The sequence below is a fragment of the Calliphora vicina genome, chromosome 3, assembly GCF_958450345.1.
Source record: "Calliphora vicina chromosome 3, idCalVici1.1, whole genome shotgun sequence".
NCBI lineage: Eukaryota > Metazoa > Arthropoda > Insecta > Diptera > Calliphoridae > Calliphora > Calliphora vicina.
The window spans coordinates 76,171,318-76,433,946 of record NC_088782.1 but is presented as its reverse complement, the minus strand read 5'-3'; the positions used below and the strand labels follow the sequence as shown (position 1 = coordinate 76,433,946).

At 29.8% G+C, this 262,629-nt stretch overlaps 2 protein-coding genes across 3 annotated transcripts; one reads left to right on the top strand and one right to left on the bottom strand.

Annotated features, from left to right (window-relative positions):
• Window positions 1-13,097: 13,097 nt before the first annotated feature.
• LOC135954028 (probable asparagine synthetase [glutamine-hydrolyzing]) lies at window positions 13,098-15,023 on the bottom strand. Its single transcript, XM_065504074.1, has one exon. It carries the CDS (start codon window positions 14,874-14,876, stop codon window positions 13,185-13,187), a length of 1,692 nt encoding a protein of 563 aa, XP_065360146.1. The 5' UTR covers window positions 14,877-15,023; the 3' UTR covers window positions 13,098-13,184.
• A 65,562-nt stretch (window positions 15,024-80,585) lies between these two features.
• On the top strand, window positions 80,586-212,961 carry Adcy8 (adenylyl cyclase 78C). 2 transcript variants are annotated; one of them, XM_065505071.1, is made up of 22 exons: window positions 80,586-80,717; window positions 147,410-147,899; window positions 148,000-148,243; window positions 152,902-153,179; window positions 153,354-153,501; window positions 158,588-158,769; window positions 172,127-172,319; window positions 175,238-175,371; window positions 175,755-175,844; window positions 182,191-182,352; window positions 190,580-190,716; window positions 190,783-190,923; window positions 201,823-202,291; window positions 204,041-204,136; window positions 204,193-204,332; window positions 204,530-204,684; window positions 206,875-207,788; window positions 207,848-208,124; window positions 208,192-208,595; window positions 208,676-208,904; window positions 212,459-212,604; window positions 212,663-212,961. In XM_065505071.1, exons 1-22 carry the CDS (start codon window positions 80,683-80,685, stop codon window positions 212,774-212,776), a joined length of 5,178 nt encoding a protein of 1,725 aa, XP_065361143.1. In that variant the 5' UTR covers window positions 80,586-80,682; the 3' UTR covers window positions 212,777-212,961. The 2 variants fall into 2 exon arrangements, with proteins under 2 accessions (XP_065361143.1, XP_065361144.1); XM_065505072.1 differs by lacking the exon at window positions 80,586-80,717 and adding an exon at window positions 125,443-125,730.
• Window positions 212,962-262,629: the final 49,668 nt, after the last annotated feature.

Genomic DNA, 262,629 nt, shown 5'->3' with positions numbered 1-262,629 from the left:
TTCTTCTAACTTTTTAATAGCAGATATTAGTGCATTTCCTATATTATGGACAAACCCTAGGTATGCTTCAGAAATTTCATTTTCGAAAAATTGGCGTAAAATAGGGGAACAACAATTTTGCGACAAAAAATAAGCCTTAATAGCAGGATAGTTTTTTAAAAATCTCTGCAAATACCTGCTTAATAAGTTTGCTGGTACAATCAGCAGATTGGTAACTATGACTGTACATAACCGTATGAAAAGCAAACGCAGATTCTGCAGCTGCACTACATAATCTGGAGCTTTCTGCCTGTTTGTCTATTTTATGATTAAAGTAGGTGCTAACAGATGATTGTTGGCTGCATTTCATGATTCGTATGTGTTTTGCTGTTTTCATGTGTCGCTTAATATCTTCCAAGCCCCAAATGCAATAGAAACAAGTAAGAGTGCTATATTCGGCTGTGCCGAATCTTATATACCCTTCACCAAATTATACTTGAAAATTTTAAATATTTTTAGGTAAACAAAATTAAAATTTTTTTCCAGTTGTTTTTTGAATTTTTTGGAAAAAAAATTTTTTCGATTGTTATTTTAAATTTTTTTTTTTAAATTTAAAAAAAAATTTTTTTTTTAAATTTTAAAAAAAAATTTTTTTTTAAATTTTAAAAAAAAAATTTTTAAATTTTAAAAAAATTTTTTTTTTAAATTTTAAATTTTTTTTTTAAAATTTTTAAAATTTTTTTTTGTTTTTAAAATTTTTTTTTTTTAAAAAAAATTCGGGTTCAAAATTTTTTTCCCGATTTTGACCCATTGTAGGTCCAACTTACTATGGTCTTATATACGTCGTTGCAAATGTCTTTGAAATATCTATCATTAGATATCCATATTGTCTATTAATGTCTTAGTAATCCAGATATAGGTAAAAAATAGGTCAAAAATAGAGGTTGTCTTGGTTTTTTCCTCATATCTCAGCCATTTGTGGACCGATTTTGCTGATTTTAAATAGCAAAATTCTCGAAAGCATGTCTGACAGAATTATTGAAGATTTGGATCCCGAAGATATCTGGGGTCTTCAGAAAACTGATTTCAACAGACAGACAGACAGACGGACAGACAGACAGACAGACAGACAGACGGACATGGCTTAATCGACTCCGCTATCTATAAGGATCCAGAATATATATACTTTATAGGGTCGGAAATGAAAAATGTAGAAATTACAAACGGAATGACAAACTTATATATACCCTTCTCACGAAGGTGAAGGGTATAAAAAAGCTCCGCAGGCCATACATTTAGCTGTTGTATTACCGTTTCCTCTAGCAGTCCAATTAAAAGATCTTTTCCAAGAATCTTTGAATTTGTTTTTTCTTCTTGAAGCTATTTTGATCTTTTTCGAACTAGTTGGACAACTATCTTCCTCCCATCCGAGCTTGAATTAAGGGTTTCATCGGAAATCAATTCCTCCTCCATTTCTAAAACATTAATTTAATTATTTTGCTTTTCAAAATGGCTAAAATTGTAAATTATGTACTTCTGAAATGTCTAAACTTATTGAAATGTCTAAACATTTCTAATAATTCAACACTAAGAAATATTAATAAATTGATTATTTTTTAATATTAAAAACATATTAATAATCGCCGCCGCCACAGTGGTTTAGAAACTTTTTTTTGGAAATAATTCGGTATCTCGGGAACTATTGGAGATATTATTACAAAATTTCACATGGTTAGAGCTGAGGTGTTTTTGAGTTGAATTACATTTGTTCAGCTTCCTAGGGATAATACGGGCCAGTTTGTGCCCCCTCAAAGTTGGTCACCTCGTCTCAAAATTTTTAAAAAAATCCCCAAAAGTTCATTTATGATTATATGAAAAAACGTACAAATTTGTCAAAGCGGGCAAGGTTTGTGGAACTTCTGAGGAGTAAATAAAGGCTTTTTATATAAGTATATGATACTGTTGAAAACATTATGACCTGAGGATTGATATTTTAGTAAAATTAAATAATTTTATAAAATTTTGGGACTTCATTTACCTTAAAAACTAAAAAAACTTTCATATGGTGATTTTCCACGAATAAAAACATAAAATTTGACTTAATGTAAAATTTTAACGGTTAAAGATATCATAACAAAAATGGGAACTAATTTAGATCCAAATGTCCTTAAATTAATGACATTATAATTTCTGACATTTTTTATTTTCAAATACCGAAGTTCCTAAAACGGGGAAAATGTGTTTCAAAAACTGAGTTTTTTTTAGAAAAGTGCCTACTGTGACGCTATTTACCGTGTGATAGTAAAACAACTTTCTAAGTATTTAAACAACATATAGGGTTATACAAATACGGAACTTTTTCGAGGATCGGTACTTTGCCTTTTTAGAATTTTTTACTGAAACCTAAATATTTTTTTTAAAATTGTCCAAGTTTGGATAGGTCTGGGGGATACTGTGTCCGCTTAAGTGAGCCCAATTTTACTTTACATGCTTTTGCATTAAGTTTTCTTTCCGGAACATATAAAAATTGTATATAGTCCCAAAGAAAATTTGTTTCTACAGAAGAAAAAATATAGGGACTTTTTTAGGAAAAATCGTAAAAAATTAGGCCCATTTTACATGTTCCAACGAACGAGATAACTGTTACCAAGTTGTTTTATTTTATTTAGAATTTTATTGCCAATATAGCTGATATTTTGAAAAAAAAATTCGACCCTCCGTAGGGCCGCCATATCTAAAAAACAAAAAAAAATCGAGCAAAATTAAAAAAAAAAAAATAAATAAACCTAAATATCTCTTCAACTGAAGGAGATAACCTACACATGTAAGCGTATTTTTTGTAGATGTTCTCAAGGACTATTTATATTTTAAATTTCAGCTGAAATTTTGGGGATTTTTTTAAAAATTTTGAGACCCGAGGTGACCAACTTTGAGGGGGCAAAAACTGGCCCGTATTACCCCTAGGAAGCTGAACAAATGTAATTCAACTCAAAAACACCTCAGATCTAACCATGTGAAATTTTGTAATAATATCTCCAATAGTTCCCGAGATACCGAATTATTTCCAAAAAAAAAGTTTCTAAACCACTGTGCGCCGTTTAAAGTAGTAAATTTATTTTTACATTACTTACCATTTATTGAATGCTTTGTTTATTTATTCAAAAAAAAACAAAAATAATGTTTTGCGGACTTTTAATTATTTGGAATTTATAACAATAAATATAACAAGGCACTAGAACATTCGTCATTAACCATTTAATTTTTTTATATTAAAATATTACGAACATAGTACCTATAAATAAGAGTACAAGGAAAACGTCAACGGTTAAAATAACTAAGTTGTATTGCGTGTATATGATTGGTAAAATGGTATGGTAGAAATTTAAACCGGGCGTTTCATAAAAGGTTTTGTTTTTTTGTATGGACATGTTTACCTCTATAAAATGATGGTGAAAGTACAAAAAAGGTAGAAAAAAAGTACAAAAGAAGTACAGATACTAAAAAGAAGTACATTTGCGTACTTCTTTAGAGGTTATGCAGTTAAAAGTACAAGAACTAAAAAAAAGTACGCGTACTGCTGAAAATAGTACGTCTGGCAAGCTTAGGTACAAAATGCACAACAATATTCAAAGAATCTACTCAACTAAGTGCATTTTAAAAAATTTACCACATAATTCATTTGCATACGCCAAAAAATTATTTACTCCTTTTATTGGCTCACGAGAAGGTAGTACATTTGGCATTAAACCTGCGCGTTTAGAGTCTTGATGAAGCTCAATGTAATCGCTGTTTTCAAAATGGTACATACAAATCCTGGAGTGTTTCTTCAACTCAATCCTTTTGTTGAAATGAACATTTACACACAGCACATTTCACACGCATATTTCTTGTTTAATAGTTAAATTGATTTCTTCCCAAAAAATATTTAACAAACTTTTTTAATTTTTGATGTTTTATTTTTTATTTTGTATACATATGTATGTAAGTGACAATTCAAGGCATGAAAAATTGAGAACTTAAGTCCCAACTATAATATGCATACACTAGTTTAAGTCAGCTTAAGCAACTGTTCGAATACATATAAAACGTATGTGACAAACTATAATGTACTTAAGAGAGTTTCGTCAAGTTTCGTCAAATTTTATTTGCTTAAGCAAAGAGCGAAGCTAGTCGCACATTTCGTAAGTTTGTTTATTGTATACAAAGAAAATAAAGAAAAAATGAAAAGGATGAAGAAAATTCATTTATTTTCATAAAATAATAAAAAATACGTATTTTTTTAATTACGTGTTGCACATAAATGTGCAAATGGGGCTAAATTGTTTTGAATGCACATAAGTACATTATGGCCACCTAAAAGTTTCTTCGGATTTTCTTAAGCATTTGACAGTCTTTTCGTTCGGTTTTGACATTAACTTAAGCTAGCTTATGCATATTATAGTTGGGCCTTAGGGCACTGCTACACGTTCAATATACATATATTGACCGCGATCCAGTATCGCGATATTTATTGAACGTGTAGAATAACCTAATTTTGCGTAATCCATTAAAATGGATCGCGATCCAAATATCACAATATATATTGAACGTGTAGCAGTGCTCTTAAATTTTTGTTACCAAACAACCGAAATAACAAAGTAACAATGAATTCGATGAACAATAAACACTCTGTGCTTTTTTTATATAATGCGTGAAAGTCTCTTAAAAAAACAGATGTTTAAAATATTTTCAAATTAATATATTTATCTAACAGAGCAAAGTTTTGCAAAAAATCATAAACGATGATTTCATAAAATTTAATTGTTTGGCAATAGATGCCATTAAACTATGTTTTACAGACTATAGAAACTATAGAAACGCAGCAGACGCAGTTAATAAGCAAAATTACAAGTCATCTCGGGTCTCACATTTTTAAAAAAAATCGCAAAAAAAACATGCTTATATATGGGCAATTCCACGAGAATCGCTACCACGACTGAAAACACAAAAAACATTGAAACTTTTTTTCAAGATGATTTGAATAGAAGAAAATAGAAGATCATATTACAACATTTTAAAGACAAAAATAATAGTATTTAATTTTTTAATGTTTTAGGCTAAAATTGCGGAGAAAACTTGGCTCCCAATTAGCATGTAGTATGAATGAATTTGTCTCTGATTGTTTTTTTGCTAGTGTCGAATTGTTTATTGAAACCGAATGTATATTTTCTATTCACTTTTTTAGTTTTTGTATACATATATTTACAGAATATATATTGTTTTATTCTAAGAGAAAAATCTGTCACGTACGGTATGTCACGTACGATATTAAATTTTATGTATTATAAAATCATCCAAAGATTGTTTTTATTTAAATATGACGGATTGTAAAGGAAAAATATTTCGTTTAGTGTATGAAATTAAAAGAAAACATAACGCCTCTCACGATTCGATTTTCGCATATTTCTACATGTACCTTAAATTGAGTTCCGTTTTATGTCACGTACGATATACCCTTATTTCGCTCAATATTTTGGACAACAATATTTCGAAAGCACTTTTTATTATTTTAAAATATAGTAGCCTCTGAATGGAACATAAAGACCAAATTATTTTTCAGATACTCTTAGTTTTGCAAAATCTATTCCACTCTACAAATGTCACGTACAATTTTATGGAATTGTCCATATGTAAGTTACATCTTTTGGTTCAATAGATATTTAGGTTTATATATTTTTTTTTAATTCTGCTCGATCTTCTTTGGTTTTTTAGATATGGCGGGCCTATTATTGCTATAAAATTCTTAATAAAATCAAAATAACTTGGTAACAGTTATCTCGTACCTATAAATAGTTACATGCATCAAATGTTGGAACATGTAAAAATGGCCGTATTTTTTCGTTTTTCCCAAAATGTGTCCCTATAATTTTTCTTTTGTACAAAAAAATTTTCTTTGGGTCTAGTTATATGAAATTTGTATATGATCTGAAAAGAGAACCTAATGCAAAAGTATGTAAAGTAAAACTTGGTTCATTTAAGTGGACCTAGTCGCCCCCGGACTTGTCCAAACTTTTGCAATTTAAAAAAATTAGGTTTGAGTTAAAAATTCTAAAAAGGCAAAGCAAAGATCCTCGAAAGACCTCTATGTTTGAATAGTCCGATATCTTAAGTAAATACGTACAAAGTTATTTTACTACCACATGGTAAATAACGTCACAGTAGGCACTTTCCTAAAAAAAACTCAGATTTTGGAACACATTTTGCATTTTGGTATTTGAAAATAAAAACAAGTAGGGTCGGTCAAGCCCGACCATATAATACCATAAACTAAGTAAAAGAACAAAAACATGTTTCTTTTAAAATTTCAATAATTTATATTTGTGAGTGATTTTCGAAATGGTCCTTATATGGGAGCTATGATTAATTATGGACCGATCACCATGAAATTAAGTCTTGTGAATTATGTTGAATTTTATGTGTACACCAACATTTTTAACCGATTTATGCACGTTAAAGTGATTTTCGGTAGCGGGTCTTGTACGAGAGCTATGACTAATTATGACCGATCACAATAAAATTTGGTGACATGAATTCCGTATATATAAAAATTTGTGGAGATACCTATATAAATTAAAGTCCATTTTCGGGAGGACATTTGTATGGGGCTAGGTTAAATAATGGACCGATTTCTGCCAGTTTCAATAGGCTCCGTCCTTGGGCCGAAATTTTATTTACCAATATATATATATATATATATATATATATATATATATATATATATATATATGGGGGATTTCATGTCAAGTGAACCAACTTTTGAAATCGATGTCTTCCGATCGGGATGAAATTTGCACCAAGGTTAGCTCTATTGGATAGTAACTCAGACACAATTTTTCAACAACATCGGTCGAGAACTCTCTGAGTTATAGGGGGTAAAATTTTGACAATTTGGTCAAACAGGGGTTTTTTCTTATCCATGTAACTTATTACCTATTGTTCTTAGCAAAATGTGTTCCAAATAGTATAGATAGCTATTTCTTCGATCTTTCGAAAAAAAATATTTAAAAAAAAAAATAAAAAATTTTTAATATTTTTTTTCCGAAATCAAAAACTTTTTTGACTTTTTTTTAAAATACGCTATTTTTTTTATTTTTTTTTTTTTCTTAAAATAAAGTTTAGATATTTTCCTTGAACACCTACTTGGTCGCTTAGTGGGATGCGAGTGGGATATCTATCAAAATAAATATTTTGTAACTCAAAACATAAAATTTTTGACTTTTTTTGCAAAATCAAAAACTTTGTTGACTTTTTTTTTTCAAAATGGACCCTTTTTTAATCTTTTTTTTTAGGTCAAACAAAAGCTTAGATATTATCCTTGAAGACCCTTTTGGTCGCTTAGTGGGATGCGAGTGGGATATCTATCAAAATAAATATTTTTTAACTCAAGACTTACAATTTTTGACTTTTTTTTTTGCAAATACGATTTTTTTTTCCAAATGGGCCCTTTTTTTAAAATTTTTTTTGTAGTCAAAAGAAAGCTTAGGTCCATTCCTTTAAGATATTTTTAGTCCCTTAGTGGGATGCGAGTAGGATATCTATCAAAATAAATATTTTGTAATGCAAGACATACAATTTTTTAATTTTTTTTTGCAAAATCAAAATTTTTTTCCAATATGGGCCCTTTTTTAATTTTTTTTTTTTTGCTCAAAAGAAAGCCTAGGTCCATTCCTTTAAGATATTTTTAGTCCCTTAGTGGGATGCGAGTGGGATATCTATCAAAATAAATGTTTTAACACAAAAATTGTATGTCTTGAGTTACAAAACATTTATTTTGATATATATCCCACTCGCATCCCACTAAGCGATCAAAACCATCTTAAAGGAATAGGCCTAAGCTTTCTTTATAGCAAAAAAAAAAATTACAAAAAGGGCCCATTTTAAAAAAAAGTCAAAAAAGTTTTTGATTTTGCCAAAAAATCAAAAATTGTATATCTTGAGTTACAAAATATTTATTTTGATAGATATCCCACTCGTATCCCACTAAGGGACCTAAAATATCTTAAAGGAATGGACCTAAGCTTTCTTTTGACTAAAAAAAAATTTTTAAAAAAGGGCCCATTTTAAAAAAAAAAACTCGAATTTGCAAAAAAAAAGTCAATAATTGAATGTCTTGAGTTACAACATTTTTATTTTAATAGATATCCTACTCACATCTTCCTAAGTGACAAAATAGGTCTTAAAGGAAAAGACCTAAGCTTTCTTTTGAGCAAAAAAAATTTTTAAAAAAAAGTCCCATATTGGAAAAAAATTTCGATTTTGCAAAAAAAAATTAAAAAATTGTATGTCTTGCGTTACAAAATATTTATTTTGATAGATATCCCACTCGCATCCCACTAAGGGACTAAAAATATCTTAAAGGAATGGACCTAGGCTTTCTTTTGAGCAAAAAAAAAAATTAAAAAAGGGCCCATATTGGAAAAAAATTTTGATTTTGCAAAAAAAAATTAAAAAATTGTATGTCTTGCGTTACAAAATATTTATTTTGATAGATATCCTACTCGCATCCCACTAAGGGACTAAAAATATCTTAAAGGAATGGACCTAAGCTTTCTTTTGACTACAAAAAAAATTTTAAAAAAAGGGCCCATTTGGAAAAAAAATCGTATTTGCAAAAAAAAAAGTCAAAAATTGTAAGTCTTGAGTTAAAAAATATTTATTTTGATAGATATCCCACTCGCATCCCACTAAGCGACCAAAAGGGTCTATAAGGATAATATCTAAGCTTTTGTTTGACCTAAAAAAAAAGATTAAAAAAGGGTCCATTTTGAAAAAAAAAAGTCAACAAAGTTTTTGATTTTGCAAAAAAAGTCAAAAATTTTATGTTTTGAGTTACAAAATATTTATTTTGATAGATATCCCACTCGCATCCCACTAAGCGACCAAGTAGGTGTTCAAGGAAAATATCTAAACTTTATTTTAAGAAAAAAAAAAAAATAAAAAAAAATAGCGTATTTTAAAAAAAAGTCAAAAAAGTTTTTGATTTCGGAAAAAAAATATTAAAAATTTTTTATTTTTTTTTTTTAATATTTTTTTTCGAAAGATCGAAGAAATAGCTATCTATACTATTTGGGACACATTTTGCTAAGAACAATAGGCAATAAGTTACATGGATAAGAAAAAACCCCTGTTTGACCAAATTGTCAAAATTTTACCCCCTATAACTCAGAGAGTTCTCGACCGATGTTGTTGAAAAATTGTGTCTGAGTTACTATCCAATAGAGCTAACCTTGGTGCAAATTTCATCCCGATCGGAAGACATCGATTTCAAAAGTTGGTTCACTTGACATGAAATCCCCCATATATATATATATATATATATATATATATATATATATATATATATATATATGTATATATTATATTTGTATGATAGAGCCATGCCTATTGTTCCGATCCTGCTTAGCCACTTACAATGATATGGAAGTAATTAATACAAAGTTTGAAGATCCTCACAATATTTGTTCTTCAGATATTGGAAAATAACTTCTTAATTTGTATTGGAGTTTCCACGCACATGGCTCTTATCTCTTCCATTTAAATACTGGAAAAATTATATTACACTATTTAATCCGCAAATACTATCGTTTGTGATACGTTTGGTTTATTGGAATTTGTGAAAAATTTCAGCCAGCTAGCTAAAAGACGGACATAGCAGGATCGTCTTTTATACAATGAGGGTCTGCGACAAATATTTTGATGTGTTACAAACGGAATGACAAAATCAAAATACCCATCATCTTCACCAAAATAGAGAAACATATTTGCTGTTTAGTGGTTGGTTACACATTGGTCATATTGCAGTTTTATGTAATATGACCAATATATAAAAATATTAACATAAATGTGACCACAAGACAAATATATTTTCCCCTTCGTGTGTTTGATACTAATTCGCTGTAGTTTGATTAAACAAATATGGCAAATAAATGTGTACAGTGTGACATCAAAATCAACTCCTGGATTATTTTTGATGTACAATAGTTTTGATCAAACACAAGAGTTTTGTCATAAAAACATTGTGAAAAAGTCAAAACATTTAGATTATTCATAAATCACTCCCATAATTAATTTTGTAATATTTGTAGTAAATTTTTTTCCTTTTTATTTTCACAAACCAGATTACCATATGTCATCGAAACCCCTCTCTCAGAACCCTCCAAGCACCCAAAGGATTGGTGTATAAATAAATACTAGGATCGCCTGGTGGCCGAAATTCGACCACTTTTTTACCACTTTTATGGAAAGAATTTTGAAATATTTGTTTATATTGTGCACATCTGGAGAAAAAAACCTTTTAAACCATATATGTTTCATCAATATTGGTGGACAATAACATACTTAAAAGTGTACCACAAAAAAACGTGTGGCCTATTTATATATAAGACTAGCTAAAACCCGGTGTGCTTCGCTACCCGTACCGTAAAGATTTACAATATATTTACCCCCATTTTCTCAATCTCTGGTTATTTTTTATCGTGACGATAAACTGACGGTTCTCTACAAAAAAATGCGCACTTAATTATCATCATATGGGAGGTGCCACGCCCTCTGTGGCTTCTACTCCCATTTTGGCCTTAAATATTTATACAAACGGTGGTATTGTTCATGCAAAATTTGAGGACTATAGCTATTATAGTTTCCAAAATATTTGATATTTAAAATTAACTTTGTATGGGAGGTACCATGCCCACTTGAAAATTCAAAATTTTTTACGAACTATTTGATCTGAGTGTAGGAAAATTTATTTTATTAAAGTTTATTCTACATTGTGCATGATTTTTATTTGAAAATAGTTTGAAAATTTTGAACAAAAATTTCATTCGAAAAATTGATTTTATCATAAAAGGTCGTAATCAAGAATTAGGTTTTTTTAATTTGTGAAATTTAAACAAGCAAATTGAATAAGGATTTCAATTTTGGAGTTTTTATCCAAAATAATATTTATGGTAAGGCTAGTTTTTATCCTTTTATTGAAAATAGGATTTAACGGTATACATTTTCTTTTAGAAATTTTTGAATTGCATATACATGGCATAGATCTTTGGTTACCGTTGTATATTTTGCTCTGCCAACGAATTATTGGTTGGAGAATAGTATCCTGTAGAAGATCTTTTATGAAATTATTATCCTGCAAGCATCATCAAACAATATATTGAACCAGCAGAGGACAAACAAATAAAAAGAACATCAGTGAATACTATTTTATTTAAAGAAATAGGAAGATTAATTTCTCCTATTTCACATATTGGGGTGACCAGGTCATCATACATTTTTCTTGTCCGAATTAATATTTGATTTAAAATTCGAAACTGTTTCCATCTTCTTCAATCAATCCCAACTGATTTAAATCATCTTCATAAATCCAAATTTAAAAAAACAATTAAACTAAGCTAATTTTCCAAATTCCAAATTAATTTTACCATTTTTTGAATCCATTTCTTTAATATTTATATAATCAATTAACTTTAATTTGCATTTTTAAATAATTTTTTAAATTTCTAATATTTGAAAATTGTATGGTCACCTAAATTTCTATATATTTGTTCAAAAGATACCCTACATACATTCTAAACACATACACATTAACATAAACATACATACTTGAACACATATACAAAATTACTTAAACCCAACAAACATCTTAACATAAACTCTACTAAAAAAATAATTTATTGGTTGATCAAAATTAATTAAAACTTCAAGAAATCGCAAGTCATCTGGCGCCGGCTGACATCGATGGATAAAAAACAGTAAGTCAAAACTTCATATTATTTTATCAACCAAATTTATTTAAAAATAATCGAAACATGAATATTTAAAAGTTAAAAAAAAAAATTATATATATATCCCTTTATTTATTTAATTACATTGTTGTTAAATAATTGCTTAATATTCATGTTTCCTATGTTCAACAATAAAATACACCCTACACTATAAAATACATCACCTATCAACATTGAATATTATTTGAATTTTTTTATTGTTACATAATTTTGTTATTAAATTAATTCTTATTGAATTAATGTGACCATTTCTTTCTTTAATTTAAACAAAATAATCTAAGAAAATTAACTAATTTCTATAATTTACTTCTTTAAAAAACTTTTTTCAATAAATAATTTTGTTTTTATAATGTATTAAAATATGAAATTTTGAGTTTATTTTTCGCTATTACGAAAGGTGAAGAACAGGTATGGGGAGGTAAATAGGGTATTCCTTATTTAGTTATTTTTTTGGGCTGACTATCGATATCTCATTTCTGTCAGCAAGGAGGGAGGGTTTAGATCAGTGTAGCCAATACCATCTTTAGCTACACTACCTTTATCAACTACTTTATTTTATTTTCTATAATATTTATGTGTATTTCAGTTTGATTTGACTACCTAAGTAAAATCTTTTGTAATGGTTCGCAATTATATCTTACATTGTTTATTTTGGGAACATAACACACCCACCCATACGACGAGCATAGCAGAAATTAAAGGTAGTCCCGTTCCCAAACAATCCTAACCATTCGGAATCGTTACAACATATAAACACACATTCAATTTTATATATATAGATAAGATTCCACCACAAAAAAATCTCCTAAAAGTGTTAATAACGTCACTTCACTCGCCACAGTTACTTTGTGACCGAAGTTTTTCTCTCTTCAAAATACTTTTAAATTAAACAAAGCAATAATTCTTATTTCTGAAATGTAATTTATTTTTCTGTATAAACTCAAGTTCAAAGATAAAAATTAAAAATGCCGAAAGAGAACTTGTTTAATGTTTATTGGGACTTATAGCAAATGATTATAAATGTTATATAACGAAATACATTTATTCAGATATATATTCAGATATAAACTGAATCTATGAGACTATGACATAAAATGCATCTGAAAATTGCATTTAAAATAATTCAAAATAATAAAGTTGTTCCTTCACAATGTTGATATTTTGTCTGATTTCTGATCTCACATGTATGGACGGTACAAAACTCAAATGAAAATCTAATCTAAAGTGAGCCGAATATTTTATTAAAGTAATTATTTGTCTAAAAATCAAAAGATTTTAATTTTATAATGCAATTAATTAAACAATTAAATGTGTATCATATTTATTTTGTGGGTATTAATTAACTACTTTAAACAAATAAACAAAATTATAAATTGGCATAAATTATTTCAGATACTGCTTCAAACGATTTGCATGAGCTTCTTGGGCTCTCCCAGATGGGTCTTCCGGGCAACCCCAATCTAGTCGTGGGGCCCACTTTTCAACTGTTAAAGCTGCCGATTTTCCAGGAAATTGTTCCTCAAATATGCATCTGTAGTAAAAGGCTTCTTTCGTTTTTGGAGTATTAATTGGAAAACGTATAGAAGCTTTGGAAAATTCCTCATCACTGACATGTTTTGCGGCGAAACGAGGCAATGCTTCAATTAAATCGTAACCAACGCCATCGGAAAATTGCTCTTTTTGACGCCAGAGTACTTCGGCTGGAAGATAGTTGTTTTCAAAAGCTTTGCGTAAAATGAATTTTTCCATACGGTCTCCAAGTGTGTCATTGTAGCAGTTAAGCGGACCGGGTATTTTGTCTTCCGGCCTTATGGACATGGCATAATCCACAAAACTCGTATCGAGAAAAGGAACTCTCAGTTCCAATCCCTTTGACATGGTAACTTTGTTGGCTCGCAGAATGTCTGAGACATGCAACTGATCGACCCGTGTTACCATCTCCTTGTGAAACTCCTCATAATTGGGTGCCTTGTAAAAGTACAAATATCCACCGAATATTTCATCCGCACCTTCGCCTGACAAAATCATCTTTATGCCAGTGCTCTTTACGTAACGAGCCAAATAAAACATGGGCAAACTGCAGCGAACAGTGGCTATATCGTACGATTCCAAATGATAGATCAAATCACGAACTCCATCTAGACAGTCCTCGACAGTAAATGAAACTTCGGTATGATCGCTGTTAATATAATCGGCTACCAAGCGCGCGTACTTGAAGTCTGGCGATCCCTTCATTCCCACAGAAAAAGTACGTAATCGATAGTTGGGGTCTCTTTCTCGCATTATTTTCGTAGCAATGGACGCAATGAGGCTAGAGTCAACACCTCCCGAAAGGAGGGCTCCAAATGGCACATCACATTGCAAGTGGGTGCGGACCGCTGATTCTAGACGTTCTTGCAATATATTAACATTGGCTGGTTCACATGGAATTTCCTGTTGCCATGCGCGGCTGTAAAATCGTTGTGGATTCATATTTCCCCCCAATTGACCCATGATATAGTGACCCGGCGGAAAGTTTTTTACTTTTGGACAAAACTCTACCATACACTTCATTTCCGATGATATCCACATATTTCCCTCTTCATCCTCACCGATGTACAGTGGCATGATGCCATAAGGATCACGGGCAATGAGCACAGTTTTCGAACTTTTGTCATACAGGACAAATGCAAACATTCCAGTTATCAGCTCAAACAGACCTTCGCCGTAATCTTCGTACAACTCAACAATCACATTACAATCACTTCGTGGGCGATAATTGGGACGTTTATTTGCAATTGATTCTGCTAATGCGAGATAATTGTAAATTTCTGCATTTGCAATCAACGTAACGTTGCCATCCTCGGAGTATAAAGGCTGACGTCCCGTCTTTACGCCAATAACAGCGAGACGTTCATGTACAAAGGCCACTCCATGTTCTGGCATTATTGCCACACCCGTTTCGTCAGGACCTCGATGGCGTTGTTTTCCACTTTGACGATAAGCAAATTCACGAAGTGTGTGCACACAACCGCGACATATTTTCGGTAATATTGGTTGTCCCTCCTTTGAGAGGATTGCAAATATTCCACACATTTTTTATAAAACGCGTCACTATTTTTATAATTATACTGTTTTATTGAATCTCTGGCAGTTTAATCTAAATTTTTGTTTTTCTACATATAATTATTATGTTTGTCTTTATTTAGCTGAAACGTTTCTTTTTTACTGAATCTCTGGTAGTTAAATCTTAACTGAGTTTTTGTGGCTGTTGTATCTCCTTTTTATATTTAAGATGAACTAGATTTGTTGTTATTTTTTCAATAATTAATTAATTCATTATTATTTCGCCTAACTTGTATTTGGTACTGTTAAATATTACTGTTTTTGTTTTTTTAATTTTGTATTTATTATTTATTTTATTGTTTTGGCTGCTCACGTTTTTGTAAATTCAAATAAGTATTTCTTAACCTGAGATGGGGCAACAACATCAGTAAACTTATAAGGTATGTTTCATATTTATAAGAACATTTAATATTTTTTTAATTACTCATTAATCTTGAAGGTATCTTTGGAAGACTTGTTCATCATTCCATTTAGTTTAGGTTAGTTTCCATGGGCAGCAACTCGTCAAGCAGCTACTTGGGTCCTTTCAAAACTGATCTCATTGTGATACCCAAGGGTTAAACAGCAGGGTATTTAAAATACTTTCGTTGTTTCGGAATTAAACCAACGAGATTTCCTGATGAAGGAGTAGATTCGTCTAAGATTCATCCTTGATAGCTCATCCAAGCATGATAGGAATGAGGTTCCGATGATTTGTTCCCTCAGGTTTGTCAGAGCCGGGCAATGGCAGAAAAGGTGAGACACCGCACAGTGGTTTAGAAACTTTTTTTTTTGGAAATAATTCGGTATCTTGGGAACTATTAAAGATATTGTTACGAAATTGCACATGGTTTGAGCTGAGTTGTTTTCGAATTGATTTACGATTGTTCAGCTTCCTACAGTTAATGGGGGCCAGTGCGTAGCTCCTCAAATTTGGTCACAAATTTGGTATCAAATTTGCCCACTATTCCGTAAACTTAGCTTAATAGCAAGTAAATGTAAATATATCACCAGATATTCGATAATACCTCAGCCAATTGGATGCACATTTAAAGGCAAGAATTTCTGCCTGAAGAGCAGTACAGGAGTTAGGCACCCTGAATAGGATTTTAACCGAAAGTTTTCCAAAAATATAAAACCTCCACCGACCCTATGGCCCGTTTTAGAGCCGTCAATATACAGCCTTATAAGGCTATGAGATCGTCAGTGGGGTGGAGTCCGCGCTGCTATAAATCCCAGTTCGGGATTATAATATGGAAATGCCTATCGAAAAAAGTTTTGCGATGCAGTAATCGACATTACTATGTATGTGACCATAGTAATTCAGTATCTTAGAATGCCCAATGTCCTTACCAAACCACGGACAGCCAGCATTCAGTATCACGGCAGAGTTGAGAGCCATTTGTATCACCATCAACTCAACTGGTTAACAGTTTAAAATAGTAGAATGTACATTAGAGGAGATAGACATTAAAGCGCCTGTAATCAAGATTAGAACTCGTTCAACGGCCTTCCGGTGAGTAGCATTCTCCAAGGCATGCCACCAAACCAGTACTCCAAGATGTTTTTAACAACTGCTTTGAAGATCCAATTGATACCCTTCGGCATAATTCCCCAGTTAGTACCAATTGCCTTTTTAGAAGAGTAGATGGCAACATAGACCTTATTGATCCTGTTCTGAATGTTTAGATTCCAGGATAATCTTTTATCTAGAATGATGCCAAGATACTTTTCATTATCCCTGATCTCAAGTCTAAAGTACCTCCTAGTGAATAGAACCAATTCCATTCTTTCTTTTGGGGGTTCACACTAAGTCCACTCGAAACACTCCACTCAATCAGTGAACTTAATGCCTATTCCATACAACTACGCGACTGTTTTGATCCATCTGCTGTCCATCTTGTGCAACAGGGTATTCATAGTTATATTCCACAGAAGTGGTGATAGTACATAGTTATATTCCACAGAAGTGGAAATACTAATGTCGCCTAAGGTAGCACATATGACTTAAGTATGTCCGAGTATCTTTCCGACTATTTGGCGTACACATAGATCAATCCCAAGTACGTTCATCGTAGATAGGATGACAACAATTATATACTTCTTATGTTATAGCGACTCTTCAATGGAGCCAACTAACGAATGTAGAGCTGTTTCCACAGATCAGCCCTTGTCGTAAGCACCAAGGTATTTAGAGATGAGTTTCATCAGAATGGTCAATCTCAGGTATAGGTCAATAAGCCTTTCTAGGAGTTTCAGCAGAAAGCATGCAAGACTAATTGGTCTGTAATCCTTAGGTTTAGTATGAGTCGCCTTACCTCATTTATAAATGAAGACTACTCTACACCTCAAAATGGCAATATCGGTCCATGATTTCATCTAACCCCATACGAATGTCCACCCGGACCACTGCCGCATAATCAACATTAATTTGTTGATTATGCGGAAATCCTGATAAAATTTTACACAAATTAGTTCAAAGTACTCCGAAATTATACTGTAAAGTATGGCGAAAATCGGGCAACACTTTTCGGTTACTTCCTTAAAAAAAGATTCGTTTTCAATGAAAGATTAAAAGTTGTAGAATTGGGTAAACAATGGTTATTGTCAATCATTACATCTGTAAGTTTAAGATACTAAAGAACTAAGCAAATCTATTTTTTAAGGGCAGATCTAATGTCAAGATATTGACTTTAGAATTGTATAATTATTGGGGTACAAAGTTCAAAGCCATATATCTCAATAACCGGCCCATTTAAACAAAAGACCTAAGAGTGACCTTTTTTATGATTGTGCAGACTTAGAGTGTGGACACTCATTTAATTAAAGAATATTCAGCTCAAATTTGCTGGTTGAAATAATTGACCAATTCCAACAAAATTCCTTTGGGGAAACAAAGAATTCATAACTATTAGTCGACACAGAAAGTGCAGATTGGTATATTTTAAGATTGGTTCGTCTGACGGGTTATATTGAAAACACTGAAGTTTAATATTCAAAATATCAAAATACCTGGATATTAAATTGTATTAGAATAGGATGTTTTAGGAAAGACGTTGAGACAGTTACGCCTTCATAAAGAGAGAGAGAGAGCTCTATGTGGGCTATTGGGTTTGCACAATGTTAGGATGTGCAAGATACTTGAGCAGTGTTACAGCAAATTTTGGTAAAACCTTCGATTTGTAATTCATATACGATTATATCTTAGATGTAATTGCTTTCCATTGAGGAATCCTGGGGGAACATAATGTATTACAAATTCTTATATACAAAATTAAGTTTGGGTGTCTCGGCGTTTTGCTGTGATGCGTTTATCAAAGGATCTGGTACAGAGTTTTCCGCTGTAATAAGTCTTTGTGATACAAGGTTTTTAAAATTGGTAGGGAATTAAATGTCGATTACAAGATTTATGTATATGAAAATTATAATTGTCTTAAAGCTTTTATCGAGTGGAAAATATCCAAATGTGGGCTAGGATAAATTAATGTCCTATCCTATTCCAGTAAAGAAGGCATTTGTACAGTTTTATTATATGATTTTCATAGAAATCGTTAGAAAGGGTGTTGGATCAGACATCAGCACAAATCCATAAAAACTTCCTTACTAAGGAGTGAGATCGAAAAATTCTTAACATACATATATGTTTATAAAAAAGAAACCACTAAACTTACAGCTTTAATTTTTTTTTTATTTGATTGAAATTATTATTACAATTTACAAAAAAAATTATTTTTATAGTTTTAATCACTAGTGATGAAATTTTGAACCTTTTTCGGAAACCCTTCCATTAACGTTTTTATAGTGCTTTCTGTCACTTTGCTCGAACATGTAGTCCATCTCCGTTTAAAATCTACCACACTTTTGGACACCTTTTTTGTACTCTTCAATTCTCTTTTAACAAGAGCCCAATATCTCTCCACTGGCCTTAGCTCCGGGCAGTTTGGAGGATTTGCCTCTCTTGGTACAAATACCACATTATTGTTCTTGTACCACTCAAGGGCTTGTTTGCCATAGTGACAGGATGCCAAGTCAGGCCAAAAATAAGTGGACACATTATGAAGTCTTATGAATGGAAGCAGCCTTTTTTGTAAACATTCCTTGATGTAAATTTCGGTATTTATAGAGCCCGTTGTAACAAATGAGTGGCTTCTTTTGCCGCAACTGCATATTGCTTGCCATACCAAGAACTTTCTGGGAAATTTTGTCTGCTTTTGGGTCCTAAACTTTTCTTCAACATTCCCTCGAGCATCAGCAACATAAAATTTTTGACCTGGAAGTTGCGAAAAATCTGCCAGAACATACGTTTCGTCATCCATTATGCAGCAAGAATATTTTTTTATAAAACTTGACTTCAATTTCCGTGCTCTGTTTTTGGCCTCTAAATTTTTAGTAGCGTTCCTGTCAGGAACTTTTTGAGCCTTGTATGTTTTTAAACCTGCATTAGCTTTAACTTTTCGTACCAAATAGTCCGAGCACTGAGCTAACCGGGCTGCTTTCCTACCGGATGTGTTGGGAGCTCTTTTGAAAATGCGTTCTATTTTTTTGGCTTTAGAAACATCATGTGGACCATTCCTTCTACCTGAACCAGGTTTTCTATCAACTGACAAGTTCTCCCGGTACTGTTTAATAACATTGGAAACAGTTTGACGGCAGACCTTTGTATGCTTGGCCAACTTTTTGTAAGACCAAGTTGGGTTTTGTTGAAAATATTTAATAATTTCAGTACGCACTTTTTTCTGGTCACTCATTTTAATCAGATTAACAAAAAAATTAATATAATTGACATTACACATAATAACTGACATGTTTTTCAAAGGTAACTTGATCAAAAAAAAATTCAAATAATACTTGGGTTAAAAAATGTAATGAAAAACGTGTGTTAAGAATTTTTCGATCTCACTCCTTATTATGGTGTAGGATATTATAATGCACAAATTATCCTTATAATTGTTCGCGTAATTAATGTCATGTTCATGATTTCGAAACTCCTTGATATTATATTATAATGCTGCTACAAAAATCTAGTTGAGTACCGTTAGTTAGTAATTAATTGTTAACAGCTCTGCTGAGATTAAGATTCTTATTTTTAAATTTTGGAATAAATCATTAATTCGGTATAATTATAAATAAATTATAAAATCTATGCATAATGTAAAATCACAACTTTGTTAATATCAAATCGTGAACTGTTAAAATACTTACACACTAAAACAAGTTTTACACTTGTAAAAATATCGTAATCCAGGATGTGATTGCCCATTATGTAGATTTTAACAATAGTTCAAGATCCATAAAAGTATCAATTATATATACATATATTTATAGCTTGCAAGATTTAATAGTAAGAATAATTGTTTGTACTAAATATGAGAAATCAAAATTTTACTCATTTAATTTTTAAATATTTAAATGAATGCCATAGATTTTTCATAAACTGACAGATTATTTAGGAAATATGTATAAAAAGATTATTTCAAATTACAAGTAAGTACACATTTAATTAATTAATTTATATACATACATACATACAAAGATACTTAATACACATTTAATTGCTGTAATTAATTCATTTTCAACTTTTTAATTTATTTTCTTAAAGTGTGACTGCTAAAAGTTCAAAATATTGTTCGAAGCAAATATGGGAATATTTCTGTTGAATTGTTATTATTATTGTTTTAGTATCTTTATCATAAATAATTATATTTTTTTTAAAAAAAAAAGCAAAAACAAGAAGATGAATAGATTTTTTTTGATTCTAATTAGGGCAATAATGAAGTGACTAATGTTCGCGACTTGTAATTATTTTGCGTACTAAAATTGCGATCTATGAAAGTTGCAACGATTTTTTATTATTATTTCAGAATATTTCTGTGAGAAAATTTAAACAATGTTGACCAGATAGATATAAATGCTCGGTGCATGTAAAATCCGGAAATGATTAAAAATGTATTCTAGTCATATTTTATAATCACCAGCGCACAGTGGTATGAGAATAAAAAAAGAGGGAAATAAATCTGTAACTTCTAAACCCTCACGCCGATTTAAATGAAATTTTACATGCGCAAAGAGGAAGTGTAGTCGAGTTTAAGTTTTGAAATTGGATCTCATGATCCCACCAGGAGCGGGACCAGAGGTTCCCAAAGTAGGACACCTCGGGTATGTTCAATTTTCAAAAAGGATTCTATTTCTTCGTTTGTGTTCCGATTTAAAAAAAATTACACATACCGAATCTCCTCGTCGAGCACTACATACCTCGTCGTAGCTATCAATTATCTCTTATAGCTTAGGAGATATTCGCATTTGAAAATTTAATTTTCAAAATTTTTACCCCACTACACCAGTTTTTTACTGACCGCGGTTCCTGTACAGCGGGGCATATTTTGCCATTTTTTTGATTTTTTATTGTAAAATGTTAACAAAGTTTTTACTTCTTATATTTATTTGAACAGTAGTTCTAATTTTTTGCAATAAACAAACACAAATTAGCTGCACCTCGCAGGGTACAAAATCAGCAAACTCATCTACGAATTATATAGATAATTTGTTGATCCTGTTTTCATGACATTTTTTGTTGCTTTTTTTCCTGATATTTTTTGCTATAAACTTAGATTTTTGTGTATTTTTTGTCTTCTATGATAATCACGATCACTAATTTGTTCCGATTGTTCCACTTTAAGCTTTAAAAAATATATCGTCTTAAAAGTACATGCCTACTTTATTGCCAACTACACCAATTGTTCTTTTCCGAATTTTAAATGAAAAATCTCAATTTCAATTGTTCTTTTCCGAATTATAAATGAAAATTCTCATTAGTAATTGTTCTTTTCCGAATTTGAAATTAAAAATTTCATTTTCAATTGGGATTTTCTGAATATCAAATGAAAAATCTCAATTCCAATTGATCTTTTCTGAATTGAATTGAAAAGTTCTCATTTTCAATTGAAAAAGGTTTACTTAAATCCGGTGTTCTTTCATACCACATCGTATTAAAACATTAATAATACCAATTGATTAGAACAACTGATTGTACATACATACATATATTAAAAATCTTAGGAAAAAATACTGATACAAATTGGGTTGGTTACACCCGCCACAAATGTTGCCTGGAAATGATAATTTTTTCACAATATTTTTTAAAATTTTATTTTTAAAGTTTGAAGAATACTCCATTTCTCCATTACACATTTTCTTAGCGTTCTTTATTTCAAATTACTGTGAAATGAGTAATGTATATTTTTTGAAGACTTCTTAAAGTTATAAACCTTATTTTATATGATCTAAATTGGATCGAGCTCAAAAAAGATAGTAGGATATAATATTTGGTTCCTTATTTTATGAAAAAAAAATTGTCCACACTAGGACTATAACAGTAGTTATGTAAGTAGTAGGGAATGAGGAAGAGGTAGCAAGGGAGGATACTACAGCCTTCAGGAATGATAGAGGATCCGAGGGACATAGAGCGAACTTTAATAACATTATGATAGATGCGATAAGAGATTCGTTAGTTGAACTCAGGGTTCAGAACTTCCTGGTGAGTTGGATAGTAGTAGTGATTAGTAATAGAATTATTACCTTAACGATATGATAGATTAGGAGACAAGTCACCAGGGATACACCGCAAGGTGGAATGTTGCCTTCTATGTTATCTTTATTAGCAGTTCATTCTATTCTCATGATCTTTGAATCTAAAAGTAGGATGATAGTGATTGTGATCAAGGGAAGGTTTCCTTCAATAATCAGTGAAATCATGCAGGTAATCTATCAGTCTGAGTCAGGGCAATTGGGCTGGGTGTAAACAAAAACAGAGTTGGTATTCTTCACCAGAATATATGTTACATAATTTTAATTAGCTTAACATATACGGCGTTGATCTGATTTTATCAGAGAGTGCCAAGTATCTAGGTAGCTTTCTTGACAACATACGACCAGGCATGGTAAACTGGATTTACATATCGGTTTTAAGACCCATTATTACTTATGGATGTACAGTAGAGCGTACCACCTTACAAGCAAAAAAAATGTGCGCCGTACATCCCCTAATATTTCTGCAAGGCAGTTACGCACATTTTTTTTTATTTTTTTCGTTATATCGGATCTTAAATCATTAATGTCTCGAGAAGACCAATGTTTTGCTCTACATGTATATAGTACAGTTTGGTGGGAGGCAATAAGAAAAAGTAGTTATATTTAGATAACTGGCGCTATCGTTAGCACCTTAGGCGGCCTTGGATATAATCCGTAAAAGTTTTTGAGAAGTATGTGGCAAGTGTGGCGGCTAGGAACTTGCTTAGACTCTTTGATTCTTTTCTTGTAATACCAAAGCGGGTATTCTATCAGGCTAGAATTCCTTCGATTTAAAACGCAACGACTTATAGAATGTATCTTTAAGGAACCAAATATTGAAACATACTCTCTTTGTACAAATCAAGGCAAATTTATTTACAGGTATACCCAATTCTACAACAAATACAACTTTACCAAAAACATCATGTACTTTGTTTTTGTAAAATTATTTGCTAGCTGTCAAACAGCTAAAGAACAGCAGACTGCAAAAATCAAAAACAGGGGTGAAAATAAATAAATACGTGAAATTTACTTTCTATAAGTACTCCATTCACTTTTCTACTATTTTATATTTTTTATTAAAAGAAACAGAAACGTTAATTTAAATTAATAAAGAAATGTAAACAAACTTTGACAGCTAGAAGTGAAAAAAACTAATCGAGCAACAAATAGTCAGCTGGCCTTTCGACGTCACCTTATTAGATACGCCTTGGTACAAATGTAGCTTACTCATTTCACAGTAATTTGAAAGAGAGAACGTCAAGAAAATATTCATAGACAATAACTAGATAGGTAACTGAGAGCCAAAAACCTAAGTCTGTTGTCAAAAACCTAATTCATGAGAATGTATTGCATGTATTTTGTTATTGTATCACTCGTATGTGTGAAAAGAGAGTAATTTTTCAATATATATTACTCTCTCCTTCCGTTCTATGTGTTTATTCTATGAAAATATTCTTCTAAGTTTTAGATTTGTTAGAAATAGTTTTCGTTTCTTCTTTTATTGTAAAACTACCAAAAAATATTTTGAGTTGCTTCTGTAGGTGTGTAAACATAAAGATTTTATGGCCTTCAAACTCTGGAGCAAGCACCATTCTCATACAACTGTCCTTGCGAAAAACATGCATTTTCTAAGTTCATATCAGCAATACTTAGCGATTGGTGTTGAGCCTTGTTGATGGTTATGCACATCTTATTCTTTAAATTTGCCGCTGATGATTGTGGATTCGATTAAATTTGGCCATATTTTTTTTAACAGCAAGTCTTGTCCCGTTGCACAATTTTGGTGGATCTATGTTGCGAATGAGCTTCACCGGTGAACCTTGTTCACACACTCGTAAAAAAGTGTGTCAATCGATTTTGTATTTGGAGTTCACCGAATTTGATGGTTTATTTTGTTGACATCATCATTCTTCGCAGCCAAAATTGTTCGTTCGCAATTTTGAAGAAATGTCTTAATACAAATTTTCAAACGTTCAAAATTGGGAAAAAATGTGTGTTGGAAAATTCGAAAATTGTCTACACGAATGGACTGAATGTTCCTAATACAGTGTTTCATAATTCACATAATTTGCTTTATAATGAAACCGGTTTGGAGATCATCGGTTGGATGGTTTCAGAGTCAATAACGCACATCGAAAAAGTAGATTTTTTTTATTTTCGATTTTTTCTCATCAATAAGTCTATCAAACATATATTTTCTAAATTAAAATAGGATGAAAAGTCGAAAAGGTATAAAACTGTAGAAACAAATTGACATTTTAAAAATAGCTAAAGTCAAATGTCAAACTTTTAATCTACCTTTTACCTGATCATCCGATGATCAGAAGCGTATGAAAATAGGCAAAACTTAATAATTCTGAAATTTGTTTAACAAAATTCTTAAAAATTTAAAAATGGAGTTTTGAAACTGCCGTTAAAAAAATATTTTTTTGGTCATACCAGCGAATAGGTAACGGTACCTACGACGACAAAAAGTCATATACAAATAAATATGGATATAAATATTTTAAGTAAAAATGAGTTTTTATTTTAATATTTCTCAAAATATGTTAATTTTGTTCCTACATTTCTTGTTCTAGTGGCCTGAAACACGTTAATGGCCTGGGGAATTTTTAATAACTTTAACATTTTTTGACCAATTTCTGTTTGTTATGTCTCATTAGAACGACAATTACGTACACATTTCTATTCTTTTAAATTAAATGCAGTAATTTTTTAATGGCAAAATTTTTACAAAAACTGAAAAAATTGCAATTTTTCCCCTTGTAAATGCATCACAAAACTCCAGAAGGCTTGCGGCACGTCTTAACCCCAACCGATTTATCTAAAATTTTTTAAGGATGATTTTTTTTACCAATATTCACCAAACTGGGGGGTGAGACTTGCAAAAATACAACTTTCGTTTATTAAGGGCCACCCTAATGAATATATCAAGGCGAAATGATAATTATTCGCCCAAATAGATGACTTCTGGCTCAACGCTTGCCTAATAGAAAATAATCAACAAGTTGTTTAACACTATGTTGAAAAGCTTAATCAAATTTGCCACTGTTAGAGTTAACAGAAAGCTTTTTTTCCTAACTGTTGAATTAAAATTCACATGTTGCTACTGGAATTTAATGTTCACACTCAAAGTTCGTTCGGCACAAATTCAGTTGCCGCCAGTAAACTCGACCGTACGTAGCACGTAACGGAAATTGCGTATACGCCTTGTGGCATTTGTTGAGCACATTCGTAGTTAGTTGTCATTAAATTAATAAATAAATAAAACACTACCGCTATACACACCACTAAAATTGTGTTAAATTTAAACACCAGTTATTTTTCAAAGATTATTAAATTTACCAATTTTACCATTCAATGTTTTTAAAAACGTGTGATTAAAATTGCAAAAAACAAACAAACAAATAAGAAAATAAATAAATCGAAGGTTTAAAAATAATTTGTTATTCTTTAAAAATGTCCACTTCTTTACAATTTTTATTTTGTTTGTTTCAATTATTATGAGTAAATTTAGTTTTTGCCTTAAATTCCAAATATTTAGATGCAAACAGTCAAAAGTTATCGTTATGAATAGAAATATTTCTATGTTTGTTTAATCTTTCTAATCAGATAAATGTTGTTAGACAAACATCAACAACACAATACTGTTTTTCTTTCTTGTGAGATAAAAATATTTAAATTAATTAAAAATAAAAGTTTGTTTGTACAGCATTCGGAAGAAGAATGCACGGATGAATAAATAAAAATAAAAGAAGTTCGACCAGCTTTTTATTCGAACTAAATAAACAAATAAAACACTTCATTTCATTAAACTGTTTGTTGTTATTGTTTTACTTGTTAATTTTCCTTTTAGTCATTTTCATTATTGTTGCTGTTGTTGTTGTTGTTTCATATTGAACTTGTTGACGACAACAGTGGAAATTTGCAGTGAAAATTTAAATACTAAATAGGAAAAAGGTTTCGTACTCTCGCTAATTTCTTGTTTCAAAAACTCATTCGTATGTCAGAGAAATAAATTATAGTAAATATATGTATGTGAAAAATTAAAAAAAATAATAGAAAAAAGTGTTGTTTGTCTGCAGTATGCAAATGTTAATGTTCTACACAAACGTCATTGTCGATAATGATCATCATCATCATCGTTAGCAATGTTGACTTCACCACTGGAATTAAAAAGTGAAAATAAAGTAATCAAAAATTGTATAGAATGTACCCGGCAGTGCCAATTAAATGTTTAATAATAATCATTCCAGAGTGATGCATAAATGAATAAGAAATTAATAATAATAGCAATAATTTGTAACGAAAAATAAGCATAACAATAAAAAGTAGTAATTTAAATGTTTGTGTTTGGAATTTTAAGTAAAAATAAATACATAAATAAATTAACAACAAATCTTTAGAATTCAAATGTGAGTAGAAAAGAAAATTCAGTCTTATATGATGTGTAAAATCTATAACAAATTGAAATACTGAAATCGTCTCAAAAAATGGGATGACAAGGGAAGATATGAAATCATAGTATCGGCGAGATCTGAAATACATATATACATATCGAGCCCTTAGTGTCAAATTATCTTAACCGACATTTTCTAATTTTCTTTTTATTGCTAAAATTAAAATGTTATGGACCGAATATCTCAGAATATCAAAATTGTTAATAACTTAAAAATTATAGGGGGTATGATTTTAATGTAAGTCAATGTTTACATTTTACAGTAAACGAATTTTATCGTAAGCGACACACAGTGGTATAGAAAAAACAAGTAAGAAAGTATGGTCGGTCAAGCCCGACCATATAATACCCTACACCAAGTTAATGAGTAAAAATATTTCCTTTTAAAATATCAATAATTTATATTCATGAGTGATTTTCGGAAGTGATTTAAGCACGTTAAAGTGATTTTCGGAAGCGGGTCTATATGGGAGCTATGACTATTTATGGACCGATCGTAATAAAATTTGGTGACATGAATTTTGTATATATGAAACTTATTTGGAGCGAAATTTGTGTAGATACATATATAAATTAAACAGTTATGACCGATAAAGTCCAATTTCGAGAGGACATTTGTATGGGGGCTAGGTGAAATAATGTACCGATTTCAGCCAGTTTCAATAGGCTTCGTCCTTGGGCCGAATATGTATACAAATTTTATCGAAATATCTTCAAAATTGCGACCTGTACTCTGCGCACAAGGTTTACATGGACAGCCAGCCAGACGGACGGACATCGTTTAATCGACTCAGAAAGTGATTCTAAGTCGATGGGTATACTTTAAGGTGTGTGTTTGACCAATATTTTTTGGGCGTTACACACATCTGCACAAACTCATAATACCCTCCCCACTATGGTGGTGTAGGCCCTACACTGTAGGGTATAAAAAAGAGGGAAATAAATTTGTAACTTCTAAATGGTTAGATTGGTTTGAATAAAATTTCAATACGCAAAGAAGAAGTGTGGTCGAGTTTTAGTTTTGAACGTGCCAAGGGTCCTCAAAGTAGAACACCTCGGGTATGTTACATTTTCAAAACGATAATATTTCTTCGTTTGTGTTCCGATTTCAAAAAACCTTGTCGTATCTAGCATTTGAAAATTAAATTTTCAACATTTTTACCCACCCTACATCAGTTTCTTGGACTAACAACATATGTATGTGTCAAATAGAAAAAATAATTGTTTAAAAATAATGACTAAGTCCAAAGTTATATGCATTTGAATTTAAAAAAATTTTAAAATGGCAATTTTTCGCTAATTTTTTGGGAAAATATATTTTTTTGTTTTTTAAGTTATCGCAAAATATTTCTAAGAGGATGGTTAAGGAATTTATACTTTCTGAAAGCTAAGTTTTCACAGGTCCATTCAAAAAACACCTATTTTTTATGTAAAATTAAACATTAGGGCAAAAATTCTCAAATCGCGTATTCCATATCAAAATATCGTAACCTATTTTAGATGGCCCAATATGCTTTTAATTATTTTGTAAACGGTGCCGATAACTCCTACCCTGGTATGGATATTATAGCCAAAAAACTAAAAATTCGCATTTTTAGAATTTTTCAACACTTATTAGGGATTTGCGGGATTGCTGATAATAAATTTCAAAATTCGTTTTTATTTTTCCATTTTAAATAGAAAAGTCTACATAAATGGGAAATTTCAAAGTAAATTTTTAATTAGGCTTAAAGTTCATTTTATTATAATTTATTTGTAATAATTCAAAGTATATCACTGAATACTAAAATTTTAGACAATTGGCAAATTGGAATGCATTTTCTACCCTGCCAAGGGCGTCATCAACAATCTTCATTGTCAAGGTCTATTGTAAATATCATATATTTAACTTACTATTATTAGGAATCAGAATATGGGCAGACCTTGGCAGGGTAGAAAATGCATTCCAATTTGCCAATTGTCTAAAATTTTAATATTATATTGCCTAATTAAAAATTTACTTTCAAATTATATATATAAAGTTCGAATAATTACCAAGAATCAATAAACTGTGAAATTTCATTAAAAATTATTCATAAATAAAAATTTAATTTCAATTCGAAAAATGTTTATCTATGCAAAAATTCAATAAAAAACATTTTTTGTCATATTTTTCAATAAAGTATTCCATGAATTTTTAATTGTCAAAAGTTAACGAAGAACGAAATTATATTATATCGCATCATAACATTTTTAATTCTATGTATAAATTTCAAAATATGTAACCAAAAAAACCTTCTCCTGTAAAACTTGTGTTTTGTCGCTTACGATAATTTAGCGCTAAGGGCTCGATATGTATGAGCTTTTATCAAACAATTTAAAAGATTTTGAAATTGTATTTTGTTCTTAAAAATGTTATTGAGTTGGAACTAATAATAATCGAAATAAAAAGTTTACAGACTTGAATTCACAAAACTTCAGACCAATAGAGTGCACCTCTTTTTAATACTATGGTCGTATAATTATGGTCGTTGCGCAAAGTTCAAACATTTTAAAAAAAGCTACTGAAATTTGTTTGTTCTTGGATTTAAACTATTCGGCACACATTTAAGAGATATATTTAATACCCGCCTCCCGACTGTCATCATTTGACAAGTTTCTATACACGTCGAAATTTATATTAAATTTTATTATATGTTAAAATATTGAGACAGGAGTAGGAATGGATAGCTGTTAGGTGTGTTCGCGTAAAAATTAGAGAGTAAATTGAGATTAGAAATCTCAAACAGCTAAAATTAACTTTGTTTCCAAAATCTATAAATGAGTAAAAACGCTAAGTTTATATTTATGAGTTTCATTAAGAAACTCATTTAAAAACAAATTTTAAACAGTGCATTTAAAAAAAACAGAAATCCAATTACATATAAATAAATTTTAATGTTTATTTAATATTACTACTCATTTGAATAATTACAAAATCATTATATTGTTTCACTTTTAACACTCTCTTGCTCTAATGTTGCAATTTTTTAAAGGAATCGACCGATATAATCCAGTAGCAAGTTGTACAAATTATTAAGTACGCGAACACAGCTATTGTAATTATGCAACATGTTGATGTGCCCTGAATAATAAAACAAAAGTTGGAAAACTTGAGAGACTCGCGCTGTACATTAGCCTATATATAAGTATATGCAATAAAATGGATTACTGCGTATACAAGCTTTTTGTTACACCGTGTAACAGCCATTTTTACTCATGGAACAATCGTTATAAATATATATATATACGTAAAAGTAGAGACCATACATTGTAACACTGTGTACTCGGCTTTTTAAGGATCGGTCTGCTATGACGTCATAATATGATAGTTAAAACAAATTTTTGTTGTGTTTCCAATAAAAAGGTTCTAAGCTAATAAGATTTTTTGAAATATAATGAAAATAGTTTGGGAAAAGAAGTCATGTTCGATTAATAATATTTATTACAAAATTCATTCCAATTATGAATTTATTTTTTTCTGTGTACCCAAAATTTTAAAAAATGCCAAAAAAAATGCTAGAAAAAAATTTAAAAATGCTAAAAAAAAGTGCTACGTGCTAAATGAGTTTAAAATGTGCTAGACCTAGCACTAAAAGTGCTAAATTGGCAACACTGGCCCACCGTAATGTAATGTATCCTTAACGGAACTGAACAGCTGATCGTTTTTGTTGTGTATAAAGTAGTTGGAGCAGTTATTTTGATAAAATGACATCTGATAACAGCATTGAAAAATACATTGGTTTTATATTTTTTTATTTAACATAAAAACAACTTGCAACAGCTACAAAATTATTTCATTGGATTTTTTTAAGTCAAATTCGTGTTACACTTTTATAATATTCTCTAATCGCGCTAAAGTATTTTTTAAGTCAACATTACGGTTACATTTCATCAACGGTCTGCTAACTCAGCCTGAAGATTTCATGTTTCAAGAAGGAAAGATGATATTAAGTCACAATTTTAGAATTATCATTCATTCAGGATAACATGTTATGAACATGTAATGTAATTTCGCTTTCCATTGAGATTATACAAATTTAATTTAAATAAATTTCAGTGTCGTTGTTGTAGCTCAATTTATAGAAAAACACATTCCATAAAAAAATTACAAAAAATAAATAAAATTCGTTTAGTAGGTTACGAATTTCCAAAAATTACCAGATTTGTATTTGATATTTTTTGATAAGTAAACACTAAGATCTAAAATTTATTTTAGACGAGATGAAATGCTTTTAGGAGTAATTTGGAATTTAGCTGAATAATTATAAGCTAACATGTATTGGTTCTCTAATCGATTTAAGTTTTAAAATAAATTATGCAGAGATGCTTTTTTATACTACAATATTTTTTTTCCTCTAAATCCGTAAACTTTTTCGATTTTAAGATAAAGTTAGTCAAAGGCTTACAATTGCATTCAGTTTTGAAAATTATCATGAAGGATCTTGGGTGTGAATAGCAAAAAAAAAAGTATCTAGTTTTCAGCTTGCAACAATTTATTTAAATATTTTTTTACTCTTTCAATTCAGCAAGTTGCCACCATAACTCTTCCACAGTGATTTATACTTTTCTTAGAAGTTTTTTGACAATAAAATTTGGTAGACCAAAGTTGAAAATTTTGTGAAATTTGCAATAAACCAGTTTAGCTCTGTAGATGAGCCTCGCAAAAAAATATATTTTTAAAAAAATTCACGTTAATTCTTTCAACTTTTAATCGATCATACTCTGTTGTTAATGACGCACAGTGGTTTAGAAACTTTTTTTTGGAAATAATTCGGTATCTTGGGAACTATTGGAGATATTGTTATGAAATTGTTATGATATGGTTTGAGCTGAGGTGTTTTTGAGTTCATTTACGTTTGTTCAGCTTCCTACCACTAATGGGAACCAGTGCGTAGTCCCTCAAAGTTGGACACCTCTGGTATAAATTTTATTTAAAAAATCGCCAAAAATCCATTTATGATCAAAATGAGCTGAAATTTTAAATATAAATAGTCCTTGGGAGGGTCTACAGAAAATACGCTTAGAAGTAAAGGTTATCTCTGTTACTTGAAGAGATATTCAGGTTTATTGATTTATTATTTTTTAATTTTGCTCGATATTTTTATGGTTTTTTAGATATGGCGGGCCCACGGAGCACAGAGGGGCCAAACATACTAATTTTGCATACTGAAAGTGCCAGCTAAAAGAGCACAAAATTCTACATCAGCAGGCAAAAAATTAATGTGAAATATTAAAAGATATTTTTATAGTCATGTGTTGAAATTACATATTATGAGAAAAAAACCTAAAAAATTGATAAAAAAAAAAAAAATTGCGCAAATAAATACTATTTGTGATAGGTAATTTAAAAAAATTAACAATTGTAAAGTATTTATTGAAATGTTTTGGTTAAATTTAAATTTGAATTATTTGTGGAAGTGGCTTTGATATTAGTTTTTATATTGGAAGTGCAAAAAATAAATGGATTTTGTCAGTTCAAATGGACATAAAGTTATTAGCTGGGCTCAGCTTGGCAGATAATTTAATATAATTTAATAGCCTGGACAGTTAGGCATTGTTTCAGAAAAAATTAGGTTGCGCATCGCTGCGCCTGTGCAAGTGTTGTGATTAATAACATGAGAGTTACGTGTGAGTCAGGCCTGGACGTGGCTATATTCTTGTATTATAATGAGATACTTTTCTTTATTTCAGTTTAGTTTTCCATCCATTGATTTTCTAATCGTGAATGAATAGCACTCGGAATTTTAACAATTTAACTCTCATGCACTCACGCTTGTATATGCTCGTTAAAAGTTTTTTTTGTGATTAATTCGAAGTTTTTTCTAGTGGTTAATACGAAGTCATCCGATAGAATGCAATTTAGCTTAATAAAAAAATAATGTTAGTGAGCACGATCGCGAGAATTTTAAAGTTTTATATCGGTAGCCAGTTATCACTCACGTTCAGATCTGTAGTTTTTATATAGTGTCATTTCAAATATTGTGTTTCAAAGCAGTGCATTTAAACTTTGCAAGTCTTTTAGTGCCAGGAGTTGGGAAAGATCTCTATTATTCAACCTCCCATTACTAGTTAATCATATTAAACAATATGGTAGTTTTTTTTATCAATAACATGCATAAATTTAGTGTGTCTCACTGATGTAGTTCTATAGATATAGGAGAATTAATAATTCATTTGTATGGGGGGAACCCGATTCCACCCTCGTATACCCTTCCGATTTTGGCGGAACGTGTAGTTTGTTTTTGGAGTTACCCGCAGCAAATTTAGTGTGCATAACTATTGTAGTTCTATAGATATAGCACAGTTAATAATTATTTTATATGGTGGGTAATTGACTTCCCCCTCCTATATCCCTAAAATTTTGTTACAATATGCGGATTGGTCTAAGGGCTACCCACGTAAAATTTTGCGAGCGTCGCTATTATTGTTGTTGAGATATTAATAAATCCGTAAAAAGAGGGGTATTTGACCCAACTGTGCGCCGTAGCCGCTGAGCAAATTATTTTCCCTTTTAAAAATTGCCATTAACCCATTTTTACATAAGTTTGTAATTATGTTATTATATTCCCTTTTAGTACCTGTTTCATCTTCTCCATATGTTCTTCAAGTTTTCTAAAAAATCGTGAGTATGAAATGGACCCTTTCTTTATGTTTCTCTTAAAATATCATATTCTGTTGGCAAATTTTGTTCTAGCAATATCTCTGTCCATATTTTCGACAGATGCCTGTATGCATTGTCCAATATCAGCTATTACATGTATTGGAGAAAAATTGATTTGAGAAAATTTCTTGGCTAATGACAACATCCATATAATATCTACGGAAATATTTAGATCAGTTTTGTTCTCAAACCAGTCCACATTATAAATCAGACCTAATTTTATTTCTGAACCATTTCGTTATTGAGTTCATTCATTTACGAATTTGAGTCATTAACATTTTCTTGAATTCAAATCCATTACATTATTTAATGATTAAATTGAATTTTGAATGATTGAATGAATTCTGTTAATAATTAATTCTACTACGAATTAATTCAACGATAAATGGATTATATTTAAATAACATTCTTTGATTGAAACTAATGAATTAGAGGTTTGGGAATGAATTTACGGAATAGTAGATTTAATCTGTAATTTTAAAAGAAAAATATTTTTGCCCAAGTGTTTATTGGGCTGGCCCTTACTTTGCACTTTTTCAATATTTTTGAGTTAATTGGTTAAAAAATAAAAAAGTACATAACTTTCGTAATAAATATAGTCCGAAAGAGTGCAAAAATGTGTCTTAATAAATAAATTTCATCTATTTAATATTTTTACTGTGCAGGTCTAACTTTGATGTCATGGAGAATTTTGACCCAAGATATAAAGAGGTTAGTTAACAAAATCCTAGAAATTTAAAATTACAAAATCATAAATTAGCATTCCAAAGAAGCAATATATAATAAAATATTAGAAAATAGGCTATACAAAAAATCCGAAACTTATTTCATTCATTTTATTCCACATAACAAAAACATTAAATTATAAATACTTTTCAATTGTATTAATTAATTATAGATTATGTGTTTTTGATGGATTTCCAATAAATTTTATTAGAATCTATTGTAATTGAAAAGCAAGAACAATGTTCTAGTATCTAAAAAATATTTATTAATAAGACAGATTAACGTTTTTATCACAGTACATTTAGGGCCATTATTATAACTTGCCTTTATGTTCGTAATAGTAAAAGGTACCCTTAAAGTTAACTTTTACTATTACGAACATAAAGGCAAGTTGTAATAATGGCGCTTAGTCATTTTTAAGGTAAGGTAAAATGTAAAAGTTGTTAAAATGAGTTCAATCGTACCATGGCAGTATTGAGACAAAATTCGGTATATCAGTATCTGTTTTATCCATAAATACAATGTTTCATTAACAGATCCCAGCTCTCATATGTATATGTATGTAAGGCCTACAATGGAAAATCATTTAAAAAATATTGAAATAAAATTGCTTTACGCTGGCAAATCTCAAACGTGTAGAGCTTTAAGACAAATCTTTGCCAAATTATTTATTTTTAATTATGAATTATTGATTTAATATTATTTGGAGTTTCACTACATCACTACACATCAACACATTACATCCTACCCACCTATGAGTTTGCTGAAAAAACACGCTAAAATTCATATTAATGTATAAGATTTTAAAATACATAAGTACGTGCAAACAAAAAATGAGTTTTATTAAATTCTTTAAGAAATATTAAAATATATGTACTAAAGTTGAAGTAAATTCATTATCAAACATTAAAGAAATACATTCCTAAACAGTTTATTTCTTCTCTCAACGAATTAATTTAATTTTACATACATAATTAGTAATTTAAACAATTACGTTATTAAATTCTTCAAATATTTAAGATTTATTCAATTCTGAGTTTAAAAAAAGTTATTGAAAACGGTTTAATTATAAGACTTTAATCTACAACAGTCACACGAACCGAAAAATTTGTGTAACTAATTATGTACCCTGCCAGCAATTGGAAGTTATATTTTCGATACATACATATCGCTCATTTGTTGCAACAACGTCATAACTCAAAATCCGGGTGTTTTGAATTGAGTAATACAAAATATGCGTCGTTCTTCAATTATTTTTTGTATGAAAGTGTTTTTTTTTTATTGTAAATGACAAAATTAAAATTCATGTTTTCTCGTATATTTGACAATTAAAAATTTGGGTTAAATACAGATTAGAAAGATATTAATATCTACTATTTAAATCAGGTCTTATTTCTGAAATCGCATGATTTGTTGAAAATTTATTTAAGAAATAGTAGAATATCAGAAAACATTCAAAGCCGGTTTTCTCGAAACGACTTTTTTTGAATTATGACGTTGTTGCAGCAAATGAGCGATATCTATACTAAAATATCTCTACTTCGTGTCGAAAAAATGTTATTCAGCATATAAAATAAAATTTACAATAACAAATTACATTAGTATCGAATTTCTAATACCAAAACTTATTGATTTTGGTGTCGATTTATATCGAGCATTCTCAGCACTATACGAGTTGCTATAGATGGAATCTCATCAAACGAGTTCAAGATCAATTCAGGGGTACCGCAAGGCTCCGTCCTTTCTCCTACTCTATTTCTTATCTTTCTAAACGACCTTCTACGTCAAACTTCGAACCATATCTACTCTTTTGCAGATGACAGCAACATTTGATATTCATATTCATTCAATTATAGATCAAGTCTGCCGGAGAATGGGGCAATGACGCAAAGAATGAATGACACGCTTAAGTATTTGTCTCGTGGCAATCTCTGAATAAGGTTGTGCGAATAAGATTTTAATAGTCGGGATTTCCAGGAATTTTTTCATTTTAAATCCCGGGGTTTTCGGGATTTTCCAAATCCCGTTTTTCATAAATAAATAGGGGAAATTGTAATTTTTGTGTGCCTTTTTCATGCATTTTGACATTCTACATGCCCAAATATCGCAAAGTGATGTTCAGCAAAGTTGTTAAGCTCAACTCCTGTTACAACATAGTTAATAAAGGAAAATGGTATTTTTGGTTTTTCTTGAGTGAGGCTCTAGAAAATAAATTTTTCACCTTTTTTTTTGTAAGTTATCTAACAAAACTCAATTTAAATCCTCTTCAAATGAAATTGATTTTATCTCAGATCAAAGGAGCTCGAACAAAATGAAAATATTATTAATAAATGTAGAAAATCCAAATAACAATAACGAAACCAAATTATAATGTAGATTTGCACCTTGGAAAAGAAATAGATCATTTTATTTCTGAAGGAACAAGAGGAAAATACTTGCAGATTTGTTATAAGTATTTGCAAACGGGTTTGATGGAATGTGAAAGATGTTTTTCGGCAGCAGTATATGTCGGAAACAAAATTCGTTTCAGAATGGCAGATGAAACTAGAAGCAATAGTATTCTTAAGAAGCTAAAAAGAAAAAATATCATTGGATAAAAGACGAAATGCGCTAGATAGGATTTGATTTTAGACTTATGGTTTCTTGGGGAAAATTTCTCAGAATTTTCCCTAGAATGCCTTTCTGCTATAAGATTTTTCGTGAAAAAAATGGACCCACCCACATAAGAAGAAATAACAATAAAGTATGTACATTAATACTTTATTGTTATTTCTTCTTATATAATGTACTCATGCAAGTATTTTATGTTTTTTAGTGTCTAATAAAAATGAATTGCTAAATACAAAATTTACTTTCAATTGTAAAGACATAATTATGTACGTTTCTTTCATATAATTTTCGGGATTTTAGATTTTTTTTTAGATTCTTTACCATAATCCGAACCCCGGGATTTTAAAAAATCAGTCCCGATTAGCATCCCTACTTGGGAACTATTGGAGATATGGAGATATTGTTACGAAATTTCAAATGGTTTGAGCTAAGGTGTTTTCGAGTTGATTTACGTTTGTTCATCTTCCTAGCGCTAATGGGGGCCAGTGCGGAGCCCCTCAAAGTTGGTTACATCGGGTCTCAAATTTTTTAAAAAGTATTACTATTTACACCACCTATATCCGACCCAAAATGGAATACAACTCTCATGTGGAGTTACTAGACCGTGTTCAGTAAAGGGCGAAGGTGCTTATTGATGACAGGAACATCGTCGCAATGTGGGTTGTGTTTCGCTGTTCTACCGATACTACAATGTTATGTGCTCTGCTGAAATTTGGGCTTCGACAAGGGCTCATCAATTCGTTGACGACTGGACAGTGGATCGCACAACACATTACAGGAAAAATTCATTATTTAGCCGTACTGTCCATATGTGGAATAAGATTCATCCTGAAGTCTTTGCTCCCACTATCCTCCCTCCCCTAACCTATTTTCCTAGTTCCAACACAATGGTTTGCATTAGTAGGGGTCATCCCATGAGTGCTGGTCCCCAAAAAAAAATAACAGAATTGGAAACATGATCTCTAGACATTCTTTAGATAACAATGAAATGCTTCTATATATATGAAATGCATATAATAATTTGACACTAAGATGAATCGAAATAGTATCACCTTGTATGTATCATATTGGAAATTCCACGAGAATAACAATCACAACTGAAGAAACCAAAAGCCTTAAAACTTTTTTTCTAGATGATCTTTTTCGATGGAAATTGTTTGCAGGGGTAAGTGTTGAGGTGTGTGTATGTGTGTGTTTACAAAATTGATTAATAGCAAATTAATATTGTTAATATTGTCCTCATCTCTATTTGCTGTTCGTTGTCGTAACGTTTATTATTGTGTCAACAACTGAAATCTCTTTTTTTATTTATAAATTTCATCCCTCTTAAACAAAATCGTTACAAGTTAAATACATTTAATCACATTTGAAACAGCCCAGCAGTTCTTGCTGACTGTCCGGAACTAATGATTGAGCCTTTTTGATTGGTCAGATAGAGTCTGTTACCTTACTAGCTCTGAAGTAAGGTAACAGATGTGAAGTAAGGTGCCATGTACTTTTGGTTGGTAGAATGACTACTTTCTGAGACACTAAAGTGACAATTGACATCACGCTAGGTTACATAGGATGTCAGATGTCTTCATACTAGATTACATGGAAATTATAAAGTAACCAATTGACTTCTCTCTGCACTATAATGTCATCACGTGAGAACGGCTGGAGCGACTTGGCTGATTTTTTTTTATTCGATTCGAAATTTGCAGGAGATAGTTTGTAAAGAAAAAAAATTCAAAAATTCCGGGTAAAACTCGGAAATTCTCTTGTTGTCCAGTCAATTGTAATAAAAAAGCTTCCTAAAGTATGCAGTACAAATTTAGATAATTTATTTGCAAATAAATAAGCACAGGCTGGTGTGAGTGGGTTGGAGAAACTTGAGGAACTAACATTAGTAAATGCTACCGGGCGAAGCAGGGGCGATCAACTAGTATACATATAAATGAGAGTCAGACTTTAGTGCCAATTACTATCTATAAGCGATACATTGAATACTTGCTTTTAACTGCTGGGATATTTATATACATACATATATATTTATGTACAGATGTACAATGTACACATGTATGTATTTATGTATATAAAAAATGTAGGTATAAAATAAATTTAATATACAAAAAAATTCCAGCTAAATACAGCAACCAAATTATGTGTATGTACATTAAGATTTTCAGAGCTTTAAGAGACTTCATTCCTTGTATATGATTTTTATCCTTGGGTTTTCCGATTTTTATCATATTCAGTATACACATTAGGTTGGACCGATTTATATGGACAACAATTTGTCGATATTGTGCCATCGATTATTCGATAGCTTTTGACATTTGGAAAACAAATTTCTTCTACGACATATCAAACAAATCATTTTCGAGGCTTCCAAATTTCAGAAAAATTCCAAAAATTTACTTTTTCTCAGCTTTTATTTTTAAGTTTTTTTTTTAGTAGGAAATAAAACAAATCGATATTATTTAAATATTAAAAAAAAAAAATAAATCAGCCGATTTTGATTTTAGACCCATACGACAAATCTTGTTAGAATTCGTCGTATACTACGATTTTGACATTCAAAATCTGTTCCAAATAGTTTAGATAGCTATTTCTTCAATCTAAGCTTTCTTTTCAGCAAAACAAAAAGGGCCCATTTTGGAAAAAAGTATCTGGAGTTACAAAACATTTATTTTGCTATATATTCCACTCGCATCCCACTAAGCGACCAAATAGGTCTTAAAGGAATAGACGCAAGCTTTCCTTTGGAGCAAAAAAAAAATTTTTAAAAAATTAGATTTTGCAAAAAAAGTCAAAAAATTGCATGTTGTGAGTTACAAAGCATTTATTTTGATAGATATCGAACTTGCATCTCACTTCAAGGAAAATATCTTGAAAAATTTTGACCCCCTCTAACTCAGAGAGTTCTTGACCGATCTTGTTGAAAAATTGTGTCTGAATTACTATCGGAAGACATCGATTTCAACAGTTTGTTCACTTGACATGAACTCCCCCATACTTACGTATATAGATTTTATATTATTTTAAAATCAAAACATTCCTTTAAGTTGTGGAATAAAAATTCTTAAGGTTTTAAGGATTAACTAGACATGGTGCGTGTGTATTTGTATTTGAAATGTGTATTTCTAAGAGAATTTTGATGTGTGTGTTGTCTATAAATTTATGTTTGTGTGTGTATAGCTGTGTGAGTGCTCACATTTTAGCGCCAACTTTATTTTTGGGTCTGATCACTGATGCTTTAATAATTTGAATTGATTTTGATAACAACTTATTTTGTAGTAAATTGTAATGTGTGTGTAAGTGGTTTATTGTTGTTGCTGTTGTTGTAATTGGGTAAATTATATGAAATTTGTATTTTATTTGTTGAAATTAATGCATCATATCCTCTACTCTTACAATATTAATAAAGGAGCAGCAAACTTCTGAATACAGTGAGTGAACTAAATAGTTAATGACAATTAAATTTAATTGAAAATCACTTACTGGGACAATGAAACTGTTAATATTATTACATACATATGTATGTATTTATTAATCATTAAAATATCCACAACCGGAACATTTCATAATTTATTCTAACTCACAATTTCGAATACATGAATGTTTCTGTGTTAAAGCTTAAAGGATAATCATTACATATACATATATTTGCTCTCGAAATAAAAATTTCCAATAACAAATACATATATCGGACCAACAAAGAATATTTGGGGATAATTTCATCCCCGCACATACTTTCCTCGAGGCCTTATCGTGTCAACAACAAAGGACGGACATAGCCAGTTCTACAACCAATATTTCAATATGTTACAAACGGTGGTGGTTATAAAAATTAAGATATTTTCTTAAAGATACTTAGAAAGGTGGAATGTGTTAGTAATGATTAACTTTATTTTGTTCAGAATTTTGACACAAGACAATGTTTCGTCATTCACTGTTTAAACAATAATACAATAAGTATTAGCAGCAAATCCTTATTGTAAAACCACAAAGTGAGTCACAAATTTTTAAGCTGTTTTGAAATATGGCAAAACTTGAACGCATCACCGCATAAAATACCTCAACTTTTAGCATTCAAAATTAATCAAATGAAATAAACATTTAAGATTTTTAAGAAAACATTCCCCTCTATTTATAGTTTAACTTGCCAAAATTATTAAGATTAAAATGTTCAGTTTTTTTTTTTTGTAAATTTTGTTGTCAAATCACTCAAGTGTTTAGATTTAAAATAAATGTCCTTAATAAATACTTAAGTATTGGTAATCAATATACTTACGCCACAAAATTGCAACATTTACCATTGTCCATTAGACAAATTAAACAATAATGAACATTAGGATGGCAATGAGATTTATGAGACCATTTTTTATATACCAAAGATTATATTGATACTTAGACGAAAACTCACATTTTTTTTCGAACATTTTTGCAAAATCATTAAACTCTAAGCCGTGCTCCACTGAGTACAAAGTTCAAGGTTGGGTAAAAATTAAGATTCTTGAACTTTAATTGCTAAAAATATATAGTTTTGGGCATGTAATTATCAAAGTTCAAATGATCGATGTTTTGAATTTCTTGCAAAGCATTCTGACATATTTAAAGCATTTTCGATCCTTTATAAGGCGGCTTCAAACGAAACTCTTGCAAAAATCTACGCGTCTTGTAATAAAAGTGTGAAATTTTCAATAAAAAGAGAAAAGCATGTATGGACTTCATAGATGATTTATTTGAAATCGCCAGATGATCTAAAAAATTAATAAAAAATATAGGAATATAAATTGTTTTTATTGAAGCGTATATAAACAAAAGCATTTCTATCCGATATCATAATGATTTCTCTAGAAAATCAAATAATAGCCGAATATTTTAAAAATTGTGGATACAAAACTTGTATCTAGTATATCAGGAGAATAATCGCAACTGCTACAGATTTAGAGCAAATATTAAATATTTATTCCTGTTATACCATCTGGAACTGGATTGGAACTAGCATCTGCTGTTTATGATTCTTTATATTCATTTAAAAATAACAAAATTATACTAAACAAATTTGTTCAGTAAAGCTATAGCATTATATTTGTAAATAGTAATGGAAAAATTAACTTTGTTAAGATTAATTACAATAAATACAAGATAAGAAAACCAAAACAAATGAAAACTTTTAAAGAATATGTTGTGGCAATCATATACCAGATTGCTACAATTACACTGTGTGTAATTTTAGGAGTCATGGAAATATAACCATATATGGACACCACTACGTGATAAAATACCAAGTGCTTGCACAAAGTCAAGCACTTGTTTTTTATGGGCCCCCTAAAATTTGGGGTGTAATTTTTGCAAAAAGGTGATAATTTTCTCAAGCTCATATCTTGCAAACAGCTCGAAATTTTGATTTACTCTCTGAGGCAAAGTTGTAGCTGGGGTGATCGGCCCGGTTTTTAATATCAAAAGTAGGAGCTGTAAGTCGGTCTTTTGGATTTTTAACCAATTTAGTATGGGAAAGACACTTCCTGTGTCTTTACTATAAGTGCACATGAATGCTGAGGTGCCACCTTGGACCAATGAAAAGAATTGATGAAGTAATGGGTAAAGAAAAGCATCTGCGTAATTTGCAGACTCATCATACCGATTTTGTAGTCTCATCATCACGATTTTATATATAAAAAAGTAAATTCAGCAGAAGAAGTAATTTTTCAATGGGATGGCGACCGAATACGCACGTTAAAAATCGTAAAGCATGGTCTTCTTAGAAAAATTTCTTATTAATTCAATTACCAGGTCAATGTCCCGAGCTTAATCCTATTGAGAATTTGTGGTGAATCGTGAAGTGGCGGTTGGAACAATACCTATTAACTCCTACCAATTTCTACGAGTTTTAGCAGCGGATTGAGCCCAAAAAAGAGAGATTATTCCAAAGTGCACAAAGTGCCAACATGTACTCATTTCTGCACCAAAATTTATATAAACATTAGAGTTTTTTTAGAATTTTAGGGAGATCTTCTGAAATAATCTTTAAAAAATAATATAATTTAAATGATTTACTTTTAATCTATTTTTCTTTAGTTTTAATAATAAAACTTGTCTTGAAAAAACTCTGCCGCTGATTGTAACCCAGCAAAAACTTTACTTACTTAGTAAGCCAGCAAGTAATATTGGAGCCAAGGCATAACTACTTTGATTTGACTATTTGACTGAAAACTACTTACCGTTGTTCTAGATTTTTAAAAAATTCATGGGTCAAGCATACAAATGTACTTACAATCAGTTAAGAAATAAGTAGTAAATTCACAACATTATTTGCTTGTGTTTGATAGTCAAGCTGCTAACTCACTGATCCATGTACGAGTTATTTTATTATAAGTTAACAATAGTTTTAACATCAACATATAAATGAATATGATATGACCAAAAAAATTAATGGCTTTGACAGGTGGCGAACCACTAACCTCCCGTTTTCCAGTCAAACACACTAGATAGCTGTGCCAAATGCAAAAGTACATTACCAAACTGTATAAAAATGAGTACTTATTCTAGTAAATAAAATAATGTGCTGGGTAACCACCACTCATTACAAAATAATGCATGAAATAACTAGTTGTATTACAAAAATTCACAAAATTTAAGCTGGGAAGTAAGTAAATCGAAAGTAAGGCATGATAAAGAATATCCATATTCTCAGTTCTTTTTTAGTTTTTTTCTAAGCATATAAAATCCTCCATCATACCATTTTTATACCCTACACCACCATAGTGGGGAGGGTATTATGCGTTTGTGCAGATGTTTGTAACGCCCAAAAATATTAGTCTAACACCCACCTTAAAGTATACCGATCGACGAATCACTTTCTGAGTCGATTAAGCGATGTCCGTCCGTCCGTCCGTCCGTCTGGTTGGCTGGCTGGCTGGCTGTCCATGTAAACCTTGTGCGCAGAGTACAGGTCGCAATTTTGAAGATATTTCGATCAAATTTGGTACATATTATTTTTTCGGCTCAAGGACCAAGCCTATTGAAACTGGCTGAAATCGGTCCATTATTTCACCTAGCCCCCATACAAAGTCCCCTCGAAATTGGACTTTATCGGTCATAAATGTTTAATTTATCTATGTATCTACACAAATTTCGCTACATACAAAATTCATGTCACCAAATTTTGTTACGATCGGTCCATAATTAGTCATAGCTCCCATATAGACCCGCTTCCGAAAATCACTTTAACGTGCATAAATCGCTTAAAAATGTTGGTATACGCACAAAATTCAACATAGTTAAATTTAATATAGACATAAATCACACGATCTAATTTCATCGTGATCGGTCCATAATTGGTCATAGCTCCAATATAAGGCCCACTTCCGAAAATCACTCATGAATATAAATTATTGATATTTTAAAAGAAAAATATTTTTACTCATTTACTTGGTGTAGGGTATTATATGGTCGGGCTTGACCGACCATACTTTCTTACTTGTTTAAATAGTTATTATGGAATGTCTAGTGAATTATAATTGTGAAAGCTACAAAATTTCTACGTATTACTTTACTGGTACCGTTGCACAGTGGTATATACAAACAAGTAAAAGAGCTATATTAGGCTGTGCCGAATCTTATATACCCTTCACCAAATTATACTTCAAAATAAACATTTTAAATATTTTTAGGTAAACAAAATATTTTTTTTTTCCAAAGTAGTTTTTTTGTTAATTTTTTTGTAAAAAAAAAATGTTTAGAATTGTTTTTTAAAATTTGCAAAGGTCTTTGAAATACCTATCATTAGATATCCATATTGTCTATATTTAAATAGCAACCGAGTCGGAAGAATTCCGGAGATATTGATGTAATAATAATATTTTACTGCTTTACTAAATTACATACATCTAAATTGTTTTACCATATAGAAATTCATACTTCAAAACATAGATAAACATTGATATAGGCTTTTATTAAACTTGGGTCTCAAATATACTGATATTTTTTTTCTAAGAATATTATATAGCTTGTCAAAAAAATACCGTCGAAGCCCGACCAATGACTATATACATCATTTAAAGAAACTTCTGGGGAAGGTTAGGTTACGTGGGTTGCTCGCAATTTAGCGAGTTCACTCGGAGGCCTTGTGGCCCATTGTGATACCCTTAGAAATACTATTCAATTATGCTGAAAATTCGTACATAAGTGAGAATAGTTTCCCTCCCTACTTTCGTTGACTATGTGATTCCTGTGGTCCCCGTGGGAACCAACCGGTACTTCTAATAAATCTGATCATATTTACTAGTGACATATCTCTGAGATAGTCCAGATCATGAGCTCTAGCAAGATGTAGTAGTCTATGCTCTTGTAAGGCTGGGCATTCACATAGAAGGTGCTGTACCGATTCCTCCTCCTCTTCATCTAAACAACTTCTATAGTAGCTATAACGTTCTGCATTCTGGATATTCTACAAGTGATGATATTTGACCACCTGAGTTCCGTCTCGCTCAAAGCCCATTCATCTATCAATCTCGATACTGTCACCAGGGGAGTGTGAATATCCCTTTGCGCTAGAGATACGTCCAGGGACGACCCGTTGGTTGCGCACTCATCAGATACTTCATTTCCCCGGATGCCCTCGTGTCCTGGAACCCATATCAACTCGACGTGATGTTATGTCAGTTGTGCCAGTGATTTGATACAATTGAGAAGACATTTCGACCTGATCACGTTGGAGTTAAGAGCCTTGATTGATGCAATTCTTCTCGCGGCTGTATCGATGGCATAAATCTCAGCCTGGAAAACCGTGCAGGTATCGGGTAATCGAATAGACATCAAAAGGTCCATCTCATCTGAGAAGATTCCCGAGCCCGTGCCTCTTTCTGTTTTTAAACCATCAGTGTAGATTGAGATCACGTCATCCCTTAGGACCGAGTTCGCGGCCCAATCATCAAAATTCGGTGTAGGTATTATGTAGTCCGTTTCCCGCCCTATGATTGGCCTGCCTATTATATATAAGGCACCAATTATATATAAAAAGAGCTCCAAATAATTTTTTACACCTAAATTTTGATTTGGAACCACAGTCCGGTATGTGAATCCAATGCGTTGGCTACTTTGGACCAGATATCAAACTGTCACATTGTAATCAAAAATGGTCAATTGACTCCCTTCTTAGAACATGCACGTTTTAAAATAACTAGTCCACGTACCTAGTTTTGAAACTAGTTGTTACCCTAAATGATATATAAAATCACTAGTTCTAACAGTCTCCTAGAACTGCTGGGATGTTAGTGAACACATTTTCAAAGTTGTATTATTCAGTATATTGTTAATAAATATTGTTTTATGCAATTTCTTTGCGTTGAATTGGAAAACAAATATAAAAATATTTCACTTGGAAAATTAAACAAGAAACCAAATATCACAACACATCCATTAAACTACACATACATTAAACCTGCCCATGAAAACTATCTATTTCAACTGTTTTAAGAAAACAATAAAGTACCATTCACATATTTAATATATTTCCGGAACGGATTTTCGTACTACTAAAGACCAAAAGAATCACCTTCCGAAGCAGATCTATTATTTAAGGGCAGGTCTAATGTACATATGAAAGTGGGTCGATTTTTTTTCACGAAAAATCGTATAGCAGAAACGCATTCTACGAAAAATTCTAAGAAATTTTCCCCACAAGTTTCTTGAGGAAACTTCCTTATAATTTTCCGTAGATTGCGTTTCTGCTATACGATTTTTTACTTTTTGATCGTCCATACAAATCGACCCGGCCTAATGAACATATATGTATGTACATATGTGAGTCAGTCAGTATGAAATATACTTATATGGACATGTGCAAAAAAAGGTTTAAAAAACTTTGAAATCTGATAAGAAATCGTATTAATATTTACACATTCAAATACAAACATACAAGTCTATACGAGTAGGTTCTAATTTGCATACAATAAACCAATAGTTGGATAGAAATAATATAAAAAAAAATAAATTCTAAACAATTTGCAATAATATATTCGTCTGAGCCTAAGTTCCCCAGCCCTTTACATCTCAGCATATCTTTAAATAAAATGGTTTTAGTGCTAATTTTAATGTATATTATAGACATTTAAATTTGCACTTAAGCCATTCAGAAATCTCTGGAAACGAGCAAACCTAAAAGTACTTAAGAAATTATATACATATATAAATTATTTTACACTAACCCCCATTAACACGAAGCCTGGCTATGTCTTAACTAATAGTTATACTGTCGGTTAAAAATATTTGTGTATGAAAACTGTCAGTTTAACTATTAGTTAACACATAGCTAGACTTCGTGTTAATGGGGGTATTTCATTATTTATTATAACAGTGTTTGGAACAATTTTTATTTTCTAACTAAAAATGTAAAATTCTATTAAAATAACGCAATGACCCTTGAATGTTTCAATAGACTTTTGCTTGAATGTTAAGAGAAGTATACTTTACATTTGGTTATTAATTTTCGTTAGTCTAACGTTTTTCAATGATGTAATATAGTTGTGGTATTTGATCGGTCTTGTCGTACTCGTAGTATTAATCGGAAAACATTCAATGAGGGGCGTCTATGTTAACTCTCTAACTGGCAAGACCGTAAAAATTTTCCGATGAAGCCAATAATTTTTTTTCAAGTAGTTCTAGATAATAGAGCCGTAAGTTTTAATTTTCAGGCGAAAAAAACATATTGAACGAAGATCAGGTATAAAATTGTGAAGACCGCCTGTAAGTGGTCACACAAAGTTAAAATGCATGTAATATAACACCATAGGTAAATTTTATGTATAAGCTATTTTTATTGAGAGAAGGGAACACACAAAGTTAAAATACACATTATTTTCAGAAACAATTTCGATCGAATTGACCGCATAAAGCCAGGTCGCATTTGGAACAATCGTCTTGGGTGTCGCGTTTCTGGCAATGTTTGCATCTTTTCTGGCTTTTTTCTATACCCAAACAAGAAAATTATCGTCAGCATCGAACTGAACATCAGCAACTTGATGGGCAGCTCTTTTCTTAACATCTAATATGCCAGGCGATAAATGCTCACCGAGATTTGGAACAGATGGTCGTCCTAGAGACCGTATATTTTTTAAGAAAACTAATCTGGAAGCTGTAAAAGCAGTTTTGTAATCGGACACATTGTTAGAAGCATTGGCCTCATCGGCTTGCAGACGTTCGTATAAAATGAATGCATTTGTAAAAACCATGTCCACAAAATTGTAGAACAACCTATGATTAGATTGCCAGTCTTAGCTCAAATATGATATCGACCCTGGAGACCATCCATTAGATCTACTCCACCCAATGTCACGTACGATATACCCATATTTCGCTCGATATTTTGGACAACAATGCTTCGAAAGTACTTATTATTATTTTTGAAATAGTACCTTCTGAATGGATCATAAAGACAATATTATTTTTCAGATACAAATGTCACGTACTATGACATGGAATTGTCCATATGGCATTTCCATATACATATGTATGTATGTCGACGATCATGATGAGTTCCAAGTAAATGTTAAAATATAATATAAAATACAAAATAATATTGGATGTTTAAAGGTTATATGCATAGAGAATTATACATAGAGACGAGACAATCCGAGACAAAAATAAAACAAATCATATGTCTAATACAACAACAATATACATTTTTGTTGTTGCAAAACTTAGGTTTTTGACAATTAAGTCTCGTCTCTATTTTACCCTGTGGTTACATGATTTTGCACCATTTTTAAAATTCATTAATTTCTTTCAATAAACTTTCTTTTTGTTTTTGTTTATAACTTTTTTTCTTTGACTTTTATTTTATTTGCAATAATTATGCACAAAAACCTCTATGAATTCCACTAATTAATTCTATAAAACACAGAAATGCCTGACTGAAAACAATGACAACAACTGTTAAGATAACAAAAACAACGACAACAACTGTTCAAACCATTTGAAATTGTTTCGAGTGTCCTTTTTTTCCATTCACAAACAAAACATTCTTACATTTCTAGGTGACTCCATTCAGCTCAACCAGTTAAACAATTCGATCCAATCAACCCAGCAGTTAGACAAAGAGTCGGCCAGTCAGTCAGTCAGTCAGAGAAAAAATGAGCCCACCATTGCTAAAGGTGACATTAATAATTGCACACATACATACACAAGCCTCAACTAAATGCTTTCATACATACATACATACATACATATATACATTAGGGTGGCCCATATTTTTCTCGTTTTGCAAAAAATATGAAAATATTAATTTTAAAAATGTCGTATATATGTCGTTTTAAATGTTAAAGATGAATAAAAAATAGAGATAAATAGATTTTAATTTTATGTTACAAGGATATTTTGATTTTGATAAAAAATATATGTAAAAAACATTCAGAATAATACGTTATTATTAAGGAACACTTTATAGTATCAATTTATATTATTGATATTTTTATCTTTACTTTGTGGTATAATATTAAAATAATAATGTACAAAATTTAGGAATATATGTATATTTAAAAATGTCTTTTATTATTTAATGTTTCCATAAGGAATAAAGAATGTTTCAAAATTATTTAAAAAAATTTGTCATATCTCCTGAAAAGTAAACTTCAAATTAAGTCATATCATATAAAATAATAATTATTAAATATATCATGATATGATTACTTTGTCTATAAAATCATAATATTTAAGAAACAAGCCAAAACCGAAAATAAAGTTTTTAAAAGCAAAATCACGGTTTTAAATTTTGTCGTTGTTTTTTTTGGAAACTCTTTTTATTATTAACATTTTCATATCTAATAAAAGCTAATATATTTTTGTTATTTGGTCTAATGTTTTTAAAGCAGTATACACCCAGAGAAAAAATGAACACATCCGTGTACGATTTGACACCATTCGGTGTCAATAGTGTATCAACCCCGTATGTGCACAAATTGTACACAAACGGTGTCAATTTGACAACGAAAAAATTACACCATTCAGTTGCCGAATTGACACCATCCGTTGTCGATTTGACACCGTTCGTGTACGATTTGACACCAGACCGTTGTCAATTTGAAACCATATGTTGTGGATTTGATTCCGTTCGTGTACGATTTGGTAATTGAAATAAATAATAATTCCTTTATGTTTTACATTTATTTTTAAATACTATACGAATAAATACTTAAATATAAAATACATATAAATTTCATGTTTAAATGTGGCAAAACATTGGTGGCAATTGTCGGAGTTCCTGGATGTGAAATTTCAAATAGCATCCCTAATTGTGGCACTGCTTCCACAGGTCATCATTCTAAAAAATAAAACAAATACTTATTGCATTCTACATTGCTGATAATTATATATTGCTCTACTTTCCTTTTAAATGTACAAAAACTGTATGTTTATTGTTTCCAGGAATTTTTGGAGTTGTATGTCGTCAGTGGATTTGGTGATCTTCTCATTTCTTGCACTGTCTGGATCTTCATCTGCATCAACACAAATTCACTATTAAACACAATTACAATTTCTTTTATACATATTTTCATTTTTTAAATATTTCCACTTTTTTAATGTAAATAAAATTTAAAACTCACTTATAAAAACAAAGCAGAGCCAAAAGTTTCGACGCAACACTTTGACAATAACTTGACAGCAACTCACGTTGAGATGCGTCGGCGATTAATTTAACAACATTGCGTTGTCGATTCGTACCCATTTGTTTACAAATTGTAAACGTACGGTGTCGAAAAAAAGTGAACCGTATGGTGCCAAAATGACACCAACCGTTGTCGATTTTGCAACGTCATTTTTCCCTCAGTGTATGTCCTCTTCCCATCTTTCTGGCAACATATGGATTCCGAGCCAAAAGAACTGCTCATCTTTTGAGGCCAAGAAGTGTTCTGAAGTGAAGCGTATTCCAGAGATAGCATTCTGAATCGATCCTTAAAATGACATATAAGTTATTAAAACTAAAAACCGCGTTCAAAAAATACGCCATCTATTGTAAATACCGCATTTTTAAGTCATACAATAACATTATTTTGAAAATATTGCTACTTTGACTCGAATCACGAAACTTCAACTAAAATGTGCAACCTCTAAACGTTATCAGATTAGAACAAAAGTGCAAAATAAGAGCCACCCTAATATACAACATACTAACACAACTTGTAAGAAAAATTCAAAGAAGAACTAAAATAAATTCCAACAAGTATTTGATTGTGAATTGTGTGTGTTTGTGTGTATGTCTGTCTGTATGAATTTAAGTATTAAGTGGATCCCTGCTAAACATCGTTACCCACCAAAAAGGACAAACCATAAGGAGAGACCTCAAATGGTGCAACTATTAAAGCGCCTTTATTGGAAAATGTGTATTAAATGTGACAACAACAATACAACACAGGACAATAAGTAGAACGCAACACAAAACAACAATAAATACAATAACATACATACATAAATTTTATAATAAAATGAGCGAAAAATAGCAGAATTACAATAGCAACAACAACAACACCTAAATAGAAACTATGACATAGACACTTGTTTGTGTGAATGTAATTGTTTTATCCAAAAGCCATCCCGGCAAACATTTGCAGTTGAATTATTTTTAGTAAAAATTAAGAAAACCGAATTTCGCTAAAAATTATTGCAATTTTCTGTGCCCAAAATTTCTATTTTTATATTCTTTTGTACAAAACACATATAAATTGAAAATTAAAATTGTGAAACTACAAATTGATATTGAGAGAATCAAATTAATAATGGGAAAATAGAAATTGAAAACAAGAAATTCAAATTAATATTGAAAAATAAAAAATTTAAATTCAGAAAAGCAATATTGAGCAAAAATCTAAACTAATATTGAGAAAATTATATTGAAATTCAGAATATCTAAATAATTAACCATTCAGTAACACAGAGGGAAAACAATTTTAAAATTTTAGTGTGAAAATCACTGAGTTTTTAAATAATTTTTGAGTGTTTCCTTTCAGATTAAGAAACTAATATTAAAAAAAAAAATTTAGTTGACAAAGAGAAATTAATATTAAGAAAGCACAAATTAATTGAGACAATAAAAATTAGAGTTGGGCATAATCGTTCTTTTTACTGATTGGTCGTTTTTGTTCAGAACAAATAAATGAACAAGTTCGTTCTTTTTGTTCAGTTGTTCACTTCTATTCTGTGGAGTTTGACTGAACTAAGTGAATGGACAATTGCTCTCTTAATGTTTTTGCAGTGAACAAAACGAACAGATCACTTCTGCTTTTGGAAAATGAATTTGATTTTAATAATAAAGAAAAGAAGAAGGAATTATATAAAATTCAAACAACATAAATCCCATAATGACAGATGACCAAAAGGAATAAAGTGAATAAAAAGAAAAATTAAGAACAAGATGATTGAGCAACTTCACATAGTTCATTTGACTGAATTGTTCAATTTAACTTGTTCGTTCATGAACAACCCAACCACAAGGTATACAGAGGCGACACGGCAAAAATATATATTTGTTTCTTTCGCTCGAAACAATTTCAACTGGTTTGGTTTTGTGCTTATTTATATATTTTGTTTGTTTTAACGCACTGTCTGTATTAAACCGCAAATTTGTTTTCTCTTTCTATCGAAACAATTTCAAAAATGCTGATTTTAGTGTTTTTGAACTGTCAAATTTGACGCCTCTGTATACTTTGTGAACCCAACTCTAATAAAAATGTATGTCGAGAAATGAAACATATTTATAGTTTGAAAGCGGTGATGATATTAAAGATGCCACATTATTACTTAATTCATATTATACTAGATTTACGAATTTCTAATGATACGCTTAAACAAATTTTATGTTTTATAATTCTATATTTGGAAAATATATAGCTTTAACCCTTAAATGCATGATTTTTACTTTTATTTTTCTATAAAGTATCAAATATTTAGTTGATTTTTATTTATTGTATTTCCTTTAGCTTTAGTTTGATTTAAAATTTCTTTAGCTGAAACTTTTCGTACTCCATTTAATTTTTCTGAATTAGTATCAAGCTTATATTCGTCTAACATTAAGTGGAATTGGAACGTAGACAATTGGCAACAACACGCATTAAAGGGTTAAATTTCCATTGCAAAAAATCCCTACAATTCGACAAAAGTAAGAAATCTTTCCCTTTTTCCCTACATGCGAAATTTTTGGATAAAAAAATCCCTACAAAAAGGGAAAATTCCCTACACGTGGCATGTATTTTATAAAAAAAAATTACTTAAAACTTTAAAGTAAATTTTTTTTATAAAATACATGCCACGATTATGAGTTTAATAATGTGCTGCTTTTATAATACTAGCGAGTACTTAGAATGGAAATTTTACATGTGTTTCGTTATTGTAACAAAAAACAGCACATTATTAAAACCTAATAGAAGTTTATTATTCCTTAATATTAATTTAGATTTTCTCAACTTCAACTTTTCTCAACTTCAACTTACATTTTCTGAATATTAATTTCGATTTTTCAATTGGTTCCTTAATTTAAATTTTTATTCTCTGAACACTAATTTCGAATGTAGTTTTTCTCAATGGTATTACATATGGCAACTGGCAGCATCATTATCTGTTTCCAAATGGCAACCAGAAAATTTGAGGTTGCCCTCTGGCAACGCAACTGAAGTTCGGTTGCCATCCATAATCGACACATTAAAAAGTTAACAAAACATCATAAATAATATTAATAAATGCGGTAATGTTTTCGTTTTATAAGCTCGTTTATAAGCACATATATACGGTTATATGCATAAAAAACCTTATTGTAGATTTAAAACACAATTTTGTAAAAGTAAAAGTATAAAAGTATTGTATTCATAAACGTTTGTTAAAGGCACAATAACTAATGTACAGATTTTTTGTCTAAGCTGGCAATGCTTCTCATTTATTTCCCCTTTTTCGTTGTTAGTATTACTTTCAATTAGGATAAAATATTCTTTAATTTCCTTTTTTTCATTGATTGTTTTTAGTAATAATACATTTTTGAAGATAACAACTAATTTTAAGATAGAAAATGTGTATCTGATTCTAGTAAATTTATATTAAGCTAAAATGTATTAATGTACAAACTTTTTTATATACATAGTTTATTTCAATTATTATTAATAGTATTCGAATGACGAATATTCTGTGATAAAAAAAACATCACTATTTCATACTAATTTATTTTTATTGACATTTTGTAAAAAATTTTAACAAAATTTACTGAATTTCTATGTGGAAACACATTGTTTTAATTCCGGAGTGGGTATATTAGATTGTGTGGACCTTCTTCCACAATGTTTTCACATTTTATTACTATATGGCGTTGCTCACTTGTGAACCTCAAGTTCACTGCCGGAGGAATATCAAACAAAATCATATACTATTAAAATGGAACTTATTCACCAGCGGAGTGGACATTGTGTTGAGCAATTGCAATAGTATCGTCTAAAAAGGTTTTACGTCTTAGTTTGAATTTTATTAAATACTAGTTGACCGCCCCGCCCCGGCTTCGCCCGGCAGCATTTACTAATGTTAGTTCGTCAAGTTTCTCCAATCCTGCTTGTTCTTATTATTACATTATTACAGTTGACTGGACTCAAGCCGGTTTTAGCCGTAATTTTTACAAACCATCTCCTGAAAATTTCGAATCGAATAAAAAAAAAATCAGCCAAATCGCTCCAGCCGTTCTCACGTGATGACATTACACACATGGACCATTTCATTTGTATATATATAATATAGAAGATAGATAAAATAATGCTTTAGAAAAAAATTATGACAACTATTTTGAATGATATATTCAAGACATTTTTTTATTATAATATTTACTGTATAACGAAAATCCATTTAATATCAGCCCATATTTGTACAAGTTACGATCTCCATAAAGTTTTCAAACTAATGGTGGTCAACTTTTACACCCTTTTGCAATCTGAGCAGGAGTTTAGAATAGACAGATTTATTACAACTTTTTCTCCTGAACTATCGGTGTTTTTGGGACCAACAGGAGGCTATAGTTGGAGGGAGACAAATAAAAATAATTATAAAAAGAGAAATGACGCTGTTCTGTTTTATTTGTTTTTCCAATTTTAATGTTACTTTTCATATTTTTTCTTCATAAATAGCTCAAAAGTTTGACTACCTGGATTTTTTTCAATATTTTCCCAGAAGTTTGACGGTCTAAAACATTGTTAACCAAACTCTCACAACAATAGATTTGCTTGTTACGATGTGTGTACACTAGAGTGCTCCAAAAAAATAAAATTGCGAATTTTGACCGTCCCCCCCATCTAGAATTGTTCTATGTATTGTAGAAACATGTTGTGTAAAATATTAGGATGATAGGATAACGTTAACTTGTGGCGCAACGACGCTGAAGTACCTAGAAATTCGCCCATACAATCTTGGAGCATTCTAGTGTACACTGAACCAAATTTCTTATGAAAATATCCTTCACTGGCAACACTTGTAAAATAACGCCCCGGTGCCCGCGGGCGTACTACTGGAGACCAATGGTCTAAAATGACAAACCCATATGCATATGTTTCACATAATGAACAAAAATCTTGTAAACTAGAGTAATCTTTATATCTTAATTATTGTAATTGTCACCATTGGATTCATTAATATTCAGTACCATTCATCCATACACGTTTCCCTATATATAAGTCACTAGTAGTGAATAAATTGTCTACTGAAGAAAATCAAATACATATTAATATGTAAAACAATTTTTTTGTAAAAATTCAATGTGTGATGCTGTCTGTTACACACGCGTTATTTTTTGTACAATAAATGAACGGATAGAGAAATTTTTTTTCATGTTTCATTCACTCCAAAACGTTATTCTGTTTTCTATCATCATAAGTACGAAATCCCTTATAACACAAAAAAATCCAACAAATTGTATGATTAAATAAATGTGTATGTATGTAAATTGAAGTATTCCTAATTTAATTCAACATAAGAGCGAGTATTTTTGCAAATGAACAATATGGGAATAAAAATAACAAATCTGTAATTTTATAAAAATAAAAGCGTATTTACCAAATATAAGAACATACGAGGAGGTCCATAACAAAATGCAATAATTCCACGTTCTAGGTTTTTTGATTTTTTTTAACTTTACTGGAAGCATATGTGTCGTTTGAAACAAACTGTAAAATGTACGTCAAAGCAGTGCTGTCATACCTAAATAGTTACTGAAAATACACAGGTCCACATTGGACGCATAGTCCACAATACCCGAAGTTACTCTACTAGTGTTGCAAATTGTTCCGCTTTTCACGAGATTGTCCCGCTTTTAGTCATTGAATACCGCTTGACAATTCATTATATGACATTAAATAATTCTTAAATTTCAAAAATATGTACTGCATTCATGTTGAAAATATATATAAAAAAATCAATAAAAAAACAAGTAACAAAATCAATCAATCCGACCATATGATACCTTACACCAATCTAATTATGGACCAATCACCATAAAATTAGGTGACATGACTTCTGTATATATGAAACCTATTTTATTTGAATACCAACATTTTTAAGAAATCTATACTCATTAAAAAGATTTCCGATCGTTATAAAATTTAGTGTACATACATTAGAGTGACAATCAGTTGTATGGAAAAATTTTTTTGTTAAAATTTTGAAGAGTGCGGGGTGGAATATTGTGACACTAGGCCTAAAAGTTAAGTGCTGAAAATTTGAGCCAAATCGGGCATCGAGGTCAAAGTTCAGATATATGCAAAATTATACTATTTATATGGAATAAATAGGTGAAACTCGTTAAATTTCTGCATTGTTTTCTAGAAATGTATAGATTTATTTATATTAATGAATATTAAATTAAAAATTTTTTTTTGGAAGTTAACCCTGCATCTCCTTTGGATCAAAATGACCCAAAAACTGTATTATCGCCAAAATTCGGTAAAAATGCAAATTTTTCAGATATTTTAAAAATGTTGCTACTAAATAAATACTTTTGCAATTGAATGAAAAAGAATCGAAATGTGTACATAATTATCGTTGTAATGAGATATAAAATTTGGTTAAAAAATGTTAAAGTTATTACAAATTCGCCAGACCATTAACGTGTTTCAGGAGACTTGAACAAAAAATTTAGGAAAAAAACATTAACATATTTCGAGAAAAATTAAAATAAAAGCTAATTTTTATTTAAAATATATCCGTATTTAATTGTTTATGAGTTTTTGTCTTCGTAGGATACCGTTAACCTATTCGCAGGTATTGCCAAAAAAAAATATTTTTTTTAACGGCTGTTTCAAATCTCCATTTTCAAATTTTTAAAAATTTTGTTAAACAAATTTTTGAATTTTTTGATCATCATCATTGGGATTTATGTACATCAAAATAGGGAATAAAAATATGAAAAAATTATGTCAATATCTCTTACAGTTTTTCCGTACCTGCTATTTTCAAGAAAAACTAATGTTTTGTCCATATTTAGGCGAATGAGCGCAATTTCCTTAATGTTATAAATTTTAAGTAAAACATATTCATAATATTATAGTCCTTGTAATTTTAAATATGGTCTAAAAGGTTTACTAAACTCGGAAAACGATAACCATTTTTGTGCTGTTATTTTAAATGCTGGACTTTATGTTATACTTTCCTCAAGTCTCTTTAAAATCGGTCCAAAAATATATAACATTTCGCTATCTTTTCTTTAGAAATTCCAAATATTGAAAAATTTGACCTTTGACCTTCACGATTTAAGGTTATTGTTTTCCGATTTTAGTAAAACTTTCAGACCATATTTAAAATTACAAGGACTATAATATTATGAATAGGCTTTACTTAAAGTTTATAACATTAAGAAAATTGGGCCCATTCGCCAAAATATGGACAAAAAATTAGTTTTTCTTGAAAATCGCAAAATTTAAATCTCAAAAACTGTAAGAGGTATTGACATAATTTTTTCATATTTTTATTCCCTATTTTGATGTCAATAAATCCCAATGTGATGATCAAAAAATTCTGAAATTTGTTTAACAAAATTTTTAAAAATTTGAAAATGGAGATTTGAAACAGGCGTTAAAAAAATATTTTTTTTTGGCAATACCTGCGAATAGGTTAACGGTATCCTACGAAGACAAAAACTCATACACAAGTAAATACGGATATATTTTAAATAAAAATTAGCTTTTATTTTAATTTTTCTCGAAATATGTTAATTTTTTTTCCTAAATTTTTTGTTCAAGTCTCCTGAAACACGTTAATGGTCTGGCGAATTTGTATTAACTTTAACATTTTTTAACCAAATTTTGTCGTTTATATCTCATTACAACGATAATTATGTACACATTTCGATTCTTTTGCATTCAATTGCAAAAGTATTTATTTAGTAGCAAAATTTTTAAAATATCTGAAAAATTTGCATTTTTTACGAATTTTGGCGATAATACAGTTTTTGGGTCATTTTGACCCAAAGGAGATGCAGGGTTAACTTCCAAAAAAATATTTTTAATGTAATAATTATTAATATAAATAAATCTATACATTTCTAGAAAACAATGCAGAAATTTAACGAGTTTCACCTATTTATTCCATATAAATAGTATATTTTTGCATATTTCTGAACTTTGACCTTGATGCGCGTCCAGAAATCGTTGCCCGATTTGCCTCAAATTTTCAGCACTTAACATTTAGGCCTAGTGTCACACTCTTTGAAATCTAAAAAAAAAATCGGCTGTCACTCTAATATACATACATTATATAAATTACACAGTTCAATAAATGTTGACCAATAAATTTTGATAGAGGAGACAAAAAAATATCGGCGTTTTAAAAGTTTATATCTGAGTCTCCCAACTCTGGCACACTCTTATTAGTTGTGTTCGCGTACTGGATAATTTGTACAAATTATCACTGGAAGTTACGGGATTCCGTTCGTTTACTTTTAAAAACTTGTAAGGAGAGAGCAAGAGAGTGTTAAAAGTGACAGTTCGTAGATAGAGAACATGATATTTTTTACTGGACATTTTTTGTCCAGTAAAAAATATCAACATGAAAAATATGTTTAAAACAAATTGTTGCAAATGTAAACAAAACAAAAAAGTTGAAAATTAACACAATTTACAAGTCTTGCAAAGAAAAGAAGTAAAATAACACAAAACAAACGCTTTAAACTGATTTATAATAAAATACAACTTATTTTTACAAATTGTTGTTCGCGTACTTTTTGGATATTTTTTTAGATTGAAGGTAATTGTATTTTTACGCTCTAAATTAAAGTTACTGGATACTTTTTACTGGTACGCGAACACACTTATTGTTAATCGACATAAGAAACCATGTGATCCTTACATTTTACCTATAAAATGTGTTCAGCAAATTTATGTAAAATATTACGTAGACCATTTTTGTAGAATATGATAAACCTCTAAAGCCTCAAGGCATGGGTCTTTTTTGTCCTTCTTTTAAAAAAAAGCAAAAAACACCATTAAAACATGGATTTAGGGGTTAAAATGTTCCGCAAAAATATTATCCGTGAAATTTTAGTATAAGTCCCTGAATACATCAAAACGGAAAATCCAACCAGAAAGTCAGAAATAAAACATAGCAAGAGAAATACTAGGGTTAATTTCGCAAAAATTAACAATTTAGCATGAAAAAAAAAATAGTTCAAATTTAACTAAAAATCACTAATATCTCTATTATTTTACCTTCGATAGCAAATTTGGATAGGAAGTATTCATTAAATAAATTTTGTTTAGCTCTAGGCAATTCCACTGTTAACTAAACTGTTGCTAAAAAAACACTAATGTCTTTTATTATGTTTCAATTGGTATATATTTATGTTCGATTTCTGAAAAATTTAAATTTTGAGTTGTGTCACTTTTTAACTGGGTGTGCGATAATCAAAATAAACTTTGTAACTCAAGACATAAAATGTTTGTGTTAAAACATTTATTTTGATAGATATCCCACTCGCATCCCACTAAGCGACCAAAAATATCTTAAAGGAATGGACCTTTGAGCAAAAGAAACATTTTAAAAAGGGGCCATTTTCAAAAAAGCTATATTTTGCAAAAAAAAAAAAAAAGTAAAAAATTTTAATTTTTTTTCATATTTTGTTTATAGTATCTTCACAAAATAATGTGAACTATCAAATCTTAAATCTAAATATTAATTGTTATTTACGTCCCACTACAGTTGGACGAAAAATTATGTTTAATTTATAGATCCTATCATCAGCGCAGGTCTGTTGGATTCCTTCTTCTTAGTCGGATGTAATTTTAAGTCTTGAGTTACAAAATAATTATTTTGATAGATATCCCACCTGCATCTCACTAAGCGACCAAAAGGGTGTTCAAGGAAAATATCTAAGCTTTTGTTTGAGCTAAAAAAAACAGGGCCCATTTTGAAAAAAATAGTTTTTGATTATGGAAAAAAAATATTTAAATTTTTTTATTTTTTTTTAAATATTTTTTTCGAAAGATAGCTCTTTCTTCAATCTATCGAAAAAAACCTATTTGGACACATTTTTCTAAGAACAATAGGTAATAAGTTACATGGCTAAGAAAAACCACCTGCTTGGCCAAAATGTCAAATTACTATCCAATAGAACTAACCTTGGTGCAGATTTCATCCCGATCGGAAGACATCGATTTCAAAAGTTGGTTCACTTGACATGTAATGCCCCATATATAAGAAAAATACCATTATAAGGGCGAACTTACTGAATATAGAAAATTAAGTACTAAGCTAAATTTTTCAAAATAAAAAATCTGTAAACTTTAATTTGCGAACAAAAAAAAAATAAAAAGTACACTAGCTGACCCGGTGCGCTTCGCCACCCCAATTAGAAGAATGAAATAGTACTATTAAGTCTCCCTTTGTGAATCTAATTGTAAATGTCTAATTTCATATTTCTGGGTCCATTATTATAGAAAATGCAAAAGAAAGTTACCACTAAAGTCACCTTTTGTGAATTCAAATTCATTCAGAATCATGTGTGCCTAATTTTAAATTTTTAGTTTTATTATTATAAAATATTCAAAAAGTACCATTGCAATAAACAAATAGTAGAGTAACTTCGGGTAATGTGGACTACCGTTTTGTTTTTTCTAAATTTTGGCCACAATATATATGGATATTAAAAGAGTTGTGAAGCAATAAATTAGCTAATGTATTCTCTAATGGTTTTTGCAGTTGAATATTTTTTCCGTTAAAGGATAAAAAATTTATGTGAAAATATTGTAAGGAACCCAAAAATCAGCATTAAAAAAATTGGAGGGTAATATGGACCACTATATGATGCTAATGTGGACTAGTATTTAATACATAAAATTCATGAACCAGCTAATCATGAATGATTAAAAAATTTAATTTCAATATATTTTTATTAATACAAACTAAAAAGTCGCGTTCTTGGCTTAGATAGATTGCTTACAAAGTACATAGTTATTGTCGGGTAATATGGACCAGTAGTACATAATCAAGTAATTTAAGTGGTCCACATTACACGAACTTGGGTTACAGTGGTAAAAAGTTATTTTTACCTAATAATCTAAATGTGCTTAAATTCTTACCAAATATATGCAAAACTACGTGTCCACTTTAACTATATAAAACAACCAAACATTAAATTCTACCAAGTAACTGTACCAAATTTTGTTTCTTACTTGAGCCGAAAAAAATGTTGAGCAGGCGCATTAATTTCAATACAAGAATAAAAAGTCAACATATCAATAACTCATGAAAGCAAATGTGCAATTGTCGTTTCAAACAAATTGTAAAATGTACGACAAATCAGTTTTATCATACCTTCAATAGTTTCTGAAAAAAGACACTGGTCCACATTAGACGCATAGTCCACAATACCCGAAGTTACTCTACCATTGATTATCAATTTTGAATTCGCATTCACTAAACCATAACCCGTCAAGTTTGAATTTTAAATTTGTATAGCCTTTCCTATATTATCAACTAATTTAGTTTCTATAACAATTAATATTTAAAAATTATCACAAAACCCAAAAAAAACGAAACCGCGGTTTTGAAATTCTTCGGTTTTTTGGAAACGCTAGGTCCATTATTATAGTAAATTCACAAAAGTACATATGAGAACAAAGAAAAAGTACCAAGAAGTATGCCCTTGAATTTTCACTCACTTGGGACCATAAACGCCCAATTTCATATTTCTATGTCCATTATTGCAGAAAATTCAAAAAGTACCATTAGAATATATAAAAAGTACCAAAAAGCCCCCACTTGTGGTTTCCCACTCACTCCCATATAAGCCTAATTTCATGGTTTTAGGTTAATTGGTGAAGAAATTACAAAAAGTACCATTCGAATAAAGAAAAAGTACCAAAAAGTCTATCCCTACATTATTACAGAAAATTCAAAAAGTACCGCTACAATATATAAAAAGTACCAAAAATCAGGCACTTGTGGATTCCCACTCACTCCGGTCCATATAAGCTTTACTTCATGTTTCTAGGTTCATTGGTGAAGAAATTACAAAAAGTACCATTCGATTAAAGAAAAAGTATCAAAAATCTCCCCCTAGAATTCCGTGTATGCTTAATTTCATGTTTCTAAGTCCATTGTTATAGAAAATTAAAAAAGTACCATTATAATAAAAAAAGTACCATAAAGTATCCGCTTGAATTTTCAATCACTTATGACCATATACGCTTAATTTCATGTTTCTAGGTCCATTATTGTAGAAAATTCAAAAAGTACCATTACAATATAGAAAAAGTACCAAAAAGCAGACACTTGTGGATTCCCACCCACTCTGGCCCATGTAAGCTTTATTTCATGTTTCTAGGTTCATTGGTGAAGAAATTACAAAAAGTACCATTCGATTAAAGAAAATGTATCAAAAAGTCTACCACTAAAATTCGCACTTACTTAGGACCATATATGCTTAATTTCATGTTTCTAAGTCCATTGTCATATAAAATTCAAAAAGTACCATTAGATGAATAAAAAAGTACCTATAGTTCAGTTCTCACATTTTGGTACCTAAATATTGTACCCTATTCCTAACACAAACTTCACTCAGATACATATCAGCTAACGTCGATAAGTGAAATAATTTAAAATATTAAAAAAAATACCATTAGGAGAAAAGTACCAATTTCCCTTTTCTTCCTTGAAACAATCAAGTTGGAACTTTAAAAATATTCCATTTTGCCAAAATTGTTTATGCTACAGACATGTCTCAAAATATTAAAATCTGTGTTAATGTGCCCAAGAAAAAATATGTTTTAAAAAAAGTACTGTTTACCCGGATTTGGCCCAATATACACCTTGGTACTCTTGTTCCAAATAGCACCCTGTCAGTTAATTTTTTAAAAAATTATCAAAATTGGCTTAATAATTTCAATAAAATGTATTTTCCCGATTTTATCCCCTTTTTGGTACTTTTTTTTTCCCCCTTTGCTTTGGTAAAATTTAATTCAAATAAATTTCTGTATCGTGATGGGAGTTCATAATAAAATATTCGTATGTCTATGTCAAATTATAGAAAAACATATTTTATGAAAAAGTACCAAAAATAAACACAATTTTTATCCCTTAAGGGTTCGAATTTTCAAAAAGTACCAAACTTATATTTTTTATTTTTTGTTGATTAATGAATACGATTTAAAATTTGTTTCTATGTTTACTGGTTTAAAAGATACATAGGGTGCAAAAAAAGTACCAAAATACAGTTTTTACCCGTTTTCTCCCCTAAAAGTTTCGAATTTCCAAAAAGTACGAAACACCTGTCAGCTTATTTTTTAAATGGAGTAACATGCAATTTTAATTTTTTTTGTACCTTTATTAGTTTTGAAGATATAAGGTTACCGAATTTACCCGTTTTTGCCCTTTTTTACCCCCTAAACGTTCGAATTTCAAAAAATCCCTTCTTATCGGATCGTTTTGGGGAGGGAGGAACCCACAGTTAAAATTTCGTGATTCTAGCTTCAGCCGTTTGGGCTGTGCGATGATGAATCAGTCAGTCAGTCAGTAACGTTACTCTTTTATGTATATAGATTGTACGGCCACAACGATATTCAGGAAACCACATTTTACCATTCAAATTGATGGTTCTTATCAAGCTTAGCCTTGGTGAAAGCAAAGGCAGCTATTTCCAATGAACATTGCAGTCTTTGCCATTCATTAAATGCAACTAGACTTTGCTTCTATACCCCTCATACATATGTACATTAGGGTTGCCCTTAATAAACAAAAGTTGGATTTTGGCCATTCTCACCCTCCAGTTTGGTGAACATTAGTAAAAAATCATCCTGAAATTTTTTTAGGTAAATCGGTTGGGGATAAGACGTGCCGCAAGCCCTCTGAAGTTTTGAGATGCATTTACAAGGGGAAAAAATTAATTTTTTTCAGTTTTTGTAAAAATTTTGCCATTAAAAAATTACTTTTGTAATTTAATTTAAAAGAATCGAAATGTGTACGTAATTATCGTTCTAATGAGACATAAAAAACAGAAATTGGTCAAAAAATGTTAAAGTTATTAAAAATTCGCCAGGCCATTAACGTGTCTCAGGCCACTAGAACAAGAAATGTAGGAACAAAATTAACATATTTTGAGAAATATTAAAATAAAAGCTCATTTTTACTTAAAATATGTTCATATATACTTGTATATGAGTTTTTGTCTTCGTAGGATACCGTTAACCTATTCTTAGGTATGAACAAAAAAATAAAATTTTTTTAACGGCAGTTAAAAAAAAACAAAATTAAACAAAATTTCAGAATATTTTGATCATCTCATTGGGATTTATTAAGAATATAATAGGGAATAAAAATTATGAAAATAGCTCTTATAGTTTTTCCGTACCTGCGATTTAAATTTTGAAATTTCCGAGAAAAACCAATTATTTGGCAATTTTTACTCGAATGAGCTCTATTTCCTTACTCTTATGAATTTTAAGCAAAACTTATTCAGAATATTATAGTCCAGATAATTCTAAATATACTCTGAAACTTTTACTAAAATCGGAAAACGTTAACCCTTAAATCGTGAAGGTAAAATTTTTCAATATTTGGAATTTCTCTTGGATAGATTTCGAAATGTTGTATATTTTTGGGCCGATTTTGATGAAATTTAACAAAAATATAACATAAACTCTAGGGTTGGTTGGTTTACGTGGTAGTTCACTACGTGCGAACAATCAAGTAGAGTCGAAGGGACCCCGTTTTGATGAGACCACACCACTCGTCAGATGTATTGTCGTTTACATCGCAATGTAACTAAAAAGTGCTAGCTAGACCCAACCTGTAGCTGTGAGATATCTTAGTAGGTCATTGAGTTTAGACCCGGCTACCTCACCAAGGTTGGTCAATGTATAGTTGCCCATGAATTTATGTCTCTTGACACTCAGAGCTGGGCATTCGCAGAGAAGGTGGAAAGTCGTTTCCTCCTTGTCCCTATCCTTACAACTGCGGCAATGGTCGTTAAAGGGGAGTCCCAGGCGATTTGCGTGCTTGCCTAACGCCCAGTGTCCCGTTAATACTGCCATCAACCTAGATATATCCCTTCTATTCCGGGTTATCAGTTGCATAGTGCGTTTTTCGTTAAAAGATGGCCACATCAACTTGGCTACCCTACATGTGTCTAAATTACGCCATCTATTCTCAGCCTTTGTAAGAAAATGTCTGAAGATGATACCTTTTATAGTCCCCAGTGGAATTGCTACTGAGACCGCATTGGAGATATCTAAGGCAGATCCCATTCTGGCTAGTTCGCCTGCCTGTTCATTACCGTAGTGGTCCCTGTGCGCAGGTACCCAAACCAAAGTAATATCAGATAGACGACCTAGCCTTGACAGAGAGTTCCTACATTGCCTAACTAGTGAAGATGAATTTGTGTAGGCATTCAGCGAGAGAAGTGCCGCCTGACTGTCGACAAAAATACCTATATTGCCGCGGGTGAAACTCTAGGGAGTTTATGTTATATGTTAAACTCATATACAATTATATATGGACATATTTTAAGTAAAAATGAGCTTTTATTTTAATATTTCTGAAAATATGTTAATTTTGTTCATACATTTCTTGTTCTAGTGGCCTGAGACACGTTAATGGCCTGGCGATTTTTCAATAACTTTAACATTTTTTAACCAATTTTTGTGTTTTATGTCTTATTAGAACGACAATTACGTACACATTTCGATTCTTTTAAATTAAATTGCAAAAGTTATTTTTTAATGGCAAAATTTTTACAAAAACTGAAAAAGATGCATTTTTTCCCCTTGTAAATGCATCTCAAAACTTCAGAGGGCTTGCGCCTCGTCTTAACCCCAACCTATTTACCTAAAATTTTTTCAGGATGATTTTTTTTACTAATGTTCACCAAACTGGGGGGTGAGAATGGCCAAAATCCAACTTTCGTTTATTAAGGGCCACCCTAATGTACATACACTTGACCGCATAAGTTTGCGTACAAACTACTTTATATATTTCAATAGGCTATTTTAGTCGTAAGTAACAACGGTAATCATTTGAAATTGGTTTTTATGTATAGATAAACATTTGAAAATTACGATAGGTATTTTCTTTTTGCATTTGCAAAGTTTGGTAATAATTGACAGCTTGAAAACAATGGTAGTACATAACAAGTAAAAGTGCTATATTCGGCTATGCCGAATCTTATATACCCTTCACCTTTGTTGTGGATGCATTATTATTTTTTATAATTAGTATATATGTATGTACATTGCCCACTTTCAGCGTACAGCATCCTAAATTTATCAAGAACACAAAAAACAACAACAACGCCAAACGAAACAAAACACCAAAAGAAAAAACAAAATACACAAGCCAATGAAACCAACACACATCCAAACATACGTTTAATTGTATAAAAAACAACAAAGCCAAAAGAAACAAAATACGCAACGCATGCACATCCAAACATACGATTTGTTGCTTTTTTGTAAAAAAAACCAACACACAACCAAACAAACGTTTAGTTGTATAAAAAACAACAACAACGCCAAAAGAAACAAAACACAAAAAAAAAACGATGGTGAAGGGTATAAAAAACAAAATACGCAAAGCATGCACATCCAAGCATACGTTTTGTTGCTTTTTTGTAAAAAAAAACCAACACACAACCAAACAAACGTTTAGTTGTATAAAAAACAACAACAACGCCAAGAGAAACAAAACACAAAAAAAAACAAAATACACAAAACTTGCACATCCAAACATACGTTTTGTTGTTTTTTGATGAAATTTTCAGAGGTTGTCTCGGATTTTTGGTCATATCTCCGTTATTTATGGACGGATTTTGCTGATTTTAAATAGCAAAATTCTCGAAAGTATGTCTGACAGAATTGTTGAAGATTTGGATCCCGGAGATATCTGGGGCCTTCAGAAAATTGATTTCAACAGACAGACAGACAGACGGACAGACAGACAGACAGACAGACAGACAGACAGACAGACAGACGGACATGGCTTAATCGACTCCGCTATCTATAAGGATCCAGAATATATATACTTTATAGGGTCGGAAATGAAAAATGTAGAAATTACAAACGGAATGACAAACTTATATATACCCTTCTCACGAAGCTGAAGGGTATAACAAGTAAGAGTGCTATATTCGGCTGTGCCGAATCTTATATACCCTTCACCAAATTATACTTCAAAATTTTAAATATTTTTAGGTAAACAAAATTTAATTTTTTTTCCAGTTGTTTTTTGAATTTTTTGAAAAAAAAAAATTTTCGATTGTTATTTTAAATTTAATTTTTTTTTTTTTTAAATTTAAAATTTTTTTTTTTTAAATTTTAAAAAATTTTTTTTTTTTAAATTTAAAATTTTTTTTTTTTTTTAATTTTAAAAATTTTTTTTTTTGTTTTTTCAATTTTTTTTTTTTTTAAAAAAAAATTCGGGTTCAAAATTTTTTTTCCCGATTTTGACCCATTGTAGGTCCAACTTACTATGGTCTTATATACGTCGTTGCAAATGTCTTTGAAATATCTATCATTAGATATCCATATTGTCTATATTAATGTCTTAGTAATCCAGATATAGGTAAAAAATAGGTCAAAAATAGAGGTTGTCTTGGTTTTTTCCTCATATCTCAGCCATTTGTGGACCGATTTTGCTGATTTTAAATAGCAAAATTCTCGAAAGCATGTCTGACCGAATTATTGAAGATTTGGATCCCGAAGATATCTGGGGTCTTCAGAAAACTGATTTCAACAGACAGACAGACAGACAGACAGACAGACAGACGGACAGACAGACAGACAGACAGACAGACAGACAGACGGACATGGCTTAATCGACTCCGCTATCTATAAGGATCCAGAATATATATACTTTATAGGGTCGGAAATGAAAAATGTAGAAATTACAAACGGAATGACAAACTTATATATACCCTTCTCACGAAGCTGAAGGGTATAAAAATTAAAGGTAATTTGTAACTGTTTTTGTTATTGTGTGATACTACAATACTGCAGTTTTTGTTTCAAACTCATCATAAAAGTGATTTTTGAAAATTTTTTGTTTCAAATTGGAATAATTTCAAGAAATGGCAAACAGAAAATTAATTAATGTAGCTGAACGTAAAATTATTATACATTTATGAAAACAAGGGAAAACTTTGCGCGAAATTGATCAATTAGTTGAACGTGCTCACTCCTCCATCCAGTCAATTTTAAATAGACTGGAATTTTTGTCTCAAAGCCTCGTTCTGGTCGTCCACAAAAATTAACTGAACGCGAAAAAGGGTTATAATGCAATCTGTGAAGGAAAACCCCAGATTTACTGTATCGAAAATGGCTGAAAACTTAAATTCACAATTTAATAAACATGTGTCCAAAGACACTGTGCTCAGAATTTTGAAAAAGGCCAACTATAGAAGCCATGTAACACGGAAAAAGCTGCCAGTTTTGATAGTTAATAGACAAAAATGAATTGCATTCACTAAAGAACACATAAATATGCCTCCAGAGTTCTGGAAAAATGTTCTATTCACGGATGAATGCAAGTACTGCATCTTTGGCATAAAAGACCGTCAGTTTGTTTGGAGAAAGACTTGCACAGTGCTTAGTCCCAAAAATTTAAAACCAACAGTTAAGCATGGTGGTGGTGAAGTAATGATACGGGGGTACATGACAAGTGAAGGTGTGGGAAATTTTGAATTTATTCCATCGACAATGGATCATAAGGTTTACTTAGACATTCTAATGAAAAATCTTACCGAAAGTGTTAGCAAATTGGGCATTGAAGATGATAATATATTCCTGCAAGACAACGACCCAAAGCATACTACACACAACACAAGGCTTTGGTAGTTGTTTAATAAAACAAAAACAATTGAAAACTCCTCCGCAGTCACCAGACCTAAATCCCATAGAACATTTGTGGGATTTGCTGGATTGAAAAATACGAAACCATGTAATTACTGTAAAGGAAATGCTTCAAACAGTATTAACTGAGGAAAGAAGAAATATTAGTTCCAAATACACCGAAAAACTGGTTTAATCAATGATAAAACGCCTTCGTGATGTTCTTGGTCGTCGAGGTTATCCAACTAATTATTAAAATACAGTTTAATTTATAAAAATCAGTAATATTTTATTTTTTTTATGTACGCAAACATTTGCCTACTTGCGGAATTGAATTTTTTTATGAATTAAATTCTTATAAGTTCAGTTGATTCTTAAATATACTTTTTACAATGCAGTTGTGTTCTTAAATATTTAAGAGTTTTATATAAAAAATTTCTAACGAATAGCGTTTATTTTTATATCCAAAATTAGAGTATACTTTTAATTTTCGTTCTTGTACGCAAACTTTTGCGGCCAAGTGTATGTATTGAGTCAGGAATCTCAACATTGCAATGCATTGTAGACAAACAAGGTTTATGTTTATTAAACATTGATATCCTTACAATAATACTAAATAATAAATAAGATTTAAGACAAGCAGAAGATCTGATTAAAAGTATACAAATTAAGTATATATAAAATTAATAAAACAAAATTTTTGAGAAATACAACTGTTTTCTTACTAATTAACAATTGACGCAAGTGTAATTTAATTGATTTTAATTGAATGTTATTGCTAAATGACGTTTACAAGGGTAGTTTATTACAAATTGATTAATAAATTAAAAGATTATACATTAAAGGTTGAACAATTTAGGGAATAAACGAATTATAAAACTATTAATTCTAAAATTATTATTCCGAGCCAGAGAGATCAGTGAGTTTCAAAATCTAAATAATAGTAAATTATGATTTATGTACTTCTAAAAGATGGCCTGCTATCACAAATACGTCATATCAGTTTATGACTTGCAAATAATGACAGATGTTGAAAACTCTAATTATTTTGTCGGTAACGTCACTCATACTCGAGTAGAAGATTTTCCAAAAGTTTCACGAAGATTCCGGAATTAAATGTCGTCGCCAATTTCCGAGTGGTCGTAGCATAAAATTTGCAAATATTTGTATCTATATCTATTATTGATATTGGCCCATAATCATGGTCAAAAATAAAGTACATTTTAAGAGAATTAAACTCGACTTTACTTAAGAGTGAACTTTAGGTCTATCATAGACAAGTTAAAGTATACTTCTGACGCTGAAGTCGACTCTAAATATAAAACTAGCTGAAGTTGTTTTTAACTCGTTTAACAACAGCATCAGCTGTTCTTCGCCGAGTAAAAAAGTTCGTCACAAAGTAAAAAAATGTTTAAGTTATAATATATTGGTAGATATTTTGCAATTATTGAACAGCTATCAATAAAATTAGTACCAAAATATTCTAATTATTATTAATTAATCTTATATTTTCCATTTTTCCACAACAAACAACTTTCTTTCTTTAGGGCACTGCTACACAATATATATTGACCGCAATCCAGTATCGCGATATTTATTGAACGTGTAGCATGCAGTATTGATGGATCGCGATCCAAATCGCAGAATAACCTAATTTTGCGTGATCCATTACAATGTATCGCGATCCAAATATCACAATATATATTGAACATGTAGCAGTGCCCTTAGATGTCCCGGTTACTTTTATTGTTTACGTTTTTTGTTTTCTTTTTTTTTAATTTTGTATGTCAGCTGTTCAGCGTTGCCACGTGTCTGTTTTTTGTTGTATATTGTATGAAAACATTTTCTACATTTGCGGTGGCACCCAGTTAAAGTCGGTTCAATTTAAAATATACTTTAATTTTGACTATGGTTGCAAATTAATAAAAAGGACCGACTTTAGTGTTTGACTATGATTATGGGCCATTCTATAGATGTCATTAGCGGTAAAATGTAAAAATTTGATTTTGCCACGCCCCTCTGCCCACAGACCGAAAATGAAAAATCTGATTCTACAGTGTTACCCGCTAGGCTATTCTGAAGATTCCCTGAAAATTTCATTAACATCGGTTTTTGAGTTAATTCGGAACATATGTACATACATACAAACATCCATTTTTATATATATAGATGGCATTAGCGGTATAATGTAAAAATTTGATTATTCCACGCCCCTCCGCCCATAGAGCGACCATTAAAAATCTGACCTTACAGTGTTACCCGCTAGACCATTCTGAAGATTCCCTGAAAATTTCATCAAAATCGGTCCAGCTGTTTTTGAGTTCATTCGGAACATACATACATACATACATACAAACATGCATTGTATATAAACAATAGATTGTATGTATGTAGTATATGAAACAATTTGTTCGGTCTTATTAATATACATACATATGTATGTATTTTGTTTCCTATGACATTTAAATGCACGAATCTAGATCAAATTTACCACTAATATAAAAAATATATAATTAATCAAAAATATAACATTATCTTAAGCAATATTAACAAGATTATTTCTCATTTTTCTACTATTTTATAAATTTAGTTAAAATTTTAATTGAATTTTTCCTAACTGAGCTTAAAGATATATTCCTAACTGAGCTTAAAGATATTCCCTTAAATAATCATGTTTAATGTATTTTATATAAAAAGTTTACATTAAAAAACAAATTTGTTGATTTTCTTCACTAAACAGTTCATTGTGCATCATCTCAAGTATTTAATTTCATATAAATTCATAGTAAAATATTAATGTACTTATTAAATGTCGGTACCTAATCGTTGCACGCAACTCTGTTTACAACTGCAACACGCTAATATTTACATATGTCTGTAGAGCCGATAGAATACACTGTCAAATGGTAAATTAATACTAGTTCTCATGAATTTTTTCTGAAATTTTTGCTATTTCATTACAACATAATAACCACTGAATCAGGGATAGAAAAGTTGATACGATCGTACTTTTTGATGCTCAAAAGTACAGTAGTACTCACACTATACGAGCATTGTGGTTATAGTTAGAGTTTTAAGACCAACATAATTTGCTCGTCGTATATTTTGGTAAGGAGCCAGAAAGAAAAACTATCATCTATCATCTCCCAAAAGGTTTTTGTTATTGTTTAGCAATTAATCGCTAAGTTAGTAATAAAAATCTAGTAAAACTTAAATTTAAAACAGTACAGCCACTAACAAATGGTAGATTTATTTGCAAAATATTTCTATTTTGCCCCACCATGCATTAATATTAACCCTCTAACCCGCAATTATCTCAAAAAGAAATTATATATTTTTTATTAAATTTAACCGTGACTTTAGTTACAGATTTGTTAACATTTCTCTGACTTTTAGTTTTTGTTCTGTCAGCTGTTTTGTGAGTGATGTCATAATTTTAGCACGTGAAATTTTATGTGTGATGTTTTTTTTTTAAATCAAAGTTTTACTAACTTTTAGCCGCCCATGCTATTCGAAATTATTTTTAAGTTCTTTTTCAATAAAATCGTATCATAATTATTGTTTTTTTTTTACACATAAACCATCAACAATGCCCTGAGGCACTCTACACCTTTTTGCACCTGGTTCCTAAACTTAATTTGCAAATTAGTTTCTGATGGCTGTTCTGAGTTTATTGGGTCATAATTACCCAAAAAAAAATAATTCGATAACTTTTTTTTAGCTTTTTAAAGTTTGCGGGTTGTTCTTGACTTATCTGTGACAAAAAGAATTTTAGTCTCATCCTAATCAAGTTAAATCTGTAAATATTTGTAAATTAAATTGCTCATGAAATGAAATACTATTGAAAAGCAATATATCAATTTATAATTTTTCCTTACAACAAATAAGAAAATGTCAACGAATTCCTTTATACATTGGCAATTACTTTTCTTGGTTTTAAATTTCTCATCATGATCATCTTAATTATGTGTAAATTGTTTGCTTCGAAACCCACTCCAAAGTTCAGTAATCAGGAATTGGTTAATGGCATATGGAGAAAACATTTGAGGAAAAAAGTATAACTTTCAAATTACCTATTAGAAGTGTTCTTCTGTTCTTTAAACGAAAAGTATAGAATTTAGTTCTTTTATTTTAATTGTTTTCCTCATTCCAATATTTGTTCATCCAACTTTGATAATAGTAATTCATAGAATATTTTCATTAAAAAGTTTATTCTTTTCCATTATTCTTTTGTTTTGCAGAAATCCTGACAGCGAGAATTCAACAATCGCCCACTTTTAAAACATATGTAATCGAAAGGAAGTCCTCATAGAGCAACAGCAAAGGAAAGTATCCTTAAACAAACATGAGAAGTTTACTTAAAGCTTATTAACTGCTCATTACTTTTAATAACAAAAAATCCTGCGGTAACTAAAACGACAAACGAGTCTCTTAGTTGGAATTAAGACCACTTTTTCTTGTTAATATGAGCAACGATGAAGAGGAACGTGTTTGTTTGCGGTAAGTTCTTCTTTTTTTTTCATACCCATTAGTATGGCACTCATTTACTTATCCTTCTGTCATGGAAATTAGAAACCCCACTTTATATTCGTGTAAGTTAGTTTGCGAAAATAGTTTATAGTTTCGCATGGCACAGAATAAATTAATATAACCCGGGGAATATCCCGAATTTAAATAAAATGCATCATGAGATGTACTGAATACGTAGTATGCTACTGAATAGCATTTATTCCGAGTTGGATTATATACATACATAACTACAAATGTACATGCATATATGTATATATTAGAGTGACAGCCGATTTTTTTTTTAAGATTTCAAAGAGTGCTGGGTGGAATATTGTGACACTAGGATTAAATGTTAAGTGCTGAAAATTTGAGCCAAATCGGGCAACGATTTCTGGACGCGCATCGAGGTCAAAGTTCAGATATATGCAAAATTATACTATTTATATGGAATAAATAGGTGAAACTCGTTAAATTTCTGCATTGTTTTCTAGAAATGTATAGATTTATTTATATTAATGAATATTACATTAATAACATTTTTTTGGAAGTTAACCCTGCATCTCCTTTGGGTCAAAATGACCCAAAAACTGTATTATCGCCAAAATTCGGAAAATATGCAAATTTTTCAGATATTTTAAAAATTATGCTACTAAATAAATACTTTTGCAATTGAATGCAAAAGAATCGAAATGTGTACGTAATTATCGTTGTAATGAGATATAAATGACAAAATTTGGTTAAAAAATGTTAAAGTTATTACAAATTCGCCAGACCATTAACGTGTTTCAGGCCACTTGAACAAAAAATGTAGGAAAAAAATTAACATATTTCGAGAAAAATTAAAATAAAAGCTAATTTTTATTTAAAATATATCCGTATTTACTTGTGTATGAGTTTTTGTCTTCGTAGGATACCGTTAACCTATTCGCAGGTATGCCCAAAAAAAAATATTTTTTTAACAAATCTCCATTGTAAAATTTTTAAAAATTTTGTTAAACAAATTTCAGAATTTTTTGATCATCACATTGGGATTTATTGAGATCAAAATAGGGAATAAAAATATGAAAAAATTATGTCAATACCTCTTACAGTTTTCTCGCACCTGCGATTTAAATTTTGCGATTTTCAAGAAAAACAAATTTTTGCCCATATTTAGGCGAATGAGCCCGTTTTCCTTAATGTTATAAATTTTAAGTAAAAGCTATTCATAATATTATAGTCCTTGTAACTTTAAATATGGTCTGAAAGTTTTACTAAAATCGGAAAACGATAACCTTAAAATCGTGAAGGTCAAAGGTCAAATTTTTCAATATTTGGAATTTCTAAAGAAAAGATACCGAAATGTTATATATTTTTGGGCCGATTTTAATGAAGCTTGAACAAAATATACATTGGAGCACTTGGGGTAAAAATGGCTGTGTTTTTCGTGATTTTAAAAGTTGAGGGTAAATTGGACCCCAAGTGCTACTAAGGGTTAATTTCCATTTTTGTGCTGTTATTTTAAATTCTGGACTTTATGTTATACTTTCCTCAAGTCTCATTAAAATCGGCCCAAAAATATATAACATTTCGCTATCTTTTCTTTAGAAATTCCAAATATTGAAAAATTTGACCTTTGACCTTCACGATTTAAGGTTATCGTTTTCCGATTTTAGTAAAACTTTCAGACCATATTTAAAATTACAAGGACTATAATATTATGAATAGGTTTTACTTAAAATTTATAACATTAAGGAAATTGGGCTCATTCGCCAAAATATGGACAAAAAATTTGTTTTTCTTGAAAATCGCAAAATTTAAATCGCAGGTACGGAAAAACTGTAAGAAGTATTGACATAATTTTTTCATATTTTTATTCCCTATTTTGATCTCAATAAATCCCAATGTGATGATCAAAAAATTCTGAAATTTGTTTAACAAAATTTTTAAAAATTTTAAAATGGAGATTTGTAAAAAAAATATTTTTTTTTGGGCATACCTGCGAATAGGTTAACGGTATCCTACGAAGACAAAAACTCATACACAAGTAAATACGGATATATTTTATATAAAAATTAGCTTTTATTTTAATTTTTCTCGAAATGTGTTAATTTTTTTTCCTAAATTTTTTGTTCAAGTGGCCTGAAACACGTTAATGGTCTGGCGAATTTGTAATAACTTTAACATTTTTTAACCAAATTTTGTCATTTATATCTCATTACAACGATAATTACGTACACATTTCGATTCTTTTGCATTCAATTGCAAAAGTATTTATTTAGTAGCATAATTTTTAAAATATCTGAAAAATTTGCATTTTTTCCGAATTTTGGCGATAATACAGTTTTTGGGTCATTTTGAGCCAAAGGAGATGCAGGTTTAACTTAAAAAAAAATCTTACCGAAAGTGTTAGCAAATTGGGCATTGAAGATGATAATATATTCCTGCAAGACAACGACCCAAAGCATACTACACACAACACAAGGCTTTGGTAGTTGTTTAATAAAACAAAAACAATTGAAAACTCCTCCGCAGTCACCAGACCTAAATCCCATAGAACATTTGTGGGATTTGCTGGATTGAAAAATACGAAACCATGTAATTACTGTAAAGGAAATGCTTCAAACAGTATTAACTGAGGAAAGAAGAAATATTAGTTCCAAATACACCGAAAAACTGGTTTAATCAATGATAAAACGCCTTCGTGATGTTCTTGGTCGTCGAGGTTATCCAACTAATTATTAAAATACAGTTTAATTTATAAAAATCAGTAATATTTTATTTTTTTTATGTACGCAAACATTTGCCTACTTGCGGAATTGAATTTTTTTATGAATTAAATTCTTATAAGTTCAGTTGATTCTTAAATATACTTTTTACAATGCAGTTGTGTTCTTAAATATTTAAGAGTTTTATATAAAAAATTTCTAACGAATAGCGTTTATTTTTATATCCAAAATTAGAGTATACTTTTAATTTTCGTTCTTGTACGCAAACTTTTGCGGCCAAGTGTATGTATTGAGTCAGGAATCTCAACATTGCAATGCATTGTAGACAAACAAGGTTTATGTTTATTAAACATTGATATCCTTACAATAATACTAAATAATAAATAAGATTTAAGACAAGCAGAAGATCTGATTAAAAGTATACAAATTAAGTATATATAAAATTAATAAAACAAAATTTTTGAGAAATACAACTGTTTTCTTACTAATTAACAATTGACGCAAGTGTAATTTAATTGATTTTAATTGAATGTTATTGCTAAATGACGTTTACAAGGGTAGTTTATTACAAATTGATTAATAAATTAAAAGATTATACATTAAAGGTTGAACAATTTAGGGAATAAACGAATTATAAAACTATTAATTCTAAAATTATTATTCCGAGCCAGAGAGATCAGTGAGTTTCAAAATCTAAATAATAGTAAATTATGATTTATGTACTTCTAAAAGATGGCCTGCTATCACAAATACGTCATATCAGTTTATGACTTGCAAATAATGACAGATGTTGAAAACTCTAATTATTTTGTCGGTAACGTCACTCATACTCGAGTAGAAGATTTTCCAAAAGTTTCACGAAGATTCCGGAATTAAATGTCGTCGCCAATTTCCGAGTGGTCGTAGCATAAAATTTGCAAATATTTGTATCTATATCTATTATTGATATTGGCCCATAATCATGGTCAAAAATAAAGTACATTTTAAGAGAATTAAACTCGACTTTACTTAAGAGTGAACTTTAGGTCTATCATAGACAAGTTAAAGTATACTTCTGACGCTGAAGTCGACTCTAAATATAAAACTAGCTGAAGTTGTTTTTAACTCGTTTAACAACAGCATCAGCTGTTCTTCGCCGAGTAAAAAAGTTCGTCACAAAGTAAAAAAATGTTTAAGTTATAATATATTGGTAGATATTTTGCAATTATTGAACAGCTATCAATAAAATTAGTACCAAAATATTCTAATTATTATTAATTAATCTTATATTTTCCATTTTTCCACAACAAACAACTTTCTTTCTTTAGGGCACTGCTACACAATATATATTGACCGCAATCCAGTATCGCGATATTTATTGAACGTGTAGCATGCAGTATTGATGGATCGCGATCCAAATCGCAGAATAACCTAATTTTGCGTGATCCATTACAATGTATCGCGATCCAAATATCACAATATATATTGAACATGTAGCAGTGCCCTTAGATGTCCCGGTTACTTTTATTGTTTACGTTTTTTGTTTTCTTTTTTTTTAATTTTGTATGTCAGCTGTTCAGCGTTGCCACGTGTCTGTTTTTTGTTGTATATTGTATGAAAACATTTTCTACATTTGCGGTGGCACCCAGTTAAAGTCGGTTCAATTTAAAATATACTTTAATTTTGACTATGGTTGCAAATTAATAAAAAGGACCGACTTTAGTGTTTGACTATGATTATGGGCCATTCTATAGATGTCATTAGCGGTAAAATGTAAAAATTTGATTTTGCCACGCCCCTCTGCCCACAGACCGAAAATGAAAAATCTGATTCTACAGTGTTACCCGCTAGGCTATTCTGAAGATTCCCTGAAAATTTCATTAACATCGGTTTTTGAGTTAATTCGGAACATATGTACATACATACAAACATCCATTTTTATATATATAGATGGCATTAGCGGTATAATGTAAAAATTTGATTATTCCACGCCCCTCCGCCCATAGAGCGACCATTAAAAATCTGACCTTACAGTGTTACCCGCTAGACCATTCTGAAGATTCCCTGAAAATTTCATCAAAATCGGTCCAGCTGTTTTTGAGTTCATTCGGAACATACATACATACATACATACAAACATGCATTGTATATAAACAATAGATTGTATGTATGTAGTATATGAAACAATTTGTTCGGTCTTATTAATATACATACATATGTATGTATTTTGTTTCCTATGACATTTAAATGCACGAATCTAGATCAAATTTACCACTAATATAAAAAATATATAATTAATCAAAAATATAACATTATCTTAAGCAATATTAACAAGATTATTTCTCATTTTTCTACTATTTTATAAATTTAGTTAAAATTTTAATTGAATTTTTCCTAACTGAGCTTAAAGATATATTCCTAACTGAGCTTAAAGATATTCCCTTAAATAATCATGTTTAATGTATTTTATATAAAAAGTTTACATTAAAAAACAAATTTGTTGATTTTCTTCACTAAACAGTTCATTGTGCATCATCTCAAGTATTTAATTTCATATAAATTCATAGTAAAATATTAATGTACTTATTAAATGTCGGTACCTAATCGTTGCACGCAACTCTGTTTACAACTGCAACACGCTAATATTTACATATGTCTGTAGAGCCGATAGAATACACTGTCAAATGGTAAATTAATACTAGTTCTCATGAATTTTTTCTGAAATTTTTGCTATTTCATTACAACATAATAACCACTGAATCAGGGATAGAAAAGTTGATACGATCGTACTTTTTGATGCTCAAAAGTACAGTAGTACTCACACTATACGAGCATTGTGGTTATAGTTAGAGTTTTAAGACCAACATAATTTGCTCGTCGTATATTTTGGTAAGGAGCCAGAAAGAAAAACTATCATCTATCATCTCCCAAAAGGTTTTTGTTATTGTTTAGCAATTAATCGCTAAGTTAGTAATAAAAATCTAGTAAAACTTAAATTTAAAACAGTACAGCCACTAACAAATGGTAGATTTATTTGCAAAATATTTCTATTTTGCCCCACCATGCATTAATATTAACCCTCTAACCCGCAATTATCTCAAAAAGAAATTATATATTTTTTATTAAATTTAACCGTGACTTTAGTTACAGATTTGTTAACATTTCTCTGACTTTTAGTTTTTGTTCTGTCAGCTGTTTTGTGAGTGATGTCATAATTTTAGCACGTGAAATTTTATGTGTGATGTTTTTTTTTTAAATCAAAGTTTTACTAACTTTTAGCCGCCCATGCTATTCGAAATTATTTTTAAGTTCTTTTTCAATAAAATCGTATCATAATTATTGTTTTTTTTTTACACATAAACCATCAACAATGCCCTGAGGCACTCTACACCTTTTTGCACCTGGTTCCTAAACTTAATTTGCAAATTAGTTTCTGATGGCTGTTCTGAGTTTATTGGGTCATAATTACCCAAAAAAAAATAATTCGATAACTTTTTTTTAGCTTTTTAAAGTTTGCGGGTTGTTCTTGACTTATCTGTGACAAAAAGAATTTTAGTCTCATCCTAATCAAGTTAAATCTGTAAATATTTGTAAATTAAATTGCTCATGAAATGAAATACTATTGAAAAGCAATATATCAATTTATAATTTTTCCTTACAACAAATAAGAAAATGTCAACGAATTCCTTTATACATTGGCAATTACTTTTCTTGGTTTTAAATTTCTCATCATGATCATCTTAATTATGTGTAAATTGTTTGCTTCGAAACCCACTCCAAAGTTCAGTAATCAGGAATTGGTTAATGGCATATGGAGAAAACATTTGAGGAAAAAAGTATAACTTTCAAATTACCTATTAGAAGTGTTCTTCTGTTCTTTAAACGAAAAGTATAGAATTTAGTTCTTTTATTTTAATTGTTTTCCTCATTCCAATATTTGTTCATCCAACTTTGATAATAGTAATTCATAGAATATTTTCATTAAAAAGTTTATTCTTTTCCATTATTCTTTTGTTTTGCAGAAATCCTGACAGCGAGAATTCAACAATCGCCCACTTTTAAAACATATGTAATCGAAAGGAAGTCCTCATAGAGCAACAGCAAAGGAAAGTATCCTTAAACAAACATGAGAAGTTTACTTAAAGCTTATTAACTGCTCATTACTTTTAATAACAAAAAATCCTGCGGTAACTAAAACGACAAACGAGTCTCTTAGTTGGAATTAAGACCACTTTTTCTTGTTAATATGAGCAACGATGAAGAGGAACGTGTTTGTTTGCGGTAAGTTCTTCTTTTTTTTTCATACCCATTAGTATGGCACTCATTTACTTATCCTTCTGTCATGGAAATTAGAAACCCCACTTTATATTCGTGTAAGTTAGTTTGCGAAAATAGTTTATAGTTTCGCATGGCACAGAATAAATTAATATAACCCGGGGAATATCCCGAATTTAAATAAAATGCATCATGAGATGTACTGAATACGTAGTATGCTACTGAATAGCATTTATTCCGAGTTGGATTATATACATACATAACTACAAATGTACATGCATATATGTATATATTAGAGTGACAGCCGATTTTTTTTTTAAGATTTCAAAGAGTGCTGGGTGGAATATTGTGACACTAGGATTAAATGTTAAGTGCTGAAAATTTGAGCCAAATCGGGCAACGATTTCTGGACGCGCATCGAGGTCAAAGTTCAGATATATGCAAAATTATACTATTTATATGGAATAAATAGGTGAAACTCGTTAAATTTCTGCATTGTTTTCTAGAAATGTATAGATTTATTTATATTAATGAATATTACATTAATAACATTTTTTTGGAAGTTAACCCTGCATCTCCTTTGGGTCAAAATGACCCAAAAACTGTATTATCGCCAAAATTCGGAAAATATGCAAATTTTTCAGATATTTTAAAAATTATGCTACTAAATAAATACTTTTGCAATTGAATGCAAAAGAATCGAAATGTGTACGTAATTATCGTTGTAATGAGATATAAATGACAAAATTTGGTTAAAAAATGTTAAAGTTATTACAAATTCGCCAGACCATTAACGTGTTTCAGGCCACTTGAACAAAAAATGTAGGAAAAAAATTAACATATTTCGAGAAAAATTAAAATAAAAGCTAATTTTTATTTAAAATATATCCGTATTTACTTGTGTATGAGTTTTTGTCTTCGTAGGATACCGTTAACCTATTCGCAGGTATGCCCAAAAAAAAATATTTTTTTAACAAATCTCCATTGTAAAATTTTTAAAAATTTTGTTAAACAAATTTCAGAATTTTTTGATCATCACATTGGGATTTATTGAGATCAAAATAGGGAATAAAAATATGAAAAAATTATGTCAATACCTCTTACAGTTTTCTCGCACCTGCGATTTAAATTTTGCGATTTTCAAGAAAAACAAATTTTTGCCCATATTTAGGCGAATGAGCCCGTTTTCCTTAATGTTATAAATTTTAAGTAAAAGCTATTCATAATATTATAGTCCTTGTAACTTTAAATATGGTCTGAAAGTTTTACTAAAATCGGAAAACGATAACCTTAAAATCGTGAAGGTCAAAGGTCAAATTTTTCAATATTTGGAATTTCTAAAGAAAAGATACCGAAATGTTATATATTTTTGGGCCGATTTTAATGAAGCTTGAACAAAATATACATTGGAGCACTTGGGGTAAAAATGGCTGTGTTTTTCGTGATTTTAAAAGTTGAGGGTAAATTGGACCCCAAGTGCTACTAAGGGTTAATTTCCATTTTTGTGCTGTTATTTTAAATTCTGGACTTTATGTTATACTTTCCTCAAGTCTCATTAAAATCGGCCCAAAAATATATAACATTTCGCTATCTTTTCTTTAGAAATTCCAAATATTGAAAAATTTGACCTTTGACCTTCACGATTTAAGGTTATCGTTTTCCGATTTTAGTAAAACTTTCAGACCATATTTAAAATTACAAGGACTATAATATTATGAATAGGTTTTACTTAAAATTTATAACATTAAGGAAATTGGGCTCATTCGCCAAAATATGGACAAAAAATTTGTTTTTCTTGAAAATCGCAAAATTTAAATCGCAGGTACGGAAAAACTGTAAGAAGTATTGACATAATTTTTTCATATTTTTATTCCCTATTTTGATCTCAATAAATCCCAATGTGATGATCAAAAAATTCTGAAATTTGTTTAACAAAATTTTTAAAAATTTTAAAATGGAGATTTGTAAAAAAAATATTTTTTTTTGGGCATACCTGCGAATAGGTTAACGGTATCCTACGAAGACAAAAACTCATACACAAGTAAATACGGATATATTTTATATAAAAATTAGCTTTTATTTTAATTTTTCTCGAAATGTGTTAATTTTTTTTCCTAAATTTTTTGTTCAAGTGGCCTGAAACACGTTAATGGTCTGGCGAATTTGTAATAACTTTAACATTTTTTAACCAAATTTTGTCATTTATATCTCATTACAACGATAATTACGTACACATTTCGATTCTTTTGCATTCAATTGCAAAAGTATTTATTTAGTAGCATAATTTTTAAAATATCTGAAAAATTTGCATTTTTTCCGAATTTTGGCGATAATACAGTTTTTGGGTCATTTTGAGCCAAAGGAGATGCAGGTTTAACTTCCAAAAAAAATTTTTAATTTAATATTCATTAATATAAATAAATCTATACATTTCTAGAAAACAATGCAGAAATTTAACGAGTTTCACCTATTTATTCCATATAAATAGTAAAATTTTGCATATATCGGAACTTCGATGCGCGTCCAGAAATCGTTGACCGATTTGGCTCAAATTTTCAGCACTTAACTTTTAGGCCTATTGTCACAATATTCCACCCGGCACTGTTCAAAATTTTAACAAAAAATTTTTTGCATACAACTGATTGTCACTCTAGTATATATATGTACATTAGAGGTGGCCTTAAAAAATAGATTTGCTTTGGATGGGTCTTATTTTGTTCGTTGGTACCTTGTTAGAAAGATAATTTTCTCCAGAAGCTTAGCTTTATTGAAAATGTTTAAAAAACAGTATTTAAATAGGGAATTTTGCTATGATATCGAAAAAAAGTACCATTATTTACCCATTTTTTCAACATTCAATCGATTTCCGGCACGTGTTCTTGTTATCCGATTGCACTTATATTTTGCAGTAAATAGCTTTAGCTACTAATGAACAAAATAAGACACAGTGCTTTGTTTTCATATAAGCAATGGACAAAAATAGAAGGAGTTATCGCAGACAAATAAAAATTAGTAGGATATTACCTTTTGGTAAGATTAATTTTTAAAAAAATCCGTGCAAGGACAGGGGTACCTCCCATATATCCTGAACATATAATTTTGAATAAAATTCACAGTTATACTCATAACATTTTAAAATTTGGTTATACTAATTTTAATAAAGTTATTGATGATTTTGAAAATTTTTATTACAATCGCAGCAAGGATTCGGGTGGCGATCGTTTTCCTTAAAAAACCTAGAAACCTGAATAAAATCATTAATTTTCAGAAATTATTGTTCTCTTATAATATTAGATGTAAAATTATGAAAATGTCATCGGAAGGATATTCATAATTCCAAGACATCAAGACTTCAATATCATGTATAACATCTAATTTTTTTTTTAAAAAATTCATAAAAATCGTTTTTTATTTTGGAACCAAGCATTAATTTAGTTATTAACATTTCAATTCTAGCAAGGATTTACATAACTGCCATATATCCTTTTTTTAAAAATAGTGAAATATTGTATATATTTTCTAAATTCGGAAGGACGGATGGACGGACATTTTCAAATGTTGATAGCCTTATCGTTCAGCTGTAATATTAGAAACTGGATGTTGGATTATACTTTAAGTGTTCGTAATTTCAGCAGAAGCTCATATTACTATCTCAACCTAAGAATATGTAGGTTATATTCAATTATTGAGTTACTTACATTTACGGTAAAAATGTATTATTTATGGGTGCCACCAAAAACAATTTTTTTTAATGTTGTAGTCTAAACGGACAAATAATGATTTCACATTATAATAAATAAAAGATAGGCATTAGATAAAATTAAAGAAAAATTAAAATTGATTAACATGTCTTTTTGCAAAATTAAATCAAACTTTTTTTTTTGGATTTCACCTAACAAAAATTTACAAATTCAAGAACCAAATAAAGAACTATTAATACACTATGAGCTAGTTTCTTACTTGTCAGTTAAACTCAGCTTAACACGCTGTTATATTAATCCTGAAACATATTTTGCCGGAATTTAACCAATGATTGTGTTTCTCACTAATGGATTAATTTTGTTAGCATTGCCATACTTTTCAGTCAAATCACATGTTTATTCTTCAAATTTTTTCATATAAATATGGCAATACTATACATTTTATAAGAAAAAACAACCGCGTTACATAACTTTTTTTGTAAATTTTAACTTTCTAAAAGAAAAAGCGACATAAAAGTATATAAAATGTATATTAAAAATTATATTGATGTTAATAAAGCAAATAAAAACAAAGAGCTGCTGTGCTGAATTGTTAATTTTATTTTCCATCTGTTTGTGCTTTGGCATTTTATACTTAGGTTTAACTCACCAATGATGCTCAGTTAAACCTAGATTATATAGCATATAAACAATAAGTGAGAAACACAATTTTTAGTTTAATTTAGGTTTAAGCGAAGAATGTAGATTATCTCTATCCCAGAAACTAGCTCTTTATGTCATAAGACTACCATTGTCAAATAATGCAATATTTCTTAGTTATTTAAAAGAAAAAACGGTATTATTTTATGAAAAACAAAAAATCTGGAGCTATTTTCCCAAACCATCAAATTGAAAATTTCCGAAATGTGAATTTAGACATTTAAACAAAAACTAAATTTTAATAGTTTTCATACGAAAGGACAACCAATGATTACATTTTCTTAAAGATAATACCTGAGGCTATTCTAAGGTAAAACATAATAAAAATCGATTAAAACGTATTTTACTAATATTCCAACAAAGTTTTGGAATTTCAGGCTTACAATAAAAAAATGTTAATTATTAAAAATTGCGCAGATTAAACAGTTAACCTTTTTTTGGCAAAAGCGGTAATGTCCCTTAATTTCACATTCATATTCTTTCATTTGAAGCCAATAGTAAGTTGATATCTTTTAAAACGAACTTTTAACAATTGTTTTAGTTAACCTTAAAAAAATATATTTTTCTCAATAAAATTTATGTTAAAAATGTACTAACTTTAGCGACCTCTAGTGACGACAAAAAGAGATATTTATAAAAAGTCTTTATTACACGATTGAGTTATTTAGTTATCTATTCAAAAATGTTAATTTCATTACCATCAATGGCATGTTCTTATTTTTGATTTTTGTCCATTGAACAAAGCACTGTGAGGCATGTCTAATGTGCATAAATAGTTATGTACTTGTTTGCACATATAATTACTACATTTACGTAATATAAATATGTGCCTAATAAAATATATATTAATTTATATTAAATTTATAACTTACATACATATGAATAGCCGCAGAACAAAAGGTATTTTTTCGCATCTTTTCAAAAATTGGATTTTTAAAATATTTAGGTTGAAATCTTCTAGAAACAATCAAGTCAGCAGAATTGTCTTATAGTGCATTTACACCGAGGCGAAATCTAGTGGATTTTAATTGAAATCTTGTTCAAAATCTATACCGTTTACACCGCTGTTTTCTGACATTTAGCAAGATTTCATTTAAAAACAAAAACAGCTGACTAACAAAACCCGCAGTAAATAATTAAATTTTTAGTACCTATTATAATTTATAAATTTAACTTTTATTCATATTTGCATCCATTGAAAATATTTATCAAACGCTAAAATTGTTCCGCACTTTTTATATTTTTTTTATTTGTATCTGTCAAATTTTATTTGTACATTGCTGTATTTTTTAGTCCGTTATGAAGAAATTCACGGTTGCATCACTTGGTACTGAGTAGATTTGAGGAGATTTCCCCAAAATCTAGTAGATTTCATTTTGTATGGGAAATCTCGTCAAAATAACTAGATTTGGCTCGAAATCTCATATGTACTGGATTTCGCTTCGGTGTAAATGCACTATTACTAAGTAAATGGGTTCTAAAAAAAATTGTGCTTAACAAAACGTACAACACTAGTAAAAAACGAAAAAAAAATGTATTTAATTTCAATTTGTAATTTGTTTATATATTAGATGAGGATTAAAACATTCATTTAAAATATTATCGTTAAAAAAACGCATAAAAAACATACTTTTTAATTTTGATTTTTTTTTATTTGTTTCTTTATTTTTTAACAAAAGGTTCTTTTTCCGATATTAAAATGGTTTTATATCAATCATCCTTAACATTTAATATGGTAACTTATGGCAATTAGATGTATCTAGTGATAAGTAATAAAATTGTTACCAATTCCAGGTTCATGCAGTTTTTTAAGAGGGCGAAATAAATAAAACTCATTTTCCCAAAAATTTAAAAAATTACCTTTTGTTCTGCGGCTCCTCATATATACTAGGGTGGGTCACCCGTGTATGAAGAAAAATTTTGTTTAAGTTTTTTTATGGGCACGGTGACAAAAATGTGCCAAATTATAAACATTTTCATGTCACTAAGTTTGATTGCAATCGGAAATAATTTTCTGCCTCCGGTTTCATGTTGAATTTTTCAAAAATTTAATTAAATGTGACAATATTCTAGGTTTATTCTAGGTAACTGTATTTATTTGTAAAAATTGAAATCAATTATAATTACATTCACGATAGTATTACAAATATTTTGTTTCTTTGTTGATTAATATTTTTTAGCAAACTTTATTTTTATTTTATATTTTGTTTGCTTTAATTGTATTTATAAATACATACCCGAAAAGAAAAAGTTTTTGAATTATTTTAAACAAATTTTGAATACCGACCAAATCAAAAAAATCATTCGTGTTTTTTGAAAATACAAATTTCGTTTAGACGATGAAATTCTATTATGATACTTGAGTTTTTGACAAATATTAATAGTCATTAACATGTTAGAGAAAGAAGTATTACACAAATGTTTACAGAAGTGAAAGAAAGGATAATCAAAATAATAATAAAGTGTTCATTTAGCGACAAAATTCTTATTGCTATAAAATTTTGGTATTGATTTTCTCGATTCTATCTGAGCTTTGATGAATCTTTCTCTTCTTGTTTTGTTGCACAAAGTTGATGTTGCTTTACTCACAGCTTTGACTGCTCTCTTTACCGCTTGAGTATGACAGGGGCTGAAATAGCTCAATTCCTCCGTTTTTACCTTCATCAATAAACAGAAGAAGATTTTTTTCATCTACAGATTTTAATATAGGTGATTTAGTAATATTTTCATCCAATTTCAAAAGGTCAAGTATAACGTAGCATTAAAATTTATCTTTGGTATCTGAAACAGCCTTAATTTATTTGACGTTGTGGATCTATTTTTCAAAATTTTATGGACAGCTAATTCACGAATATGTTGTTGGGGATCTGTTAACATTACAATTAATAAGTTTTCAGGATGTGCTGTTTCTTTGAATCACTGTGCCGACAAACCTTCAATGTTGTTGTTAATATCTGCTAAGTTTGATTACTTCAAAAAGGTGTCGAGGTCCTTCTATACAGCTGGGAAGAGTTTTTATAGAAAACCACACTGGAGCGTAAACATTTACAATATATATTGCTAGAGTTGTTGACGAAGATCTGCACTTACAGTGGGGAGCTCAAATGAGTACATGTTTCTATTTTCTGCACTTCTTATGGAATAAAAATAAAACTAATAAAGCAAATCCAAAAATGTTTTCTGTCATTTATTTTATGTTTAATATGTAACAAAATGAATTACAATTCAAAACAAAAAACATCCAGTTCTAAATAAAAACAAGTAAGAAAGCCCGACCATATAATACCCTACACCAAGTAAATGAGTAAAAATATTTTTCTTTTAAAATATCAATAATTTATATTCGTGAGTGATTTTCGGAAGTGGTCCTTATATGGGAGCTATGACCAATTATGGACCGATCACCATAAAATTAGGTCGTGTGATTTATGTCTATATGAAAGGTATTTATGTTGACTTTTGTGTATATGCCAACATTTTTAAGTGATTTAAGCAAGTTAAAGTGATTTTCGGAAGCGGGACTATATGGGAGCTATGACTAATTATGGACCGATCGTAACAAAATTTGGTGACATGATTTTTGTTTGGAGCGAAATTTGTGTAGATATATATATAAATTAAACATTTATGACCAATTTCGAGAGGACATTTGTATGGGGGCTAGGTGAAATAATGGACCGATTTCAGCCAGTTTCAATAGGCTTCGTCCTTGGGACGAAGAAATTATATGTACCAAATTTTATCGAAATATCTTCAAAATTGCGACCTGTACTCTGCGCACAAGGTTTACATGGACAGCCAGCCAACCAGCCAGACGGACGGACGGACATCATTTAATCGACTCAGACTCTAAGTCGATCGGTATACTTTAAGGTGGGTGTTAGACCAATATTTTTGGGCGTTACAAACATCTGCACAAACGCATTATACCCTCCCCACTATGGTGGTGTAGGGTATAAAAAGAAAACAAATACGTCCTTGCTGAAATTAATTATGGATTATAATTTGACTTTTTCATTTACAAAAATTGTATTTATGATTTAATGTTTTTAGATGCGTCGTCAAAAGAACTTTCATTTTATACCCATTCTGTTATCGTAAACACGATATATTTCAGGAATATTCTTAGAAAAAGCCTAAGTTTATTATCAGGATCCACTATTGTTGTTTTTGAAACGACACACCCTAATATACTTACATATCTACCCATTATACCTTCCTACGTGTTCCACATGTTTGGTTGATCTAGACCAGTGATGTTCAAAAATAAAAATGAAGATGTATTGGTGAGAGAGCTACCCAGCAAACATAATGTCAAACATTTAAAATAAGAACAAAATAATGAAAGTTTAGATTTAGAATTTTTGTCACATATAACCAATTTATTTAATGAATGTAATTTAAATTTTAAGGAAAAGAAAAAATATGCATTATACGGCCTAAATTCTATTTAATTTTGTATTCATTTTTGACTTTGTTATTATGTGTTCAATTGCAATTGAAACGCTTGTGTTTGCTATGCTTCGTCCAAAAACAACCAACAACAATGCTTAGTAAATGTCTGAAAAAAATGACGATAGTCCGTCGCATGTGTTTTCATCGAGAGCTAAACGATGAATGAACAAAAGTTTTTAAAAGAGCGTAACAAATGTGTGTAAATTTTTCAAACAATTGTTGTATGGCGTGAACATTACTGATCTAGACTTGACAATAAAATATTAATTAAGAAAAACATTTACATAATGCATATTTTTAGGCCTTAATTACAATCTAATTATGAAAAGTTTTAAAAGTTCATTTCAATTAAATATTCTAAAGTACAGAGATTTAAAAATATGTAGTCTACACTGAACTTAAAATAGTATATCAATACGGTTAAATGGGGTGTAGAATTGTAGAAAAGTATGTTAACAATAATAAATTTGTAATAATACACAGAAAAAAATTTTAACAGTTATTAAGTAATTGAAAAAATTTGTTTGAAATATGATTTAAATTTTCAATAATTTTTTAATTCAATATGTTTTTTTAGTACTCATATCAACAATTTCTTTTAGATATTTATTAACAATTTCAGTTGTTAAAATTCAATAGGAATATTATATGGAAAGTAACAAAAATAAATGTGTCAAGAACACAGAAAAAAATTACGACAAATCAATTGTCATATTAATTACCATATTCGTCAATACAATTATTTTTTTAATTAAAAGGGCACCAACAACCGATTTTGAATAATTATATTGTTATTATACTAGTTAATTATATATATAGCTTTTTCTTCTATTAATTAAAAATGCAAATTGATGGTTTTAATTGTTTTTTTATTATTATAAGCAAATTTGCAATTTATTATAATAATTACATATATAAATTGAAAATATACATAAAGTTAAATCACGCATATGTTACCATATTCTCACCTTTTTAACCAGTTATATGACCAATATCCCCTTTCACGAATGGTTATATACATAGAATCCTCCAGTATTGTTCTTAAATGAGATCCTTCTACACTCGACGCATTTGATGATGAAAATTGTCCACTGAAATCCTGTTGAAAAAAAGTTTTGTATATAAAATCGATGTTCATTTTTTTTGCCTATTGCTATATTATAGTCACAGATTCTACTTACCATCTGGAATACTCCAATTCCTTTACAATTTATAAAAGAAAACATATTTCTTATGAAACAAAAAAATGTGTAATTTTTTCTTTAATTTTTATCTTCTTGACACATTTATTTTTGTTACTCTCAATATAATATTCCTATTGAATTTTAACAACTGAAATTGTTAATAAATATCTAAAAGAAATTGTTGATATGAGTACTAAAAAAACATATTTGGGGGATTCAAACGGTCTGCTATTAGGTCGTATTGTCATAATGTCGTAAAATATTTTTTTAGTTTAAACAAATTCTTGTTGTTTTGCAAACAAAAAAAAGTGTTATTTTATGACAAACTAATAAGCATAGCTCAAAAAGTCTTATTAGTTTATAACTTTTTTGTTTTAAACCCAACAAAAATTTGTTTAAACTAAAAAAATATTTTATGACAATACGACCTAACCGTTTAAATCACCCAATTGAATTAAAAAATTATTGAAAATTGGTGAGAAAATGTTAAAAACATATGCGTGATTTAACTTTATGTATATTTTCAATTTATATATGTAATTATTATAATAAATTGAAAATTTGCTTATAATAATAAACCATCAATTTGCATTTTTAATTAATAGAAGAAAAAGCTATATATATCACAACCTCAAACTATTTGTAACCATGTTTGTTTAAAAACCAAAACTCAAAAAAAATAACCAAAAAAAATTTATTAGAAACGTCATATTTTTCACTTTTTTTTAAATATGCCATTTTTTTCTTAATACATTTTGCAAAGGTTTTTATTTATTTAGAATATTATGAAAATTAGTTCTTAATCTGAAAAGTGGAACGAAATAATTTTTAATAACAAATATTTTTATCCTGTTTCATGTTATTTTTCTATTTTACACAAATATTTTTATTGAATGTAAATCTTTTAATTTTTTTAAAATTTACATGAAATACCAGACTTAAACATATTTTTTGAAATAGTGGCATAGTCATTCAAATATAATACTTTTTCTGTGTTTTGCTGAACATTTTTCTCATACAAAGTAAATATTTAATTTTGAATATATGGAGTACTATAATTGTAATGTATTTAAACTTTGTATGAATCAAATTCTTATCATTTTACGGAGTTTAGCCAAAAAGTTTTGGATCGGAACAGTGGGTGTGGCACTGTTAGTATTTAATAAAGTTTAATTATTTCAGTCCTTACTTTTAAATTTATATTTTTGATCACTTTTATCAGCTTTTATTAAATCTTTATTTGAAGTAATAAATTCAACAATGGACCAACAACTCAGCTTTAACTAAAGGTACAAGCATTCATATATAACTGAATGAGTTTTTTCGGAACTCATAGACCATAATGCCCTAAGTATATTGTTAAATAGTGATATTTTGAGAAAATACTACATTTCAGAAAATAAAGCATCCTTGTCGGTGTTTCCAATTCCATGAACATAAAAAACATTTGGTAAAGCGAAGGTTAAATGAGTTTTCTTATTTCTATTGATTAGGATTTTCTATATTGAATGCATTTTCTAATTTGTTTTTTAATTTTTGCTCCATTTGTATTTCGGAAACATCATCACCATCGCTTTGAACAGATGAGGGACATTGTGGTCAAATAAGCGTTTGCTATCATAAATTTTTAACATTGTCTTTGGGACTAATAATATTGTAAATCTATATATATAAAAATGAAATGGCCCATGTATGTAATGTCATCACGTGAGAACGGCTGGAGCGATTTGGCTGATTTTTTTTATTCGATTCGAAATTTTCAGGAGATGGTTTGTAAAGACAAAAAATTATAAAATTCCGGGTGAAACTCGGAAATTGTTTTTTTGAGTCCAGTCGACAGTAATAAAAAAGCTCCCTAAAGTATGCAGTACAAATTTAGATATTTTATTTGCAAATAAATAAAAACAGGTAGGTGTATGTGGGTTGGAGAAACTTGAAGAACTAACATTAGTAAATAGCTACCGGCCGAAGCCGGGGCGGTCAACTAGTAAATAATAAAATAAAAAATAATATTGCTACCATTAGTTTACTTATAAAATGAGCTCATCTGTGAACCCTTATTAACGGGAGGTACACTCGGACCCAAGTGAGATAGGCTTCGGGCGGTAGCCAATCCAACCTAACAATAGAACTTTGGTGATTGTACAATGTAATTTAATGTTCTTAAATCATTTAAACAAAAACATACTTCAAAATTTATGTACGATTGCGATTTATACTTATAAAAAAACATACCTTCCTTATTTTTTTCGTCAGCGAAGTACTCTTATACTTATTTATACAAATGTATGTACAATTTATGTTTTGGTATCGTAATGTAATTTGATACAAATATGATTTATATATTTATTCAGCAAACATTCAATCAAACAACAATACCCATCACCCATCCCCGTTTTACCAACATGAATTTATTGTAGTCTAATTTTTTGCCTATTTATTTTGTAATAAATATTTATTTATGCATAAAAACATTGGTAAAAACACAAAAATAATCAAGTAAGAGCGTTATATTCGGCTATGCCGAATCTTGTATACTCACCATCAATATATGATGATAAAATATTTTTCTGATATAGGATCAATTATGGAACGATCCTCACAAAAGTTGATAGAAAGATTTAGGTTCATATAAATAAAACTTGTTTGTGTCCAATTTCATCACGATATTAATTATTATAAGACAATTATGAATGTTCAAGTAATTTTCTAAGGGCTGGCCCTGTATGCAGACTAGGGACAAATGTTTCCCGATTTTCGCCATTCTTTAACGTATAATTTCAGAGTGCTTAGAACAAATTTTATTAGGATTGCTGCTTAAACAGTATTCCGGGGGAAATTTGTATTGAGGCTAGATGAAATCATGAACCGATATTGCCCATTTTCAATACTAAACTAACCTTATCAATAGAGAGTATGTGTGGAAAATTTCAGTCACATCCTCTCGTTTGGGCCCTATCGTGTTATCAACAGACGGACGGACATAGTTACATATCAATCCAATAATATTTTTAAATCCCAATTAAATAATTTATTATAAATGTTAATTTAGTTTTAAGTTTCTAGTCTGTAAGGATTTTTGTATCCATAGACTAAATGAATTAAATAAATAAAATAATTAAATATATCGTCTTAGAATCCTATGAGGACCTAGAGTATATATACTAATGCGGCAAATACTTGTATGTGTTACAAACGGAATGACAAAATCAATATACTCCCTATCTTTTTTGATGGTGGGTATAAGAAACGAACAAAATAAGTGTCTTTTTAAAATATTATTGTTAGCCATTATGTTTAAATCCACAGAAAGAAGAAAATTAACTTTAAAGACGAAAGTTGGTACGTCTTTTGATTTGGAGATTGGTGAATTGTGTATGATTAAGGAAATAAAGATAAGCATTATATTCATTATAAAGTATCAAATTTCGTTGTTGATATGCTTTACTTTATCGTTACAACACAAAAAAATAGCAGGGATTCTCATATAGCAATTTTATTTTTTTATACCCTTCACCTTCGTGAGAAGGGTATATATAACTGCCTGTTCCTCGATGTCGAAAGAAAAATGAGTCGAACAAATTTGTATGAAAAATACTCAGTATAGTACACACTCGAATAGTTTTCATACAAATTTGTTCGAATTACTTTTATTTCGACATCGTGGAACAGGCAGTAAGTTTGTCATTCCGTTTGTAATTTCCACAATATAATTTTCCGACCCTATAAAGTATATATATTCTGGATCCTTATAGACAGCGGAGTCTATTAAGCCCTGTCTGTCTCTCTGTCTGTTGAAATCAATTTTCTGAAGACCCCAAATATCATCGGGATCCAAATCTTCAATAATTTTTTTTCACCAAAAAAAAAATTAGAAACTAAATTTTTTTTTTTAAATTTAAAAAAAATATTTTAAAATAACAATTCGAAAAAAAAAATTTTGTTTACCTAAAAATGTTTAAAATTTGTATTTTGAAGTATAATTTGGTGAAGGGTATATAGATTCGGCACAGCCGAATATAGCTCTCTTACTTATTGTAATAACTTTTGTTCGACTTTTTCCTCTTTTTCCTTACAGACGCTTGCGTGTTCTTGGTTAAAAAAAAATAGCTGACAGTATTTTGCCTTAGTTGGGGAGCATATGTACATTTCAAATAAAAGAAACAATTTTCAATATTTATTTGAATTTTTTTATGTGTGATCGGAGAGAACATTTACTAAACAAATAGTTAATTTTAATGGAATTTGGAATAAAATTGTCTCCGACATAAAAAATTACTTCATATTTGACTATAATTGTGAAATCGGAGATTCGTTAACATATCGTAATGACATTTTTTTAAGTCGGTACACCTTTAATAACACATGTAAATGTGGTAGCAAATATACGATTTAGGGAAAGCAAAACCACCATTTTTAAAATTTTCAATTTCATATTTCAAAAATACTGTACTTACAGTGTTTTTGAAATATCGGAAGGCAATTTTAATCAGAACTCTACAAACATTAGCTCTTTTGTTTAGAAAATGCTTTTTCCTTGAAAAAAAATTTAAAATCAATATTTCGCACAAGTTCTAAAATAGACTTTAATGTTAAATATTGCAGAACTTTTGAATTTCATAGGTGCCCCACTTTGAGACCCCACAACGCAACTCCTTAGGGGTCTTTGTGGTTCATCGTCTAAGTTTCATTTTGATTCCGACCCACTGTGCAATATTTCATTTCAATTTGTACGTAAATATGTGTAAGTATTTTATTTACTCCCACCTGTAATTTACAAATAGCAGAAACACGATAAATGTGGATTTTGCTAAATACCACAAAATATTCTGTAAGTAATAATTCGAAAAGTTCACGCTCTAAAAAATAACTGACATCAGCACTTTTACTTTTAATACACTCTACACTCTATCCTGTATCCAAACAGACAGACCAACTGACAGACAGACATACAAATTCAAATACACCCACATACTGTTTTATTTTATGTGGTGATGATAAAAAGGAAAAAAGAAAAAGTACTAAATGGATAAAAGTCCTTTAGGTTTTTATATACAATATTAATTGTTTTGTAAGCTTGTAAAATTATTAATTATCCTGTCAATGCTTGTTTAAATGTATGTACGTTTCTGCGTGTATAAAAGTAGCTTGAATGTGTATTGTATAGGAATTTTGTTTGGTTTCCTTGGAAATTTTACATACACACTCATATCTGCTTCAACATTTATATCATTCATTCCACCGTACATCACCCAAAAATTTTTCTTAGGTCTTCAGATTTTGTTAATTTTTTGAAGACATTTACGCACATCCAATTTTAAATTTTGAAAAACTCGCGATTGAATAAAAGCTTTGAGTTGAACGTTGTTTGTAAGTATGGCAACACTATGTGATTAATATCGAAAGCTCTAGAATTCGAATATTCTAGTTTGAAGATCATTGTAGAAATAGAGCTTTCTAGATGGTAATGCAGTGTATATAAAGTATATAGTTTGAAGCATCGTTAAGTAAAGACATCAACTGCATTATAAAGTGTGCTGTATTACCAGTAAATTCTTGTACAGTGTGTAATTTAAGTGTGCGTATTTCTGAGAATTGCTAAACGTGCATAAAAAAACCATTGAGCGACTATTTAATTCTGTTGTTGTTGTACATCTATATATATAAAAATGAAATGGTCCATGTATGTAATGTCATCACGTGAGAACGGCTGAAGCGATTTGGCTGATTTTTTTCTATTCGATTCGAAATTTTCAGGAGATGGTTTGTAAAGAAAAAAAAATTAAAAAATTCCAGGTAAAACTCGGAAATTCTTTTTTTTTGTAATTCCAGTCAACTGTAATAAAAAAAGCTCCCTAAAGTATGCAGTACAAATTTAGATATTTTATTTGCAAATAAATAAGAACAGGCTGGTGTGAGTGGGTTGGTGAAACTTGAAGAAATAACATTAGTAAATGCTACCGGGCGAAGCCGGGCCACAAAGTATACAGAGGCGACACGACAAAAAAATATATTTGTCTCTTTCTCTCGAAACAATTTAAACTGGTTTGGTTTTGTGCTTATTTATATAGTTGTTTGTTTTAACGCACTGTCTGTATTAAACCGCAAATTTGTTTTCTCTTTCTATCGAAACAATTTCAAAAAAAGCTGATTTTAGTGTTTTTGAACTGTCAAATTTGACACCTCTGTATACTTTGTGGCCGGGCTATCAACTAGTTTCAAATAAATAAAGAGTTGTTACAATTTTTCAACTACTAAACGGCTTTTATTTGCAATCAAAAGTATCCGGTTTATTTAAAGGAAATAAACCAGCATTTTTAAGAGGTAAAAACGTAACAATATTAAAATGTGAAATGTCTAGTAAACATTGCAATAAAGGACTACTATTTTTATGCCATTTATATAAAAAAAGTGCAACAGTTTTCTCATACAAAAATAAAAATAATTTTATTTTGTATCATTCAGATATGAATACATAAACTTATATTTTTCGAATTTTGTAATTTAAATCGCGATTTTTCAAAATTATAAAACTTAAGAATGGAAATGGATTACATGTGTGCCAAATTTGAACTAATTATGAAGAACCACTGTCAAATATATTTTTTATAAATCTTTCATTGTATGAATGATATACAAACACGCATTGAAACTTATTAAACAGCATTGTATACATTAAGGTCATCATTTTTCAAGGCCTTATTAAATGCTGAAGAAATTCACACAGGTTTACGCATACAGATTAACATTTCCATCTAAAAGACGCGCTGAATGACCTTAATCATTCTGTGAAACCCCTTTAAATATCGTTCTAAAGAGCCTGCAATTAAAGGCCTTCATTATTTTACTCCGCTGGTTTCATTCGCATAATTATAATGATGTTTTAAAAGACTTATGAGTCACTTAACAGAAACTTATCAAAACAAAAACACAAATTTGAATTTTAATTAGTCACCATCATCATCCATTGTACTTGCAAAAGGAAATGGAATGTGCCGGTAATTGTAAAAATAATTAAAAATATATATTAAAATTTAATACAAAACCTAATTGAATTTAATCCTTTTGTTTTAAACATTTACAATACAGTCTTTTAGGATAAAGTATTTATCTTTCTTCTTCACTTTTTCCAATTAATCTATTGTTCATTATTTAATTATATTTTAATTGAGGCAGAAATGTCACTGGAAACAAGAATTGCCAAAACAAATGTACGAATACTTAGTCAGCATTAGGGAATTAACATATCGATACAATTCAATTGGAAAAGTTATTGCAAACGTGACTAAAACGTTATCATGTTCGTCCATACTTCCGATGTCAAGGATATTTATTTTATTTATACTAAATGTTTTTGTGGTCTAATGTTTAAAGATTATTACGAATAATTGTGTCAAATTGTGGTAATTTTCATTTGTCATTAAACTTAAACACACAAATTTCAATAACCAGACGTAATACATCAGTGATTTCAAACACACAATCAACATCTACTTACATAAATATTCGGATGAACAATTATTGAAATGTTTAGAGAAGAAATAAAACCAAACTCGATAACGCTGGTTGGAACACATATATTTTTCTTTATTACATATGCATGAATATTAGTGTGATTTTTTTAAAATTTTTGATTTTCGATTATACAAGTATATCTGCCTTGCCGGAGGTCCTCTAAACAATGATCTATGTATATAAATATGACAAGAATCGTTGGTTTTTCTTAAAATTGTTGTTCCATTTTTCTTTATCTTTGTGTTTGCAATTTTTCATTTGGGTGATTTTTCAAATACAAAACTTTGTATTTTCATAATTTACAGTTGTTTCTACAATAATGGTAACGTTTTTTTTTTTTGACGGTAATGGTAATTGAGCTGAAAGGGTATTTTAGGTTAGAGTTTCGTGTACGGTTTTAACCGAAACCGAAACCGCGGTTTTTCAAGGTCTAAAACCAAAACCGACAATTATTCTTCGGTTTTTACTTTTAATCTATTTTCAGTCGAAGAATTCATATTTATATATGGGCAATTCCATTATGTCGCACGGGACATTCGTACACATTTAAAGTGAAAAATAAGTCAAAATAAATAGAATTATTAGTTTGACAAAAGGCTTAATTTATAGCTCTTAATTAGCCCTATAAGTGGTGCTAAGTTTGATTTTGGGCAAGTTTTCATTTTCAAGATAATTGCAAAAACCCGAGGCATTCGCACGGGACAAATACAGAAGTCAATTTGGCGGCCAACCATTCAAACGCCAATTTTCAGCGAAACCAGAGGCAATATTTCAATGTGACTAATTTTAGAATATTGTGCATTGATGTCTGTTAAAATTGGTTTTGATTTTACGCAAAAATTTGTTATAATTTTTTTTTTTAAATTAATTTTAATCACAGTCGCACGGGACATTTTTTTCCATCATGATATTAATGTAGTTTCTGTTGATTTTTTTCGAAATAATGCGTAAACAAGCTTAGTATAAATGTTTTTAAATTAATAGTATTCAATGTATTTAATATAATATCAACAATATAATATCAACAAACTAAAAACGTAAGAAAAATATTTAGTACGAATAAGCCCATGTCTATACTTGACAAATATTTGTCATAACAATAAATGACGTTTGTTTTCAAAACAAAGTTGTCTGAGCAAAAACACTAACAATTTTGTCCTAAAGGTAGGATCACACGATTGCCGCAATGAACCAATTTAATACAATTTTTATTGTGCTGAATTGGGGCCCAATAAAGAAATTGTCCCAATCAAATTCTCTGCAGTCACATGATTGCTTCATTTTATATAAATTTGATTGTCGTAAATTGGCGCAAAGCGATTTAGTGGCAATAATTGTCGCATTTCAGTCACACGATTGTTCTAGTTTACGGCAACTCGGAGAAACAGCTGTTGTGCTAGATTTTAAATTTTGTTTTGTTTACATAAATGTAAAAACAATCTATTTTTGAAAAAATTATTTGTTAAATAAAAAAAGAAAATTGCGTCGGCCTTAATTATCATATAAAAAAATTAATAAAGAAATGTTAAAAGATGTATGTGGGTCAGAGAGTGGCTCACAAAAACAATATTTCATTTACAAAAATTAATATTGGCGCTAATTGTCTTCTTTGATTGCCGCACTAGAACACAATAAATATTGGTGTATTTTTAACATTTTTATTGGTGCATGTTGCCTATCAAGCATTCACATGATTGCCGCACCAGGGTTGCATTTGATTGGGCCAAATAAGCACAATATTGTTGTGGTTTGACATATGAGCCAATAAGTTGTGAAATCACACGATTGACGTATAAAATAGACCAATAATTGGTGCATTGCGGCAATCGTGTGATCCTACCTTAACGAAGCAATAACACTAAAAAGCTATAATTTTTTATCTTGACAACCATTTTGACGTTTATCATTCAAAAAATTTATCAAGTATAGACATAGGGAAAAGTATTGTATATCAGTAAATACAATAAAAAAAATAAATTTAAATGAAAGTAGTTTCAGGAATATCAAACGGATATTTTTTTCCAGAATACGCAGTTCTATCCGCCTTTCCTTCTTGCCCATTGCAACAAAAGTAGTCCAACTGGGCTATACCTGGAATGCTTTTCACTTCTCTCCATTTTTTGTCTAAATTATATAACAAAGAATGCTTTTCAATCTGGTCAGATGGCAGAATATATAATTTTACGATATTTATGTGATGTTGTGCATATTTACATGATTTATTTCATTTATGTAAGAAAAAATAATTTTAAAATTTTTAAATTTCACACTTACGATGTCGCGGGACCAACTTTATATGAGTACCAAAATCATAAATGTTCTTATTTTTCAGTAAAGTTTATTTTTTTTAATTGTATTAAAAATCTCTGTTTGGACTCAATATTTGATAAAATTTCTGCAAGTACTTTCGACGCACTGATACCAAATGTTGTTTTTCAATGTCACACGGGACATCAAAATATGTGATAATGCAAAGCAAAAACTTACAGTTATTTACAATCGCATAGTTTCTTATGCATTCTATTTTGACTCTTTGTATCCTCAGGAAGATTTTAGATATCAAAAATCAATGCATAATGCCTCTCTTTAAGAACTTGTATCCAAACAAAATGTGAATTATAAATATTCAAATCAGAAAAGTTGCCCTTGGTCGACTTTGCATTCGAATATCTCGAAATGGGTTATGAATAAATGGAAAATTTCTTTACATTATTTAAATTTGATTGTTTCCCTATGAAAATGGCATAAAACAAAGTGTTTTCAAACACTTTTAATTTTCTGGTCTCGGTGGACCTTTCGGTGGAAATGCCCATATTTATTTATTTAGTTTTTTTAAAAAATAATTCATAATTTTTGTAACAAAGTCAAGTATGGAGTACTAGCTGACACGAGTCGCTTCGCCAACACAATTAGAATAAAGAAAAAGTACTTTGTGCATTATTACTAATTCAGGATAACATACATATCTGTATTTTCATGTTATCATTCGATACGTATTATTAAAATAAAAAAATTACCATAAAGACCCACATTTTGTATTCCCGCTCAGCATCATGAATTTCAAATATATATTTCTGGGTCTATTATTATACAAAATGCAAGACATTCTGAATCATGTGTCCCTAATTTATAATTAGATTTATTATTATAAAATATTCAAAAAGTACTTTTACAATAAAGAAATAGAACCACTAATTACTAAACTAAAATTCACTAAACCATAAATGCTTAATTTCGTGTTTCTAGGTCCATCGTTATAAAATATTCAAAAAGTACTATTAGTTGTAAGAAGTACCCGTGAGTCCCTTTTTTACATTCTAACTCGGCCTCAATATCATTAAGCCATCTATCCTTGATTCTTTCTTTACTCAGAAGAATATCAGGCAATTATTATGTACATAAGTAAAATAATTTATTATAAAAAAGCTCCATTAGAAGAAAAAGTACCAATTTCCCACGCTTGAACCAGGGGTTCAATTTTGAAATCAAAGTAAGTAGACAATTAAAAAATTACCATTTTGAAGAACGAAAAAGTACTCCTAAGTTTGGTTTAGTTCTCCTTTTTTGTATCCTCTTGTATAGCAATTCCTATATTATCAACTAATTTTGTTTCTATAACACTTAATATTTAAAAAATTAGCACAAAAAATAAACCCGAAACCGATCGGTTTACAATTTTTTAAAACCAAAACCGCGGTTTTGAAATTCTTCGGTTTTTTTGGAAACTCTATTTTAGGTAGTAGCCCGTCTTGAAAATTTCGAAAATCAATGTGAAAAATATTTAGTATTTAAATATTTGTATTATCGGATTATTAACTAATTAAATTACCCGAATAAACATTTGACAATTTAACCGAATAATTGAATACCATAGCATGTATATTGAATATGTTGCAGACCATTGTTACATCAGGTAAAGTCAACTAGTTATGACGAGACTAAAAATACTGATGACAACCATGATAAAGTGAAACTACTTATAAAACAACATGTTTATACAGACATACCCACATGACCAGAGCATTCGACAATTTTATCATCATCGAACTTCATGCAAACTATTCTCTAACATTCAATTCGAAAGTTACTATCGCAAACGATTAGCAAAATGTTCACCTGTAGCTCAGTTTGTGGCAGTAAAATCTTAATTTGTTAAGGTTCGAGAACGATATCATTTACGAATTATTATTTTTTTAACGCTTTATTTATTGAATATGCCTTTTATAGGCCTAACAAAAAGTATTTAAATCTTATAACTAAAATTAAAACTAGTTGCTCTCCAACAAAAGAGCCTTCATGGTTAACTGGCACTTATCTTAGCGGGGTGGTAGATGTGCTCTACGGAGCCTGGATCGGGATTGGATCTGCACAAGTTGTCTTGCAAGCGTATTGGGATGATTTTGCAGCTTTACAATATATTTCTCACAGACTTTCTTGAACTCTTCCTTAACCAATTGGGCCCTCTGTGTAGCAGTAGGATATTCGAATTATTCGATTTTTCTTTTGTTCGAATAAAATGAATAATTCGAATAAGTGATTTTAACTTGTTCGAATAATTCGATCACACGTTTAAAATTAATCGAATTATTCGAATAATTAAAATTTTTTTAAAAAAGTAAAGAATGAAGTTTTGATGTCGGTTTTTTAATATTTTATTGTTAAAGAAAAACATAAAAATAACGTTAAAGTTAACAATTCAAGTATTGATAATGTTAAAAAACATTCGAAAACAAAGTCCATCATTAAATTTTCAACAGAAATATTCTGATCAGATTAACTCCCGAACAATCTACAAAACAATTGACTAGCAAATCCATTAGCTAGTTGGACATGATCCTGAATTCAAATACAATATAAACGTATTAAGAACTTTTAATGTCGTTCATTAATTCTGGTTTTAAATTGAGTAACTAATTCTTTAGTAAATTAATTATTCACTATTTCTATATTATTTATAACAAATTGTATTATACACCAAGCTCTATCAACGTTGCCGAATCTTTGCTTAATAAAGTGATCTTGGGGAATTACACAATAAAGGGAATCTGTCCAAAGATTGATATCATTGTCAGTGAACGTGGCTAATTTGAAGTCAGGCAGTGCATGATTGACGGATTTACAAATACGCAAAAAGTTTATTACCATTTTAGACAAAGATCTTCAACGATGTTCAAAATCATGTCTAAGACGAACTCCATGTTTTTCTTGCAAAAAAAACGTAAGTTTGCAATATTTTGTGTTTATCATTAGATTTATTAAATATTTGGAATCACTTACGTACGCAGTTAATAACATCACTTATATAGATATATTTAACGATCATGGCCTTCATCTATTTCAATGTAATCATGTCATAAATGTCATCCTCAATATCACTATCGACGACCGTTTCAAAATCATATTCGCCATAATTTTCAACACCACTTTAATATAAGTTAATATTTTGATTATTAATTGCCATTCTTCTAATATTTCGCCAGCTAAATAACAAATATTTTATTCCGTAACGTTTATTTTCATTGGTTCAAGTCCTAAGTTAAAAAAGTTGAAAGATTTGTTTTTAGAACTGTAACTTCTTGCAGTAATATTTATGTATTTATAGAAGGAGCTATCAGAACACTCATCTACAGTGATCGAAAGTCCCTTTGTCTTTAGTTATTTGTCGAATTTAAATATACATACATAAACATTTATTCGTTTTATTCGATTATTCTACATAAAATTGTTCGAATTATTCGTTATTCGAAAATGGCCATTTTTAAATTGTTCGAATAATTATTCGTAAGAAATTATTCGATTAATCGAACGATCATTAGTCGAATTAATACCCTAGTAGCTAGCCAATCCCCATAATTGAATTTCATATGTCCAAATTGGTTTTAAAACGGTCTTATACAGAATAGAGTTGGGTTTATTAGCTTAGTGAATTGACCGCTCTTTTCAGCTCAGCTCACTGAAATGAACTAGGTCGCTCTTTTAGCTCAGTATGTTGTATAATGACCATTTCATTTTGAGAATTGCTTGTAGTGAATTAAATCAATTATTTCTGTTGTTAGTTGTAAAAACACACAGTCTTTTGACAATTAGAGATTTATGCGTCAAATAATTGATTAAAATTTTAAAAAATAATATTGTATTTTATTTAAACCAGGGAAAGGCAAAACAAAACAACGTAAATTTTACGTTGTTGAGTGTGACAGGTGGGCAATTTCCTCTCCTTAGAGCGAACGTAACATGTTTACTTATCAGCTCATTCACCACATGTACGAGATAATTTTGTAGTTGACTAGATGCTATGAGCAGGGTTGTCAGATTTTTTTTACCTCCATCGCCAAAAGCTAAACGAAAAATCGCCAAAATATTTTTTTTGGAATTCTACATACATATTTGGTTGGTAAAATTAGCATGTTTAGAACGGCCAATGCTAAGCCTTTAACAATTCCAGCTGCATCGCATCTAAGTTTAATTGATATATGCTAATTTTGAACATTACAATTCATATTCCCCTGCAGATACTTTTGGATTTAAATAAAGTTAATGAATTTTGAACTACCGAAAATTTCCAAAATGTCTGAGTTTGAGTATTAAATGAAATAAATACACAAAAACATTCATTCACTCCCAGATTTCAGTTTGCTTTTAACAATTCCAGCTGCATCGCAATAATTGTAAACTTGTGGTCAAAAATCTAACAAATTTGTTGAAATTTCACCTTTAAAGATCTAAGTTTAATTGATATATGCTAATTTTGACCATTACAATTCATATTCCTCTGCAGATAATTTTGGATTTAAATAAAGTTAATGAATGAATTTTGAACTACCGAAAATTTCCACATTTTAATATTGAAAATTCATTATATACTTTAAAATGAGTTATATTTTCTGGTAACTGTTTAAGCATTTCTTTTTAAAGTTTTTTAAGTACAAAAAACCATTTTCTTTTAAAATTTCTACATCATATTCCTCCATTTTTATATTTTGTAATTCCGTTCCAAATTCTGTTCCAAAATCGATAGAGTCCAATGGCAGAAAAGAATCCGGCGAACCAATAGCCAATTTTAATGAGCATATTAAGTTATTAAGACGGCTTAAATATTTTAGAAGAAAAAATTAATATTGTTCAAACTATTTGATCGTGTATGCTACCTGCATCCATATGATCAGATAATACATGATTAATTTTAATTATTAATTATTGGGTTAATAAATATCAAAGAAATGAAATTATTTCAAGAAAAACAAATAATTTGTTAAAAATCGCCAAATAAATCGCCAACTAGTCTGTAAATCGCCATGTCGCCAATTGGAAATCGCCACGTTTGGCGAGAAATCGCCATATCTGACAGCCCTGGCTATGAGTGGGTTTTCGTGTGGGCTAATAATGGCGGTATCATCAGCAAATGTAGAAATTGACAACTTATCGCACGTAGGCAAGTCAGAGGTGTAAATCAAATATTCTCTTTCTGTGGAACGCCAGATCTAATATTGTATTCTCTCGTCACATAATCATTGTACTTAACTCTGAAAAGTCAATTCGATAGATAAGACTCCAGCAATTTATGAGTATTATTAACAATTTCAATTGAGATTTGTTTACAATTTCTAGATGTATCTTTCGAAAAATTATCGAGGATTATTTGGTATTGCGAAAATTCATATTTTCAAAAATTATCGATAAAACAGGTCAGCAGCAAAAAAAACTCCACTAACCACTATATAGATTTGATGTGTTTTGTTTTTGTTAAAATTTTTGTTACAATAACAAAACACATGTAAAATTTACACTCAAAGAACACGCTTGTAAGCACATTTTCTTAAAATGAGTGAATGCACTTAATTGTGAATAAATTCGAAAAGAATCAATAGATTTTTATTGTCGATATATCATTTTATTGCTATTATATGTGGGTTTGTGATGAAGTAATAAACCAGAACAATTTCTGCCGTTTTCTATTTTTCATGATTTTTTAAAAACAATTTATTATTATAACTCCGAAACTACTGAGCCGATTAAAACGCAATATATAAGCAGGTTAAAGGTTATATAAATTTGAACTTTTCAAAGTTTATTTCAGTAATATCGGACTAACGCTTTTTGAGTTATCATAAATTATGCGGAGAAACATCTACAAAAATTCGCAATTTTAGAAAAAAAAAAATTTTAAAAAAAACTTCTCTATAGTATTTAAAATTTGGACCATATTTGTACTACTGGAACCACAATACACAGAAATTGTGTAGTGGTTTAAAAAGCCTCTAAATTTTTTTAGATTTTCTTGCCCTGTGTAATTATATGAAAATGTTTGTTCTTGAATTTCGATAAATTTTCGATTTTTTGGTCGGGTGGGAAGCGTACATATGTAAATAATAAATACAAACATATTTATGTATGTTGTATTTATATTCATATATATTCATTGAATATATATGTACAACGAAATAAATGTTGATACTTCCTATATGAATAACTACATATAAATATTCCCATTGGGATCGTAGACATACATAATAGTCTTTAATTATATTTAAGTACAATTCAGTGTGCGTGTGTTAATTAGTTTGTCAGTTTAAACATAAACTTCACAAACAAAAGTAAGACATATTTGCACATTAGCGTTTTTATCACACCAAATGTACTTCTAAGTGATAAAATTATACATTTTTGGATAATCCTATGCAAGTAAATTGTTGGAAATTGAAGCGAATTCAATAAATAAACCATAATATCAGCATTATTTTTATTTTTAACATTTGTGTAATTTGTATTTTTCTAGCAAATTTGTTTTAAGCTTTTTATTGGCAAAAGAAAGTGTCGAAAATCACTGGACAGTGCACTGCAAGTGGTTACATGTGTGATTGTTTTAGTGAAATATTTAATGTAATGTAGTGTTTAATAGCATTGAGTTTTTCCAACTGTTACTTCCCAGCAGTTAAGCAAGTAGTCAGTGTATCCCTTATTGGCAGTAATTGTCACTAATGTCTGACCACTTGGCTGATTCTAACTTATATATTTTGGGTAATTTGATATATTTTCGCTATTTGTAATGCTGAGAGAAGTCAATTGGTTACTTTAAACATCTAAGGTAATCTATCGTCTCTAAGTAACCTAAAGTGTAGTCACTTTAAATGTTAGAAAGTGGTTATATTTCCCACCAGAACTAATCTATTGGGGAGCTGTCGGAGATTGGTTTGTTTGCAAGCAATCAGTTATTGGGCTGTCTATGAGATGGCTTTTTAACAGACTATTTGAGGTCAATTAGCACCCGTACATATAAAAATAAATAGTTATGTATTTGATCAAGTAACCAGTTAGGTAGCTAGTAACCGTAATGTGAATCCAATGCGTTGACTACTTTTGACTAGCTATCAGGCAGTCTCATTGTAATACAAAAAGGATCAAACACGTGTTAAAATAACTAGGACATACACGTGTTAAAATAACTAGTCTAATAATAGGTAAAATCACTAGTTCGGAACAATCTCCGAGAACTACTGGAATGCATCTTTAAACGCTAGGTAAATGCAGGTTTTAAGAAATATAGTTTTATATGTATGTATGTTTGCCAGATTAATTGATATGTGCAAGTTTATAGGTATTAAAAGCTGAACTTCTGACACTAATTCCTGTGATACTAAAATTTTTATTAGTTTGCAATTGTTTTCAAAGTATGTATCCTTCTTTTGTATTCTTTGTAGTTATTGTAATATAATTTACAATATTTCATATCATTAATAACACTGCATTACACGATTTTGTTACCTTCTTAACTGTTAGCTGGAATGAATAGGTAATGAGTCAAAGATTAAATGTTCCAAACGTATGCGGTATTCATCACGTCTAGTTTTCGAGGTACATGTCAATTATTATTTTTATTACCCTCAATTTAGGGTTAAAAAAAACAGTTGGAAAGTATGCGCCGACCTCGAAGTTATAGCTTTTTTCTCGGAATACAGGGTGAATTTACTAAATACTGTTGTTTTGTTTGTATGTGGAACAGCGGAGTTTGTTTGCGGAAAATCAAAGGTTGAACATATATCATTGATAGATCATAAAAATTTAATTTTACCACCACTCCACATAAAATTTGGTTTGATGAAATTTTTTGTCAGAGGAAGACAGTATTTTCAAAGTTAAGTGATAACAAACTCAAAGAAAGAATTTTTGTGGGACCACAAATATGCATATTGATGAAAGACCCAAATTTTGATAAAAAGCTTACTTTTAGGGAACCACAAATGCAGAACAGCTAGTTATCGACATGTTAAAAGCTTTAGAAAATTTGGGTTGCAGAATGTCACCACTTTCTTCATTCTCATTTTTCTATCTAGGTGTGGTCAGTAATGAGTAGGATGGGAGTTTCCACCAGGATGTAAAGAAGCTTGAAAAACGATTTCAAGGCCATTGAAGATGATATAAGATGATTTTTTTTTGTTGGTTTTTTTTTGTAAAAAAATTTAGTTGATTTTATTAGATTTCGTTTAGTTTTTCGGAATATTTATTAGGTTTTTTGCACCCATTATGCCTGTAATAGAAAACCGAATAAAACGTTCAGCTTTACGTTGAACATTCGTTCAGCTTTTTACTATATAGAGTTCAGCTTGTGCAAAAGCAATACTGAACGAGAGTTTTGTTTTTTAACCGATGCGTTCAATTTCTTCATTACTGAACGTAAGCTTATTATTTTACCAGCTGCGTTCAGAAAATTTAATAAAAGATTTTGAAATGTTTTTTAATATTAACAAAATTTATTCAACTATTTCTATAAACTCACCGAAACCTGCTCTTCCTGAGCAAATTCCCTGTATATGTCATCGACAATTACCTTAAAATCAGATGATGTTAACATTTTTCCGTTAATGATGGAGTTTGCCAGGATTATATTTATTAATTTGTCTCTGTACTCAGATGACAAAAAAGTTATACTGCCTTCAGTAACACAATTTTTAAAACACACACTGTCTTGTTCCTCTTCTTAAAAGCCTTCTTATGAAATTCTACTCGGGTTCCAATTTTTTAATATATAAACAATTATCCAATAATTACACTGTCCAACAAATTGAGACTTTTTGATTGGAACAGAATAGTGACCCCATAATTCTAAAAGAGCATGTTGTCTAGATCATTTTTGTAGAATAAACTTATAGTCCAGCTGGTCTGATTTTTTTTACAGTGGGTCAAAGTTTTAATTTTTTGATCGAAGGGAGCATTATACTAACTAAAAAAAATGTTGTAAGTTATTATCTTTGAGAATTCTTATGGTCAGAGTTGTATTATGGAATTTTATGGGGATTATTTTTGTGGAAGATCTTAACCCTCTAGCTCCTTTCTTTAGGGGTCAATTTGAGCCTTATTTTGAGAAAATCAAAAAAGTCCTTTCAAAAAGGACATTTAAGGATTCAAATATTCTACGAAAATTTTTGCCGGAAAATTTCAGTGGGGGTCACCAAAGATACCAAAGTTGTAAATAAAGCTCTTTACGCTTAATTAGCAAAATTACACGCCACCTTGGGTCTCTCATTTTCTATGTATATAAAAAGTAAGATTACTATATTCGGCTGTGCCGAATCTTAAATACCCTCCACCTAAATATGATGGTATAACAACTGAAATAATATAACAATTTTATTTCAAATGTACAAAAAATTGTATCTAATTCAGAAATTTATAATTGAAATTCCTATTAGAAATATGAAATTTAACAATTTATATACTTAATAATAAGTTAATGCGTTTGGATAAATATTTTTCCTTTTAACATCAAGTGAAGAAACAGAATATAAAAAAGGGTATACAAATATATTTAGACAAATTTCAAGATATTGGGTTGTGGAACTTATATGGGAGATATGACCTATTACATATTTACATATGTATATACAACTTACCTTCTAATCCCGACAATAGAAATTGTATTTTTTTTTTTTTGTTTTACTATTCCACTATGCTGAACGGCACGTTTTACGGTATCTATGAAGAACTTTACTGAATTTTGCATTCAGTTATGCTAAATGAGTGTTCAGCGAAGAATTATTTAGTTGATTCTAAAAATCTGAACAAAACGGTCAGGTCGCTAGTAGAAAGGATTGGGTTTTAATATGTTACTCCAATGACAGCCAGTCACTGCCTTTGGTCACAAATTTGCAGATGTATTTGATAAGTGGGCTTATTAGTGGGCGTGAACAATTTTTCATTCTGCAAAAAACTTATAAGGACACTTGCGAACAACTAAAACAAAATTAGCCAAATCGGTCAAGGCGTCCTGTGATTTTAGATATACCGTACGCATTGTACATGCTTGTACGGCCACAAAGAAATTCAGGAAACCACATTTTTACCATTGAAATTGATGGTGTAGATTTGTATACTCCATTTTAAAAGATCAGATCAAAATCAGGAAAAATTTAATTTTTTAGTTTGTATTGTTTATAGCTATTTTTGATTATATTTTAAGGAAAAGTTTTCGAAAACTCTTCCGATATTATTTTATTTATTATTTTTATTTACTAGCTATATTACTACTTGTACAACAAACTACATAGTTCACTGTGGGTGCTAAGTGGTAGTTAAATGGTTATCATTTGCACTACATTTCGCCAGCGTATTCAGTAACAAACAATAGTCAGATATTCGCCTTAAGTTTTTGGAAACAAATTCAAGTAAAATAAAAACCTCTAAAATATACCACTTCGATGGCCACATGTAATGCTGAAGTGTTATGTGGTGAAAGTTATGCAGAGTGTGCCAGTCGGCCACCTGCATTGACATCCCGTGTTAAATTCACCAGTTAAAAACGTTGCAAGTGGGTTGAAAATTCACTAGAAGTAGTTCTCAGCGGCTAACTAATTCGACGTTGCTGAACTACTTCAATGAACTGCATATCATGTATATATGCATATATTACTATGTATGTCGTCCTCCGACTCCTTAGGACAAAGTTCATTATAAAACATTCTAGAAAAAAGGTCATTTCCAAACTCATTAGTTTCAGTTTTCGTACTATATTTCAAAAACTATTTCTTATGCTCACGAGTTTAGAAATAAAATGTGTGTTTAAAATAATATTTTTATATAAAGTGCAAAAAAAAATAAATTTCAGTTAATCGGTTAATCGACACAAATTAATCGGTTTATTTGTAATTAGAAAATCATTAATTTTAAATTATTCGAACAGTTAACCGACCAAAATTAATCGGTTAATCGATTGAATACCCTAATACATATATAAATATGTAATTATATGTATACAAACACATCAACATGCAAATTCCACCACATATGAGTACAAGATACATTGTAAAAATGTGTCAGAGTCAGCAACAATATGAAAAACACTTTGAATTGCATTCGAGTGTAACAACAATGTTTAATATTTTAAAAGTTTTCAACACAGGTCAAATAAATACACCCACATTCACCCTCATACTACACACACACAAATACATATTATTCTGGATAAATATTAACCCTCCCAGCATTTTTCATCAAAGAAGTAAAAAACAAAATTGTGTGTCGATCCCCATACAAAAATATAAAGTTGAGCTAGTCACCTAGGCTTAAATATTAGTTGATGTCGATTCCATAAATGTAAAAATTATTTTTTTTACCACGCTCCATTTGAAAACCTATCAAATTATATCGCATATCATTGTTCATGGCATTGTTTGTGAATCAATGAACCTATTTGTTTCTAATAGTATGTAAATGATTCGCAATTTACTATGAGAAAAAATCATTTTTGTATAAAGTTTTGAATACACTGCACTTTTAGTTCCATTTGTTTCGGCCATATCATGTTATTAACAGCGCGCTGCAGCGGATGTTCACTGTGGCGGTTCAACGTATTTCAACATATCTTTGTCCCTAAATAGCTCGCTACTGTATATACAACATACAAAATTTTTCTACCTACATATGTATATCCGTTATAGACTCTAAAACCATCCAACCACACCGGTTTCATTAGAAAGGCAATTTTGTGAAGATGAAATGGGTTTTAAATTAAGAAGGGACATTTTAAGATGGTAACTACATCTAGTAAAGCTTGTACCAAAAATCCCATTTAATCTGAATTAATGGAAGGAATAAGTTTTTTATTTTTATTATTTTATAGGGAGAAAATGGGCGAAACCGAGGTTTGGTACTTTTTTGTATCCCATAGCTCAGAAATTTGTTGGGTACTTTTTTGTATCCCATAGCTCATAAATCTTTTTGGTACTTTTTTTAAAAAAAAAAAATTGTATTTAATCACTGTTTTAATTTGATTTTTTTTAATTAAACTGTTCAATTTCCAATAAATTAACAGTATCACTTTGATGATTGGAGAAAAATCAAACATTTTTCAATTAATATAATATAGAGAATATACAATTTTACATAATACCTCTTTAAATTATCTTATTTTTTGTTAATTTTCATCATTCAAGTCAGACCGACATTACCGTTATCAATATTCCACATTAGCGTTACCTTTTCGAATCGGTAGTCAGCTTTGGTATTAAAAAAAAAATTATTACAAAATTTGCTAACATCTTCTATCTAACTACTAAAAGCGTCATGTTAAGGATGATAAACGAAAGACAATCAACCAAATGATGGTTGGGTATTTTTGTTACACAAACACACAAACATACTTAAATAGAAATTCAAGTGAATTTTATACTTTATCATCGTTCTTACATAAATATCCTGGTGTTGAATTAATATTCGTAAACAATGGGAGTGTGTCAATCTCTCTGTCTGTCGTTTAAGGATTTTATGCCCAATAAAATGTGGAGCTAACAATGAATGTGTTTGTTGTTGTTGTTGTCTTTTATGCACCACAAAATACAAAAACACACTGACAACAACAATAATGATAATGACAACAATCAAAAATTATTTCACTTTTTATTATAAGTTGCTTCATTACGAATAAATTTACAGACATACACACGCATAAATACTACCCAAGGCATCCTTATACAAGTACATTAGAGGCGTCCCTAAAAAATCGATTTGCTTTGGATTATATTCTTTAGTTGCTGAAACTATCTGATGCAAACCCGGATAACCAGACCCCGTACAGGAAATCGTTTAAAATATATATATAAATTGGGTAAACAATAGGGTATTCAATTAATCGGGTTTCTGAATTAATCGGTTAAACGAGCAAATAATTAATCGGGGTTTAGATTTAATCGGTTAAATTTAAATTATTATAATTTGTATTTTAATTTTATATTGAGAGCAAAAATATGAATGTTGTGTACTTAAATAAGCATTTTGTTAATAAAAAGAACAAATGTATAAAAATCTTAAATAACAATTCAACAAAACAATAAACAGAAAAAATAAATTTCGGTTAATCGACACAAATTTATCGGTTCATTTGTTATTTGAAAGTCATCAGTTTTAAATTATTCGAACAGTTAACCGACCAAAATGAATCCGTTAATCGATTGCACACGCTAGTAAACAAACAATGGTATTTTTTCAGATTTTTGCTGTATAGAAAATAATTGTTAGCACAACTTTTGCATACAAAATATATGGCGAGGGAAAACAATAATAACTTTGTTAGTTTTCCTTTGATTTTAATGTTTTATACCTTGTTGGAAAGGTAATTTTTTCAAATTTTAATATCAACATTTTTTAATAAATTAAAAAAAAACATTTTACAACTTTTAATCGACTTTCGCTGCGGGTTCCCGTTATCCGATTGACTTCAAATTTTGCATCAATTAGTTTTAACTACTAACAAAGCTACAAATAAGACCCATCCAAAGGAAATCTATTTTTTAAGGGCAGGTCTAATTCTTATACATACAAGTATTAATACATATACATAGCAAATATGTACATTGTACATTTATGAATGGGAATGTTTGAATAAATTTAGAAAAGTTTAAGAATATCTTTGTTAAGAGTACCAAAGATAAATGTCAAAACAATCTACTTAATAAATAAACATTTTTATTATTTAAAATTCATTTAAAAAATCGTTGAGATTTTATGTTACTCATAGAATGCTAAGAAAAATTCTCAACAAAGTAGTCGGCCAACAGGTCGAATATTGTATGCCCTTCATGGCTGTAGTTCTAAATATGTATTATGAACACAATTTCTCAAATTTGTATCTTCTCAAAACTTGACCCAAACTAATGAAACTTTATTTAAATAAAAGGATCCGTTTTTGCCCAGTCGGACGATAGAGCATACAACATGCGTTTGAACTAGAGGCGTAACTGGGAGTAAAATATAATGTTACGCTTCTATGTATATTTTATTATATTTCCCACACTGTGTTGGATATAACAAATATTGCACAGTTTATTTATAACTCTTTACCGAACCTAATATTCGCCCTAATCCAAAACTGTTTTACTATAATATCAAAATATGGAAACATTTGAATGCTCTATTGTTTCGGTTATTATATTTGCCAAATTTTGACCGAATATCGAAATATTAATTTTGTCCAAATCTGTATTTTCTTAAAGCCTATATACTTCTTTACAATTCATTTCTACATAATTTTGCAAGATTTAGATCTATTACCACTTTTTTTCGATCGACCCCACTGTGTGCCGTTTAAAATGTTGAACAAGAATTTCTGCATACTTTTAGGCACAATTCAACAATATTTTGCATTCTAAATTAACAATAACAACAAAACAAAAAACTTGAACTCAACTTGATTTATTAGTATTTAGACAAAAACACCCATCGTGTAAAATAATACAAACAAAAGTACAAAATGTTAATTAAGCCAAATTCATACTTTACATCTACTTCGAACTGTTACGCACAGCAATACAAACTAAGTAGAACACCCAGTAGTTTACGGTGAATAATTTGGTAAGGATTTTAGTACATTACTGTGTATTGGTATATAAGTATATGTAACAGATACATGAAGATACTTCCACACATACATCGGCTATGTTAAACATACAACATTAATTTATCCAAAACAAAAACGAATGTAGGTGACAGCGAATTTTCAAATAAAAAAAAAATTAAAAGTTATTGATTTTGTTGAAATCTTATATCTATATATATAAAAATGAAATGGTCCATGTATGTAATGTCATCACGTGAGAATGGAAATGGAGCGATTTGGCTGATTTTTTTTTATTCGATTCGAAATTTTCAGGAGATGATTTGTAAAGAAAAAAATTAAAAAATTACGGCTAAAACCGGCTTTTTGAGTCCAGTCAACTGTAATAAAAAAGCCCCTAAAGTATGCAGTACAAATTTAGATATTTTATTTGCAAATAAATAAGAACAGGCAGGGTTGGAGAAACTTGACGAGCAACATTAGTAAATGCTACCGGGCGAAGCCCGGTTAACTAGTTTAATATAAATTTGGAAAAAACGAGCCGTCTGGTAGAAAATATCAAATGAAATGGGAATACCAGGTAAGTTAATGTGTTTTAAAAAGGACAGCAACGGAAAGTAAAGACTAATGAGGCGTTTAAAAATTATTAATTAAAAATATTTATCTTGAAATGTGGTAAATTTACATTTGTATCACGTTATTTTAAGAGTTTTCAAAAATCCTAGGATAACAAATTTAATTGCTAATTGTTTATAATTAGCAAACAATTAAAATTTAATGAAATATTATTTAACATTTCTTTTTTTAATATTTCAACAGAAGTAACTTCCCTTTTTTTACTCTCAGACTAGACTGAAATTATTGTCTATCGGGTAATATTGTCATCGTTTTGATGTTTCAAACTACATTTAACAAGACATAAAAGGAACATTGGATCACACATTGACATACATATACACGGATGTTTGAACGGAAGGCGTGCGTTCATTTGTATACAGAAGGTGGCTAACGAAAAAAACCCTCTGTCATTAAAGGAATAAGACAAACAAGTGTTTATTTGTGTTTATATTTGTATGTGTGTGTTAATGTGTAGCATTGTTGCCTGAGTGTGAAACAAGGAATCACATCCCAGCAGTTCTGGGTGACTACTTCGTACACCACTGAAATTATAATTTCCAACAGGCTAGCCTAGTTCTTAGATAAAAAAATGAAATAATAATGTTAATAAATGACGAATATATTTTTTAATTATACTAGGATCACTCGAAAAGCCAATACAATTATATAAATTGTTGAATTGAACACAAACTCTTCGCATCGGATAAAATTTAGCATAATTTGAACGGAAATATTGGAGCTTAAAAGGAATATAATTTCTAGTTAGACGATTTGGACCTATGAATTCGATTTTGCGAAGTAGGAATTCTGAACTAATTTCACCATTCATTAAATTAATCAGATGTTCATATATATTATCCTACTTCTTAGATTAGGGAGTTTAATAAGTGCTCACCGAATTTCATATAATGGTAGATTAATGGGATTTCAGGGGAGTTTATGGGCACAGAATAAAATAAATTGTTTTTGAACGGACAACAGATGCATATTCTAAAATTTGTCTCATAAGTGAGGTGAACAATTGCTTTGTATCTAATTAGTTTTACATGTGGATTTCCAATTGAGCCTACATGATTACAAAGAGAATGTCTGATAGCTGATCCAAAGTGGTCAACATATGGGAATTCACATACCGGCTACATTGAATTAGTTACCTTACTAGTTAGTAATTAGTAAGGTAACTAATTCTTGATCATAGCAGTGAAAAAGTAAAACATACACGCGGCAGGGCATGGTAGCATACGATCGTATACATAACAAACTCACATTCGTTTTATTTTTGTTGTGCACAATACTCATTCATTTTAAGTGCGAATGGTATTGCATCATTGCAAATGCAAAATTGTAAATGTTTTTGTGTGTATTTTGTTATTGGATTACGGTAAAATTTTGCATTTGCAATGATGCTAGACCATTCGCACTTAACAGTGAATACCGCTAATGTGTATATGATATAGAGTACATGCGTAGGAATTTTACAGTAGTGTCGAGTGAAGTGAAGCAGTTCATTCAGTGTAGACGACAAAATGAATGTGCTTGTGCAGCCCTATACTAGTTACCTCACTGGTTACATGACTAGCTACATAACTAGTTATTTATTTTATTATGTACGTGCCAAACAGTCAGTCTAAAATACTCTCCTAGTATTCAATCCAATCAGATACCAGCTACAATCCAACAGGTTGCACTTAGTTGTTTAGTCTCTCTCAGGTATGTCCGGTATTAGTTGTAAAGATACAGTTCAATAACCGGTTTCCTGTAAACAAACTGTGTTTATAAGCCGGATAACCGGTTAACCAAAAAACCGTTTTTTCTTCAAAATGTCGGTTTTTGCGAACCGGTTAATTTAAAAGTTGATTTTCGGTTAACCGGTTTATCCGGTTTATATCACTCGGTTAACTTTGGGACTAAAATCAATAAATCTCATGTTTTGGTGCATTTTTTATATTCATTGTGTGTACACATTATATGAAATATTTGGTCTGATTTGAAACCTAAACTGCTGATTTACAATATAACCTCTTTAAATAAAACTTTTTAAGAATTACAATGATTCTATATAGTAGAGAATGAACTTAAAAACTTTTTCAGAATAAATTACACATAATGAAACTATTAAAAATTTAAATTAAATTCCGCATAATTCTAGAAGTTAAGCTAAATCTTACTAATGATTCATTATAAACTTAGGGATGATTTTTACCAAACGTTGAATTGAATTTGATGTACATACCTTCTTTCAATAAATTTGATTTCATTAATGTGTTTTGTTCTTAAAATTTTATTTTATTAATCATTTCGTTAGCTTAGTGTTTCTTTTCAGAAATAAACGGTCTAAAATCCATGATTTGAAATATTTTTGAAATCTGATAATGGAGTTTTAGTAATTATTTGGTAAGAATGACAAATAATCACAGTTAAGAAAAAGTGCGTTTGCATCATATACGTTCTTTTTTGGGACTTCTAACATTTTCTGTTTCATATCAGTCGAGGTAATAATACATTTTTAAAATTATTAAATATGTATTTAATTAAAAAAATTTTGATTCACATACAAGAATCTACATAACTAATTCTATATGTGGTCAAAATTTGGTGAAATTCTACTTCCACAAAGTGGGTCAAAAGATCAATTGAAATATTACTTTGGTTCTAGATGTCTACTAGTTAACACAAAAATTGTAAACTCAATTATTTCGAAATGGAAAAAAAATTATACACTGTTCCATTTGACTGAGATAAAAATTTTGACATTTTTACAAAATAAAATGTACTTAGCACTTTTGTATATTTATAGTCATTTAATATTAACTATTCCTGACTTCTAAAAACAAAAAATGTTAAAGCTGTGTATACTTTATTTGATATTTTATGTTTTCTAGAAGTCGGTTAACCGAAAACCCGGTTTTTTAAAAATGACCAATTTTCGGTTAACCGATAAACCGGTTTTTTATAACAAGAGTCAGCCAAGTGATCAGACATTTGTGAAAATTCTAAAAGGGTTACATTGACTACTTGTAAATCTACTGGGATTGTTGAGTGTGTTTTCAATAAATGTAAATTTACACTTAAAGCAATTTTTAATCAACTCAATTTTTAAATAAAATTTGTTCACTTTAAACGCAAAATGTTATTATGAATTTTAATATTACGCGAAAAACGGGTGTCTGAGACCATTATTAAATATAAAAAATGGGTACCGTGAAATAGCTCCCAAATGAAATAACTCCCAATGAAATAACGCCCAGTGAAATAATTCCCATCAAAAATGAAATAATTCCCAAACTTGAAAAATGAAATAACTACCAAAGGGTAAAATGAAATTACTCCCAATAATCGGCGGTTTCATAATTTTAAAAATATTAGTCCCAAAAAAGCGAAATAACTCCCAGTGAAATAAATCCCAATAGAAATGAAATAATTCCCAATCCGAAGAAATTGATTTATGTAATATAAAAAAAGGAACTACAAATGTGAAATTATTCTTCGCTTACCAAACATTTTTTGCATTGCGGGCCTATTGTGGCATATTGATGTGTCAAAAACTGGCTTAACTCAGAATATTTGTTTTGCATTGCCGGCCTTCGGCCGTGCGCTAAGGTTTTCTCCTCCGGGGTGTATCAAAATCTGGCTTCGCTCCGAAAAGATTTCTTTCATTGCAGAAAGGTTTTATAATATTTCAGAAAGCCGATTTTCATTTCGCACCAGATTAAGAAATCGTTGCAACCTGACAAAGACCGACGATGTAAAAAGAATCTTTTCTGAGCGAAGCCGGTTTTTGATACACCCCAGAGGAGAAAACCTTTGCGACCGGCCAAAGGCCGGCAATGCAAAAAAGTTTTCTGAGCGAAACCAGTTTTTGATATTTATGGGTTCTGCTTTTGCAAAGTCGAACCCAACCCAGAGGAGAAAACCTTAGCGCCTGGCCAAAGGCAAAAAACTTTTCTGAGTGAAGCCATTTTTTAAAATTTATGGGTTCTGCTTTTGCAAAGTCGAACCCAACATAAATGAAATAACTCCCAATACAGTGAAATAACTCCTAATTCCCAAAATAAAATGAAATAAAACCCAACAAAAATTTCATTGGGAGTTGTTTCATTGGGAGTTATTGCATTATGAAATAACTCCCAACAAAAAATTATGAAATAACTCCCTATGCGTTAGGAGTTGTTTCATAATGAAATAAGTCCCAAGTTGTATGGAAAATTTGTGGGTGTTATTTAATTTTTTCGTGGGGTGTTATTTCATTTGGGAGTTATTTCACGGTACCTAAAAAATGTCCCTTAGATATTAGATTAGCTTTGGATTAGTGTTTATAAAATACCGACTTTTTAAAAAAAACGTTTGTCGGTTAACCGAAAATTGGCCTTTTTTAGAAAACCGGTTTTTCGGTTAACCGACATCGAAAAAACTGGTTAAACCGGTTTAGTATCACCTCGAATTTCTGATATGAAACAGAAAATGTTACAAGTCCCAAAAAAGGACCTATAAGATGCAAACGCACTTATTCTTAGCTGTGCTTATTTGTCATTAAAAATCATAACAACTTACATAATAAAACTTCATTATCCGATTTACTAAATATTTCAAATCTATATATATAAAAGAGTAACGTTACTGACTGACTGACTGATTCATCATCGCACAGCCCAAACGGCTGAAGCTAGAATCACGAAATTTTAATTGTGGGTTCATCCCTCCCCAAAACGATCCGATAAGAAGGGATTTTTGGAAATTCGAACGTTTAGGGGATAAAAAAGTGTAAATTCGGTAACCTTATATCTTCAAAACTAATAAAGATACAAAAAAATTTTAAATTACATGTTACTCCATTTAAAAAAATAAGCTGACAGGTGTTTCGTACTTTTTCGAAACTCGAAACATTTAGGGCAGAAAACGGGTAAAAACTGTATTTTGGTACTTTTTTGCACCCTATATATCTTTTAAACCAATAAACATAGAAACAAATTTTAAACCGTATTCTTTAATTATCAAAAAATAAAAAATATAAGTTTGGTACTTTTTGGAAATTCGAACCCTTAAGGGATAAAAATTGTGTTTATTTTTGGTACTTTTTCATAAAATATGTTTTTCTATAATCTGTCATAGACATACGAATATTTTATTATGATCTCCCATCACGATACAGAAATTTATTTGAATAAAATTTTACCAAAGCAATGGGGATAAAAAAGGTATCAAAAAGGGGATAAAATCGGGAAAATACATTTTATTTGAAATTATTAAGCCAATTTTGATAATTTTTTTAACATTGGTTCCTGGATTCATACAAAAATTAACTAGCAGGGTGTTATTTGGAACTCGAGTGCCAAGGTGTATATTGGGCCAAATCCGTTTACCCGGATTTGGTACTTTTTTTAAAACATATTTTTTCTTGGGCACATTAACACAGTTTTTATATTTTGAGACATGTCTGTATCATAAACAATTTTGGCAAAATGGAATATTTTTAAAGTTCGAACTTGAGGGGTGTTCGAGGAAGAAAAGGGAAATTGGTACTTTTCTCCTAATGGTACTTTTTTAATATTTTAAATTATTTCACTTATCGACATTAAAGTTAGCTGATATGCATCTGAGTGAAGTTAGTGTTAAGAATAGGGGATAATATTTAGGTACCAAAATCTGAGAACTGAACTATAGGTACTTTTTTATTATTCTAATAGTAATTTTTGAATTTTCTAAAACAATGGTGTTAGAAACATGAAATTAAGCATATATGGTCCTAGGTGAGTGAGAATTCTAGGGGGAGACTTTTTGGTACTTTTTCTTTATTGGAATGGTACTTTTTGTAATTTCTTCACCAATGAACCTAGAAACATGAAATTAAGCTTATATATAAACCGAGTGAGTGGGAAACCACAAGTGTGGGTTTTTGGTACTTTTTCTATATTCTAATGGTACTTTTTTGAATTTTCTATAACTATAGACTTAGAAACATGAAATTAAACATATATGGTCCTAGGTGAGTGAGAATTCTAGGGGGAGACTTTTTTTGGCTTTTTCTTTATTCTAATGGTACTTTTTTGAATTTTGTATAACAATGAACTTAGAAACATGAAATTAAGCATACAAGGTCATAAGTCAGTGGGAATTCTTTTTGGTACTTTTTCTTTATTCTAATGGTACTTTTTGTAATTTCTTCACCAATGATCCTAGAAACATGAAGTAAAGCTTATATGGACCGGAGTGGCCACAAGTGCCTGATTTTTGGTACTTTTTATATATTGTAGCGGTACTTTTTGAATTTTCTGAAATAATGGTCATAGAAATATGAAATTAATCGTATATGTTCTAAAGTGAGTGAGAATTCTAGGGAGAGACTTTTTGGTACTTTTTCTTTATTCGCATGGTACTTTTTGTAATTTCTTCACCAATGAATCTAGAAACATGCAATAAAGCTTATATGGACCCGAGTGAGTGGGAATCCACAAGTGGCTGCTTTTTGGTACTTTTTCTATATTCTAATGGTACTTTTTGAATTTTCTGTAATAATGGACATAAAAATATGAAATTAAGCGTATATGGTCCTAAGTGAGGGAGAATTATATGTGGAGACTTTTTGGTAATTTTTTTTATTTCTATTGGTACTTTTTTGAATTTTCTATAACAATGAACTTGGAAACATGAAATTAAGCACATATGGTCCTAAGTAAGAAGACTTTTTGGTACTTTTTCTTAATTCGAATGGTACTTTTTAAATTTTTTGTAATAATGGACATAGAAATATGAAATTAGGCATATACGCCTAATTCCAAGTACTTTTTCTTTATTCTCATGGGTACTTTTTTGAATTTCTTATAATAATGGACCTAGAGTTTCCAAAAAATCGAAGAATTTCAAAACCGCGGTTTCGGTTTTATAAAATGAAAAACCGATCGGTTTCGGTTTTGTGATAATTTATTAAATATTAAGTATTATAGAAACAAAATGAGTTGATAATATTGGAAATGATAAACAAATCTAAAATTCAAACTTGACGGGTTTTGGTTTAATGAATGCGAATTTAATAGTGATAATCAATGGTACTATTTCCTTATTGTAATGGTACTTTTTGAATATTTTATAATAATAATAAACCTAAAAATTTAAAATTAGGAACACATTTTGCATTTTCTATAATAATGGACCCAGAAATATGAAATTAGACATTTACGATTAGATTCACAAAGTGAGACTTGATAGTACCGGGTCAGCTAGTCATGTAATATTTCTGAAAAGGACTTTGTACACTAAGCTAACGAAATGATATAATAAAATTCTAAGAACAAACCACACTAATGAAGTCAAAGTGATTTAAAGAAGGTATGCACATCAAATTCAACTTAATGTTTGGTAAAATCATCACTAAGTTTATAATGAATCATTATTAAGATTTAACTTAACTTCTAGAATTATGCGGAATTTAATTTTTAATAGTTTCATTATGTGCAATTTATTTATTATTAAGTTTTTAAGTAAACTCATCGTCCTCTACTATTTAGAATCATTGTAATTCTTAAAAATATCAATCTAAATAGGTTTGTATTGTAAATCAGCAGTTTAGGGTTTCATGAGATGTCTTAATTTTAGACCTAAATTTTAAAAAGCGGTTAACCGAGTGATTAAAACCGGATAAACCCGGTTAACCGAAAATCAACATTTTAAATTAACCGGTTCGTAAAAAACCGAGATTTCGAAGAAAACCCGTTTTTTCGGTTAACCGGTTTATAAACACTACTTTGGATGTATCTTATTTTGTTGGTACAATAACAAAACACATGTCAAATTTCCACTCAAAGTACACGCTTGTAAGCACATACAATTTTGTGAAAATGAGCGAATTCACTTAGGCCCTAATTTTGTAAATCACGTCACCAAAGTGATATTTATGTGGAAAGCAAAAACAAAATTTCACATATTTTAAAATTTTTTTTTTGTTTTATGTACAAAATTTTCATATTATGAAAGGCAAATTCAACGCTTGAATTTTGGTGCGCTTGTTTGGTTCAGAATTTGTATATAAAACAAAAACAAATTTTTGAAATGTGTGAAATTTTGTTTTTGCTATGCACATAAATATCACTTTGGTGACGTGATTTACAAAATTAGGGTCTTAATCGTTCCAAACAAAACAAGCTCTAAATGATTAACATTTTAAAAATGTTTCCAATATTTTTACAAAAAAGTCATCTATAAAATTTTTAATTCTTAAAAATTTTATACTTTTTTGAAAAGAAGACAAAATTTTCTATAAGTTGATATATAACATATATATATCTTATCTTTTCCACTAGTCAAATTTTTGGATTCAAAATCAACAACAACATGAAAATTTACAGAATCTTGCCATTTTGTAAAAACGGCACTGCATTGCCGACTATTGCAATACTAAACATAGAAAACAGTGTACGAGTTATGTATCTTATCTTTTTGTGAATAAAATTAAAAGTTGTGGACAGATTTTAATCATTTAGAACATGATTTATTTGGAGCTTCGTTTTCTATATGTGTTTTCCAATTTTAAATGAAGTTTTAAAAACTAAAAATTTCGAAATTTTTCTAAAAAATTATATTTTTTTTTGCCTAGAAAAAACTTATAATTCTAAAACGACTGAGAAGATTAAGAAAGTGTTCAATAAACTTTGAGTTACGCGAATATACATATGTTGTACAACCTCCTCCATTTAACGGTATATCTCGAAAATAGGAGCTAACCTAAAAAAAACGGTTAGCACTACTGAATTCAGCATACCCGAATTAGTTTAACCCACTGCATGCACTTCTTGACAGACAAAAAAGTGTCAATTTCGTGCACAGTGTTATCATTCAAAAATATGTTTGAGAAAAAACATGTATTTGAATATAAATCCGCCTCTTAATTATTACATATAAAGAATATGTTTTTTTGTGAGTTACAACCATTAGACTACAACTTAAATACATGCTATAGTGTGTCATATTAATAAACAGTAAACAAAAAATAAAACACTTTATTGGGATGCCAACATTTCAAATTTCTTTAATTAACACATTTTTGTTTACAGTGTAAAACGTTTAATTTTTATTTATACGCTTTTCTTTTCTGTATTTTGGTCATACTCAACCCTCTCTGACGCGCTCATTCCGCTGTTACTCGTATTAAGTTGAATGTGCTAAATGTGATGAATACTTGTACCAACATTGACTAATCAGAGTAAAACCGAGCAACAAATGCCAACAACAACCACATAAATGAGAAGTAGAAGTAGAAGTGAATTATTATTAGGGGAGTCAGTCATCATAGTCCGCCGCATGTTATAGACGACCAAAAATAATCTCTTCTCTAAATATATTTTAACAAAATAATAATGTTTAGTTGCAGTTAACAACCTTTACGATTTACATGTACAAATAACTAAGCGTATTTCAATAATTTTCAAATCAAATTTGTACAAAAAAAATATAAAAAATAAAAATACCATAATATTGTGATAATTAAGTGCCAAATAGTTATTTAACGTGAATTTAATTAAAGTCTTTAAAACGAAAAATATTCAAAATATGTTTATCTGCAATATTTTAAATTTTACATCCATCATATGCCAATTAAGAATCTGTGAATTTTAATATTTTGCTCAATGCTGCTACGTAAAATATGTTTGTGAGAATCAACAGTTGGTTGTTTTAAGAGAAGTTTTACAAAAGTTAAACACTCAATAATACACGTAATAATAGAAAACGAAATTAAAAATAAAAAACAAAATCTGTTAAATTCTAATTATTATACAATAAGGTGCGTTTTTTCAAAGTTGTTTGTGAAAAAAGAATAGAAAATATGAAACAAATCTAAAAATATTTATCGATTTTTTCTTCATCATCAGTATGTGAATAAATAGCAGCGATATTGTTGTTGCCATAACATACATATAAACATAGATACAAATACGCAAACACAATCACACCAAGTATACATCACATATTTAGATACTCGTAGTTATTGTTAATTTATTTGCGTGTAAAAAAAGTCAGTGTAACTGTGTTTGAAAGTGAGTACAAATTAGTGTTTTTTTTTTTGTATTTATTTATTTATGTTCATTGTTGTTGATCCATCTATCTATCTGTGTATCTATCTATTCATCCATTATCACTAAAAGTGATAATTATATTAACTCTGATGTCAAATGATAAAAACAAACCACCACCAACCAACCACCACCACCACTGCGTAAAATGTACTGACTAATAACAACAACAACAATAACAACTACAATAATAAATATTAACAACAAAATTAAAATAAAAAAAAACAAAACGTTTGCACAAAAGTACACGCTCGTAATATTTATCTACACACGGTGTGTATGATCATACTTGCATTAAATGCTAAATTGGGTCTGATTAATTTGTATTAAAAGAATTAAAATCTAAATAATATTTGTGGACTGTTTATGAAATATGTAGATTAGAGTGCTCCAAGATCCCCCCACTAGAATTGTTCTATGTATTGTAGAAACACACTGTGTAACATATTCGGATGATAGGATAACGTTAACTGGTGGCGCAACGACGCTGAAGTTTTGAGGTGCATTTACAAGGGTGAAAAATGGATTTTGTAAAAATTTTGCCATTAGGTAATTATTTTTGTCAAAATTCGTTCAATAGTTCAATGTTCAATACCATTTTCGAATTTGTCATATTGAATTCCAAAAATGCCAAATATATTCCGCTATATTGCAAGAGTTGTATAAATCCTGAATTATTAGACTTGAACGTTTTTCGCTTTTGACGTTTAAACGAATTAAAAAATTTGGACGAAAATGTCCAAAGTGTACCTCCTACGTGAGGGGCTTACTGCAATAACATGATAAATCACAAGAATTCGAAAAATGATTTTAATATTTATACCCTACACCACCATAGTGGGGAGGGTATTATGCGTTTGTGCAGAAGTTTGTAATGCGCAAAAATATTAGTCTAACTCCCACCTTAAAGTATATCGAACGACTCAGAATCGACTCATAATCCGTCCGTCTGGCTGGTCGGCTTGCTGTCCATGTAAACCTTGTGCGCAAAGTACAGGTCGCAATATATAGATATTTCGATAAAATTTGGTGCATATAATTTTTTCTGCCCAAGGACTACTGAAACTGGCTGAAATCGGTCCATTATTTCACCTAGCCCCCATAAAAATGTCCTCCCGAAATAAGTTTTATATACATATACGGAATTCATGTCACCAAATTTTATTATGATCGGCCCATAATTAGTCATAGCTCCCATATAAAACCCGCTTCCAAAAATCACTTTAACGTGCATAAATCTCCTAAAAATTTAGGTATACACATAAAATTCAACATAAATAACTTTCATATAGACATAAATCACATGACCTAATTTTATTGTGATCGGTCCAGTGGTGCTAACCATTTTTTTAGGTTAGCTCGTATTTTCGAGATATACCTTTATTTCGAAAATGGAGGAGATTGCACAATATATATTCGCGTAACTCAAAAACAGTTTAGTTTATTGAATAAACTGAAAAAACGAAATTCCGCAACGAAATTACCTTCAAGTAAAGCTTAACATGTTTATAATCTTCGCAGTCGTTTTACAAATATAATATTTTTTCGAAATTTTTAGCTTTTAAAACGGCATTAAAAATTGAAAAATTCATATACGTGGGTTAATTCAGGATAACATGTCTCTAGTTACATGTTTATTGGTTCATTGTAATGTGGATTCTAGCTCATTCGAAACGTTATACTACCATAAAGACCCACATTTTGTATTCCCACTCAGCATCATTAATACCTAATTTCATATTTCTGGGTCCATTATTATTATAAATGCAAAAGAAAGTTACCACTAAAGTCACCTTTTGAGAATTCTAACTCATTCAGATTCATGTGTGCCTAATTTATAATTTTTAGGTTTATTATTTTAAAATATTCAAAAAGTACCTTTACACTACGGAAATATTCTAACTCATTCGGGATTATGTGTGTTTAATTTCATGCTTATAGGTTCATTATTATAGAAATTTCAAAAAAATACCATTTGAAGAACCAAAAAAATACTAATAGTTTTTGTTACTTTAATATCATTAAGTACTCTATCCTTGATTCTTTCTTTACTCAGAAGCATATTAGCCAATTATTATTAATATAAGTAAAATAATTTCATACAATAAAAAGTACCATTAGATGCATAAGTACAAATTTTCCACACTTGAACCCACGTCAAGTTTGAAATTTCAAAGTAATTTCCTAATTCTAGGTTCAATATTATAGACAATTCAAAAAGAACCATTTTAAGAACTAAAAAGTACTCCTTAGTTTAGTTTAGTTCTCCTTTTTTGGTATCATAATACCATTGAGCCCCCTATTCTTGATTATTTCTTTACTAAGAAACATAAATATTAGCCCACTTTAATGTACATAAGCTAACTAATTTAATATAGTAAAAAAGTACCATTAAAAGAAAAAGTACCGATTTTCTTTTATCCTCTTCAACACCCATCATGTTTGAATTTTAAAGTTTTATAGCATTTCCTATATTATCAACTGATTTTGTTTCTATATTATGTGGCGCTCTTTTTATATAGAATTGGTGTCTCCGATTCAAAAAAAAAAAAAAATTAAATGATCAATATAAACTTTTTAGCAAGTTACAGTAGGGTCTAGATATATAAAAATCAATAATAATAAAAAAATATTTCTAAAAATTCCATTCCGTAAAAATTAAAAAAAAGTATTTCGCGGGTGCTGGCGCCTACAATTTTTTTTACAAAGACATTACCCAGAAGTTTCTTTAATACATCATTTAACGGGCTACGACGGTCTTTTTTTTTGGCAAGCTATATAATATTCTTAGAAAAAAAATATCAGTATATTTGAGACCCAAGTTAAAAGGACTATAACAGGAAAATGGAGAGGCCCATAAATATAAGATATTCACTTAATAAAAGCCTATATCAATGTTTATCTATGTTTTGAAGTATAAATTTCTTTATGGTAAAACAATTGAGATATATGTATGTAATTTAGTAAAGCAGTAAAATATGAAAAAAAAAATTAACGAAAATATGATTCAAAATTTTTTGAACTTCTGGAACTTCTGGTGCTTCTGTCGAAAAAACGAAATGTCCAATTGAAAAACCCATTTGTATTGGAGGAGAGCAGATTGTCAGCTTCCGAAAAAACTTCGTTTTTCCAAATTATGAACATACCGATTTTTATAATTTTGTCTACTTAGATTTTGATTTGGAACCACAGTGGGCCGAGTAACTTATTAAAATTTTCCTAATCAATATTTTAATATATTTTTTGTATGCAAATTATATACATTTTTTGACTTTGATTAAGCCTAAACTATATTTAAAATTTAATAAGTTACCCGGCCTTAGTACTTAATAAAGTATCACAAAATCGAAAAATCTGAAACCGATCGATTTTAAATTTTTTAAAAACCAAAAAGCGGTTTTGAAATTCTTCGTTTTTTTTAAACTCTAAGTTAGTGTATCCCATATAAACAGTAATTGTCACAAATGTCTGACCACATGGTTGACTCTAATTTATATATTTTTGGTAATTTGCTCTTTGTAGTTGTAACGATTCTTAGAGTAGGGGTATTACCTTGAGAACAATGCTACCTATAAATTCGGGGTGTGTTAAGATCCCAAATTGTCAAAAGAATACAATTTTAGAATCAGTTACAAAAGATTTAATTTTTTTTATAAAAAAAGCACACAGTGTTTATTGTTCATCGAATTCATTGTTACTTTTATATTTCGGTTGTTTGGTCAGAATATTTGATTTCAAACAACATTATTTGTCTGCCCTAATAAAAATCATAAACAAAATGAAATTCCCTAATTGACCTATAAATCAACTTAACCTGTCGTTATTAAAATAATAACAATTAAAAATTTAATAATCGAAATCATAACTAAAAGGATAATGTTATTTGTAGTATTTATATAAACAACAATAATCAATATACATACATATGTATTAAACAATTATCAATAAAATAAAATTTGATTACCATTAATGTGTTAATTAGTTGGAAATGAATATAGAAATTTAACAAGTCTTATATAGTATAATAGGTGGGTTTTGATATGAAACGTGGTGACATTGAAATGTTTTTTGGTTGTTATGGACAAACGAAATATTAATAGAGTTAAATAAAAATTTAATTAACAAAATTATGACAATTGAAAACTATAGTTACAATTTTCTGTTCACCTCAGATTCAAAATACGCAATAGTTAAGAGGATATTATGGTCAATGAGGTCTTAATTTGAGAATAATTTTAATTCAAATGAATGTTCAGGTTGATATTGAGTACAAATCAGGTTAAAGATTAACCGAGATACGTATAGTTGACCAATTCCAAATTTGAAGTAGAAGTCGTCGACAGGGTGATTTTCCGGCCATACAATTTGAAATCGATTAATAAATTAAGGTCCATAGAACATTCAAAACAATGCAATTACATGTTTTACACAAGTATAAATCCAATATTCAAATCCCTAATAAAAATAACACCAAATAAATTTCGGAATCCAACAAATATCGTTTAATTTCTTACCAAATTTGAAACAAAATCACCTTAACAATCTAAAATTTACACTCCTCCAAATACCAAGTAAGGATTTCCTTAATCCGTTGCCACATTTTATGTTGAAAATAAATTAAAACAAAATTTCTCCGTATATGCGACCTTTTCAATTATATGTAGTTTTCGTTTTTGATGAAAATTTTACAAAATTACAAGGTTTGTTTACAAGCAATCGGTTATTAGACTGTATGAGATATATTTTTTTACTGCCTATTTGAGGTTAATAACCACCCGTACATGATAAAAGAACTAGTTATGAAGCTGATCCAGTATCCAAATAGGTAGATAGTAAGTGAATCCAATTCGTTGACTACTTTGGCCGGTTATCTGACAGTATCAATTAACTCCCTGCATAGGAAATTTACGTGTTAAAATAACTAGTCACGTAGCTAGTTGCCACCGTAAGTGATAGGTAAACAGTCTCCTGGGATGTACTTCTTTAATTGTGTTGTAAGTTAGACGAAATTTACTTACGTTTATAACAAGTGTTTATTATTCTTAATACTTCAAATTTATTATAGTGGCTTTGTTGCTACAGTCTATCGTTGCATAGTGGGGGAAATGAAAAGAAAGTGAAATAAATCTGTTACTTCTAAACGAATAGCCCGATTTTATAGAAGGGAAGGCTGATAAGGAGGCGCCGAGCCACAATGCCCCAAAGCGGGGCACCTCGGGTATATCAAAAATTAAAAATCATGCCAAATTTTTGTTTGCTACCGATTTGAAAGATTTTTATATATATGGAATCAAATATTATTTCTTTTAGTTTACGAGTTATTCGCATTTGAAAAGTAAAATATTATTTTATTTACCTACCTTGGTCTGCTTATTTTCTAATAACGGATCCAATTCTTATGAACGATATACATACATATTATATATCAACGTATAGGAAATTATGTTCTCTTTTCAAAAATGTTTTTAATTAATGTTAAGAATTAAAAACTTGATAGAATATTTTTTTCAAAAATATGAGAATAAACAAGTAAGAAAGTATGGTCGGTCAAACCCGACCATATAATACCCTACACTAATTAAAAGAGCAAAAACATTTTTCTTATAAAATTCCAATAATTTATATTTTTGAGTGATTTTCGGAAGTGGGCCTTATATTTATGTCTATATTAAAGTTAACTGTGTTGAATTTTGTGTGTATACCAACATTTTTAAGCGATTTATTCACGATAAAGTGATTTTCGGAAGCGGGTCTATATGGGAGCTATGACTAATTATGGACCGATCGTAACAAAATTTGGTGACATAAATTTTATATATATAAAACTTATTTGAAGCGGAATTTGTGGAGATACATATATAAATTAAACATTTATGACCGATAAAGTCCAATTTCGGAGCTAGGTGAAATAAAGGACCGATTTAAGCCAGTTTCAATAGGCTTGGGCCAAAAAAATAATATGTACCAAATTTGATCGAAATATCTTTAAAATTGCGACCTGTACTCTGCTCACAAAGTTTACATGACCAGCCAGCAAGCCAGACGGACGGACGGGCATCGTTAAATCGACTCAGAAAGTGATTCTAAGTCGATCAGTATTCTTTAAGGTGGGTGTTAGACTAATATTTTTGGGCATTACAAACATATGCACAATCGCATAATACCCTCCCCACTATGGTGGTGTAGGGTATAAAAATGGTAGCTGATATTTTTTGGAAAATTTTAATTTTTAAAATGCAATAAAAGTTTTGTTTATGAATCGTTTTTAATGAAATTTTACACTTATATAGAAACTTTCGATCCAAATCCAAAAGTGAAAACAACAATCCCATAATTCCCAAAATTATTTTCAAAAATTCAAAAATTGGAATTTTTTGATTTTTGTATCTTTTGAAGGCACCAAGCTCTTGGCTATGAAATCCCTTTGCACAATATTGAAGAACATATTGGGACATACAAAACAGGTCTTAATTTTTTGAAATCAGCTATGTGATTAGATAATATATTGTCTAAAGATGAAATTTATATATAAAAATACGAATTTTAATATTATTTTGCTTTTATAAATGTTATCTTTCAGAAAAATATAAAAACATTATTTAATTTTCACTTATTTTCTGTATTATTTAAAATTAATGTAATGTAAGTTTGAGTGCACATAACTTTTGACTCAGTAGAGGGTTTTAAACAATTCTTTCCTACTATTACTAACAAATTTGTTGTTAAATCAAAAAAAGATATTTCATTGCTAAAGCAATGTTTTTTTGTATATCTCGTCTAGTAGATTCCATATATATAAAAGTCTTTCAAATCGGATCGTAAACAATTGGCATCATTTTTAATTTTTGATATACCCGATATCAGGCTATTGGTTTAGAAGTTATAGATTTATTTCCACTTTTTTTTCAGTTCCCCACTGTGCGTTGTTTTAAAATATCAACGATTTATATTTTTGTTGTCTTTTCTTTCCTTGTGTTGATTCTGGTTTTTTATTACAAGGGCTTATCCTTCAAATTTTAAACAGTTATATTTTCATATAACTTTAAAAATGATATTTTATGCAGATGTTACTACATAATTTTTTTATAGATCAGTAAGTAGTTTGTAGATTTTGTTTTTGTTCTTGTTCTTGTATGGGTAAAAAATAAAATATCCGTAACAACATCAAGCAACAGAGTGAAATATTTGTATTTTTACGCTCTATTGTTGCAACTAAATGAGTTATTTGAATTTTGTACGCTCTTGCTGTGTGTTTTCTTTATATTCGGGTTGTGTACGAATAAATTGACGAAAATCTTCGTAATCTGAAAAATATGAACGCGCATCGCTGTTATATGTAGATTAACATTTAATCAAGATGTCGACGTATGAGTTACACACATCTATTAGTTATTACTAATATTACGTATACGTCAGCATGAACATTTTAAAGAACACAGAGAAATGCACAGATGTATAGAAAAAAGTGGGAAATAAATCTATAACAGCGAGTCCAAAGTTATATGCATTTGAAAAAAATACTTTTTTCTTTTAAAGTTATCTAAAAAATTCTAAGAACTTATACTTTTTGAAAAGCTAACTTTACATTAAATATTTTAAATGAAAACAAATTTGAAAATTATTGATACCGAGGGGACCAGGTCCATTCAAAAAAACGCCTATTTTTTGTATAAAATTCAAATTTAGGACAAAAATTCTCAAATTGCGTAGTCGACATCAAAATATAGTAACCCCGTCCCTAGTATTTTTCCATTTTCAATAGAAGAATCTATATAACTGTAAAATTTCATTAAAAGATATTCATAACTCGAAATTTAATTTCGATTTGAAAAATTATTATCTTTGCATAAACTCAATAAAAAGCAATTTTTATCATATTATTCAAAAAAGGATTCCATGAATTTTTTAATTGTAAAAAGTAATAGACAAAATCACCTATCCATTGATATATAGCATGTCTACGATATGTTTTTTATATGGCAAATTAATTAGGAAAAACTTGAAAACTCACAGAGAATTTATTACCCTCTGTGGAATGTGGATTTTTTAAACAATTCGTAAAAATGAAATTGATATTCCTATAAATAAATAATTCAAACAAATAAAGGAAACAAAATGTTAAATTTTCTTTCTTTTCACACATTTTTTATAAATTTAACATACATACATACATATTTTTACGGCCATAAGCCGTACCTTCTGTGCATCACACAGGGGTACCTGTAGAACAAGTGAGGTTGCAAAATTCAAAAATTTCACGAGTCCCTAAAAAATACTGAATACAAATAGATATTTTATAGGACATTGTCCAACGATTTTAAATATGCTACTCGTATTACAATCAGATATTTGGTTCAGAACATACAGCCCTTCAAAGTTGACTGATTTTCTGTGTTCAAAAAAAAAGACCATGTTTAGGTAATTTTGTCCGCTTTCAGATATAGTATCTTGAAAAGTAGGTAACGGATCGTCAGTCTTTTTGATTCTGTTGATAGATATATTTATTAAGAAAAGATTAAAACAAATTGTACTATTTGCTTTGTGTTTGTCTTGATAAATCGATATTTTTTCAATATTTCTCAACATTGATGGAAAATAAAAAAAACTATAAATTTCTATATTTGCCATATTTTCAAAATAAGTTGTTTGATTATTTCTTTACCTAATGCAAAAATTTCCAGCTACCCGTCCTTGTCCCATTATTTGCTAGAGGTAAAATTTTGAAAAAAGACATGATCCCAGAAATTTGTTGCACGCAGTTTTAAGGCCTAAAACCGAAAATTATTCTTCGGTTTTTACTTTTAATTTATTTTCTGTAGAAAAAATCAAAATTTAGAAACTTTTTCATTCAATTTCTCTAAAAACAAATCCGTTAAAATATCTTAAGATTTCTTTAAATTTTTTAAATTGTATTACAATATTGCTTCAGATGATGTAGCAGGCTACCTGTCGCAGGAAATCTGTTAATAAAGAAAGGCACAAACTCATTTAAAATTATTGATCATACGAGTATTTCCTGACAATTAAACTACAAATTACTGTTTATTTATTTAATTTAAAAACAAATATGCAAAATGTTTGTAATATGGATGACTAGTTGGCCCTGTGTGCTTCGCCACCCCAATTGGAAGTAAGAAATAGTACTATTAAGACTCCCTTTGTGAATTAATACTAATTCAGGATAACATGTCTCTAGTTTCATGTTAATTTATTAATTGTAAAGTGGATTCTATTTCATTTGAAACGTACCTATTATTCATTATTATTGAAATTTCAAAAATACCATTCAGAAGCATATCAGCCAACTATTATGTATACATACATATGTATGTATGTATAAGTAAAATAATTTGATATAACAAAAAGTACCATTAGAAGAAAAAGTACCAATTTTCCACACTTGAACCGCCGTCAAGTTTGAAATCAAAGCAATTTCCAGATTATAGGTTCAATATTATAGAAAATTAAAAAAGTACCATTTTGAAGAACGAAAAAGTACTCCTTAGTTTGGTTTAGTTATCACTTTTTGGTATCATAATACAATTGAGCCCCCAATTCTAGATTACTTCTTTACTGAGAAGCATATTAGCCAACGTTAATGTATATATGCTAACTAATTTAATATACATATTAAAAAAGTACCATTAAAATAAATACTTAGTACCAATTAAAAAAGTACCATTAAAATAAATACTTAGTACCAATTTTCCTTTATCCTATTGAAATTAAAATTTGTATAGCATTTCCTATATTATTAACTGATTTTGTTTCTATAACATTAAGATTTAACAAATTATCACAAAACCGAAATAAAACCAAACCCGATCGGTTTTCAATTTTTTAAACCCGAAAGCGCGGTTTTGAAATTCATCGGGTTTTTGAAAACTCTATAATGATACAACATATATAATTAAAAACACCGTAACAATAACTAACAAGTTTTGTTTATTTGTCAACTAAATTCAATTATTTAACCCTATGAAGCACATGCTAATAATGCTGATGTTTGTAACCCCCAAAAATATTAGTCTAACATCCAGCTTAAATTATACCAATCGACTCAGAATCACTTTTCGATTAGACGATGTCCGTCCGTCTGTCCGGCTGTCCATGTAAACTTTGTGCGCAAAGTCCAGGTCGAAATTATTTCAACTAAATTAGGTACATATAAATTTTTCAGGCCAAGGACAAAGCCTATTAAAACTGGTTGAAATCGGTCCATTATTTCACCTAGCACCCATACAAATGTTCTCCCGAAATTGGACTTTATCGGTCGTAAACAGTTAATTTATACAAGGATCTAAACAAAGTACATGGCGATAGGTCCATAATTAGTCATAGCTCCCATATAAGGCCCTTTCCCGAAAATCATTCACGAAAATAAATTATAGTGTAGACCATACTTTCTTACTTGTTTTTTATATAAAACTGCAGTTATTTCAAACCACAACTTTATTATTTTAATTAAAGTTTTTTGATACTTATTAGTAAAAGTGTTTTTTATTAAATACCACTAGCCGCTTTGGAAGTACTTGACGAGAAGTCCACAGGCACATCTCGACGTTCGTGTCACTACCACCTACTGCTTTATATTTTTTACATTCAGCCCACCAGATTAATCTCCTGCGACTTCTAGTTTTAACAAATTAGTAAAAATCATCATAGACATTCCTATTAATGCGGTATTTGTAAAGAACCTTTTAATATCCAAATTTATGTATATAATTATGTTCTTTTTCTAACACTATGATATATTATTAGAATAATAATGTACAAAGTTTATTTTATGATATCCTTCCTTGAAGCTTTGTCCCTTGGGCCAACAAAATTATATGTACCAAATTTTATCGATATGTATTCAAAATTGCGACCTGTACTTTGCGCACAAAGTTTACATGGACTGCCAGCCAGGAGGACGGACGAACATCCTTTAATCAACTCAGAAAATGATTCTGAGTTACAAACATTTGCACAAACGCAATATACCCTCCTCACTTTGGTGGTGTTTTTGTTCTATTCGAAATTTTCGGAAATTTTAAGTTTTTAATAAATTGTCTCCTTTTCACTTCTCATTGTTCTTAATAGGAAACATTTTTTGGAGAAACTTGAAGAGCTAACAACACTGCCTCCTTTTCACTTCTCAATTGTTTTTACTTAACCTATTCTTAAACTTTAGAAAGTTTCTAATTAGTGGTACATATGTATATGTATGTGGTTGCCACAAATCATTAGTAAATAGCTACAGGTCAGGTACTGTAATATAAAAATTGTAAGCAACTCCAATTTTGTTGTTTATCATAGAGAACATGTGTACCTAGTCGGAAATGTTTGTTTCATCACAAAAACTTAAATATATTATGGTGCAAACGATTTTCCCTGTAAATAGTACAGATTTTACTAAACAAGTGTACAAATTGTATTTTTTTTTTATAATTTACAAATCAAGCGTATATCTTAGATAATGCAATAATAGGTATATTGCAACAGAATAACGTAAATAAAAAGAATTGTTTAACAGCAAAACATTTAAAAAACTCCACTTAAAAACACAAATAAAGAATTAAAAGAGAAATTCTTGAAAATAATGTTGTATGTAATAAACACTTACTAATCTCATAAATACAGGCTAATAAAAAATAATTGTCATTCGCTCATCCTTAAAAATTAATAATAGAATATAATTACAATTGTACACTGGTACATATTCCTATAAAGGAGCTCAAAAATTAGTAATTAAAACTTCAATTGCACATTTATTATTTTATAATCGTAATGTTATTGGGGACTTTTCCATAAACGCTCTTTAAATTTTGAGGCAGATTTTTTTAAATTAATTGATGATTCCACCATCAAAAAAGATGGGGATATATTGATTTTGTCATTCCGTTTGTAACATATTGAAATATTGGTGGTACAGCAAAATGTATATACATATATATTATGGGTCCTTATGGAATGCTAAGACGATCTGGTTCTGTCCATCCGTCTGTCCGTCTGTTGAAAACACAATAGGTCCCAAACGAAAGGAACTCTGTTTTTATAAGGTTTGATTGGTATAGAAAATGGGCAATATCGGTCAATGACTTCACATAGCCCCCATACAAATGTCCCCCCGGAATACCTTTTGAGCAGTCATAAATATGTTGATTATGCGGCAATCTCGATAAAATTTTACACAGATTAGTTCGAAGAACTTTGAAATTATATTGTAAAGTATGGCGAAAATCAGGCAACATTTTTCCCTAGTCACCATATAAGGTCCCCCTCAGAAAATAACTTAAACATTGATAATTGCCTTGTAATAATAAATATTGTAATGAAATTTGACATAAACAAGTTTTATAGGAACCTAAATTTTTCTACCAACATGCGTGAGGATGGATCCATAATTGATACTACGCCCTTATAATAAAAATAACAGAAAAATATATTATATCCAAGCCGTGTTTACCACGATTTGGATTATTTTGAAACGAGAATTGCAGCATTGTCCTGTTGAACTATACAATCATCATCCATTTTGTCATTAAGAAATCAGAAAAATTTTGATCGAATCTCATTCGATCAGAAATCATGAAGAATATTTTCTTTTTCTTCTTGCACCAGCACTCAGGGGATGACCCCTACTCATGCAAATTGTGCGTATCATTCATGTATTGCCTCATTGCCCTAATCTCCGACAGGCTTGGTCTATAATTGAATGCATATGAATAGCAAAAGAGTACATAGGGTTGGAAGTTTGACGTAGAAGGTCGTTTATAAAAGATAAGAAATAGAGTAGGAGAAAGGACGGAGCCTTGCGATACCCCTGAATTGATTTTGAACTCGTTTGATGAAATTCCATCAACTATAACTCTTATAGTGCGATCTCTGAGAAAGTTTGATATAAATCGGGAGAAGTTATTACCAAGACCAAAAGCAATAAGTTTTGCTAAAATCGCACCATACCATACTCTATCAAATGCTTTAGAAATGTCTAGAGCCACGATCGGTAACTCCTATACACAGTGCATTTTGGCCGTTACTAAATTTACACATACTACGTTTATACGAACGGCTTATTCGCAAATAAAAATATTGCAATTAGAAAAAAATGCCGCATAAACAGTGAATTAATTTTTTATTTGCGAATAGCTAATACCACGCTCTCATTCGTCATTCAACCCCCAATTACGAACTGAATTACATGAGTCGCCATACAAAATTTCAAGTGCGAATTACCTTGTTCGTACGTAATTCAGTTTGAATTACCTTATGAATTACGAACGAATGACTGTCATCTCTAATTTTTATCGATTATTTATGTATCAAAATCAGCTGTCCAAACAAAATAAAGAAAAAGATTTTTGTATTAAATAAATAAATAAATAAATAAATAAATTAAAAGAAATAAAAAGTCTGATTAAAGTTAAAGCCACGCAGCTCTGCCATTCTTTCAGCCCACACCTCTAATAAAGCCCGCTCGCTGCCCTGGTCCCACTTGCTTGGACTTTTTCTTTTTTCTAATAATGAAAATAATAATTAAATTATATTTGTTTAATTAATAATGCTACAATTTTATGTTTTTACTTACCTTTTTTATCCATTGCCAAATTACAAATTTAAAATTCGCACCAAACAAACAAAATAAACAATGTAAACAGAATAAGAAATAAATAAATGGCAAACTGAATTACGAATGTTGTCGTGTAAACAGGTTGATTCGCAATCGTAATTCAAAACGCGAATTAAGTAATTCAGACTGCCGTGGAAACATGGCATAACTCACGAAAACAATTCCTGATTAACAACCCTATTTGCAAATAAGATTTTAAGCATTGCCATATGTTTTAACGCTTTTAGTTTATTATGACGTTTTTTAAATATTTCATTGCGTTTTTGAATTACTTGGATAGCAAGACGGACAAGAATTTTTGATTCTATAATTTTTAAATTTAAAAAAAATAAAAAATGTATCATATTTTATTCAATAAAAGAGCTACCAAATAATTAAATTTTACCATACGGCATCTCATAAAAACAAGAATTTTCCGTAACCAATGTGACATATAAACAGTGAGTTAGTTAATTGCAAATAATTTTTATTTGCGAATAGGCTACGTATAAACGTAGTAACAGACTACTCACACGCAGGGTTGTCAGATTTTTTTTACCTCCATCGCCAAAAGCTAAACGAAAAATCGCCAAATATCGCCAAAATAAATTTTTGGAGTTTTTTATTGTAAAATGTATTATAAAGTCTTAAATCTAGCGCATTAGTTATTTATATTAAATTGATATCAAAAGTATACATTGTATTAGAATTAAACTTTTTTAACATTTTATCTGTAGCCTGAAATGAATTGCAACAAAACTTGTTATTCTCATCAATGAATCTAAAAGTTCATATTGAAATTCCCTTTCTACGTAAGCGTTGCTGGTTGGTAAAATTAACATATTAAGAACGGCCAATGCTAAGTCTTTAAAGAGAAATGTTCCACCTGCATCTTAATAATTGTAAACTTGTGGCCAAACATCTAACAAATTTTGTTGGAATTTCACCTTGAAAGATCTGAGTCCAATTGATATATGCTAATTTTGACCATTGCAATTCACATTCCCCTGCAGATACTTTTGGATTGAAAAATAAAGTTAGTGAATTTTGAACTACCGAAAAGTTCCATTTCATTTCAATATGGAAAATTCATTATATACTTTAAAAATAGTTATATTTTCTGATAACCGTTTAAGCATTTCTTACAAAGCTTTTTAAGTACAAAAAACAATATTCTTTTAAAATTTCTATTTCTCCATTTTTATATTTTGTAATTCCATTTCCAATTCTGTGCCAAAATCGATAGATTCCTGATTCCAAAAAATCCGTCGAACCAATAGCAAATTTTAATGAGCATATTCAGTTATCAATATTTCCATTAGTATTTAAAAATGACGCGTCATGACGGCTTAAACATTTTAGAAGAAAAAATTAATATTGTTGAAACTATTTGATTATGTATGCTACCTGCATCCATATGTTCAGATTATAAATGATTAATTTTATTAACTATTCGGTTAATAAATATCAAAAAAAAATATTTCAAGAAAACCAAATAATTTGTTAAAAAATCGCCAAATAAATCGGCAGCTAGTCTGTAAATCGCCATGTCGCCAATTGGAAATTTTGGTCGCCAAAGGCAATGAAAAATCGCCACGTTTGGCGAGAAATCGCCACATCTGACAGCCCTGCTCACACGCATAGAAAACAAAATTCAGTCTCATATGAGCTGTCACAGAAGAAGGTTGTGTTGTCGCTCGTTTCTTGCTTTTGTTTATGAATAAATGTTAATGCAGAGGTGGATAATTTATATTATTGTTGTAAATTTTTTAGCATCTACACTACATACTAAGTAGTTTTTAGAATTATAAACTAGTTTTAATGTTTTTTCTCTCACCTTTAGATGCTTAAATGGGTTTTTAGAAGTTTCTTGTAAATTATTATTTTTTCATACACAATAATTGATAGACAAATATGTTAATTAACATGTATTCTTAAAAAAAATTACAAATCAATTTTAACAATAGATGAGAGTACAACTATTTCTCATTTCATGTTCTTTCGCTCTTATAAGTTACAAGTGCAAAATGTAGTAGTATATGTCTGCCGATCGCGGGTCTAGAGCCGCGATCTTCTATGACAGCTCATATGAGACTGAATTGTGTTTCCTATGCGTGTGAGTAGCCTGTGTAAATTTAGTAACGGCCAAAATTCACTGTGTATAGGAGTTGCCGATCGTGGGTCTAGAGCAGGGAAAGGCAACCTATACTATTGCATTTTACGTTTGTATTAGTTACATATACATTCTCACCACGAATCGGTGTTGCCAGTAAACTTTCGTCTCTTTTCCCCAATTAAAAATGTAAAATCTCATATTGTTCATCATACATCTTTAAAAGTTGGGACATTTTTTTTTGCCACTGGCAACGCTGATTCTTAAATTGTGCGATAAAAAAACGATACACACCTGCTTGTTTGAGTTCTCAAGCTAGACTGATTAAAAGTTGCTCATTTCTCCACAATGCGTGTGCACACGTACGTAAGAGAAGAGTAAATGAAAAACGCTTTCGCCAAAACGGTGTATGGAACGTCTCCCGTAGAGCGTCCTCTACGAAAGCCATACTGCTGGTCGCTGAGTAAATTGTTGGACTCGAAATATTTCACAAGATGGTAGTTAACCATACTCTCCATAACTTTGGAAAGTGCAGAACAAATTGCTATTGGGCGATCATTTTCAGGGTTGTTAGCCTCTCCCTTTTTAGGAATTGGCGTTACATTAGCAACCTTCCAACATACTGGAAATATGCCGGCACGGTATAAAGAGCTGAAAAGGTTAGCCAATGGACGAGCTAGCGTCAAAGAACACTGCTTCAAGACCAGTGCTGGTATACCATCAGGCCCAGGAGACTTATTTATGTTGAGATCCGCTAAAACCATTTTAACATTGCGAGCGCGAAATAATATATCCGGCATAGTAACTGATACTCTTTCGAGCTCGGGTAGTGCATAAATCTCATAACAAATGTTGGAATGCAAATATAATTTATCAAAAATAAGTTTCATACAGAAATAAATCACACAGCCTAATCTCATGGCGATCGGTCCATAATTGCTCCTATCTCCATTAGAGTGCTCCAAGATTGTACGGACGAAAAAAATTGTCTAGGTACAGACCGTCCCCCCTCTAGAATGGTTCTATGTGTTGTAGAAACTCGTTACGTAAAATATTAGAATGATAACATAACGTTAACCGGTGCCGCAACGACGCTGAAGTTTTGAGGTGCAGGGAAAAAAATTTAAGTTTTTCAGTTTTTGTAAAAATGTTGGCATTAAATAATTACTTTTGCAATTTAATTTAAAAGAATCGAAATGTACACGTAATTGTCGTTCAAATGAGATATAAAAGACATAAATTGGTTAAAAAATGTTAAAGTTATTAAAAAATCGACAGGCCATTAACGAGTCTCAAGCCACTAGAACAAGAAATGTTGGAACAAAATTAAGATATTTTGAGAAATATTAAAATAAAAACTTAAAATATATCCATGTTTACTTGTATATGAGTTTTCGTCTTCGTAGGATACCGATAACCTATTCGCAAAACTCCAATTTAAAATTTTTAAAAATTTTGTTAAACAAATTTCAGAATATGTTGATCATCACTTGGGGATTTATTGAGAACATAACAAGGAATAAGGAAATAAAAAAAGTATGAAAATACCTACTATAGTTTTTCCGTACCTGCGATTTAAATTTTGAGATTTTCGAGAAAAACAATTATTTTGGCCATATTTTGGCGAATGAGTCGAACTTCTTTACTGTTATGATTTTTAAGCAAAAGCTACGCAGAATATTATATTCCAGGTAATTTGAAATATAGTCTGAAAGTTTTACTAAAATCGGAAAACGTTAACCCTTAAATAGGGAAGGTCAAAGGTAAAATTTTTCAATATTTGGAATTTCTCATGGAAAGATATCAAAATGTTATATATTTTTGGAGCCGATTTTGATGAAACTTAAGAAAAATATAAGACATAGTCTGAAAAAATTAAATTTTTTTCCCTTGTAAATGCACCTCAAAACTTCAGCGTCGTTGCGGCACCAGTTAACGTTATCCTATCATCCTAATATTTTACACAACGGTGGTTTGTCTCATAGACAAAAATCAAAAAAAAGTTTTGGTCTCAAAATATGATAAAATATATGTTGATCGATAGCTAGCAAAACAGCTCAAATAAATTTGTAGGAATTGGTTTTATTTGACTCTCTTCGAATTCACCAGAGGTCGCTAAAGTCAGTCAAATTTAAGAAAAAATTAATGAATAAAAAAATGAATTGAATAGCTTCAAGAAAATAATTCTCAAAAATTAATTTTTGTAAAAATAAGTTTAATATTTTATTTTTTGAGTTCTGTAGTGTTTTTAAAATTCGGCAGTAATAAAATTTTTATTAAAAATTTCGATTAACATTTTTTTATCGCTCAAAAAAATACATTTTTTTAAAAAAAATTTAAAAATTATAAAAGTTTGTTGGAATTTAAAAAAAAAACGTATAAAATCGTACATTTTTTTATTTCGTTTTTTCTTAGTATATAGTGTTGTTAAAAAGGCTGTGAAAAGATTAGTACCAACTTTTTGCCACAACTTAAAAAAAATGCATTCACAATTTTTAAGAGTAATAATGTTAAAGTTATGTTTCAAGATATATGAAATAATATTAATATCTTATATTTAATTAAATAAATATTCAATATTTATTATATGGAATTCAAATTGTGCATCAAGTCTTAACCAGAGTGCGCTAATATTATATAATTTTAAGCAAGATGAGGTAATACCTTATATACCCACCTATTTTTGTGACACATATCTCTGAATTTTTTTCTTATGGATTTAAATTCAACAACAATCTTAAAATTTACAGAATCTTGCCATTTTGTAATATATTTTTGAGCACTGCATTGCCGACTACTGCATTACCGAAAATCGGAGAATACAACAAGATGAAGTTAATTACTGTGAGTTATGTATTTTGAAGCCATTAATGAGACTTTTGGAAAATAAGAGATATACATATTAGAGTAACTTCGGGTATTGTGGACTATGCGTCTAATGTGGACCAGTGTCTTTTTTCAGAAACTATTGAAGGTATGATAAAACTGATTTGTCGTACATTTACAATTTGTTTGAAACAACAATTACACATTTGCTTTCATGAGTTATTGATATGTTGACTTTTTATTCTTGTATTGAAATTAATGCGACAGCTCAAGTAAGAAACAAAATTTGGTACAGTTACTTGGTAGAATTTAATGTTTGGTTGTTTTATATAGTTAAAGTGGACACGTAGTTTTGCATATATTTGGTAAGAATTTAAGCACATTTATTATTATTAGGTAAAAATAACTTTTTACCACTGTAACCCAAGTTCGTGTAATGTGGACCACTTAAATTACTTGATTATGTACTACTGGTCCATATTACCCGACAATAACTATGTACTTTGTAAGCAATCTATCTAAGCCAAGAACGCGACTTTTTAGTTTGTATTAATAAAAATATATTGAAATTAAATTTTTTAATCATTCATGATTAGCTGGTTCATGAATTTTATGTATTAAATACTAGTCCACATTAGCCTCATATAGTGGTCCATATTACCCTCCAATTTTTTTAATGCTGATTTTTGGGTTCCTTACAATATTTTCACATAAATTTTTTATCCTTTAACGGAAAAAATATTCAACTGCAAAAACCATTAGAGAATACATTAGCTAATTTATTGCTTCACAACTCTTTTAATATCCATATATATTGTGGCCAAAATTTAGAAAAAACAAAACGGTAGTCCACATTACCCGAAGTCACTCTATATATCAACGTATAGGAAATTGTGTCTTCTGTTCAAAAATATATTAAATTTTTAAGAATTAGAAATTTTTGGTCCAAATGAAAATGTATGAACGAAATTTGTGAATTCTTATTGAGAATTCCAAATTCCCAAAAAAATTGCAAAAATCCCAAAAATGGTATTTTTTAGGTTTATGACTTTGTTTAAGAACATATTGGGTCATACAGGAATGGTTTTAATTTTTTAAAAGCAGCTTCCAAAACGTTATCTTTGAGAAAAATATAATCACATTATTTATTTTGTTTTTATTTTCTGTATAACTAAACATTAATGTAAGTACTTCTTTCGAAAAAATTCGTGAAAAAACTACTTTTTAAAATATTTTTAATTTAAAACTTTTGAATTAGTATATGTATATTTTAAAATTATTATTTTTTTTCTATTACTAATATATTTGTTGGTAATTCAAAAATGTATATTTGAATAAAATAGAAAGATATTTGGATTCACTATTAGCAAAAATCTAGATTAAAGTAGGAAAAATCATCAAATTTTAATTTTCAAATGAGAATATCTCGTCAACTATAAGAGATAAAATATAGTTCATGGAATGTTTTTTGTAGCAATTTTCTTGTAGATTATACACCTATAAAAATCTTTAAAATCAGATCGAGAACAAAAATTTGGCATCATTTTTAATTTTTCATATACCCGAGATACCCCATTTTGGGGCCTTAAGTCTCCGCCCTACCTTCTAAAGTCCAAATTCAAATCTTAAACTCAGCTACATCTCCTCTATAGCCGTGGAATTTTATTAACTTCGGACTGTTGGTTTAGAAGTTACAGATTTATTTCCACTTTTTTTTTAATCTCGAGAGGACATTTGTACGGGGGCTAGGTGAAATCATAAACCGATTATGACCAAAATTACCAAAGTTGTTCCTTGGCTCGAAAAAGTGATGTGGATCAAATATTATGGGAACATGTTTAAAATAGATGGAGGCGGACAGACTGGGGGACGGTTAAAGCGTATTCAACCCAAAAAGTTATTCAGTAATTACAAATAAACATACCAAGTTTCATTATAATCACATAATTTTTGCAAAAGTTATAGAATTTTCGCAATTAAGGATATATGGCAGGACCAAGCGTCCTTATTGCAATCAGAATAAAAATTAACGGAAAGATTATAAGTCTAGTGCGTATAAAAAATGCAGATTTTCATGATTTTTACATCAATTTTGTAGCCAAAACTAAAAATTATATTTTTAGCATATATGGGAGGTAGGCGTGTCCTTGGTCCGATTATTTCAAAAAATTTAATTTTTCTTAACTAAGGCATTTAACCTTAGTTAAATACCAAATTTCAAAGCTCTACGACAACTCCTTCTATTTTTGTCACATCGTTATATGGGGACAAAGCACTGTGCAACATGTTTCTACAATACATAAAACCATTCTAGAGGGGGGACGATCAAAATTCACAATTTTATTTTTTTGGAGCACTCTAATCTCCATATAAGGTCCTCTTCCAAAAATCACTTCACGAAAATAAATTAAGTATTAAAATTTAAAAGAAAAATGTTTTTGCACATTTACTCAGTGTAGGGTATTAAATGATCGGACCATATTTTCTTACTTATTTTAAAATTCCATTGTGAGGGATATTTATATTTGAATAGAAAAACTTTTCATTTATTTTTTTGAACAAATGAAAATTTATTTTAAACAGTAAAGATATTTATATATTGGAAAAGAAAATAAAAAATAAAAAGTTTTTGTTTAATGAACAAAATTGTAGCTACTTAAATATTATTTAAAGTTTAATATAAAATCAAATTTTAGCTAAGTTGTTTCAAAAAACTTATGTGCGTTTATAGAAATATGTACCAGTGTATATATAGTATGTATTATAAAGATTCTAACAGCAGACCAACAATTTAACATGATTTCATCCATTATGGTCCATTTGTATTAATTTATATGATTACAAAGCGTTAACAATGCTCTACTTTATTTAACGGTTTTGTAAACATGTTGCTCCAACCGAAAGATGATGAATAAATAAATGAATTGTTTATTGAAGAGGGGGAGATTTGCACATTTTTCTCGTTTTCCTTTCATTTTCAAAAAAAAAAAAATCATTGTCAGTCCGTTGATTGAAGTGTAATTCATGAAATTTAATTTATGTATATTTTTGTCGTTGTTTATTTCTTCCTACTCTCTCTCTCACACACACACATACACACTTTCATGCAGAAGTCTGGAGGAACGCATTATGGATGATGATGACAAGAAATTGGTTTCCGGCGAAATACACAGACGCAGTCTAAGTCAATCTCCGCTTGAGCAGGCAGCTAAAGTGATTGCAAAGAAATTTGACTCTAGTAAAAAAAGTTGCAGTCTGGGATCCACCGTCGATAATGGTGGTGGCTGTTTGGAAAACATAGTGACATACACATTGGCTAACGGAAGTGACAATCTGCCTGCAGCGCATCAACACAAAATAATACCTCAACAACAGTACAGCAACGGAAGTGGAGATGAAATCTGCTGTGGTGATAAAAACAGAAACAGAACGTCTCACATGACACAAAATTCCGATGACGAAGAGGGCCTAACTAATCCCGCAATTCAATCCAATATTGATGACAACAACATGGACACAACACACACAGGCGATGGCAATGAAATGGCTAATGACTCTGCCAGCACTGATGGCGATGGCGATAGAATAAATGAAATTGAGGTATGTAATTAGCGTAGAAGACTTGTTAAAGTTGTACACACATACTATGTATTGTTTAGAATAATTAGCATGCTAAATGGGTGATATTTGTACGTTTTAGTTGGAGAATATTGAAGACATGTCGAAAATACCACGTCTACCCGGTGATGGTGCTCAAATGGATGATGAATTGCCATCATCTGTCCGGGGTTCAACATCAACATTGGCTGCTAGTTTTCGGAAACCTCGTATCAAGCCGGCAATTCCACTGCGTGTTCAATCCGTTCGCATTATGGAGAGGAAAATACGTTACGGACCAAAGAGAAGAACAGAAAGTTGTAGTGTATTTGGCAGTACAAGTCTTGGCAAGTATCGACAATTGTGCATACATAAATATGTATGTAATAATCGAACAATTTCTAACGTTTCCCAACTCTGGCACATTCTTATTGTTAATCGTCATAAGAAACCATATGATCCTTACATTTTAGGTATAAAATGTGTTCAGCAAAGTTATGTAAAATGTTACGAAGAATATTTTTGTAGAATATCTAAACCCTCTAAATCCTCAAGGCATGGGTCTTTTTTGTCCTACCATTAAAACAGCGATTTAAGGGGTTAAAATATTCTGCAAAAAAAAATATACGTGAAATTTTACTATAAGTCCCTGAATACATCAAAACGGAAAATTCAACCAGAAAGTCAAAAATAAGACATAACAAAAGAGAGCATAGGATTAATTTCGCATTTATTAAGAATTTTATTTTATAGCGTAGACAGACGACAGCGTTAATTTGCATTAGCAGTCTTAATTCAAATTAACTTGTGAATTATCCCATCCTAATGCGCATTAGCTTTGACGTAAATACACAAAATCAAACTGAATTTATACTGAATTTAGCTATTTCAATATGGCAATAACGTCGAAATCAATCAGCTGTAGGATAATTATTTACTATTTTTAAAGGAAACGTAACACAGTAGAATAGAAAAAAAGAGGGAAATAAAACTGTAACTTCTAAACGGTTAGCCCGTTTGGTTATGAAATTTCAGATTCGCAAAGAAAAAGTGTTGTAGAGTTTAAGTTTTGAATTTGGACCACCTGGGCTCACCAGGGGCGCGGCTACTGGTCCCCAAAGTAGGACACTTCGGGCATGTTAAATTTTTAAAACGATCCTATTTATTCTTTTGTGTTCCAATGTCAAGCAAATTACATATATAGAATATCCTCAACAAGCACTACAAAAAACCTCGTTGTAGCTATCAATTATCTCTTACAGCTTAACAGATATTCGCATTTGAAAATTAAATTTTAAAAATGTTTACCCACCCTACTCCAGTTTTTTGATAACAGCGGATCCAAGTATTTCCCGATTTTCTCCAATTTTCTTCTATTGGACTGACAACACATTTATGTGTCAAATAGAAAAAGAATTTTTCAAAAATAATGACTAAGTTATATGCATTTGAAACAATTTTAAAAAGCTGATTTTTGATGATTTAATTTTTTTTTTTGAAAAAAGTACTTTTTTTCTTTTTATGTTATCGCAAACTATCAAATCAAACAATCAAATATTTTAAATGAAAAAAAATTTAAAATTGTTGATACCGAGGGGACCTCGTCCATTACAACACTTTTTTGGGAATTGCGAGATTCCTGATAACAAATTTCAATATTTGTTTTTATTTTTGCATTTTCAGTAGAAAAATCTATATAAATGTAAAATTTCATTAAAAAAATATTCATAAATAAAAATTTAATTTCAATTTGCAAAATTTGTATCTTCGCAAAAACTCATTAAAAAGCATTTTTTTAAAGGGTTAAAATGTTCCGCAAAAATATTATCCGCAAAAATAATATAGTAAAATTTTACGGATAATATTTTTGCGGAACATTTTAACCCCTTAAATCCCTGTTTTAATGGTGGTTTATGCACTTTTTTAAAAGAAGGGCAAAAAAGACCCATGCCTTGATGATTTAGAGGGTTAACAAAAATATTCTCCGTAATATTTTACATAAATTTGCTGAATACATTTTATACCTAAAATGTAAGGATCATACGGTTTCTTATGAAGATTAACAATTAGAATGTGCCAGAGTTGGGAAACATTAACCCCCCCTCAAATGAAATTCAGATGTAAACTTTCAAAACGCGGATACACGTGTCTTTTTTTTGTCTCCTCTATCAAAATTTATTGGTCGGGCCTCGTAATTTTTTTGGTGTTGTACAGTGTAATTTATCATACTTTTCATAATGTTTCATAACTCTAAATTTAACTCTATAATTCTGAGACTGTATATAGAGTAGATCATTTTTGTAGAATAAATTTATAGTAAAACTGATCTGAGTTTTTTTTACAGTGGGTCAAAGTTTTAATTTTTGATCGAAGGGAGCAAAACATATTGTAAGTTAATATCTGCGAGAATTTTTATTGTCAAAGTTATGTTGTGGAATTTTCCAATATATTTCACGAACAATTTTTCCGAAAAATTTCAGTGGCGGTCACCAAAGATACCAAAGTAGAAAATAATGCTCTTTACGCTTAATTAGGAAAATTGGATGCCAACTTGGATCTCATATTTTAAAAAAAAATCGCCAAAAATCCATTTATGATCCGAATGAACTAAAATTTCAAATGTAAATAGTTTGAGAAGTTCTACAAAAAACTAGTTCAAGAGATATTTAGGTTTTTTACTTTTTTTTGTTTGATTTTTTTCGTTTTTTACTTATGGCGGACCTTCTCAAAGACTCTTCACTTTTTAAATTTCAGCTTATTCGTATCATAAATGAATTTTTAATGATTTTTTAAAAAATATGAGAGCCAACACCCAATATAAATTTAAATAATAGAGGAAAATGACAATTATGATATTAGAAGAATTAAGTTTACATTTTAAAAATATGTAGTTATGAAATTGATTAAGATTTAAAATTGATTAAGGTTTGATTTATAGCGCTAAGTTAGTTTTATGAATAACTTTGTGTTTAAATTGGTTCTAAATTAATGTAATTTTGGTTTTTAAATTGGTTTTTATTTTTTGTAACCAATATTTAAGTTGATTTTAAAATGTTAATTGGGAAATTTCAAATTTGAAATATATTGGTTTCCAAATTCTCCAAACATAGATCTTAAATTAATACAAATAGCAAATAATTGGAATTGAGGGATGTGAGATTGATCGGAAGTAGTAGTAGTACCCACAGCAATACAACCTTCCAAAGTCTCAAGAATTGGAAAATTCATAAAATGCTAGTAGAATGGTTTTGAAATCTATGTATGTATGTGAAACGCTTTAATTACACTGTACAATACAAACAAAATACAAGGTCAGACCAATAAATTTATAAATAAATAAATAAATAAACAAAAAGTTTACATCAGAATTTCATTTGAAGGGGGGTTAAAGTTTCCCAACTCTGGCACATTCTTATTGTTAATCGGCATAAAAAACCATGTGATCCTTACATTTTAGCTATAAAATGTATTCAGCAAATTTATGTAAAATATTACGGAGAACATTTTTGTGGAATATGTTAACCCTCTAATTCCTCAAGGCATGGGTCTTTTTTGTCCTTCTTTTAAAAAAGAGCAAAAAACACCATTAAAGCAGGGATTTAATGGGTTAAAATGTTCCGCAAAAATATTATCCGTAAAATTTTACTTATATGTCTCTGAATACACCAAAACGGAAAATTCAACCAGAAAGTCAGAAATAAGACACAACAAAAGAGAGCCTATGGTTAATTTCGCATTTATTAAGAATTTTATTTTAAAGTACCCCAAAATTTTAGCATGCAAAAAAATTGTTCAAATTAAACTAAAAATCACTAATATCTCTATTATTTTACCTTCGATAGCAAATTTGGATTGGAGGTATTCATTAATTAATTTTTTTTAGCTCTAGGCAATTCCACTTCATTGCCATACAATGTCCAGCATATTTCAGCGATAAGCGAATGAATTTATAGCGTTCTTCAATGGTTGCGCAAGTCTGATGAAGGTTTTGACCAAAATTCAACAAAAAATTATTTTTTAAACTCCCATATGGATTACTTTGAGAACCAGTTGTCAACAGAATCTGATGAGCATGGTGAACAATTTCATCAGACATGCGCATCCATTAAAGAACGCTTATAGCTGAAATATGCTCGACATTGTATGATAATGAAGTGGAATTGCCTAGAGCTAAAAAAAATGTAATTAATGAGGGATTTTCACAAGTGGGCCATGTATTATTGTCCGATCGATCTGAAATTAGGTCGCGAGATTTATTTCTATATGAAACTTATTTTTGTTAAATTTTATTTGAAAGATTTAAAATGTTGGAAACTGTTGTCTTTTCGGATGAATCGAAATATAATTTAAATGGCAGTGATGAGTGAAGTGATAAGACAGACGGCCAAGTACAAAAGTAAGACAGTCAAGTTTAGATTGGGAACATTATGGTATAAGGTTGATTTTCAGGGCAAGAGAAATTTTAGATCGCAAAATACATGCTCAAAATTATACCACGAAAAAAACTATATCAGATGCGGTTATTGGAAGGGGAAATGATAGTAACACGTTGCAAAGAAAACTATTGATTCTTTAATGGGTGTTGTAAAACAGTAATAAAAATCAAAATACTTAAAGCGCCTGATCATTTTTATAAAAATTAAACCAAAGTTTCCATTGTTTTGTCAATACTTAATAACAATGATTACTTTTTAGTTTGTTGTCTATTTCCAGAATTTAATTAAATATGTTTAATTATTTGTATGTTAATAAGTAAATTAAAGTATTTATGTATTGAAGATATGCTAAAATAAAAAACAATAAAATAATTTTAACGTATAACACGACTTTGTATGTGTTCAAATTCTGCCGATTATCCAATTTATTGCAAAAAACCAGATCATAAAGTGTGTGCTAAAAATTTGTACATCAATATTCATATGAACATGAAACCTTTAAAGACACACACTCAACACACGCAATCAATAAAAATGTACATATGTATCTCTCTATCTTCTTTATGTAGATTTTGATGCAGAGGAAGATGGCCAGAAACTTCCATCACCACGTCCACTTAGCAACGATACCTATTCAGCTTTTAAGAGTGGCAACGTTATTAAGGGCATATTGTGCCCTTCTTTGACAAACTCCTTCAAGCAGAGTTCATTGGAACGTGCCTATCTGACCTACACGCATCGGCAACGACAAAAATCACTAATTATTGTAAATATCGTGGACTTTGTGCTGAAGGTGGCACTCGCCATGATTTGGTTTCTAAAGGAGACTGTAACTAAAGTTGATGTTGTATGTACCAACATTTTTAATAAATGAATCTAATGAAATTTGATGTCGCAGGACGATGACATCACTATATTCTAGATTCGCATTACCTGTTTCTTTTGCTTTAATTATTCTTTGTTCTCTTTCTTCTCCTCCTCATCTCTGTTTTTTTTTTCCTAAAAAATTCAATTACAACAGGAATTTAATATTGCGACAGCCATAACGTGGTCGGTGTGCTGTGCCCTTTCCAATATGGCCATATGCTTTCTGGGCTATTGGCGATGTTTTGCCAACAACTACCTACACTGGGCAGCTGTCTGTACATGGATACTTTTTAATATACAAGGTAAAACCAAACAAATGTGATATTTTACTTAATTTTATAGCATTAAGGGGAGACCTCCACCAAGCAGAGTCACCGCTGTTCATTTGTTTTTTTTATTGTGTGCAATTGAACATAAAGATAATAAGTCATAAATGGTCACATACCTCCCACTTTATGAGTATGAACTGTATTGTGTTCATATATATTAGGGTGATCGGTTATAACCGGTTTTTTGCTAAGGTCGGTTTGGGTTTTTTTGAAAACCTCAAATTTCGAATATCGAAGAAACCGGGTTTTTCTCCTCGAATAGCCGGTTTTTTTCTCAAAGTGTGTTTTCATGAGTTTTAGTGTATTAAAAACTTTCAAAAATATTCAAAATCCAAAAAATAAAACAAATATTTCAACTATTTTAGAAGACTTTTTATATTTAGAAAATGTCACAAGTGATCTGGAAAGCCTGAAAATACAAATACACCAAGTAAAAGATAATTTGTTATGTCTAGTTTTATAAAAACAAAAAAAATCGATATACTCCAAAGCATTTAAATTCCTAAGAGATAATTTACCTTCATAAGGTCTTCAAATTTACTGACGTTAACGATCTACGAGTCAAATTTGTCCCAAATATAAAATAGATTTTTGTTTTTAAAAAACCTAACGTAGTTGTTGACATTTGAAATTAAATTAAAGTCATTTAAAAAATGAGTAGAAATACTACTTTTTTAAAAAAAGGAGTAGAAGTAATACTTTTTTTAAAAAAAAGTAGTAGAAATACTACTTTTTAAAAAAAGAGTAGAAATACTACTTTTTAAAAAAAAGGAGTAGAAATAATACTTTTTTTTAAAAAAAAGTAGTAGAAATACTACTATTTTAAAAAAGGACTAGACTACGACTTTTTTGAAAAAAAGGAGTATGTTTTTAATTTCAAAATGGGTAACATTTTAACCGAAGACCTTATGAAGGATAAGAAAAACAGTAGTGTAGTGCTACCAAAGCTCTGAAAAAATGTAACATAATTGTACCTTTAAGTCCAAACTAGTTTATAGATATTTTGTTGCCAATTTGTTTTTCTAAAAACCTAATACCGTTGTTGACATTTGAAATGAAATAAAATTCATAAAATATAAACCACTCACTTTTAGAAAAAATTAAATATTAATTTCAAAATGGGTCAAATTTGATCCGAAGACCTTGCGAAGGATAAAAGAAGTAATCAAAATTGTTTTAATCACTGTTATTTTATTAAATAAAACTTTTTTCTTCTTATTTCTAGGCGTTTTTATAATTTCCAAAAAACCGGTTAACCGGTTATTATAAATAAACCGAAACCGGTTTATATTAAATTTAAATTTTTCTAAGAAACCGAGAACCGGTTTCTAAAAAATGTCGAAGAATCGATCACCCTAATACATATTCATTATGTAGCATAACAAAATCTATTAAATTCAATGCATTTGAATATATTTTGAATGCAATTAAAATTAAAAAAATAATTGGTCAATTCACAATCGGTGCGGTAGCGTTGTAATGTTTTCAAACTAATTTTTTGAAACAAAAACAAAACTTTAATAGAAAATACTACGACATATGATATAACTGTGGTGATCGATTCTTCGACATTTTTTAGAAATCGGTTTTCGGTTTCTTTAAAAAATTGCAATTTAATATAAACCGGTTTCGGTTTCGGTTTTTTAATAATAACCGGTTAGCCGTTTTTTTGGCAAAATATTAAAACACTTAGAAATAAGAAGAAAAAAAGTTTTATTTATTAAAATAATAGTTATTAAAACAAAAACAGTTCATGTGAAAAACATAACAAAATAAATCATATAATTATTATAAAGAATAAACAAGAATAACAAAACATTAGCCTTTAATTCTAATTTTGATTACCTTTTTAACCTACACAAGGTCTTCGGATCAAATTTGACCCATTTTGAAATTAAATTTGATTTGATTACAAATGTCAACAACTACGTTAGGTTTTTAGAAAAAAAAATTAAATATCTATACAATTTTTTGCGCTTAATGTCATAGGGTCATATTTGACCTGAAGCAAAAATCCTTAATTTTTGTTACGCACAAATGTTTTCAGAGCTTTGGTAGCACTAATTATACATGTATGCTGAACATTATACATGTATGATTCCCCAGTTAAGCTGGCCACACACGGAATGATTTTTTCGCCTGATTTGTGATTGAAAATTTTCAATTACTTGTGATTTTGTTCGCGCACAGCCCCATTAACAAGTAACAAGACGTCGAACACGAACAAATCGGACTCACAAATCATCCGTGAGTGGCCAGCTTTAGATACCAAAGCTATGTTTATCTTATCCTTCATAAGGTCTTCTGATCAAATTTGACCCATTTTGATTTTTTTCAAAAATTGGTTGATATTTTTATATTTTATGATTTATTTAATTTCAAATGTCAAAAAAAAAACGTTAGGTTAATTACTAGAGTATTCAATTAATCGCGTTTCTGTTTTAATCGGTTAATCGAGCAAATAATTAATCGGGGTTTTGATTTAATCTGTTAATAATCGGATAATTTTAAATTATTCGATTAACCGAATAATATCTATTTTAATTTTAAACTGAAAAACAAACAAAACATAACAATTCAACAATCCTTTTTATACAAATGTGAGTTTTTTTACGATTTTAGTGAGATCTTCTGAAAAAATCTTGAAACAAAATAAAATAATTTAAATGTTTTCCTTTTAAATGATTTTTCTTTAGTTTTATTAAAAGTTGACTTGGAAAAAACTCTATCACTGATTGTTTTTTAGATTTGAATACTCTTAATAGTTTTTTTAAGTTCTGATAAATGACTCGTTTCTGTAATGTCCTCCGACTCATTTGGACAAAGTTTATCATAGAACATTGTAGAAAAAATGTAATTTCCAAATTCCTTAGTTTCAGTTTTGGAAAACTATTGTTAGAAGGGAATGTTCATTAGGGATATAACTATTGACATTTTTTGCAATTATTCAAATTGGCATACCATAGTCGAATAGAGCATTAAAAAATATGAAAAACCACGGTATTATTTTTTCGCGGTTGTTAAAAAAGTTCACGCACCAAACGCAATAAATGTTTCATTAAATATTTCAATTATTTTGAAATACAATATATTTTATTTTAATAGCAACTGCGGACATACTTCAAGAGATACTTTTTAAATAAGGGAAGTACACGTGCAAAAAAAAACAAAATTTTTTTAACTAATTTTTCAGAGAAAAAAAGTTTGGTTTTTTTTTTGAAATTGGTGTTGGTGCCTGATGTTTTAGATTCCAAATGACCTAAAAAAATGATTTTCATTACTTATACAACATTGCCCATCACGTGGTGGTATGCCAAAAATATCTCCAAATTTAGTTATATCTCTAATGTTCATGAGTTAAGACATACAATTTGAGTGTTTAAAACTATATTTCAATATAAAGTGCAAAAAAACAGAAATTTCGGTTAATCGACACAAATTAATCGGTTTATTTGTTATTTGAAAATCGGCAATTTTAAAATATTCGAACAGTTAACCGACAAAAATTAATCGGATAACCGATTAACGGTTAATCGATTGAATACCCTATTAATTACGTTAGGGTGAAATTTGACCCGAAGAACGTTAACGTCAGTAAATAGGGTACCTTAGACATGTAAAATGTTTAAACACGTGCCACTTTTTTCCCATCCGGGCTGGGAAAATATTTTGGGAATAAATAGTGAACACGTCAGGGTCTCCAAAGCCTGTTTCCATTTTCTGATCCCAGCTTTGGGATTTTAGAACATGTGACCCAAGTTGAAATTTTTATAAAAAAATAGGTCAAATTCCGAAGGGCGTAGGGGCAACATATTCCAAAAATAGGACATATTTTTATATCAAAATGTTCTCCGTAAAGATGCTTTACAGAAAAACATAAAATTTTTATATATGGGGGATTTCACGTCAAGTGAACCAACTTTTAAAATCGATGTCTTCCGATCTGGATGAAATTTGCACCAAAAATTGTATGTCTTGAGTTACAAAATATTTATTTTTATAGATAGACCACTCGCATCCTACTAAGACACCAAAAAGCTCTTAAAGGAATGGACCTAAGCTTTCATTTGAACAAAAAAAAAAATTAAAAAGATGGCCCATTTGGGAAAAAGGGCCGATTTTGGCTAAAATGTCAAATTTTGACACCCTCTAACTCCGAGTGTTCTCGACCGATCTTGTTGAAAAATTGTGTCTGAATTACTATCCAATAAGTCTAACCTTGGTGCAAATTTCATCCCGGAAGACATCGATTTTAAAAGTTGGTACACTTGACGTGAAATTCCCCATATTCTTAAAGAAAGTTAAGTTTGAATTTGAATTTTTAAATTGAAAATCATTTATTTTTGCATCCCTAATTGATATTGCTCTGAAATCTTTTGTATACTATTGGCTATTTAGTTGTCTAATTAACAAAAAAAATCTAAATTTAAACTCGAATACTCCTTCAAATTTATTCCCGATCGGACTAGCCGTTTAGAAATGAAAGATTAATTTCAAAAAAATTTTGATTCTGCCCCACTGTGCAACGCTACGACATTGAATCAATTCAAGCAATGCCAACCAATTACGCGTTCTTCACTTAATCAATACTCCGAAATAAATTTAAATTCGATATTATTTCAAGATATTTAGTGCAAAATTGGAATTCAGCAATACAGCATTCTGTAGAATCTTAGAAATTACTGAAGCTGTACGAAACAAACATAAAAATAAATTTGCTTAATATCGGAAACACATTGTGCAAAATGTTTTAATCAATTGTATAATTAAATTGTTAACTTCAAATTATAATAACAAAAGATCTTAAATGATAATTGACTAGTCTGGAACTAAAGTGGTCTATGGTACAAAATTAAAATTTTAAGATAACAACGAAACGCTTTTGTAGTTTGAAAAAAGTGACAAAAAGTAATGAATTCTGAAGTGGCAGTTAACGATAACTTTTGCCTGGATTGATTTATCATATTTTTGTTCGACCACTTTATTTCCAGGCTAGCCAATTGTCCTCCTAGCTAAAAACTACATAAATAATGTGTTCTTCTCCTTCAATTCTTTGCAGGTTTTGTTGGCAAAGGTGTGGGCTTCGCTGAGCGAGAGTACCTAATATGGTACATTTTATTTGTCATATTTGTACCGTATGCCATGCTGCCATTGCCTTTAAAATGGTGCGTTGTTGGGGGCACAATCACAGCCAGTTGTCATCTAACTGCAATAACCATAATTAAATTGCAGAAACATGAAGTAAGTAATAATTAAGAACATAAATGTATTTATGTGTAAAACAACAAAAAACAAACATACAGTGGGGAGCTCAAATGAGTACATGTTTCTATTAAATATAATCTATTTTGTCTAGACTCTAGAATCTAGAGTCTAGATCAATGATGTTCATTTCATTGTGCTTTCGCACTGAGTAACAACACACATATTCTTATTCTCTTTAAAAGAGCGTAATGTCTCATTTTTTCAGAAATTCATTAAGCATTGTTGTTGGTTGGTTTTTGGACGAAGCAAAGCAAACACACGCGTTTCAATTGCAATTGAACACAAAACAACAAAGTCAGAAATAAATAAAAAAAATTTAGAGAATTTCGGCCGTATAATGTGTATTCTTTTATTTCCTTAAAATTTAAATTACATTCATTTAATAAATCGGTTATATCTGGCAAAAATTCTAAATCTAAACATTCTTTATTTTGTTCTTATTTTAAGTGTTTGACATTATGTTTGCTGGGTAGCTCTCTCACCAATACATCTTCATTTTTATTTTTGAACATCACTGACATAAACACATAACAGTTGCAGCATTTCATACTGGAAAATTCTTACAAGTAGAAAAAATAACTAGCAACAATTTGTAAAATATTTTTCTCTCAAAAATGCCTAAGATTTTTTTTTATTTTTTGAAAGTTTTTAAAGTAAATAAACGCTTTTCCAGTAATAATTTGTAATAATTCGTAAAAATGTGTAGTTATTGAACAGACTTTATATGAATAATATTTGTTTCATTTAATATATTGTCCTTGTTTAAATTAAATGTCTTTAATTTAAACAAAAATTTTACTAATTTTAGACAAATCAAACTATCTCAAGCGTCCATTTGTTATCGTATTTATCTGCAAACTTCTATGTTAATTTGGTTAAAACTTGCTTCATATCTTCATCTAATACCAATATACTGAGTAACAAAACATATAATATAACTAGCTGTCCCGGCAAACGTTGTTCTGCCAAAGCTCTCACAAAGTTTGAAGACTCCCACTATAATAGACTCCACATATGCAATAATAAATTTTTACTTTGTATGGGAGGTGCCATGCCCATTGTTCTTATATAGGCCAATTGTGAATCTAAACTATCCATTGACCCACTCAAACACACACAACAAATTTCATCGAAATCGGCCCAGCCGTTAAGGAGGAGTTTAGTTACTAACACACGTACAGAAAAATTATATATATAAAGAAGATAAATATGAATACCTTCAGAGGTACATATTTTTTAATATTTTAGTGTAAATGGAAGACATTTTTGATCCAGTGTTTTAACTCTTCAGCAACAGAGTGCTGGAGGACTGAAAGATACTTTAAAGTGTCACGATTAAATAGTGATGATGTTTTATAATTTATCCGAATGTGGTGAGGTAAATTTAAGAAACATTGAATAATCCATGTATCATGTATTCAATAAAAATCCAAAATATTTTTAGATATAATTGGAATTTAAAATTACACATGGATTACACATGCAATCAATTACACATGGGCTACACATAAAAGTTAAAATTACACACAATATGTGTAATTACACATGAAGTGGCAACACTGCTTATTACCTATTGCTCTTAGCAACATTTGTTTTATTACTTTTCTTTAATCTTTCGAAAAAACAAAATTAAAAAAAAATATTTGACATTTTTTGCAAAATCAAGAAATTTATATTTTTTTTGGCACGCATTTTTAAATTTTTCGTTATATCTTTGTCATTTTCAGTCGGATCGTAATATATGATATATCAATGTTTTTGTCTCGAAAATACCAATGCTTTTCTCTAAGGTTAGCAAAAGTTTAATGATTTCTTGCGAACTTTAATTTTCCGATATTACGATGATACATTAGGTTGGTAGAAACAGAGATCTGGTGGATAAATACTGGGGTGATCGGCCCGGTTTTTAATAACCGGTTTTTTTGGTTAAGTCGGTTTCGGTTTTTTTGAAATGCTCACATTTCGAATATCGAAGAAACCGGGTTTTTCTCCTCGAATAGCTGGTTTTTTCTAAAAGTGTGTTTTTATGAGTTATAGTGTATTAAAAACTTAAAAAATCCAAAAAACTTGTTTAAAAAAATACTCCAACTATTTTAGAAGTCTTTTTATATTTAGAAAACTTACTCAATGCTTTGTTATCTACATATACGTCCTACAAGTACACTGAGTGAAAGATCATTTTCAATGTTTAGCTTTATAAAAACAAAGGAAACAAATAGATATACTCCAAAGCATTTAAACTGTGTTTTATTGCTATGAGATTGTTTTAACATTCATAAGGTCTTCAAATATTTGTCGTTAACGATCTTCGGGTCAAATTTAACCCGAATAGAAAATATATATTTTTTGTATTTTTTTCAACCTAACGTAGTTGTTGACTTTTTAAATTAAATAAAAGTCGTAAAATATTAACCACTCACTTTAGAAAAAACACAATTTTAATTTCAAAATGTGTCAAATTTGACCCGAATATCTTATGAAGGATAAGAAAACAATAGCTTTGGTACAAGGGGAATCTCAGTTTTCCTACAAATTTTTCCTAACATTTAACTTAATTGTGCGTAACAAAGATTTTTAAGATTTTAGCTCCAGGTGAAATTTGACCCAATGACCTTAAGTGCAAAACATTTTTTTTTGCAGATTTGTGTTTTTAAAACGTAGTTGTTGATTTTTGAAATTAAATAAAATTCATAAAATATCAAATATATCAACCACTCACTTTTAAAAAAATTAAATTTTAATATCAAAATGGGTCGAATTTGACCGGAAGACCCTGCGAACGTTAAAAGAAGTAATCAAAATTAGAATTAAAAAGTATTTAAGCGTTTTAAAAAGACTTATTTTTTGTAATTAGAATACATGTACATTAGAGTGCTCCAAGATTGTATGGACGAAAAAAATTTTCTAGGTACAGGCCGTCCCCCCCTCTAGAATTGTTCTATGTATTGTAGAAACACATTGTGTAAAATATTAGGATGATAGGATAACGTTAACTGGTGGCGCAACGACGCTGAAGTTTTGAGGTGCATTTACAATGGGAAAATATGCAATTTTTTCAGTTTTTGTAAAAATTTTGCCATTAAATAATGACTTTTACAATTTAATTTAAAAGAATCGAAATGTGTACGTAATTGTCGTTATAATAAGATATAAAAGACAAAAATTGGTGAAAAAATGTTAAAGTTATTAAAAAATCGCCAGGCCATTAACGTGTCTCAGGCCACTAGAACAAGAAATTTATGAACAAAATTAACATATTTTGAGAAATATTAATATAAAAGCTTATTTTTACTTAAAATATATCCATATTTACTTGTATATGAGTTTTTGTCCTCGTAGGATACCGTTAACCTATTCGCAGGTATGACCACAAAAATTAAATTTTTTTAACGGCAGTTTCAAAACTCCAATTTCAAATTTTTAAAAATTTTGTTAAACAAATTTCAGAATTTTTTGATCATCACATGGGGATTTATTGACAACATAATAGGGAATAAAAATGTGAAAAAGGTATGTCAATACCTCCTATAGTTTTTCCGTACCTGCGATATAAATATTGCGATTTTCGAGAAAAACTAATTTTTTGGCCATATTTTGGGGAATGACCAGAATTTCCTAACTGTAATGATTTTAAAGTAAAAGCTATTCAGAATAATATAGTCCAGGTAATTTTAAATATAGTCTGAAAGTTTTACTAAAATCGGAAAACTTTAACCCTTAAATCGTGAAGGTCAAAGGTCAAATTTTTCAATATTTGGAATTTCTCATGGAAAGATAGCGAAATATTATATACTTTTGGGCCGATTTTGATGAAACTTAAGAAAAATATAAAGTGAAGTCTAGTATTCACAATAACAGTACAAAAATGGGAATTAACCCTTAATAGCACTTGGGGTCCAAATGACCCTCAACTTTTAAAATCACGAAAAACACATTCATTTTGACCGCAAGAACTATTAAGGGTTAATTTCCATTTTTGTACTGTTATTGTGAATACTAGACTTCATTTTATATTTTTCTTAAGTTTCATCAAAATCGGCCCAAAAATATATAATATTTCGCTATCTTTCCATGAGAAATTCCAAATATTGACAAAATTTACCTTTGACCTTCACGATTTAAGGGTTAAAGTTTTCCGATTTTAGTAAAACTTTCAGACTATATTTAAAATTACCGGGACTATTTTATTCTGAATAGCTTTTACTTTAAAATCATTACAGTAAGGAAAATTTAGTCATTCCCCAAAATATGGCCAAAAAATTAGTTTTTCTCGAAAATCGCAAAATTTATATCGCAGGTACGGAAAAACTATAGGAGGTATTGACATACTTTTTTCACATTTTTATTCCCTATTATGTTGTCAATAAATCCCCATGTGATGATCAAAAAATTCTGAAATTTGTTTAACAAAATTTTTAAAAATTTGAAATTGGAGTTTTGAAACTGCCGTTAAAAAAATTTAATTTTTGTGGTCATACCTGCGAATAGGTTAACGGTATCCTACGAGGACAAAAACTCATATACAAGTAAATATGGATATATTTTAAGTAAAAATAAGCTTTTATATTAATATTTCTCAAAATATGTTAATTTTGTTCATAAATTTCTTGTTCTAGTGGCCTGAGACACGTTAATGGCCTGGCGATTTTTTAATAACTTTAACATTTTTTCACCAATTTTTGTCTTTTATATCTTATTATAACGACAATTACGTACATATTTTGATTCTTTTAAATTAAATTGTAAAAGTCATTATTTAATGGCAAAATTTTTACAAAAACTGAAAAAATTGCATATTTTCCCCTTGTAAATGCACCTCAAAACTTCAGCGTCGTTGCGCCACCAGTTAACGTTATCCTATCATCCTAATATTTTACACAATGTGTTTCTACAATACATAGAACAATTCTAGAGGGGGGACGGTCAAAATTCGCAATTTTATTTTTTTGGAGCACTCTACATATATTCTTTATCATAAGATCTTTAATATAAAATAAAACTTATTTTCTTCTTATTTCTAGGCGTTTTAAATTTTGCCAAAAAAACGGTTAACCGGTTATTATTAAAAAACCGAATCCGGTTTATATTAAATTGCAATTTTTCGAAGAAACCGAAAACCGGTTTCTAAAAAATGTCGAAGAATCGAATACTAAACGGAATACTTTGGCCCTTATAGCCTTTTAAAGATTTTTTCAATTTATATGATCTATTCACATTGCTATCATCAAGCTCGTTTCACCATATGAAAAAGCGAAAAATGCCACAAATAGGTTCGGTTTTTTTTTAATGGCACAAAAACGGCTGAAGAGTTTTGCACCAAACTTTGCACACTGGTCCAGAACTTCAATATCTCCGTACCGTTTAACAATACAATGCTTAGTTTCTGAGATATTTATAGCGAAATGTCAAAAAACTAAGAATTTTACATTTTCTCAGTTTTTTTTTTAGATTTTTTCAATTTATGTTCGAACAAAACATTCTATCGTCGATAGTCAGTTGGCAAAGAAGAATTATGGTTGAAATAACAGAATTTGATTCACTCAAGTAGAAAAATATGGTAATTAAATACTCAGTTTTTTAAATTCTTTCGAATAGTTTTCATACAAATTTGTTCGAATCATTTTTCTTTCGACATCGTGAAACAGGCCTTAAGAATGAATTAAGTTATGTTATTAAAGGAATTATTTATGTGCCTAACATTACAAAATTTAAGGATATTCATATTTAGAGAAAATAATAACAATAATAGTGGTTAAAATATGTTTATCTACAATTTGATTTGAAAAATTTTCTTTCTAAACTAATTACGTATGTTTTACAGATTGAACATAGTAGAAATTCATAAGTTTTTTGATTAAATAATATGATTTATGGATTTTATACCGATTAAAACTACGAGTGTGACAATACCGATTATATGCCACTATTAAATTAGAAACACTTAAAAATGTTGGACCAACCTTTTCACGTATACGTATTGTAAGTATGTATCTATAGATATGTATATATCTATAGATACATACTTACTTGGAAGCGTCAATAGTAGTCAATTTGGCAAAAAGTCAGAAAATTTTTAACTTTTTATATCAATTACATATATGGACTTAGGAGTGAGTTCGAAAAAATCTTAACATGCATAAATGTTAATAAAAAATAAACCTTCAGTTTTGATTTTTTTTATTTGATTGAAATTATTATTATAACTTACAAAAAATATTGGAAACCCTTCCATTAAGGTTTTTATAGAGCTTTCTGTCACTTGGTTCGAACAAGTAGTCCATCACCGTTTACCGAACTTTTGTACACCTTTTTTGTGCTCTTCAATTCTCTTTTAACAAGAGCCCAATATCTCTCCACTGACCTTAGCTCCAAGCAGTTTGGAGGATTTGCCTCTCTTGGTACAAATACTACATTATTGTTCTTGTACCACTCGAGACCTTGCTTACCACAGTGATATGATGCCACATCAGGCCAAAAATAAGTGGTCACATTAAGAAATCTTTCTTGATGTAAACTTTGGTATTTATAGAGTCCTTTGTAACTAGGGTTTGGGGTCCGGGAATTCCCGTAAAATTATTGCCGGGAATTCCCGGGAAAAACGGGAAATTTAAAATTAATTAAAAATACTTTAATACATTTAAATATAGAGTAACTTCGGGTAATGTGGACTACCGTTTTGTTTTTTCTAAATTTTGACCACAATATTTATGGATATTAAAAAAGTTGTGAAGCAATAAATTAGCTAATGTATTCTCTAATTGTTTTTGCAGTTGAAAATTTTTTACGTCAAAGGATAAAAAATTTATGTGAAAATATTGTAAGGAACCGAAAAACCAGCATTAAAAAAATTGGAGGGTAATATGGACCACTATATGAGGCTAATGTGGACTAGTATTTAATACATAAAATTCATGAACCAGCTAATCATGAATGATTAACCAATTTAATTCCAATATATTTTTATTAATACAAACTAAAAAGTCGCGTTCTTGGCTTAGATAGATTGCTTACAAAGTACATAGTTATTGTCGGGTAATATGGACCAGTAGTACATAATCAAGTAATTTAAGTGGTCCACATTACACGAACTTGGGTTACAGTGGTAAAAAGTTATTTTTACCTAATAATCTAAATGTGCTTAAATTCTTACCAAATATATGCAAAACTACGTGTCCACTTTAACTATATAAAACAACCAAACATTAAATTCTACCAAGTAACTGTACCAAATTTTGTTTCTTACTTGTGCCGAAAAAAATGTTGAGCATGCGAATTAATTTCAATACAAGAATAAAAAGCCAACATATAAATTGCTCATGAAAGCAAATGTGCAATTGTCGTTTCAAACAAATCGTAAAATGTACGACAAATCAGTTTTATCATACCTTCAATAGTTTCTGAAAAAATACACTGGTCCACATTAGACGCATAGTCCACAATACCCGAAGTTACTCTAAAATCTCTGTTTGATAAATGGCATGTTTCAAATATTAGTGGAGGTTTTAAACCCCATTAAGGATACAGTAGAAGCATTAAGCCGATATTTTACTATGACGAACACCCTTTATGAACAGCTGTTATCTAAAAATTCTACGATTTCTCAAAAAATTCTTGCAATGGTTCTTGCAATAAAATGTAAAGTTAATAAACAATATAACAGCACACTTATGTAAATTTCCTAATAACTTCACAACATAATAAGCTAAATTATAATACAAAAAGACAATGGCCCATAATCATAGTCAGAAATAAAGAATACTTTAAGAGAATTAAACTCGACTTTATTCAAGAGTGGACTTTAGGTCTATCGTAGACAAGTTAAAGTATACTTCTGACGTTGAAGTCGACTTTAAATATAAAACTAGCTGAAGCTGTTATTAACTCGTTTAACAACAGCATCAGCTGTTCTTCACCAAGTAAAAAAGTTCGGCAGAAAGTAAAAAATGTTTAAGTTACAAGATATTGGTAGAGATTTTGCAATTATTGAACAGTTATCAATAAAATTAGTACCAAAATATTCTAATTATGATATTCATCTTATATACTTAATTTTTCCACAACAAACTACTTTTTTTTAGTTGTCCCGGTTACTTTTATTGTTTACCTTTTTTGTTTTTTTTTTTAATTTTGTATTTCAGCTGTTCAGCGTTGCCACTTGTCTGTATTTTGTTGTATATTGTATGAAAACATTTTCTACATTTGCGGTGGCACCCAGTTAAAGTCGGTTCAATTTAAAACATACTTTAATTTTGACTATAGTTGCAAAATAATTAAAAGCAGGTTTTTATTTAAAGTTGTTTCTGAAAAGAACCGACTTTAGTGTTTGACTATGATTATGGGCCAATGTTCATACATACGCCTATTTGACCGCAATGTTCCCTCATCAGTTCAAAGCGGTGATGATGATGTTTCCGAAATACAAATGGAGCAAAATTTTAAAAACGAATTAGATTATTCAATCAATATTGAAAAAAAAAAGAAAATCCTAAACATTTAAAATCAAATGCTGAAAGTCGTTTTAAGCGGGAATTAGCTTTATTTGAAGCAAGTAGCAAAAAACTTAGATTGTCTTTATAATGCTTTATTAACGATAAAGCCACCACCTGTTTAAAACGAATGATTTTTCTCGGTGTCTGGAAACTTTGCCACTAAAATAAGAAATCGTCAAATGACTTACTGAATGCATTTTGAAAACTCAAAAAAATACTTTAAAAAAATAGTTCTTGACGAACATATAACATTATTTATATGAAATTTTGTGATACTTAATTGCTCTATTAACAGGACAAGAGCTCTACATCATGAATATTGCTAATATTTCATTTTATAGTAACAAATGATATCCAAATATTTTACGAAATTTTTTTTTTGTTTTATGTTAGTAGAATTGAATTGTATTGTTTTTCATTTTCTTTTAATAAAATTAAACAATTTTGTAAAATAATATTCTTTTTTACTTATTTTTCTAGTTGAAATGAAGTTCCCGGGAATCCCGGGAATGAAAAATTTAATTTCCCGGGAAATAAAATTATCCAGGAAACCCCAAACCCTATTTGTAACAAATGTTTGGCTTCTTTTGCCGCAACTGCATATTGATTGCCATACCAAGAACATTCCGTGCTCTGTCTTTTTGAGCCTTGTATGTTTTTAAATCTGCATTGGCTTTCACTTTTCGTACCAAATAGTCCGAGTACTTAGCAAACCGGATTGCTTTCCTACCGGATGTGTTGGGAGTTCTTTTGAAAATGTGTGCTATTTATTGGCTTTAGAAATATCATGTGAACCATTTCTTATAGCTGAATCAGGTTTTCTATCAACAGACAAGTACGAACATTTCATTCGTCACTCATTTTAATCAGATTAACAACAAATGAACATAATTGACATTAAACATAATAACACTGACATACTTTTCAAAGGTAACTTGATCAAAAAAATAAAAAATACTTGGTTAAAAGTTTTAAGGAAAAATGTGTGTTAAGGTTTTTTCGATTTCACTCCTTACTTACAAAGAATGTTATAAATAAATTAAACAATAATTAAATTTTTCAACAAGAAGTATTAAACTACAATTTTAAATTGTATTGCTGGTTTTATTGTGATATTGTTCGCATTTCTTCGCTTTGTCGATGACAAGTATCCATCCTTCTTTTCTTCGTTTCTTAATTTATTGGCATATTAATAAAATTAATGTAAAAAATGTATTTTTTTCCGAAATCCTTGACAGTTACAACAGCACCCTATTATACATACGAATACATACATTTATAATGATTTATTTAATGTTTAGCTTTGTGTATGCATTCAAGGAATATATATGGGGCATTTCACTTCAAGTGAACCAACTTTTGAAATCGATGTCTTCCCATCGCGATGAAATTTGCACCAATGTTAGTTCTATTGGATAGTAATTCGGACACCATTTTTCAACAAGATCGGTCAAGAACTCTCTGAGTTATAGGAGGTCAAAATTTGACATTTTGGCCAAACAGGTGTTTTTTTTTTATCCATATAACTTATTACCTATTGTTCTTAGCAAAATGTGTCCCAAATAGTTTAGATAGCTATTTATGCAATCTTTCGAAAAAAAAAAATAAAAAAAATTTAATAAAATATTTTTGATTTTTTTTTTAAATCAAAAATATTTTTGACTTTTTTTTTTCAAAATGGGCCCTTTTTATTTTTTTTTTTATTTTTTTTAAGAAAGCTTAGGTCTTTTCCTAATTTTAATTTTTTTTTTTGCTCAGAAGAAAGCTTATGTGTTTTCCTTTAACACCCTTTTTGTCGCTTAGTGGGATGCGAGTGGGATATCTATAAAAAAAATGTTTTGTAACTCAAGACATACAATTTTTTACTTTTTTTTGAAAAATCAAAAACCTTTTTGACTTTTTTTAATTTATGAAGTTTTTAAATTTTCAAATATCCATACTTTTATCCTCCTTATCGCTGCTTTTTTTTTGTCAATCCTTTCTTGGCGTTATTAGATTCAGCTACTGATTTCGCTGCTGGCTTCTTTTTTGGCTTTGGAAAGAAATCGCATTGAGTAGATGCAGAAAACTTTTTTAATTTGAGTCTTCCATCGACAAGCGGTATGAAAGCATGGTATTGAGCAGTGCCATCGATTGTTACGATGCTGCGAATCTGCTCTTTAGTGTTTTCAATGTTTCCTCATGATCCTCTTTGCTACTAAAAACTATTTTAGTTTCTTTACAATAATTCTTTGCCCAATGGAATAAAGCAGTCGCATCTAAGATGCGATCTTGATGAGAGCACTGGAGGCTATACTTCGCTGCATTTCTTTTGAGGTTTGCTCCAATACCATCGCATGCTCCTTTACCATGAGCAGTAGGATGAAAATGCCACTCAGCTGGCATTCCAAAATCTTTTTCATGAGCTGTAAGATTTGCGAAGCTACTTTTGTTTTTAAAATGTTGACGAGCTCCGTCCGAAACGTAGTATACCTTTTCTACTGTAAATTTTGATTTTAGATAATTTAGTATTATCTTCTGGTACTCATAAACTGCAACGGTGTCATGTTTTAAATCGTCGGATATGATTGCCATACTTTTGTGTTCCAGGTTTTCTTCTTTCATGTAGTAAATAACTACTGTGAATATAGTTGCTTGGTCGTTATTGAAGTGGAATGCTTGTATGGAATCCTGAAGAACATATTTATAGTTCTCTGCGAAATCAAATGAAATAATGAATTCACCAGACTTCAAATGTGTTTTCAAGTCCTTGAAGAATGACCACTGCTCTTTGACTAAAAAGTCATGGGTTCTCAAATTTAGCAATCCTCTACACAGTTCTTCCACAAAATCATCCACATTTAAAATTATGGTTTTCAGTGTGCATCTTTCAGTCTGAAGCCAAGATTCAAATTTTAACTCCTCAATACATTCTCGATCAAAAGAGTTGATTAAATTTTCTTTGATGGATGTGGTTTCCGGGCAATTCGAACATTCACCTAAGTGGCAAGAAGTTGTAGCATTAGGGCACATAGTCAATTTAAGGCAATCGCGGAAATGGTGTAAATCTTCTGATGAATCATCTTTTAAGTAATTTAAGTTGATTTCCTTCAACATCAATTTAACATTTTCATGGTAAATACAAACACATACTGTGTGAGTTCCGCTGCTTCCTGCCGAAACGCAATGTTTTGGCCTCAGTTGTGTACATTTTGTGAATCCAATTTTGACATCCTCGTATTCAGATTGAAATGTTGCGAATAATTCATTCAGGTTACAGAGAACCATTCTCTTCTGCATTTGAACTTTCTTGCCATCGATTCGTACAGACATCCAGTCTTTCATCCCTGGCATCAGGCGACTCATATCATCTCGCTGACTGAGTTATTAGAGATTTAGTATCGCACTCCAAAGTTTTTCCCTTCTTTTTGTTTGGGAGTGTGAGAATCCCATGCTCAGCAACCAATTGTTTAGCAATTCTTGCTTTTCGTTGAGACGTTCCAAACTTAGTCATTGTTTTTGCAGAACTCCATGTTTTCAACCTTAGCCTTTTTAGAAGTCGTAGACATTTTGAATTTTGTAAGTATTTATGTAAATAACACACGTCTTAACTTTAACGCTGTTTCTAAAAAACTGATTTCCGTATGTCTTCAGAATGACAATAAATAGTTTTTTAAGATCATATAGGTAGTACGTTTTAATGAATGAGTCTAAAATCTTTTATTAGGGTCAAGAAGGGCTTACATACTAAAGTACCTAGTTTAACCAAATGTTACAAATAATAATAAAAATAAACCACCATATAAATAACCTACCTGTCAACTTCTACCTCTCCACCCACTTCTTAAAGTCAAATGTCATAAAATAATAAATGAACTGGTACTTCGGAGAAGGGCCATAAAATATTTCCACTTGATTCCAAAAATTTGTTTCTGGGGCACCTGATATTTTAACAATGAAAATCACGTGCGCTGAAAACTACCTCTAGGATTGACTAAAAAAGCCGCAAGATACAGAACTCAGACAAATTTTGGGGGTGGAAAATTAATAGCGGTCGGCCTCATATTGCACCCCTCCAGTGGCTATTATCGGCCAGTTGTTGTGGTTTTTATTTTTAAGGTTTTAGAAACACTTACACACAAATATGAAAAAAATCAATTTAAAAACATTTGTCTTGAGTTACAAAACATTTATTTTGATAGATATCCCACTCGCATCCCACTAAGCGAGCAAAAAGGTTTTAAAGGAAAAGACCTAAGCTTTCTTTTGAGCAAAAAAAAAAATTAAAAAATGGGTCCATTTTTTTAAAAAAAAAGTCAACAAAGTTTTTGATTTTGCAAAAAAATTCAAAAATTTTAAATCTTGAGTTACAAAATATTTTTTTTGATAGATATCCCACTCGCATCCCACTAAGCGACCATATAGGTCGCTTAGGAAAAGACCTAAGCTTTCTTAAAAAAAATAAAAAAGGGCCCATTTTGAAAAAAAAAGTCAAAAATATTTTTGATTTAAAAAAAAAAATTTTTATTAAATTTTTTTAATTTTTTTTTTCGAAAGATTGCATAAATAGCTATCTAAACTATTTGGGACACATTTTGCTAAGAACAATAGGTAATAAGTTATATGGATAAAAAAAACACCTGTTTGGCCAAAATGTCAAATTTTGACCTCCTATAACTCAGAGAGTTCTTGACCGATCTTGTTGAAAAATGGTGTCCGAATTACTATCCAATAGAACTAACATTGGTGCAAATTTCATCGCGATCGGAAGACATCGATTTCAAAAGTTGGTTCACTTGACGTGAAATGCCCCATATATGTATTTCAATTGTTAGTGATATTTTTCTTTTATTTTACATTTACAGAAATCAAATTGTGTGGCATTTCAAATATTTGCTAATTTTATTCTATATACTGCCATTAATGTTGCCGGCATGTATACCAAGTATTTAACCGATAGAGGTCAACGACTCGCATTTATCGAAACACATAAAGCGATGGAACATAAAAAGGAGTCTGAAAAGGAATTACAGAAGACACAAAAGTTGTTAGATTCAAGTAAGTTTTTATATGTACTTCTATTAAAACCATAAACAATAAAATCAGTAAGAGTGTTATATTCGTCTATGTCGAATCTTATATATCTTTTTAATTTCATATTTTCTATTACTAGAAAATATTAGTGGTAAATTTCACTTTGTAAGACTCGTACATTTTAATGTTATTGGAATCAAAATATGTATAATTGTCAGAACAAAGCTTTTCATATTGTATATTGGTCAATAACTTTTTAACGATTCAACCTACATATTTCGGAATACATAAGTTAGCTATTAGCAATAACTATTTGTTATAAAGCTAAAATTTTGCTTCGATATCGATTTATTTTTCTAAAGTGGTTTATTTTCTGTTACATGTGGATTATTGATGTACCTAATGATGAAATATGGACCGATATTCACAAAATCCGGAAGTTTGAGTATGCAATATTACTTATGTGTGTTAAATTTTGCATAGAAATCAAAATTTGTATGATATTTCTATAGATTAATGTGTTTTTCGAAAGTGGTCCTTTTATGGTATAAATAAAACAGGTCATCATCAAAAAAGGCTTCACTAACCACTATATAGATTTGATGCATCATGGTTACCTAAATGGTAAAATTTTTGAATTCTATTGATAGATTTTTTTTTTTTTAAATTTTAATTTGTTCAGTAGTTTCCGAGTTATAATAACAAATTGAAGCAAAAAATATATTCTTTACGTGAAAATAGCAAATTTTTGTGTTTTAAACAACTCATGAAAAATGTGTTTTGTAATTGTAACAAAAATTTTAACAAAAACAAAACACTTGTAATTGTACACTAAAAAGTACACACTTGTACACACATACAATTTTCTGAAAATAAGCGAATTCACTTAATTGTGAATAAATTCGAAAATAATCAATCGATTTTTATCTTCGATACCTCATTTTGTTGCTATAATACGCGGCTTTGCGACAAAGTAACAAACCTGAACAAGTCTGCCGTTTTAGATTTTTCATGAGTTTTTTAAAACAAAAAAATTTGCTATTTTCACTTAAAAAATATATTTTTTGCTTAAATTTGTTATTATAACTCCGAAACTTCTGAGCCGATTAAAACGTAATATATAAACAGATTAAAGGCTATGTAAATATGAACTTTTAGTTTTAATAATATCGGAATAACCATTTTTGAGTTATAATAAATTATGTGGAGAAACATCTAAAAAAAATCACAATTTTAGAAAAAAAAATTTTAAAAAAAACTTCTCAATAGAATTTAAAATTTGTACCAATTTTTTTACTACTGGAACCACAATACATCAAAATTTTGTAGTGGTTCAAAAATCCTCTAAATTTGTATCGATTTTGTTGAATTCGGTACAACGATTTGTATATTAATGAGAGTTATTTATGTTGAAATCTGTGGATTTGGACCGATCTAAACAAAAATATGGATACATGGATTATTTTAAATTTAAAAGTATTTAAAGAAAATTACAAAACATTTTTAAAATCGGTGTACTTGACCGATTTTGCCAAATTTCAATACGAAACACTTTCTAATTATCCAAAAAAATTTCATTGCCCTAAGTTCTTTCCTCTATATATACTTTGTGGTTATACGACCTAATAAAAGGTGATATTCAAGATATATAGAGTGATTCATTTAAAAAAAAATAAATAAAACACTTACCCCCATTAACACGAAGTCTGGTTATGTGAAAAAGATCGCCAAAAATCCATATAAATAGTCCAGAAGAAGATCTACCAAAAATACGCTTACATATGTAAGTTATTTCTTTTAGTACAAGAGATATTTAGGTTTATTTCTTTTGCTCGATCTTTTTTCGTTTTTCATATATGGTGGACTTTTTTTTAAAACATCAGCTCTATTTGTTATAAAATTCTGAATAAAATTAAAAAACTTGCTAACAGTTATAATATTTCCCTATAAAAAGCTACACGCATCCAAATTTTAAACATGTAAAAAGTGCCGTATTTTTACACTTCTTTCCATGGAAAATATTTTTTGGGGACTATATATAATTTTATATGATCCGGAAGGAGAACTTAATGCAAAAGCGTGTAAAGTAAAATTTGGCTCACTTAAGCGAACATAGTCCTCCCCAAACCTATCCAAAATATCTCTTGAAATAAAAGAAATAACATACTCATGTAAGCGTGATTTTAGTAGATCTTCTTAAGGATTATTAAAAATGTGAGACCCGAGGTGACCAACTTTGTGGGACCGCCCAGTGGCCCTCATTTCGCCTACAAAGCTCAAAAACTCCAAAACATTGTGAATTGTCGTTACGATATCTTCAATAGTTCCCAACACACCGAATTATTTCCAACAAAAAAAAACGTTTCTATACCACTGTGAAAAAAATTATTAAATCCTAGTAATTTATACTCAATCAATTACTCTTTAAAGAAATCATTTAAAAGTCCTAAGTGCTCAGTTGTTCACATCGTTCGTACAACTCGTTTATTTACCAAATAAAATCCAATGGAAAAGAAAGGGCATTTTATTGGAAACATAATATTAGTTTGACAACCTTATAATACGTGTTAAAACAAAATGGCATCTCAAGTAGAAACTGCTTATGAGACAAACATTGCCTAGGCCAATAAAATACAAACGGCATAGAGTTTCTGACTTTTTAAGTCACTTCAATTCTTAGTGTTCTACAAATTAAATCACACAAATAGAACAGGTAAAAACAATTCTGAACAGGTAAAATGATGATTGGCTTTCTCGTAGTTAAATATGTACTTAAATATGCTGTCTAACACAGTTCAAGTCATTAGTGTTCAAAAAAATGTTTAACTGTAAGAGTCGTATTTAGAAAATTCTACAAAACAAAACAAAATAAATTTAAATATTTAAAAACATTGATAAGTAGAAATGTATTAAGTGATTTATTTCCATTTTATTTTCGACAGTTTTACCCAACATTGTAAATAATCAAATTCGCAGCGAAATGTACAAGGGTACGGATCCCAATGTTGAAACGCAATTTAATAAATTGTACGTTTATCCCATGGATAATGTGAGCATATTATTTGCGGACATAAAAGTAAGTATTCATTGAAGTGGTCTGGCCTAGCTTAGCCTGGTCTGCTCTTTAAAATCATCGCATTAAAGTTGTTTAATAAAAATTAATGATTGCTTTTAAATAAAACTCAAAAATCCTTTATCTAAGTGGGTTGATTGATAATTTCATTTAAAAACAAAAAACTAATAAAAGTGAAAATATTTATGTAAAAACCTAAATAAAATATTTGTATTTCTTTTGAATTCATATTGTTATTTGTACATTTGGTTACATATCAATTAGCCCACTTGTTAAATATTTTTATTGCATGATAATGCCTGTTTATACTGCCAATATTCATACATTTACACATAAATACATATGTACATACTGAAATCCATATACAATTTTGTTCTTTTCAACAGGGTTTTACAGAACTCGCCAGTAAAACATCTGCTCAACAACTTGTGAAAATACTTAATGACCTTTTTGCACGTTTCGATAGAATAGCAGAGGTAAGTTAAAACAACAACAAACAGGTAACAACAATGGACATTTAAAATACAATAACAAAAACAACAAAAAGAAAAAGTAGGAGAAAATAGCAAATATCAATTGAAAAACTTGTGGGTGGGCAAACTGTGTTAATACCAGTATGTATGAGTTGAACATACAGAAAGAAAATATGTACAATAGACTTATTTCTACTTATACGAGTACATATCGAGCCATAACAGCGAAAAATCGTAAGTGCAAAAAACAACACTACAGCAGAAACATGATTCTGTTTATTTGAATTTAATATTTTAATTACAAAATCGTAAATGTTGTACTTGGCACACCATTGATATTTCGACAGCTGAAGTGAATGATTGATTTTCATCAAAATACGAAAATTTATTGTTGGTTAAGATGTTTTCGCTATTACAACTCGATATTTAATGATGAATATTAACTGTAGAAAATGTTACAGAAGATTATCAGTGTCAAGAAAAGAATTCCATGAATTGTTGATCTCTTAACGAGAAATTATTGAAAATAATCAAACACCAAATCCTGATTTTTAACTGTGTAACTGCAGGAAGGAGCAGTAATTGTTGTTTTTTCGTATTTAATTATTTAAATATGTAGTTCATTGTAGGTTATTAAGCAAATATCACTATTTGTGACCTGTAGTAAATAGAGACACAAAAATAACAAAATTTCTAACGAAAGAAAGGATTTTTGAACTGTACCTGAATTCCATAATATTTGGTTCTCATATCAAAATTCGCTTTATACCCAATATACACCTGCAAGAAATCTAGTATAAATTGTATTTCGATTACAATCAAGTTTATTTTTCAAGATTTTAATTAGATTTCCCATACAAATCAAAATCTAGTTTTTAACGAAATCTATTTAAATTTGATTTTACAAATTACACAGGTCAACAGCAAAAAAGGCATGAACCTTTTTTTGCTAAATACAAAAATGGTCAACATGTAAAATTTCCACTCAAAGTAATACACGCTTGTAAGCACATACAATTTTGTGAAAATGAGCGAATTCACTTAATTGTGAATAAATACGAAAAGAATCCATCAATTTTTATGATCGATATCTCAGTTTGTTCCTATTACATGTGGCTTTGCGATAAAGCAATAAATCTGAACAATTTCTGCCGTTTTTTTATTTTTCATGATTTTTTTGGTACAAACAAAATTCCAATTTTCACATCAAAAATATATATTTTGTTTCAATTTGTTATTATAACTCCGATTTAAACGCAATATATATGTGAAAATTTGTACATAGCACGGGGAAAATGTTTTCAAAATTCAATCAATCGAAAGAAGAACATTAACTACTCAATTTTATGTACATCAAACATAAAAGCAAAATTTGGTGAAAATGTGCGATTTTTATGATCGATGTCTCAGTTTCTGCCCTCTTCGATTTTTCGTGATTTTTTTCAAACAAAAAAAAATGCTCTTTTCATGAAAAAATTTATTTTATTCTTCAGTTTGTTAATATAACTCCGAAACTACTGAGACGATTAAAATGCAATATATAAATGGATTAAAGGTTATGTAAATTTTAATTTTTCTATCGGACTAACAGTTTTTGAGTTATTATTAATTATGTGGAGAAACGTCTAAAAAAATTCACAATTTTACTTAAAAATTTTTTAAAAAAACCTCTCCATAGAATTTAAAATTCAGATCATATCGTTTTTCCAGGCAATTATGTTACCGTTTTCGCTATCATAATTTCCAATAAAGGCGATTGTAAAATCGGCATGCTACAGATTTTATTCTGAATGCTGTTTAATACTAAATATTATATTTTTTATCTTTTATACTTTTACTACATATTTCGCTGAAATAAGACAAAAACCTGTAAAGGTAAAATAGCATAACAACATATCATCAAAAAATTCGAAATTGATTTTATTATTGATTACGATTCACTACATCATATTACATATGTGTACACAATTTTTAACTTTTACTATCAAAAATAAACAAGTCATAACCAAAATTGAAATATGATTTTCTTAAACAAAATAACGTATACGATTTGAATAATTAATTAATAAATAGTTTTTACCTTATTTTAGGAAGTATCCTAATCTTTTTTTAATAAATTTGTTGCAATTGAATATTTTTTGCAGTCTTAATGAAAATTTAACCAAGAACCTTTTTAGTTTAAAAAAGTAGTTGTTAGTAATTAAAATAAAAAAAACATAAACAATTTAAAAATGTATATATAAACTGCTTTTATTTAAAATAAAAAAACTATTTTTTTTAAGTTTTTATTTTTTCATAAAAATTTATATTCATGATACGTTTTTTTTGTTTCAGAAAATAACAATTCAAAAAAACGTAAGCCACATATCTTAAAGTGTGCTTTAAAAAAATTAGTTTTTTTTTCATAAAATATATTTCTAGAGTTATTGTAATTCAGATTTGAAAATTTTGTTTCAATATCTCAAGTAGTTTTCATTTTATATCGTGTTTGGCTCCTCCTATAAACTTATGAAAAGTGATGTTACGTTATTTTGCATTTTAGGTGACGATATGTATGTACATATTTTAATCACATTCATATCACTTTGCATATTTTTGCAAATATTTGAATGTTTTTTTTGGAATTTCGGAACGCATACCCTCTATTTTTTTTATATATATAAAACTATAGTTAAGTATGAAATTTTGTCTTTCTATCATGATTGCAACCCGTGCCAACTTGCGATTTAGTTTTGTGGTGCATTTACAAGGGGAAAAAAATGCAATTTTTTCAGTTTTTGTAAAAATTTTGCCATTAAATAATTACTTTTGCAATTTTAAAAGAATCGATATGTGTACGTAATTGTCGTTCTAATAAGATATAAAACACAAAAATTGGTTAAAAAATGTTAAAGTTATTAAAAAATCGCCCGGCCATTAACGTGTCTCAGGCCACTAGAACAAGAAACGTAGGAACAAAATTAACATATTTTGAGAAATATTAAAATAAGAGCTTATTTTTACTTAAAATATATCCATATTTACTTGTATATGAGTTTTTGTCTTCGTAGGATACCGTTAACCTATTCGCAGGTATGACCAAAAAAAAATATTTTTAATATTATATCGCTCATTCGGTGCAACAACGTCATAATTCAAAAAAAAAGTAGTTTCGAGAAAAACGACTTTGAATGTTTTATGACATTTTACTATTTCTTAAATAAATTTTCAATAAATCATGCGATTTCAGAAATAAAACCCGACTTAAATAGTAGATATTAATATCTTTCTAATCTGTATTTAAGCCAAATTTTTACTTGTCAAATATACGAGAAAACATGAATTTTAATTACGAAGTTTACAACAAAAAAACACTCTCATACAAAAAAAAATAATTGACTTTTTTTAAAACTGATAAAACTTTATGATAGACTAAAGAACGGCGCATATTTTGTATTACTCAGTTATGACGTTGTTGCAGCAAATGAGCAATTTGTGAAATTGTTATCTTCTCGATCTAATATTGAAGCTTAATTGTATTTTCAATGTGCTATTGCTAGACTTCGATTCTTAACAAAACAGGATATCTTCCATTTTATAAATATTTTCTTCTGTTTCATGATTAATAAAATAATTTATCTTTAATGAAAAAATTAAATGGGGAAACTTTATATACCCTGCAAATAAATGACATATCGCGGTATGTTTGGGAAAGGTTTCTTGATGGGCTGGCCTAAGCTTATTCCAAACACAATACATTTCATTTTTAATTGAAAAACATAACTTTGTGAGCATAGTAAGGAAGGAGAGAGAAATGTCAACGAAAAAAATTTAACAAAATTACACTATTTTCATATATACGGATGTACAATAACAAAATACGTGCCAATACATTCTCATGAATTAGGTTTTCTGACAACAGCCCAGCAGTTCTGTGTAGCGGTCGAACTACTGGCTTTACTTATCATTTATGCATTAAACACATTCAAGACAGCAGGCTACCAACTTCAATCTGTCAAAAATAAAATGCACACGTTTATATGAAGACGATTATTTTGACGACAGCACAGCTACACGGCCACACGACCACCCATGCCGATGTAGCCGAATTAAGCTAATTTCTATTTTTATCAACTACAAAACCGAAATAGTGTTGCTAATATAATAAAACATATAAATCAAATTGGTGCTTAAAAAAAAATATATTTTTTTAACTTAATTAAGAGAAGTGTCTGATAACCATATTGAAATTAATTAATAACAGGTACATAAATAATTATAACCATATATATATTTTTACTCAAAATAATTGTTTAAATCTTAATTACTTTGGAATTTTGCACGGTTATTTTTTATTGAAGTGGCAACACTGAATTATAAATCAGCTGTTTTCTTTGTAGCTGTCGCCTTTAAAATAATTCAATAGCTGCCACACGACTACAACTGCACCCAGCAGAATTTGTGTTCGTGTAGTCGTGTAGCCTGTTGCCTTGAATGTGTTTAATGCATTAGGGTGACTACTAAATAATAATTTACAAAGAGACTGTCCAAAGTATTCAACGCATGATATTCACAAACCGGTTACATAGAGTCAGTTATCTTATTAGCTACCTAACTGGTTACTTGATTAGCTACATAATTATTTATTTTAGCAGGTACGGGTGCTAAGTGGATGCTAATTGACATAAAATAGTCTAATAAAAAGAAATCTCATACAGTCCAATAACCGATTGCTTGTAAACAAACCTTCCTCCGACTACTCTCCAATAGATTACTTTTTGTGGGTAAACTAATCCAAAGCATTCAATGCATTGAATTCACATACGGGTTACATAGAATCATTTAGCTTACTAAATACCTAACTAGTTACTTGATCAGCTACATAACTATTTATTTTAACATGTACGGATGCTAATCAGAAGCAATTGACCTAAAATAGTCTGTTAAAAAGATATCTTTAGGTTACTTAGAGATAAAGATACAATTGACAGTATACTTAAGCAAAATGAAAATAAACTGTATGAGAATTATATCAACACATTTCGTATAAAACCAGTTTGTACGAATTACTCACAAAAAAGTGCAGTACGGAATACACTTAAGTGACAATTGCGATCACGCTACATTATCGGGGATGTATAAAGTAACTAATTGACTTCTGCACTACAAAGAGCATATACGTGTCAAATAACCCAAAATATATAAATTGACATTAGTGGCAAATGCTGTATATTTGCTATTGTCTGTCATTGACTACTTGCTTAACTGCTAGGTACAAAAACAAAATAAACTGTATGGGAATTATATCAACACAACTTGTATACCATTTTTAAAGTGACTACACTCTAGATTACTTAGAGACACTTAAGTGACAATTGAATTCACGCTAGATTACCTGGGATGTATAAAGTAGCCAATTCACTTCTTCTGTCTGTACTAAAAAAATAGCACCTAAATCTCTCAGCAGTTTTACAAGTAGTCAATGTATCACTTATAGACAGTAATTTTTTACTAATGTATTATCACTTGGCTGTTTATTTATATTTTTTCTTTGAGTCTAGAGTTTTATTTTGTACTGCACATCAGAAAGTAGTTATGTTTCCCACTAAAAATTACTAAGTGTCCTTTTGTTATTCGTAGGTTAGTATTAGCAATCTGTTTAGGATCAATCTACACAAACATGTTAAAATAACTAGTATAGTCGCGGATCCGTCTCCCAAAACCTGACAAGTTTTAATATAAAAATGGAAAATAATTTTTATTTTATTTCCTCAAATGGTTGACCGGGATCCATGCCTGATTTAGTCACATAGCCAATTATGTGGAGTTCCTAATTGGTGTTTAAAATCACTAAATAGAGACAGTCACATAGAACTGCTGGATATATGTATTTGTATGTTGTATAAGTTTTTATAAAATACACATGAATATGAGAAAAATCAAAAATTTTGGAAAACCATTATAACTGAATTCAGATTGTATTTCTTTTGGGTTTCAAAATGACACATATCTGTAGATCATAGAAAAAAACCTGCGAATACAAAATTTTATTTTTATAGCCTATAAATAATTATGGTGGTATACAAGTAAAACCAAAATTTGGCAAAAATGTAATTGAAAAAAAAAAACAATTATGTTACCGTTTTTGGTATTGAGAGAGTTATATGATTAATGGGAACAGTTGTAGCATGTTTATCGGCATAAACAACTACAAAATTTAAAAATTTTGAATAATATTTTTAGTACATTTCTCCAAAATGTTTGATTTTTCTCATATAAATACATATGTATGTTTGTATATGTATTTGTTGATATACTTTTTTATTTGTCACATTTTCTCATATTTTGTTTATTTATCTTGCTGCTACAGGATAACCATTGTTTACGTGTCAAACTACTTGGTGATTGCTACTATTGTGTCTCACAATTTGAAAGCGACAACTGGAAAACACGTCCCGATCATGCTGTATGTAGCGTTGAAACTGGCCTCCACATGATAAAAGCCATCAAGGATGTTCAATTGCACACCCATGTAAGTTTATGTTTAAATAAGTTTTTTTTTAAATTACACTATACAACAAAATCAATTTTTTTCTAAAATTACATCGTCTGACCAACAAATTTTGATAGAGGAGACAAAAAAAAAAAAGGCACGTGTATCGGCGTTTTTAAAGTTTACATCTGAATTTCATTTGAGGGGGGGTTAAAGTTTCCCAACTCTGGCACATTCTTATTGTTAATCGTCATAAGAAACCTTGTGATCTTTACATTTTAGGTATAAAATGTGTTCAGCAAATTTATGTAAAATGTTACGGAGAATATTTTTCATGGACTTATACTAAAATTTCACGGATAATATTTTTGCGGAACATTTTAACCCCTTAAATCCCTATTTTAATGAAGTTTGTTGCTCTTTTTTAAAAGAAGGACAAAAAATACCAATGTCTTGAGGATTTAGGGGGTTAACATATTCCATAAAAATGTTCTCCGTAATATTTTGCATAAATTTGCTTAATACATTTTATACCTAAAATGTGTTTTAAAATAAAATTCTTAATAAATGCGAAATTAACCCTCGGCTCTCTTTTGTTATGTCTTATTTCTAACTTGCTGGTTGAATTTTCCGTTTTTGGTGTAGTCAGGGACTTATACTAAAATTTCAATAATATTTTTGCGGAACATGTTAACCTCTTAAATCCCTGTTTTAATGGTGGTTTTTGGAATTTTTTTTAAAAAAAAAATACAAAAAAGACTCATGCCTTGAGCATTAGAGGGTATATTCTATAAAAATGTTCTCCGTAACATTTTACATAAATTTGCTGAACACATTTTATACCTAAAATGTAAGGATCACATGGTTTCTTATGACGATTAGCAATAAGAATGTGCCAGAGTTGGGAAAGTTTAACGCCCCCTCAAATGAAATTCAGATGTAAACTTTAAAAACGCCTATACACTTGTCTTTTTTTTTGTCTCCTCTATCAAAATTTATTGGTCGGACCTTGTAATTTTTTTTTGTGTTGTACAGTGATATTTTTAAAATTTTAATATGGACAAAAACATTTTATAAGTATTTACGTACCAGCAGAGTGTCCGTGGACAATTATTTTTGTAGGTTTTAAATAATGTTTTTTGTGTGAGGTTTTCGTTCCAAAAAGACCGTGGTGCTCGGGCCAAAATCTAGTATGAGCCTTGTGAACTTACATTGCATGTATTTGAAAAACGTGAACATAAAAATTTACTTTTTCACACTTGCAGATTTGCATGATGGAAATATTTTATGTATATTAGGATGGCACAAAAATAACTTTAAACATTTTTCAATTTATTGTTTAACTAACAGGAAAAACTTGCAGGAAATCGGTGATAAATTGTGCCCATTTGAAATTTGAATTTTTAAATGCTTATAACTCGCCAACTAAACAGATAAATGGGGTATGCCTTCAAAACTTAGTCTCAAATACTTGAACTTAATATTTTGCTTCATCTATGATAAATTCCTTGTCAATCGGATCAGTGAGTTAGAAATGGCAGATTTGTTTCCAAAATATTTTGATTCTGCCCCCACCGTGCAATACATCATAAAAGTTTGTAGTTTTTGGTTTACTAGTAAAAAATAAGTACCAATTCACTGGATACGTATAATAAATGATTACATTATTTTCACTTTTTTGTAAGTGATGAAAAAGAACTGCTGAAGAATAAGTTATGGATATTTAAACTAAAATACCTTGAAAATGATGTGATTTTAGAACAACTTTTTATATCCTTTTCTAGGTATATAAATGATATGACACACATACATACTTACATAGATGTTTAATAAATGTAAATATCAAAGAACTTTTGCTGAATCCGTATGGCATTACATACTTTTAAATCTCCTCGTATGTTATGTACTCGTGGAATTAATACATATTTATGTACAATTAGGATATGCTAGAGAAGAGGATAGATAGAATAGGCGAGATTGTAATACAAACTTGTAAAAGTCGTGGCAACCAATTATAAGAGTTTTATTGTTCAAACAAAGTTAACGTCGGCATCCATTCGTCCATGGTCACGTGTTTTCTTTGAATAGTAACGTGTATCTACATTAATTGCATTCATTTACATACCTACATATGTACATACATATGTATATCGGCGAAACAAAAACTCTTTCACTACAGTTTTTCCAACGTCATCAATTTTGTTAGATATGTTATTGTTTTGGGTTTTTTGGCATTTCATATTCATGCAGATTTATTGGTTTTCTTCTACTTGTGTGATGAAAATGTTTGTGATATTTGAATCAATCATTAGAATAACATTTAAGTTGGTTTACATAAAGGAAACCCACTAAATTAATCCCTACGTTTTTACCACCAAAATGATGGGCGTATACTGATTTTGTCATTCCATTTGTAACACATCATTTGGTCGTACACCCAAAAAGTATATATATAGACTTTTTGGGTGTTACTATCCAATAGAACTAACCTTGGTGCAAATTTCATCCCGATCGGAAGACATCGATTTCAAAAGTTGGATCACTTGACATGAAATGCCCAATATATATATTCTGGGTAAAATTCTAAGACGATCAGTTGAGGGCACGATAGGGCCTCGAGGGAAGGATTTAGAATATTTGTTATTAAAAATGTGCAAATCGTCAATTAAAAGCAGAGTTATGAACCAAAATGTAAGAAACATTAAAAAATGTTGATATATTTTAAAAAGATTTAGCTATTTGCTCCAAATATATTGCAGAGACATCTACCATGGAATTTTGCACACCTTATTCCTATGAATGGTTATTCCTATTAATTATTAGCCGCCATACAAATTTCTTCCCGAAATATAGCTCTGTCGTACATAGAATAAATCACAATATAATATTTTGTTTAAATCGGTTCACATTTGACCATAACCTCTATATAATTTCCACTACCGAAAATCACTTAAATACTTAAAAATTCGACAGAAATATTTCTCATACATATGTACAAAAATCAACGTACCTAATTTTATGAATAATCACACGCAGAGAAAAAACATGGTTCGACATGGTTACGACAACTATACTATGTTCTTTGTAACAATATATTATTGTCGTAAACATATAATTGTTGTTTTAATTTAATTTCAACCATATATTAGTTACTGTAAACGTTTATATTTTCATCGCAATTATAAATATGAATATGGTTTTCGGACAACTAAATAATGATAAATAGGTAAACATATTATTATTATTATGTACAACCATTAAATGTTAAGTTTCTATATGCGTAGTCATAATATGTTTAAGATGCAAACAAAATATGTTTACTTTTAATAGTCTTTTTTCCCACCATTTGAGAGTTACAAGTAAATAGAGCGAATAACAATAATTGGGAATTTAATAATAATATGATTACTTTGGATCAGAATGTGATTTAATGGAGTCATAAATATGATTACTTTAGGTCATATTATGATTGATTTGTATCATAATTTGATTATTTCAAAACATATTATGATATTTAATGATACTAATAATGATCATAATATGTTTTTGACTACAAGCATAAATCTGAACATAATATGTTGCTCTTAGTTTATGGTTACCATAACCATGTTTTTTCTTGGCGTGCAGCCATAATCAGTCATAGCTCCCATATAAGGGCCACTACCGAAAAGCACATTGACCTACATTAATGTCTTATAAATATTTATATCATTCACTGCTAAATTTTTAGAATATCGGTCCATAATTTGTCGCCCAATATTATCTTTAAAATGTTGGTATTGTACTTAGAAACAACCAAACTCAGCCGCAAGTCCGTCAACTCCAAAACGAAAATATGAACCCAGAGGTAAGAGAGCAAACGCCAATTTTCAATTTTACCCGACTAGAATCTACAATAGAAACTCTTGTGCAATCGGTAAATAACTTTACAAACTCAATGAGTAACATGATGCAAGAAATGCTTAAGATGCAATCAATGTTATTGCAGGCTGTGCTTAACAGACCATGAACTGCCTAAGAATATGTTTATACCCTACACCACCATAGTGGGGATCGACTTAGAATCACTTTCTGAGTCGATTAAACGATGTCCGTCCGTCCGTCCGTCTGGTTGGCTGGCTGGCTGTCCATGTAAACCTTGTGCGCAGAGTACAGGTCGCAATTTTGAAGATATTTCGATCAAATTTGGTACATATTACTTTTTCGGCCCAAGGACCAAGCCTATTGAAACTGGCTGAAATTGGTCCATTATTTCACCTAACCCCCATACAAATGTCCCCTCGAAATTGGACTTTATCGGTCATAAATGTTTAATTTATCAATGTATGTACACAAATTTCGCTCCAAATAAGTTTTATATATACAAATTCATGGTACCAAATTTTGTTACGATCGGTCCATAATTAGTCATAGCTCCCATATAGACCCGCTTCCGAAAATTACTTTAACGTGCATAAATCGCTTAAAAATGTTGGTATACACACAAAATTCAACATAATTAACTTTAATATAGACATAAATCACACGACCTAATTTTATGGTGATCGGTCCATAATTGGTCATAGCTCCCATATAACCCCCACTTCCGAAAATCACTCACGAATATAAATTATTGATATTTTAAAAGAAAAATATTTCTTCTCATTACTTGGTGTAGGGTATTATATGGTCGGGCTTGACCGACCATACTTTCTTACTTGTTTTGGAATGCAAACGGCATACGCCAACACAAAAACGAACTCGAATATTTTTTAAGAAACCAACAAATTGATGTAATGCTGGTTTCTGAAACTCATTTGACGTCCAGAAGTTCCTTTCGAATAAATGGATATGTAATATATGACACCAAAGATCCCAGAGGTAGAGCATGCGGAGGCTCGGCAATTTTAATAAAAGCTCGAATAAAACACTACTTAATGTGTGATTTTTGCGAAGATTATCTTCAAGCTACTACAATCTGTCTTGAAGATTTTCATCGAAACTTAGTGATTTCATCGATATACTCACCCCCAAGATTCTCAATTACAGAAAGTCAATATAATAGATTTTTTAAATCACTAGGCCCCCGTTTCCTGGCTGCTGGAGATTATAATGCTAAGCACACATTCTGGGGATCACGACTGATTACCCCTAAAGGTCGTGTTTTGTTCGACTCAATTTCTAAAATGGGTTTACATGTGCTTTCGAGCGGCCGACCTACTTACTGGCCTACTGACCCACGAAAAATACCGGATGTTATTGATTTTAGCGTGATGAAAAATATCCCTAGAGAAATGATTCAAATTGAATCCTCGCTGGAACTATCTTCAGATCACTCACCCACAATTATTACTTTATTGAGCCCCCTAGAAATTGTATCCCCGACTGGTAATTTAGCGATGGCAGGCACAAGAATAAATTGGCTCAATTATAAAAAATACCTCAGTACACATTGCTCGGAAAACATACCGCTAAGAACACCAGAAAACATCGATCACTCTCTTATCAATTTCGATAAAAATCTCAAACTGGCTGCTCAACATGCTACCCAAACCCCCCGACAATTCAGATATAATTGAATTAATTCTGCAGATGTCGAACAGCTCTTAAATGAAAAAAGAAGATTTCGAAGAGAGTGGCAATTGCACAGATCCCCCCAACTAAAATCGAAGCTTAAAGATTGTATAAAAAGACTTAAAAAGCTCTTGGAATTTCGAAAAATGGAATCATTGAATAAATATTTAGAAAGCCTGGACGCAGCAACCCCGCAATCGGATTACTCATTATGGCGAGCAACAAAAAGTCTTAAAAGACCCGTTATATGTAAGTCCCCCTTGCGAAATTCAAGTGGCGGTTGGGCAAGAAATGATACTGAAAAAGGGAATCTGTTTGTTAATCATTTAAATAATGTATTTACATCGAACACATCAAACGAAGCAATTGAGTTGCCACCTGTTGCACCCTATTTTGGAGCAGCCGTACCCCTACGTTTTGAGATTCGAGAGATCGAAAATGCTATTGCTGATTTAAATCCCAAGAAAGCGCCTGGTATGGACAAGATCAGCAACAAGATGCTTATGGAGCTACCCCGGATAGCAATAAAAATAATTCTTTTTATTTGTAATGCTATATTACGACTTGAATATTATCCTCCAGAATGGAAGGTTTCACTGGTTACCATGATACCCAAGCCGGGAAAAGATCACACAAAAGTAGAATCATACAGACCCATCAGCCTATTGTCTAATATATCAAAGCTATTTGAGAAGATACTTATGAACAAGTTGTACCCGATGTTAACTGAAAACAATTGTATTCCGAATCATCAATTTGGATTTAGAAGAAAACACAGTACTATCGAACAAACCCATAGACTTGTAAATATGGTGAGAAAAGCGTTTGAAGAAAAGAAATACTGTTCCGCACTCTTTATCGACATCTCTCAAGCGTTTGATAATGTATGGCATGCTGGATTAATATACAAATTGAGTCAAAATTTACCGGCAAAAACACATAAGCTGTTGGAAAGCTATTTAACTGGTCGAACATTTAATGTTAAAGAGGGAAACTTTTTAAGTACTGCACAACCCATTGAAGCTGGAGTCCCCCAAGGCAGTATCCTGGGTCCTTTTTTATATTTGATATATTCGTCTGATATGCCAACTAACAATCGCACTCATACATCAACATTTGCTGATGATACTGCTATTCTAAGCATCCATGAAAACCCTCAACAAGCGTCTCGTTACTTACAAAACCACATATTTGAATTAGAAAAATGGTTAAAACAATGGAAAATTAAAGTCAACGAGCAAAAATGTACACACATTACATTTACATTGCGTAGAGAGTCATGCCCCCCTATTCATATCAATAACCAAACAATAATTCAACAATCGGAAGTGAAATACCTCGGAATACATCTCGATCGTCGCCTTACATGGAAAAGTCATATAGATGCAAAGTTGACTCAAATGAAATTGAAATCAATTCAAATTAATTGGCTTATTGGCAGAAACTCCACGCTTAGTTTAGATTGTAAACTTCTACTTTATAACATGATCATAAAACCGATATGGTGTTATGGCATACAGTTATGGGGCACGGCCTCAGCGTCAAATGTAGAAAAGATCCAAAGACGCCAAAACAAGTTTCTAAGAATGATCACAGTTGCCCCCTGGTATATCAAAAACGCGAATATACACAGAGATCTAAACGTGCCCATTGTAAAAACTGAAATCTCGAAAAATGTACAAAAATATTTAAAAAAAACTTGAAGTTCACCCAAACCCGCTGGCCCGCAACATATTAGATAACCGTGGCCACACTCGATTAAGAAGGAGGGACACAGCAGACCAAATCTAGAAGGAAGAATGCCAATTTAACCAAAACAACCATGAACACAAAATTTTTTCGTCCGGCACTGGCTGGACTAATTAAATAATAATATTAGATATAAGATTTGAACCACTTATTGTTAGTTCATTAAATAATGAAGATACAATAAATAAATGATGAAAAAAAAAAAAATGTTAGTATTCAAATAAGATTTAATACTAATAAGTTTCATATCAGAAGAAACCTGTTTATTTATGGTCATATACTCGGTGTAGGGTAGACTATACTTTTTATTTGTTTTATTATATTCCTTTAGTGCAAACTTGCCAAAATAATTGGTATCAATTTAATAACGATTGCATTTACGAATATTTCCCTGCATATTTGGTACGTTTCAAAATGTTTAATTTTACAAAATAAACGTCACCAATGACAAATGGTTAATTTTGAATTAAATAATCTTTAGATAAATATTAAATATAGGGTATGGTCAGTATATATTTCCTTTGCAGACATAATATAGGTTCTAGCTTATTCCTCAACAATAAATTTCAGTGAATTTATATAGAATATCTAAACTTGGAATAAAGCACGTTGTATGTACATATTTTTTGGGTTCTTATGCAACTTAAAGACGATCTTGCTATGTCCGTCGGTTTGCCCTTCTGTAGGTTGTGTTTTACTCTTCTACCCGTAGTTTTTTAAGCGATACACGTTCTTCGACAAGATCGCACAAAACATCGTTATTTAGCCGTACTGTCCGTCTTTCCTGTCGCTTTCAATATAGGAAAATTTAAATCAAATGTCCACAAACACAAAGTTATCCTCCCTCCCTTAACCTATTTTCCTAATTCCAACACAATGCATTGCATGAGTGCTGCTCCAAGAAAAAAGGAAATAAAACCAAAATGTCACAATAATAGAAACATCGTTTAATATTTTTGAACAGGTCGATCTCAATATGCGCATTGGCATTCACAGTGGCTCGGTTATGTGCGGTGTGTTGGGCAACAAAAAATGGCATTTTGATGTTTGGTCAAATGATGTCATAACTGCAAATCATATGGAATCAGGAGGAATTCCTGGGTAAGTAACCGATTGTACTCCTACTCTACAAATTCAAAGCAATAAATAATAATAAATATATTTCAGTCGGGTTCACATATCGGAAGCTACACTCAAGTGTCTCAATGATGCATACGAAGTTGAGCCGGGTAACGGGGGCAGTCGTGACAATCATCTAAAGATGTTAAATATTAAAACATTTTTAATCAAACGTACAGAACCATTACGGTAAGTATTTAATGAAAAAGTCCTGGCCAATTATATACATACATGCGTACTCGTATTTGCATATATAAATTTGTTTGTAGTTTTGGTAATTGAAATATTTTATTTATTATACATACTTACATTAAATTGTATGCATATGTATGTACATATGTACTAGTATATGGGCAAAAACACACAATTTGAGTAAATTTTGTTCATGATTTTTTTTTGTACCTCAGTAATAATTGTTTAATTTAATATTTTAGGATAATTTAAGTATCAGCATGAAAAAACATTTTTAAAATCTATTACTATAAAGAATTTACGTTAATTTTAACAATTTAAATCAAAACATGTAACTAGTCTTCAATATAATTTAAAAATTTGAATCGCGTTATACACGAATTTCAGAATAGATGAACGGGTTTTAAAAGCATTTGAGGAGCCGCAGAACAATATGTACTTTTTTGCATCTTTTCAAAAATTGGTTTTGTGGTATTTTTATAATATTTGGGTTGAAATCTTCTACACCATTTCCAATTGTATTTCAGAAATTTCTAATTGTATTTCAGAAATTTCTAATTATATTTCAGAAAATTCCAATTGAAGTTCAGAAATTTCCAATTATATTTTAGAATTTTCCATTTATATTTCAGAATTTTCCAATTATATTTCAGAAATTTCCATTTATATTTCAGAAATTTCTAATTGTATTTCAGAAATTTCCAATTGTATTTCAGAATTTTCCAATTGTATTTCAGAAATTTCCATTTGTATTTCAGAAAATTCTAATAGCAATACAAAAGAAAATTTCTGAAATACAAATAGAAATTTCTGAAATACAATTGGAAAATTCTGAAATACAATTAGAAACTTTTTAAGTATAAATTAAAAATTCTGAAATACAAATGGAAATTTCTGAAATACAATTGGAAAATTCTGAAATACAATTGGAAATTTCTGAAATACAATTAGAAATTTCTGAAATATAAATGGAAATTTCTGAAATACAATTGGAAATTTCTGAAATACAATTAGAAATTTCTGAAATATAAATGGAAATTTCTGAAATATAATTGGAAAATTCTGAAATATAAATGGAAAATTCTGAAATATAATTGGAAATTTCTGAAATTCAATTGGAATTTTCTGAAATATAATTAGAAATTTCTGAAATACAATTGGAAATGGTGTAGTAAAAAACGAAAAAGAAAATGTATTTAATTTCAATGTGTAATTTGTTTATACATACAGTGGTTGACAAAACAATGAAAACTTTTCCAAATGTTTCATTAGTGGCCTAAAATCTGAAATCATTTTTAAAAAATTTTAAAATTTTTGTAGTATTTTATTTGTATACTTTTATTAACTTAATTTAACAAAAAACAAAGGACATAATTGATTAAATTCTAAAAATGAGAAAACAAAATTAAAAGATTTCTTTAGTACGGCATTGACAAAACAATGGAAACTTACGTATTATTTTAACAAATATGGTCTAAACTTAGCAATAACTCAATATTTTGTTGGGTATCCCTTATTTTTTATAACTGCTACACATCGACGATGCGTAGCATCCAATTAAAGAGTCAATGGTCTCCTTTGAAATATTTTGCCATTCCCTTATAACCGGCTCCGATAAATCTTCCTTCCTGGTGTAATTTTGGGTCCTTATTTTACGATCTACAATTTCCCATAGATTTTCTATGGGATTGAGATCTGGCGATTGGGCAGGCCACTTCAAAACACTTACCTTGTTGGATTGTAACCACTCGGTTACAACCCTAGAGGTGTGTTTCGGGTCGTCGTCATGTTGGAACCTCCAAACTAGGGGCATATTTTCCTCAGCGTATGGATACATAACATCGTTTAATATGGTTCTGTATCCTATACCTGTCATGGCATCTTTTATAATATGAATTGGGCCCATACCTTGCCCTGAAAAACATCCCCATACTATAATATTGCCACCGCCAAACTTTACAGTCTTATTTGTGTACTTTGGATCTAATCTTTTTCCCTTTGGTCGTCTTACAAATGTTCTCCCATCACTGCCTCTTAAATTGTATTTGGATTCGTCGGAAAAGAGGACAGTATTCCATTTCTGTATCGACCAGTTTAAATGATCCCTGGCAAATTGTAGACGAGCAGAACGGTTCTTTTTAGAAATGAGTGGTTTTTTCACAGGACGATAGCAACCAAGACTAGCCTCATTTGCCCTGCGACTAACTGTTCGGGTACTTATTTCTAATTTTAGGCTATTAACAATTTTTTGAACTCTCTCGCTATTAAATTATCTTGTCTAGGAGTAGTCTTACGAGGTCTTCCATCTAAATGTTGAGTTCTTACAGAACCGGTCTCACGGAATTTCTTTATAATTTTTGAAACTGCTGATTTATTTATTGAATATTTGTCACAGATACTTTTTTTAAACCAGCTTTAAAATCTTTAATTATTTTATTTTTGAAGTCGTCACAAATCTTAACTTTAGCCATTTTCGATAACTTTGAAAAAAAGTAATTATGCGAAAAACTTAGAAAAAGAAATTTTGAAAAATTACCAGAATTTAAACATAAAATAAAATAACTGCCAACAGGATGCTTTTTACATCGTTCTTTTAAATATTATTTTCGTTTTACACTTCTTTCTTGCAGAAGTTTAAAAGTTTCCATTGTTTTGTCAGTAGCGAAATAGTGAATATTTTTAATTATGTTCCCTTTTTTCAGAATATAATTAATAATGTTGTTTTTTTCAGTTAATTTATATAAATAAAACTATACAAGTAAAATAATAAAAAAAAAATTTTATTTTAAAAAAATATTTTAAATTTTCTGCTACATATGGTATATTTGGAAAAGTTTCCATTGTTTTGTTAACCACTGGTTTTGTTAACCACTGTATATTAGAAACGCATAAAAAACATACTTTTTAATTTTGTTTTTAACAAAACGTACTTTTTTTCTTTATTTTTTAACAAAAACTTGCTTTTCCGATATTAAAATGGTTTTATATCAAACATCCTTAACATTTAATGTGATGACTTATGGCAGTTAGATGTAACTATTGATAAGTAAGAAACTTGTTACCGTTTTCAGGTTCATGCAGTTTTTTAAGGGGGCGAAATAAATAAAACTCAATTTCCCAAAAATTTGAAATGTGCGAAAAAGTACCATTTGTTCTGCGGCTTCTCATTTTTGAATTTAGCTAAATAAATATAAGGTAAAAAAACATTGCATTCAGTTTTGAAGGACGTACCTTAGTACCTATCACACCCCTTTTACAATGATGGAATCGGTGGAACAAATTTTTGTAAAATTTTCAAGTGGTGCTTAAAATGTTTGCATTTTCAATTTCCGCTCTGTCAATACTATTTTCTAGGAAAAATACTTATCTCACGCTATAACCCAGTCTATTCTATACATAATTATGTGAATGTGCCTTATGAAAAACTGTATTTTTTAAAAAAATCTCGCTAATTCATTCAGTTTTCAAAGCGATAAAATTCTGTTGTTAATGAGGACATATCAGTTACATATGGGCAATTCCATATCATCGTACGTGACATTTGTACGCCTATAAAGCGGAATAGATATTGGAAAAATAAGAGTATCTGTAAAATAATTTCGTCTCTATGTTCCATTCAGATGGTACTAGATTTTAAAATGATAAAAAGTTCTTACGAAACATTGTTGTCCAAAATATCGAGCGAAATAATGGTATATCGTACGTGACATAAAACGGAAGTCATTTTGAGGTACATGTAGAAATATGCGAAAATTTTCGAATCGTGAGAGGCGTTATGTTTTCTTTTAATTTCTTACACTAAACCAAATATTTTTCCTTTACAATCCGTAATATTTAAATAAAAACAATTTCTGGATGATTTTATAATAAATAAAATTTAATATCGTACGTGACAGATTTCTCTCTTATAATAAAACAATATCCATACATATATTCTGTAAATATATGTATATATACAAAAACTAAAAAAATTAATAGAAAATATACATTCGGTTTCAATAAACAATTTTATAATAGCAAATAACCAATCATTTCATACTATATGCTAATTGGGAGCTTAGTTTTAACCGCAATTTTAGCCTAAAACACAACAATTAAGTTAAAAAATTAAATATAGTCTGTTTAAACTACATATTATTTTTGCCAATAAAATTTTGTAATAATCTCTAAATACTTACACATAGTAATATTTTAGTGTTTTCTTCTATTCAAATCATCTTGAAAAAAAGTTTCAAGGGTTTTTGGGTTTTCAGTCGTGCTAGACATTCTGGTGGAATTGTCCATATGTAATAACTCTTTCCGGTTTAGTGGTCACTTTACTAAGCACCTTTTCTAGTGTCTTAAAAAAATGTTTAGTGACATCTATTGTCATTTCGCCAAACAATTAAATCTTTTTAAGTCATCGTTTAAGTTTTTTGCTCTGGTTAGATTAATATAATAATTTGAAATATTGTAAACCGCTGTTTTTCTAAGCGGTTTTCCCGCATTCAATAAACATGATGGGGATTTTTATTCGGTACCTGATGACATACCTCAATAAAATTTGGCTAATTCTTTTGTTAGTGAACTGTTGTGGTGGAACCAAAATGGTGAAAAAATTGTCGATTGGGAGAGCTGATTGATTTCACAGAAGGTGGGGGTATACCGAATTATATAAAAGAATTGGAGAATATCTCACCTACACAGTTATTTCGTTTGTCTTGTTCCGAAAATTTAGTCAAAATTATAAGTTTTCAAACAAATTTATACGCTACGAAAATTTGTATCTGAATTATTTTTAATGCCAACCGCCATGATGGTTAATAAATTTTATTTATTTTTCATAATATATGAACCCTAATTAAAGTAAAAATGCAATTGTTTTGATTATAAATTTATACAAATAAAACTGTGGCTGAAATAGTTAAACGAAGCATAGTTACATCTGTTTTTAACCATGGACTTTGCGTTTAAATTTGTTGAGGGGCCACACGTCCACACTGGTCAAATAAACATAAATAAACAAAATGTTGGCTTCAAAATTTAGCACCTTATAACTTAACAAAAAACCTCCAAATTTTAAAAACCGGTTTCCGGTTTACCCGAATAAGTATGTTTTTGAAAAAAACGGCTTTGATTTTTGTTTTTAAAAAAATCGGCTAACCGGTTTCCGTTTTATCTTCAAAAAAAAAACTGGTTAACCGGATTATATTAAATTTTTATTTAATATGAAAAAAGTCTACTGAAATTTATTTTCATTTGTGAACACTAATAAGAAATATGTTAAGAATTGTGTACTAAATCATCGGAAATTTAACATTTTTGAATTCTTAAGACTCTATCTTTATGCAATTATTTTATAAATTTTACGAAATATTGTCAAATGACACAATTTTCTATAAAATAAATCAATATTTTTAAAAATGGTATCAAAGTCAAATGACACAATTTTCTATAAAATAAATCAATATTTTTAAAAATGGTATCAAAGTTTTTCGAAAATATGTTTAAACGAGCATTAGAAAATATATTTTTAAAACCGGTTAAACGTCATACAAAAACCGATTTATAAAAAAACCGAAAAGTTAAGGAAAACCGAAACCGTTCGAGTTTACAAAGACGAAAAAAACAGTTGGCCGGTTTTCGGTTTTGAATACTCTAGTAATGACGTATATAACAATATTGGTCCTCCACATCTGCTGGGCAGTTCATTCATACAACTATTGTACAAATCCAAAAGTTGGAATTTGTGGTACAATATTTTTATATTTTTAAGACCTTATTCATAAACAATTTTTAAATTTAAACAACGTTTTAAAATCAAATTTTGTATGGAAATTTTGATTTAAAACACTGCACTATTTGTCCAAAAGCCAAAATTACGGCAAAAATTATTTCCAAGGGATCTAGCATCATAAAACTTTGTGTAGAGACCCATGTTGCGACCTCTGTTTTCTGAAAACCCTAATCATTTTCAAAAGAGATTTCAATCTATATTCTCATAGCATTTTAAAAAAATTGCCATTAACCCCCCCTCACTTTTCTTATAAAACCCCCTCCAACTCATCAACAATTTTCCAAAAAAAATTTCAATTTATATTCTCATAGTACTATCTACAAATAGCATTTCTTTGTTTGTTTGCCGTTTTCTTGGGGCTCCACTATAAGTAAATTTTGGGAAAGTAATTCAGTATGTCTTTAACATTCGCTATCGTTATAGAACTTGATACGTTAAGCTCTCATGCTTCCGTAAAAGTAGTTACAAAAGTAGAAAAAAGAAAATTATTTGTTTCGGTGCAAGTAGTTGCAAAAAAATTTAGTATGGCATAAGGCCTGTCCTTCCCGCCAACAACCACATGCGTATCATTCCTTGGGCAAATGCAGGCAACGTAAGTTCTATACTACAGAAGACAAACAACTTTTTCGTAACTTCACAAAAAACATTACTAATAAACAGGGAAACCAAAATATGCAAATGCATGTTTTCTCTGGTGAGTCTAATGGGCACATGGGACAGATGGCAGCACCATTATCCTAGACCAGCTACAGCAGACCAATCATCTACTTAGCTGGATCAACAACCCATTAACGAAACTGACACTAGGCAATAATAACAATCGATTGAATCCTTATGGCAACATCATACATGTATCCGAAGACCCGCTACAGCAGACCAATCATCTACTTAGCTTGAACAACAACCGTTTAAACTGATACAAACAATAACAATGGATTTAATGGCAACATCGTACATGGAAGACGCACGATACTCCAATAATTAGGAAGGACAGTACAATCTACATGGGAAATACGCGAAAAAACAACTACTTCAACAATTCGTATAAGATGGAGATGCTTTGTGGAAGCCAAATGCCTCCAAGTGGGGTAATGGTGAAAAAAATGGACACATGGATAAGATATTTACACGTTTCATAACTATTTAAGAATTTTGGCATCAATTTGTGAGTGCATATTTTTGCATATTTTACTCTTAAATGCATATTTTTGCATATATTTGTTTTAAGAGTATATTTATGTCATATTTTTGCGTTTTAGGGCATATTTTACTGTTTAATAGCATATTTTGACTTTATCAAAAACTAATTTGGTCTTACTTATTTTTCGCTGTTGTGTTACAGGTTTTTACTTATTTTGTTTAAAATACAAAATTGAAATTAGATGGCTTTGTTTTTAATATAAAATAAGCACTATTTTAATAATAGCGCCATCAAAATATCAAATTTTAGTTCTAATTCAAACTTAACCGTTCTTTAATATTAAGAGAATGTACAATAGCACAATATATAAAATATAATATGAGAAACAAAGACAGCAATATTCACATTAAAATTATAACTTCCATTGTGAATATTGTGTTCAATGTGTCAATGTAATTTGATAAATGTAATAAAACAATAGCTGCTTGCTTTTATATGTGAAATTTTGACTGTTTACTGTCAAAGTTAGTACGAAACAAATATCTGCCGTTTTATTCACTACTTTTTACCAACTGCCACCAGAGCCTATTGTAACTCGCTTGGAAACATAGCTTTCAGCTGTTAATTATTACGCCAACAATTTTGAAAAAATTTGTGAAGTTATCAATTCTTTAACTGCTGAGGAGTCTCAGTTTATTAACATTGCTAAAAATGCATTAAATACACCTACAATAAAAAATGACTTAATTTTTATAACGCCAAATTTTGGATTTATTGAAACATTTATTAAAAAACTTCAAACAGCTGGGCTTACAATGACCGAACAATATAATTTAGTGGAACAAACATTTAAAAATATTGATAAAATACCAAATTGTAGTGTTAAAACCAAGGCAAATTTACTTACAGGTATACCCAATTCTACAACAAATACAACTTTACCAAAAACAACATGTACTTTGTTTTTGTAAAATTATTTGCTAACTGTCAAACAGCTAAACAACAGCAGACTGCAAAAATCAAAAACAGGGGTGAAAATAAATAAATACGTGAAATTTACTTTCAATAAGTACTCCATTCACTTTTATTATCAATTATTCACTTTTCTTCTATTTTATATTTTTTATTAAAAGAAACAAAAACGTTAATTTAAATTAATAACGAAATGTAAACAAACTTTGACAGATAGAAGTGAAAAAACATATCGAGCAAAAAATAGTCAGCTGGCTTTTCGACGTCACCTTATTAGATACGCCTTGGTTAAAACCAGCGTTTCGATATTCAGCTCTAGCAACATATTTCTTACATTTGACTATGCAATATATATGAAATTATCTCATTTGATCACAATCAGCTAATATAAATATTCATACTGTTCGTTCGTATTACTATTAAAATTGCAATGCTAGTCTGCAATTTTTAGTAGCAAACACAATCCATTGCATATCCACCAAAATATATGTTCGTGCTTTAGTAGCACACACAGTTTTTTTGTCGTGCTAATATTGCACTCCATTCGTTTTATTTTGTTGTGCTGGCAAACTTTTCTAGCAAAAATACACACTTCTGTAGTTGTGCTATAGCACAATTGACATTTCTGCAATTGATGCTATCAGTTGCTGTTCTTGATAAGTGCATAACAACATATCAGTAAACACACCCAATGTACAGTTGGGTAGAATCAAAATTTGTTTGAAATAAATCTGGCATTTCTAAACGGCTGATCTGATCAGGATAAAATTTGACGCGGGCGTAGCCAAGGAGCATTCGAGTTTAAATTATTGAAATGGGCCCTACAAATGCCCCAAGGGCGGCGCTATGGGGGCTCAGAATAGGGTACCTTCGACATGCAAAATTTTTAAACACGTCCCATTTTTTTGTTTCCCATTCGATTTCAAAGAGTTTTATATGTTTAGAAAGCGCTCGCCTATGTCTTGAAAAAATATGCTTGCGTGTGCTATTTATCTCTTATACTTTTCGAGTTATAGGCATTTCAAAATTGAAATTTTAAAATTTTGCCATACCTTGGTCCGCTTTTTTAAAAATATTTTTTTTATACCCTACACCACCATAGTGAGGAGGGTATTATGCGTTTGTGCAGATCTGTGTAACGCCCAAAAATATTGGTCTAACACCCACCTTAAACCTTGTGCGAAGAGTACAGGTCGCAATTTTGAAGATATTTCGATAAAATTTGGTACATATCATTTTTTCGGCCCAAGGATGAAGCCTATTGAAACTGGCTGAAATCGGTCCATTATTTCACCTAGCCCCCATACAAATGTCCTCTCGAAATTGGACTTTATCGGTCATAAATCTTTAATTTATATATGTATCTACACAAATTTCGCTCCAAATAAGTTCTATATCGGTCCATAATTAGTCATAGCTCCCATATAGACCCGCTTCCGAACATCACTTTAACGTGCTTAAATCACTTAAAAATGTTGGTATATACACAAAATTCAACATAAATAACTTTCATATAGACATAAATCACACGACCTAATTTGATGGTGATCGGTACATAATTGGCCATAGCTCCCATATAAGGCCCACTTCCGAAAATCACTCACGAATATAAATTACTGATATTTTAAAAGAAAAATATTTTTACTCATTAACTTGGTGTAGGGTATTATATGGTCGGGCTTGACCGACCATACTTTCTTACTTGTTTTATTGTAATGATTAGCTTAAAATTGTGATTTGTTCTTAACAAATACCAGTTAAAAAACACTTGTACGTATAAGTAATATACTTGAATCAGATTTTTTTTGTTAGTTGGACAACTAAATTATCAGTAATATACAAAATATTTCAGAGTAATATCGATTATAGATCCAAAAATATTAATATTAGTTTTAACTTAAAACTAATATTAAAATAAAATTTTAACAAATAATAGGAAAAAATTTAGGATTAAAAATTATAGAAAGCATTTGTAAACAGTTTAAAGGACTTTCCTCAACACAGATTTCAAAATTAAGTGTTAAAGAAATATTATCATTTAAATTTGCTCCTATAACATCAGTTGATGTCAAAAGAACATTTTCTATGTATAAAAATGTTTTCAGATCCAATAGACAATGATTTTTATTTGAAAATTTAAGTCAACATTTTGTAATTTATTGCAATAATAACCTTAATTGAACAAGTGATATAAAATATAAAATATCATCAAAAAATACCTCTCGAGGCCTTTTCATAACTTAAGTTCCTATTGTTTTTTTTATGTTGTATTTATTTTTTGTTGTACATGTTTTATTTCTTGTTATTTTTGTTTATTTTATGTTACTTTACCTTTTTAGAAATGAATTGTGTTGATTTTTTTAAATAAAAGTATATTTTTTGGTTGAAAATTATGTAAAAGTTGGTTTTTTTAAGAGCATATTTTTTAAATTTTAGGAGCATATTTGAAAGTTTTTACTGCATATTTAAAGCGCTTAAATTTTACACATAATATAAACATTTAGTAAAATATTTTAAATTTTTTTTAAGTACACACCTCCGGTATTGTAGTCCATTTTGGTAAAATCTTAGTTATCACTAATTTTTTAAAAAAAATTAATATTTTTTTTTTTACTTTTTTCAGCTTGAAAACTTTACTTAAAAAATGTAAACTTCGACAGCTGTTTATATATAAACTTAGTGACCAATTTTCATAAATTTTTGGCATTTATGTCGTCGAAGTGTTAGGAATTGAACCGTAAATTTTTACATTTGAATTTTTGACGCAAAAATTGGAAATGGGCACATAGTGCACTGTTTAAATTTAAATTTTTTTATGAATATGGGGGTTAAATTATAGATTCCTATAGTTGTGTCTAGTAGCGTCACTCACACAAAATTATTTGCTATTAAGAAATAATGAACAATTAAAAGAAAATTGTTTTTGCCCATATACAATAGAAATGTATGGTGTGGTTTCCATGGGTATTAATAAAATGTATTTGTGTTTATATCTCATGTTTTTCAGACCAAAAAGACGCTTTGGCACACGCAGCACTCAGCATCTTGCCAACAATAATGGCAGCAATACAAGTACACCAACGGCGACTACATCGCCGACAATTACCGGTAAAACCTTTGTACCTAAATCCGTTTCCACGACGGGTGTTCATATCGAACAACAGCAACAAGCAATGCCAACACCACCTCCACCACCATCATCATCGTCAGGAACAAATCCCACACCACACGTATCACTTGCAGCGATACAAAAGAAAAACATTTCGTTAAGTTCATTGCCCAATGTAGTGGAAGGTGTCGCAATGGGACCAGCCGGCCTTTCAACAGTTTCATCGCCAACGGCTACCACAGCACCCAATGCAATGAAGGCGAATGGCGGAAGTATTCACAGCATACTGGATACAATTGATCCAAAGTCATTAATAACCGAAGATGAACCGACCACAGAGTGGACACCAGAAATACCATTTAAAAATGTAAGTCATTTGTATCATTTGTCGAAAGTGCTTCTGTGGACACCAACCACTACGAATGAGTACTTTCGAATTAAATTTATTTTCAAAGAAGGAAGTGCAACGAAAGACTATATACAATAATTGTAGTAACATTTGGGTTACATAAAATAAACATTTATACAGAGAAAGTGATTTTAACAGCAGGAATACCAATATTTTATATGTTTCCTTTGCGAGAAGTATGAGAAAATTACAAAAAAAAAACCTTAAATTTTATCCCTGGATATAGTTTACCAAATATTAATTTAAGGACAAACTATTTTGAGAAACGGTATCTTAGAAAGAATTAAACTTTTATTTTATTTATGAACATTCGCATTTTTTGGGGGCCAAATTTCTTTCAAACTTGGACAATAAAATGGGTGTGTTTTTTTAAACTCAAATTTTTTGTAGAAAAATTATTAAAATCATACTAATTGCGAATAAATTGGACATTAAAACTTATTAAAAACTCTTTTGGAAGAGTCGTGGCCATCTTTTTAGTGGCAAGGGTCGGAAACTAGTTCATAAGCACTGGGAACAAGAAAAAACTTAAAATATTATTACCAAAACCTTTGAATGCTAAAAAAAACTTCGTTACAAAGACATTTTAACTAAAACAGAACTTTAGGAGATGTGGGAAAATAAAAACACCTATCCAGCTGCTATAATCGTATAGTCCTTTCATTAAATTAGGGCTAGCAAGTACTCTAAAAGGATCTTTTGTGTAACTGGGAAGTTAATACCATTCCTAATGGCCCACAAAAGATTCCTCGAAGTAAAATTAACGATTGGAATAGCTAAAACAATTATCCTGCTTATTGACGCAAAATTTTAATATGAGGTAATAGTTTGGCTTGGCGATTGAAGCATAGTGTAGACAAGAAGACGACAAAAAGGCAAAATATCCTTTTGAAGGACGAAACTAAAAAAAAATTATTCATTGTGAGTTCATTGTGAAATTTCCCCAAAAAAATATCATGGTGTAGGGCTTGTTTACTTTGAATAGAATAGGTCCAATACCCGTTATTAAAAACACAATAGATGGTTATGTGTGCAAGGCTTTATTGAAAACTGTTATGCTAAAACATTGTGAGAAAAAATATGTCTCCATAATGTAGACTTCAGCAAAATAATGACTCCAAGGACTCATCGAGTTTGGTGAGTACATGGTTTTGGATGAAGAACTTCACAATTTTTTAGTAGCCAAGCCAATCCCCGACCTAAATTCAATAGAAAACCTATGGGAAAAATTAAATAAACACATTTCTACGCTTTTCTGTAGTAATGACAAGGAATTTTTAAAAAATGTTCCTACATTTTAGTATTTTTAAGGTAAGGATAACAACAGTTATTGGCAAAATTAATGGAGGATATACCGGCTATTAACAGTCCGAATTATTATTTATCCAACATAATAACCGTCTTCGAGAAATCCTTGTTTAAATTTGAAGTTTTCCCAATACACCTACTTTATTGTCCAAGTCAAAAAGAAATTTAAATTAAAAAAAATTCTAGAATTTTTCACAGGATAGATTTCCGCTAGTGAAAATCCTTGATTTTCATTCCTTAATAAAAAAATGCGAAACATTCCTTATTGATGTAAATTTTTAAAATTTATATATCTTTTTTAAAAAAAGTACTGCACACACCTATTTTTTTGTCCACATGTGTATATTTGAGAATATAATTTAATAAAACTTTATCTGTAATTGAAATTTTTATTTACAGTTAAATTCTCCAGATGAAGGCATCATTCGTTCCGATTCTGTCTTAGGAGATCCAAGACAAGCTCAACGTGTTTCCGTTACTCCATTGGATGAAGAAGTATGAATTGTTTAATGGCTAAACATTTATTTTACAATTGAGTATTTTTCTTACAGATTGATGAATTCATTGAGCAGAACATACAAATCAATTCGAATAAGAAAATTCGACGAGAGTACCTTAGTCCTTGGACATTGAAGTTTAAAGATAAAGATCAAGAATTGAAATTCTGTCAATTGCGCGAAGACATGTTTCGGTGAGTTTCAATATGGTTTAGAGTGGGCTGATCGCTAAACAAAAAAGGTTGAGACAGTCAACCCTTACAAAACTTCAAAATCCAGCCACGGTGTATTTAAAAGGGATAACTGGCCCAACTTGTTTTCGATCAATCCTATTATTTAAGAACATATTTTAAAAGATATTGATTTTTTTTTATTTCTTTTAATTGCCCAGTTCCAACATGTTGTGCGTTTTTGTAATATGGATTTTCATCGTATTGTGCCAAATTATTATTATACCCCGATGTACAAATCTCTTAATATGCTTAGCAATAGGAACTATTATTTTAATAATTAGCTGCATCATTGTCATGGCTGAAGAATTTAGAGGTATGTACTCATTTTCAAAAACAAAAACACAAATATGGACATTTCTTGTGGTCACGAACGTACGTTCGTACGCTTTTGATGTCCAAAGAATATAGAAAACAAAACCTTTCCTAGCATTTTTTTTTTGCGATTCGATTTTGGTAGCCTATGTTTAATGCAAAAGATGGATTTCATCGGGTTTAAGTATTCATATTGATAGTTATACACAGAAAAAACTATTTCTTAAACCGTTTCAATTCAAATATGTATCACATATTGAACTGGTTCCAATTATTTCACAATTGAATCATTTTTGTTATTTTTTGTGTTTTCATTTACGAAAATTATCTATTTAATAATTTTTGTATTTAAAGTTCAACTAATAACGAAAATTGTATATTCAATTGTCAAAATTATCAAATTCAAAACTCAAAATTCAATAGAAAATATCAGAAAATTTTGTTTTTGAGCACATGAACATGTGATAAATGTTTGAATTGAAATATAGTTTTTTCTGTGTATACATGTGGTAACGAACGTAAGCAAAATAAAAGTCAACTTTGAGTGAAATGTAAAAATCTGCGAAATGGAACGGAATATTTAAAATTGATTAATTTATTTTAAAAATAATAAAATATCTCTATTGCTTAATTGGCTTAAGTTGTGGTCGCGAACGTACGGGTCGCAAACGTACGATTTTTTCATATGTTTTTTTTTATTATTATCACCATGCATTTTCCCATAAATATCTTAAAATTTCCTTAACAAACAAGTAAGAAAATATGGCCTGTCATGCCCTACAATAAATAAAATTTCTCATTTCTCTTTTAAAAATTCAATAATTTATATTCGTGGGTAATTTTGAAGTGTGCCTTATATGGGAGCTATGACCAATTATTGACCAATCACCATGAAATTAGGTCGTAGTTTATGTCTATATGAAAATTATTTATGATGAATTTTATGTGTATACCAACATTTTTATGAGATTTATGAACGTTAAAGTGATTTAAGCGGGTCTTATATGGGAGCAATGACTAATTATGGACCGATCATAATAAAATTTGGTGACATGAATTCGGTATATATAAAACTTTTTAAGTATAATTTGGTGAAAGGTATATAAGATCCGACACAGCCGAATATAGCTCTCTGGTTTTAAATTATATTTGTATTGGAAAAAGTGCTAAATGGTATATGGCCAACTTTAGCTATTTTTAAAATATTGTTCAACAAAGAAAACCATTTCCGAAATTAATGCTCAAAACTATTTTTTTTATAAAAATATAAAAAATGCCTAAATAGTATCAACTGTGTCATATTTAGCCAAAAAAACCTCGACTTAAAAAAAACACGAGTTAGGGCCTTTATATATTAAGGTAACACTATAATGATGTAAAATTTGAAACTAGGACACATATTAATGGTTTTTGATTAACTAAACTGCGACTATATATAGCGTAGAATACACATTCTCAGCGGGAAAAAGATGCAGTAAAGAGGCCTTCTTAAATGCCTTATTTTGTAGACACAAGGACACCCAGCCGCATTGCAAAATCATTTCAATTTTACACGGCGTGTCATTGCAAGCCAAGGCCTTGCATACTCGCTGCTGTTAGAGGGCTGAGAGAAGGCCTACTTAAGAAGGCATATTAGAAGGTCTTCCGTTATCAATCCTGCCATAATTGAAGGTCTGCTGAAGCAGGAAAATATTCTAAATGAATTCAGCATAAAACCTAAAGAATGGACATTAAAGTATCACGTCTGTAGTTTTATATATAAAAAAACTACTTTACGCGAACTTCACAACATCACATGTTTTAAAAGACTATTTTTTTAGAAAATTTTGTTCATTCTTCTGGTTTCATGTAACGATTTATAGTAAAGAGAGCAAAAGCAAACATGTTTGATTTTGCAATGCAGTTTTGAATGTGTGTGAAGGTTTTTAGAAGGAGAAGCAAAGCTCTTTTAGAGCGTCTACTGACAGCAGGCAGAGTGGAATGTGTATCGCATATTTTAGAATGTGTAAACAGGTCTTATGGAAGGCCTACAAAGTGAAGACCTAGAATTTTTTCCCACTGGGTTACTAAATTTTGACCGATCACTATTAGGAACGCTAGACCACGTGGAAGTGATCATTGTTAACATCTTGTCGATATTAAATTGTTCAGTTTCCAATATAATAATAATGATGATTGTATTTACGTCTAGGTCTGCCGGAGGTTCTTAAACGCAATTCAGCCAAATTAGTGCATCAACGGAAACGTCGTACCTATTTCATATGTGGCATTATCATTCTTATGACGGGTTTAAGTTCAGTTGGTCTTATTCTGTGTCCATCGTCGTCATACTTCGATGGTAGCGGCAACAATAACGATGCAAATGACAAACGTTCCGAATTGCCGTACGGTTCTTTTAACGCCGTATCCAATCCCGTTAATGGTAGCAGCACAGTCTCCATCATAAGTAACGGTGAAAAGGAAATTAAATTGAACGTAGTTCTCTCGGCCACCATTCATCACAACATTACAATAAATACGCCCATTGGCGCTGGCACTATTGTCGATGCAAACTCCTTGCTGGTAGATAATTTGGCGAATTCCACAACAACCAATGAATTGATACGACGCAGTATAGTGGATGCGTTAAATCTTACACAAACCACAAATAACTTTCTCAATAACAGCAACGAATCCTTTGAGAATTCTCAACGTTCTCTGGTACTTGACAATCAACGCAATGACGACAGTATCAACATTAGCCATATTCAGAATAATTCCTTGATGCCGGATGACAACTATACGGTTTTTTATACGGATTTAATGTTACGAAATGAATACTATTCTCCGGACTGTGCCCATCCCGAATACATCGTATTTACTTGGATTTTGTGTTTGGTGTCGTTGGCAACAGCACTTAAGCTGTACTATTTGGTGAAAGTGATAATGGCCATTTGTATGGTTGCGTTTTATACCACTTTGATTCAATCGGTATTTCCACTAATATATCCCAAAGATCTAATTGATATAGAACAATCTCGTCTGGGCATGCCTTTGGGTGTTCAGATGTTAATACTTTTGGTCTCATTTTTAGTGATGGTTTGCTATCATGCCCGTCTAGTAGAGGTGAGTTTTTAAATTGTTTTTGTTTCGAATAGAAATTTAAAAAAAGAAAATAAATTTAGGTTACATCGCGTTTGGATTTCATTTGGAAAGAACAAGCGGAACGTGAATTAATAAATATGAAATCTAATCGAGCCCTAAACGACACACTTATTAAGAATATTTTGCCGGACCATGTGGCTGCATACTATTTATCTGACGAGCATACGGACGAATTATATTCAAATATGCACAATTTGTGTGGCGTCATGTTTGCCTCCATACCAAACTTTCAAGATTTCTATTCCGAGGACATTGACAATGGCAAGGCCTGCATACGAATATTGAATGAAATCATTTGTAAGTATTTGAATTCAGTGCAGAATTGAAAGCTATAAGTTTCAACAATCCGAAATCTATTTTTTAGGCGACTTTGATGAACTCTTGGAGGAGTCACGCTTCGCCTCCATTGAGAAGATAAAAACCGTTGGTGCCACCTACATGGCAGCTGCTGGTTTGAATTGCGATTCATTGCGAATGCGTGGCGAGACTTCGGAGGACAGTGTTTGCAGTTTGATTGAGTTTGCTTTTGCTATGAAACAAAAACTGGAGGATATCAACAAAGAGGCTTTCAATAATTTTCAATTGCGAGTGGGGATTTGTAGTGGTTCCCTGGTAAGTGGTGTAATTGGAGCCCGCAAGCCTGTATACGATATTTGGGGCAATACGGTAAATGTGGCATCTCGTATGGATTCAACGGGTGAAAACTGGCGCATACAAGTGCCAGCCAGTACAGCCGATTTGCTAAAGTCCAAAGGTTACACATGTGTGGTAAGTGCATAGAATCTTAGTTTCAATTTCTGAAAAAACAGTTTACATTTCTTGTGTTGTTTTTTTTTTGTTTGTTTTAGAAACGTGGCGATGTCAATGTCAAGGGCAAAGGAATAATGACAACGTATTTTGTTCTGCCACGCGGAGTAACCGAAAGTCAATTATCTTCACCAGTGCACATGCCAGCTGGCATACCCATGTCACAGACACCCAACTTACAGCGGCAAACCTCACATCACGGTTCTTTTAGTGCGGTGGTGTTTGGAATGTTGCAGGCTTCCAAGCGTTGTACAAATATGGCAGGAACACGTAAGTTTGCTCGTAAGAATGTCACTTGATTCAAAAATAAAATACGTATTCAATTTAAAGTTTCATATTGTTACGTTTTTACCTTTTAAAAACGTAACAATATGCAACCGCAGCCACTATTTATACACAGCTCCATTTTCCTTCGAGTAGCTTCATGAAAGTTCTTAACGGACAAAACTAGAATATTCGAATTCTAAAGCTTTTAGCAGCAATGTAGTGTTACTATACTTACAAACAATGCTATCAACATTGTTGATAAATAGAAGCTTCTATTAATGGACATGTTTATAAACATTATGAATGTTGCAAGGAGACGTTACAGACCGTTAAATTGAACAATATACACAGATTACAATTAATTAATTTCGAATGAATTAATTCAATACAAGCTTAATACACCAACAACAATTCCATATTAGCGAAATACATATCGGAAATTTCTTTAAGTTTTCTTCTAAAAATTATATTATTATTATTATTTGTACAAAACGAATTATGCATTTTTTCAGATTTAACTTAGTCGTACGAATATTAATAACACAGGTCAACAGCAAAAAAAGGCTTCACTAACCACTATATAGATTTGAAGCATCATGGTTACCTAAGTACAAAAATGGTAAAATTTTTTAATTCTATGGATAGATTTTTTTTTAAATTTTTTTTTCTAAAATTGGGAATTTTTTTAAATGTTTCTCCACATAATTTATGATAACTCAAAAATGGTTAGACCGATATTATTGAAGTAAACTTAGAAAAATCATAAAAATCGATGGATTACTTTCGAATTTATTCACAATTAATGAATTCGGTTAATTTCAGAAAATTGTATGTGCGTACAAGCTTGTACTTTGAGTTACAGTTTCGTGTTCGGTATTAACCGAAACCGCGGTTTTTCAAGGGCTAAAACCGAAACCAACAATTATTCTTCGGTTTTTACTTTTAATCTATTTTCAGTAGAAAAATTAAAAATTTAGAAATGAAAAACAAACTTCTTCATCCAATGATTCACTCAATTTCTCTAAAGACAAATCGATGTAAAAATATCTTAAGATTTCTTAATTTTTTTTTTAAATTGTATTACAATAATTGCTTCAGATGATGTAACAGACTAGTCAATGAAACCTGTAAATAAATAATGACACAAACTCATTTTAAAAATAGTTATTTTCAAATATCCGATAAAGGTATGGATTTGTAGCTGACATGGTGCGCTTCACCACAACAATTAGAAAAAAGGAATAGTAATATTAATGGCCTCATTTTATAGAACGAAGCGTTCTGAAACGTATGCAATTTATATGAAGAATACTGGGAAAAGGGTTTGAAACTTGAATATTTTCCATACAATATTTTGTTAATGTTTGTCGTTTCGTTTTATTAAATTAGATCCTAAATCTTACTTTGTGAATTACTACAGAAATTTCAAAACATACTAATAGTTTTTGTTATCTCAGTATCAGACTTCTATCCTTGATTCTTTCTTTACTCAGAAGCATATCACCCAACTATTATGTATATAAATAAATATTTAAATAATTTAATATAATAGAAAGTACCATTAGAAGAAAAAGTACAAATTTTCCACACTAGAACCCCCGTCAAGAAAAAAAATCAAAGTAATTTCCTGATTCTGGTTTCACTATTATAGAAAATTCCAAAAGTACCATTTTGAAGAACGAAAATGTATTCCTTAGTTTGGTTTAGTTATGCTTTTTTGGTATCATAATACCATTGAGCCCCCCTTTTCTTGATTATTTCTTTACTGAGAAGTACATTAGCTAACTTTAATATATACAGCCCAATTATGAATAAAAAATTCCGCGGGAGTTTCTTCCCCGGGAGTTTTTTCCCATTGAATTTGAATAGGAAAAATCAGAAAAGGGGAAAAACTTCCGGGGAATTTTTATTCATAATTGGGCTGATATGCCATCTAATTTAATCGATTTTTCTGAGTGGAATATGAATCATATTTGGCACTAAGGGCTTGATTCTAAATAAATGAAATAAATAAAATAAATTAAAAAAGTACCATTAAAAGATAAAGCACCAATTTGAATTTTAAATTTGTATAGCATTTCTTGTATTATTGACTGAGTTTGTTTCTATAAAACTTAATATTTAATAAAATTTTAAATTTTTTAAAACCGAAAGCGCGGTTTTGAAATTCATCGGTTTTTTGGAAACTCTACTTTGAGTGTACATTTTACATGGGTTTTGTTTTTGTTAAAATTTTTGTTACAAAACACATGTAAAATTTAAAAAAAAAAAATCTATCCATAAAAAATTTTACAAGTTTGTACTACGGAACCACAATACATCCAAATGTAGTGGTTTAAAAAGCCTTCTACATTTTTTCGATTTTGTTGACCTGTGTAATTTTTAGTTTTGAATTTTTTTTTAATATTTTGCGGGAATGGAAAAATTCCTGGAAATTAGGAACCCTACGTTTTATTCAAAAGCGATTATCTACGTCGTCGATGGTTTCCGTACAAAATGCATATTTTGCTTATTAAACCCTTCACCTTCGTGTATATAGGTTTGTCATTCCGTTTGTAATTTCCACAATATAATTTTCCGACCCTATAAAGTATATACATATATTCTGGATCCTTATAGATAGCGGAGTCGATTAAGCATGTCCGTATGTCTGTGCATCTGGCTGTCTGTTGGAATCAAATTTCTGAAGACCCCAAATCGGGATCCAAATCTTCAATAATTCTGTCAGACATGCTTTCGAGAAGTTTGCTATTTAAAATCAGCAAAATCGGTCCACCTCGATTTTAGACATATCATAGCCATTAATATAGACAATATGGATATCTAATGATAGATATTTTAAAGACCTTTCGGAAAAAATATTTTTTAACCCGAATTTTTTTTTTCATCAAAAATTTTTTAAAATTTAAAAAAAATTTTAATTTCAAAAAAAAATTCTAAAATTTGAAAAAAAAATTTTAAATTTAAAAAATATTTTTTAACCAGAATTTTTTTTTCACCAAAAAAAATTAAAAAACAAAATTTTTTTAAAAAAAAATTTAAAATAACAATTCGAAAAAATGTTTTATCTAAAAAATTAAAAAAACAACTTGGAGAAAAAATAAATTTTGTTTACCTAAAAATATTTAAAATTTGTATTTAGAAGTATAATTTGGTGAAGGATATATAAGATTCGTCTCAGTCGAATATAGCTCTCTTACTTGTTTTAATATTAATTTGTCAGTTAATTTCAAGAGTTTTACATAAATAATCATTCATTGCGGAATTAATTTATAATAGAGTTCATAAAACCTTTGAATGATTAAATGCTTGTTAATTTACATCTAATCCATATTCAATAATGAAAATGAAAGAAGCTACTTTGTAAAAGATTTGAATTAAACATAAATTAATGGACGATTTGCTTAAAATTTTATAGGACTTTTGATATTGAATCGTAAGGGAGTCGAAGTTCAATTTTGTATCTTCTCTTCTCGATACATAAGGATCGAAAATAATGACACGATATTTCAAAAAACTCTATCAAAGATTAATGTGAATATTTATTATTTTTCCAGCCACTGGTACACCTTCACCGCAAATAAGACGTGGTCATCGAGGCAGTACTTTTAGTTCAGTGCGTCTATCACAAAAGGCCACCATCAACAATCCGGTACGACGAAATACTACTAGAGTTCGTGGACGTTCTTATCGGCAGAAAAAGGTGAATATTAAAGGGTGTATGTTAAAATTTTAAAATTTCTAATTACATTCCATTTTAGAGTTCTTCCAACAACTCGATTGTTACACAGACAAGTGGTTCCTATTTACCATCGTTCCGTCGCATCGATCAAATCGAAACAACAATATCAAAAAGTCAAAATGATGCATTATAGCGTTTACGTTACTGGGTCTGAAATCCTTAAATCGAGTCATACAAATAAATGCACAGGAATTTAATTAATTTAATAGTTTTTATTGCTAGATGTATGTAAAGAGTACTTAGTACAATTTAATTATTTACTAAACAAATACGTAATGTCAATTTTGAATAATAATGACGAATTATAATCTAAACATTTTACTTACATATAATATAAATCATACATACAAGTAATTATTATTACATAAGTTCATATGTAGTATGTACATATTTTCATAATCATTTTATAGAGTATTTTACGATTCATTGTAGTATTAAATTAAATTAAATGTTTATATATTAATTGAAAAAGCCTTAAAATGGATAAATATATAATTAAGTACATATGTATGTATGTAAATGTTTGTATGTATTTTTGCCATCCTCATTAAAAATATTTATATATACATAAATATGAGTATTTACTTATTTCATTACATGTTTTTTACAACATTATTTATTAAACATATACTTATATTTTATCATCACTAATTAGTACTAATAGTTAAGATAAATTTTAAAATCCCTTTTAAAAATTCCTTCCAATTCCAATATGATGCTTCCTATGTTCATTTGATTTTCAAAATTGTGCAACTATTCAAATTCATTTACAAAATATGATTAATTGTTCATCAAATTTAATTAATTTATTTAATATCTACATACTAGCTACACTGTATGTAAATATGTATGTTATGTAAAGATTTTATATGCTAAATAAATGTTAAATTGTGCACGCACTACGGCCAATAATTATAAGAATAAACAGCACTTTTACTTACATATTTATTTTTCTTGTAATGTTCAAAAGCCATTGCTGAATACGAGGGTTGTCAATTATTCGAGTTTAATTTCAATCGAATAAAAGTTCATAATTTTTTATTATTTTATTATTCGATCGATAAATTTTTAAAATTTCCTCTATTATTCGAGCGAATAGCGAGTAATGAATATTATTCAAATAATTTCATAAACTATATTCAAAATAAGAAAATTAATAATATATAGATAACACATGTTAACAGCAAAAAAGGCTTCACTAACCACTATATAGATTTGATGCATCATGGTTACCTATGTACAAAAATGGTAAAAATTTGTAATTCTATGGAAAGATTTTTTTTTTTCTAAAATTGCGAATTTTTGTAGATGTTTCTCCACATAATTTATGATAACTCAAAAACGGCTAGTCCGATATTATTGAAGTAAACTTAAACAAGTTTACATAACCTTTAATCTATTTATATATTGCGTTTTAATCGGCTCAGTAGTTTCGGAGTTATAATAACAAATTGAAGCAAAAAATATATTTTTTAACCCCCATATGCATAAACAGTTTATAAATTTATTAAAGGTTTATAAAACTGATTTTGTATGGAAATTTTGTTTTATAAACCTTTGATAAATTTATAAACTGTTTATGCATATGGGGGTAAGTGAATAAAGCTAATTTTTTTTGTTTTAAAAAACTCATGAAAAATCGAACACGGCAGAAATGGTTCAGGTTTATTGCTTTATCGCAAACCCAAATATAATAGCAACTAAATGAGATATCGATCATAAAAATCTATTAATTATTTTCGTATTTACTCACAATTAAGTGAATTCGCTCATTTTCACAAAATTTTACTTTTTTGTTTTATATACACAAAATTGAGTAGTTAATCTTCTTTTTTCGATTGATTTAATTTCGAAAACATTTTTCCCATGCTATGTAGAAATTTTCACATATATATTTCGTTTCAATCGGCTGAGTAGTTTCGGAGTTATAAAACAAATTGAAGTAAAAAATATATTTTTTACGTGAAAATAGCAAATTTTTTTGTTTTAAAAAAATCATGAAAAATCGAAATCGGTAGAAATTGTTCATATTTATTGAGTTAATGCAAAGCCATATGTAATAGGAACAAAATGAGATATCGATCATAAAAATCGATTGATTTTTTCGAATTTATTTACAACTAGTTGATCGCCCGGTAGCATTTACAAATGTTAGTTCTTCAAGTTTCTCCACCCACGCACACCAGCCTGTTCTTATTTATTTGCAAATAAAATATCTAAATTTGTACTGCATACTTTAGGGAGCTTTTTTATTACAGTTGACAGGACTCACAAAAAAAGAATTTCCGAGTTTTACTCGTAATTTTTGAATTTTTTTTCTTTACAAACCATCTCCTGAAAATTTCGAATCAAATAAAAAAAAATCAGCCAAATCGATCCAGCCGTTCTCACGTGATGACATTACATACATGGACCATTTAATTTTTATATATGTATTTACTAGGGTATTCAATTAATCGGGTTTCTGGTTTAATCGGTTAACCGAGCAAATAATTAATCGGGGTTTAGATTTATTCGGTTAATAATCGGTTAATTTAAAATTATTCGATTAACCGAATAATATCTGTTTTAATTTTAAATTGAAAATACAACCACGAATTTTGTGTACAAAAACATAAAAGACAAAAAAAACATAACAAGTCAACCAAAAAATAATAGCAAATATGGTATTTGAGATCCTTTTTGTATACACATTTGAGTTTTTTTAGGATTTTAGTGAGATCTTCCAAAATAATATTATATAAAAAGAATATAATTGATTTTTTTCCTTTTAAACGATTTTTTTCTTTAGATTTAATAAAACTTGACTTGAAAAAACTCTTTCGCTGATTGTAGATGTTGGAGAAATCGAAAGCATGATGAAGAATATTAATTATCTCAGTTTTTTTTAGTTCTTTCTAAGCATATTGGTGTCCTTTTTGGATTGTTTTAGATAGTGAATACTTTTGATAGTTTCGTTTCGTTAAATTCTGTATATGCAAATGCAAACAAAGTTTTAAATCGATGTAAATTAAATATGTCAGTTGTTATTCTCAGTGTTTAAAAAGCTACGATAACTAACAAATTTTTAACTGTTGCTGCAACTACTGCTTCAAAAAAGTGTATGTAGCGGTAGCAGTAGCATATGTCTTTTTTCGTTTTCTTGTTTTTTTAAAACTACTGCTACCTTCAAAATATAAAACTCTTAACAGAGCAGTAGTAATAAAACATGAATTGTAAATGGAGTAGTAGCATAAAAATACAAATCATTGCTACTGCTCTATATCGAGTTTTAATTTTTAAGGTAGCAGTAAAGTAGCAGTTGATGCAGCAGTTAAGGTAGCAATAAAAGTAGTCAAAAAAAGAAAATCTTCAGTCATAACAACAAAATTGACAGAATTAAACACTGTGTGTTGTTTTTGTTTTGAGAGAGTTTGAAAGAATTATTCGTTTCTATTCGTGTCAGATGTTCGTGTTGCTAACAGAAAGATCGTGTTTTCTGTGTGTATAACAAAAAAGCCGAACTTTTGTTTACAACACGACCAACTTACACAAATATACATTCACAACAACAACACATAACCTTTAACTTATGACGTGAAACTTTTTGACATAGTCACAGATGTGGTGTATATTTTACACCTTATAATTTTTGCAAAAAAAATTTACTTTAAAAAACATTTTTTGGTTAATATTTGCTTTTTAACAATAAAATAAAACAATTTTAATTAAAAAAAATTAAAAAAAGAAAGCAAAATGTTATTTGATAAAACTTTAAAAAAATTAAGAGAGGGTGTAAAATTTACCACCACCTCATAAGTTAAAGGATAATATACTTTTTTGGCTGAAATTTTTTATTTTTGACTTATTTTATTGCTACCTCAACTGCTACTTAGCTGCTACTTCTACTGCTACTTATCTGCTACTTCTTCTACTACCTCAACTGCTACTTCTATTCCTACTATATTTTAAAAGTAGCAGAATTAATAAAAAACTAATGACTGCTACATCAAAACTTTTTCTTTTTTAAGGTAGCAATAGAAAATAAATTACTCTGCTACTTTTAAATTTTTCTTTTATTAGTACTACTACAACTACTGCTACCAAAATGTGAAGGTAGCAGTAGTAGTAGTAATTATTGTCTCCGAGTTTTTATTAATTTTTTAACTAGACTACTTGTGGTTTTTCGTTGCTACTGCTACTTGTAGTCTATTTTTTTTAAACACTGATTCTCACTAAACATTTTTCTTGGATGTTCGAAAAAATATATAATTTTAATTTGAAATTTGTAATTGAATTGAATTGGAAAAATAAATACAAAAAAAAACATGATAAAGTGCCGATCTACACCATGGCTTTTAAGACGTTCTTAATTCTCTTTTGATATTTTAAGTTTGTGGATAAGAGGGGTGGAGAAAAAGCAACTTTAAAAGAGATTTAAGAAAAAACGACGTCTTAAAAGTCATGGTGTAAATCGGCACAAAGTGGAAAAAAATGGAATTTCGGTTAATCGGTTAATCGAAACAAATTAATCGGTTTATTTGTTATTTGAAAATCTGCAATTTTAAATTATTCGAACAGTTAACCGTCCAAAATTAATCGGTTAACCGATTATCGGTTAATCGATTGAATACCCTAGTATTTACTAGTTGACCGCCCCGGCTTCGCCTGGTAGCATTTACTAATGTTAGTTCGTCAAGTTTCTCCAACCCTGCCTGTTCTTATTTATTTGCAAATAAAATATCTAAATTTGTACTGCATACTTTAGGGGCTTTTTTATTACAGTTGACTGGACTCAAAAATGCCGGTTTTAGCCTTAATTTTTTAATTTTTTTCTTCACAAACCATCTCCTGAAAATTTCGAATCGAATAAAAAAAAATCAGCCAAATCGCTCCATTTCCATTCTCACGTGATGACATTACATACATGGACCATTTCATTTTTATATAGATATCAGTGTTGCTAATTCATGGTGAACAAAAAGGGCTAAATACTTAGAAAAAAAAGGCTAAAAAAGGGCTAACATTTTTAATTAAAAAAATACAGTATTGGCCATAACTAAAGCACCCCCTCAATGAAATTTTTTCATATGGTATTTTTTTGTATAAAATCAAAGTTTTAAATATCTATTATGTATTATTTTCATTTGTTAATATGTTTAGTATTGATAAACAAATACATTCAAAGTTAACCTTTCTATAAGAGGTAACTTAAAATCAAAAAATATTTTAAGGTAGAAAATGAAACGGACAAAACTAAAGCACCCCTTCAAGGATATACTATAAAAAAAATTTAGTTAATTTTTTGTTGCAAATCCTTTGTTTTGGATGGCACAAGAACATCTCTTGGCATAGAAGATAATATGTTTTTATGGCGTTTTTCGATATTCCTTCAAAGGCTATTTTAACGGCATGAAATAAATCGTGAAAATTTCCGATCCTTATTTCAACAATTTTCACGATTTATTTTCATATTAACAATGTGCCACAAGTTCTCAATAGGATTGAGATCGGGAGATTGACCAGGCCAATGAAGAACTTGAATCTTATTGCTGTGTAGCCAAGTCTTACAAACTTTGGAGGGGTGCTTAGGATCATTATCCTGTTGGAAGCTCCCTATAATTGGCATCTCTTCACTGGCATAAGGCAACATTACAGTTTTCAATACATCACGGTACATGAACCGATCCATAATCCCATAAATTTTATGATTTGGCCCAAATCCTTGACCAGAAAAGCAACCCCAGACTATTACATTGCCTCCTCCATGTTTAATTGTTCCTTTGCAATACTTAGGATTCAGTCTTTCTCCTTTTGGTCTGCGTACACGCCTTATTCCAGCGGAACTTTTTAAGTTGTATTTGGATTCGTCAGGGAACAGTACTGTCTTCCCTTTTAGGACACTCCAGTCGATGTGGGCTTTGGTAAACTTCAGTCTAGCTTTCTTGTTCTTAGCTGATGGAAATGGTTTTTTTGCTGGTCGTCAGCCGAATAAACGGGCTTCTACTACTCCTCTACGGATTGTTTTTTCGCTAACGCATAAACTTAAACTTGTTCTTACTTGACTAGCGGATGCTGTACATTCTTTTTGTATTGCTCTTTTGATCAAGGAATCATCATATCGTGTGGTTTTACACGAACGACTTCCAGAATGCACCGACGATTTTCGACCATTCTTAAAAAATTTTGAAACGAGCCTGGAAATAACTGATCTGTTAATTGAATATTTTTTACTAAATTCATGTAGTGATAAGCCCGTCTTCCAGTTTTCAATAACTTTAATTTTAAATTTACTGGAGTACTTGTTCCTTGTCATTGTTTTTTTCACAATAAACTGTATAAAACTTAAATTTTGCACACTACGTCTTCCTATATTTTTATATTTTGGAATTTTTAAGTCCATTCGTTGTGATTCCCAATAATTCACATTGCAAATATGCAGTACCGAGTCAAATTTTTAAACATCTTGTAAGAGGGTGCTTTTGTTTTGTCCGTTGCGTTTTGAGTTTTTATATGATTTATCATTTTAAATTAATTTTTAATAAAATTATCTTTTACTAAATGAATATTAAATGAACATTAACAATATTAGTTAATAAAATATATACAAAATACATCCCAAAAAAGCCGTTTTTATCAAAAAAATTATAATTTGAAAAAATCCATTGAGGGTGTGCCTTAGTTACGGCCAATACTGTACATACATTTGACACAAAAAACAACTTAGAATGTTACATTTGGCTATGCCGAATAGACAAACAGAAATGTAATGAATATAACACACGTTCAAATGCAAGAAAATAAGAATATTTATTCCTGTATGTTGATCCTTAATGCTTAATGATCATATGCCGATGTTTTGAAAGCCTCGTATTTATCACCTGTCCTGCAAAATGCTCCTAGGCAAATTTTTTTATATGAAAGACAAATTATGTATAAAGTAATCCTTTGTGATAACTTCGATGGAGAATATTTTGCTAAGTGAATATATGGCAAATATGCCTCTCATGTAATGCAGAAAAAAAAAATTGATTTTCATTGGCAAAAAAAATAAATTTTGCCATTAGTTAGTAAACATATCAAAACTAAGGTAGCCAAAATATGTAAACATAAATATTTAATTTAAATTTGGAAAAAAGTTAATTTTCTATACTTGATCAGATAAAAATTATCATGGCTAAATTATTATCGATAATGAACTGAATTTTTCTTTCTAAATTGGTTGGATTATAGTCTTTGAAAACGGTATACTACATGGCGTGTGTTATAAAATATTTGTTAAAGTACTATATTTACTTCAATACATCGCCCAGATAAAGTTAAAGTATTCTCTTTAACCCTATATATAATTTTATAAACGCCCGGACCCGCGCGTAAAACATTAACATATTTATTAACAATTTTTATTCAAATAACGTCCATTTTCTCTATATTAGTTATGACATTTTTTTAATGTATGGAAGGTCCAACAGTTTGTATGTGCTTAAATTGTTTACTGGATCAACATTTTTAGTTAATTTTTGTCATAATATCCCTGCTAATTTTTTTGAACGGATTTTACTAATTTTCAACACCAAAAATTTCAGATCATTAGAGTAAATATATATGGCTAAATGAAAATAAAAAAGGCTAAAAAAATAGCTAAGGCTAAATTAATTTTTTTGTGGCTAAACAAGATTGAAAAGGGCTAAATTTAGCCCAAAAAGGGCTAAATTGGCAACACTGATAGATATAGATAAAGTGAATTCGTTCTGCACAAGTTTTGCCGTTTTCGATTTTTCATGAATTTGTTAAAACAAAAAAATTAGCTTAACCCTATATGGAGAAACATCAACAAAAATTCGCAATTTTAGAAAAAAAAAATTTTTTTAAAAAAACTTCTCCATAGAATTTAAAATTTGGACCATATTTGTACTACTGGAACCACAATACATTAAAATTGTGTAGTGCTTTAAAAAGCCTCTAAATTTTTTCGTACAATATTCGACTATGCCGAATCTTAAATACCCTCCATCTAAATATGATGAAAATTATAGAAAATACATTTGAATAAACACTCTAATATCCATATTCAGCGTTAGTTACTGGGACTTAGCTCCGATTCTGACGATTGGTATAATTGTAATGTAATAGTATTTTATATATTGTTAGAAGAACAAGTTTACACAGCAGATATTTTCAACGTGTATAAACATGTTATCTAATTCAGCAATTTATAATTGAATTAACTACATATTTCTACTATGTATTTCCAAAAGAGTCTATAATTTTATAATAGGAATAAAATGAGCTATTTAACAATTTATATTCTTCATAATTTGTTAACATTACCGGCTCAACATTTTCCTTATTCACCACAAGTGAAGAAAAAGAGTGTAAAAAGGGTAAGCAAATATATTTAGTCAAACTTCAAAATTATGTTTTTGACACAATTTTGCATACAGAATAAGAACATGTTCATAAATAATATTAAATTGTATATAGCGGAAAAAAATTTCCAGGAAAAATTTCAAATATTTTTGAACAACACGTGACACAACAATATCAGGTACACTCAGTAGAAAATAAATTCTCAATTATACAATTCTTGTAACGTCAAACAAAAGAAAATATGAAAAACATCAAAATCAAAGTTTGACGTTATAGGTGTAAATATGGAAAACTCTCACTAGTGATTCTACCTTCTACAATTATTGTATCATGCATGGTGTATTAATAAGGTGAGTGAGTCCCGTCAACAAATACAACAATGCAAAAACAACAGGCATTTTGTTGAACTCACCTTGTTAATACGCCTTGGTATCACGGAACAACATAAAAATATGTGTAAATGAAATTGAAATTATATTTTTCAAGCCTTCTAGATTTTATTTGAAAAAATTAAAATATGAACAAATTCATACTATTTAAGAAATTATTTATAAATGTTATGAATTGAAATCAAATCATGATACATATGTATTCACGTTTTCCGGATGTATAATTATGAATCCATTGTCACTAAATCTACATTGTTTTACCGATTCGAATGTTTATATTCGTTAATATATTTTTCGGATGTGGGACTTACATATGTGGAAGATATAATCTATTATGGGCCGATCTTCATTAAATAATTTAACGTGATTTCTATGTACATATTTTGCTTGAATTTTATCTCAATAACTTTACTTACAAGTGTTTTATGGGTATTATAGTGATTATCGGAAATGGACCTAATATGGGTGCTATGGTGAAATATGGACCGATATTCAGAAAATCCAGAAGTATGATTTTTGAATACAATTTTAGTTCGATATCGATATATTTAAAATATTTATAGAGGTTAATGTGTTTTTCGGAAGTGGTCCTTATATGATATGACCAATTATCGGCCGATCTATTTAAAATTCAACATATCGATTTTCGTATATACATATTTGAAATATTTGTTTATAATTTTGACTTAATAGAACCTTTTAAAAGATATTTATGAGTTTTTAAGTGATTTTCGGAAATGGACTTTATATGGGAGCTATGGTCAAATATGAACCGATATTCACAAAATCTAGTAGTACATACTACCGATCTCTGCAAAATTTTAATTCGATAACGATATTTTTCAGATATTTATGAAAATTAATTTGTTTTTTGAAGTGGTTCTTATATAGGAGCTTTAATCAATTATTCATAAAATTAGCTACACAGATTTTTATGTACTAAGGTTCTATAGCTGGAACAAAAAGTCGACTTTTCGACTTTTTCCGTTTTTTAAAAAGTCGACTTTTCGAACTTTCGACTTTTAGTAATTTATGAAAAGTCGAACTTTCGACTTTTTAGTTAATCGACTTTTTTCGACTATTTTCGACTTTTTTTTCAACTTTTTACCATTTCTTGTAAAAAATACATGGTTTTTACATTTATTGATGCACCTTTTGTAAGTTTAGCAATAAAAATGAAATTTATCAAAAATGTGCAATATTTTATTTAACAATCTAAAAAGTCGACTTTTATCGACTACTTTCGACTTTTATCGACTTTTGAGATAACATAATAGATTGTTCGACTTTTTTCCGACCAAAAAGTCGATTGTTCGAACAATCGACTTATAGAACCTTATTATGTACATGGGGATTATGCATGTCAAATTTTAATATACATAGAGGATATTTATATGTATTTAAGTGATTTTCGGAAGTGAACTTTTTATGGGGGTTGTGGTCAAATAGTGCCCATTCCAAAAAAAAATTGGTCTTGAGATTTCTCTTTACAAGAAACTTAGTTGTGCTAAATTTTGTTTGGATACCGCAATTCTATTTATTAGAGTTTCCAAAAGACCGAAGAATTTCAAAACCGCGGTTTCGGTTTTAAAAAATTCAAAACCGACCGGTTTTATTTTGGTTTTATGATAATTTGTTAAATATTAATGTTATAGAAACAAAATCAGTTAATAATATTGGAAATGCTATACAAATTTAAAATTCAAGAGGATAAAGGAAAATTGGTACTAAGTATTTCTTTTAATTGTACTTTTTTAATATGTATATTAAATTAGTTAGCTTATATACATTAACGTTGGCTAATATGCTTCTCAGTAAAGAAATTATCAAAAATTGGGTGCTCAATGGTATTATGATACCAAAAAAGGATAACTAAACCAAAATAAGTAGTAATTTTTCGTTCTTAAAATGATACATTTTGAATGTTCTATAATATTAAACATAAAATCAGGAAATTACATTGATTTCATACTTAGCGTGAGTTCAAGTAAAATTGTTACTTTTTCTTCTAATGGTATTTTTTGTTATATCAAATTGTTTTACTTATTTTATGTATGTATACATCATAGTTGGCTGATATGCTTCTGAGAAAAGAATCAAAGATAGATGGCGGTAACAAAAACTATTACTAGAGTTTCGTTCTTCGATTTTTTTTCTTTAAATTTCTATAATAATGAACCTATAAGCAGAAGATTAAACACATATGATCCTGACCAAGTTAGAATCTAAAAAAGGGACTCACAGATACTTTTTTCCAACTAATAATACTTTTTGACTATTTTATAATAATAAACCTAAAAATTAGCACACATGATTCTGAATGAGTTAAAATTCACCAAATGTGACTTTAGTGGTACCTTTCTTTAGCATTATCTATAATAGTGGACGCAGAATCATGACCGATTCTTACCATTTTCAACAGAATTTGTTCTTTTATCATATAAATAGTGAGTGAAAAATTTCATGGTATTCTCTGCAATGAGTTTACCCAAAGTCCAAAAGAAAACGTTAAAATTATCAACATTGTTGGAGGCTCTCTTATATTTTCATCCATAACCCAGGTTCTACCAATTCGATTTTGCTGATATTCAATACCAAAATGCTTGGAAAAATTATAAAGATTTTGTTATACACTTCATTAATTTCTCTTATGAATTTTGGACGTGAGAGTGTTTTACACAGACAGACAGACGGACATTGCTCAATCGACTTAGAATTTCATAAGGATCAATAATATATATACTTTGTTGGGTCTCAGATGAATATTTCTTAATATTACACACATAATGACAAACTTATATATGCCCTCATTCCTAATTTTTTAAGAATAGTTATGTTAACGAAATTCTGATCATATTTAAACTAATATCAATTGTATTTTAAAATTTTATATTTTTTGTAACAGTATAATACCACTAAGGAAGAATTATTTGGTCTCGAAATTTTCACAACGCCATCACCAATCACGGCTTACGCCTAGAAGGCGGCTCATCTAATAACACTGTGACACAAAATCGAACTTTTCGAATCGGAATGGAATGAAACCAAAAGCAAATGAAAGCTTACGTTTTCCATAACAAAACCCTCAAGGCTTTTTTCTAGTTCAGCGCTAGATTTTTTTACACGCATTTGAAGTTAGTGATTTTGGAATGCTGGCTAACAAGAAAAAATCATTAAAAATTTGATAAAACACTGTCTATTTATTTTTATTATCCCGGAAAGTTGTGGTATCTTACTATTTTTGGGGTCGGGGAATCCATTTTTGATATTTATTTTTACCTAAAACTTACGCTAGAGGGTGCTGCACAGTGGTGTAGAAAAATAAAGAGCGAAATAAATCTGTAACTTCTAAACGGTTGGTCCGATTTTAATGAAATTTGACATGCGAAAAGAGGAAGTATTGCCGAATTAAAGTTTTGAACTAGGACCTCATGAGCCCGGTTTGACCACTCTATACATGATTCATACATATCGGGAATTCTTCCAGCTCGATTGCTATTTAAAATCTACAAAATTGGCCCATAATTGGCTGCGATATAAGAAAAAACTGGGCCAACCTCGATTTTTGACCAATTTTATATCTATATATATCTGGATTACTAAGTCATTAATATAGACTATATGGATATCTAATGATAGATATTTCAAAGTCCATTGCAACGATGTATATAAGGCTATAGTCAAAATCGGGAAAAATATTTTTTTACCCGAATTTTTTTTTCATCAAATTTTTTTTTTTAAAAAATTAAAAAAAAAATTCTGTTTTCTGACATTTGCTAAGACCAGTTTCTAGAACTACCACCATTGAATTCGCCTTAACATCCGCCATAAACTTTATGTGTAATGAAAATAATGATATGATTTCAATTGTATAAAAGGGATCTTGCAGAAATATGTTTACAAAAAATCAGCTTAGGTTATATGTATAATATATTAAAATAAATCATTAACCCATTATTAACTGCTACTGGAAAACATAATTAACCATAATTCGTCTGCTAAAACCCATTAAATTATGAAACTGCTGTATGAATGTGAAATATATATAGGAATTCTCACGGTAACCGGGCAAGCGAAACGTTTGTTCATTTGAAAAAAAATTAAAATACTCGTACTATTCGTGCGTCCATTAACCTTAAAATACACTACGCATGTGATCATGAATGAACAATTCTGTGTCTCTGTCAGTCAGTCAAGTGTCGTGTTTTTCGGAAGCAATAAGTAGTATTTACATGGAAATAAATGAATGAATTTATGTGTGCATGTTTTTATTTAGTAATGATACTCGTATCGTAAGAAATGGTTGCACGTGGATGCATTTTGGACAACATGTGTCTTTTTCTGCCCACTATTCACCTAAACATATGTATTTATGCTTATTTATGTAACTAAACAATTTAAAAAAGACCTTTATTGTTGTCTCAAATCTTATACATTTTGACTATTGTCTTGTATGTTTTTTTCGGTTCTCTCAAAATTACTGAAACGTAACGAATGAATGAACGTGGGAAGTTCGATGTTAACTTGTCATAAATACTAGTACTATGTACATTAGGATGGCCCCAAAAAAACCTGTGGATGTTCCCAACTAAAATAATAGTTTAATTCATTCTAAGACACCGTTTCACAAATTTTTTTTCCTGTATCAAAGGATAAAATAATTATTTTTTTAAAGTTTTTACGACGTTTTCATATTTTTCATAGCGTTATTGATATGAGAATAAGGCGATCATAATTTGACATCGTCTGGTATATTGAACAATTTGTCATCATTTCGTTCTTGATTTGACAACATCTGGTATAATTTTTTTATTTCGTTCTTGATTTGACAACATTTTGTTTTAGATTTGTGAAGGGATGTTCTCGAAAAATTGTGAACGAATCGTTCACGATTTCACACCAGCCGTGCATGATTTTAGAACGACTTTTTTCTCTCTGTGTATGCTTTTTCACTAAAATATAAATACTTCACTGGCTTACGATCAACTTGGAGCAATGCTAATCACAAAGAAAACTTCACAAGTAAATAACATTTTGTCTGCCAGAAATGTTGCAAGTATTTTAATTAAACTGAAATGTTTATTATATAACCCAATAATATTTAGTATTTTAATATCCATATTGTGAATGTCTTGAACATATAGCTAATATAATATCGGAAAGAAAATAAGTTTCCAAAAATTCAAACTAGATTAAATTACGAAAACCGAGGAAAAACGTATCGGTGAATTTGTATAACGTACTAATTTAAACTAATTGCTTTAAATAATTCTATGGCAAAACTTAAAAAACTTTAACATTTTTGACAAAAATTAAAAAACATCGTCTATTTTAGGACTTGCACGATAAACCAGATATGAAATTGAGAGTGTCTTTCAAATTTCTTTCCCATGATACCAATATCTATCATTAGATAGTCATATTTTCCTATTTTTTTTTTAATTTAAAAATTTTTTTTTGTTTTTTACATTTTAACTATTGTCTTATATACTTCGTTGCAAAGTTCTTTGAAATATTGTCTATATTAATGACTTAGAGCTAGTTTCTGGGATAGAGATAATCTACATTCTTCGCTTAAACCTAAATTAAACTAAAAATTGTGTTTCTCACTTATTGTTTATATGCTATATAATCTAGGTTTAACTGAGCATCATTGGTGAGTTAAACCTAAGTATAAAATGCCAAAGCACAAACAGATGGAAAATAAAATAAACAATTCAGCACAGCAGCTCTTTGTTTTTATTTGCTTTATTAACATCAATATAATTTTTAATATACATTTTATATACTTTTATGTCGCTTTTTCTTTTAGAAAGTTAAAATTTACAAAAAAAAGTTATGTAACGCGGTTGCTTTTTCTTATAAAATGTATAGTATTGCCATATTTATATGAAAAAATTTGAAGAATAAACATGTGATTTGACTGAAAAGTATGGCAATGCTAACAAAATTAATCCACTAGTGAGAAACACAATCATTGGTTAAATTCCGGCAAAATATGTTTCAGGATTAATATAACAACGTGTTAAGCTGAGTTTAACTGACAAGGAAGAAACTAGCTCTTATTAATCCAGATATAGGTCTAAAATAGGTCAAACATCGATGTTGTCCTGGTATTTTCCTTATATCTCAGCCATTTGTGGGCCGATTTTCTCGAAGAATTCTGGAGATATTGATGTATGAATCGTGTATGTAAGTTATTTGGGGGCTTCGGAAAGTTTATTTCAACTCCGCTATCTATAAGGATCCTAAATATATATACTTTATATAGTTGGAAAATAATATTGTGGAAATTACAAACGGAATGACAAACTTATATACATATACCCTTCTCACGAAGGTGAAGGGTAAAAAAATAGCAAAAAATCTGGATCTGACACAGATGACTTTTCTTGGCGCATCTCTAATTCGTCGGAAAACTGTGGACAATTCTAACCAGTTAAGTGAAAAAACCAAATAAAAAACATTTTATTTTTTAGTGGATGCAAATTTGTATTGAATATTAATTTTTTGCCGCTGAAAATCTACATTACCATATGTGGTTAATTAAGTATCGTCACAAAGTATATAGGGGCGTCACGAGACAGAAAATAATCTCGTTTTCTATTTGTCTCTTTCTTTATAAACTGCCCTTTTCATCGTTTTGTTTTGTTTGTTTTGATTACATTACTTTGTCTATAGCGTTGTGTTTCGATTATTGTCTTTTAAAAAACCGGTTAAGCGGTTTCGGTTTTTGTCTTAAAAAAAACCGGTTAATATTTAATTTTATATTAAATTTTTATTTAATCGAAATTTAGCATTTTTGAAATTTATGTAATTATTTTATATCTTTTACGAAATGCTATAAAATGCTACAATTTTCTATAAAATAAATCAATATTTTTAAAAATGGTATCAAAGTTTTTCATAAATACATATGTTTGAATGATCTTTAGAAAATATATTTAATTAAAACCTGTTAACCGTCTTACAAAAACCGATTTGTCAACAAATCGAAAAGTTAAAAAAACCGAAACCGATGGAGTTTACACAGATGAAAAAACCGGTTGACCGGTTTTCGGTTTTGGATACTCTAATTGTAGTACAACATATTTGCTATCCCTTTTTAATAGAACTGCCCTATCATATGACTTTGAATTTTGACGTTTCAAATTTGACATCTCTGTATAATTTGTGGTATCGTGACAGCTCATCCCTAGTTCTGCACGAGTACTTATAAGTTTTGTGGCTTTGGTTTCCACTTGCTGAAAACGCTTCCACAATTGTTTGTTCTTTGGTTCTGCCACTGTTGTTAGAGTTCTTGGCATAAGGTAGGGTCACACATGGCAAATATTTTTTTAACACAAATTTGTTTGACGTGTTTACTCAAATAAAATAAAACAAAATTTTTTGTTTTGATTCGTCCAAAGTAAAATTTGTTTTTGAAATAAACAAATGACTTCAAATGTATTTTATTTACGTATTTTTCGTCAAATATTTGTCATGTGTGACCCTACCTTTAGTTAAATAATTGTGAAGCACACAGCAAGCCTTCACGATAGCATCCACAATTGTAGGTTGAAATATGCGGATTAAGGTTGAAAAAGTGGCGATTAATTCATAGAAGTCGTAGTTTTAAAATATAATATTTTAATAAAATAATAAATATAATAAATATAAAAATACAGCATTTTAGAAAAAAAGCGCATTATTGTTTTTTGGAAAAAAACCTTTGTTCACAATTTATGCTGTAACTTTTGAATGGAAAGCGATAATTTATTGAATAAAATTGGAAATTAAAACATTCTTAATGTGCTATTAAAAAATTCAAATTATAAATTTATTGTATGTATTTATATTAGTATAAATTTTATTTAAAATCCAATTTTTGTTTTACACAAAATTTTATAAAAATACAATTTTTTTTTCAAAAAAGTCACAAAAGAGAATATTATAATTTTTAGTAATGAATAATCATAAATAAGTACATAAAAACATAGCACTTTAGAAAAAAAAAATATTGTTTTCTGGAAAAAATACCTTAGCTCACAATTTATGCTATAACTTTGGAATGGAAAGCGATAAATTAATGAATAAAATTGGAAATTAATGCATACTTAACGCGCTACTAAAAATATCAAAAAATAAATGTATTATATGTAGTTGTATTAGCATAAATTTAATTTAAATTTAAATTTTTCACAAAATTTTATAAATGCAAAATTTTTTTCAAAAAAGTCACAAATGAGAATATTATAAATTTTTGTAATGAATAATCATAAATACATAAAAACACAGCATTTTAGAAAAAACTGAAAAAAAATTTTAACCTGTTAGGCGTTTTATATTAAAATATTTGTATTATTCTGCATTCTCAAATACACCACAAATATCCCAATTATAATAAGCTTCATTATAATCATTATCTTCATCATAATTTTTATTATTTTCACATCATTATCATCATCACTATCTTCATCGTTGTTATCATTTATTGGTCTTGTTATATAAATAACAACCAGAGTTTTTAAACAAAAATGAAAATAAAAAAAGGGCCGGGCATTGTCTGGACTTTTTTTTTTGTTAAATATAAGCTGATATCCTATACTATTCTAAAATCTATTAAACTTATTTCAACTATTACTAACTTAATTCTTGTGGCCCATTAAATGCGGAAATTATCCCAATTATGTGTATGGGGCATTTCATGTCAAGTGAACCAACTTTTGAAATCGATGTCTTCCGATCGGGATGAAATTTGCACCAAGGTTAGTTCTATTGGATAGTAACTCAGACACAATTTCAACAAGATCGGTCGAGAACTCTCTGAGTTATAGGGGGTAAAATTTTTACATTTTGGTCAAACAGGGGTTTTTTCTTATCCATGTAACTTATTACCTATTGTTCTTAGCAAAATCTGTCCCAAATAGTTTAGATAGCTCTTTCTTCAATCTTTCGACAAAAAATATTTAAAAAAGAAAATAAAAAATTTTTAATAATTTTTTCCGAAATCAAAAACTTTTTTGACTTTTTTTTATGGGCCCTTTACTTTTTTTTTTCTTAAAATAAACACCTATTTGGTCGCTTAGTGGGATGCGAGTGGGATATCTATCAAAATAAATATTTTGTAACTCAAAACATACAATTTTTGACTTTTTTTGCAAAATCAAAAACTTTGTTGACTTTTTTTTTTGCAAATACGAATTTTTTTTCAAAATGGGCCCTTTTTAAAAAAAAATTTTTTAGTCGAAAAAAAGCTTAGGTCCATTCCTTTAAGACATTTTTAGTCCCTTAGTGGGATGCGAGTGGGATATCTATCAAAATAAATATTTTATAACTCAAGAAATAAAATTTTTGACTTTTTTTTGCAAAATCGAAATTTTTTTCCAATATGGGCCCTTTTTTTAATTTTTTTTTGCCCAAAAAATAGATATCCCACTCATATCCCACTATGCGATCAAATAGGTCTTAAAAGCAAAGAACTAAGCTTTCTTTTGACTAAAAAAAAATTTTTAAAAAAAGGGCCCATTTTGAAAAAAAAATCGTATTTGCAAAAAAAAAGTAAAAAATTGTCTTGAGTTAAAAAATATTTATTTTGATAGATATCCGACTCGCAACCCACTAAGCGACCAAAAGGGTCATCAAGTATAATATCTAAGCTTTTGTTTGAGCTAAAAAGTCAACAAAATTTTTGATTTTGCAAAAAAAGTCAAAAATTGTATGTTTTGTGTTACAAAATATTTATTTTGATAGATATCCCACTCGCATATCTAAGCTTTATTTTAAGAAAAAAAGGGTCCATTTTAAAAAAAAAAGTCAAAAAAGTTTTTGATTTCGGAAAAAAAATATTAAAATTTTTTTTTATTTTTTTTTAAATATTTTTTTTTTTCGAAAGATTGAAGAAAGAGCTATCTAAACTATTTGGGACACATTTTGCTAAGAACAATAGGTAATAAGTTACATGGATAAGAAAAAACACCTGTTTGACCAAAATGTCAAAATTTGACCCTCTATAACTCAGAGAGTTCTCGACCGATCTTGTTGATTGTGTCTGAGTTAATATCCAATAGAACTAACCTTGGTGCTAATTTCATCCCGATCGGATCAATTCAAAAGTTGGTTCACTTGACATGAAATGCCCCGTATATGTATATTATTTATTTTTATTTTATTTATTTCGATAATATTAAATTTATATACATTTGTCTTAGAAGGTAAAGAGTTTAGGGCTTATACTCCTTTTCTACTTAATAATAAGCTATGAATTATAATATATGTTCAAAAACCTATTTGAAATATGTATATTATTAAAAATATATACACAGAATTTTTATAAAAAAAAATTTACTATACACTTTAATACCTGCTGTTGAAGATTCCATTATAAAAGATTTACTTTTAATAGATTTAATACTAACAATAATCGCTTGAATTGTAAAAATTTCCAATTTTTTCACTTTTCTTAAAAAAAGCAATAATTTGATAACTTTGATCGCTCACTGCAAATAAAGTAAACAACTTGGTTGATTTATTTTTGCAGCTAGTGATGTAGAATTTTATCTACTTTTACCTTATAACAAAATTTATTATAAAAACTTTATTTCTAAATTTCAATTAATCGCCACTTTTATACCATTTGAACAAAACGTGAGCCAGCCGAAAGCACATTCCACCACCATTCGTGCGTGGCATATCCTGTAATTAAAACTCCCCTGCGGCACGCTTAATTTCATGCATGTGGCTGCAGTACAAGGATACATTAAACCCTATTAACACACTTGTGTCATATTTATAATAAAACAGCAAAAATCCGAATAATGCCTATAAATAGCATTACAAGAAGTAATGGTAAAAATTGCACCAGAATGTGGCCCCAGAAAATACTTGGTAATAAATTACAATTACTCAATAGCTTACTTTTCAAAGACTACCTACTACCTACCTAGCAATGAGTAATTAACAGTGTAAATTTGTGTTGAAAAAGTCATAATTCTGATAATTTCTTTTCATGAATACGTACTGATGTCGCTTATCCAATAAATTTGTGTTGGTAACAATGTATTGAATAATTAAATTTTTCTTAAATTCAAATCTATTATAACACATTTAATGAAGAAAAATCCTTTTAATTTGTAGCAGATTTGAATTGACAAAAAAAAAAAATCATTCACAGATTGAATTCTGATACTAATTAATTTCATTATGATTTAATTCAACGATTAATGAATGCAATTTAAATAAAAGCTTTTGAATAAAGCTAAAGATTTAGACGTTGGGAATGGATTTATGGAATTAAAATCTGAGATTTTTTAATTACGAATTAAAATTTTAGTGAATTTAGTTCATGAATTCGAAGTTCTGATATATAATGATTATAACTCTAAGTTTTTATATGAAATTTGACTATAATATTTGTAATTTACATTCATATGTCGGAAATACTCGGGAATGTATAAAATTTCTCGATTCCAGGGAATCAAAAAGGGAGGTAAATTAAAAAACCTATTCACCTATTCAAGTGAACTTAACTTTTCTTTATGCAATGTACACATTCGTACACATATTGCAAAAAAATGCTAGCTAAACTGACCGATTTGTACACAATTTTAGACACAATTTTTCAACAAGATCGATCAAGAACTATCTGAGTTAGAGGGGGTCAAAATTTGTTCACATGTCATGTGAACAAATTTTTAAAACCGATGTCTTCCGATCGGGATAAACAATTTTGTCTCATCCATGTAATTTATGACTAGAGTTTTTCCCGGGAATTCCGCAAAATTTTCAATCCCGGGAAATTGTGCGAAAATTCCCCGGAATTATATTCCGTAGTTTTATGTGATGTTTTTTGAATTTGACTTTCTCTAAAAGATGCTTAAAGCTCGTAAACAAATGCAGAAGATTCATACAGCAAAAAAGATTTAACCCAAATATAGCAATAACAAGTTCATTATTCAATGTATTCCATAAACTCGTGAATGTTCAGGGTTGTAACAGAATTCTATTCGGATCGAAAGTGGCATTATTTTAGTATTTAGCTTTTTTCACAAAAAGTAAAATTACAATTTTTAGAATAAAACCACTTTCCGTGAAATTTCATTTTGTTTAATAAGCAAAACACTGCCAATTTAAAAATTAATCCCGATTTCCCGGGAAATGAAAAAGTGAGGGAAAAGAAAAACTCTACTTATGACTTATTGTTCTTATCAAAATTTGTCCCAAATAATTTAGATAGCTATTTCCTCAATCTTTCTAAAAAATAAAAAAATTTTACTTTTTTTTTTGCAAATTCAAAAACTTTTTTTCTAAATGGGCCCTTTTTATCATTAATGAATTTTTTGGTCGTTTAGTGGGATGCGAGTTGGATATATGGAGCATTTCATGTCAAGTGAACCAACTTTTGAAATCGATGTCTTCAATTTGCACCAAGGTTAGTTCTATTGGATAGTAATTCAGACACAATTTTTCAACAAAATCTGTAGAGAACTCTCTGATCTCTGAAAATTTTACATTTTGGCCAAGTAGGTGTTTTTTCTTAACCATGTAACTTATTACCTATTGTTCTTAGCAAAATATGTCCCAAATAGTTTAGATAACTCTTTCTTCAATCTTTCGAAAAAAAATATTTAAAAAAAATAATATTTTTTTTTCCAAAATCAAAAACTTTTTTGACTTTTTTTTAAATGGTCCCTTTTTATACCCTTCACCTTTGTGAGAAGGGTATATATAAGTTTGTCATTCCGTTTGTAATTTCCAAAATATAATTTTCCGACCCTATAAAGTATATATATGCTGGACCCTTATAGATAGCCGAGTCGATTAAGCCATGTCCGCCTGTTAAAATCAATTTTCTGAAGACCTCAGATATCTCCGGGATCCAAATCTTCAATAATTCTGTCAGACATGCTTTCGAGAAGTTTCCTATTTAAAATCAGACAACCTCCGAAAATTTCATCAAAAAAAGACAATTTATTGCATGATTTGACAAAAAAGCAACAAAACGTATTATTGGATTGTGTTGGTTTCATTGCTTTGCGTATTCTGTTTTTGTTTTTTGAGCAAAAAAAAAACAAAAAAAGTGCCCATTTTGAAAAAAGTTTTAGATATCGCAAAAAAGTCAAAAATTTTATGACTTGAATTACAAAACATTTATTTTGATAGATATCCAACTCCCATCCCACCAAGCGACCAAAAATCACTTCAAGGAGAAGACCTGAACCAAAAGAATTTGATAAAAAAAGGGCCCATTTTGAAAAAAGTCAAATTTTGCTTATAAAAATAGGTAATAAGTTACATTAATGAGAAAAAAAACCTGTTTAGCCAAAATGACAAATTTATAGCGATCGGAAGACATCGGTTTTAAAAAAATTGGTTCACATGACATGAAATCCCCCATATATACTACGGTGGCCCTTAATAAACGAAAGTTGGATTTTGGCCATTCATCCCTCATCCCCCAGTTTGGTGAACATTTGTAAAAAAATCATCCTGAAAAAATTTTAAGTAAATCGGTTGGGGTTAAGACAAGCCCTCTGACCTTTGACCTTCACAACTTAAGGTTTAACGTTTTCCAATTTTAGTAAAACTTTTAGAGTATATTTAGAATTATCTGGACTATAATATTCTGAATAGGTTTTATTTAAAATTCATAACAATAAGGAAATAGAGCTCATTCGTCAAAAAACGGTCAAATAATTGGTTTTTCTCGAAAATTTCAATCGCAGGTACGGAAAAACTATAAGATATATTTTCATAATTTTCACATTTTTCTTCCCTATTATATTCTCAATAAAGCCCAATGAGATGATAAAAAAATCTGAAATTTGTTTAACAAAATTTTTAAAAATTTGATGGAGTTTTGAAACTGCCGTTAAAAAAAATTTATTTTTTTGGTCATACCTGCGAATAGGTTAACAGTAGGTTAACAGAAGACAAATTTACAAGAAAATATTTTAATATTTATCAAAATATTTTGATTTTGTTCCTACATTTCTTGTTCTAGTTGCCTGAGACACGGCAATGGCCTGGCGAATTTTTAATAACTTTAACATATTTTGAGCAATTTCTGTTTTTTTATATCTCATTAGAACGACAATTACGTACACATTTCTATTCTTTTAAATTTAATTGCAAAAATATTTTTTAATGTCAAAATTTTTACAAAAACTTAAAAAATGCATTTTTTCCCTTGTGCATCTCAAAACTTCAGAGGGCTTGCGGAACGTTTTAACCCCAACCCATTTACTTAAAATTTTTTCAGGATGATTTTTTACTAATGTTCACCAAACTGGGGGGTGAGAATGGCCAAAATCCAACTTTCATTAATTATGGGCCACCCTAATATATACCTATGATCTTCTCCATAAGTTTGACAATGTCATAAGTTTCGCAGATGATACAACAAAATACAAAAAAATTAATAACAAACAATATTATTTTAATATTATAGAGATACATATATGCAAAAAATTGGAAAATTAAATATATGTAGATAGAACAGCCCAAAATAAATAAAATAAAGTGTAGACACAAGGAAAAAAGAAGCTAGTGAAAAAATTGTGTACAAATTTCTAGAAAATCCGAATTTGTCGGGTTATAAGATAGCCAAAATCTGATTTTCGGCAGATATCAAATCAAAAATTTTACGTCTCGGCAGCTCGAGGTTGTGTGGCCTTTAAATATGAATACGTAAACTTGAACAAAAATATTAATTTTGCAGGCAATCCGCAGCTGCGGTTTGAAGAGTCAAGCTTTTCAGACACGTTTTTAAAGAATTTTCTTATATAAAAAGAGAGTTTGGAAAAGTGATTGCTGTCATTTATAAGACATCATACATCTGATACAAAGTTTTAGCCAAGTTGTCATTACTCAATGACTAGTTGTCATTACTCAAATACAACTATGAAGTGGTATAATGAGAATAATATTGATGTTATACCAAAACACATTGCCCAATGGCAGCTATTAATGGGAGGCATAAAAAGAAAAGCCAGAAAATTTATTCGCAATAAAGACACATAAACCTACAGTTATATTTTTTTAAAGCCTAATAAATTACCTTTAATTTTATGTATCAAATGTTAACATACGTGGTTTCATTTAAAAGTTATGCTCTCTTTAATCCGTACCGATTTTAAGTGGCCACTTCTTTATGAACACTTTTTACATCCATAGGGTACTCTAAAATATGAACTTGGTGAACTAAGTTGTTCATATTTTAAAGCTTTTTAAAATATGAATAGCTTATTTTTGTTTTTTTTTAACGTATTTTATCTATCTACACAGAGGTAGTGGCTAAATTCTAATTCATATGCTTAATAATTTTTGGACTTCCCTAGCAGTTGATGATAATTAATGCCATTCGCAAATATGAACAATCTTGCAAAAGTGAACTGGCCTGGTTTTAATTTGTTCATATTATCGCGAGTGGACTGTATTCGAAATAATTGGAAAAGCTTTGGTATAAAATCAGAAAATAATATCTAATGACACCATGAACATGTCTGTGTCTGAAGTATTCACATACATATTGATTGTATTGTTTTTGTCCAGAAGAATCATCACATATGTACATTAGGGATATAACCAAGGCGAATTCATACAAGGCGGTGGCAGTTCTACAAAAACAACAATTGGTCTTAACAAATGTCAAAAAACAATAATGAAAAATTAAACAAATAAATTAAAAAAATATGTATTAAAACTTAATATAGTGTAGATAATTGAATAGTGAGGTCTTTATTTATTTATGTAAAAAATAAATATTTTATTAATAAGCAGATATTTAAATATAAAAACAAGTCTTGACAATTTGTAGAAGCAAAACGTTAAAAAAAAATTATCAGCTGAGTCAGCATAGTCGAATAGAGCATTAAAAAATATGAAAAATCACGGTATTATTTTTTTCGCAGTTAAAAAAGTTTACGCACCAAACGCAATAAAGTTTTTTATTTAATATTTTCAATTATTTTGCAATGCAATATATGTATTTTATTTTAATAAATACTGCGGACATACTTCAAAAGATAATTTTTAAATAAAGGAAGTATCCCTCACACTGCACTATAGTTCAAAGTATCACTTTTCCCGTGCGAAATTGATAACTATTAAAGTATTCTACTGTTTGATACCAAAATTGGACCATAGCACGATGGGGCCAATGACAGGTTTTGAGGCAAAAAGTCCTTTTTTCATGTCAACCATTTAAAAAAAAATAATAACGGAATTTTATATTTAACACTTTGAAACACACAAATATTAAAAAATTAAAGTCAGGTGGCAACTCATGACGACATGCCGAGCTGCCAAAGTTGCCAATTTTTGATTTGCTACATTTTCTGACATTCAATCATAATGAAACAACAAAGGAATTTTAGTCGTCAAACAAAAACTTTTAAGTTTATAAAAATTTTGTAAAATGGAAAACACTTGTAAATGTATGTAAATTAAAATGTTATAAAAATTAAAAAAAAAAGTTAGATGTGGTAAATAATTTTTTGTCTCAACTTGTGTTGTCTTTTTTGTGAAGTTTTTGCTGTCGTCCATATATTCTTTGGAATAGAACTTTGTTTATCCGAGCGTATCCGTGAAACAATTTATATGTGGAGAAAGGTAATAATGTCTACTATAATTTTTTGGAAAAAACATCTGCCTCCATCTGCCGCTGTTTATAAAAATTTATTTCCGGATAGCGTATAACTTAAAAATTTGGATATTTATACCCAAAACCTCCACAGTGGGGAGGGTATATTGGGTTAGTGCTGATGTTTATAACGCGCAAAACCCACCTTATGGTATACCAATCTGCTCAGGATTACTTTCTGTGTCAATTAAGCGATGTCCGTTCGTCCGTCTGTCCTTCTGTTAATGTATACCTTGTAATCAAACTACAGGTTGTAATTATAAAGCTAATTGGACAAAATTTGGTACTTTTCTCTTGTCCCAGGGACAAAGCCTATTGAATATGGTTAGAATCGGTCCATTATTTCTCCTAGCCCCCATACGATTGCCCTATCTGAAAATAGTTAGGCTCTCATAAAAATCTTAGTTGGATATCTATCCAAACCAAATTCAGCACAAATAAGTTTTATATAGCCGAAATCGCACCACCAAATTTTGTGACGATCGGTCCTTAATTAGTCATAGCTCCCATATAAGACCCACTTCCGAAAATCACTTTAACCAGCATACATCTCTTAAAACTGTGGGTATTCCATTAAAATTCAATACAAATAAGTTATATAGATATAAAATCATGCCACCAAATTTTATAACGATCGGTCCATAATTAATCATAGCTCCCATATAAGGCCCACTTCCAAAAATCATTTTAACAAGAATAGATTTCTTACAGATGTTCGTATTAAAATAAAATTCAACACAAATAAGTTTCATATACACAGAAAACATGCCACCTAATTTTAGGGCGATTTGTCCATAACTCAAGATCCGCCTATCGCCATGCATATATCTCCTGTCAGGAGAGTGGGTGTGGCAGTAGACAGATTGACTTGAAATGATTACTAAAGTCTTTGGTGAGCATTTATGTGACTTAATTGAAAGTCAGAAACTTATTATTTTCCAGTGATCTGCATCCGCAGTTGCACTTTAATCCACCTACTGGAAATGGGCGTGGCACTGTCCGATTGACTTAAATTTACTGAAGATTTAGAAACTTCTTATTATCATTTGAAATTTGAAAGGTCTAGCTGTTTCCTGTGATTTATTGCCTCAAAAACTGGTCATTGACCCCATCGTGCATAGGTAGAAATACGAATGAATGAATGTCGACCATTAACCCATCAGGAGTAAAATAAAGTAAATTCATTGCTTTTGATTAGAAAAAAATTATTTCGTATTAGTTTTCAGTCAAATTAGTTGAATCAGTAATTAATTTTGTAAACACATTTGATTCAAGTACAGTAATTTTGACTTACCTGCACAAATAAAAATGCAGTTAACCTCAATGCACTTACCTGCTCATTGTTGCTGGTAAGTGCATTTACAGCTTACTACCCAAAAAAGCAGCTAACGGCAAATAATTTACACGAAGCTTTGTGATTTTTCCGTCTAAAAATAATGTCAAATTGATATTTTAGCTACTTTTAAAATTATTAAGAAGTGTACAACATATTTTTTCATTCAAAATCGTATTTTTCTTATTTGTTTTGATTTAATTTTGTATTAGGCAGCTAAATTAATTTTTTTCCAAAAGTATTATCCACTTATCTTAAATGTGCAGGTATGAACAATGCACTTAAATTAACGAATTTATATGGAGTTTGGTAAATAAATATACAAAACACAAGTTTTGTGCACTTATATGCAAAATGCTCTTAAGTGAAAGGCAGGTAAGTCAAAACTATTGTATCAGATAAAACTTAGCAGAGTGGTATAGAAAAAAAAGAGGGAAATAAATAAATTTCTACATCCTTAAGGTAGGATCACACGATTGCCGCAATGCACCAATTATTGGTCTATTTTATACGTCAATCGTGTGATTTCACAACTTATTAGCTCATATGTCAAACCACAACAATATTGTGCTTATTTGGCCCAATCAAATGCAACCCTGGTACGGCAATCATGTGAATGCTTGATAGGCAACATGCACCAATAAAAAAGTTAAAAATACACCAATATTTATTGTGTTCTAGTGCGGCAATCAAAGAAGACAATTAGCGCCAATATTAATTTTTGTAAATGAAATATTGTTTTTGTCAGCCACTCTCTGACCCACATACATCTTTTAACATTTCTTTATTAATTTTTTTATATGATAATTAAGGCCGACGCAATTTTCTTTTTTTATTTAACAAATATTTTTTTCAAAAATAGATTGTTTTTACATTTATGTAAACAAAACAAAATTTAAAATCTAGCACAACTGCTGTTTCTCTGAGTTGCCGTAAACTAGAACAATCGTGTGACTGAAATGCGACAATTATTGCCACTAAATCGCTTTGCACCAATTTACGACAATCAAATTTATATAAAATGAAGCAATAATGTGACTGCAGAGAATTTGATTGGGACAATTTCTTTATTGGGCCCCAATTCAGCACAATAAAAATTGTATTAAATTGGTTCATTGCGGCAATCGTGTGATCCTACCTTTAGTCCGATTTGAATGAAATTTGACATGCGCAAAGATGAAGTGTTGTCGAGTTTAAATTTTGACCGCATGGGCTCACCATGGGAGCTGCCAGCGGTCCCCATAGTAGGACACCTCGGGTATGTTCAATTTTTAAAACGATCCTATTTCTTCGTCTGTCTTAATACCTTGTTTACTTTTGATGTCATTGGTAACCAAAGATACAAATCTGAAAGCATATATCACCATTAAGCCATATAGTGTTTTCATTTCGAAAATTATCTTCCTTTCTTCCGCATTTTTGACATTTTACTTTTAAGTAATTGTAGACAAAAAGGCGGACTTTTTCATCCAATAATTTCTGACAACCCTTAGGAATAACAGGAGCACTAATTTTCTTCACAATATATTTAATAATAGCATCAGACTTTGTGTCTTTTGGGCGTTCTTTTAGCCAAATTTCAAAAAGTTAATTTTTTTATAGCACAGTAACCTAGAAACAATTAAATTACTCAGAAAGCGCAAAAATGCTCAGTATGAGATAAAGAGAAATGAATTCACAAAATTTAAATATATTTATTTTTTTTATTTCAAGTTTAAGAAACTTTAACATTTTTTTAAAACCTTCTATAAAGTTAAAGTTTTGTAATCAAAAGAAATTAATTTAAGGTAATGTTTAAAAATTGTAATTTTTAATATAAAGGGAAATAGTTTCCAAATATTTAGGAAAGAAAAATTAAGTACTTACACGTGTCATTGTTTTCCATTTTAAACATTATTTGAATTATTCACACACTTTTCACAATTTACGGTTAAAAGTATTGATGCTATTCACAAATTTTTAAAAATATTTCCAAACTTTGACTTTGAAGGCGTGCTGTCAAGCCGTACTTTGTATTTTACAAAAACCAATTGCGAATTTGATTGCATTGGAGTTTTAGTAATAGGTTGACAAAAAAAAATAATGAATAATGACAACTTCGAAATTTGAATTTCGCACGGAAAAAGTGATACATTGAACTATAGTGCACTGGCAAAAAAAAAATTAAATTATTTATATAATTTTTCAGAGAAAAAAAATTTGGTTCATTTTAGAATATGTAGAAGTATCTAATATACATATACATATGTTTTTTTTTAATTTGTTTCTATGTTGTAACAAAACTTTCTAAAAACCTTTCTTAATTTCTGCAAAAAAAAAATTGTACTTAATTTATAGTTGTCTGGACATAAATATTTATCGAATTTAACTTTGCAGGAAATCAATTAGTCTGGGGATATAAAATTACTACACAGAAACACTGGACTATAATACACTTGGATGGATTTTTTACTAAAACTTTGTAAAGACCAATGGTTACTTGTACCATTTTTCGGCAACCACTAGAGAAAAACTTGGCGCCATATATTTATCCTAATTCATCACATGTTTGAATGTTCTGCTTAAGAATATTTATGCCGACTTGAATATACCGAGACATGCTATAGTGTTGGATATAATTGTAGGGGTAATCCATATTTCCATACAACATTTTGTTTTATAAACCCTTGACAAATTTAAAAATTGATTATGAATAACATTTAAAATAATAGTTATATCGCTTGGAAAAAATAATAGGGACAAAGTCTCCGAAATTATTTTAAATAATGGAAGATTATCAAAACTAATGCAAAATTATAAATATGTTCAATTCTGACTGATTTTAGTGATGTTTTTTTATTCTATAAATTTGTTTGAAAATATGTTGTGAAAAACTTTATTCTTAAAATTAAAATAAATGGCTAATCTATTAAACAATGTGCACAAATAGAAAGATCTTATAAAACATCTGCCCGATTCAATTCATTTTTTATTCAGTATTAGAAAAATAAACCTTTAAGTCTTAAAATATACTTAACTTTTTAGCCACATTTTTATGTGTATAAATTTATAATCAAAACAATAGCAGTTTTACTTTAATTAGGATTCATATATTATGAAAAATGAGACAAAATAAAAAAACAGCTAAAGGTTTTTACGGAATAAGGTGGTTAGTTTATTAACCACCATGGCTGTTGGCATTAAAAATAATTATGATACAAATTTTCGTTGCGTATAAATTTGTTTGAAAACTTATCATTTTGACTAAATTTTCTGAACAAAACAAACGAAATAGCTGTTTAAGTGAGATATTCTCCAACTCTTTTATATTATTTGGTATACCCCCACCATCTGTCTAATCAACCGGCTCTTCCAATCAATAATTTGTTCACCATCTTGGTTCCACCACAGCAGTTTGGGTAGATAAGTCACTAACAGAAGCATTAGCCAAATTTTTATCATAGACACATTCGAATCCGAAGGTGTACCTTCAAACAAAATATCTTCAATTTAATGTTCATTGAGTACACGCGGCATTAAATATAAAACAACATAATATTATGAAGACAAACACTTTATATAAAATCTATTTCAGTCACAGTGGTTAGTAATCTAACCACCTTATTACTTAGGTTATTTATCAATTAGTATAGTATAAAATAAAACGCGTTTTGTGTTCATCACCAGTTGTAAAATGTCTGTACTTTTGATTACTCAATACATACATATATTTGGGTACTCACTTAATACTTTTAAAAGCTGAATTTAAAAATTAAATAATTCTTATTTCATTGAGTACTGAGTACCCAAATACTCAATACTTTCCAACCACTACAAGATACATAAACTGGAGTCAAAAAATATTGATCAAAAATATGTATTAGTCACCTAAATTGAAATAACCACTGTAATTTATTTAGACATCTGGGAGAAACAAAATAATACAATTGGATGTACAAATAGTATCAATAATAAACATGAATTGTTGAATAAACTTAAAATTGCTTGGTCCTCAATATCACAAGAAATATGTGAGATTTATAAATCGGAGATATCAGAAACTTAACTGACTTTCCTCAGGAATAAAAGTAATAGTTAAATATGTATGTACCTAAATTCAAAAAAATAAAATTTCGATAAAAATATAAATTGTCTCTATTATTTTTTCCAGGCGTTTTGTTAATGAATTTTTTAAGTTGATTTATTTATTGAATTGTATGCATTTATAAATGCGTTAATAAATATTTAAGAAATATAAAATTTTGATATTTTCTGTCGTCCCTATTACATTTTCCAACACTGTATTATGTACATTAATATATGAATATATGTATAAATATAACATAATAACGCATATTCAAATATTTACACAAATATGATGTATTAGTAACACTTGTTGGCATATTTACAAGTGGTTTAACCCAAGTGGATTTATCTCGTAAACAAAAATTTGCCCAATAGCCATTTCCTTTTTGCCCACAGAAAAATTCAACAACATCTGTGTCGTTTTTGTCCACAGAAAAATTCAACACCATATGTATGTGTCAAGGAGCACGTAAATTTGTTGTGTAATTCTACAACATCCACTTGTAAATTGTAATTCCTTTTCCAGTTTTCTGTTCTCTTTCAATGTGCAGTTTCAGGAACAATGGGAATCAGACATGAAATTCATTGATAAATTGAATCAATGTTTGAGAAATATTGATGTATAGTATTTTATTTTATTTTAGTTACATATCTACAGGTGAAGTTGAAACAGTTTAACCCTAGCTCTGGCACCAATATTTTTCTACGAATCCTGGCACTATTCACATTTGTAAATGCGTTTAATTTATTAAATAAAATATTTAATTTCTTTTATAATTATATTGTTAGGGATATTCTATGAAACATTAGGAATACTGGTGTAGCCGTCCTTAATTTCACCACAATACGACCAGGCTTCAAATCAAATCAAAAATATATAGGTTTTTGCTATTTTTAAATTCAGATATTTACATATCGCTCATTTGCTGCAACAACGTCATAATTCAAAAAAAGTCGTTTCGAGAAAAACGACTTTGAAAACGACTATTTCTTAAATAAATTTTCAACAAATCATGCGATTTCTGAAATAAAACTTGAAATAGTAGATAATAATATCTTTCTAATCTGTATTTAACCCAAATCTTTACTTGTGAAATATACGAGAAAATATGAATTTTCATTTTGACGTTTACAACAAAAATACACTCATACTACTTCTAGTTTCTGAAAAATGTTTGGAAAAATCGGTAAAACATATATGGACAAAGATATGTGGAAATACGTTGACCCACCTCAGCGAACATCCGCTGTTAATAACATGATATGACCGAAACTAATGGAACTAAAAATACGAAATTTGGTCCGAATATTTTATAATAATAAAATTATAATGATATAAATGTGAGAAAATATGTTTATTTAAAAAAAAAGAATTTTTGGTCAAGTTGTAGAAAAATTTTACGTGTTCATGGTGAATATGTATGAATTGACACAGTCGAATAAAACACACTTGTGTGTTAAAACATTCCTCATGCATACATATTTGTGGAAATATTTGAAAAAATAATTGACAATTACATGGAATTTAGCAAACAATGTTTGTCTTAATTTCCTGGCCACCACTGTAGGTCAAAAATCGAGGCTGTCCTGGTTTTTTCCTCATATCTCAGCCATTTGTGGAACGATTTTGCTGATTTTAAACCTACAAAACTTCTCGATAGCATGTCTGACAGAATTATTGAAGATTTGGATCCCGAAGATATCAGGGGTCTTCAGAAAATTGATTTCAACAGACAGACGGACATGGCTTAATCGACTCCGCTATCTATAAGGATCCAGAATATACATATTTCAAAGGGTCGGAAATGAAAAGTGTAGAAATTACAAACGGAATGACAAACTTATATATACCCTTCTCAAGAAGGTGAAGGGTATAAAAATTGTCTTAAGCCTTTTTGTACTAGATTTGTTATGGATTTGAAGAAGACATTTAAAGAAATTATAATGATTCAATAAGAAATAAATTCTATAAATAATGAAATCACTTTTTAAATTTTAATACGAAAAATCCGAAATAAATAATAATAAGCTTTCTATTATTGCCGAGATATAAGCAAAAAACTGTAAAAAATTGTTCACTGTCTTGTGGTTCTAACTTGTTTTCTATGTATTTTCGTCTGTTTTTAATTCCCGGGATTCCCGAATAAAAATCCCGTGAATCGGTAAGTGAAAAATTGGCAAAATTCCAGGGAAATTTATGCCGGGAATTCCCGGGATAAAAACCCAAAATATAACTGACACAAATTAAGAAGAGGATGAAAATGTTCTACTAAGTCCTAAGAAAAATTACCATTAAGTCCCCTCATCATTCAGTTCACATGTTTCCACGATCACTATAATAGAAAACTCGAAAAATACTATTAGGAAAATTACCATTATGGCAAAAAAAAGTACCATTAGAGACTATGTGCATATCCTTAACATCAAGTTTCGAGGTTCTTTATTACAGACAATTCAAAATGTACGATTATAAGAATTAACCCGCCAATGGTGACCTACACTGTCTCATACCCCATACAGCTGAAAATACATTTGATTATAATTCAAAAGACATTTAACCGTTTCGAATAAAGTAAATTTTTTTGAAAAGTCCAACAAGTGATTATTAAAATTGCTAATAAATAGTAAAATAAAAACAGGTTCACATTTATTTTTAACAAAAAAATTAAAAGTAGTTCAAAAATTAACTTAAAAAAATTGTCCGTACCCTATAAATAAATTTACATATCTATTTATAAAATGCATATTATGATGATGTAAGATGTCCGTAATATGGAATGTGGTGTCCTTTAGCAGCAATTACGTCTCCTATTTTTCTATAGTTTTTGTCTTGAACGATGACATATTTCAGGTTTAGCTTATTAGTTATATTATGCTGTCGAATTTTATTCTCCAAAATGTCGCATAGATGTTCTATGTGGTTTAAATCTGGGCTCCAGGGAGGGTAATGCGCTACTTCCTTAGCGTTGTAGAGGAGCCATTCTCGAACAACCATGGAAGTGTGCTTTGGGTCGTTGTCGTGCAAGTGGCACTAGCTTTCAAATTTTCTTTTAAAATATTCAAATAACTAAATTTGTCAAACGTAGTTTCCATCAGGTTTGGGGGATGCCAATTACATTTTCCATTAAATTACTTTAGGTGTAATTGCAATTGATAATTTCAAATTACAATTACATGTAATTGTAATTGAAGAGTTATGATTACAATTACTGGTAATTGTAATTGCCATTTTTCAATTACATGTAATTGTAATTTGAAAAATTCAAATTCAATTAACAGTAATTGTAATTGAAAAATGGCAATTACAATTACAAGTAATTGTAATTGATAGAAAAAGCATATGTAATTTAATAAAAAGTAATTTAATTACTTTAAATTCAATTACATTCCTAAATATTAAACCGGTTTACCGTTTTTTCATCTTTAATGAAATATATTTTTTTAAACATATTAGCTATGTTCAATAACTAAAAGTTGTTACTAGTTAGTAACAATTGTTATTGGTAAAGCGTTCATTAACTCAAAAAACTTGCAAGTAGAGAAAAAATCAAGAGCGTATACATTTTATAGAGTGTTCTCTCATTGCAAACTATTACAAGTTCTATTTTGAACTCGTTATATTTCAGCTTATATTTCATATGTTTTGTGTTAATGTTTATTTATTTAAAATTTTATTTTTGTGGTGAAAAAATGTCAAAAAAAAAGAATTTTCAATACAATTGAAGAAAATGTGAGTATTTATACATTTTAAAAGGAATAAAATAAGAAAATTGTGTGTATAAAACAATTGTTACTGGAAAAGCGTTCATTTACTTTTTACTATTTTTGAGAATTTAAGAGAGTAATTTTGTAAATTTTTATTTTATTCTCTCGTTGCAAGTATTTACTGGGAAACAGACCTATTGTTACGTTTTAACATTTTCAAAACGTTGGTTTGTTTCCTTTAAATAAACCGGATACTTTTGATTGCAAATAAAAGCCGTTTAGTAGTTTGAAAATTGTAACAACTTTTTATTTATTTAAAATGTACAACAACAGAATTAAATAGTCACTCAATATTTTTTATACACGTTTATAAATTCGCAGAAATACAGACACACTTTATAATGTACACGAATTCACTTGAAAAACACAGCACTCAGTTGATGTTTGTTCCAAAAGCGTCTCTGATAAACTCACTAACGACTGCAACCTCTGCCACTATTTATAACACTGCCGTCTACACTCTAGATTGCTCTTTAACTGTCTAGAGCATTGGTAGGCAAAGAGAGGCATTTAATTTGTGTGCTCTTTTGGGTAAAAAATAAAATATCCCCAACAACATCACGAAACTGAATGAATTGTGTGTATTTTTACGCTCTATTACGCTCTTTTGTTCACATTCGGGTTGTTTGACGAAAATCATCGTAACCTGAACAATATGAACGCCTACCATGGGTCTAGAGCTTTCTAACACATACGCCATCTGTGGTGTACATTCTACAATGTTCTTTAACTGAATATTCGAATTCGAATATACGGTCGCAGGAAACAGCGCTGCCAACTTACGATCAGTGGTCAACTGAAAGCTTTTATTCAATGTTAATAATGCCCACAGATATGTTACAGTTTGCTATTACAGCACTGCTATTTGAAAGCATTATGCTACTTTCAAATCAGCCACTAAAATCGTTATATTTGAATTCAAGTACGATTTCGTAACAATATTTTTGAAAAACTTTGATACAATTTTTAAAAATTTTATTTCGTCAAAGATATAAAATAATTGCATAAAGAATTCTAAAAAGGAAAAATTTCCGTGGATTTAGTACTTAATTCTTAAGGATCATTTACGAAAAACTCATTAAGCTGCACAAATATCTAAAAAATATCAATATTGAACAAACATTCTATACCTATCCGCAATTTATACGTATTTGCGTGAATTCGCCACCGACACCACCAAAGTAAATTAATAAAGTAGCGACAGTACTACAACAAATACAACATTTACAAAAACCACAAGCAATTTTGTTTTTGGTTTAAGGTCTGAGCTGTCAAAGTTTGCCTGTTGTTGTTTTTGCTTTTGAGCTTGTTGTATTTTTCGCCACAACAACCACAAGTGAATTGACAGTTCAGACCAAAGTAAAAAAAATAGTCAGCTGTTCTACTGAGTCTACTTTATTAATTTACTTTGGACACCACCTTGTATATAAATTCGCCTTGCTTATTATTTTGCAATCCCACTTTTGACACCATTTGTTACGTTTTTACCAAGGTGCATTTAATAAGGTGCCATCGGCAGCACAGCTGATTATAGAAATAGCACGTACAAATGTCAAACTACATATATAAAAAATATCCGTGAATTCGCCTGTATTTATTTCAATTCGCCACTGCTGTCACCTTGTTAAATACGCCTTGACACTGCCTCTCTGCAACACACAGAGGGATTTTTGTGTCAAAAAGTCAATTTTTCAAACACTTCATTTCAAAAATCAAATGATGTAGATTTGTAGATAAATGTTTAAAGATGAAATGTACACTGATAGTTTTAAGAATTTTTTTTTTTTTTTAAATTTAAGTAATGTCCATGCAAGTGTGTTAAGCAAAAATTTACTTATATTTTCACGCAATTCAGTGGTTTATTTATGTATAATTTTCCTAATAATACCATTTAACTTTAACATATTCGAAAAATATAGCATTTCTCCATAAATACAAAAAAAAATTATGGGGATATCATAAACCGTTAAGAAGATATGGCCATATTTATAAGCCTCTAAAAATTATTTTATTTTTGATTTTTCATGGCGAAAAAAATGTTGCCCCACTTTCCCCCAAGCTGTTTTTTTAATAAAATGAAAGGTGGGATTGTCTTGTTTCGATTAAAAGAAAAAATAGTTTTCGGAAGTTTTCGGAACAGGAAGAAAACTTCATATTTTTTGTCGAATAATAAACGAAATATCAAAAAAATTCTTATCTATGTATGGGTTTCGTGGGCGGTGGGCGTGACCGATTTAATTAAAACTCGGCATGCGTTCCTTTTTTGTATCAATAAATGTAATAAATATAAACAATTTTATGCGAAAAAATCAATTTGAATTGTATGGGCAGTGGGCGTTAGGCGTGGTCGATTTTGATAAAATTTAATTTTTTTCTTAATTTAGTCCATATAATACTCGGTTCCAAATTTCAATGCTCTACGACCACTCCTTATAATTTTTGCACAAAAATGTATTGCATTTAGATTGGATGGGCGGTATGCGGTATGCGGTGGGCATGGCCGATTTTAATAAAACTTAGCATACGTTAATGAATAAAATTGGATATTAAAGCATACATAACGTGCTATTAAAAAATTCAAATAATAAATTTATTATATGTATTTATATTAGTATAAATTTAATTTAAAATCTAACTTTGGTTTTTCACAAAATTTTATAAATGTACAAATATTTTTAAAAAAGTCGCAAAAGAAAATATTATAATTTTTTTAGTAATGAATAATCAAAAATACATAAAAACACAACTTTAAAAAAAATGGAAGAACATTTTTTTTAACCTTTTTTGATTCAGCATACATATGTTTTTTAGCAACAGGAGTTCTTTCACTATAACTTAAATGAGTAAAAAAAGCTGAAATGTCATATTTTAAGAGCATTTAATGAAATTTACCTGATCTCCTCCTGAACTTTTTTAAACTCAATCTATATATCGAAAAAACCCCAATAATGGAGCACTTAAAACAAGCTTTGACAATTGTTAGAACCAAAAAGCGAAAAAAAAGTAATCAGCTGTTTAACTGTTTGATTGACTCCACCAAGGTATATTACAAGGTGCATTTAATAACGGTGCGTTTACACATGCAAGTAGATTGAGGAAAGTTGAGAATACGTATTATTATCGAAAATGTCGAAAATACATCGAAATGTCTACAAGTTGCTTGAGCGTTTACACATGCAAGTAAAAGTTCATTTTGTAAATGTTAGCGAAGGAGAATGATGTCTTCAAAATGCCACAAATATAAGAATATTACAGCTAATTTGATAAATAAACCTTTTATATATCAGCATTTATTATTTTTAAGTCAATTTGCGGCTTGAAACCAAATTTTATTATTTTTATTCATAACAATAAAGTGTTACCATGATATTCAAATACAAACATTTCTGGGGAAAATGTTAGGTTAACAATTTTTATAGATATTAGTAACAATTTTATTTATTAAAACTAATGAAATTGCTATTTTTACGAAAACGATAAGCATTAGTGGCCATTTGTACTATTTTCTTTTTCAAAAATACATAAAATAAGTTAAAAATATAATAATTATTTTACCACAATCCAGTAATTTTTTTTAAATTTTTTTAGTTAGGCAACTCTGTTTGTGTTTTTGACACTTTATTGCAGTAAGTGTCAAAAAATCACTGTCCATCGAAATTCACTAGGCAGTGAGCTGTAAGTGGCTGCATGTGTGCTTGTGTTAGTGCAAAAGTGTGAATGTATTGTGTTTTTCGAACTGTTACTTGCATGTGTAAACGCTAGGTAAGGTGCCATCGGCAGCACAGCTGATTATGGAAATAGCACGCACAAATGTCAAACTACATATATAAAAAATATTCGCCCGTATGTCAAACTCTATATATAAAAAATAAGTGAATTCGCCTGTCTTTATTTCAATTCGCCCAAGGCGAATTTATATACAAGGTGGTGTCGGTGGCGAATTCAGGAAAATACGAGCGAATTCATTAATTTTTTATATATGGAGTTTGACATTCAAAACCACTGTGGCGACGTACATATTGTACTGCACAACTTACTACTTTAAAATTTTATAACTTTGATCAACTATTCACAACTTTATAAAATTATCATATTTGTTTTGTAAAAATGATCATTCATAATTTTCCATTTCAATTGAAATAATAAAAATTTTATCAATAAATAATATAATAAAAAATAATAAAGAAATAATTTCTTTACAAATTGGTGACCCCGAGAATAAATGAACATGTTTCATACTCCAAATCGTAATTTACCAGAAGATAACGCCAGCACTATTCCGGCTCCACAAACGCCTCAACCACATTCATCATTACAACAAAATCCATATCGCTGCACATCAAGCTCTGGTAATGAAAATCAAGCCCAACAACAGTTACAATTTCCACCTTCCATTATGCAACAATCAATTCAAGATATGAGGCAGAATTTAGACAACTCACGTGAAATTAACGCATCAGCTCTTCATAAACTACCACCGTTTTGGTCTCAAAATCCACATTTATGGTTTGCCCAAATCGAATCGGTATTTTCCCTTACTGGTATAACAAGGGATGAAACGAATTTCAACATGTTATAGCAAACATGGATCCCAATGTCTGTGAGTACATATCTCATATAATTTTTAATCCACCTCGTGACAAATCCCAATACCAAGCTATAAAAGATGTTTTATTGAAAACATAAGAAAATAAAAAACCTAGCTTCAAATCATATAAGCCCGGAAGCTATAAAATCCATTTTTCTGGACGAAATGCCTGATCCAATACGTTCCGTACTTTGTACTATGACAGAATACAATCTATAAACGTTAGCTGAAAAGGCTGATTTAATATTTTCCACATTTAAGCAATACCCAGTATACACTATTAATGAAACAGCTAATAATACAAATATATATGAAGAAGAAATTTCCGTTAAAAAACTAGTAGCTCAAATCAAAGAACTTTCAGATCGTATCGAAAATCTAAGTCAACAGAACAATAATGCTAAAAATCAAAACTCTCAAAAGGATACAAATTCAAAATATTGCTGGTATCATCGCCGTTTTGGTAAGAACGCAACACGTTGCACCACACCTTGCTCTTACCCAAAAAACTAGACCGAATTTCTGAGGACCGCAGAAATTCCCATCTATGACGGGATGACGGGTCGCATGTTTATAAAAGATAGATCGTCAAATATAAAATACCTTGTTGATACAGGCGCAACCATTTCTGTAATTCCTTTAAATAATCATATTAAAGAAGCCAATAAAAATTACAAAACGTCTTTTACTTTATATGCTGCAAATGGTAGTGTCATCGAGACATATGGAACAAAATTTGTAGAACTAGATTTTGGATTTAAAAGAAAATTTATTTGGAATTTCATAATAGCAAATGTGGGAAAAGCTATTTTGGGTTCAGATTTCCTTCTCCACTATAACCTTCTACCGGACTTAAAACATTGCAAACTAGTTGATGGTAAAACCTTGCATAGTATATCAGGGATTTATACATCAGAACCTTCAATCGAACTACACATGCTTCAAACAGATAATGAATATCACAAGGTATTATTAGAATTTCCTCAATTATATTCTGTTAACCGCATTCGAGGAGTAACGACTGATCCACAGGTTTACCATCACATTGAAACAAAAGGTCCTCCGATAAACTCTAAAGTTAGAAGACTGGATCCCAAACGTTTAGAAATAGCAAAAAAAGAGTTTCATTACCTACTAGAAAATGGGATTATTAGACCATCAAAAAGTAACTGGTCCAGTGCTTTGCATATGGTACCAAAAGCCAATAATGAATGGAGACCTTGCGGTGATTACCGTTCTTTAAACAGTATAACGGTACCAGATAGATATCCAATTCCTTTTATAACGGACTGCACTTCAAATTTATCAGGTTGTAAATATTTCTCAAAACTGGATTTGGTGAAAGCCTACCATCAAATACCAGTGTTTCCTGAGGATATAAAGAAAACAGCAATTATAACACCATTTGGATTATATGAATATGTAAGAATGCCATTTGGTCTTCGAAATTCGGCCCAAAGTTTTCAGAGATGGATGGATGACATATTACGTGGTTTAGACTTTGTTTATGTTTATATTGACGATATTTTAATTTCATCTAAAAGTAAAAAAGAGCACTTGCAACACTTAAAAGAAGTCTTTAAAAGACTAAATGATCATGGAATTATTATAAATCCAGCAAAATGCGTATTTGGAGTAAACGAAATTGATTTTCTAGGTTTTCATCTTACACCCGAAGGGATAAAACCCATGTCAGACAAAGTACAAGCCATATTGAAATTTGAAAAACCACAAACTATAGACCAATTGCGAAGATTTTTAGCGATGACAAATTTCTACAGACGTTTTTTACCACATGCTGCTACTCACCAAATATTATTAAATGAATACCTTAAAGGTGCAAAGAAAAAAGATAAGCGTAGAGTAAAATGGACTCCAGCATCAGAAAAAGCTTTTGAAAAAATTAAACAAGATTGCGCTAATGCTACACTGCTGGTTTACCCAAACATAAATTCGGAAATAACACTTAAAGTAGATGCATCAGATATTGGCATCGGGGCTGTTTTGGAACAGAAAGATGATAACAAGATTGCGCTAATGCTACACTGCTGGTTTACCCAAACATAAATTCGGAAATAACACTTAAAGTAGATGCATCAGATATTGGCATCGGGGCTGTTTTGGAACAGAAAGATGATAACATGTGGAAACCTTTGGCATTTTTCTCACGAAAACTTTCAACAACCGAACAAAATTATAGTACTTATGACCGTGAGTTATTAGCTGCATTTGCGGGAATAAAACATTTTCGTTTTATGTTAGAAGGTCGACAATTCACCTTATATACGGATCATAAACCACTTACATTCGCATTTCGGCAAAAATCAGATAAGGCTTCACCCCGTCAAATTCGACAATTGGACTATATATCTCAATTTAAAACAAACATTCAACACATTTCTGGTACTTTAAACACCGTAGCAGATTGTCTTTCAAGAGAACATGTCATAGTCGAAATTAATAAAAACAATTTATCCGAACTTCAGTTAGATGATCCGGAATTGATAAATATTCTAGCTAATCCAAATGTTTCATCACTAAATTTGAAAAAAATTAGTGTTCCGGATTCTCCTATCGAAATATATTGCGATATAAGGAGTGAGATCGAAAAATTCTTAACATACATATATGTTTATAAAAAAGAAACCACTAAACTTACAGCTTTAATTTTTTTTTTATTTGATTGAAATTATTATTACAATTTACAAAAAAAATTATTTTTATAGTTTTAATCACTAGTGATGAAATTTTGAACCTTTTTCGGAAACCCTTCCATTAACGTTTTTATAGTGCTTTCTGTCACTTTGCTCGAACATGTAGTCCATCTCCGTTTAAAATCTACCACACTTTTGGACACCTTTTTTGTACTCTTCAATTCTCTTTTAACAAGAGCCCAATATCTCTCCACTGGCCTTAGCTCCGGGCAGTTTGGAGGATTTGCCTCTCTTGGTACAAATACCACATTATTGTTCTTGTACCACTCAAGGGCTTGTTTGCCATAGTGACAGGATGCCAAGTCAGGCCAAAAATAAGTGGACACATTATGAAGTCTTATGAATGGAAGCAGCCTTTTTTGTAAACATTCCTTGATGTAAATTTCGGTATTTATAGAGCCCGTTGTAACAAATGAGTGGCTTCTTTTGCCGCAACTGCATATTGCTTGCCATACCAAGAACTTTCTGGGAAATTTTGTCTGCTTTTGGGTCCTAAACTTTTCTTCAACATTCCCTCGAGCATCAGCAACATAAAATTTTTGACCTGGAAGTTGCGAAAAATCTGCCAGAACATACGTTTCGTCATCCATTATGCAGCAAGAATATTTTTTTATAAAACTTGACTTCAATTTCCGTGCTCTGTTTTTGGCCTCTAAATTTTTAGTAGCGTTCCTGTCAGGAACTTTTTGAGCCTTGTATGTTTTTAAACCTGCATTAGCTTTAACTTTTCGTACCAAATAGTCCGAGCACTGAGCTAACCGGGCTGCTTTCCTACCGGATGTGTTGGGAGCTCTTTTGAAAATGCGTTCTATTTTTTTGGCTTTAGAAACATCATGTGGACCATTCCTTCTACCTGAACCAGGTTTTCTATCAACTGACAAGTTCTCCCGGTACTGTTTAATAACATTGGAAACAGTTTGACGGCAGACCTTTGTATGCTTGGCCAACTTTTTGTAAGACCAAGTTGGGTTTTGTTGAAAATATTTAATAATTTCAGTACGCACTTTTTTCTGGTCACTCATTTTAATCAGATTAACAAAAAAATTAATATAATTGACATTACACATAATAACTGACATGTTTTTCAAAGGTAACTTGATCAAAAATATATTCAAATAATACTTGGGTTAAAAAATGTAATGAAAAACGTGTGTTAAGAATTTTTCGATCTCACTCCTTATCTTCAAAGAATGCAAGACCGTTTATACCAAAAACAATGAGTTTTCGAAAACATTCATAATTTACATCATCCTGGTATTCGAGCAACAAAACGAATGTTAACTGAAAGATATGTTTGGCCATCTATTAATAAAGACGTGTCCTTGTGGGCTAAAAATTGTGAACATTGTCAAAGATCGAAAATAAATCGCCATGTAAAAACAAGTGTTTCCAACATTCCAATTCCTCAGAAAAGATTTGAAGAAGTTCATATTGATATTGTTGGACCTTTACCACCCAGTCAGGGTAAACAATACATATTAACATGTATTGATAGGTTCTCTCGATGGCCAGAAGCATTTCCGATTGAAAACATACTTACGGAAACAATAATAGAAACATTTTATAATGGATGGATTTCTAGATATGGTTGTCCATCGAAAGTTATCTCCAATCGTGGAGTACAATTTACATCTTAAATGTTCAAAGAAATGGCTGAATATTTTGGAATTAAACATGTAACCACTACAGCGTATCACCCAAAATCTAACGGGATGGTCGAAAGGATGCATAGAACTTTAAAAACTGGTTTAACGTGTAAAAATCACATATCATGGACAAAAACGTTACCTTCTGTACTATTAGGAATGAGAGCATCATTTAAAGAAGACCTACTAGGAACACCTGCAGAATACCTTTATGGCGAAAATATAAAACTTCCTGGGGATTTTTTCAGTTCTTCTTTGGAAAATGATTTTAAAAATGAATTTCTTTCAAAACTAAAGAATGTTATAAGTAATTTAAAACCTATACCTAGTTCAAACCATGGAATTGTTAAACCATTTAAATTTAAAGATTTAGAAACATGCTCACATGTATGGGTGAGAAATGATAGAACTACAAAACCGTTATCGTATAAATACAGTGGACCTTATGAAGTCATTAATAAAAACCCAAAATACTTTACGATAAAAATGGGGAAAAAAGAAGATACCATTTCGATTGAACGAATTAAACCAGCTTATATAGATCACGGTTTAGTTTTGACGAAATTATTGGAGAGGGGATTGATGTGGCGACGTACATATTGTACTGCACAACTTACTACTTTAAAATTTTATAACTTTGATCAACTATTCACAACTTTATAAAATTATCATATTTGTTTTGTAAAAATGATCATTCATAATTTTCCATTTCAATTGAAATAATAAAAATTTTATCAATAAATAATATAATAAAAAATAATAAAGAAATAATTTCTTTACACCACTCTCTCATTGTTTCGAATGTCAAACTCCATATATAAAAAATGCATGAATTCGCTCGTATTTGCCTGAATTCGCCACCGACACCACCTTGTATATAAATTCGCCACTGCTGTCACCTTGTGAAATACGCCTTGGTATATTAATTATAAGGTAGTGTCATCGGCGAATTCAGAATACCGAGCGAATTGGTTATATTTTTATACCCTACACCACCATAGTGGGGAGGGTATTATGCGTTTGTGCAGATGTTTGTAACGCCCAAAAATATTAGTCTAACACCCACCTTAAAGTATACCGATCGACTTAGAATCACTTTCTGAGTCGATTAAACGATGTCCGTCCGTCCGTCTGGTTGGCTGGCTGTCCATGTAAACCTTGTGCGCAGAGTACAGGTCGCAATTTTGAAGATATTTCAATCAAATTTGGTACATATTACTTTTTCGGCCCAAGGACGAATCCTATTGAAACTGGCTGAAATCGGTCCATTATTTCACCTAGCCCCCATACAAATATCCCCTCGAAATTGGACTTTATCGATCATAAATGTTTAATTTATCTATGTATCTACACAAATTTCGCTCCAAATAAGTTTTATATATACAAAATTCATGTCACCAAATTTTGTTACGATCGGTCCATAATTAGTCATAGCTCCCATATAGACCCGCTTCCGAAAATCACTTTAACGTGCATAAATCGCTTAAAAATGTTGGTATACACACAAAATTCAACATAGTTAACTTTAATATAGACATAAATCACACGACCTAATTTTATGGTGATCGGTCCATAATTGGTCATAGCTCCCATATAAGGCCCACTTCCGAAAATCACTCAAAAATATAAATTATTGAAATTTTAAAAGAAAAATATTTTTACTTATTTACTTGGTGTAGGGTATTATATGGTCGGGCTTGACCGACCATACTTTCTTACTTGTTTTATATGTAGTTTGACATTGTGCCTGCACTTGAAGGCGAATTGGCTGTCAGGGAAAAATATCAAAAACAGCTGACAAATAAATTAAAGCGAATTTTTGTTAAACAAAAAATTTTTATAAATTTAATCTGTTTGTAATTTAATTTGATGTTTTTAAAAATAAAACTAATTTCGTGTAGTATTATTATTGGTTTTAAAACATAAGCGAATTTAACAGCAAAACAAAGTTTGACACAAGGTGCATTTAATAAGGTGCCATCGGCAGCACAGCTGATTATAGAAATAGCACGCACAAATGTCAAACTACATATATAAAAAATATTCGCCCGTACGTCCGTATGTCAAACTCTATATATAAAAAATAAGTGAATTCGCCTGTATTTATTTCAATTCGCCACTGCTGTCACCTTGTTCAATACGCCTTGGTTTGACATTTACAAAATGTAAACAAAGTTTGACATTGATTCTGCATTACGGCGAAAAATGAACATAGTAGCAAACGAGGCGTATTTAACAAGGTGACAGCAGTGGCGAAATGAAATAAATACAGGCGAATTCACTTATTTTTTATATATAGAGTTTGACGTACGGGCGAATATTTTTTATATATGAAGTTTGACATTTGTGCGTGCTATTTCTATAATTAGCTGTGCTGCCGATGGCACCTTATTAAATGCACCTTGGTAGCAATAAACGATCAGCTGTTCTGATAACACTACCTTATAATTAATATACTTTGGACTCCACATTATATGAATTCGCCTTTGTTTTCATTTTGTCCCATAAAATTTTGCAGTAGAAAACAAAACAAAAATTCATGTTTTTGCATCATTCTGTTGTTTCTTTTTATACGTTCCTGCTCAAAATGGTACATTCGTGTCGCGCCATCTGGCGGTGTAATATGAACGTAAAGATTTTATTTTTTAGTAGTAAAATTCTTAAAAAAAATATACAAAATATAGTCATCTCTCATTTATAAAATGTTGAGGGTTTCATTCATAAATAAGGCGTTATTCAAAAAACAAAACACTATAAAGTTGCTGTGGACGCAAATGTTTCGTTTCAAAAAAGCATTACATAAACACAAGCATAACTGCATATAAATTACATACATATGTAATGATTTTTATTTTTAATAAAAACGCAACTTTATTTTAATCGATTTAAGAATTTTAAAGCTGACAACACTGATATACGATGCCATCTGGCAGCACTATGTACGCAAATGTGTTCCGTTCTCATTTCGTTTCATGAGCTCCACAAATGCTACTCTGGCTACCCTCCTTTAGTAACTAATTTAACGTCTGACTATTTTGTTGTTTTTAACGGATGTCGTCGCGCAAGAAAATCGAGTACAAGTTGTTGTAGTTAGTAAAAACAGTCCGTCTGTCATTAGCTCATTTTTATTTGTTTCTGTTGTTTTTAGATGCGGTTGTTTTTGTGTTCGTTCACATGAAACAAGAGAGCGTTGTGTGTGTCGGCATTTCGTGCAAGTGAAAAAAAAACTAAGAATAAAAAAAATGTAAAAGTGTAGAAGAACACCGGAAGTCGAATGTTATTTGATAGCATTAATTGGAATTAAAATTTACAACAAAACGACAAAAATATAATAACCAACATAACCAAGTAAAAATACAAGTTAAATAAAAATTAAACAGAAAATGTTCAAATAGAATCTACAAATAAAAAGAAACATCTACGTGACAAAAAAATAAAAAATAGAAAAGTAATGCAAAAATATTGTATATATTTTAAAATGTATTTATTTGCATGTGTGTGTTCATGTTCTAGTGTGTATGTATGAACGAAATACGCAAAAAATCCATAATTTAAAAAAAAAAAAAAAACGAAAAATAAATTGTTTAGAATAATGAATATTCGAATTCGTTCATTGCTTAAAAAAGCAAAAATATATGTGTATACAAAAAAAATATATTATTTTAATACCTACATGCAGATGTAGACGCAAAAGTAGTGAAAGTTTATGTGTGTATGGGTAGAGACAAATTGCAATAATACAAAAATGAATGAAATTTATTATTAAATACACAAAATACTTATATTTAAATGAAAAATTTATCTTCAATGAAATACTTAAAACACACCTTCCTACCTACATACATACATACCTACACACACGCGACAACGGAATACTAACTTACGGATTGTCTTGTCTTCTCTTCTCTGCCGTTTCTTGGCTCTTTCTTCATCAACGTAGATACACAGTGTTGATAATATTGGATTTTTAAAGCATTTGCAAAAGCGTAGATATACCTAGAAATCGCTTTAAATTGTAAAAATGTAATATGAACCTATACTTATCAGAACAAGTTACCTCTAAGTTCTGATATAAACAAGTAAGAGAGTATAGTCGGTTATGCCGACCATATGATACCCTACACCGAGTATGTGATTATAAACAGTTTTCTTTTAAAATTTGTATGGTAGATATGACTAATTATGGACCGATCGATCGGTTTTATATTTTATGGAGACATGAATTTTTTTATATAACCATATATAACTTATTTGTATTGAATTTTATTCGAATACCAATATTTTTATGAGATTAATGCTTGTTAAAGTGATTTTCGGAAGTGGACCGATCGTCATAAAATTAGGTGCCATATCATCTGTATAAATTCAAGTAAATCACTTTTACGATTTTACTTGAATTTGTTTAAGTTGTTTGAACACACATTTTTTCAGGTACACTGTATCTATTATTTTTCCAGAGTAATTGTAATTGAAATTTGTCTTCTAGTATTTGCTAAAATAACTCAATCATTTGGTCTATACTATTTTAAATCTTTTGTTTCGGTTGTTGTATACAATGATTTACTGCAAAGTTTGTGTAAAATTTGCGTTAACAGGCAACAGGTTGTGATCCTGGGTAATAATTCTGGACTTCTTCTATAAAATTATTACATACAAAATATTTTTGAAATTCAACACGGTCAAAATCCATTTTAGACATATGGTTTCCAGGGCAAAATTGCTTATAATTCTTCGAAGTATCATTTTCGTCCCCTACGATTTTGATTACTGTTTATAGAAAAAATATGGATGTTTAATTTTCTTAATAAATCGAATTTTAAAACACCAAAAACGTTGAAGTTTTTAAAAATAAAAGTTCAGTTGATCTAGTTCCAGCTAAAATAAGAACCAGATCATACGCTGGCTGACTCAGATATATTCTCCTGCCTTGCCGGAGTTCCAATACAGGCCAATATCGTCAATACATCCGGCTCTATTTTATGGCTCTCAGCGTGCCAACATGAAAAGAAAATCAGTTGATATTGCACTTTTTTTGTTCGTGGGACACGAGCACAAAGTATATTAGGTGTCTTTCAACACATTTAAGGGCCTTAAATAATGGAAAACATCGAACTAAATAGTTCTGAAGGGTGTTAACCAATTCATAAAAATACTTCCGACGATTAGAGTTATTATCTCTATTATGTGGACTACTACTGTTCTCAAAATAGCGAACCGAGGCACTCCGCGTGAATAATCTGTCGCCAATCCTTTGGAACCTTGCCATTAATTTCTTGCTCGTTGAACTCTATTCCATAAAATGGTTGCGTATGCGGATGATGTTTCTAGGAAACTACAAACTTCACTTAGTCTAATTATTCCCGTTATTTCAACAAATATAAGTATACAACACGCATTTTCATCTATGAAGCTAAATATTTTAATCAGTGAAAGAAATAATTAGTTTCAATAAACTTAAAATTTAAAAACAACAGTCAACAATTAGTATACAGTTGATGGATAACGATCTATTTTATATCACCAAAATCCGAAAATAAAAATTAATATTTTGTTGGTCCTCCATTCAGCTTAATTATGGCCTCTAGTCGTCTTTTCATGGAGTTTACAAGATGATTAGTTATATGTATACTGTATATATGGATTTAGGACCATTAACAATAAAAACCTTAATATTGTAAATTTTAACTGAAATATTTCACATTATTTTTGCTATTACAAATTAAGTTGTAGTTAAATAAAACCACAAACTGTATTTTGTCAAAATTTTTAATTCAAAATGTTTAAAATTATGACCTACAGTGGTTGACAAAACAATGGAAACTTTTCCAAATATTTCATTAGTGGCCTAATATCTAAAATATTTTTTTAAAAAATTTTAACATTTTTTTAGTATTTTATTTGTATACTTTTATTAACTTAATTTAACAAAAAACAAAGGACTAATTAATTAAATTCTAAAAATGAGAAAACAAAATTAAAAGATTTCTTTATTACGGCATTGACAAAACAATGGAAACTTAGGTATTATTTTAACAAATATGGTCTAAACTTTGCAATAACTCAATATTTTGTTGGGTATCCCTTATTTTTTATAACTGCTACACATCGACGATGCATTGAACCAATTAAAGAGTCAATGGTCTCCTTTGAAATATTTTGCCATTCCCTTATAACCGGCTCCGATAAATCTTCCTTCCTGGTGTAATTTTGGGTCCTTATTTTACGATCTACAATTTCCCATAGATTTTCTATGAGATTGAGATCTGGTGATTGGGCAGGCCACTTCAAAACACGTACCTCGTTGGATTATAACCACTCGGTTACAACCCTAGAGGTTTAATATGGCTCTGTATCCTATACCTGTCATGGTATCTTTTATAATATGAATTGTGCACATACCTTGCCCTGAAAAACACAGTCTTATTTGTGTACTTTGGATCTAATCTTTTTCCCTTTGGTCGTCTTACAAATGTTCTCCCATCACTGCCTCTTAAATTGTATTTGGATTCGTCGGAA

Bases quoted from the DNA above. Each gene is read 5' to 3' on its own strand.
- LOC135954028 (XM_065504074.1), bottom strand. From the start codon at position 14,876: ATGTGTGGAATATTTGCAATCCTCTCAAAGGAGGGACAACCAATATTA.
- Adcy8 (XM_065505071.1), top strand. From the start codon at position 80,683: ATGAGCAACGATGAAGAGGAACGTGTTTGTTTGCG. The intron at 80,718-147,409 runs GTAAGTTCTTCT...ACTTTCATGCAG, and splicing joins GAGGAACGTGTTTGTTTGCG to AAGTCTGGAGGAACGCATTA. The intron at 208,596-208,675 runs GTAAGTGCATAG...TGTTTGTTTTAG, and splicing joins CCAAAGGTTACACATGTGTG to AAACGTGGCGATGTCAATGT.